The following is a 288358-nucleotide window of genomic DNA, read 5'->3' as shown; positions in this document are numbered from 1 at the left end:
CCGTGCGACCCGGCTTCTGAGCAGCACGACGCCAGCTAGGATGCAGGCGCTCGACCTTTAGGGTCTTTGATCTCGTGTTTTTCTGTGGCCATATTTAATGTGATGGCTAAAAATAAACAGACTGAGGGAGACTGTCTGCCATAAGGCCACTTACACATAACAGAAAACGAGTGGGAACGAATAGCGTGCACTCCTTCCAGTATCTCGGAGAGGAAAAGCAAGCGAGGCTTTTCCAGTCACACTGCCTGATTGGCTACAACTGCCCTCAGGTCCCGACGTGTGTGACGAATGCAGATCTGGCCCTAAACAAATTGTTCCAGAAGGTTCTGATAGCATGGCTGAGATGTGGAAAAGCTCACATCATGTATGAAAATGCACATTAAACAGGAGGAGAGACTAGCGGCAGGAAGCCAAGACTCAGGGGAGACAGCAGCTCCTATGAGGACAGGCTTTTCCCTTTTAGCTTTGAGGCTCCTGTGGGGTTTCATTCCCTTCCAATCCTGGGTGGAAAGCCACCAGGATGGAACAGGGGTACAGGGGCCTTTGTAAACCCAAGACAGTTGAGTTACAGTGGAACATTAAATGCGAAGCCTCTAGGGAATTGGGCTCAAGTCCTTCTGCCATTGATCTGAACACGTGGCAATTTCAACAGCAGAACTGTTGAAATATAGATAGCTGTTTATGTTCTAGGTTCTGTAACTTTGAAAACCCAGGGTGATGATCTAACCGTAATTGGGGTTTACACAAGTTCTGAGTTGTGAAAAGGGACAATTGCCTGGGTGGAGAGGTAACTCTCCAATTACTGGTGGTTGAGTGAGATCTCATGGATCAGTGTATTAGTGTCTCAACCCAAGAATTAGACAGAGGAAAGCTCTTACACACGTGCATGCACATGCACACACACACACACACACACACACACAGACTCTGATACTTTTATTTATGTGTATCTTCTGTCTTAGCTCAAATTTCTCCAAGAGCCGGAGGAAAGGCTTGCCAGTAATTAATATGGGGGCAAACGCTACACCCCATCAGCAGGAATGAGAAACAGGAGAGAAAGTAAAAGTAAAAGTCTAGTTGGACACTGCTAAGAGACTCCGGTGCTCAGTCTTTTTGGAACCTTCTGACAAGCCTCCTAATGTAGTCTGATAATATACTCTCTGAGCTGGATGCCCGAGGAGCCACAGATGCAACTATTTATAGAAGAGTCCAGCTGTTGTTCCTTAAAGGTGGACCCCCCTCCCCAAATCCAGCTGTCATTGGTTAAAGGTGGACCCTCCCACTCTCCAAGAGTCTGGCTGTCATTGGTTAAAGGTGGACCCTCCCTTTCCCTAAAAAGCCGGCTGTGATTGGTTAAAGGAGGCTCTTTCTACTCTCCAACTTACTTCAATGACTCAAGGGGGTCTAGGGTGACTCCTTGACAGAGTGTCTCCAGGCTGGACACAGGGGATGACAGGAGTAGTTGGCATGAGGCATTCTCAGATTGTATCTATGGGAAGCTGGCTGGCCTGAGTGGACATGTCAACCATGTAACGGCCAGAACAAAGGTGAGGGCCAGAGGAACCTGAAGTGAGGAGGGTAAGGCATGCTTAAGACACCCCTATAATAAGTGTGGGGGGTGGGGGGGAAGCTAAGGGTGGTTTGGGCTTTAGAAGGAACAGAATGCAATTATCAGCAGGAGAATGGATGTGGTACATATATAACTAACCAGACTCAGTGTGGGATTTGACAAGTATAAATACATTTAAAGAAACAGAAGATTTATTTGATGACTAAAAACACGTATTAAAAATTGAGACTCTCCTAGAAATTCAAAGAGACTTGTGCTTAGAATGAAAAGCAATATACGGTTAGTTAATCAATTCTCCAGAGCTGGAGCTCAGTAAGGGAATGCATCCTAGAGCATCTTTCAGAAAGATCTGGGATGCCAGCACATCACAGCCATAAAGAACGTGTGACCTGAGGTTCCTGTCACCAGAGATGCTGATCTGGAAAAAATTGTCTGAGTGACTGAATGTGAATGATGGCTTAGAATTGTGGGCGCTTCCTGCTGGAACGGTGCTGAGGCGTTTTCTGCTTTGCTTCCTTGTCTTATGAATCAGGAAAGCCAGGAGCCTGCAAAGGAAAGTGATCTGTCAATTATTCGGAGACCAGAAGTAGAGCCCAGGTCATTTGTTAGGGATTGCACACCACAGGAAGAAAGAGAACTGAAAAATACAATGTCTCAAGCAATTTCAGGGTGCTATTTTTCTTCCACGAAGTAGATAGTTGCTACTATTTGGTGATTAAGGGACCAGGCATGTTCTCTGTTTGACAGTTGCTGGCATAGATTTTGGTGTCTAAGGTACCAGGCATGGTTTCTGTGAGTCCCTGGCCTTTCCCTCATTGTCTACACTTGACAGGTACTGCAGAATGGGCTTCTTGTGCTGGGCAAGGCCTTCAGCATAAGTTATATCTTTTTGAACCATGTCATGCAGCCACCTTTATCTCTGAGCAAGTGGGGTTATATTTTTTTCAGCTGAGTGTGTTAAAATGCACCAGGGCTCTCTAGTAAGGAAAAATGGTTCAGTGGAGGCTGGATTGACATCTAACTGTTCGTTGGCAGTGGGATACTGGAAAACTAGCTACATTTTCTCCCTGAATATTTTTTTCTCTGAAAAGACAACTGAAAATGAAAAAGCTGGTTTAAGTGCCAATCTGTGGCCTATCTGTGGTGTCTGGCCCAATTCCACTAACCATGGGACCTTGCCTTTTGTGTCTCTTATATGAAGACAGTGCTTTAGTAGATCAATGCTATCACAATGAACATTCAGATGGGAGCATTGTCTCTCTTCTTAATCTCCTCCAAAGACCCAAGAAGTAAGAGGCTTCCAGACAAGGAACTGGGGATAATTAAGATCAATGTCTACGTGTGCTGCTTTGCTGCTGTAGAGTCTACATTGTGAGTGATGTGTGTAATGCAGGGAATAAGGTACTCACTTCCATTGGGAGAGAACAAAAATAAACATCTCATGTACATGTGTCTGACCAAAAGGCAGCCACAGAAAGCCAGCAACATCAGAAAGAAAATAACTGAAATAAATAAAATGTTAGAAAATGAAGAAATGGAAGTGAAAGCAGAGAGCTAGCTTCTCTTGAGGCCAAATTATGGAAGTTCATGCTGTTTATTTCCTATCCTGTGTCTGGCAGCTGTGCTGCAGATGTTAATACACACGGTGCATTGCTTTCCATGTCCAGGGATTCTCAATTAGCAAATTCTTATTTGTTAAGGTGCAATGCCTTTTGCATGCTGCAGACCGAGAGAAAATATTTGCAAAACACATATGCCACAACGGACTTGAATTCAGAGTATAGAAAGCATAAACAATTTGATGAAAAAATGGAAGATATAAATGCAGTATTAATCCTAAGAGATGTAAAGATGAAAGATAAGTAAAAAAAATATGCTCACCATTACTGATCATTAAGGCAAATTAAAGCTACAATGAGATGCTGCTATACACCCACATTCAAAAGTCAACAGTAGAGTGATTTCAAAAGCTAGGTGCTGGTAAGAATGGTGGAGCTTTTGCAATTCTCTGGTAGCGCTGGTGGGAACATTAAATGGTGTAATCACTTTCTATATGAGCTACTCATAATAACCCCACAGTATAAACAGTTCAAGTATCTATCAAATAAACCATAATAAATCCATATTATGGACTATGTCCATCATGAATGAACCACTAATATATGCAACAGGGGTGAGTCTCAAAAGCTCTATTCTAAATGAGATAAGCCTGGCATAGAAACTAAATACTGTGCGATCCTATTTATTATCAGATACTATAGTAGTTTACCATAATTAATATAGTAGATAATATGAGTGATACAAAATATAACAAAAATAATATGATGGAGGAAGAATATAATATAAATAATAGAATATATTACAGGAAGAATAACAATTCCTTAGTTCCCACAGGCTCTTAATGGCTATGGACCCCATATACAAAAACATATTAACAAAAGAAATCTAAGAAGATATTAATGTGTATTTTTCATTTATACATTTATACATGGGGAGTGAGTCATTCTCTAAGAGTTAGTTTGAAATTCCAGCTTATAGAGCATCTTTAATGAAGAATGGTAAGAAATTTTAGGAAAAATGACTAAATTTCTAGGAGTGACAACTTGTGGGAAGGCTAATAAATGGTGAGTTAAATATTAAGTGGCAAAGCTTGTTAAGGTAGCTTGCTCTGGTACCACCTCCAGACCATAAGGGCTGGCTTCAATGATTAATCTCTCTTCTCCCTAGTAGAATGGTGGGCAAAAATGTGAACTGATGTCCCAATTTTAGAGTAATAAAAAGCAAAGAGCATCCTGCATCTGCTTCTTAATTACATTGGAGTCAACCATGATTCACACTTTGCGGGGGGGAGGGGGGGAGAGGGGAAGGTGGTGTTCCGGTTTCCCACTGTAGGAAGCTGTAGGAAAGGCAAAATTATGGAGAAAGGAAAATCAGTCAGTATCAGAAACTGCGTGTAGGGACTGAGAATTGATTGCAATAGGGTGCAAGATAACTTTTGAAGATGACAGAATGTTCTGTATCTTGTAAAAATTATTTTTCAGTAGTTGTACAAAGGAGTTCCAATTCAACTTTCTCAGTTTGTGAGTACAATGTGTCTTGATCACCATCACCCCTTTCATCATTCTCCCCCATCCCCCCAATTCTCACCCTTCCCCTCGGTGTGCCCAGTTCCATTTCCGCCGGCAAACATTGGATATTCTATTTCCCCATGAATGTTTCCTATGTAAACACAGAATATTATGACTGCATTCCCCCGTGACTGTTGGTCGACAGGCCTGTGTTGTGATGCATGCTAAACATTACTTAAAAATTGGCGAACTTTACTATATGATACACTTCAATAAGTCTGTTCAAAAAGATAAAGCGTCTTTTGAAATCTCAGCTCTTGGCAGAGCATCATGGGAGCCACTTGTTACCAGGCGAGTGCGACGTGGGGAACTCTCAAGCTTGAAAGGCTGAGAGTGAGCTACTCTCAGTACAAGCACCATGCTCTGACGCTTGCAATCTGGGCACTTTCACACTTTGAAGTTGAACTCAGATCTGGACCAAGGCAGAAGGTATAACTAGGTGAGTTCTTGGTCATAACACATTAAAAGATTATACTCAGAAAAAAAAGGGATGAATTTACAACTCTTCTAAGACTATAAAAACCAACTCATTTTACTTTACTCATAATGTGAGGAACCGACAGATGTTAAAACTAGTAAGGTGTAAGGTAATGAATAAAATTGAACACAGTAAAAGAATGTTGAGAATAAAGCCAGGTGCCTATGCCTATAATCCTAACTAGTCAGGAGGCTGAGATGTGAGGATCACAGTTTGAATCCAGGCCAAACAGACAAGTCCAAGAAGCTCCTATTGACCAGCAAAAAGCCAGAAGTGGTAGTATAGCTCAAGTGGCAGAGCACCAGCCTTGAGTGTAAAAGCTAAGAGAGAGTGAGGCCTCTGATCTCCAGTGCATGCGTGTGTGTGCACACTCATGCACGCACACGCACGCACACACGGTCCTTGCTCCAGGTAAGCTCCATAACTCTCAAAACCATGCCATTCTTTCACTCTCCAGGCTCCAAAAGTCAGAATAAGGTGGTAAATCACTCCAATGCCCCCCAGTTTTCTCCTCCTCACACTAATAGTACTATCAATAAAAGGGCCGTTAAAGTGATCTTCCTACATGACTTTTAGAATTATATAGAGACCTCATAACCAAACATCTGAATAGAGCATAAGCGATTTTCAGGTTAAATGTGTGTTGTTTTCTTCTCTTTTTTTAAAATCACATTTTTATGAATACCTATTAGTTGTGATAGATCCAAATATGCAATATACCTTGATCAAACTCACCTCCTCCATCACTCTTCCTTATTCTCGCTGCCCCCTTCCGAAACCAGTCTCAACAAGCTTCACTGTTTCATTTCAACACCTGTACATAGAGTTGGGTTGTTTCCGTGTGTGTGTGTGTGTGTGTGTGTGTGTGTGTGTGTGTGAGAGAGAGAGAGAGAGAGAGAGCGAGTCTGTGACTGTGTGTGTGTGTGTGTGTGTGTGACTGAGTATGTGTGTCAATATTAGAGCTTGAACTCAAAGTCTCATACTCTTGCTTGGCTTTTCCCCCAAGGCTGATGCTCTACCACTTAAGCCACACTTCTATTTCTGGTCTTTTGCTGGCAAATTGGAGATAGGAGTCCTTTGGCTTTGTCTGCTGTGGGTGACTTTGAATAGACATCCTCATATCTAAGCATCCTGCTAAGATTATTAGATGTGAATCACCAACACCAGCAAGTTGGGTTGTTTTTAAAGTGATTAAGAGCAGGAAGAGAAATCAGACAGGATTTGTATTAAGCCCTTGCTTGCCATACACTGTGTGACTTAAAGCCAATTATCTAGTCTCTATGAGTCTTCTTCTCCTTTGTTCGTTGGGTTGTTATGAGATTGAATTGAAATGTATAGAAAGCACTTAGGCTTGTAACTGGCATACAGAAAGGAAGTGTTGAAATAATCAGCTGTAAATTGCATGAAAGGGGTAGGCATAGAGAAGGCAGAATTAATCTGTTTTCTTTGCTGTGTGATCATAACACCTGTCTGATTTTTATATTAAAGTTTAAATAAGTATTAGAAAGAATGCTTGATGAAAGTAGATACTATCTCAATCTTATACATAGCCTATTTACATAACGGAGTCTATCATCACATCTAATAATAAATTCTTCTCTAAATCAATTCTCAGTAAAAATTTCTCTCTGGGGCTATAGACCTTTGTATTCCTGTTCTTAGTTACTTATATTCTTAGGTATTGACAAGTCTCCATCTTTTTTTATTCTGTTATCCAGCGAAGTCTGCTTCAGGCACCAGGCTAGCCTCTTCAGACAGATAGATGGACAAAACATGATTCCTTCCATACATTTTCTCATAATCTAGTTGAGAAAGAAGATCAAGATAAACAACAATGCCCATTTTGAGTGAATGTTTTGTACTATTGGCAAAGAACCCCTACTGTGACAAATACACCATAAAATGGTTTTCTATCTTGTCCTAGAGGACAGGTGGAGGAGGTGGTGTTGGAGCCAAGGCTTAGGAGATGCTAGCCATTGGCCTGGAGGTACCGGTCAAGGAGATTCCAGATAGAGTACCTGACACAAAGATGTAGGTAGATATTCCAATTCATTTGCTTAGAATACAGGTACATTGGAGGATGCTGAGATTTGAGACCAGAGAGGTAGTTAGGGTCAAATGATAAGAATTTTGAACTGTTATTGAGACTCTGAAGCTGGCAGTAACATTCACCAATGCACAGTTTTACGAACAAAATTCTAGTGGCAATATAAACAAGAAGAACAAGGCGACATATGAGAAAGAGATGGGTAAGTGATTACAGTCACAGGTGAGAGATGAAGGGTGGAGCTGAAGCAATCACGGACAGACATGCTCATTGCTTTAAGAAGTTGAATTTGGTAAACTGTTCAGTGTGGGAAAGAGTTAGATGGAGATGGAGGAGAAAGAAAGACCATGAGGGTATGGCTTCACTAGTATCCCATACATAAGAAAATGGAATATTAGAAGAGTATATAGTGGGGGCTGAACTTGGTGGCAGAGACCTGTAATCCCAGCTACTTGAACAATGGGGGGATTACAATTAAGGCTAGCTTATGGAAAGTTAAAGTGATTTTCTATCTAAAAACAAACCATAAAGAAAGAGCAAAGGACTGGGGTATGGATCAAGTGGGAGAACGCTTGCCTAGCAAGCACAAAGCCCTGAGTTCAGTCTCAAAGAAGAGGAAAAGGAAGAAGAAGAGAGGAAGAAGGCAGAAGAAGGAGGATGAAGAAGAGGAAGAGGAGGAAGAGGAGGAGGAATATATTGTTTTTGTTGGATATATGCACTACCTAAATGAAACCTCCTCTCTCTATATGCTGATGATAGAGTCTGATAGAAGACCATAGGTAGTAATTTGCCCGTTGTTGGCAAATCTGTCTTGTGGTAGAGAAAGTTTGTGTACAAACAATATTACCTAATTATATGTGGTGACATGGTCAAAAAGACCGTGGATGAACCCTAAAGAAAATGCTAAAATGTGGGAGATGAGGAGAACAAAAAGAATTAGCCAAAGGAACAGAATGAGTAGCCACAGGCAGAAGTAACAGTAGGATGACACTTAAGTGAAAAGGGTTTTCTAAAGTGAGGAGTCATGAGTAATCTGAATTGTTACCGTTAAATGGGGCCGGGGGGGGCAACCGGTAGTATACCCTGGTGATTCTGAAGAGGTGGTTATGTTATCCTGGGTAATATAAGTGCAGCGAGGAGGGATGATGAGACTTGTGGTAGAGAGTGCACTGAATGTGAAGGAGTCGACAGAAAATGTTGTACCATAAGTCAGACGAAAATCTAGAGAAAACAGAGAAGCCACATTCTGAGAGGTTGAATTTGGAGTCGTTATTAGGAAGCTGGCAACAGCAAATGGACTCTTATCTTGAAGAGCTGCAGCCAGCATGTACACTTAACACGGTTAGGAAACTGAGCCATAAGGGCCAGAGAGGAAAGAAAGAAGAAAAACAATACCAACAAACCAATTCAGCTCCAATGGAGAGAGGAAGCGGGATGCCAAAGTGACTGGAGAAGAGCCAGGAGCCAGGACACGAACACAGAGGCATGGCTTAATGGCACCTGAGCTGATCTTGGCCTAAATAGTGTGAGGGGCAGGAGCAGGGTCACAGGAAACTAGAGTCCCATGCACTGGACTGATGGGTTAGTAACCTTATCATCCAAGTCTCTGCCCCTGTCTCAAGGGATTCAGGCATGCCCATGGCCTGGGGTGGGGGGGGTGCTTCACCTTCCCCACCATGAAGACAAGATGCTAGACCCTACTGTCCACCATGTGGCCAAGATGGCGCCAGCCGGATGGGATCTCCCCACTGCAAAAGTACTGGCTGTCATTTCCAGAAACTTGACCAGGGAAACAAGAAAGAGAGAGAAGGCGAGGACGACATGGGGCCGAGAGAGGGCTGTTGTGAATTTCAGGAGTGAAGATCTGAGACTGCGTACCCTTTGAGAGGAATAAGCCATTCATTCTAAGAATTCTTCTAGAAATGAAGCCGAGGGTAGGCAAGGAATGTGTGGGACCAAAAAGAATCCATTCTCCTCTCCCTTCTTCTAGTTTGTGGTGCTGGGGATTGATCGCAGGACCTCTGTGCTTTCTAGGCATGCGCCTTGCAGCAAGATCCACACCTCCATCCTTTTGCTTTTTCTAGAATTTTTTTTTTTTTTTTTGGCCAGTCCTGGGGCTTGGACTCAGGGCCTGAGCACTGTCCCTGGCTTATTCTTGCTCAAGGCTAGCACTCTGCCACTTGAGCCACAGAGCCACTTCTGGCCATTTTCTGTATATGTGGTGCTGGGGAATCGAACCCAGGGCCTCATGTATACAAGGCAAGCACTCTTTTTATTTATTTATATTTTTTTATTATTAATTGAACATAAATTTTTTTACAAGGTGTTGTGCAAAGAGGGTGCAGTTACATAGTAGGGCAGTGTGTACATTTCTTGTGATATCTTACAACCTGTTTTTCCATCCCTTGTCTAGGTCAGGTAGACCCATATGCAATATACAATGTATCAAGCACATATACAGTGTTCACAGACTTGGTCTCTACTGTCTCTCCGTCTCCCTTTGTTAACAGTCATATATCAGGGAGATCATGCCCCTTTGTTTTCTGTGTTCTAGGCTTGTCTCACTCAACATTATTTGTTCGAGTTCTGACCATTTCCCTGCGAATAACAATATTTCACCATTCCTAATCGCTATGTAGTATTCCATTGTGTATAAGTACCATATTTTTTGGATCCATTCGTCTGTGGAGGGGCATCTGGGTTGTTTCCATATTTTGGCTATTGTGAATTGTGCCGCGATAAACATGGAAGTACAAATGTTTTTTTTATATCTTGGGTTTTGCTAAGGCAAGCACTCTTGCCAGTAGGCCATATCCTCAGCCCCCTAGAATTATTTTTTTCAGACCGTCTCACTACAACTTTCCCCAAGCTGGCCTTAAATCATGATCCTGCTATCCTCCTCTCAAGTGACAGACAGAACAGTAAGCAATTCTCCGTATGGTAGGCATCCAGGAGATGGTGAACTCTGGAGGCAAAACTGAGGCATCTGGAAGAAAGGAAAAAATCTTGGAAATTCTTCTGTCACTTAGGCTAGTGCTCAGGGATGGAGCTGAGTCACTGGGTAATATACAATCCCTGCTCTGAAAGGCTTTACAAACCTGCTCCCACACAATGCTACATTCATCGGGGACTGGAAACCTACTGGCTCTGCATGTGATGTAAGCCTTACTTCCTGATCCTAAGCAGAACCTGCAGCACAATGAGTGCATTTTCCCCTCTTGGATTGGAGGCCTGGAACAGGCCAAGGCAGGAAGGCAGGCAGGTAGGGAGAAAGATTGCTCAGATGCAGCTTTGCCTTTGGTAAAAACAGTCTTGGGTCTCCTGAGAGCGTTTTCCAATTATTCACATGTGACTTTGGACATCAGAGGTGGGTCTGGGTTTAGGATGGGAAATGATTGATATTTACTGGTATTTTTTGGTTCTATTTCCATAGCAAATTAACATTGTTACTTATATTTGCTTTTGTGCCAGTCCTGAGACTGGAACTTAGGGCCTGGGTGCTGTCTCTGATCCTTTTTACTCAAGGATAGTGCTCAACCACTTGAGCTACAACTCCACTTCTAGCCTTTTGGTGGTTAATTGGCGATAAGAGTCTCAAAGACTTTCTTTCCCTGGGCTGTCTACAAGCTGTGATCTTCAGATCTCAGTCTTCTGAGTAGCATCAGCCACTGGTGCTTGAGTAAAATATTCTTTTTTTTTTGGCCAGTCCTGGGGCTTGGACTCAGGGCCTGAGCACTGTCCCTGGCTTCTTTTTGCTCAAGGCTAGCACTCTGCCATTTGAGCCACAGCGCTGCTTCTGGCCGTTTTCTGTATATGTGGTGCTGGGGAATTGAACCCAGGGCCTCATGTATACGAGGCAAGCACTCTTGCCACTAGGCCATATCCCCAGCCCCGAGTAAAATATTCTTAATTGTCCATTGTACATAATATTCTAGTTTACTGATGCTTTATGTATAAAATCAAAATTTACCTGTATCCCTGGTAGCACAAAAACTGTCTTTGTTACCAAAGAAAAGACCGAACCAAGGGGTCCTCAGCTTCTGGGATTGTACAGAATTCACGAGAACATGAGATCCATGACGGATGGCATTTGGAGGGGACTCAGAAGGTGGATATTTTTAGCGAGGGATTTATTTTAGAAAAGTAGGATAAAGAAGAGAGAATTTGGAAAGGATGGACGGAGTCTTTTCTGTATTTTCCACACAGGAAATGGGGAGTACAGAAGACTAAGCAGCCCTTATTGGCTAGACTATTTATAGGGGGAAATTTCATATTGTGTTTCTCTCTAGATACCCGGTCCAGTCACCTAGCAACCCCTAACCCATTTGCTAAGTTTCTAAGTGTTGACACAATAGGTTTGGGGTGGGTTTGTTGCCCACAACATAGCTAAGATAGGGCTTGTTGTTTTTCTAAAACATAGAGACAAGTGGCCTAAGCTTACCCAAAACACAGGGGCTAGAGGCACCAGACCTGTCCTTTAGTTATTTGTCTCTACGGATTCAGCTTCTAAACATGGCGAATGAGGCAGGCCTCGCTCCTTTTCCTAGGTCTGTCTATTCCGTTGATTTCTGCAACTTCTTAAAGGAGAAGGGAGGGTGAGCGCTGCCTCCTCGTCTTTCAGCTTTATTTTGTTTCCTGGTTGTGTTGCTGGTGGTTTCATCTATCTATCCTGTCTCATCTTGACCGGCTGCAGCGGCTGTGGCTGATTATAAACGACCCTTTTCACCTAGTCTTCTTTCTTTCTTGTTCGTTTTGAGAAGAAAAAAAAAATCTCTCTATGAAGCCCAAGCTGGCTGGAAACTTGATATGTAGCCCAGGCTCTCCCATTATATTTTTTCTTCATTCTTCATTTTCTTTTTTATTACATAGATTCAATGCACTTCAATATTATTCTCAATCATTCTCATTTCTTTCACCCCTCATACTTTCAGTCATCTCCCACCTCTTTTTGACCAAGTCTGTCCAGGACTTCACGTTGCGGCTGTTTCCTCCTGTCCCCTATCTGAATTCTCTGGAACAAAGAGACACGACCACTCGATTTCTTCATGCACTGATGTTGAGACAGGCACGGGCACATAACACACTCCAAGTAGCTTGAGAAAAGCTGCCCCACAGCTGGAATCCACGGAGGATGCCTCCACACTCTGGTTCTGTTGGATTGGTCTTGAAATAGAGAGCTAATTTTTGGTGCATTCACACAAACAGGCTGAAGGAGAGACAATAGCTTATTTTCCTCTTTTTTAAAAATTGTCTTTTTCTGTAAAGGTGATGTACAGAGGGGTTACAGGTATATAAGTAAAGTAGTGAGCAATTTCTTGTTGAATGGTGTTTTCCCTCCTTTGTTTTCTCCCTGTTTCCCTCTCTTTTGACGGAGGTCTATCTAATAACAAAGCCTTGGTGGGCAATTGGATGGAAAGATTGGGAGCTGGTATGCACTACATTGTCAGGCAAGTAGCTGAAATATTGCAATCCTTCCTGTCATTGTTAAATACTCATGGGGAACTTTAAATGTTTTAAATTCTTGTTCGTTATGTAATAGAACAAGGTTTACACAGAAAGGAGATATAGTAAAGCTATTTAGTGAACAAGGGAGAAGGGAAGAAATATGGACTGGGAAAGTGTATGGAGCACACAAGGGCTACCCAGACAGCAGGGGATTGGGTGACATAAATCGGGAAGTAAAGAACAGCACTACTCCACAAAAAATAGACTCAACAGTATGGTAATAAATCAGTATCTGCCAAAACAGTTTATAGTGCAGTTTCCATTCCACACAGCTTTGCCTTAGAGTTCTGCATTCCTAGCTTTTCTTTTTTCTTTTGTCATTATGGTGTCTTGAACTCAGGGCTTAGGAGATGTTCCTTAGATTTTTTTCTCTCAAGGCCAGTCCTCTACTGCTTGAGCCACTGATCCCTTGAGGTTTTTTTTGCTGTTAATTATAAGGAAGAGTCTCACAAACTCTCCTGCCTAGGATGGCTTTGAACTGCAGTCCTCAGATCTTAGCCATCTGAGTAGGTAGGTTTATAGGTATGAGCCACTAGTGCCTAGCTGTGGTCTGCATTTCTATAAGTTTACAATTTTCATTCCTTCCTCAATCTTCACTATTTACAGTCATTATATCTTAAAGCAATTGTATTAATGCAAAACATCAAAAACACTACTTGTTAATATGAAAAGCTAATTTACTCCTTTAACTTTAACTTAATTGCACTAATAATCCAATTTCTTTGTTTAAACAGCATTTTTCATATCTATCTCAAATTAACAATCTTGACTGTACAGATTTGGGGTGGTACCATTTAATAGGTGACTTGTTTAATAGGTGACTGTTTCATTAAACTATGTATGTATATATGTATGTATGTATGTATGTATGTATATATGTACCAGTGGCTTACACCTATAATTCTAGCTATTTGGGAGCTCAGGAGTCTTGAGATCTGAGGATCACAGTTCAATGCCAGCCCTGACAGGAAAGTCTGTAAGACGCTATCTTTAGTTAATCCCCCAAAACCCTGAAGTGAAGCTATGGCTAGCTGGTAGAGCTGTGGTAGACTGCTATCATTAAGCTGAAAACACTTAGGAAGAGTACCTAGGCCCTGAGTTTAAGCCCATTACCAGCATTTTTAAAAAGCAATTAACATTTCATAATATTGATCATTGTAATGACATTAATAATTGTAACCCTTGATAGTTACCTGACACTTCTATAGGCCAAGTTCAGCGCTAAGCCCATGATTCTTTCAGTCTGCATAACAACCTATGAAGTTTTCATTAGCGTTATCTTTGTTCTAGGTAAGGAAATTGAAGGTGTACACATTAGATAGTCTGCTACAATCACAGATGAATTATTGATGAATTAGTGAATGTATTATTCATTCTTATAATGCAAGGACATTCTGATCTGTACTACCACTTGGTTGAAACCTGAGGACATTATGTGAAGGAAAATAAGGCAAAAGCAAAAGGACAAATATTGTGAGCTTCCATTTATATACGGAACGGGAAGTAGCAGAATTCATAGAGATAAACAATAGAACAGTGGATGCCAGGGGCCAGGGGCAATGGAAATGGACATTGTGATTTAACAGATTCCAAAGTAATTTTGGGGAAATGAAAATGTCCTGGTGATGAATAGCATTGATGGCTGCTCACCATGTGAAAGTACTCAAGATGACTAGAGCTATATAGTCTTTAAAATGCCATGTTGTGTATTTTACCAAAGCTAGGACAGAAGAAGAGAAAGAGGGAGGGAAAGAGGCAGGAGAAACAGAGGCAGAGACAGAGAGAGGAAGGGGCCTAGTGGCTCCTCCTTGTAACCTCAGCCCTTAGAAGGGTGAAGCAGAAGTATAGCGAGTTTCCATTTGAAGCCAGTAGAGGTACATGGCAAGATCCTGTATCTTTTTTTTTTAAAAAAAATATTAATGACTAAAACGTAGCATGTGTTTACTGGAACAAAATTTTAAACTCTGAAATGTTACAGGTATATTTTCCTAGTGATCATGTTCTCATTCCCACTGTTCCACAGGTAAAACTGCTGTGTTTCTGGTCGTGTATATTGGGAACAATTTCCCTGTGTATACAAAGGAGTACATGTTGGTATGCATGGATACATTTGAATTCTGCTCTGTGCTTTGAATTTTGCACTTTTCTTTTGCCATATATGGCTGTCTGGTCTGTCATTATACCATAAATTATTCAGTGCCACATGGTAGACATGTAGGCTCTTTGCATTTTCATTGCTATTGCTTTGCCATTGTAAACATAACTGTATATATGAATAGTGTGTGTATATATATATATATATATATATATATATATATATATATCTCCTTCAAAATGTAAATAAGCCATTTGGGACCCTCGCATCAGTATCTCTCTGACCTTGAATAAATGGAAGTTAGCCAGCTGCATCAGTTTCTAAAGAGAAAGGAAATTATGAAAAGGAATAAAATAGACCCTGGATAAGGTCAGGATGTAACAAAGGAAAGAGGTTTAGGAATACATCAGTTGAAAAACAGAGTAAAACCCCATCTTAACACAGATTCCTTGGGTGACAAAATTGTGTTTTCTAAAATCTTGTTTGAAGAAAGCCTTCAAAATCTCTGTGCTCCGTGGACAAACACGTCGAGAAGATAGTTTCTGTATTCTGCAAGGAAAGCTTTCTTTGGGGATGTAAAGAGTTTGGACAGCTGTCCTGAGGATTAGCCCTGGATTACCTGTTGTGTGTTTAACCCTCTTTCCAGCAGAACCCCTTGTGAAAAAGCAGAAAACCCCAGGAATCGGGCTTTGAGGCACCTTGAATTCATGAATTTATTGGCCAAATCCTGTGCTCACTTTCCGAACTTGTCACGGGAAAGGTCATACATTGACTGAAGACGGAGCGGGGCCTGGTTGTACTTGTTCGTAATCCCAGATCTTGGGAGGCTGAGGTCAAGGATCTTGAGTATGGGCTACACAGTGACTTTGAGGTCATCTTAGACTACATTATGATATCCTACCTCAAACTGACTTCTCTCCAAGAAAAGATCAAAGGGTAAAACCAACAAGAAGTAAGCCTACATATAAAAGCGCCAGGCTCCAAAGATAGAGGTACAGGGGGAGCTAAGAGCAGGGGCACTGGCTGAGTCTATATGAAACACACTGGACTCCTCCTACTTACTAGGCATCCCAGCTTTCACTTCACTTCAGTCCACCAGGAAGAGCGTCTCAGGATACCATAGCGAGGCCTTCTGCACATAGCTAAGACGTCTGCCCACTCCTCACCGCCCCCAAGGTGGATTCGCTACCTTCAGCCCAGCACACACCTCTCCTATGGAAAAAAAATAAAGCCCAAAAACATTTATTTGATCCTGTATATTTCTTTGTTTGCGGCTTATCCCCATAACCTTTCCTATTGACAGATTCTCCCACCTCTTCTCTCTGTCAACATCTTGACCTGTGGCAATTGATTTCTCTCTGCCTTTCAAGTCAGCCGCGTCCTTGAAGCCTGGCAGCGGTCCTCTTCATTGTCATCCAGTGGCTGTTGCCCATACTTATCTTGAACAGCTTCCATGCAGTAGGAAAGCTACAAGAACAACACAGTGAATCCACATTCATCTTGCACCTTAGTCCACCAAATGCGGACATTTTGCCTTGTTTGCTTCCTACCTCCCCTTCCCCGCCTCCAGTGTGTGTGTGTGTGTGTGTGTGTGTGTGTGTGTGTGTGTGTGTGTGTGTGTGTGTATGTGTGTGTGTCTGTGCACATGGGGCACACTCGTTGGCATAGCAATTTAGAAAGCATTGCACCTGAACACTTGTTTCCAACTATTATAAATATTTAATCAAATATCTCCTGAGAAAGGAATGTCATTCTCTATAATACGTGAGTGCTGCTGAGGAATTTAACGTTGGTTTGGGAAGGTCATTTAATAAACAGGCCATCTTCAAAAACTTCAATTGTCCCTTCAAAAGTCTTAAAAGTCGTTGGTAGATGTTGTTGTTCTTTTTCATTCTAGGACCTAAGTAAGTTTCATACATAATCTTTGACTTATTTCTTTGTTGTCCCTTAGGTTCTAGAACATTCTGTGATCTTTTGTGGAGTTGCTTAATGGCTGATATGCTTTGAACAGTTTAGGTGAATGATCTCACAAAATGTGCCTCATTCTGGACTTCTTTGCTTTTCCTCTCATGTACAGATACCAGTTAAACATTGTTTTTTTTTGCTTTGAGTTTTGGCAAGAATTCTGCGTATGTAATGTGTGTTTCCGATAGCACCACATCGTGATGTCAACATTGTCCCATTATTTGTAAGGCTAAGTTTGTTTACTATGCTCTCTGCCAAATTTCCCCAGTATCAAAGTATCTTTTCCCCTCTGCAGTTAACAAGCAATGTTTGGAGGTCATGCAAATATCTGCTTCCAAAAGTTTCTCTCATGGTTCCAACAAGCACATTGTCCTTGCCCTAACCAGCCCCCACAGTGAGGATTGCAAAGTAGAAATTCTCAAGTTCCTTCAATATTTGTTGAAGGTGTTTATGTGTATGAAAGAGAGAGAGAAAGAGAAAGAGACACAGAGAATGAATGTTCCCAGATCTCTTTTGGTTCAATAGACTCAGGATTTATTTTCTTTTCCTTCTATTTCATAACTCAAAGTCATCATTATTCTTTTGGATGCTCAAGGCAAAGCAAATGTGTTCAGGAAACATCCCTTTATGCCAGATTCCATGTCCTTTTCACAGGCTCACTAAGTCTTTCAGTGCTTTCTTGCTGTGATAAAACATCTGGGTAAACCAAGTTATAGGAGGAAGAATTTGTTCTGGCTCAGATTTCAGTCCTTGGCCATGCTATCCCTCTCTACAGGTCTGTGGGGAGAAAGGCCCAGGAGAGCAGAGCTGCTCACCTCATGCTGGCCAGGAAGCAGAGACACAGAGAAGAGACCAGGAACAAGATCTAGCCCTCAAAGTCATGTTTCCCAGCGGCCTTCTTTCTCCCACTTGGTCCTTCCTGCTAGTCTCCATCATCTTCCAACAATGCCGTCCATCAATGGATGGATCCACTGATTAGATCAGAGTGCTCATGATCCAACCATAGCCCGAAGTGCTACTGGTTGAGGATCAACCCTTCTACATATGAGCCTTCTGAGGGGCACTTCATATCTAAATCCTAACACTTAGGCCCAAATGTTCCAGGCCTCCTACCTTGCCTGGCCTCACCTGGAATTTGTTGTCTATATGAATCATGTCCAGTTCAGATCTTACACCATTCTTGGTTTCCCTATAGCCCTGGCTACTCCTTGAAACTGTTTCCCTAAAGAACTGTAATGCCTTTGAGCACTTGCTGACTTTATAACTACTCTGATTCCTTTGCTGGGGTCACTGTTTTGGAAAAAAAATCGTGAAATGCTATGCAAAGAACCATAAGCTCTAACCTCAGGATGCTCACACTTTGTGATTTGTCATTCAAATGGGAAACTTTACCACAAAGAAAAATCACACTGGACAGGAGACATAAATTGGAACTGGCTAAGGCTCACCAGCAATTATAGCCCCTACTCGTAACAGGAGCCCTGCCTCTTGTTTCCACTATCAAGTTTGCTTTCTTAAACATATCTTTCAGCATGTAATCCTGTTTCGAAAACACTTGTGTCTTTTTAAAGAAATATATCCAAAGTGATGATTAGATTTTTAAGGCATTTTAAAGTCTGGCCCTTCATTGGCAAGCCATTTGCTGCTTTGTGCAATCCTATCTTACGGTCTGGTAGTGAGGCTCAGAAAGAACAGGAGTGTGTGTCTTAGTCACGGTCTCCATCACCCAGTAAACCCACTGTGTAGCAGGGGCTCACCTGTTAGAATGCTCAGGAAGGGCTTTTGGCTTTCTCTGGCTGGAACACACGGGAGCAGTGTGTGCTCCAGTGCCCCTCGCCCAGGATGCCTTCCCACCTCTCTCAGACGTATGCAGTTCTTCCCAACTTCTAGTCAAGATGCCAGAGTGAGGGTGTATGTGCTCTTTCCCTTCCCATTCAACCTCAGGAGATAAACTGTGTCTTAATTAAAATAAAAAGAGCCTTTCCTGAGCCTAAATGCAGATAAAACCCCAAGAGAGGTTGGGGGTTGCAATCACATGGTCCAGGGGACTCATGGGTAGACAATGGAGGTGAACATGGTTAGTGTGCCTAGTCTACGGTATACAGATATCTGTCAAAGTTAAGTTTGGAAATTTCTGTGAATGAATGAGATTAACATTTAAATCAATAGACTTTGAGTGAAATAGGTTATTACTATAATGTGGGTAGGTCTCAGCCAATCTGTAGGCAGTTGAATCTGAAGACTAGGGTCCCTGGAGGAGGGGATTCTCACATCAGTGTTTGGACTTGAACTTCCCTGAGTCTCCAGCTTGTTGGTTGACACCACAGATTATACATTTGCCAGGTGTCCACAATATGAACCAATAATCTAACATCTTCTCAATATCTCTCTTTCTCTCTCTCTCTGTCTCTCTGTCTGTCTGTCTGTCTCTCTCTTTCTCTCTCTCTCTCTCTGTCTCTCTTCCCTAATTATGTTTGGTTATGTTTGTCTAGAGAACCATGACAAACACCACCTTAAAGAACAGGATGTGGGAAATAAACTGAGAATGTTAGGATGGAAAGAATTCAGCACTCTGTGCTGAGCAGAGAGTATTCATCCAACCACAAAACTTTACATCTAGAGTCAGGCACCAGGGGCTCATGCCTGTAACCTTAGCTACTCAGAAAGTTGATATCTGAAGATTATGGTTTGAGAAGTCAGCCAGGGCAGGAAAAGACTGTGAGTCTGTAGAACTATGGCTCAGGTGATAGAGCACTAGTCTTGACCAATAAAGCTCAGGGACAGTTCATAGGCCTTGAGTTCAAGCCCCCTGAGTTCAAGTTCAAGGACCAGCATTAAGTAAATAGATAGATAGATAGATAAATAAATAAATAACCTGTGCATTTAGGAGCTATTACTTACAAGACACTCTTCTAGGGACTGGGATTCATTCACAGATATATGATATGCACATATCACAATCCCATGTAGGTATATATATATATGTATATATCTATCTATCTATCATATCTATCTATATATATATATATATATATATATATATACATCCGTGTGTGGTTAAGGTCTATGTAGGAAAATAGAGTACAAGATTTTCAGAGGAACAATTTTAGGTGAGATGGTGGAGAGGTCTTTCTTAGAAGGTGGCATTTAAGCAGAGACTGAAGGAAAGCAAGAGACAAGCTAAGGGAAGGTATAATAAAGCAACAAGGAGAACAGAGAAAGACATTCCAAATAAGCAGTGAGAAAGGAGCGTGAATGTAGTCACAGGAGCATGAATGGAGATCCTCTTTGCCAAGCTGAATGTGCAGATGAGACTGCACCTCTGGTCCTCACATCCATCCACGAAAGTCGGCCATTGGATTGGCAGATGCCTTTTCTAGCACTGAGAGTAAATGCTAGGAAATTCTTTCCCCAGGTAAAGGGAACACTATTGGACAGAGCCCTGCTGAAACAGCTGAGAGGAATTTGACAAGTATAGCATGAAGAAGCAACAGTGTTAAGTGGATTGGTTGCTGAAAATAATTAGCTGTATTTTCTGTTCTTTCAAACCCTTGTACTCAGTATTCTCCACAAACACTTGGGAGACAGGAAGTAAGGGGAAATTTGGAGAGATTTGAAAGTGCTTAAGGTCCTTGTGTGGGTGAGGAGGAGGTTTGGAGGTTCTGATTAAATTTAGACTTGGTGAGAAAAATACACAGCTCCTCCTCATTCCTCACAGTCTGGATTGGATCGAACCTTCTTCATGAGTCTTCTGTAATTACCCAGCACTCATCCATTAATCTTCGGAACTCCTCTGCCACTTCGCAGCCTGTCCAGGCGATCGAGCATTTAAGCGACACTCAATGCGCCCAGGCCCTCCAATCCTGCTGACTAACAGTCAGCACCTTGGGAAGAGTGCGTCACGCCGACATCCAGCCGCCCGGCAGCTTCATCAGCTTGCACATGCTGGCAGCTGCGCTAGGGGTCAGCTGTCTTCCAGGCTGTAAAATGAGATGACGTGGTGAGCCAGCCCCTAAGGTCTGTACTTGCATTAAGAACCTATGGTTAATTCTTCCCTTCTTTTCCTTCATGGTCTGAAAGATCCATCATCTATGCCCATGATATGGGCAAACGGCAAGTCACCCCCTTTTTTCTGTCTCTTCACCTCTCCCCTGGGTAGGGAGTCTCATTTGACTCCTTCATGCCTTGATTGAGGACTATCCTCTGACACTGGGCTGAGGGGGGCGGGGGGAGCACATAGTCATCAGGACTTTTCTTCAGCTGGAATCCGGGCTTACTGTGCCCTCGAGATTTCCTGCAGCCTCCCCAGGGCATTAGTTCCAGGATTCCTTGTGGATGCCCTATCTCACAGGTGCTCACTACTCAAAGTAGAAATACTATGAAAACATTCATACAAGTATTTCCATACACCCGCTCACATCTTCCAGTATATTTTAAATTATACCTATACACATATGGCCTATATGGTTTAGGGAATAATAGGAAGAAGACATACCTGACTATGTTCAGAAGAGGACCGTCCTATGCCTGAAAGAAAGAATATGTCAGTTGTACTGTAATATTTGTCTTGATCTGAGATTGGTTGGTTTTCAGAGATAGAACCCTTGGAAATGGCGGGCAATCTGGACTACCCAGAACTTCTTGTCTTGCATCCTCTTTTTGTCCTACCCTCCTCTTCCCAATGTACACTGACTTACTCCTTAGATTCGGAACCATGGACTTCATCCAACCTTTGATTCCCATTTGATCTTTTGAGCTTCACTCGGGTCCCATATGTGTACACAAGATTCCACTTTTGGAGGCACACTTCTGCCCTGGAGGATGCTGTCCTGCCTGAGTTTCTCACTCGATTTATGCTCAGCCTGGGTCATCAGCCTCTTCTTAGCTCTTCTGATCCTAAAAGCTCATTCACTGCACGTAACATAAAATGACAGCAGGACCCATGTTGTTCTTGAAAGGAAAGACTTTAGGAGCTATTTGGGATATTAACCATTGTTTCAAAGGTATGGAAGGTCCGTCTCTCTACCAACCTTCTCTCTTCCCCACTTTTCTCCATAGCCCTGAAGTCAGTAATGAACAAGGGTCAGGGAACAGGTGCTGTGGTGGAAAACAATCAACTCTCATCTTCTCAAGGACTTCACAGGATCGCTTTGGTGCCTCCCCCCTCCTCCTCCTTCTTCTGTGTTTATTTCCATCCTTCCTCTCTCTTTCTTTTCTTCCCTCTTCCCATACTCCTCTACCTCCCTCTCTCCCTTCTTCCTCTATTACTCCCTTTTCTCTTCTCTGCCTTTCTTTGGCTTTTAACCAAAGTGGGAACAATGGCCATCTTATGTTCTCACTGAGTGATAACTCTTGACAGGCCATATTTTTATTCCAAAGTCATGGTCACACCAAGAGGCACCATGTTATCCTGTGCTTTGTGACAAATTGCCACAGACCAAGCAACTCACAGGAACACATCCTTGTTATCTCACTGACTCTGAGTTGGGAGTCCAGGGTGTGAATCTAGGTCCTGGGTTTCTATGAGTCTCACATGGCTGAGATGGATGTGCGGGCCAGAGGTGCAGTCTCATGTGCAGATTCAGCTTGGGAAAGAATTCATGCCCCTATGACTGTGGGCAGAAGGGTTGTTGGTCTGAAGGTTGAAGTTCCTCCTTAGCTGCTGGCCAGAGTCCACCCATAGATAAAACAATCATGGAAGCGAATCTTATTGTCTTTGTCATACTCTACTGGCTAAAGGCGAGTCACCGGTTGTACCTTCCCTCTAGGGAGGAGATGGAATAAACATCAGTAGGTGGAGGTCACAGAGGCCCATCGTAGGACATGGCCATTTCCAGGCAGTAAAATACAGTGAGGAAGACATGGACTTTAGAGTTGATTGCTTTCAATTTCAGATCCATCATTTGTAATTGAGCACAACGGGTTTCCATCTTGCTAAGTGCAAAGTCAAAAGCAACAGAACCAATAGATAAGAGTTGAAGATTTATTACCTATAACAGGTAAGGAAAACATGGATGTTATTTCCAAAGTAATGCCTTCCTCTAATAAAGTCATAAGGATTTTATTCAGGGAGCCTATACAAACTCATATAGGAAAGCACTCTAGGGGCATACTGCAAATGCTCTGTTTAAGGTCCTAGTTCAGGAAGGTAAGATGGAATACACCCTTTAAGGCATGCTTAGCTCAAAGGCATAGGTCATAGAGCACATATTTGTACAGTTAAAATGGGCATTCTCAGGTTGAATCAAAATATTATCATGAAAAAAGGGTACTTTGAAGGTATATTAATATAAAAAAAATTGCCCCTGGATATGTCTGCCTTTCTTGCTGACTAACCTATTAGTATCAGTGCCTCACTGTGCCTTAGTTTCTTCATTTGTACTATATGAATGATAATAATAATAATAATACCTCCCTTCTAGAGTTACCATGAGGATTGAAGGAGCTGTTATGTTGAAGGTATTCAGAGCAGTCTGCAATGTAATTCATATCCTGTAATTGTTCACTAATGATTACAATACACTTTCTCCTTGCTGCTGCTCTTTCTAGAGAGGTGGGAATAGCCTTTTATGAGTGTTTACCTTCTCCCTTAGATTTTCCAACTTTAAACAATGGTGCTATTCAATCACTTCTATGTGCCTATCAAGAGCACACTGTGGTTTTAAGATAATTACAGATCTGCTACACTTACACATTTGACAAATTGCTTCCAATTGATTTATGTCAGGTACCTCCGGGGGGAAGGGAGGATGTCACAAATGCTAAGTGACCAGGGACAACCACTCAGATAGAAGAGTCTTTGGGGACAACTTGATACTGTACAAAGTGGTTTCATCTTTAGCCACCGAGATCAGGCCATCAAATATTAATGGGCCTTTAGCAGGAGCTGTTGTCCTTCAAACAGCTTGTGGAGTCTGTCACCAGAGATCTGAAGGAAAACTATTGCCTGTAGGGGGCTTTTGGAAAGGGTTCTGTCTAGGAGATGGTCTTTAAAGGTATTTTCGCTTTGTGATTGAAAACATAGATGAAATTGGCTCCTATGCAGTTTCCAGGTGGAGATTGTAAGAACTTTGTTTATGAAAGTGAGGAGGAATGGTATGAAGACAAAGAGCTTTAAAACAAGCAGAGGACAATCAGACAGTATTGTGAGTCTGTGAAATGTAAAGATGGTATTTTGCCTCAGTTCCTGACCTACAGTTCCTAAAGCCCTTGGAGTCTCCAGAGTAATTTCTTATGCTAATGAGATAATTAGAGGCTTCCAGTCACTAAAACAGGTTCAAGACACAGGCTGGTTACTAGAATAAACAATTTGAGGTTTGGAACTTTTGGGTTCACCCTACAACTTGGGGTAGGGAAAAGGGCAGAGATAAAGTTCTACCCTCAAGGTTAACTTGATCACCAGTAACCAATAATTTAATCAAGCATGCATACATCTTGAAGATGCTATTACAAAAAACAAACAACAAACTGGGCGCCAGTGGCTCATGCCTTAGCTGCTCAGGAGGCTGAGATCTGAGGACAGTGGTTTGAAACCAACTGGGGCAGGAAAGTCCTTGAGACTCTTATCTCCAATTCAGCACCTGAAAACTGGAAGTAGCTCTGTGATTCAAAGTGGTAGAGCACTAGTCAGGAGCACAAAAGCTCAGGGACAGGGCCCAGGCCTTGAGTTCAAGCCCCACAACCAACAAAACAAACAAAGGAAAGTTGGTTTGTAGAGCATTGGGTTGCTGAAGGTGTGGAAGTTTCGAGAAGGCTTGGGAGTTCTAGCCTTTTCTTCCAGGCCTTGGGCTGGGTCCCTCTTCCATGCCATGTGGCTGACCATCTGTATTTTTGGAATATCCTTTATAATACATGGGCAATTCATATTATCATGGATTTCAGGGCCTAGGGTTTGTCAAAGAATTTAACAAGACAAGCAAGGAGGTGAAGCCAGATGTTTATTAGGACACTGTAAGAGAAGAAGTGGGAAGGATTACTGCTGCCCCTGCATAAAAGATGGGGGAGATTTATTAAAGCAGAACAAAGTAGAAGGGAAGCAAATTGCATGGTGGCAGGGTGGACTGCCTCAAGAAGAAGCACTTTGCTGCAGGTCCCTAAATCCGTAGCTTTTATTGGGGTCTGTAGAGATGGAGTTGATCCATCCTGGAAAACTGAGTTATGTGGCATTAACTCCGAGAGACTAGACCATGTCATTAATTCCTCCTAACCATTCATCATGGGCAGGGAGGAGTATCAATCTTGGCTGGTCAGACTATTGTTATTTTTTCTGGGCTCCAAGGGGTTGTGGTCCACAAGATCCTTCCGTCTGTCACTAGCTAATCTGTTCATGTCAGCAATCTAGAATGTGATTCCTATCAATGTCCACGAGCCATGATTCTCAGCCATCAGATTTCCTCAGTCACTGCCTTGTCCTACATCATATGTCAAGGAAAAAACCTCACGATATATGTCAAAAAAACCTTAAAATATAATACATCAAAGAAAAAAGTCAGCATCAACATGGAGTAGCATTAGTATGGTGGACTTAAAATAAAATTGAGGAGGCCATTGCTAATCAGATCTCAGAAGTCTCCATTGCTGAACTTTTGATCTAGGGTACTGACGACATCCAATTCTGGATCCCAGGTAATCTCTGAACCACTGTTAGCCTCTACTGACCTTCTACACCCTGGACTCCTTTCTGCAAGCCACCCAGAGACAGAAACCACACCAAATCAATTCCCATGCTAAGAAAAGCTTAACTTTTGCCAGCACTCGTCCTAATTTCTGAATGACAAATGATCACTTCCAACCCCTTTGTGTGTTTTTCAAGTTTTACATATAGCCCATTTTGTTAGATTACAAAAGTAATCATGTCTCTAAAATGGTTAAGTTTCAATTTTCCTGGATTTCAATCCTCATTAATCCCAAATGTGTGTTTTTTGTTCTTGATTAGTGTTTTTTCAGTTGAAATAAGTCAAGTGTTTTCTTGAGTTCTGTGAGCTGCTCTAGCAAATCGATCAAACCCAAGGAGAAGCTCATGGGAATCTAGATTGACAGCCTGTGGTCAGAAATGCAAGTTAACCTGGGACATAGGAGTGGCACCTGAAGCAGGGGTCTTTCTTGTGGGGCTGAGCCCTTGAGCTGTGAGATCTGACAGCATGTTTAGGTATGTGCTGTCAGAACTGACCTGAATTATAGGACACCAGGTGGTGTCTCCTGAAAAATTGCTTGGGGTGGGGGAAATCCCCTACATGCCTGCTGTCAGGTACTCTAGGAAAGGAGAAAAAAATACACACTGCTTCCCAGTCCCATTTCCAGCAAAGAGATCACAAAAATTTGAGGAAAAAAATATTGAAGAATTTAGATTTAAATAGAAGTAAAGTTATTGTCATCAGCAGGATTGACTATTTTCCAGAAGTTTGGCAATCCTATCTCTCTGTGTTAGAATGACAAAGCAAAGGCGGTAGAAGCTGGTAGGTATTAATAGATGCTAAATGCTCAGAGGACAGGTATCCATTTGGATTGTATTTAGCTGCAGGTAATGGACCATCAAAGTCTGACAACTTATACAAGTCAGGGGGTTATTTGTCACATGCAACAACAGTAGGTCTGGAAGTGGATGATCCCAGAGAAGCACACTCATCTCAGATGTCAAGAACAAGTTTTGTGTATGTTCCTCTTTTCTGAGCAAATGGCTTTCATTTTCATGGTGTCCAGATGGCTGTTACACCCCAGGTGTCACACCTGCTTTAGGAAAGGAAATTAGGGAAGGAGAAGTCTTGAAAGACAGTAAGTAAGGAGCTACATGGCACAAGCATGACTCTGTGAAGCACTTTCTTTAGATCTCTGTCCAGCAAGTCTTAATGATCTCATTGGCTAGAACTGTATAACAACCACTGCTGGCTACAAGAGGGTAAAAAATTACCCGTTCTATAGTAGAGCAAGAAAAAGAGTGAAAAGCAGGGAACTGATTCTTGGTTTTCTAATGGACAAAGCTTGTCGCAGTTACGTCAGAAGCACCATGTAACCTTAAAACGCTTATCTCTGGTTAAGTTTCAAACTACTTCTCTGTCTGTGGGTGGAGAGACAGATGCAGATGTTTTCCTGGGGTATATTATGATTTGGAGTGTGGGTTTTTATGTGTATGTCTTGCTGCTACCTTTGCCAAGGCTGGGCTGGAATATTTGGACCTCCTGTCGCAGCCTCCCAAGTAGCTGCGATTGATTACTATCATGTGCCGTGGTGATGTGGACCCTCAATGTTCCTCAAATGCTCATGTGTTGAGAGCTGGGTCTCCAGCCAGTGTTCTACTGGGAGGTGGTGGAAAGTTTGGAAGGTGGGGTCAAGTTTGAGGAAGTAGTTCATTTAGGTCATTCCTTCGAAGGGTATATTGGGACCCCACCCCTGTTGTTGTTTTTCATTGCTTCCTGTCCATCATGAGATGCACAGCTTGCTTGCTTGACATTACACTCCACACCATGATGTGCTTACCTTGCCACAAGCCCCACAACAATGGTGCCAAGCAATCACAGACTGAAAAATCCTGAAACTATGGGCTAGAATAAAACTTTCCTTTTAGGAGCATGTGCTTTTTTTTTGGTGCCAAGGGCCATTTGGATATTTATAGCATCACTTGCAGGCTGTATACAATGATCAGTACAGTCAGACAAGAAGGGGTATCAGGCAGCTGATGGCAGCCATACATGTCTGCCATGTACCAAATGATCCTCACTCCTGTGTGTATTCTGTCACAGTGTCAGAAAGCCGGGTAACACTGGATGTGAGAGAGAATTCTGTTAATTTGATGCTCATACTTGAGTAAACCATGTTTGTAAAGAAATACTTTATCTCCATTTTTTTATCCTGCTCAATGACTACAAAAGAATTCTGGTCTCAACTCCTAGGTGCAATCATTTCTACAACCCAAGTTTCAGTAAGCTGTGTCTTACTTCCTAGCATCAAAGAGAAAAGAACATAAATATTATCCACCAAACCTGTCCTTGAAGAGAGGAGACTATTGTTTTCATTCTGCTAGAAAACTCAGCCGCTAGCAGCTAACGTATAGAATTGCCCAATCAATACCTGATTCAGCAAGTGGACAGCATTTTCCTTTTGGACTGTGTTTTTAGTCCATAGTCATAAGACCAAGGCTGATAAAACAACCTATTGGCCTTTAGCATTAGCTTTGTAGTTGAGGACATTAAAATTCTGCTTGCAGCAGGGCACTGCTCGGTTTCCATTGAAAAGTAGGATGTGCTCATCACTAATCCCAGGGTACGTACTTCCCTTCACATGTTGGTAAAATGTCTGCTCAGCTCTGTGTCACCTTATTGTCTGAATTTACTAATTCACTTTGGCCATGATCTTTCTCATTTTGCACAAATAATCAAGGAGTCTTTTCTTCATGTAAAGGTAAGAGGACAGAGAAAGAGGCTAGAAATCGGTTTTCCTTTGACAGGGAGACATGAAGAAGATCATGGGGCACCTAAGCATGTAGAGTCAGTTGGTGATGATGGGAGGGAGGGTAGAAGGGTTGGATAGGAGGAAGGCTTGGGTCTATAAAGCTTGAATAAATAAGCTTACCTTATATACATGGAGGAAGATGCCAAGTCTTTGAGGAAAATACCCAGCTGATCATTTAAAAAGCTTGTAGAGTGTGTGTAATGAGGCTACAACCCCACTGTTCATCTCAATAGTTGGACAAATCACTTTGACACTTCATTGACAGGAATAATAATGATTAGCTCTGACTCACACCTGTAATCCTAGCTACTCAGGGGGCTGAGATCTGAGAATTATGGTTCAGAGTCAGCCTGGGCAGAAAAGTCCATAAAACTCTCAACCCTCCAAAAGCTGGAAATGGGTAAATGGCTCGAATGGTAGTGAGCCTGTCTTAAATGATAAAAGCCAAGCAAAAGTGCGAGGCCCTGTTCAAGCCCCAGTACCAGCACAATATTAAATAAATAAATGCACAAATAAATAAATAAGCAATGCTTAACTGAATCCACCCTATCTATGGAAGGAGAGATTTTTGAAAAACATTTCAAAAACACTACCTTGAAAAAATTCTATTACTTTTCTAGTCTTACCCAGCCTCGGGCAACTCTAATCCTTTGAAGGCTATCGATTTCTTTTTGTTTGCACAATTCCTCATGACTCAATCAGAACACATTTTTCTATTGGGCAGTGATCTTGATCATATTAACATTCATGAGATGAGCCTGAGCCCCACGTGTTGTTTAATAAAAGCGATAGAATTGGGGATATTATTCAAGCAGAGTAGCCCATCATCTTGGGACAACATGACTATTGCAATTCCATTAAAAGTGGCAGCAATTGGAAGGGAAGTGGCAAATAATAAAAAATTGTTGCTTTTAGGCAACAACGAGAAAATACTTGCTTGTCGTGGAGGTCCTCTGTTGGCCATTTAATCGAGAGTAGAAAAAGGACAAAGGGCAAGCTTCCAGCCCGCCTTGAGGACTGTCTTCCCCTCTAGTGCTTCTGTGCTACTGCTAAGAAGCCCAGCCCCCACCCCATCCCCACCCCCCTTTGCTTCCTTTTTGGGATATCAAATAAGCATTTTGCTAAGCCTTGTGCCAGACACATTCTACACATCATTTCATTAAATTCTCACTACAAGCCTAGGAGGAAAGTATTATAACCCAGTTTATAAATCATATGGTTAAGCATCTTGCCTGAGGTTATATTGTTAGCAAATGGTGGAAACAAGGGTTTGGAACATCAGACTCTTGAGAGTCACAAGTTGATAAAGTGAGAATCTGTGTGTGTGTGTGTGTGTGTGTGTGTGTTGTTTGTTTGTTTATATTTTAAGATAAGGTCTTACTATGTAGCACAGACTTGACTTGAACTCACTATATAGCCCTGCTGGCCTCAAACTCCATATCTTTCTGCTTCAGCCACCCTAGTGCTAGGATTACATGAATGTTTCACAAAACCTGGCTAAACACAGAGGACAGTGTCAGGAACTGAGAGCACAGCCACAGAGGACTGAGGACTTGTGGAGAGGAGGGTTAACACCGCCACTCATTGGCCAGCAGACCATGTATATACAGAGAATGGGAACCAACGCTGTGAAGTAAACAGGTTTGTGCTCCTCTTCCTGAGTGTTATCACCACCTCTTAGATTCTTGCTCTCCCTGAAGATTTTTTGGGAGGTTTATTCCCCCGCCCCAAATTTGCACATGTGAAGAATAAATCTATTCAAAAGGCTGTTCCTCTTGGCCAGAATGCACAGGGAAAATGAAGATCCATCTGCTTTCCCTGATTACTTCCTGGGCTGTATCCACATGTGCTCCCTCTCTCAGGAGCCCTCTTAGTTAGTAGTGAGCCATTGTCTCAGCTTGGGCTGCTGCTGTACTGAAGTATCACAGACCGGGTGCCTTTCCCATGGGTAGTGTTTCTCACACTTCTGGAGGTTGGAAACCAAGATCCAGAGGCTGGCTCATTCTGTTCCCCAGGGAGAACTCTCTTTTCTGCTTTTCAGATGGGTGTCTTTCTTACTGTATTGTCATATGGAGGGTATAGGGAGAGAGGGGAGAGGAAGAGAGGGAGCATTCACGTATGAAGTGTCTCCCAAAGCATTGGGAGTGCTGATGTCTTCTCCCTCCTAGTGATCCAATCACTAAGAGATGATAGGGCTCTAGCCTTTCCAATGGATTCATCCCTGATAGGTCATAATTTAATGACACTATTAGGGGTTGGATCCTTTAGACGGTGGGATCTACTTGGAGAAAGTAAGACACTGGAAGTGTGTCCTGGGATTTTTTCTGGCTTCTTCAGGCTGCCAAGAGGTAAGGAACTTCGCGCTGCCACCCGCTCTCCTCATGATGTTCCGGCTCACCATGGATCCAGAAACAACACAGCCCACCGACCATGGACTTAAACCAGTGAAGCTAAACCGAAATAAACTTTTCTTCCTTTAAATTGTTTCAGGTATTTGTCATAGCAATGAAAATTCTGACTAATAAAGCAAGCATGAGAACTCTTTGGATAGTTCATATATGGTACTAATTTCATTGTCTCAAAGATCCATTCCAAAGACTGCCTCTTTCTTCTGTGTCACTTCTTTATTATCAACTCTTTCTTCCAGGGCAAAAAAGAGAAAGCATAGTCAATTCTCTTGGAGTTCTTTTGCAAAATCCAAACAATGTGGGCGTGGTAGCACACATCTAAAATCACAGCACTTGGGAGCGTGTGTTCAATGCCAACCTGGGCTACCTAGTGAGATGGTAACTCTGAAACACCCAACCAACTAAACAAACAAAACCCTGTGTGATCCATTGTTTTTAAAAAGTATAAAAGGCAGTATTTAGTATGTCCTTTCTGTTCATATAAAATCCCCTCTTTCCCTTGCTCTGGTCTGCATCCTGAGTCCAACACAGATTAAGCACTGAGTGTCAGTTTTTCTGGTGCAACCTATTGAGGCTACTTCATCTGAAGGAGCTCCTCTCTTGCTCAGGCTGCACTCATCTGCCTTTTGGAATACTTCCTCTTGTTTCTTCTCGTGGATCTGTAGTCTCTTTTGCTTGTCTTGCTTCCAGTTTCCTGACTCATGTTTCAACCATCATATATGTACCATGCCCATCAAGAGACAGTAGGCTGTCTACATAGCCTTGAGAAAGACATGGAAAACCCAGTGCTTTTCATCTATTCTGTGAAGGATTTTTATTTAGGAACAGCTTTCTACCATCCCTTCCCTTTTAATCAAAGAGCACTTACTTACTGTATAATGAATAATTAAAAAGCCTCTTCTCGTGATCAGAGTCAGGAGTTTCTCTGTGTTCAAGTTAATCCAGCTATTCTGGTGTGGAAATTCTTACAAAGCATAATACCAGCGTAGAATTGCTAGTCAATATGGAGTCTAAATGTTTTTTTTATTGAGGGGTTCAGAAACGGTTATCCTTTCTCTTTACTAGGAACTGAAAAATAGAGAAGAGCTTTAGCAATGACCTTGATGTTTCCTCAAGGCTAGGAGGGATTGGCAGTGTCTTCCTCTGTCTGTGGACATTCTGGGGGTAATTTGATACAGAACTCAGTAATGAGGGGAGAGGACATGAATAAGGATAGAGGGAAACTTAGCCTGGAACTTAGCACTTTGGCTTAATGAAAATTACTGCTTTCTTACTTCTGTGAGAGTTCAAAGACCTAGGGTGATTTTCCTAAGTGGAAAACCAGCTAGCTAACCTGATACAGGAAGGAAGATGAGAATTAATGGTATCCTCACTGGAAAGTTTAAAGTCTAATTAGCTCTGAGCCTGGCTGAGTTTTGTTAATTCATCTATGGGATTGTGGGAAGGCAGGCAGGCAGGCTGAGCAGACAGCAAGAGCTAAGTTGAGATGAAGAGTGAAGGAAGAAGCAACCAACCAAGGTGATTTGTTCCACATTTTGACCCACCTGGCATGGAAGCCATTATGGGTTTTTCTTTTTTTTTTTTTTTACCTTGTTGACAGGCTCTAGGAGAAATTTGGAATAGTGGCCCACTTATACTTCTGATTAATTTTTTATAACTCAGGATGCTGTAAGTAAATGGATTAAAGAACCATTTGATCTTCAAAAAGAGGGTTATGGTTGCTTTGATGATTAAGTACCCAGGGGACACAATGGATTATCATGGATAATGGATTAGGAGAAATGGGATATTAAAAATGAACTTTCCTGCTTGGTCATATACAGATGGTATTGAGGCAAACTGGGGCCTGGGTTAACTCTGTCGTTCACTTGAATGGACAGAAGACAGCAGAGTGTGCGCTTAGTTAACGCAGGGGACCGCATTTTTCTCACTCCTGGGAGGAAAATCAAGATTCTTACTAGTAGCACTTTGAAGCATCACCTTGGGAGAAGACTTTGATAAGCCCAAATTCAGAGCCCAAGGAGAAAAATGGCATGACCCTTCATGCGTTTACCAGAGTTTCACTTTGCCCAATGAGTCTCTATGACAAAATATCAACCCATGGAGGAGACTTTTCCTGTTGCCTAGATCATTCCTTTGGTTGGTTCCTTCCCTTCCACTTAACTCCTTGGTCTTTTCATGAAGTTATAACTCACAAATAACATCATTAGCCATTAGGAAAAGGTGAATTAACAAAATGAGGAGCTAGTGTCGAGGAGAGGAAAGAATGGAATAATATCAAGTAGCAGGAAGGACACAGAGAGCTTGAACCTCACACATGCTGCTAGTGGGAACCTATAACAGTACAGACATTCTGGGAAAGAGTTTGATCCATTTGAAAAATCTAAATCTTATGGGGCACTGGTGGCTCATGCCTATAATCTTAGCTACTCAGGAGCTGAGATCTGAGAGCTTTTAGCTCAAAGCAAGCTGGGGCAGACAAATCTAGGGTACTCTTATCTCCAATTCACCATGAGGGAAAAAAAAGCTGGAAATGGAGTCACAGCTCAAGTGGTAGAGTGCCAACTGTGAGCAAGCCTGAGGGCTCTGAATTCAAATCCCATTACTACAAAAAAAATGGAAATCTCTACCTGCAACACTATTCTTTGGCATTTATACAAGAAAAATGAAAGGCTATGTCCATACAAAAACCTATACAATCGGTGGGGAACCTTTCTCTGCCAACAACCCTCTGGATATTTATAGCATAATTTAGCCTGGGTGGTATGGCTTAAGTAGTAGAGTTCTTGCCTAGCATGCACACGAGCCTGGGCTCAATCCCCAACACCATGAAAATATAACATATGGAAAAACATAGCATAATTTGAGGACCATACAAAATTACCCAAACAGGCAAATAGCTAAGGACAATCAATGAGAAGCATATAAGATGTATACATGTCTAGGCTCCGTCACAAACCAAATGACGACCAGGGCCTTCCGCAGCTTGAGTGGCATGTTCTCTACCTTGCATAATCATTTTAACAGTTTTTTTGTAACGGCCCCAAACTGGAAACGTACATTAGGTATTCACCTACAAATGCACCTACAAATGTTGCTGTATCTATATCATGAATTACTACTCTGATACAAAAGGGACAAGCTCAGGAGAGGCCCAGCTTGACAAGTGGGCTAATGCTCCTTTCAAAGATATCAACATCCAAATCGGCCAAACCTGTGACTTTGGTGAAAGGGAATTTGTCGACGTGATTAAGTTAAAGAATTTGCAAAGGAAATTTTGTCTTGCATTGCTTGAGTAGAATCAATAGATCACTAGGGCCCTTCAAAGAGAAAGACAAGCCCGGCACTGACCACTCATGCCTGTAATCCTAGCTACTCTGAAGGCTAAGATCTGAGGATTGCGGTTCAAAGTCAGCCCAGGCAGAAAATTAACTGACTAAATCCTGGAAGGGGAGAGCTGGCTCCAGTGGCCAAGTGCCAGCCTTGAGAGGAAAAAGCCAACCAAGAACATAAGACCCAGAGATCAAGCCCTAGCACCAGAAAAAAAAAAAGAGTTCAATGAGAACCTAATCAAGTGCCAAGTGCATTGTTGAGCGTGTAATACAGAGTGTAATAAATGTTAGCGTCCCTGTTCTTCTCTTTTACTGGAAAATATGATTTATTTTACAAGTAGAAAAGAATGGATGAAAGATTCAAAGGAATGGAAGAAGTGCATTTGGAAGAAAAACCCACAATAAATACTGAGGATCGGCAAGGTCAACATCTCCAGGCAAGAAAGACTCCTGAAAATTAGAGGTGACATAGCAGATACAGCACTTCCAACCTCAAGTGACCCCCAAACTGACAAGGTCAAAGATTTTTTAAATTACCTTTCCACGGCTGATAGACCAGGATACCACCCACAGTAAATTAATCCACTCAAGTTAAATAAGCCACTAGGGCTTGTAATGGAAACACTCGTTTACAGCTCAACACATTTGTTTTTCTGGTTTGCAGTAGAAAAAGAAAGTCTTTTTTTTCTATAGCCTGTAAATGCTACTTTTGTTTTTTCACTTTATTTCTTCCCAATAGAACATCGGTGGCCATTTCACATATATTAGTGTAAGCTTCCCCATGCAAAGTAAAATCAAAGGTGGAACAAAGAACTATAGAGAGAACACAGGAAACATGAGAGGGAAACACCTGGTGTTGAATTTTATTATTATTTTTTAAAAGAGCAAATCCAGAGGTGTCGTTAAATCAAAAGGTAGAATCAATGTGATGCCTGCCACATTTACATCTTTGTTCTTTTCTAAGCCTTTCTGCTTTTGTTCAGCTTGGTGGTCTTGATTAGAGGTATAAATAGGTCAGGCTCTTAGAGTTGCCAGCAAATCCTTTCTTCTGGAATGAGAAGACCTCTTGTGCAGATGTTTGTGTGCAGAGTTTAGAGAAATACCACCTGATGTTCAATCACTTCATTACCTTGTAGGGAGTTTTTAAAAATTCATGCTAGACAGCCGTTAAGCTTTTGGAGAGCATTATACACGCATTCTTGTAGTTATTTTCCTTAAGCTCTACAATGGTGATAGGTTCTTTTATATTCTTGATGATATTCAGTAAATGTTTGATTAGGATTATGAGTGACACATTTAAAAATAACATCTTCTACTGGACTCTCTACTTGGAATTGTAAGACACTGCTGCAAAATATCTCTTCTGTGCATGTTAAGAGAGAACATGCATTTCTCTGGTCATGGATTTCTGGGGGAGGGACTTAGTTCTCTCTTCTCTGTCATGTGGAAGATGTCATAGAGATGGTCCTGGCCTAGACGAGGGGTTCTCTTTCAGGCCAGCCTTTTCCTCCTTTTGGGGAAGTGGTACTATGAAGGATGTAGTGCGTAGGGAAGGCTACCCACAGCTTTCTCCCACCTGTCCACACCCCTTCTTCCTATTCTCCTCCTTACTCCCAGACCCTGCACTGGGAACTTGGGTTGTACATGTGTGTCCTCTTACATTGTTTTATTTTAGTAATTATTTAATTTATTTTCAATTTTTGTTTCATTATTTAACTTTTTTCTTCTTTCTTCTATTCTCTTCTGTTAGTTGGGTCCTGTCTTCACTTTCTTTACTTGTTCCCTTACCTTAGGACACATGTTCCATGAAAATTTAGGTGGGCAGTAAGTGTTCCTGTGTTTCCTTTACATGAGATGGGTAACTCAAAATGATTTGGGGTTCATTCGAATGTTTTTTGTCCGTTAGAAATGATAGGCCCTTGGTTTAGTTTTCTGTTGTTGCTCTCTTGAAGTTTTTAGTTTTTTTTTGTTGTTGTGTGATGTGATGTGATGTGTGTGTGTGTGTGTGTGTGTGTGTGTGTATGTGATATGATGTGTGTGTGTGTATGTGTTCTGGAAATGGGGCCTGAACCCAGGGCTTTGCATTCTAGCTTAGCTTTTTCATTCAAGGATGGTGCTATACCATTTGAGCCATACTTCTACTTCTGGCTTTTTGTTGACTAACTGGAGATAAGAGTCTCACACATTTTTTTTTTTGGGGGGGCCTGGTCCAGTTTCAAACTAAAATCCTCAGCTCTCGTTTTACATAGCTAGGAGTATAGGCATGAGCCCCAGATACCTGGCTACAATTCTTAGTTTTGAACACAGTTTTTAGTACGTCATGGGAACCTACACACGATTTGGCTGGCCCTATTTGACTGGTATACAAGCAGTATTTTTTTCATAATCATTTCACTGTCATTGTTCCTCTCTCTTCTGGTGCCAAGTATTCCTGCTATGGAGAAATCTGATGGCACCCTGGCTCACTATTTTTTCTTCTCAAGCTCCTATTGGCTTCCCTTCATCTCAAGTGAACTAAAATTTTATGATGATATCTTTGGATTGGATCTCTATTTGTGTTAGACTTGTGTTGACGTGACAAGATGCCTGAGCAAAACACAAGGTAAGAAGAAAGATTTATGTTAGCTTCGAGCTTTGGAATTTCAGCCCTTGACTGTGTTTGTGGGGCCTGCGTGTGACAGAACATCATGGTGGGGGGTGGGGTGGAACAAGGCAGCCAGGAAGTGAAAAGGCACAACAGGAAGGCACCAGGTGTCACCAGAGATATTAAAAAAAAAACATTGCACATTAGCTACTCATTGTGACATTTCCACACATGTACACAATGTGTTCCAATCAATCTCCCCACCAGTATTCTACCTTATCCCCTCCTCCTTTCCTAATATAATTTTTGACAGGTTTCATTGTTCTACTTTCATACTTGCCAAAAGTCTAGTTGACCATCTCCTTTACCCTTATTTCGCTTTAGCCCTAAGCCACTTGGACTGACCCTGTATTCCAAGTCCTGAAGTCTTTTCTGGCTTTGGAAAGGCAAATTGACTTGCTTCTCATCCTTGCCTCCCAGGAGGGCAGGTGGATTTACGCTTCCTGTGGTTGGCTAAATCAATTTCTTGATTCTGTCCATTTTAATCTTCCCACAGTTGTTGACATCCGTTATCAGCTTTCATCCCTATAGTTGAACTTTGTGTCCTTCTTACTTTGTACCTTTTTTCTTCCTCCTACTACCTTTTCTCTATGGATGCTTTTTCTTCTTTGGTTTACATATTGGTGGCACTTTTTAATTCATTAAAAGAATTTTAAATTAAAAAAGTTAAATGAAATGCTATTTAACGTTCTTAAGTTAGAATTAAATAGAAATTTTAAGTGCCCTTCCAAAGTCTTTCTAATACTCTAATTTTAAGTCAATATTGAAGCTGGCAATGAAGTGTCATGGGGAGTATACAACAACAGGGAAAAAATAAGGAGAAAACTAGAATGCTATTGTTTGACAAGGAATGTTCCTAGCTATATAAATAGATCTCCAGAACCAAGGACAGATGGGGAACTCTTCTTTTGAAGGTTATTCAGCTTTCTAGTTTTTGGAAAAATATAAGCAAACAAGTACCAATATGGGGAAAACTACAACTTTTTCTATAAAATAAAAAGAATCAAAATGTGTAGTGAATTGAGAGGCCTAGTTTAGTTTGGATGAACTTCTAGCACTCTGTGAAAGTTTATTTTTTAAATTATTCATCAAGAGGAAGAATTGTGAGAGTAGTCACACTGATGAAGATGCATTGTACTCAGAACTTCATTTATGAAATTAAAACCTCTTTGTACAACGACTTAATAATAAACAATTCATCAAAGTATAAAACATTCTCTAATGGAAACAGCAGCTAAAATTAGCAAGGAAGAGAAAAGGTGTTTAAAATGAGGATAGGAGCCAGGCAGCAGTGGCTATGTCTCTAATTCTAATAACTCAGGTGGCTGTGGTCTGAGGATCACAGTTCAAAGCCAACTTGGACAAGAAAGCCCATGAGACTTTGGAAATGGAACTGTGTTTCAAGTGGTAGAGAGCTAGCTTTGAGCACAAAAGCTCAGGAACAGTGCCCAGGGTTCAAACCCCAGAACAGTGCGTGCGCACGCACACACGCATACACACACACACACACACTCTCTCTCTCTCTCTCTCTCTCTCTCTCTCTCTCTCTCTCTCTCAAAAAATGAGGGTTGGAGATGAAAGTCTGTAGTTTACTTTGAAATATATTTAAAAATAAGAATATCAAGACCCTGAGTTTAATATTCCGAGTAGAGAAACTCCCCTCTGCCTGCACCAGGGAATACCAAGGAGTGTATAGAGGTGTGTGTGTGTGTGTGTGTGTGTGTGTGTGTGTGTGTGTATGTATGTGATAAAAAATGTTAATGATCTTGATAAAGTTATTTCAGCTTTGTTGTATGTTTGAAATTTTTCACAGTATGATGTTATAAGAATGAGGATTGTGGTGAGAGAGATGAAGGTAACAATACATCCAGATATATCTTGACTAACAAAACAAGCCCAAGGAAGACATTGTCACTCACATCTTCTTATAGAAATATCTCTGTGTGAGAGCTTAGAATTTCAGCTATACTGTGGAGGTAGACTGCGTTTTGATAGTTCTGGGTGGCCAAGGTGTTGCTTATTCCTGAAAATTGCTTTTCAAACCTACAATGAAGAAAAGGGTTAACAACTAGAACTACAGTCTTCTAAACTGTAGCCTGGCATTCATCAAAATGGAAGTAATGTTCTTATGGCCACAACGAAAAGTCTACTTCTTGACACACTGATCCAGAACAATATTTTTAGATTATTCATGTCATCATTATATTATAACCTTGTAGTTTCAGTTGGCAAGATCTGATGACTTGACATGGTGTTAAAGAAATCTAAGGTATGTTGGCCAAATGGCCTATGGCCTAATATGGTATAATTCTTAGTTGATATCAGAATGATAGGTTCAATCATCACCTAGACCAATTTGCTTAATATGAAGGTCTTTCCAATGATCACCAATGCAACCCCGATCCTACAGAGATTGATGGAAGTTGTGTCCTTTGTGACCAAAGAGAACTGAGAACAAGTTTATCTCAAATGCATTTATCATCACTTTTAGGAAAGCAATTCACTTATGGCCATTGGAGATATTTGATAGGATTAATTTACTACTTGTTTATGAGCTCATCTGGATGTAAAAAATGTTTCTTTTAGAAAAAGAGTATTTTAATAAAGTGCTTTAAAAGTTGACAATATTTTGAAAGGATGCAGAGCTATTGCCATAGGGAAGATCTTATACAAATACAAATAGTGAACGTATGTATTCATGCGTTATAAGTATTCATCTATTCTCATTGAAAGATGCTGCTGCTATTGTTTTGAACATTGTGCATATATAATGTGACATGGTGTATGAGCAGAGTTATGTGTGCTCTAACCACAGGGCTGAAAGAGAGCCTGTAATCGCTGGCCTGATGTTTTCACTACATGGAGCCTATTCCTTAGAAAAGAACCTCCCCAGAAATGGAAAGAAGAGACTTTTTTTCTTTGCTGCTGTTTTGGTGTTTTGTTTTTTTTCATTTCCTTTGTGTCTTGTTTGTTCATTTGTCTGTCTTTAGGAGAGTAAGGAGGGCACAGAAATGGAAGGAGAAAGGGTGAGCAAATGTTGCCTTGGTATTCCTTGATACTACATTGAAAATGACTGCTGATGCAACTTGTGGAAGGGACTAGAGGGGAAAACCAGGAACGAGCAAGGGACGAGGTGACATTGTCCAAAAATAAATGCACTCGTTTCCTGATTTATGAAACTGTAACCCCTCTGTACATCACTTTTATAGTAACAACAAAAATACATTAAAGAAAGAAAAGGAAAGACATCTGAACGTGTCAATGTTTGCGATCCTACTAAAACAATTCTTTCATCTTTCTTCAGTTTGTTTTTTTGTTGTTATTGTTGTTTTGTTTTTGCAACTTCAGGAACACCAATGGATTTCTTAAGAAGTCATTAGAGCATTCAAATATGCCATATTTTGGAGGACCATTTGGCTATTTTAAACATTTATCACAAGGAACACTAGTGCCGGGCACTGGTGGCTCGTACCAGTAGTCCTAGCTACTTGGGAGGCTGAGATCTGAGAATCACAGTTTGAAGCCATTCTAGGCAGAAGAAGTCTGTGAGACTCTTATCTCCAAATAACCGGCAAAAAGCCAAAAGTGGAGGTGTGGCTCAAGCTTTGAGCAAAAAAGTCAAACAAAGGTCCAAGGCCCTGATTTCAAGCCCCAGTATGGGCACAAAACTAAAAAGGAATTACTTACATCTTCAAACCTGAAGGAAGCTTTCTTCATTGAGTGCAATCCTCTTATTTTATAAATGAAGGGATGGAATTCTGAGAAGCTATGTAATTCCTTTCTGACTCCCAGAGCAGGCATGAGAAATACCAGCTATTATCAGTACATGGCATTTTTTATTTTCATTGTAACACTCATCTTATTCAACATAAAATCTCTCTCCCAGTATGGGAACTGTCTCTGTTGAGCTGACACAGCTTTCTAAGCTCCAACTTAGAAATAACTTTATTCAGAGTTGCTAAGAAAAATATAAACTTTCAGAAAGCATTGGTTACAATAACAAACAACCCAATTAAAAATACTTAAATAGAGCCCACAACCAGCAAAATAAGAAACAATAAAAATAAAAAAAAACCATACAAATTAGCTCAATATTTAGACACTTGAGAAAATAAAGTATAGGAATAATCAGTAAGCTCACAAAAAGATGTATGTCATCATTAGTCATCAGGAAAATGCAAATAAAAACATGATGATATAATATCACACTTCTATTGAAATGGTTTGAGTTAAAAAAAAAACAAAACACTACTACAAGCACCCCATTTTGGCTGAGGATGTGGAACAAGTAGAAAGTGCTTATATCCTTCTGTAAGGAAGGCAAATTAGTATAATTACTTTGGCAGTTTTAGATAAATTTACATTTGGGTACAAGAGAAATGAAAGTATATATACACACAAAGACTTATACAGAAAAAAAATGATCATAGCAGTTTTACTTGTAATAGAAACTGAAAAGAATTCAAATGCTCATCTGCCCGCTACCATATATTCACGAAAAGCTCCACCCACGTCCTAACTTCTGGTATCTGTGAATGTGAGCTTATTTGGAAACAAAGTGTTTTTTTAAGATATAATAAAGATGTCACAACCACATCCTTTCTGGTTTAAGGTAGGCCCTAAATCAAATGACGAGTGCTTTAGTAAGTAGAAAGATCCAGAGAGACAGACACACCACGCACCTGGAAGAAGGTCATGGAAACAACCCAGGCAGCGGTTGGAGTGCTGGGGCAAGAGTCCAGCGAGCACTAGCAGCCAGCAGAAGCCGGGAGAAACGAGGCAGGATCTCCCAGAACACCTTCAGGGGGCTGAGGGGCCACTGACATTTTGATTTCTGAATTCGGGCTTTCAGATCTTTGAGAGAATTAATTTCTATTGTTAAAACCGTATAGTATGTCCTAATTTGTTACAGCAGGCTCAAGAAACATATACTTTTATTTTTCTTTTTAAAGAAAACTCAAGTGGTACTCACTAGACACTCTGTTGAAAATGAACTAAACAACTTGTAGAAGAGGCTGGGAGGGAAAAACTGGGAAAGAGCTAGGCAGGCTGACATTGTCCAAGAGGAAATGTACTCATTACCCAACTTATGTAACTGTAACCCCTCTGTACATCACCTTTATAATAACAACAAAAAGACCATGCAAGCTGATTTGTAGTGACAGAATGTCTATGATTGTGTAGCTCTGTAGATTAAAGCTAATATACTGCATTTAGATTGTATAGTGTTGTTCCAAGCTGAATACACACATCTAATTTTAAATGGGTGAATTTATACATAATTGATATCTCACTGAAGTTCATCATTAAAAAAAGTAATGATATTTCCTTTCTATAGATGACCTCTGAAAGTAGAGCTCTCATGAGGATATCTGAAGCCGTCTTAGGGGTATCTCTGTGGAGCCCCTGCCTGGAGAGATGGCAGAGCTTTTTTTGTTTGTTTTGTTGTTTTGTGGTTTGCTTTTTCCCAGTTTGAGATTTAAGACTGCACTGGCAGGCTTGTTAACCTGGTCTTTGTATTCTGTAAAAACGGGAAGTCAGTGACAATAAGAAAGTGGGTTGTGAGATAATTTAGTTTTATGCTTTTACGTTACAAAGATAAAAGACAGGGATGGAACAATTGTGTGTGTGTGTGTGTGTGTGTGTGTGTGTGTGTGTGAGTGAGTGAGAGAGAGAGGGAGATAGAGAGAAGGGGGGAGGAACCTATCAGGTTGTTCCTATAGTTCCATCTGCTTTCCCCAAATAGATCAACAAGGCTTTAGGCAATTGTCATTCTTTGTGTGGGAATTTGCAACATTTCACTGAAGAATAGCATTTAGATTTTTTCCTAGGAGACTTGTGAGTATGCAGGGTATCCTGTCCTTGGAGATATGCAATTTCTCCAGCAGACCCTTCTACTCTGTCAATGTGCTCACGGCTGAGCTGTTACCCAAACCTAGCAAAAGAATGTGGTTCAGAAGCTATGAAATCAGATTTTTTTTCTACCAAATTTTCTGCTTTTGAGAGAGTAAATCTAAAAGACTGTACCAGGAGAAACAATGACTAGGGGAATTAAGTAAGCACTCCCTACCTTTGCTCTCAGGATTTAAGAATATTCCCCGGGCACAATGGTGGTCATGTTTCCGTTAATTCTATCTGGAACTCAATGTACCCTTTTGGTCTGCTGACTCAAGTCTTTCTTTACACAGGAGATTCTATTCGTCTACTATTTATTTAATTATTAACCCCTGCACTCTTTGGTCCTCTATTCCTTCCAGATGGTCTCTTCTGAATCTGCTTTCAAGTTTCTTTTCCTTTTCTTTTCTTGTCCTACTATTTCTTCCTCTGTGTGTTTATCTATAGCAATGGATATGTAGCAGCATATGTAGGTTTCTGAGTTGTTCCTGATTGTGACCACTGACTTTTATAGATTTTTCCATCCAATGATTAAATTTCAATGATTAAATGATTCCGTTTTTGTTCTTTTTTGTGTATATGTGTGATGCTTCCGGTGGAACAGAGTCTAAGCAGGTCCTAAAAGATGCAAGGATTTCAGTTGATAGGAAAATTGTAATTTTTGCTTTTGGAATTTCCTATTTTCTATTTTTGGACCAAGATTGACTGAAGGTAACTAAAATGTGGTAGTAATCCATGTGTAAATACCTATAAATTGATTTTTAAAAGTCATATATATGTATGTATGTGTGTGTGTGTGTAAGCTTACTGTGTAGCATCATATATGTTATTTTTGTGAAGTATCTAAATATTTTGTTACTTTGTCTAAGTATTTAATCAGGTCACATATTATTATAACCAGTGCTTTTTGAAAGTTTGTCTTAACAAACTTGAACAAAGTTATTTCTACATTGGAGCTTAGACATCTGTCAACTCAACACAGACACTTCCCAAACTAGGAGTCCAGCAGGATGAATAACATTCTGACCGGGGCACAAGGGATCTCTTAGGCCACTCAGAGTCTGGACTAGCCCCTCGATGCTACCTGGGCTTTTACAGCCAAAGACATGGCCAAAAATAATGTGGGCATCACTGATATATCACTTTGCACACACCCTTCAGAGTATTTTTGTGAGTGTGCTTGTCATGGCCCTTAAACTCAGGGCCTATACACTGTCCCTTCCCTTTTTCACTAAAGCCTGGAGGTCCATCACTTGAGCCACACAGCTCCCCTTCTGGCTTTTTGGTGGCTAATTGGAGATAAGATTCTCATGGGCTTTTCTGCCTGGACTGGATTCTAACAGTCATCCTCAGATTTCACCCTCCTGAGTAGCTAGGATTACAGGGATGAGTCACAGGTGCCCTGCTCCCCTTTAGAATCTTTTAGTTGCATCTCAGCAGATGCTAAGACTTTCACTTGTCTCTCCCTTTTGTGCCTCATTAGACAGCCCCAGCCCAGTAAGGACGAACTTCTTTTTTTAAAAAAGCTCCTCTTCTCCAAATTCCTTCTCTTGTCTTTCTAAGGAAGCAAATCAAAGCAGCTCTCTGGAAAGGGGAGTTCTCCACGACCAGCTCCTGATTTTATAACTTAGGTAGGTTCTCACTGCACCATACTGGAGAAAGAATAGAGAAATATAACAAAACAGAGTTCACCCATTTCACAGAGTTGGGGAGTTTGATTTAAGTCCAGGCACGAATCAGGTTTATTCCATCTTATTTCACAGCTGAACACAGGCTTGGAGAGGCCCTGAATGAAGGGTTTCAGTTGCTAATTGTTGACTTGATTTTTACACGAATCATTGTCCTCTTTGTCACACCTGATCTGTGCATAATCCTGAAAGTTGAATGTGCGAGCTTGGAGAACAGTAGAGTTGGGATTTTTACCTTGATAGCTAAAAGGATATTTTTGCCTACTCCTCGACCCAAGCCAGTTTAGAGACAGGGCTGTCGTGCCAGAGGACTTCACACAATATTTGTGCAACGTATAACAAAAATGATAGGGAAAAATAATTGAAATCAAAGTGAGATGCATTGCAAAGGGCAGTGAGCTCCAGCAAAGGTCCAGGGCACCAACGTATTTTTTTTTTTAGGGGGGCTGGAGTTTTAGTCAGACCAGGGTTAGATATGGGCAGTCCTTCATTTAGCATGAATTCTGATGAAAAGGTTGATTGACAGGTGTAACGTGTATACCGGATATGCAACTGCGCATGCCCAAGTTTGCCGTGCCCCCTTGTGTGGGGTTTCCTTACAGAGACTGAACAGTCTCCAACTGAGGTCCCAGGCACTGTCAGGCCAAGAGGTAACCTTGGGAGTCATCATTCCTGCCCTCTGCGCATGTGCACTGGAGATGAGGGGGTTGGGGTGAGGGAGGGAGGGGAGTGGTGAACTCTGTTTACTAGATGGTTGGGGGGGGGGGGTTGTTATCAGGATTTGGCATGAGCTTTCCTGGCCCTAGCAATTTTCCTAGCATCTTTATTGGCCTTCTTAAGTGGGGCTTATTTGCTGGGCCATTTAGGTAAGTCATTTGCTAACCCCAGACCGTACTTTGAAGGTCAAGAAAGGCCAACTTCTGGGCAGAACTGGTCTTATCAGGGCCCTTGGTTTCCATTTATGTTGCCCGGGCAACTAGGAACCTAATGTTTGCTGCCTGCCTCAAAATGGCGACTTCCACCAAATGGCATCCATGCATCTGAAGCTCTTCGGTGGACACATGTCCACCCGCCCGGCTGCCAGCAACCACCAGGCCCTGAGGCGAGGCAAGCTTCATTTCCACCTCACTGCAAGAGGAAGGGCAGCTCTATGATTTGCATCTCAGCTGGGCAGGAAGTGGGGGGGGGACAAGGGCATGTGGGAATTAATTTTGAATCTTCCTCGTCAGAGATTGTCTATTGTTACAGCGGGATAGGGTCTTTCATTGGGATTTCATTGGGAACCTCTTGCGGGGGGGGGGGGGGGGGGGGGCTGGCAGAAGGAAGTGAAGTCTAGGGGTGTGCCCTTGAAGAGGACATCAGGCCCTGGCCCTCCCTCTTGGGCCGCCATTCATGTGTGCAGCTTTGCTCCTCCACGTGCCCCTGCCCCCAAACCATGGGACTAAGAGGAATGGACAGACACTTGTGAAATAGTGAGCCCAAACCAATCTTTTCTTCCTTTAAGTTGTTCACCTGAGGTAGTTTTTGGTCGCAGGTACAGAAAGCCAACATACCTGCCTTGCCTAAGCTTCCCATAGATGCTCAGTTGATACACAGAGCATCATCCAATAGAGACCAAGGAAGACCAACAGAGACATGCAGTCTCCCAGGGAGAGGCGCCCACTGAGGCCAAAGCAACTCAAAGGAATCACACCGAAGTTGGTGATTGCATTTAATTGAGTCCAGCTAATGTTCTCCTTCTCAAAGCAGAGAAAAAATGTTACAGATAAAATTCGCAGGTCTGGGGGAAGGTCCGAGGACAGGAGTAGTCCCTGTCCGCAGTTGTAGGTGATTTCAAGGAGTATGTAAGACTTCTTTTTATTCTTCTATGTGTGTACAAAGTTCATCCTACAAGCAGTAGGTTACTTGTGCCCCTGCCGTGTTTGTCAGAGGTGAGGTTTTAATTAATGTTGCAGGCTTGTAATTACTGAGGGGTGATTTTGCAATGGCTTCCTTTCATTACCTCTACTTCCAGCCTAACCTTTAAAGGGAATGTGGGTATGAATGACAGCTCAAGACCTTAAGGCAGATGGTGAATCTGGTGTATGCATGGATCCAAGTCTTAAATTCAAGATTTGTTTCCATTCTGATCTTGGCAACTCAGCTGAATTGGCTTCTCTTTTTTCTTTATTGATTTGATTTTCTTTTTTAATTTTTTATTTCCTTTAAGTTATTGTGCAAAGGAGTTGTCATTCAAGAAAGCAGTTTATAAATACAATGTGCCTTGATCAATGCTACTGCTTTCAACCTTCTCACACATTCTTCCCCCACCCCACACCTTCCCTAATTTTGTAAGGTATACATTACATTTTTTATTACATTCTCCACACACACACCTCTTGCCTTTCTTCATTTTCTGTCCTGTAAAATGGAAATGTTTCTTTGAGTTCTAATAGTCTACCATCTTGTATTCCCCTCTTACTTTGAGACGTGACCTTTAGCATTGCATCTCAGCAGACAGTTTCTTGAGTGGATTGCATTAAAGCTGTCAACCTCAGAGGAAATGAACACAACTCTGAAAGAGAAAAATCCTTCTATGAATTTCATTCTTGACTTAGATTTGATCCAGTGCCAGGGCTGAGATGGCACTAGCAAAGAAAAAAGAATGTGCAGAGAAAATCCACTGAACTTTTTCCCTTTTTCCCTGTGCTTATTTTTCACGTGGTGGTATGTTTCAATGTACAACCAAGTTGTTAATGTTTCCTGTTTAATAAACAGAATCTCCATGCTTCTACTCTTCATGTTTTGGATCAGCTTGGACCATTTGCTAACAGAGAACTAATTGGAGCCACAAGATTCAAGGTCACCTTCACTGTTCTTTCATTTGCATTCCTTGTATAATTCACTGGGCTAATGCTGTCTCTGAACACCCTGCTTTAAATATATCATTGCTTTCTCTCTGGGGACCAGGACAAATAGTGCAGCCCACACAATGCACAGTCCTACGGTGGATTAGCACAATGATTCATATTTGGTGAGTTTTGTTCCCAGGGCGCAGAGAGTGACATTCATTTATGTCTTCAAAAAATATTTCCCAAGGCACTGATGAATTAGTCACAGGCACTGTTGGCTGGTAGATGGCCTACTTTGGCATCGAGACTGAGAAGCCTAGGGGTCTTTGTGGAACCTGAGCTTTGCTCTGTACTTTGGCACAGCCTGGGTTGCACCACAAATTTGCTGGTTTTGAATCTGGCCTGAGAGAGCTTGTTGGGATATTAGATTGTCAGTGGGGCTTTCTGTGCTCCTATGCAGTATGTTCTACATGGTCTCTCCATCCAGCAGCAAAGCCAGCAATAGTGGTGCCTTCCTGTAATCCCAGCACTTGAAGGCTGACGCAGGAAGATGAAAACTTGTTTTTATTATTACTACTGTTATTATGTTTAAGTAGCTCTTAGCAAAGAAGTATATGAATACAATGCATCCTGATCAGTGTCACCCTCAAAGATGGGCAGCTTTGAAGCCAGCCTAGGCTACATGGTAGACATTATCTCAAAACCAAACCAAACAGGGCTGGGAATATGGCCTAGTGGCAAGACTGCTTGCCTCATATACATGTAGCCCTGGGTTTGATTCCTCAGCACCAAATATATAGAAAAAGCCAGAAGTGGCACTGTGGCTCAAGTGGCAGAGTGCTAGTAGCCTTGAGCTAAAAAGAAGCCAGGGACAGTGCTCAGGCCCTGAGTTCAAGCCCCAGGACTGGCAAAACAAAAACCAAACCAAACAACTATGTCCAACAAAATAAACATTCAAAGAACTGTACACAAAAGGACGGACTGTAGCAGTTTTTTCCCCCCGTCTATGTTCCCACAGTTCATTTCCAAACCCCTCCCACAGCACCATCTGCCTCTTTCTGAAGTATTTATCATCTCTTTAGTGGTATATTTTAGTGGTAAATATGTATTTTCCTCTGAAAATCATTTTGTTAGCTCACTTACTTTAAAAAAATGTTTTTCTTGTACTTAAACATGTTTTAATCAGTGGGGTAACAATTTCAAGGAACTTGGGTGCCTGTGGTTCTTGCCTATACTTGGGAAGCAGTGATCTGGAGGATCACAATTTGAGGCCAACCCAGGGGAAAAGTGTAAGAGACTCCCATCTTAACTAGTAGCTAAGCGCAGTCTTGTGCACCTGCCATTATAGCTATGGGAAAGTTTAAATAGAAGTTTGATGAGCTAGGCCAGTCTAGCAGTTGGGAGGCTGAGGCAGGAGGACCAAGGCCAACCTGGGCTACCTAGTGAGTTCAAGGTTAGCTTGAGCCACAAAGTGAGACCCTGTCTCAAAATTAAAACACAAGTCTTTCTTCATGTGATTTTTCAAGAGTCGTTGGGTTTGTACACTGACCCACCAGGAGGCATTATCAATGCCAATATCCTCACTCCCTTTAAGCAGGTATACTTAAGCAGGTACCTTAGTAGCTATTTTCATTAAATAGAAAAATGCAGAAAACATAAACAGTCTTCAAAGAAGAAACCTGCCGTTGACCTCAACTTGTAGTACTGGTAGAACACCTACGTGATCATGAAATAGTTAAGCTGTAAAAGAATACAAACAAAACAAAATATCAGCTCACCAGTTACTGTGTATGGAGAGATTTAGGCGAAAGGGGAATAAGGATGTGGTAATGCGAGAAGTAAACAAAGGCAAAAGGTCTTGGGCTGTGTAGGAGAAGCATTTTAAGGTGGCTGGAACCTAAATTCACTCTTCGTGACCTTGGTGGTTTTCTTTTTTTTTCTTGATTGCCAATGAGTTCACGGTAGGTTACAAACAGCCAGTGAGATTCTTTGGACACTGTGGTCTTTGATAAGCAAACTAAAGATTGAAAGATTCTGTGCTCTCTCTAATTAAATCTTCCTGTAACCTTGAATTGAGTGTCCACAAGGTGAGTAGGCCAGGCCCTGGAAGGCTGGAATCTATGTGATTATGAGAGAGCTAGCAAAACATATTGTACACATTGTTCCTGAAATGCTGATGCTAAAGAGTGATAATATGCTACCATTTGCATTTAAAAGAACAGTCTTTTGTCAGGACCTATGTTATCAATATTGCAAAATAGGCACAAGTCTATACTAGGATTAAAGATACCCAGGTGGGTTGTGAGCTTTTATAGATTTCCTCCTGGGGGGAGGAAATAATCATTCAAATCATTCAAGGTCGAAACAGTTTCTTATGCCTCCTCTATTGATTTTAAATACATTATTTGCTAAATAACCCCATACGGTTAGGAACCTTAAAGATAGATTGGTCCTCCAGTTCCCTTTGAGGAAATGGGCATCTCAAAGTCACCCCTTCAATGTCACAGTCAACTAACAGCAGAGAAAGCCTTCTCCTTGCAAGTGGGGTGTTTTGTACCCTGGATGAACAATCATGTCGATTACTTGTGCTTTGCTTTCTCTGCATTCTTGCTGCACTTCACATGCTATCTAGTAGGAATAAGGGAGTCCTAGAGTTCTTCAGACTGGTGATGCTTCTTTCTTGCAGGAAAAGGTGAGGGAACAGGGGGGAGATGCAATAAGCTATCCCATCAAGTGAAGTCTATTCCTTTCCTAAGGTTACAATAACAAACTACCGCACACTGGGTGGCCTGAAACGTTAAAATGTATCAGCCAACATTTCAGGAAGGTGGAAGTCAGAGATCAAGGTATCCGAAAGCTCTAAGGAAAAATCCTTTCTCAGAAAACACCTTCTGGTACTCCTTAGAGATAGATCCCTGGTTTGGAGCAGATGACATTGTTTTCTGCCTCCCTTACCACATGGACTCTTCTTTAGTGACCTTGTGAGTTTTTCTGTCTCCTGTAAGGACACTTTTATTGGATCCAGAATAATCTTTATTTGTTTATAACTGCAAAAGAACCTCCTTACAAATGAGATCACATCTTGAGGTTTTGGGTAGGCATGGGTTTGAGAGAAGAGGAGCCACTCGTTCTCCAAGCCCACCATTTGCTCTGGAGATGTCTCCCAACACAAGTGCTACAGCCTGGCATTCCATTCAGAGCTTAACCCAGACATTTGGACATGATGCTTGTGGCATTGCCATCATTTCTGTGGAAAGGATGACAGGGTAGAGCAAGGAATATGGGGGTGGAAGGAGACAGGGAAACGCAGTAGGAAGGGTTACTGTGTGAATGGCAAGACCAGCCACAGGGCAGTGAAGAGTTGAAGAAAAAGACTTGAACACCAAACTCTAGCTAACAATTGTGGATCTGTCTTAAAACTTACAGAGTAATCACAACCCATTCCAGAAGCACAAGAATGGACTTCTAATGTGAATACATTGAGTAGATGCTTCTGTAGCCAATAATTAAATACCTGTGAGCGAATCCTAAGAGGATATAAATGGTAATGTCTTTGAGGAAAGAAAAGTTTTACTCTCAGGAGTGTAGGTCAGTGGCTGAGTTTATTCTTAGTATGTACGAGTTCCATTCCTAGAACTGCCAAAAAAAAAAAAATCCTAGAAAAATCCTAGATGCTGGTTTTGAAAGGAAAATTCAGGCATACCAGTAAGAACTGAAGTCTGTGTCTAAAGTATTTTATACAGGTGAGAAAAAAATTTTTTCTGTTTGCAAAACTTTGCAATGGTCATCACAAATGGTTCCAATCAGGCAAAGGCTATAAATCTGATGAGTTCGAGACAAACCCCAGGCAAGAACAGAATGCAGAGTTTCTATTGCCTTCTCCAGACTTCTGCAGTCAGAAGGGCCTTGTTCTCCCAGCATTGACGCATGACAACCAGGAAAGCACACTGGAGTCTTAGTGTTCCATTTTTATTAGGGCTCGATTACATGGGCATGACTGATTGCCTGACTATCTGATGGATTACTATCTCCACACTGTAACAACTCTGGACATGACTCAAGCCCTCATCCTGTCACATGATTGGTCTTTCTAGTATGCCCAGTGCCCATCCTAAACAAATCATCTCTAAACAGATTGCCTCCTAATGCTGAGAGCAAAGACTCTATCCCCTTTGGAACAAGGTTGAATCCTGTACTACATATTTCTGAAAAGTTAGGTGACTCAGTCAAGGTCACTTGTGTCAGCAAAGTTACTTGTAATTGATGAAATGTGTAATTATGCTTTGTTTCTAATTATAACCTAATGGTAGGAGTTTTATATTAGAACCAGGTTATCCTATCGGCTCACTGCCTGACAATTTACTATTATGTGACCTCCAGCAAGTTCCCTCCCACTCCACTTTGTGCCTTGATTTTCTTGTTTGTGAGTGAGGTGCTGGTAGCTCATGCCTGTAATCCCTGCTGTTCAGTAGGCTGATATCGGAGGATCAAGGTTCAAAGCTAGCCAGGGCAAAAAAAAACAAGTCCATGAAACTCTTTATTTCCAATTAACCACAAAGAAAAGGCTAGAAAGGGGGCTATGCCTCAAGTGGACCAGCCTTGACGAAAACAAACGAACAAAAAAGCTAAGGGACAGTATCCAGATCCTGAGATCAAGTCCCAGTATCGGTACACAATCCTTTTTCTTATTTATGAAACGAGGAGGTGATAATACCAACTCTCAGAGCCAGGAGATGTGAAACAGATATGACCATTTCTGACATTTAGTAGTTAATTTAGTTTTTACTATTACTTACCATTTAAGAATTGTAAATAAATCAGAAGGCAAAATGAATCTCAGTCTTTTGCCTTTTTTTCTCTACTAACTTAACTAAGGCTGATTGTAGTTTTTCAAATGTTTCTTCCTCAACAGCTCAATTAACACACAACAGTGAATTAAATTATACACCATGCAATCTTGAGTTTCATTACTTAAAGTTTCCTTCGACTTATTTTTAAATGAATAAGAATTTTGGAAATAATTTATGTATTGAATAAGTATACAAAAACCTAAGCAACAGAATTCCTTTTGTTCCACTTTTTTTGGGGAGGGATGTGGATTGTACGTGGATTTAATATGTGAACTGTTGAAAGCCACCTGGATTAGAGAGACAAAAAAAAGTCTTTTTGATCTGTTTAAAGTCACAATAACAAATGTTGTTTGTCCTCTCCCAGTCTAGTTCCAACTGCACGATTCTCTCAGCACGTAGGAGAGGAGTATTTGTCAGGAAACACCACTTTCCAAAGGTTGAAAAATAGCCTTGTGGAAACTTCTACGCCCCTCAGATGCAAATTTCTAGTTTTCCTGTTACAAAATATTATTTTTGACTGTTCTAACTACAACACCCAGAGTCATGCCAAAATTATACCTACACCTGATTGCAAGAAAAATGTGCTAAGGTTTTATTATGTGTCAGCCACAAGGCTAGTCATTTTAAGAGAAACAAATCAAATGGAACTTCATGGTGCCTCTTCTGGGACACATGGGTGCATGGAGCAGAAAAAATGGCACCATAAATAGAGGTCAGGGAGCAACATCAGGCCAGGATGAGGTCAAAGCAAGAACAGGGAAGCTCTGGGGATTATGAGTGAAGAGCCATACTGGTGGCAGGATACACCCTATGTACAATGAAGTACATAGCATGTGGATGGCAAAGGTAAGATTTACCAAGACATAATTTGCCAAATCCAAATTGGCAGGACATGTACTCGCTGGCCATGAAAGATGACCTGGTCATCCATGGTTTTCCATTTCACTGTAGTGAGAGAAAGTCGTGGAAACCTTTTGGGAGAAGGCAGGTACAAATGAAATATTCTTGAAATGCCTCTTTTTCCTTTCTTATGGGTTGAGACTCCGTAGGTTGAATTAACAACAGCAGGCTCTTGTAAAGGTTCTTCTTACTTTTCAAGATAGGGTCATTAGCACAAGGTACTCAGAACAACCTTATGTGCTGTATTCAACCACATGAGGATAAGATGTGGGGTTGTAGCATAAGCAAAATCATGGTCTTCCTAGTTTTTATCTAGGCACTCTTCATAATCTTCATCTCATAAATAACCACTCTGTTCTCTGGACTTTAAATTTTTTTTTCTTTTTTTTTATTGTGAGCAAAAATCTTCAAATTGCAAAGCACGCTGGCACCATTTACATTTTAAGAGGCTTAAATTTTTAATTTCTTTTCCATCTCATTGGAACACTTTAGGAAGTTACACTGCCTTTTATTATGCCACATTCTGAACATTTCCTACCAGTTTGATCCTCACTCCTGCAGAGCCTGGACAGGGCTAGATTTTCAGGGATTCAGTACAGATAATGAGAAGTTCACCAGGTAGAGAATGTTTTCACGAAGCAGAAGTGGGCCAAACTCCCCCCCCCCTCCTTGTGAGACCTGGTTATATGTAGGAGACCGAAGATGAATTTGCATTGCTAGATTCCAACAGCTTCAATGCTCACAATGTACTAGCATGCCCTTGGCAACCTAAAGTCGTTTCTTCAATATGTCCCCAAAGCATTCTCCAGTGGCAATGCCCTCCTTATCCTCAGCCTGCTGAGTTATACTAGGCTTTGTATCTTCACATTCCTTGCCCAATACTGGTGGTATCTGTTGAATTTCCATCTGAGTGACATGCTCATTAGATTTCAGGAAGAACAGTTAGTGGCTCTATTAAAATTTCCTGAATTATTTTGGTTTCACCCTTAAGCAACTGCTTAATTGGCTTGTTTCCCTTGAGACTAAACATTTTCCTGTGGTAGAAATAGAGAAAATTAATAGCTTCTGGAACATAGAACAATTGGGTAGAGATTCTGGCCAGAATTCTCTCTTCTTACTAAGGTTCCTCTTGGCAGACAAACTTGGATGGAACCTTAGCAGGCCTATGTCTTGCATTCTAAATATTGCCTGAATTTACCTCTGGTTACTTGGGGATCTAACAGTTAAAGGAGTGAAAAGAAATCAGCAACAATACCTACGGCTAAAAGTAATGAGCTGTCCGTTGGTCTGTTAGTACTCACAGTTCAAGCAAAAGTATCCTATTGTTTTGGAAAAACAGATCTCACACAGATCAATAGCACATAGCTGTTCCTCAATAACAATTTCTTTGTTATTGCTAGCAAGTCATCTCTATCTTTGTGTTCAGAAGCCCAAGGACTAGGAACAAAGGGATTTGATGACATTCCTTCATGTAAATCTTTGATATATCTTAGGAGTAGTATATTTAATATTTAAAGGAAGGATAGAATTTCTCTTTTAAGTAAAAAGTTTTGAATTTTCTTGAATCTATGGAATCCCCAGTGAAATATTGTCTTCCTCTCCTAAGAACATATCATTATCCCCATTGCTAATGCCAAGATCTCTTCATTTCTACCTCTTCCTTTCCCCCTCATCATATCAAACTATAAACATTCATTTACTTAACTTTTCAACACGTGCCCTTATTGTTTTCATGTCATATTGTTTTCTGCTTGTTGCCAGTTTTATAATGATAAGCACAAATTATAATTCCTATCTCCCTAGAACTTACAGTCTTGAACTAAGGATAGATGTCTTTAAATATTTTAAGGTCTTATAGACATATATGTTTATTCACATGTACATGTGTATACACACACACAACACAACACAAATTGAAAATGGTGATAGAGGTAAGGAATAAAATGGAAGAACTGACTTAACCTGGGGCAGCTTGGAATGAAGCAATTTTGAGGATGGATTCATCTTAGGAGACAAGAATTCCAAGGAGAGGGACCATGTTGAACGAAGGCCCTCAGAAGGAGTGGCCAGTGACCAATCCCAGCAACACGGCCATCAAGGTTTTGGAGTTTTGCTAATGGAAAAGCTCCAGCAGTGCTGTGAAATGAAACGAGTTTAGATTTGGAAGGACTGGGCTCTAGCTGCTGAATGGAGAATGGATTTCAGGGAACCAAGAGAAGGATTGGCCAAAAAAAAAAAAGTGGAGCAGTGTGGGGTGAGAGATACAAATTCTGTCTTGATGGGAGGACTAATGGGATTGTTGACTGACTGAATATACAAAACACGGAGAGTGAAGTGTATAAAACAACCTTTCCCCTTCCACAGAGGCCCTGACCGCTCACTACCTTTCACTTCGGATGACCTTTCTCCTGTGTCTGTGTCACTTGTCTCATACTCGGTCAGAAATAAGCTGAGCTCGGTTTTTCCGTTTTGTACCAGGGCCTTGACTGCAGCAGCCAGTTGGCTCTGAAAGTGGTTTCATTGGCTAACTGAATTCCTGGAGGAATTGATTAACTCCAGATCTTCTACAATTAAATAACTTGCTAGTAAATGAAACTTCTCTCTTTAATAGTGATTATTTACTGACCTCCTGGTCTATGTGATACTACATTATTAGAAATAGAAAGTGGGTTCTGTTACAAATAGCAGCGTGTATCTTTTTAGTATTGAATTGGCTTCCCTCCGTGCCTAATATGAACTCAGAGTTTTGGCCTGGAGTTTGTTCATCGTCCAGGTCAGGGATATGTTTATTTTGTTGGTTGTACCATGTTAACTTACTCCAGGACACCTACATAAGAACATTCAATTCTTGAATTTTTAGCCCTCAGAGAAGCAACTCCCTGCTATCTGTTCCTGCAAGTACTTTAAGTGCACATTGAATAAGATCTTCATCAGGTGTTTCCCACAGAAGGCTTTGTCTCTCTGGAAAACACTCTTAAAATGTTTCATGAATTAAAAATGGACAATTAATAAAGACATATGAGCCACTGTGTATTAAATAATGAGAGAATCTGCTTAACAGTTTTAAACATAAGCTCATAACGAGGGGGGGGGGGTGGAGTTATTTTCCCCACGTCATGTGGTTAGCAGGTGGTAGAATGCACTCTGAACCTTGGTGGGTCTGGTTTCAAAGCCAGAGCTCTTGACCATAGCCTCGAGTGTCTACATATCTGTGCGAGGTTGATGGCATAGTGGCTTCGGTTCACTTGGTGGGTGCTAAGGGCCCTCTGTGTCCCAGGGTCCAGGGTACAAAGATGATATTGAGATTTAGAAAATCCAAACTTAGCAGACTTGAGTTCAAATTATACTCTGTCCCATATTAATTATGAAGATTGGTGCATTATTTTCTTTCTCTAAGCTTTGGGATTATCATCCAATTATTTGGGCTAATAGAGTTTACTTCATAGGACTCTCCAGAGACTGAATAGGAGTGCGTAGACCACGCTTAGCACTGTGTCAAAACTTCCTGATTGCTCAGTGAGTGTCACGTGTTATTATCACGGAGGGGCAATCAAGAGAAGATAACTGCACTTGGATGTGACATCTCTCAATAAGCACACATACGAACATGTACACACTCATGCGTCTTTACACACATGGTTAGTAGTGTTTGCTAATGTTGGAGAGAAGCATAAATATTCACTTGAATTATTTCTGTAAAGCTGAATAGTACATTCTCATTGTCCACATATTACACATTAGAAAGCCAAACTTGGCAATGGGTTTCATAGTGGAGGTATTTGGGGCAGGAGGTTGTATAGAATAGTTCTTGGAGCTTAGAATTCCATTTCCTGGAGAGAACTAGCTAAAAGATTTGCATATTTGCACCAAATCCTGACAGCCCTTGATGTTTCCATTGTATGGGAATGCATGAAGAAAGGGCAGGCCAGTGTTGATGTAATTATAAACAGCATACCACTCAGCACTAACTGGATTTAGCCCATGATGACAGACATGGTTCACTGAAGTGTGAACAGAGCAGCAGGCTGGAAAGGCCAGCTTTGGGAGCCAGACGCTGCTGCCTGGTGTCAGCCTAGCACCTGGGGCTGGGCTGAGGTTTTAAGTGGTTACAAGGACAAAGCAACTAAAGGATACAAAAGGAATTCAGGCCAAAGTTCTGGTGGGCACTCTGGGTGGAGCAGGCACCAGAGGTCAGGCTGTTCCAATAGACAGACAAAACATGATGCAGAAGAAAGGCAGAGGGCAACTCAAAGTCCAATGAGATTGGCAGCTGAGCCTGGAGAACTTTAGTAACAGAAACCATAGGTCCAATCTCTGTGGGTTCAAAGAAGGAAGTGGCCAGGAGCAAGGTGTGTCTTGTTTACAGACCTTGAAGTCTAGTTTCCCTGCAATCCAGGTCTCTTCAGCAGGATCCAGGGCCCAGAACCTATCATGTGACACCCCCCCCCCCCAAATCCTCAATTGAAGAACTTCCTTCACGGCAGGAGGGAAGGGGCTTGTAAATGTTAAAAGCTTGCAGTTTGTACCAGACAGGCAGAAAAAAATCCAGAATTCCTTCCAGAATCTGTATAGGTGATTCCTACGTTATATTTCATTAATAGTCCACACTACTTAGATTTTTTTTTAAAAAAAATCAGAATATGTGATCAAAATGACATCTCATATCTATTCAACATATAACCTAGCATTCTTAGGGCAGCCTCAAGCTTTAAGCAAGCTTCAATCATTTCCTTGTCCCAGCTGGGGGTGTGGCTTAGTGGTAAAGTGCTTGCCTAGCATGCATGAGGCGCTGGGTTGAATTCCTTAGTACCACATAAACAAAACAAAACAAAACACAATTTCCTTGTCTGACACAAGGAAGTCATTAAAATAAACAACCTTAAATTTAAAAAAGATGTATCTTTTTTTCATAAGTTGACAAATGGGAGACAATTGCTTTATACTTCATATTTTCTAATTTTAATATTATTTGGCTGGATAAGTGATTATATTGTTGTCTTTTTTTTCTAATAAAAATGCATTGTAATATTTGTGACAATTACACTGGAAGCTCCTTCCAGGCAAATCTGTTTGGAATATACCATAGTACTAGACAAAGACATTCTGTAGAAATAATGCTCTCATCAATGTCGAATGTGTCTGGAATTAGGAAAGGCTCTTAAGGCACAGCCTTCTCGAAAGTCAAGCATGTAATCCGTGGGGCGGGAACAGGACCACTTCCCATCTGGTAGGCGGTGTCCTGTCTGCTAGGCAAATGTAACCAAGTCAGTTTGTCAACCCCTTTTCTCCTTCAGCTATTCACTACAGTCCCTGCAGACAGAGTGTCACCACCATCCCCAAGGTGTCACCTCAAAAGTCTTGGAATAAGAAAAATGTGTGATCCAATGGAAAGCTGTGCCGTGTGCAGAGGAGACCCTGGGCGTCATCTGCTTCTATGAGAGCTTACACTCTGCAATTGTGTATAACTGATAAAATGCAAAAGAATTCTTAGCTATACATGTGCAAATTCTGCCCTAGCTTGTAGAGGTGCAGTTGAGCCTCTCCCCGATGGTGGAACAAAGCCAGTTTTGCCTCCACGTGCACATTTATTCCAATATTCTTGGTCTATAAATGTGTCTGTTTTTCAATTTCTCCCTTGAACCAGATCTAGCATTTGCCTGGCGCTATCTTTATGGGAAAAATGAAATCTTTTTAACATGTTTTCATTTTATATCCTTATGAGTCATGATTTTACCTTTTTAATTTTTTTTTTTTTGAAAACAGCCTTTTAACGCTACCTTTTCTCATTCACAGCCTTTTAACGCTACCTTTTCTCATTCTTCGCTTCTCATTTTTCATTTTGTTTGCTGGGTTAAAATGTTCTTTCTAATTTGTCGCAGTCTCTGCAAACCCATTGTTCCTGTCCGAGCTGAGGGTAGAGTCATTTTTCATAGGTCACTCATGGCCAACGTGTTTAATTGGTTCCGTCTTCAACCTCCAGGCCCTTTGCCTTCCCATTTTCTGTTGTACATACTGAAGCTCCTCAAACTGCAAATCCTGCTTGATCCCTTTCCTGCTTAAAGCTCCCTGGGGGTTTGTGTCACCTTTAGACAATTGGCCATATTAAGATGTGAGTCTTTTAAGACACACTGAGGGCTGGGTTTTGCTGCAGCTTCGTAATTATTTTTCCTATCCATTAACCTTCAACCTGATGGTCAATTCAATGAACTTAACTTCTTTATTACTCTGAATGTCTTCCTCACTTCTGAACCTTCTCTCCTTTTCTGCCTACCTGCCTTCCCCCTTCCCTTTCGCTGAAGTATTTCCCAAGTGTCCACTGGATCTTAACTTGTCATACATGCCTAGATGGTTGGGGATCTTTTGTTTTATGTAGATAGAAAGCATGGACAGGCAAACGAGTAGCTACCAGCTTGGATAGCCTGAGTTTTAAGGTTCATAACTGGCCTTTCAAATCCAAAGGGTTATAACTCTTTAAGTTTTGAGAATTATGTGTATGACGCCAAGGTTTTAAAACTAGAGACTTGCGGTTCTAAGTATCCAAGATGGAGTCATCATTTCCAACAGCTGGAGATAAAACTGCAAGTGTCAGGTATTAGGTGTTAGACTCTTGGCTCTTTAGCCCTTGGCAACTCCCTTGAATTCTCCCAGTGACTGGGGTGGGGCTGGTAGTCTTCCCATCTGCTCCTCAGGGCCTCTTGTCTTCTGCAGCCTGAGCTCCCTACCATCACTCACCTTGGCAACAGCCCCCCCCCCCCATCTCCTCCACAATCTTAGCTTCTTGCACATTTCGCTCTTGGTCTCTCTCTGAAACTCTGGAGCCATCTGCTAGTATTACAGCTCAGAGCTTCAAGAGTTGGGGTCCTTGGGTCCCAGAGGCTCTCTGAAACTCTTAGCTACCTCTTGGTGTTGCATCTCTCAGCTTTGAACAATGGTGACTCTCCGTAACTCTTCATCTGTCTCCTGGCTGCTCCTGTGGCTCTTGCTGCTGCCGCCGCCATTACCAGGGCAGGAAGCTCTAGATTTTTGCCTGCTCTTTGTGTTTAGCCCCTTCTACCCTTAGTAAAGATCACACATAGGGAAAAAATCATTCAGGAAAAGTCTTTATGGAGGGACTAATGTTGTAATGCTGGGGGATAGTTCAGAGGAGCCCTTAAGATTAACCTGACGAAACTGAGAAATAGCCTGCTTATTTACCTAGGAAAGGAGTCCACAGCCTTGTGCTCAGTGGGTAAATACAGTAATCACAGCCTTGTGTGTGTACGGCCTCCAGTTCCACCAATCACGAGTTTCTCATTGCAATTATCAAAAGCTATTTTTTTGATTGAGTCACTGATGAGGTTCTCTGCCTCTCTGTGTTTCTCTCTCTCTCTGTGTGTCTCTGTATCTGTCTCTCCTTCCCCAATCTAGAGTAAGAAGAGCTTCGGAGTTCACAGGGTCATCTATAGTTTGCTGAGGCTGCTTCCACCTGTACTGGGATTGTTCAAAGTAGTGTGAGTTTCCCGAAGCAGTTGTGACTAGAACAAGGTCTCCTGAAGCAAGACTCATTGGTTGGTGGTTCCCACAGCAGTCAAGGTTTGATGCGTCCTTGCAGATGGTAGAAAGTTCCCTCAGAGCAACCATGGGGGTATCCAAAATAGCCAGACCAATCGCCAAAGGGGCTGCTTGGTTGACAGCTCCTCACTCAAGGAAAACAGGCACCAGGAAGAATCGGTGAGCTATCAATAAAGCAACTGGTCTACTCTAGATAGATCTTTGCCTATTTTAAGCATAAAAGGTGTCCACAAGAAAGCCCTAACATAAACATTCTTCTCAGCACCAAAGAGTGCTTAACCCCTGGTCAAAAGAGGGAATGTTGGTTACCTTTGACCATCTCAAGCTTACTCATTGCTTTCTTTGGGAAGCTTTCTCTACGATAGAAAGAATGACACGAGGAGCGACACACCAACCTTCTGAAGACCGCAAACTCTGTGGCTACACAATCCTCTTCTTAACTCTCCTAACCCTCATGGCTACTTCACAAGTCCATTGAGTTCTGTGCAAATGACTTATGCCAAGATACTTTAGCATGGCCTATGATAATCATGGTGATTTTTCCCCCTTACTTATATATTTCCACAGTTATTAAATAATAAGCTAAACAACACTCAGAAACCACCTTCCTCAACTCTCTCTTTTTAAAGGGAGATGCTCATGGAACTGGGAGTTCTTCAGTTCTGAGGTTTTCAGAGCTGGCCAGCCAGGTGGGGGAGATCCTTCAATAGATGTATGGATGATGCGGTTGCAGGATGAGAAGCCAGAACCGGCTTTGGGGTGGCATTTTCTACCCATTACTCTTCTGCTTTCACTAAAGTGCCATGCAGAATGGCCCTGAGAATATGGATTATTATAACAAGCCACTTGGCTGTGAGTGAGCCAGTATGAAGTCCCATCTTCGACAGCATGGATTGGTCCTTCTTGTCATGTTAGTCACAGAGAATATAGGAATGAATGTCCTAGATCATGACCGTAAAGATATTGACCTGTCTTCTGTGGTTTCTGTGATGATCTGAGAAACCTGTAACACATATGTTTAGAAAAGTTCTATTCCATAAAAGAAAATGGGGAAGCTGATCCTATCACTTAACATGTTGGTATTTATCAATTCACTTCACTCCTAGATGATTACTCTGCCATCCATTTTTCTATTTTCTTATCCGAAGACTTTTGTTACAATAATGGAATGAGTTTACATATATAAATGTACTACTGTATTGTTTTATGCATTTTAGATAATCATTTGTAATTGAATAGATGTGCCAGGATTTATCTGATTATTCCTCTGGTATACCTATCAGTGAGTATATGCATACATGTTCACATCTAAATCAGATCACTGACATGCACTTGATAAGTCTCAAGATAAGATAAGTTGTAAATAGCACTGAAGAAAATGCTGGTGTTCTACCACTTGAGCCATGCCTCCTATCCCCAAAACAGCTAAAGCAAAGAATGAGAGTGTGACTCAAGTGGTAGAGTGCCTGCCTAGCAAGTACAGGGCCTTAAAAGTTCAGTCCCTAGTATCAGGAAAAAAAATTTAAAAGAAAGAAAATAATACTTTGATGAGATGTAGCTCAGTAGTATAATTCTCGCCTGTCATGTGCAAGGCCCTAGGTTTGATCTCTAGGCTTCAAAAACAAGAACAAGAACAAGAAAAAAACTAATACTGAGACTTAAATTCACAACTAGATGATTTGCTTTGGTTTGGCCATAATAATTTATGTTAAAAAATCAAAACTAGGCACTAAGAAACAAACAATAGTGCCTTACATTAATAGCAACATATTACATCGTTGGGTGCCATGTTTTAAAGGGTGGCTTGTTTATTAAAACATTTATAGTAGATTGAACTTTGTATGATTGCAATAGCTTTGGGACTATTCTCAGTTACAGCATTTGCTTTTTTTATTTTTAAAAAGCAAAGAGAAAAAAAAATCTCTCAGTGTCTTCCTGTGGAAAGGGCATTTTGCGGACATGTTTTTGCTGAGAAGCAGTTGAGTCGCTTAATTGCAGGATTCCTTAGCCGGTGCAGTGTCTAGGATAGGACATGTCTGGTGAGTGTCCCCACGTATTGCTTGGAAATCCAGATGCTGCATGTAGGGGGACTCCAGAGAGGAATGAGAGGCCTCTCAGGGAAACTCCCATGAAAAAGCAATGAGATGGCACAGTTCAGGGAAATAAAAGTTAATGATGGATGAAACTAGCTCATTTAAGACACCACATCCTGGGTAGACTCGAAACTCCTCCTCTCCTGATTCTGCTGCCAGGCACTGCCCACCCTCTCCATATGGTCTTCTTCTGGCCTCTCTCAGCCTTTAGCCTACTGTTGTCAGTTATGGCATTCAAGAGCCTTTTAGAGCAAAGGCCTTTGACTGGAGGCACGACTGAAGTGGCAAAGTGCCTACTTAGCAAACTCAAGGCCCTGAGTTCAAACCCCACGACTGTCAAGACAAAGACATGTAGCTACTCCCTGGCATTCTTTTCTGAACATTCAGAAGAGTTTGGAGAAATTGTGAGGACAGAATGTCACAAGTTTGTAGGCCTCCTACTCTGCCTCCCTCATCAAGAAAGAAACTCATGTCAGATAGATACATAGGCAGGCAAGTCTCATTTATCCAAATAAGAGTTGAGAGGGCTTTTTTTTTTTTTTCTGGTCCTATGAACTCTGGGCCTGGATACTATCTCCAAGCTCCTTTTGCTCAAGACTAACATTCTACCACTTGAGCTATGTTGATACTTCTGCGTTGTTTTTTTTTTCTGTAATTAATTGGAGATAAGAGTCTCAGAGACTTTCCTAGCTGGGCTGGCTTTGAACCACGATCCTCAAATTTCAGCCCCCTGAGTAGCTAGGCCTGTGCCTAGCCACCAGGTAAGAGTTGGCAGTTATAAGGAACCATTTTCCTTTCCTTCCCTACCACTGCTTGATAGTTACATAGTGTTAGACTTTAGCTTCTTCTTCCAGAAAGTGTGGGAAATATTGATGTGAAAATGTAGCTGAGGGTTCTAAGGCCAGGGGCTGGACTTAAGGAGTTCTCACATATCATGTCTGAACATTTGCCCCCACATGCCAAATAAAGAGATGGGTAGCAGCGAGAGGCAGAAAAAGGTAATCTACTGTGCAGCATGAAACAGTTTCCTGTGAAAAATGATCATACCCAACTATTGGCAAAGTAAGCATTTGGGGTACAGACATGAGGTTTAGTTTTAAATAGAGAAAGAATTGGGGTGGGAGTGAGAGGTATGCACAATCATTTAAAAGTCCTTGTCACTGATGTGGTGAGGTAGTCAGCAGTATGTTCAGATTTTCTCCATCTCAGGATTGGTCAGGGAAGGCCTGGTCACCTTGTGAAAGGGAGGTGTAGCTTTGATGCTTGTCAGAGGGCTCTCAGTCCAACATGGGCCCAAGATAGGACTGTAGGAGAGAAAGGCACAGCTAAGGACACAGATAGAAAATAGAGGCAGAGAGGCGTAGCTTTTATCCTGCTTGAAGTTATGTGTTGGATGTTTGCAGGTCTAAGCGAGGAGTCATTGCTTTTTAGCAAATTCCAATTCCAAGAAATGGTTCACACAATACTCGGTGCAACTTTCACCTTGGAGAGTGCTATCTGGGCCCAGCAAAGTCATGGCCACCCCGGGTGTCAAGACGGTCAGGTGAGGGCCATCCTGGTAGTGTTACTGGAAATTTAACGCCACCGATCCACCTTGATTCTCGTGGGCATCATGAGAAAAAAATCGGGCGAGAATCGAATATAGAAAAAGTGATAGGCAAGTTCATGAGGAATGAAATATGGAAGAGAAAGGAGATTATGCGGCATGATGTCATGAGAAGACACTCTTGCAGATCACCTTCATCCATCTTCAGGGTATAGAAATAAGCACTAAGTTTAAGTAGAGGAACAATTAGAGGCAGGGATCAAAGGTATGCATAGTTAAAGAGTACCAACTAGTCATTATCTCAGGCCTGCTTGTCCCAGGCTTGGGAGACATTGTTAATACTGTGGCCACTTGCTGCAACTAGGTGACTTCTGCTCCCGCGGCCATTTGATCATTTGGTAGGGCGTTCTGTTCTTCAAATCTATTGTTCCTCAGGGGTAGTCCTGGGCGTAAAGATGTTATTGATCAGTCTTCTTATTGCTGGAACCAAGGTGACTGCAAAGCGATTCTGGAGAGAGCTCCTTAGGAAAATGATAAACATAAAGCGGACGCACAGATACCGTGGTATTCTCTTGCTTTTAGTCAACTCATGGTCACAAAAACAGTTTAAAGGACCAATTACAAGTTTTTGGCAACGAATGTATCTCCAATAGACTCGAAAGCGGGGTTGTCTTTAGGAGCAATGGCCTTTGGGGCTTGGATGTCTGTGAAAAATTCCTTTCCCAGGGTCAGGGCTGTGAGTTGGGATGTTTAGTGGCATTTTACGTCGCCTTCGCGTTCTCCTGTAGCGCATGACTAACTGCTACCTCTCGTTAGAGATTGTCATTGGGTGCAGGTGAAGGTTTGTGAAGTTTCCCTCCAAAGGCAGGGACTCTTCCCTTAGGGTCCTTGACTTCGAGGGCAGAATAAGAATTTCTGGACAAGTTGTAATGGTAAGAAAACTTGGCAGAGCTTTATCGAGTGAGTAAGCAAGCAAGCAGACACAAAGCAGACAAATGGACAACAGGAAGAAAACGGCACATCTTGCCGGGTGTGGGTGGCTCTCGAAGGCAGAGAAGCACACAGCTGTTCGGCTGCCAGGGGTATTTATATGACAAAGGCAGAGGGGCTAACTTTAAGGTTATGCGAAGATAGGTGTTTTACTTTTGCTCTAATCATGCTTGGTCTTATGCTTTCTGAGTTTCTGGATGTTTTAAGGGCATTTCTTCCAGGGAAGAATATATCCTGCTATAAAACAGATGTTTTTCCTTGAGATAAGGAAGGGGTCCTGTTGTCTGTCGTAGAAGCAAAGATAGTGCTTCTGGGTTTCTAAATATCATGTTTCTGAGTTGCTGTCCGCAAGCCTCACCTTCCTCAATGTATCCTGCCTCATTTCCCCCTAAAATGGCTTTGGTCTCTTAATCTTAAGGGAAGTAGATGAATGTATATCTCCTGTATTTGCTGGTAAGCTCAAGTGTTTGTGAAATCCGGGCAGCCATTTACTACGGTTCACTTTCCCGTCTGTCCTGCCTCTGAGATCCCTTTTTTTTTTCGTTGTAAAGATTAGACAGGTAATTCTTTAAAGGATGCCTTCAACTGTTCTAAAATGTGGACAAAAAATTGAGGAAGGCAGTTTTTTTTGTTTTTTGTTTTTTTTTTTCCAAGAAGCTGCCTCTTACACAACATCAACATTCTCTCTGGCATTTCAGCATTTCTTTCTCTTTGTTGGCTTGGCTTGGTTTCTTTGCTGGTTGGGGAATTAAGGACCTTGCAATTCTGGCTTTGTGTTTTCTGTTCATGACAGAGGCTCTACCACTTGAGCTATATCTCCACTTCCAGCTTTTTGATGATTAATTGAAGGTAAGAGTCTCATGGATTTTTATGCCTAGGCTAGCTCTGAACCTCAATCCTCAGATCTCAGCCTCCTGGGATTAGCTCAGATTATAGGCGTGAGCTGCCTTTTAGCATTTCTTTCTTTTTTCTTTCTCTTTTTTTTTTTTTTTTTTTTTTGCCAGTCCTGGGCCTTGGACTCAGGGCCTGAGCACTGTCCCTGGCTTCTTTTTGCTCAAGGCTAGCACTCTGCCACTTGAGCCACAGTGCCACTTCTGGCCGTTTTCTATATATGTGGTGCTGGGGAATCAAACCCAGGGCTTCATGTATAGGAGGCAAGCACTCTTGCCACTAGCCATATTCCCAGCCCCAACCTTATAGCATTTCTAAGGCCAACAAGAGACCAGTTGGTACAGAAGGAGGGAATCTACTTAAGGGGTGTTGTCAATCTTTGAAAATATCTAATCAAAACTCTGGGAAGATGAAACCAAAGGCTGTAAGTTGCCAGGAGGAAGGTAGGAACCCTGTTTTGTTATAACTCTCATTAAGTACTTCTTTCTTGTCTTCTCTTAAATGACACCCCCTGTACTTGCTAGAAATCAACTTCAGTAGCGCATATGTGTGTGTCTCAGCCCAAAGTGCTGCCTTGGAAAACCTGACAACTCTTCTAAGCAATTTCCCTCCACAGGTGCATAAGCGAGGACCAATTATTTACACTGCAGTAGGGACACTGTCTCATTCTGTTTTACTAGGAAATAAAAAGTGGGTAATCTTTTGTGTGTGTGTGTGTGTGTGTGTGTGTGTGTGTGTGTGTGTTGGAATCACCATGAGGGGAGGGAGAGATGGAAGGTGGAGCTTTGCTGGTGGTATCCGGACTAGACCAGCGGGCTCTGCAGGATAGCTGGCAGGTTCTACCTTGGTGAACCTGCAGGCTCCAAAGTCACCTTAGTGAAAGTCAACTTGCTGTGTAGAAGCCATATTCAGCAAGGCAAGGTACAACTTCTGGAAATTTACGGGTTATGAATGCTCCCCCCCCCCCCCCCCCGCCCACGAAAGACATCCCTTTTGCTTTCCTTCGCATCTATACTCAGCTATTGAATGACAAGCAACATTAGCTACAAGGGGAAATAAGTAAATTCAGGAATACCAACTCCATTTCCTAATTTACGCCAGAGAGCCCATTTTCAGTATATATCGGCACTCGGGTTTTTGCCATTTCAAGATTACAAAAAGATGTCATTGGAAAAACCAAAACAAGTGTCACCTGTGTGTTTCTTACACCTACTCTTAATTCAACGGTCTTCAATTCTATTAGGAAACAAGGTGCGTGTATACATTCATACATTTAAGCCAGGAATATACAAGATTGCCATCTGTGTATAGTAGGCTGTGTATAGTAGCCCCTCTTAGGGGCTTTCTTTCCATCAAATAAAGAATTTTGACACAGGAGAAGTTTACTTGAAAGTAAGAGTAAGACACCAGGGGAAATGGAAGAAAATCCTCTTAGTTACTGGCAAGTTGGTATAAACCCCCAATTAAGACACTCAATTGAAAGAGCTGCCTTACGCCATAGCAGGTTCTAGCTACTTGCTCTCCTGGTACGAAAGAGGAAGAGAAGAAGGAAAGGATGGATGGAAGAGGAGGAGGAAAATTAAAGGAGGAGGTGGATTCAGACTTGGCAGTGTAAGAGAGTAAGAAGTAGCCTTTGGAACTCCGTAACCCACTGGTGCTCACTTGCAGTCTCATGGCGTCTCTCCTTTTCAGTCCTTTCAGGAGAGTCTCCACTGTTCTGGCATCTGGATGGGTCATTCTCTCCCTGATTCCTAGAGGAGTCACCCATGACCTGGGCAGGTGTGCTTTAGGGTCATGGGGGTGTTGCTTCTGTCAGAAGTTTCCTCAGTCTTTAGCAAGAGAAGGCTATCCCAGTCCCTCAGGGTCCCCAAGAAGAGTAACGAATGTCACCTCACCAGGCTGTCTCTTCCTATCACCCTCCTTTGGCTTTTCCTTCAAATCCTACATAGCCTGCGTGCGGGTGGGTGGTCCCAAGAGCTCGCCTGGCTGGAATTCGCACCCTTTGTGCCAAGTTTTCAGAAGTGTGCGAAGTCATGCAGGCTTAGTTAGTGGCCTATAGGGAGATTTTACAGAGCCCTCCTCCAGTCAGCAGAGGGGACAAGAGAGCCCCCTGGGCTGAGGTGCAGAGAACGGGCAAGACAAGTACACCAGGCCAACAAGTACACAGATACATCTATCCCTGCTGACTGCCGGGCATGCCGCCTTCGGAACCCTTCTCAGAGAAAAGTCCCTAGAGTTCTGTGAGGTTGTACTGGGAGGATAGCCTCGGGCAATCCCTAGAGAAAAACCAAAGCTACTTAGATGGGATCAAAGACTCCAGGAGTTCAGCGCTTGCTTAGAGCCCAAGAGCCCTGGAGAAAAGGGAAGGGTCCTGCGGTTAATGGCTGGGGAGGGGCTGCATCTTTTCTGTCCCTTTAGGAAGCTCAGGATGGTCATTAGCAGGCAATCATGGCTGAACAGCCTGTCACAGAAAGAGTGTTTCATTCTGAGAGGGTGTAATGCAATAGCTAGCCAGGAAAATGCAATCGACAGCCATATTGTCAGTTGGGGTGGAAGTTTCCAGAGCTTGAGGAAAAAGTAATAGCTCCTTAAAAAGTGGCCAGCTAAGGAGCCCAGCACAAACGCAGGTAGACTCCTCTTTGTTGATTCAGAAGCCCCTCTACCCAATGATTCCTTGGTGAATGGCTCCATGATGTCACTTGCCTCCCATCTTTGGGTCACAGTTGGCTGGCAGGGCTTTCCATGGTGCCGGTGAGCTCTGCTAGGATGGACTAACTCCTCCCAGTTACCCACCTCCCCCATTTCAGCACTGGAAGCGCTTGAATTCAGCAATCTCCCCTAGACCCTGGCAAACACCAGGCACCTTTGGTCACCTTTGCTCTGGGTGGGTGGGGGGGGCGGGGAGGAAGGCAAGGGCAAGGAAACCATTTGATTCAATCTACATTGATAAAGAAAATAGGAACTAGAGGTCTGCAAACCAGGGCAATAAAAGGCTGCCCTTATCTGGGTAATTCCCTCCCTGCTTGTTTTTGTTACCTTGTAATCTGTTTCCTGGTAGTAAATCTCCTAGAAGGAAAATGGACTGTGCGCTGGCGTGCTTGGGGCTGGGCAAGGAGGGGCCCCTGGCTCGTGCAGACTCTTTTCAGGGAAGTGTATGCGGAGAGACAGTCTCATCATGGGGCCTACGGCAGGGAAGCCTGGGCTGTGTGGGCCCTCAGGGGCCTGAGAATGGAAAGCCCCAAGTTGCAGCCTCCAAGGTCTGCCTCTTCCTTCCTCTACTGCAGACTTTGTCCAGGACCCGCGTTAGTGGATGGAAACAAGGACCTGGGGAAATCGCATCACATTTCTTGCCCTTCCTTCTCAATTCCTTCCTTCCTGCCTTACCCTCCCTCATTTCAATTTCCTTCCTCCCCCCCCTCCCCGCCCCCCCACAAAGGTTGTATGAAGACCCATGTTTCTCAAGCCCAAGTGCCACTACTGCCCCCTTGTGTTTCTGCGGTGGAAGAACTCAGAACACAGGGCTGTTCTCACACCTGCTGAGAACGGGAGACCTGGTGAGGTGCAGGGCCCACTGATTCAATGGAATGGGAACTCCAATGGCTGGCCCAATTAGCACCTAGGAAGAGGCCAAACGTGCTGGCTAACTAAGGAATTCTGTAAGAGAGGACTCTGATCTTCTCTGTGGACACTGCTAGGCAGAGCCTTTCTCTTCAGCTTTTGGTCAGCACCCCAGGGCAAGGGGCCTGTCTTAACAGGGACATTTTAATGCTTAGCTTAGGATGTGATCCATATTTATGGAGAGTTATAGGGAAGTCAGTCTGTGCTGCTTGTTCATCTCGTTTGGCAACTTCATTGGCTCAAGAAGCTCCCAGGAGATGAGCGAGGCTCCTGGCTGGGACCAGATGGAATCAAAGGAGAAGCCGCAAGGCCCCGAGCTTAGCATTCTCTTTTGCGCTGTTTCCTGGCTACCATATTGTGAGCCACTTCCTAGACTAGGGTTCCGCCACTCCCTCTCTGTCATGGTGACACTTCTCGCACTGTCAGCCCAAAAGCCCTTAACTTTCTGAGGTTCTTTTACTGAGGTATTCTGTTACAGCAACAAAACTCTGAGTCATATCATAATTACATATATATGTATATATGTAACACTATTCATTGTTTGTGTGTGTGTGTGTGTGAGTGAGAGAGAGAGAGAAAGAGAGAGAGAGGTTGAGAGAGGGGGGGTCCTGGGACTTGAACTCAGGGCCTGGGCACTGTCTCTGAGCTTCTATTTTGCTCAATGCTAGTACACTGCCACTTGAGCCATAGCTCTACTTCTGGCTTTTTGGAGGCAGTTAATTGGAGATAAGAATTTCATGGATGGCTGGGTGTAGCTCAGTGGCAAAGCACTTGCCTAGTAAGTGCAATGTCCTAGGTTCAATAAAAGAACAACAACAACATCAGCAAACCCAAACCAAGTGTCTCATGGACTTTCCTGCCCTGACAGGCTATGGACTATGATCCTCAGATCTCAGCCTCTTGAATAGCTAGGATTACCGGCGTGAGCCACCCATGCCTGGTTATTTGTTATGTTTTTCTTTTACTATATGCTAGGGAAGTATTTTATTTATTTGACATAGGAGTCTATCCATTTACACCTATTTTACAAATGATGGGAGAAAGGCAGATAGGTTACTCGCCAGACTAAGTGGCAGATCAAGGACTGGAGTCTAGGGTATGTACTTTCTGAGCATTCTCCTGGGATTTTCCATTGTCACTCATTTATTTGCATTGCTACTTCATCACAGTGCTAGGGCACTAGTGGCTTTGGTTTCAATACAGTAAACAACTAGGCAAATGCTGTATGATAGTTATCCTTGATTACACAAAACAATCTTTGATTCCTTAGTATTTCAACCACTTAGTAACTCATTAATTAAATAAAGTGGCTGTATACAATTGTTAAATAAAACTGTATTTTTCCCAAGGCTATCTTTGTACTTGAGTTCCTACATCATGGACTATATCCAAACTTAATGGAAACATTGAAAGCCTAGTTGACTCTCTTGGCTCAATCCTCTAATCCCAGCTACTGGTCTAAGACCAGTGTAGACAAATGTGTTAAGACTCTTTAGGAAATAAATTAAAAAGAAGGGCTGGGAGGAGGGGTTCGAATGATTGGGTGCTTAATTAGCAAGTTTGAGGCCTTGAATTTAAAACCTCAGAACTACCAAAAAAAATTATAAGCCTAACTTAGTAGTATACTTGTTTGCTTTTGCTTTTTGGGTGGTGCTGGGATTTGAACTCACCACCCTGACACTGCTAGACAAGCCTTCAGCTGCTGAGCACACCCTTGCCTGCTTTTTAAAACGAGTCTCAGCCCACCATGGGCTTAGCCAGAGCCGACCACAAGTCAGGCAAGCACAGGGAGTGATCAAGCTGCTTCTCTGTCTGCTCAGCTTGGGGAGTGAGCGCTCACCACTTCTTTTGGTTTGGAAAGCTGCTAGGTTTATTATGCTCTGCTCAGGTAATTTGCTTAATTTGTCATTTTTTTCTTTTGTTTTTTTTCTCCTTTTTTCTTTTGCAGTACTAGGGCTTGAACCCAGAGTATTATGGGTATGTATCCCACGCTCACATTTTCTTGGATTTCTTTTTTTTTTTCTTTGTCAGTTGTGGGGCTTGAACTCAGGACCTGAGTATCTTCCTTGAGCCTCTTTGTGTGCAAGGCTAGTGCTCTGCCACTAGAGCCACGGCACCACTTCTGGTTTTTGAGTGGTTCATTGGAGATAAGAGTCTTCCAGGGACTTTCCTGCCGGGGCTGGCTTTGAACTACAATCCTCAGATCTGAGTCTTCTGAGGAGCTAGGATTACAGATGTTTGCCACTGGTACTCAGGCCCTATTTTCTTTTGGCGTGTGATGTGTATACACAATGGAATATTATTTGGCCATTAGGAACAATGGAATTCTGTCTTGGCGGGGACATGAATCAACCTGGAGGCTATTATTCATGTTAGGTGAAACAAGTCAGGCATAGACAGAAAAATACTGCGTGTTAATATGGTATATGTGATATCATAGGAAGACAGAGCATAGGGGATTTTGCAGGATGACAGAGAGAGGAGAGTCCCTCATTAATCAATGGGTGCTTCTATTGAGTTCACTAATTTGGTTGTTCTGTGCGAATGTTATGATAAGCATTGGCCTGCAGGTTGTGTAGATGTATGCTTTCTGTTTTCTTGAGTGTGTACTTCGTTGTGGAAATGCTGGATCAGTAGTGATTTTCTTTTGGGGGAAGCCCCTCATGGCTTTCCGGAAGTGGCTGTAGTGTTTTACATTTATATTAGTGGTGCACAATAGTCCAAACTTCTCCACATCCTTGCCTTCTCTTATTTTTGTGTCTTTTTTGATGATGAGTCTTCAAATGAGTGTGAAGTCGTATGGCTATGTCAATTATCTTGTTGAAGTTTTCCAAATTATTAATCCTTCGTGTGGCTTATATACACTTCTGGGAGGTTTTCTTATTCCTCTTAGCTTTGCCTCATTTTGGGGGGGGTCTCTTCTCCTTTTATTTTTTACTGCTGTGACACTTTTCATGACTTTATGATAGCTACTTCTATGTAGACTTTGCAAGCAAGTGACTAATTATACAACCCTTCATATGGATTAATGTTACTAGCTTTGTACACAGATGTATTTGTTGATAAAGTCAGTGAGGGTCTCTAGTGACTCTGGTCTCTAGGGTCTCTAGGGTCTCTAGGGTCTCTGGTGGCATGAGGAAAAATGGTTGTGTCTTGTCATGCACAGTATGACATGTATGACCAAACCCTTGTCTGTTAATAAATTTACTCTTCCACTGAACTTGTACCCATCCTGGACTGAGGGGTAGGTAACATAGTTGGTTCTGAGTTAATTACCACGGACTTAAAAAATATTATTTGTAGTGCCAGAGCAAGCAGTAAAACAGTAAGTTAAGTCACAAAGTTGCAAAGGGACCCTGTCACAATTAGTGTTTTTGAACACTAGGCGATCATAATTAAGGTCACAGCAATTGCCTGGGCAGCGTTGTATGATAATCCTGGCTTCAGCAAAGATTATTTTACAACACATCTCCCAGGGGGGGAATTGAAGAAACTGAATCTACCCGTTGGAGACTCCCTCCTTCCTGCTTACAAACGAGGACTAGAAATTCCTGAGTATAGCTTCAGTAAGTTTTCAACATCAACTTCTAAAAAGCTTCCACATCAGATGCTTAAAGTTCAGTGTGCATGGGGCTGGGGATATGGCCTAGTGGCAAGAGAGCTTGCCTCGTATACATGAGGCCCTGGGTTCGATTCCCCAGCACCACATATACAGAAAACGGCCAGGAGGGGCGCTGTGGTTCAAGTGGCAGAGTGCTAGCCTTGAGCAAAAAAAAGGAAGCCAGGGACAGTGCTCAGGCCCTGAGTCCAAGGCCCAGGACTGGCCAAAAAAAAAAAAAAAAAGTTCAGTGTGCATGCCATAGGTCCATCAAAGTTGGGTTTCAGTCTAGTTCATCTTGTCTGTGAAACTCCAGGCTCCTGAGCGTGGAAACAATATGCAGACATAACATGTATCTTGACAACTGTGTACACTGGAGAAGTTAATAGCCCTTTCAATGTTGACTTTGTAAACCCAAACCTATAAAATCGATTCCGATATGAAAGTGAGGGGACCAATCAGAAGGATGAGAAGTTTGAGACATAGTGTGGTCATGTGACTTAACTGTGGTTCCTCCAAGAAAGGGCTGGAGGGAGCTAGCTGACTCTTATTTTAGATTTTAGAGAAGACGAGATCAGGAGGATTCCAGGTCAAAGCCAGCCAAGGGAGCAAAGTTATTAGAACTCTCTTCTCTCTCTCTCTCTCTCTGTGTCTGTGTGTGTGTGTGTGTGTGTGTGTGTGTGTGTGTGTGTGTGTACATGTTCTGGAGCTTGAATTCAAGGACTTGTACCATTCGAGCCATGCCTCCACTTCTGGGTATTTGCTGATTATTTGGAGACAAGAGTCTCACAGACTTCTGCTTAGGCTGGCTTTGAACCACCAGCCTAAGATCTCAGCCTCCTGAACAGCTAGGATTACAGGTGTGAGCCACTGGCACCCAGCTAAATATTTATGATTTTTAAATTCTCTGTCATATCATCTATCTATCTTTTCGCTCAGTTGGACCTGATGTATTGGAAACCCTGTAGTGAGGTGCATGGCCTAGAACACCTTACATTTTTAGTGTCTACCCCAAGTCACATAGTTCCCACGCCTTCAGGATGCTATTTAATGATCTCGTGACTATCTTCCTTTGTTTAGGAATATGAGGTCAGTACGTTACTGGGGAAAATTCTGGACGAGAAGTAGTAAAATCCTGGACTCACTGGCTCGTGGCACACAGATTATCCGTGCCTGGCAGATGAGCCCAGGTGTCCTTCAGAAAACGGGGGTCACGTCGTCAATGGCTGCTCAGAGTGGCCAGAGTTTAAAGCAAGAAGAGACAGCTGCTGGAGCAATGGGGATGGGATCCAGGTGAGGCAGCCTCTGCTGTCAGGACCCCTGAGGCTTTGGGGGGCGGGGGGGGGGGCTGCTGGCCAGGGCACGAAGCAACGAAGCCTCTTCCTGCGCCACGGCCGCTCACTGCTCATCGCTCACCTTCCACTCTTCAGTGGGAATACATTACTTCATGGCTTAGCTTTCAGCCTTTCACTGCTTCTTTTTATCCCTCAAGTCTTTGTTTTGAGGCAAAAGTCAGCTGCGTGGTTCTTTCCTCTCTCCATCTCTCCCCATCTGTCTTGCATACCACACTGCCAGCCAGCCAACTGGAGGGCAGGGGCCTCTCTAGGAGTTTCTGGTGAGAAAGGAGCTCAGCCCATGGGGGAGATGTCAAGAGGCTGGGATTTGTGCCCATCAGGAGACATGGAACTCTCTCACCCAGACTTCCTGGGGAAATGAAGGCGAAATAACCAGTAGCTCGCTCACATTTGCAGCCAGCCTGCCAGCCTGGGTGGTATTCCTTGAAGTGAAAAGCTTATCATTTCCTCCTGGGGGCCAGGGCTGATTTGACAAGTGGAGGAGTTGGGTGGCCTCTTCTGCTCTTTAGGGGTGCTTGAGAAACTGAAGAAATCAAATCAAGGCCTCAGGCCTTGTGCAGAATTGCGCTTCTATGTGCGATTGCTGATGAAAAATGTGATATGACATTAAAAATGTCAGAATTATCTTCCTTTGGTGATTACTGGCTAAAACAGATTCATTTCAGCCTGCGATTGACTTGACAGGAAGGCTCTTTGTCTCTGCTTTTGAAGTGGAAGATGAATGTAATCTGAATGCATCACTTAGTTATTTTGCAGGGGGTCTTATGGGTTGTTCTTTAAATCTAACCTAGATGTGTTCATAATAACAGCAATCCGTTTAGCTATGTTCTTTGCCTTGGCAAAGAAATACAGTATTGAATTGCTTTCATTGTTCTTGTCAGCGTGTTGAGGCTTAGATTTCTCACTCTAGGGGAAGAGGGATGTGTGTACAAATACATTTGGCAAAATTGGTTTGAAAATGTAGAGGGGAGTGTTATTGGAATAGGAATGATAGCTGTGTTTCTTTTTTGCGAAATGTTGCAAAGATTATGTTGTTCAGCTTGGGCATAGCTATCACTTGCCAATTATAAACACCAACAGGAAAACCAATGAATACATTTTGTTTTTTAAAAAAGTTTAAAGTAATATGACAGGAAAGCCAGAAGCAATCTAATTCTAGTAATATTTTTCAATAAATTAATGGTCTGTATGCGAGGCAGCAGACACTTGGAAAAGCTCAGTGTAACAGATGGATACACATAAAGCCACAGGAAAACGGCAAAACATGATAAATATTATTATCTTCAGGCCATTTTTATCCCCCTTGTTAATTAACCACCCTGCTTTTCTTACAACGGCTAAGCATATTTTCCCTTTCATCCTAAGACTCTTTCATTTTGTATTGCTTCTTAACTTTCTCAGTTTCTTCCTTGTAAATCTTTCTCTGTCCCAAATCTGCTTTAATTTCGAATCCTGAGTTTTCTCCCACATTTCCTCCAATGAGTTTTTTTGGTTTTTTTTTTTTTTTTTTTTTTTGCAGGGGAGAAAGCAAGGACATTTCTTTTTACCTCTTGTCAGCATCCTAACAAACAACTGTCTTGCTATTAAGGTCTAAGAATGTTCTAGCCCTGGGGGAATATACAAACCTTTCTTTTTCTGTGAAGTATGGGGTATTATTCTTACTGCCCATCTCCCAGTACAGAGCACAGCGTTACTGATTTCCTTCTCCCTCTATTCGTTCTTTCCCTTCTCTTCTGGAAGAACTTTATAAATGAGTCAGTTCTGCTCTGTATCTTTTAACGGTTTATATTTTCTAGCATCCAGCGTGGCAGCTTGGCAGAGTCATTTAGTTAAGACGCTGGGCTCTAGAAACATGGTTCAGAATCTTGCTTTGGCATTTATTAACTGGGTGATGTTGGGTAAGTTCTTCTATCCTGGGAGCCAGTGTCTTCATTCCAATAACAACTCCTGCCAGCTGAGTTTGTGGCAAGGTCTTAGGAGATGCAACCCATAGACTATCTTGTTTCATTCTCTGAGAGAGAACGGTGTGGTCAAAAACCAGTGTAGAGGGTTCTGAGTCCATTATAATTTTTGTTTCTGGGGAATTTAATGTTTTCTTTTCCTGCCTTAAAGAAAACACAGTTTCTGAGTCAAACATGATTGTTTTTTGTTTTTTTGAAATTGCTCTGAATAGGCCCAACCTTCTATAAAAGCTCTTTGGTAAGAGAAGACTGTATTTGAGACCCATAGTCCAGCAGACATCTGGTATACCTTCCTTTCTATCCTTTATTTACAGTTCCTAGTAGACTCTTCTTGAAGAAATGGTGGCTAACAGATAGCAATGCTGTGGAGGGTCAAAAACAAAATCTATAATGAAACTTACTGAGGAGTTGACTAATTAGGATAATTAAAGTTACCACTTCACTGGGCAACAATCAAAAGTACTGAATCCCTCCCCCCTCCCCTAGCCACCCTGCCAATCCCACTTACCCACCCCCCATGCTTTATCACCACCTCTAGACATAACTTGATCGTTTTTGTGTGAACTCATGTATGATTTTTGGTTTGCTTCCTCTGCTGAAATGTATATTCTATTGACAGCCAGACACCTATTCATTTTTCGGTTATAGCCTTATTGCTTAGAAAAGTGGATGACAAAAGTAGGTTCCCCACAAACACCTGCTACATAAGTAACGAGGCTATAGATCTTGTTAATGTTGACAATGACCTCGGAATCTACAAATGAGGGAGTGTAGGGGAAGGTGTAGGTTAGAGAGGGTGTGGTTATGTTAGCTGGTGTACTTGTGTGTAAGTAGGTGGCCTGGGCATAAATGGTGGAAAAGGACTTCCTTCCTTCCTAAATTCTAACTGTATCCTCGTTTAGCACATGTTATACCCAACAATGAAATGACAAGAAGAAGCAGGCAGCAATTATACTTTTATTTATTCTATGATTGATCATTTCTCCTTTAACAAAACAAAAACAAAAACAACTATGTATGTGCACACACGTGTGTGAATTCTGGAACTTGAACTCTGGGTCTAGGCACTGTCCTTGAGGGTTTTGTTTGTTTTTGCTCAGGACTAGCAATCTACTACTTGAGCCACAGCTTCACTTCTGACTTTTTGGTAGTTAATTGGAGATGAGTCTCATAGGCTTTCCTGCCCTGGCTGGTGTTGAACCATGATCCTTCTATCTCAGCCTACTAAGTAGCAAGGATTACAGATGTAAAGCCACCATCACCCAACTGAAAATACTTTCTTAGCTTCACCTCTTATTCTCTCTTGATTCTCTATGTTACGAGCACACCATTTCTGTATCAACTGTTGAGTGTTCTTTATCTTTTCAAACTTGAGTCTCTCCCCACTTTTTTTTTTTTTTTTTAACAATTCAGGTCAGAATGTCCAAGGTCAAGGATTTGGTAGAATAGGTTCTTGGTTGGGGCTCTTGCTTGTATATAGCTACTTTCTTTTGGTGTCCTCACATAACCAAGAGAGTGAGCTCTAGTTTCCCTCCTGTCCTCTCTTCTCTCTTTCCTTGCCCTCCTTTCCTCCACCTCCTCCCATTCCTCTTTCTTTTCTCCCTCTTTTGAGACAAACTATTGATAGATAGCCCAGGTTGTCCTTGAGCTGACAATAACTTCTGCCTCAGACTCTTGAGGCTGGGATTAAACGTGTGTGGTACCATGCCCAGGTCCTTTCCTTTTTATCTGCATCCATATCCTAAGTGATCACACTAGGTCTGCAGCCTTGGTCATGTGACTTTATACTCCCTCTCACTTAGCTGTCTGTTCTTTCTGCTTCCTTCCTGTCACCTTCCTAGTACCTCGTTAAATCTGAGCTTAGTCATTTCACTTTCTTTGTCCATAGAGGAGAAATAATTCATGTTTTTTTTTTTAAAGGGAAACAAATACCTTTTCTCATTTATACCTAGTCATGGTCTCTATAACAAAAGACAAACTAACAAGAGAAAAGTATATAAATTTACTTTGCATCAGTTTTTTGTTGTTGTTGTTGTTTAAGACTGGTTTAAGACTGTTGTTTAAGACTGTTGTTTAAGACAGGTCCTGGTAGTGGCCCACAACTGTAATCCTAGCTACTCAAGAGGTTGAGATCTAAGAGTGGGAGTTCAAAGCTAGCAGGAACAGAAAAGTCCGTGAGACTCTTATGTTTAGTTAACCACCAAAAATCCCAAAAAGAAACAAGGTGGAAGTGGAGCTATGCCTCAAGTGGTAGAACACTTATTTTGAGAAGAGAAAAAAAAGTAAGAAAAGAAAGAAATACTAAGGTTTAAACTCATGGCCTTCTGCTTACTAAATAGGTACCATACCCCCTTTAACAAGTTTTATGATACATGGTAGCCTTTAAGAGGAAATACCCAAAAGAAGCTGGGACACATAAGTATTTCTATGCTTGCTTAGGTTTGAAAGCGAGTAGAGAGCCATGGGAAAGTGCGGTGGAGAACAGCAAGCTCTGCTCCACTGGCAATGCAGGGAGGGAAGCTGATGAAGCCCGTGTGCTCCTGTTTTCCTCTGTGACCTTGCATCATCAAGGACACGCTTTTCGTATTGGTAGAAGGAGAGCTCTGGGAACAAGGACTTATGATCTGCTTTGGAGAAGAGCAAGACAAGGTCAGAGAGTGATCTTCAGTTTTATGATGTGCTTCCGGGGAGAAGAGTGAAAGGAAGGTGAGAGGGAGCATCCTGCTTCCGCTGATTTTTTCAAATGTCGATGCTGCTGGGTGTCCTGCATTACATCAGCATTCAAGTTCTAAGCCCTCTTATGATGAATTGTCACTCATTGCTGCCACTTCCACTTTTCCCGTGGTTAATTGGAGATAAGAGTCTCAGGGACTTTCCTTTCCAGTCTAGCTTTGAACTGCAATCCTCAGATCTCAGCCTCCTGAGTAGCTAGAATCACAGGCGTGAGCCAACAGTGCCTTTTAAATAGATGTCATTTGTGTATTATCTATCATAGACATTTAAAGCATACAGTGTCCTCATTTCAACTGTAAACATATTGGTGATCTCAAGCCATTCACTTTGTCAGACTTTCATTGTTTTTTCTTGTTCTAACCTCTCTCTTAGGCAGGAAGAATTGTTTTGTCATGTTTTTAATTCTACGTTCTTGATGGCCAGTGATGTTGAGCACCTTTCCATATGTTTATTGGTGAGTTGCTCGTAGTTCTTTGAGTGTCTGTTGTTGCTTTTACTTCATTTAAAATTGTGTGAGTTATCTTCACACTCTCGTTTGTGTGAATTCTTCATAGAATCCAGATACAAGTTCTTTCTTGTACTTCCCCCCAACCCAACCCCCCCCCCCCACCCGTCCAATGCTGTGATTTGTCAGTTTGATCTCGGCACTGCATTAATTTCTTTTTCTTTTCTTTTTTTTTTTTTTTTGGCCAGTCCTGGGCCTTGGACTCAGGGCTTGAGCACTGTCCCTGGCTTCTGCCCGCTCAAGGCTAGCACTCTACCACCTGAGCCACTGCGCCCCTTCTGGCCGTTTTCCATATATGTGTTGCTGGGGAATCGAACCGAGAGCTTCATGTGTAGGAGGCAAGTGCTCTTGCCACTAGGCCATATTCCCAGCCCTAATTTCTTTTTCTTTTATGGACTGTGCTTTTTGTGTCATACAGATTATTGATTTTTGAGGTCATTTGTGACACAGTGATGGCTGGCTAAAGCCAGAGCCTAAGAGCTATCTCAGAACTACTATGTCTAAAACGGGACTCCTCTCTCTCATCTTCTCACCGTCATACTTAAGCCCATAGGTTATCCTCATCTTAAAAAAACAAAAAACAACACTCAGCCAGTTCTTCATCTTCTTTATTCTTTCTGGTATCAGGATTTCAACTCAGGGCCTTGCACTTGCTCAGTTGATTTACTTGAGTGCTCTACCCCTTGAGCCATGCTTACAGCCAGGTTTTGTTCCAAAGAGGTGATAGCATACAGTAAGTGTATCACTGAAGTCGTAGAGTGGTCTGCACTGCAAACTTTATGCCCCTCAGGAAACTGTATGTTCCTTCGGAGGGGACATGCACTCCTTCTCAGAAACAGCCAGCGATGAAGAGAAAACGGCTCAGATCTTGAGGCTGAAGGAATAGAGAGCTTACGCTGACTTCACAAGGAATCAGTGATCTCACAATACAAGGAGTCTAGAAGAAGGGCAGGCTTCGGGTTCCATGTCCCTGGGGGCCCTTGCCTCTGCTTCATGCAAGTATTTGTCTCATCCTCAAGTTGTCACAGGGATGGGTGGGACATGGTGGCTCCAAGCATCATATCTAGACACAGCCGTATTCCACAGAAGCAGGGCCACCCGTCTAAATATCTCTTTCTGATGGATGACTTTTCTAGATGACTCTCCTCACCCCAGCTAGAAACAAGAGTCACTAGATAGACATGGATCTGTGTTTCCCCCTTATCAAGCTATCTAAGAGACTGAGGATTCCTAAGAGCAAGAGTTGGGGGTGCTGTTTCTCTAGAGCACATGAGAGGAAGGATGGATACTTCAGAAGAAAAACAAGTAGATAAAATATATATCTCTTTACTACTAACTGTAGTGGCTAAAGATGCCTGATGCCTTTTACATAAGTGAAAGGGCTGAAAGGAGACTCACCCTGAGACTGGTTGAGAGCTGGCTTGCAGGTATAGCTCGGTTGGAAGTGAAAACTATATAAGTTTCTGAAAATTTGAAGCAGGTAAACTTGAAAATATTGATGGAGAAAAAAACCAATAAAATCTTCATGTATAAAGATGAAAATGGGGCTGGGATATAGCACAGTGGAAAAGCGTTTGCCTAGCGAGTACAACCTCCTGTGTTCAATCCTCAGTACCAAAATAGAAAGGACAAAAAATACAGTTAAAGATAAAAATTATGTTAATCTGCCAAATTAAAAAAAAATCATTATGATTCAGGTGCTAATGGCTCATGCCAGTAATCCTCACTACTCAGGAAGCCGAGATCTAAGGATCATGGTTTGAAGCCAGCCTTGCCAGGAAAGTCTGTGAGACCCAAACGCTGGAAATGGAGCTCAAGGGGTGGAGGGCTATCCTTGAGCAAAACAGAAAACCTCAGGGACAGTGCTCAGGCCCGGAGTTCAAGCCCGAAGACTAGCACACACATACACAAAAATATCATTATTGGCTAGGAGACATGGCTAAACAGTATAGCCCCTACTAAGTGCAAGGACCTGAGTTCAAATACCAGTACTGCCTCCCACCCCAATATTGTCAAGAATCACTTATTTTCAAAACTGGTGGGCAGAACATATACTGTAAACCTTGTTTTATACTTTTACAACATGTCTTTCCATTTCAGTGGTAAATGCACATACCAACTGGCTTTGCAGGATTCTTAAATTAGGCTTTTTTCATTTTGCATACAACAGGACTCTTGTGAGTGATTTTGATGACCAGCAGGCTATTATTTTAGCACTCATTATTATTATTATCACATATACTATTTTTACAACCCATAATAATGGTATTCAAGTGTACACAAAATGGTCCTGCAAGTGCTCACACTGAAAAATGTGCTTCCAGATCAATAGCTTTTGAAGGATGGCTATATGTGATGCAGAGCCCAGAAGAGAAGCAACCACACAGTGCAAGTCCACATGCCGGACACGGGAGACTGCGTGCTGCAAAACATTACACACAATGCCACAAAGAGAAAAACTGGCTTTAAAGAAAAAGCATGTTCCAACTTGTAAATGTGCTCTGAAAGTACATCTGTCTTACTTTATATTTATCCCCTTGAGAAAATTGTTCTTGAATTATGCAAGTTCAAATTATACAATGTCTGGCGAGATGCATCCTTTGTATGAAATAAGACCTTGAATTTTTATAACCAGCAATAACCCAACTTAGAAAAAAAAGTCAGTACCTCTTGGCACTTAAATAAACAAGTTCCAGGTTGTCTTTTTAATAGGAAAACTGCATTTTTAGATGATATAATCCATCAATTCGAATTGCTTAGAAAATGGTTAGAAAAGCTTTGGGTACAAATAGGTGTAAAGGAAATGCTTTGGGGTGATAAGAATCAGGTAGTTAATATTTCTGAAGCATTTTTCTCAGACATGAGAAGAGCTAAATTAATTTCCTTGAAATGTTTGGGAGAATGCAGTTATTAATCTAATTCAGCTCCTTATTAATGCACAACTCACAGAAATGCTACTGCGTAATGGTCAGCTGTCGACATGATTTATGCCATTTATTATATTTTAAAGGAGGAATGTTTTGCGTTCTTTTTTATTCCCATGTGATAACCTCAGCAGAATGAAATCCCATTTCTCGTTTCCACGGTGTAATAAAAACAACTTTGGTTTTTCAAGTTCGGCTGTGTGATTTGTGTGTGTAGTTTCAATTTGTGATGTGTCAGCTAGTGAACAGCTGATTTAATAACAGTTAAGAACCTCTACCACGTACAGAATGACTGAAAGGATGTTTCTTGAGATCAATAGTATTGCCTGGTTTTACTGAGGAAATAAATCACTTTGCCACATGGTTGCCAAAATGTGGGGGCTTCTTTTGTTTTTTGGATCAATGACACAAAACTATGTTATCTTTGGAGAGACTATGAAGCCTGAGTCAATCAATCAAATCAAGTTTAATTAAATCTCATTTAGTGGACTACTGCCTAATAAAAAGAACATTTACGAGGAAGTCATAGTTGAAGCACACTGGGCTTTTCTTTTCCCTCTAATAGCTAATTCACCAAAAAAAGACAAATCTGGTCTGTAAACCTGGCTGAGAACTTCCATTTATTTATTTATTTATTTATTTATTTATTTATTTATTTATTTATTTATTTGGTCAGCCCTAGGGCCTGGGCACTGTCCTTGAGCTTATTGGGGATATATATATATATATATATATATATATATATATATATATATATATATAGAGAGAGAGAGAGAGAGAGAGAGAGAGAGAGAGTGAGAGAGAGAGAGTTTGTTTTTATTTTTGTTTTTTTTGCTCAAGGCCAGTGCTCTACATTTGAGCTGCAGCTCAACTCCTTGCCTTTTTTTTGGTAGTTCATTGGAAAAAAGATTCTCACAAACTTTTTGCCTGGGCTGGCTTCAAACCATCATCCTTAGATCTCAGCCTCCTGAGTAGATAGGATTAATGGTGTGAACCATCCATCATGCCCAGTGCAAATTATGTTTGTATTCATGAACTTGATTTATACCTTAGAATTTTTTCTGTTATCAATTAACACCAAAGACACAGCCTTGGCTGAGAAGAACACTGAACTAGAGAACTCTCAGGAGGCAGGCACTGAGGGTCAACGTAATAAATGAGCAACACTGGAGAGAGGCCAGTTTTAAGTGCTCGCACTCAGCTTTGGGATGGGCTCTTAGCCCAGGTGAGCCGTGGGGCCTCAGCTTGCTCTTCATTTCCCTTTTTCCCCCACAGCCATTTCTCACAACCTGTTTCTATTGGTCAGTGAAACTGTCCATCATAGCCCCCAAACATCAGTAGGCTATGTGGAAAACAGCCATAAGCATGTAATTTTGTAAAGTTACAGGTTCAAAGACAAGTCATCCAAAAGTCCTAATCATTTCATTATGATAATAAATCAAATTTTATACAGAATTATTGATAGCATACAGCCTGGCCTCAGTTTTGCTCTGTGTCCCCGGAGATGAGGTTGTAAAACAAATTATTATAGAAGACAGGGTTAATCTTAAATGCTTTGCAGGTTATACTCTCACTTTAAGGAAATTGTAGACCACTTTAAACATAAAATGCATATAAAAACCACAACACCCATAAACCTTTATAATCATATAAATTGTAAAATTATGTCTTAAGTCATAAAATAGACAAATGTACTTGGTATATGAATTACCAAATAGTCACTAATGTACTATAAAACTCACCTATGTTCTATTAAAAATAAACTTCAGCATATATTTTACTCATCTGATATATAACAACATATACTTAACATTAAATTTGTATGGCTTATGCTTATGATGTACCATTGAGGTATGTTTTGATAACTGTTTCTCATAATATTGTTCAAGGGACGTGTAAATTCTTAGTTTTCTTTTGTGTGTGGTTCAGAACTGGGATTTTTAACTCATAGCTTCCTGCTTGGTAGACAGATGATCTATTGCTGTACTTCATCATCAACCCTTTTGTGCAGTGGTAATTTTTTGAGATGGGGTCTTGCTACCTGTCTGAGTGTATTCCTGGGCCTCAATCGTCCTATTTTCCCCTTGCCACTGTAGCTGGATGACAGATGCTACCAGGCCAAGCAATTGGTCAAGAAGATGTTTCGTGAACTTTGTGCCTGGGCTGACCTTGAACCATGATTCTCCTGATCTCAGCCTTCCAAGTAGCTAGGATTACAGGTGTGGGCACCAGTGCCTATCTATGATTGTCTGTTTTGTTTTAGTTTGTTTACTCATAGAGCTATACTTGCTGTTAATCAATAAAGTAATTTTAGATGGGAGCCAGTGGCTCATGCCTGTCATCCTAGCTACTCAGGAGGCTGAGATCTGAGGACTGCAGTTCAAAGCCAGCCCGAGCAGGAAAGTTTGTGAGAGTCTTATCTCCAAAAAAATTACTCAGAAAAAGCGAGAAGTGGCACTGTCGTTCAAGTGGTATAGTGCTAGTCTTAAGCACAAAGAGACTCACGGACAGTGCCCAGATCCAGAGTTCAAATCTCAGGATCAGAGGAAGGAAGAAAGGAAGGAAGGAAGGAAGGAAGGAAGGAAGGAAGGAAGGAAGGAAGGAAGGAAGGAAGGAAGGAAGGAAAGAAGGAAGGAAGGAAGGAAGGAAGGAAGGAAGGAAGGAAGGAAGGAAGGAAGGAAAGAAGGAAGGAAGGAAAGGGAGAGGAGGGGAGGGGAGGGGAGAAAAGGGAGGGGAAGAAAGAAAGAAGGAAGGAAAGAAAGAAAGAAAGAAAGAGGAGAAGAAGAAGGAAGAGAAGGAGTAGGAGGAAGAGCAGGACGAGGAGGAGGGGGGAAGGAGGGAAGGAAAGAAGGAAGGAAGGAAGGAAGGAAGGAAGGAGAAAGGATGGGAAGGGAAGGGAGAAAAAATTTATTTGTGGAATTAAACTCTAAGTTAGAATTATTCTTTATTTTCATTCCTTTTGTTTGTTTTTGTCTGAACTTGGGATTTGCTTAGTAAGAAAGTATTCTATTCCTGGATCTAAGGTCTCATTGACTATTTTCAAGATAAGGTCTTACTCTGTGCTTCTGCTAGCCTGAACTGTGACGCTCCTTTTTGTGCTTCCCTTTGTCAAGAAAACCGACGTGTACTACTCTGCCCATCCATTGTGCTCTCCTGCAGCTTGGGATGACAAGCGAATGCTACAAAATCACATGAATTTTTATGCCCCAGTGGTCCCTTGATTACAGGCCTGAACAGTGGTGCCCAACTATGATTGTCTTTTCTGTTTGACTCTGCTTGCCTATAGGGCTATCCGTTGTATTTATGACTTATTAGGTATTATTTTCAGAATTATCCTCAAAGTCATAATCTTCCTTTTCATTACGGCATCTTTCTACACAGTCATGCATCCCATAACAATTGGATCAATAATGGAGCACATATAAAATGACAGACCCATAATATTATATCGCCTAGTGATGTTGCTGTATTAAGTAGACGCTGATGTTTGCACAATAATAAATCTCCTAACAACACCACTTCAGAACCTATCCTGTACCTGTTGTTAAGCAATGCAGGGCTACATTGAAGGGCAGACTGTGTGTAACGTGGGGATTCTAAAGTCAGCTGTGTGTTGAGTTCATTTCTCTTTGCTGCCTCCTTCTCCCACTTGCAGCACCGGCTGTTACTCAAGTGTTAGTTTTGACCGCCCCGTGCTGCACCTGCTGAGATGTACAGCCTCCTGTTTGCAGGGAGTGTGGAGGGTGAAGGCTGGTGTAGTCAGTGGCCTACATTTATGGAAAATACACTGATGACAGATGCTGGAATATGATTTTCAGGCTTCTAGTTTTTTTTACTCATGGTTGACATTCTTACAGTGGTAATTTTGTTTAGTGTGCTGGTACTGGGACTTGAACACAGGGACTAGGTGCCCTCCCTTAGCTTTTTCTCTCAAGGCTAGTGCCCTACCACTTGAGCCACAGCTCTACTTCTTCCTGCTTTTGGGTGACTAATTGTAGACTTTTCTGCCTGTGCTGGCTTTGAAACATCATCCTCAGCTCTTAGTCTCCTGAATAGCTAGGATTACAGGTATGAGACACCAGCACCCAGCAGTTTGAGCATTTTTTTTTTAAAACAGTAGGATAGAAAAGAGTTTATTTAACAAAGGGAAGGGAAAGGAACGGCCATTCCAGAGACTGAACAGTGGGCCCTGGAAACTGATTGTCCCTCCAGCATTTCTTTTAATGAGAATATTTTCATGCCTGGCCATGGTTCCTAAGTTCTTAGCTCCCTGCTCCTTGGTGATGTCTTCAGCATGGTCATGATATTGTAGCTCAGCTGGGGCCACGTGAATATAGGCATGGCAAAGCATCCTACTTAGAGCTTGCTTCCAGCACAAGCATCCGATGCCGGATGGTTCTCTCCCCCAGGGGTGAAGCCACGCTTCCCTTCTGCTGGACTTCTTCCTGTCTGATCTCCGCCATTTCCTTCTCTCACCTGGCCATAGCTGGGAGCCCTGAGTGCAACGCCCTGATTTAGAATCTTCCATATTTTCCTCCTAGAAGGTTCTGGGTGAAATGTCCTCAGCCCACGCCAACAGAACGGATTCACAGGTAAATAACGAAAGGGCCACTGGAATGACTGACACAGAACCAAGATTTGGTACCAAACCTCCAGGATCTGCGGTCTAACGGTACACTGTAAAGACCAGGGCCTTGGAGAAAACAGAACAGCGACAAGCATCTCGAATGGGAGTATTAGCTCTGCTCTGGGGATGTTGGTCCCAGGCTGCTTCACTGGTAGACAGGGTGGCCCCCCTGTGGAAAGGAGCAGGTCTACAAGTTCGGAACCCAACAGAGGGTGTGCTTAACCAGGCCTTTGGTGGAATGCATGGAATCTTCTTTCCACAGCAGATACCCGGGGAATGAACTCCTTTTATTATCAAGTGGAAAAAGGGCTTACAAGAGTGACATTTAACCAAGGGGCTCCTAGATTTGAAGTCCAGTGATGCATCTTCCCATCCACTTATTAGATGGTTTCAGACTTGTGTCTTTGGCCCTATTCCATATGCAAAACTCATCAGAGTTGGAATTGTATTAAGCAGAGTCAATTTATTAATTTACAATGTGTGATTACCAAGTGCAGCTGCTTGCAAATGGTATTCCCTTCCTGGGTATTTCTCAGATAACTAAATTCAGATCAGAACACTGCTGAGTGAATATATAATTAGACTCCAAAGGGGGTTGTGTGTCCCTCAGGGATATTTCTAACAAGCTAGGGTAGCTTAACAGAAATACCTTTTTTCTCTCTAGGGAGAAAGAATGTTTCTGTTCGGGAATTGTCTGCTAGAGAAAATAACACAGCAGCTAAGGCTAAATTTGAGGACTTCCAGCTTTAATGCTGTATGTGTCCAATTTTTCCCATGCCCTATCTTCTTCTGAATTCAGGACCTAGACTGTGCACAGCAGTATCCGCTAATAGTTATTTTTATCTTGGTGTGGATTCAAATCTCTGTATTATTTTTCTGAGGTGTTTTATACTTTGAAGCTTCCTTCAGAATATAGCTTCCAAAGCATTGTTCCTATGGAAGAGAACCCATCGATGGGTGGATGTAGGCAAAAGTTATTTCTTTTTCTGTTTTTGAGCTGAGGATTTTCTCCAGAGCCTTGTGTGTTCATGTCGGACCACTAAACTACATCCCCAGCTTGGAAAGAACTTTTTGGTCAGAGGGCAACTGCGTCAGTATTACTGACACTGTACCTGCCACGTGGGAGAATTCCTACCCTGTCTGTAAATAAGACTTTGCTTTTGCTTTAATGATCCGGGACTGTTTGCATGGAATTACGCAACTGTTGGGTGTGTTTACTAGAAAAAGCCCTGGCATTGTTCCTCAGCTATGTTTTTCTTTCTAAACTCTATGAGGAAGTTTGCTCTTCCTTGCCTCTCAACTCTTCAGCTTCCTAAGTACATTTCCAGGCTAGAGTTTTTGTTTCTGGTTTGTTCTTTCCTCTGCTTAGAAAATTCCTCTTAGTAACCACATGGTTCACTTCTTTGGCAATTCAACTCAAACAGCCTCTTCTCAGAGAAGCCCCTTTGTCCATCCAAAATGGAGGCTTTGGCCTTCGGTCTCCCTACTGTCTCTCGAAGAAATTCTTTCTTCTTTCTTTAGCTCCTCTTCCTATTTCTCTTCCTCCTCCTCCTCTTCTTCCTCCTCCTCTTCCACCCTCTTCTCTTTCTCGTCTTTTCTTTTCCTCTCTCCTCCCTCTTCCTCATTCCCCTCCTCCCCTTGGTTTTCATTGCTGTGAGTGGAACTAGGGTCTCAAAGCTTTGAAATCCTCAAGTTGACAAAGTTAATTGTATGTTGGATTCCTATGAACCAACACTGTTGTCTGTGAGTTTTTACTGTCTTCTCTTCCCATCTGGTAGCCTTGGGTGGTTTGACTCTGGGTTCTCTGTATGGTAGGAGCTCAAGTTCTCAGTTATTGATTGCATTATCACTTTTTTCCCTATGGCTTGAAGGATGGCAATAGGGGAAAGAAGGGTTGAGCTCAATCTGGTGCTAGAGTCTTCTCTATGGGGGTCCTAGAGTCTGGCGAACTGCAGCCATTTAGTAAATTTTTGTAGGATGAATGTGAGTGAATAATAAAACTTTGGGTTGGAAAATATCCACAGAAAGTTCATTAGTGGTGTAATGCATGGAAAACCCAATGCTCAGCTAAGCAGTTTGTAAGCGTTACAGATAAGATTGATTTCTTCTCCTTAATTCAAGATCCTTTTCCACTGTCCTTATTTAGACATAAAGGGAAATGAGGACAAATGTACCAAATCATAGTTTCATATCTGATCATTAATTATCATTTATCCAAAGCATAAACTCTGTAATTGAGCTTCAAATATGCTGAAAGCAAATTATAGCAAATAAGAGATGTATTTATAATCATTTTACTTTCCCCCAAGTTTATTATCTTTTTGTGTAATCTGGTAAAGATGTAGATTCAGTCGTAAATTATTTTAATTATATTGAGAAGGTATTATAGCAATATTTATGCATTTCTGAATGGAGGAAATATAATTACAACCCACGTAAATAGCTTCCTACAGTTTTTTTTGTTTTTTTTTGTTTTTTTTTTTGGCCAGTCCTGGGGCTTGGACTCAGGGCCTGAGCACTGTCCCTGGCTTCTTTTTTGCTCATGGCTAGCACTCTGCCACTTGAGCCACAGCGCCACTTCTGGCCATTTTCTGTATATGTGGTGCTGGGGAATTGAACCCAGGGCCTCATGTATATAAGGCAGGCACTCTTGCCACTAGGCCATATCCCCAGCCCCATTCCTACAGTTTTGATGATACTTTTAGCTCATATCTGTACATATAAGTATGTCGGATCATAGCATGACATAGAGTTTTAAAATGTTATGTGTGGTACTGGGACCCATGTTTATTAATTTCAAAAAATAATTGGCATGCATTTACATGCCAAAAATAACAAAGATACATAGTGAAACATTAAAACCTGTCTTCTGGTTCCTTCTGAATCATCTCTGGATTTTGCATAATTCACTATTTTCTTTTATAGCTTCCTAAGTTTATGAAAACATATATTTACCTATTTACAAAATTATATATGGCAACAAATATGCATTGCTCTTCATCTTGCTGATTTAATTTAATATAGAATATCAAGAAAGTTATGGTCTGATCATAGATCCCCAAATTGATATGTTGAAATTTGAATCACTAAGGTGATGATGGTTTGGGGTTAAGAGCTTATGGGGGGTGGTAATTAGACTGAGGTTTGAGCCCCTATGATTGGGATTGGAGAGTTACAAAGACTAGCTAGTCTCTTTTACTATGCAATGATAACAAGAAAACACCATCTAGGAAAATAGGCCCAGATCAGGTAGTGATTGGATTTCTCATGTTCAAGAATTTAATAGGCAGTTGTTATTGTTTGTTGTTCTTAATGCCCTACAGGAACTTAAACTCAAGGTCTCAAGCTCTTGCTTGCTTGCGTGCTCCAGTCTAGTGTTCTACCACTTGAGCTATACCTCTGCCCCAGCTTTTTGCTGGTTAATCTCTTGGATTTGCCCATCTGGGATGGCTCAGTCTTCAGTTCTGAGCTTCCTAAGTAGCAAGGATTACAGGTGTGTGCCACCAGCACCTAGCTTTTAAGGTGGTTAATTTTTAAGCCACCCAACCTATGGTATTTTTTTTTTTTTTTTGGCCAGTCCTGGGCCTTGGACTCAGGGCCTGAGCACTGTCCCTGGCTTCTTCCCGCTCAAGGCTAGCACTCCGCCACTTGAGCCACAGTGCCGCTTCTGGCCGTTTTCCGTATATGTGGTGCTGGGGAATCGAACCTAGGGCCTCGTGTATCCGAGGCAGGCACTCTTGCCACTAGGCTATATCCCCAGCCCCAACCTATGGTATTTTTAATACCTAGTCTATGGAAGCATTTTGTTTTAGCAGCCAGAATGGACCAGGACTATAGATCTTTCCATGTTATTGCTTAAAGAGATGCTTCATTTCTTTAACAACTAAGAATTAGTCTATTATATAAATGTATAATAATTTAATCTTTTTTTCATTGCTAGATCTTTGTTTATAAACACTACAATTACAATTGGTGTCATTTTGTACATGGGCAAGTATAATTCTAAAGTTCAAGAAGGAGAATTGTTGGGTCAAGGTTTAGAGGCATCTTTAAGTTTTGATGATAATGCCAAATTGCTTTCCTAGAAACTGTAATTGCTAGTCTTCAGTAATAATTCTCATTATTGCTATGAAAATTAGAATTCTCTTTTACCTTCGCCAAAAGTGTCTTTTGTGTGTGTATCTGTGTGTGTGTGTATGTGTGTGTGTGCTAGTCCTATGCATTGTCCTTGAGCTCTTTTGTTCAAGGTTAGCTCTCTACCATTTAAGCCACAGCTCACTTTCATCTTTTTGGTGTTTACTTGGAGATAACAGTCTCATGGAGTTTCCTGCTCAGGCTGACTTTGAACTAACTTTGGGCTGTGATCCCTTTAATTTGAATCTCCCTCTGAGTGAGGTTGCAAATCTTCCCATAAGCTTAATAGTCCTTCATTTCCACAGGGACCATTTGCTCTTATCCTGTCCCCATTTCCCTCCAAACTTCTTTCTCTATGATTTTTTTCACCTGTTAAACCATCTTATATACTAAAACAAATTTTCTTTATATTACTGAGGCTGGGCACTGGTTGCTCACACCTGTAATCTTGGCTACTCAGAGTGCTGCGATGTGCCAGCCGAGTCAGGAAAGTTATCGAGACTCCAATTAACCAGAAAAAAACAAACAAACACACCGAAAAGTAGAGCAGTAGCTCAAGTAGTTGTGGTAGAGTACTAGTTTTGAATGCATAAGCCAAGCAAGAACATGAGGCCCTGAACTCTGAACTCAAACCCTAGAACCAGCGCGTGCGCGCGCGTGCACACACACACACACACACACACACCCCTGAAAATTGTTGTTGCTCACAGCATATAACTGGAAATAATGGCATCAGATTACACTGTAAATCCCTATATGGTGGTGCATGCCTATAGACTCAGCCGCTTGGGAGGCTGAAGCTGATCACTTGTACCAGAGTTTGAAATAAGGCTGAGTTAATATGAGATTGAAGCACTTCATAGACTTGATGTCATTTTATTATTTCTGAAATTGAAAGTGTATATAGATCCATGCTTGTAATAATGTCTAGCTGCTCTGAAGAGTACTTGACGAGTAATAGAGTTAGCAGCAGTACTTGAGCATGTAGCTCACAGATGTTGAGGATTCGAGGTGGGCTTAGATTGCCAGGTTTTTTTCTGCCTGTCACAGGTAAGAGACTCAGGGCAAAGAAACTTAGTCACTCAACTGTAACTAAGAAGCAGCTAGCCTGAAACTGGCGCACACAATCAAAACAATGTATTATTAAGGTGTTGGTGGCTCATCTCTGAAATCCTAGCTACCGGGGAGGCTGAGACCTGAGGTTTAAAGCATCCCAGGCAAGAATGTCCGTGAGATTCTTGTCTCCAGTTAGCTAGCAAAAAGCCAGAAGTTGAGGTGTGGTTCACGTGGTAGAGCATCAGCTTTGAATGAAAAAGCCAAAGGAGAGAATGAGGTTCTGAGTTCAAGCCCCAGCAGCAGCATAAAATAAAATAAATTTAAAAAAACCAATGTGTATTCATGTGCTTAAATGGAATCCCAGAGTGAGAATGATTTGGGGAGCTGAGTTGTCCCGCTAATGCAACAGCTTTGCCAGGTATTCATATTATTTTCCTTTGACCAAAGGGCAGTTGCCAGTGCCAATGGAATGATGGCCAAGGAGGAGGCTGCTGTTTCCTTTACTCTGCCCAGAGGAGAGAAAAAAATATTCCCTCTGCAAAATCACTTGGAAATATGAGAGCCACCAGTTAACCTCTTCTCAGATGTCATTGTCTTTACTAAGTCATAAGACTGTCCATTATTTACGGGCATCATTTGATTAACCAGGTCTACCCATGAAGGTAGAGTCAGGTCAGTTTTCCGCGAGACCTAGGAGGTGTTGGGGAGAGACTAGAAATACAAAGTCAGAAGTATGTGTGATGGGTAATGTTATGCAAAGTAACACTGCTTCATGCCTTAGCATTGTTTTGATTTCTAAAACATAAACAACAAAAGATTCACCTGAAATCCTTTTCAATCAGGAGTCTCTGTAGAAATAGGACCAGCAGGGTACATGCACATGGGAAAATTAAAGAATTGACTCAAACCATGGTGGAGTTGGGCACATTTTGGTAGACTAGACTGCTAGCTACAAAGTCAGGGAGGAGTCCATGTTGCACTCCTGAGGGAGAAATCTTACAGAACTTTATGGCGGGGTGGGGGGTTGGAGGTGTCATCCAGGTAGCAGAGCAGCAGGCAATAAGCAGAAATGTCAGTCCCTATTTTGGAAAAAGAAAAAGACCTTTATTTGATTAGACAAGACCTATTTACATTATTGAGAATAATTTTCTTTACTCAAAATCATCTGGCTGTAAATGTTAATCACATCAAAAATACATTCACAATGTCTAAACTAGTGTTTTACCAAACAACCAGGCTTTATAGCCTAGGTATACTGTCACATAAAGCTATAATTTCTATGTGTGTATGTATGGTATTGATCATCAAACTCAGAGCCTCACACATCCTAGGAAATCATGCTACCGCTCACCCACACATTCACAGTCCAATTATGTCATTTTTTCTCTTCCAATTTTATTTTCCTTAATTTGTTTTTGAGACAAGGTCTCACTGCATTATTCAAGCTATCCTCAAATTCATGTTCCTCTTGTCTCTGATTCCCACGTTGCTGGGAGTAGAGATGTGTACCACTATGCCCAGCTCTTCCTTAACGTTTCCAAGGTCAAATTCTCCTGGGGTGGGTGGCAGTGGAGTGATTTTTTTTTTTTTTTTGGAAACACAAAGCTTAGAACAAGGGTGGACACCCAAGAGAACACGTGGTCACCATTGTTTGTGATACCAGTTCATAAGATCTGGCTAGATGTTTTCAAAAGTAGGTAGTTTTACACACGAGAACGCGTCACTCCTTCAGATTTGACTCACAGTGCTCTGTTATGGAAAAGGGGAGCTGCACAAAGATTTTCCTTGTCTGTGGGAACACTGGAGTCAATCCATATCCCTGGAAAGACCCAAACATGGGGACCTGGGCTCAGAAGGCCAAAGAAGAATTTTAGGGCTAGAAACCTTGAAGGATGGATTCTCTATGAGCCAGCCTTCAGCTACTAAAGCACTTCTCAGCGATGATAACCCATGCTTTTGCCAGCACCACAGTGACAGGTCCAACCTGTGGCTCTACAGTTATTCATCTCCTATTGGTAGGACTTTTAGTTCAGCATTTCTCAGACCATGAGAGAATTGTTTGGAGTTTTACATGTTCTGAGTGTTTTGTTCATCTCAAAGTTATGAAAATTCAGTCTCTTTTTTTTAGCCCCAATGCCGATCAAAGCGTGAATAAACAAAAATTACGTAGGAATCAGTTATTCTCAGAAAGCAAGAAAGAAGCAGTCACTCATTGAAGCCGAGGAGACTTGGAATTAAAGGCTCCTGGCTGTCAGTTTCACCAGGCCTTATCTTAAATACCTTCCTTATAACTCATTGAAAACAAATAACAGAGGGCGTTTATAGGAGGGTGTGAAGAGAACAAAGGGGAGCCAGGTAACAGCCAACCTGGCCCGGTTTAGGAATCCTTGCCTTGTGTCTGGCCAGCCTGAATCCCATTCTTCCTTCAGGTATTGTGGCAGTTCATTGTCCAAACATCAACCTGCCTCAGATAGAAAGCCCCTTTGTTCTCCTTCACTGCCTCTCTCTCCTCAGCACCCCAAGAAGCATCTCTGGGAAGGAGCCCTGTGCCTTGAGATGTCAGTGCGTTACATACAGTTTTATGCAACCCCAGGACAGAGTGGAGCCCCTAGAAAACCATTTCCACCTGCTGAGCAATCTGACCTTGCCTAGCTTGCTCTTCCAATGGGGCTCTCTGGCAGTGTTCCGGGCCTTCATGCCTCACCACTTCCACTGTCAGTGGGACAATGGTTATTTTTGAACATCTATTTTGAACCTGTTTAACAGAGATAAAACGCTGGCGGTGCAACTGTCTTCCCAGAGGAGAGTGAAGTTGACAAGCTGCAGAGCTCGGCCTGCTCGCTTCTCTTGTGCAGACCAAGGAGAAGACGCGCCCTCCTGTGGCCCGAAGCGGTACTGCATGCAGGGAACCGTTTGCCCCAGTGAGTTGGAAATGCCTCCTCTGCAAACAGCCCGTCCAGTCCTCACCAATGTCAAGCAAAGGAACGCAGATTCCTTCTGGGTTCGAACACCGTTTTCTTCTTGTCTCCCTTTGATGCACAGCACTTACTAACTCCGGTGTTTGCCCTCCCACAATTTGACAAGATCAGTTCCCTTTCCCCCATCTTTCAGTGGTTTCACGTTGCTTTTTGGGTGCATGCACAGACATAGTTCTGTCCCTCTCCGTGCGTATTCAGGTCTGTCAGTGCTGAGAAAACACAGGGGGAAACGGCTTTCATTTTATCGTTCCGTAACTGATATGGATGCTACTGTGCTGCCCCCTCCCACCATGACAATTTCCAGATGAACACTGAGTCTCTGGAAGCTAGATGGCTGGGATATTTAAATGGAATCGTTTCAATCCTGATTGTCAAAATTTTACTTTGGGCTCCATCTAAACTTTTCTTTTCATCTCTGTTTAAGCTGGAGCTATGGAACCTTGTGTTTGTGTCTGAGTGTCTGTATATGTATGTATGTACTGTGTACAGTTTGCATAGGCTGACTGTGAGAATCCTCCCCAAATTATCCTAGGCCAGTCTTTCTTTCTCCGTGTGTGTGTGTACACACAAGTGTGAGAAAGAAAGAAAGAGAGAGGGAGAAAGAGAGGGATAGAGAGCTGGTACTGAAGCATGAATGCAAGGTCAGATCACCCTTCCCTAGTTTGAGGCTGGTATTCTATCACTTGAGCCACAGCTCCACTTCCTGATTAATTAGAGGTTAGAGTCTCAGACAATCTGTTGATGGTCTCAGGCCTGTAATCCCAGCTACTCAGGATTTGGGTTTGAAGCCAGCAGGAGCAGGAAAGCCTGTGAGATTCTTATCTCCACTTAACCACCCCAAAGCCAGAAGTGGAGTTGTGGCTAGTAGCCTGGAGCAAAAAAGACTCAGGGACAGCACCCAAGCCCCAGGGTTCAAGCCCTGGAACTGGCACAAAAAGAAAAAAAAAAATCTGAGACATTTGTCTGCTCAAGCTGCCTTTAACTCAATCCTCAGATCTCAACCTCATGAGTAGCTAGGCTTATAGGCACGAGACACCAGCACCTGGCTTGCCATGTTCTGTTTTAAGGTGTCCTGTACCTCTGCTCCTTACCACCTCCCCCCTACCATCTTTCCCAATGGTCTTTTGTCTACAGGAACCTCTAAGCCTGCAATGAGTCTACCTTTAAACATACCCTCTAAATAAACCCATCTGTAACTATTAAGTAACCCCATAGGGAAAAGACAATATAACTTACTTCCAGACTTCCAGAACATTCCTCAGAGCTTTCACCAGGTTGCATTCTGCTGATGAGCATAGCACAGCTAGATGCTGATTAGGAAACAAGATTATAGTTCTTCCTTTGGTGGGGGGCGGGGCAGCCCTGGACAGCCCTTATTTTCTGCCTTTTTAGATGAAACACAGACCTCTCTCCTCTTTTCCTCTTAAAGAAAAGAGCCATTCTGACTGAATGTTACACTTCCAAAGTTATGCACTTTATTCTGAACTGGGCTCAAGAAAATTGGCCTTCAATTATGGAAGTTTCCTTGACTTTTCAGCACGAAATAATTAGGGCTCTCTCTGACATCATTCATGGGGCTTTGCTACCACCAGGGACAACAACACCAAGTCCTGCCTGTTGCATGAATGGCAGCAGTGCTTCTTCATGTGCCATTTTCCACCTCCATACTAACTTCACAACTCCCACGCTTTTCAGTATGATGTGTCTGTCATGTTTCCTGTCACCCTGTGGCTTCCAGAAAGCTTCCTTTGAGCAATCAACAGGAAGATGACACAAACCTCCTCTGGGCCTCCATATCTGGCCTCCTTGTTTGCTGTGGGATTTGTTGCATTTTGTTTCACAGGAAAATGAAAGGTTTCTTTGCTACTCAGTGTGACAGAATTTTCTACAGTACATGTGTTCTAGTTCTCCCTGCATCTTTCCATATACTAAAAATGTGCTGACAACACATTGATGGACAAAAACATAAAAGGAATTTAGTCATCTGGGCACAGTACTTGTATAGTAATTGTCTGGTTATAATTTAGTGTCATGCTTGTAAGTTTAAATTAGTAGCCTTCTTGTAAATGTTAATTCTAACAAGCTCTTTCTAATATCAGTAACTTACATTGACTTAGAGTGTATAGAATGTTTCCCTCACATGATTTCATTTGAAACATCTTTTATCTTCAAAATAGCCCATAAGGATGGGATACATGTTACACTCCCCTCCCCCCCTTTTTGAGGTCAGCTATAGGGCTTGAACTCAGGGTCTGAGCCCTGTCCCTGAGCTCTTTTGCTCAAGGCTAGCACTCTACCACTTTGAGCCATAGAGCCACTTCTGGTTTTCTGGTGGTTTATTGGAGATGAGTCTCCTGAACTTTCCTGCCCCAGCTGGCTTTAAACTGTGATTCTCAGAGCTCAGCCTCTTGAATAGCTATGATTATAGAGGTGAGCCACCAGCACCTGGCCTATACTCCTTCATTTTTTGAGCAAATAAATTGTTCCAGGAAAGTGGCCTGTCCAGGCATCTCTGAGTGGTGAATCATGGCTGTGCTCTGTGTTCTCTCTCTTTTTTTTGTTACAGAGCACTGACTTTTTTTTTTTCCTGGCAAAACGCATTGTAAGTGTTCTGCTTTCTGGGTAAGTACATGGGCTCCAAGTATTTTCTCAGGGTCTCTGGTGAGTTGGTTTTGGTCCCATCCCCAGCTGATGCTGACTCACTGAGTATATGACATTGAGCAAGCCATTACTCTGCATCCACATCCCAGCCCCTTCATCCTGAAAATAAAGATGACAATAGATACCAGCTTCCTCGAATGGTGCGAAGATTAATGAGATGATGCAGGAAAGCGCCCTGAGACTCTGGGATGAAAGGCTTAGCAGAAGCACAGAGGCTAATTATAATTCCTTAGCAGTTTTAGAGGAGCCTTGGGGAAGGCTAGTTCTCGTTTCTAAATTTGGAGAGGACGCCTGCTTGGGATGGATGCTTTTGTCTCTGTCAGCAGCCCCCAGTGGTCTCCTGCTTGAGCTGACGTGCCTGGCACTGCTCCGATCCACCAGTGCTTGCTCTACCCTTTGATTTCATGATAGAGTCCAAAGAACCCTGCCCACCATCTCTCCTGCTCATCTGCTAAAGCAGGGGTAACCCATGGTGAACAGCTATCAGATGCAGTTAAATGGATCCTGTGGAGTGGAGATGCACTCCCTGGTTGGAAGGTTGGCTGCAGTGTAGATCAGTGAGGATGTAAACATGCTTGTACCTCCCAAGAATGGGCTTTCTTCTCCAGTTAAAGGAAAATCTAGAAGACCTCTCAGCTATTTGCTCAATTTCTTGCCTTTAGACACAGTGAGAGATCTGATTCTTGGAGCTCCTTGGAATCTTGTGGCCTTTTAGGAATGTCATTTGTATGATGTCATTGAGCTGCTTTCACAACAGGGAATGTTTTTGTTGTTGCTTGTGAGGAAAATAAATCTTTGCTTAAGCCACTCTGTTTGCTACTTACCAGCAGACACCTGTAGCTGATAAAAAATCATGCCTAACACAGTATGGAGGTTCAGAGGGATACTGAAAACACAGAAAACAGTTGGCTTTACTCATTTTTCTAACCTTCTCTTGACTTTCTTTTGGTTACTTTCTCCAAAGAGACTTGTCAAAGGATTTTATCAAATAAAACAAGTACCAAGTTTAAGACAGAAGGAGGTGAACTTTGACATTTTTCTCTGTCCTCTTTTATCAGCTTCCTGATCCAGACACTCAGAACTCTGAGTGTCTGTGATTAGCCTGTTCTCACCTCTGTGTGGACTTGTCTTTTTCTTGCCCTAGTTCTTTACAGCCTAAAGTGCTGCTGGCGTTGTGTGTCACCTTCATAGGCAGCACTGGAGTTTTGCACATGGTGGAGGTAACTCTGGGCAAAATTGTGAAGCTGGGTTTTTAGCCTTCTCACCCTCATTATTCCAATTTTTTTCTGTCTCTTCTCATAAACTTTCAAGTGGCAAGTGCTTTTTTTCTATCCAATAGGGCACCACCTGGGTGCTTGTGGTTCATGTCTGTAATCTTCGCTCTTGATTAGGTTGAGATTTGAAGGTAGTGGTCCAAAGCTAGCCCAGGCAGAAAACTGTGAGTGGAGACTCAAGAGGTAAGAGCCCCAGCCTTTAGTGAAAAGGTCAAGCAAGAGCATGAAGCCCTGAGCTCAAGCTCCAGTGCCAACACACACACACACACACACACACACACACACACACACACAGGCACTCCCCCCCCCCCCCCACATACCCCAAATCAAAACAACAAAACAACCAGGGTACCATTTTTAATTCTAAGGGATTCAATTGTCTTGGTCCTGAAGTGGGGATAACAACATTTTCTCTGACTGGAAACAGAAGATTTCATTCTCTGATTCTTATTGGTTGTCATTGTTGCCGGTCCTGGGCTTGGGCTCTGGGCCTAGGTGCTATCCCTGAACTTTTTTGCTCAAGGATAGTGCTCTACCACTTGAGCCACAGCTTTACTTCCAGCTTTCTGTGGCTAGTTGGAGGTAAGAATATCACAAATTTTCCTGCCTAGCCTGGCTTCGAACTGCTATCCTCATAGCTCAGATTTCTGAGTAGCTAAGGTTGCAGGTGTAAGCTATCTGCACCTGGCTTTCTCTGATCTTTTAAAATCCTCTCTGGCTTTCCATGTGGTATCTGCTTAGGATTCTGTTCTTCCTTATTGTAGAGAAATTCTTACCCATTACTGCCCTAATCAGTGCTTCAATGGAGAAAGACATCTGAAGAAAGATTTGTGTCCTAGTTATTTGAGTTTTCAGAGGGGCTCTGTGAAGGAAATACTAGAAGATTGGAGACCAATTTTAGAGCTCATCATGGACAGTCAGCTACTTCGCCCATTCCTAAAATGCATGCATGCACCACCACAGTCTGACTATAGTTGGCTTTCTTTTCCTTTAGATTCACTATGGATCAGAGCATCCGGAATTAGCGAGGTCTTCAACATTTAATGACTAGCCCTAGAGAGAAAATAAGATTAACTGCTTGCCTCAGAAAGCAATAAAACTTTGAAAGCAGCTATAGATTTCCTAACTACCTCTAAGGAAGAGGGCTGCCTTCCTGAGACCTATAAGAACTCAGTAGATACTTTACTCTATTTAAAGGAATAATAATATTGCTGAACTAGTTAAAGCATCCCCTAAATACTACAAATTAGGTGAATTAACACTGACATGGATGCTTCAGTGATCGTGTTTACCTGTAAAGTATGTGTGTGTGAGTGTGTGTGTATGATTTCAAGTGATAAAATTGACTCAAGAATCCCTCAAGCATAAAGTGATTTGGGGAGAAGACCTTAAATTAATTTTCTCTCTGTGTATAAGACAGAACTGTCTGGTTTGGCTGCATCTTAATCAAGAGAAACTTAATTCTTAGCTGCCTGATGTGTGCTGGTTCTTAACTAACTGACACTCATTTCCAGCTAGTATGAGAAAATAGGCGAAGCATGTACAGGAGCCAGTAGTTACCTAACTTATGAGCCACCTGAGTGAAAAAGCCAAGATGAGTAACAAATGAATAAATGAACCATTGAGGGACAAGCTATGTGTGCACATTCACTGTGACATACCTATGTGTATATGGAACCTCACTTTTTCAAATTAATGAGGTGATTTTAGCCTTTTTTTTCTTCTGGCTTCTTTTCTAGCCTCTTTTATATTCAGCCTCTTTAAGTCATAAGAATTTCATTCAAAGTCAGTGATTAATGATCTTCTCTTATTTCAGAGGTGGAAAACCTAGATGTGGTGTTTGTCTATTCCTTTGGTTGCACTGATGTAATTGTTGAAGAGAAGGACACTAATGGACCATGGAATGCCTGCTATCCATATGTGAATGGACTGACCTAGATTGGCCACTAAACTGACCCAGTTTACTTTTGTTTCATAATGGGCCATGAAGTATGCCAATTCTCAGAGACTTAGCAATTCAGATGTTTGAAATCAATGTTTGGTATGGGAGGTGCCAAAAGAACAGGAGTAACTTCCAGTGTCAATTCTATAATTTTCTTAGATATTCCTGAAGCCTTGCTTTAGGTCAGGCATTGTGTTGCAAAGTGCCAAAAGAGAGATTTTAAAATGACGATACCATTGCCTCAGATATTGAGGAGCTTTTATTTGGAGAAAGAAGAGTTCAGGCTTCATACCCTATTTTCCTTAGCTCAGAAAAGGGTCTTGGGAAGAAAGCAGCAGTAAGTGCAGGAATACATGGGGCCATTGTGTGAAGATTCATCTGATTTGAGGAGACTAAGGGGAAGCATAGAAGTAGTGGGACCAAAGGTGAACTAATTTAGCAGTGATACTCACTAGACACCATGTTGAAAATGAACTATACACAACTTGTCAAGGAGGGCAGTTGGGAGGGAAAATTTGAGGAAAACAAGGGAAGAAAAGACACTGTTCAAAAAGAAATGTATTAATTACCTGACTCATGTAACCACAGCCCCTCTGTATATCACATTTATATTAAAAATTAAATCACTGGCAGAATTGGGTTCATGTTACTAATTCTTTTCATTTATCAATGTTAGAAGACACCCTTGATTGAGCATTTTAGGTCTGAGGAAATAGAGGAACTGAATAAGGAAAGAAAGCAGTTTTAAGAACAATTTATGCCCGCATAAACAGAGAAACAAGAAGGTCTTTCATGGTTCTTTCTCACTTCTTTAGCACAGCTTAGCAGATGAGTCCAAAATTCAAGTTAAGTATCTCCCCTGGAGTAAAAATGAACATTTGGATTCACTTCCCTTGAACCTATAAAATAGCTGAAAATGTATTTGAAGTAAGAAGACTTTAAACAGGAAGGCACACAATACCAGTCACTACAATACCAGTGAATTACCTCAGTTCCATGAGTGGAATAGAGAATGTGTATGGAAGTTCGAGAGGTAGGACTGTCTTTGAAGAGAGGGGCTAGAGATGTGGCTTAAGTGGTAGAGTGCTTGCCTAGCAAGTACAAGGCTCTGAATTCTGAGGAACGAAAAGATAAGTACAAAACACACAAACCAAAACTAAAAGAAGATTTCATGAGAGAACTTGCAGGATGAAGATACTTTGAATGCTTGTAGATGGAGATGGGGGAGGAGGACAATAGTATGCAGGGTCATCTCATAACTCTAGACTCAAAAGCTGTGCTGTCAGTTTTACAGAGAAATGGAAGTGAAAGCAAGTTTTATAAAATTTATTTCCCAAGTTAACATGCATTTGCAATACAAAGAGGTTTCATTATGAGATTTCCATATTGGCACACAGTGTACCTTGAACAAAGGCAACCCTTCCATCATATTTCCATCATCCTCTTTTCCTCTTCCACTGTCCAAACAGCCTGTGATAGATACCATTGTGCTGTTTTTTTTTTTTTTTTTTTTTTTGGCCAGTCCTGGGCCTTGGACTCAGGGCCTAAGCACTGTCCCTGGCTTCTTCCCGCTCAAGGCTAGCACTCTGCCACTTGAGCCACAGCGCCGCTTCTGGCCGTTTTCTGTATATGTGGTGCTGGGGAATCGAACCTAGGGCCTCGTGTATCCGAGGCAGGCACTCTTGCCACTAGGCTATATCCCCAGCCCCATTGTGCTGTTTTTATACACACACACACACACACACACACACACACACACACACACACACACCATCCTTCGATCTTCTTTACCCCTCAAGTATGTCAGCATCAAGGACCTTGTAATACAGGTTCTTGGTCAGGGCTCATGCTTGTACATAGCTATTTTTGTTCAGTGTCCTCACATGGCCAAGACAGTGTGAGCTTTAGTCTCCACTCCCCCACCCTCCACCCAGTGAGGTCTCTAATCTCATGACCTTATTTAGATCTAATTACCTCTGCTTTTGGATGCTATTATGTTGAGGGTTAGGGGAATTAACAAATAAATTACGTGGGGATATATAAATATGAAGTCCATTATAGTGGAGAACTAGAAAATATGTTTATAGACCTAATGACTGCCACTGTTTCTTCTGTTGTGGATATTTTTCAGTTTACAATGACTATACATTGCCATTACCATTGTTTTCAAGTTGGGAAAGAAAGAATTCCTCATGGAGTATGGAACTCTGACCAAACAACTGAATATGTTGTTGAGCAAACTCTTAGAAGATGACCCTTTAATAATAACTTTATTAATAAGCAAAGACTTAGAACAGAAGGATGGATATATGGCCATCTCTTGAGTAGCCCTGTAATTCATTTTTTTAATAATGTAGGGCTCCCAAGTGTGGTTAGTTAATAGAAAGAATATAAAAACAATTTATCTCATTAAGTTTGCTATTTATCTAGTTTATCCATTTAGACTTTATTAGAAAACTTGGCCAAGGACAGCTGAGTAATATAATTAATGCAAACCTCATTTGGAACTCACGTTTCTCTTGTACTGGCATTTTAAAATCTAGTCTATCTTTGGTTAATGGGAGCCTACAGAGAATTTTCTGCTAAGAGTTTCTATTTCTGTAACCTCAGAGCTCTCTTTCAGATCAAATGGGATATTTCCATTGTTTCCTTTTGTCTCAAAGGAAAGTGTTTAGTCAGAGAGAAAACTAACCAATTAGAGTGTTACTAAGTACATATTTTTTATTTCACGTAGCTTTCAGATATACCAATGAACTCTAATGGTGAGGATGACACTGAAATGAAAAGGAACAAACACCAGTCTTCAGTTCATACAATCTTGCCCTTTTGCCCTCGAAAAGGGCTGCTTGGTTAATAATCGCAGTAGGATTTCTGCTTGTGCTGTGCTGTTTTGGTTATGTGCAACCAAAGAACAACTTTGAGTAATGAACAGTCTACCTTCACAGCAGGAACTACCACAGGGGCTCCTCAATAATGATGTACTTAAGAATTAGAAATATAAGCAGGAATTGACCTTCCAAGTTGGGTATATTATTATTCACTTTACCTGTTCAATGACACAGTGGGTGCTGTCACAGAGACTGACTAAAAACCCCAGTAAAGATTTTGCTGCCAAGCCCCATAAATAACCTGCTTGCCAAATGTGCCTGACATGTACAGGGCATATGCTTAGACTGATGTAGGTGTCTGGATGTAGTAAGTGGCTTTGAGTTTACAGAGAATTTGTACCCTGTTTGTAGGTATGGGGCATACTGTAAATGTGGCAGTATGCCAGCAGGAATAGCTTCCTGCTCTGTTGAGAGGAGACTGTCCTGAGTTATCAGGTTCTGCTAACAAAGTCCTATTTGATCTCATCTATTTAGAAAGAAAACCCTTTATGTATTATCATGAAATCATGCTTTCAGGAAAGAATGTAAGTATGTTCACTCACTATTTCTTGGATGATTCATAGCAGACACCCTTACCTGGTTTTGCTGTCCATTGTTAAAGCCAGTCTTTGATTCTTCAGGGCGAAAGGAGTAGAAGGGATATAAACAACCCGAGACTACAAATGTCTTCAGAGATCACTGTACATGTTTCTGTTCTGCCAGAAGCCAATGGGTTCACACCCAAGGTGAATGGTTTGTACACGGCTCTTATTTCCTCTTCTCGTTTTTGGTTTGCTTATATTTTAACATGGCAATATGCAGGAAGACATCTGCCACCATGCTTCCATACAGTAGGTGGTCAAGAGGTGTCAGATTTGCACCCCCATTTCTGAATTCTGCAGCTCAGTAGCAAGGAGTGTGCTGAGGAAGCCCAGGATGCCTTCTAGGTCTACTCAATATCCTTCCGTAGATAGTGCCTTTCACTTGAGAGTCTCATCTTGCAAAGTTCACCACAAACATCCATGTCAAGTTCCAGAAGTCATTGGCAAATGTAAAGTGTGGTTGCTGATGCTCATCTTGGAGGCACACACCATGTGAGACCACAAGTGCCCCAGAGTAGATGGGTGAAGGACAGCAGGTAGGACGAGTAAACTTCATGGCATAGGGGAGAGGAAGGGCAATGGGAGGATGGCCTGGGTGCAAGTGAGTCCTTACTACTGTTCCCAGAAAGCTCAAGTTCCTCTCTCCAGTCTCCTCAACCTCTTTGCATGGCTCACATGAATGCAGTCACATGAATGGGAAATGTCTCCTTTCATCCATCTGGTGATTCATTTTTCTTTGCCCCCTGCCTGGAACAGTGAGAGTGCTCCTCACACACTGCCAAGTCAGTTAGAGATCTAGGGCTGCTGCCACCTCTGACCTGCCGGAGTCCAATGGCCCCGTCACAGGTCCCATCTATGCCTCAATCCTGTGCCATGGCTGAAATGGAATCCTTGCTAAGACTTTCAAAACAGAAAGAATAATCCCACATCATGAATTAGTAAATCGCCATGTGTGTGTACGTGCATACGTGTGTATTTGCTTGTGCGTTGTAGATTCAGAGTTACAAGGGAATCCACATAAATGAGTTCTTAGTTTTCATTTATTTATTTATTCATTTATTTATATTATTTTTGTGCCAGTACTGGGGCTTAAACTCAGGATCTCGCACACTCACTTGGCTTTTCTTTTTGCTCCCAGCTGGTGCTCTACCACTTGAGCCAAATTTCCCATTCCTTCTGGGTTTATTTAATGTTATACTAGCTAAAAAACATACATTTCATATACTTATGTATACATTATGTAATTATTCCAGGGCAGCCATGAGGAACTGCATGGAACACACACTGGGAATTGTAAAACAATAGAAATTTATTCTCTCATAGTTCTGGCAGCCAGGAGTATGAAATTATGGTGCTGGCAGAGTTTGTTTCCTCTGGAGCTCAGGGTGAAACGCTGTCTCAAGCCTCTCTCCCAGCTTCTCGTGGTAGCTTGCTGCCTACCTTGATATTCTGGGCTTGTAGAGGCACCATCCCTCTCTGTCTCCATCATCACATGTTCTCCACTATCCCTATCTCATCTTCCAAACCTCTCTTTATTATAACAATGACAGACAGTCACTGGCTCAGGTTCCACACTAATCCTGTATGACCTCATCTTAACTTAATTGCACCTACAAACACTTTATTTTCAAAACGTTCACGGGCACAGGCACAAGGAGTTAGATCTTGAACACATGTTCTGGGGGAAGGGACACAATTCTACCCACAAGAGGAGTCAAAGACAATGCAGTGAAAAATGATTATCTTAAAAAAATAGATTGTACTAACACAGATATATACACACAAGTAAAAAAGTAAAGGACCTCAAACATACCTAACAATCTATAAAAATACATTGAGAATGGAGTGTAAGCCTAAATATAAAACCTAAGTGTACAGAACTTTAAAAATAAAACAGAAAAAGATCTTTGTGATTTTGGTCTGAGTGAAAATTTCTCAAAATCACACTAAAGGAAGACTATGTAAGGGAACAAATGAATAAACTTGATTTTAATAAAAATCAAAACCTTCTGGATGCCTGTAGCTGTTGCCCATAGTCCTAGCTACTCAGGATGTTGACAATCAAGTGATTGAGACTCAAATGCAGCTTAGGCAGAAAAGTCTTTGGAGACTGCATCTCCAAAATAACCAGCAAAAGCTGGGCTAGAGGTGTGGGTAGAGTGGTAGAGTGCCAGGCACAAGCAAGAAAGCTGAGCATGTACAAGGCCCTGAGTTCAAACCCTGGTACTGGAAAAAAGGCAAACAATAAACTTTCTGATCTTTAAAAGATCTACTGAAGAGAATGAAAGACAGACTTGGAATTTATCTTTGCAAAAATGAATCTGATTAAAGATTTATGTGTAGAAAATATAAAGAAATCCCAGAAAAGATGTTTCCTATGTCTAGGAAAAACCACAGTGATGAAAAGAGAGATTACAACAAGATGAGACGCAGGTGTTACAAAGGCCCTGAGAAAACTTTTACAGCTATATTACATATTCATTATCTCAACTGTAGTAATGATTTCATGTGTGTATAAGTGGGTCAGAACTCACCAAACCATACTTAATTATGTATGTACAGTTTATTGAATGATAATTGCTCCTCAATAAAATATATTTTATGCCTGTGTAATATCAAATGTTTTGTAAGATATTTTCACCATGCATAAATTTACTTCTGGAAGTACTAAGTAGTAGAGATAAGGCTGCATTTTAGACAAGAGTTCTATACAATAAGAATGCATTCTAAGGGAAAAGGAAAGTGGAGAAATGGAAAGGAATAGTGAATGAATCAAAAGTGAGTCTTGGGGTAAGACTAAGTGGCAAGATAGAAAAAAAGGAAAAGACGATGTGGCCAACTGAACTTTCCAACATGTACAACATTATTTCTTCTTTTCTTCTGGTATTTTCTGTTGAGGGGTAGAGTCCACATTTCCTCTTGTTCAAAATGGCAAAGCTTGTCACCATCATAGCCACAATGCGACCTGATTTCTGAAGTGATAAAAGGTGACTCCATTTCTGCCTGGTTTCTTTGTGATATTCTCTTTTGGATCCCAGGCTCCAGGCTGTGATGAAGTCCAAGCAGCCAGATGAGGAGATGGGGATGACAGAAGTTCCATCTGGTCCCAGTTGATAGCCAGCACCAAATACCAGACGCATGGATGAACAAATCTTCGAGTGAGTTAATTCTCAGTCCTTGAATCACCCTTAGCTTTTTCCTCAGCTGAAGCCCCAAATGTTTTTTGGTATGCCCTTTCTGGCCTGAAGAATCTGAGCACCATAAAATTATTATCATTTAATAATACTAAGATTTTGTTTTTAAATGCAGCAACAGTAACTGGAATAGGTCATAGGAAATAAAGAGAAGTAAAACCTAGGATATGAATCGCTTAAAAAATTAGAAAAGATTGGATACTCTAGAGAAGTGGCCTACAGCTTTCTGGGGTAGGAAGTACAGCCTTTGGCAGCATAGGTATGAGAAAGGTGGACACATGGCTGAAGTACTGGAGTGGAAGAAATTCTCTCATCCTCAGCCATCTGATCATCTTTAAAAAACCAACAGGGGAGCTGAATTAATGGAGTGGGATTGCCAAATTTTCCTCCCTGGAAAAGAAAGTTTAAAAAAATTTGCATTTTGGATTGGTATTATGGCTAATTACATGCATTATAAACTAGAATTCATGTTGCTTTGATAACTTGAGTCATAAGAGACATATGTCTCATTAGTTGATCTTTCTATTTTCTCTCTTTCTTTTTTATCTGTGTCCTGGGGCTTTAAACTCATGGTCTGAGCACTGTCCTTGAGTTTTTGTTTTTCTCTTCAGGTTAGTGTTCTCATAGTTAAAATGATAGGTGTGAGCCACCAATGCAAGGCCAGTTGAATTCTTTTACTTTTTTTTGTGCCAGTCCTACAGCTTGAACTCAGGGCCTGGGTGCTGTCCCTGAGATTTTCTTTTCCCTCAAGGCTTGTGTTCTACTACTTGAGCCACAGCTCCACTACTAGATTTTTGGTAATTAATTGGAGACAAGAGTATCATGGACCTTATTGCCCAGCCTGGCTTTGAACTGCAATTCTCAGATCTTAGCCTCCTAAATAGCTTTGATTACAATCATGAGCCATGGTGTCTGGCTCAGTTGATCATTTTTTTTTTTTTTTTTTTTTTGCCAGTCCTGGGCCTTGGACTCAGGGCCTGAGCACTGTTCCTGGCTTCCTTTTGCTCAAGGCTAGCACTCTGCCACTTGAGCCACAGCGCCACTTCTGGCCGTTTTCTGTATATGTGGTGCTGGGGAATCGAACCCAGGGCCTCATGTATACGAGGCAAGCTCTCTTGCCACTAGGCCATATCCCCAGCCCTCAGTTGATCATTTTTGAAAGAAGCCTTGACCTAAGTTTATCTACTCCCTGCACCAGAACCTCGATCCTCAAAAATTAAGCATAAGGCCTCTAAGTTCTAATATATACACATAATAGTATCCTAGAAATTCTGTTACAAATAATGATAAATGTGTTTGAGTATGAATTGATCTGTAGTGAGATCTACTTCTGGAATGTATCTTCTTCTCATAAAGTGCCATACTGCTGTCAATTCTGCTATCCAGGTCTTGTTCTGTATTACCAGTGAGCTGGTGTCAGCCTTTAAACAATACACCTGTATCGATACTCACTTGTCTGAATTGTTTTCTTGTGTGATCCATTCTGGTTTTGGCTGTGCTATCTACCACGCTGAAATAGTTTCCTTTTGGGATTCACAAAATCCATGGTGAATTTATTCACAGTGTTCTTAGGATAGTTTCAGACTGAATGCAAGGGAATCAACTGATTCCTACAGAGGCCTGTTTTCTTCTAACATGTCAATCACAGACTACTTGATCTACCTGTTAACAAAGAAACAGAGGAATCATTTTATAGCTCTCTGGCCTAACCTTAGCACACTGTGTAGCAGTGATGACCTCTTTCCCACCCCGGGCCTCCCTCCCTCTTCCCCCACAGCTTCAACCAGGGAGCAGCATTATGGTACACTATAAGCAGCAGAGAGAATTGTAAAGTTCATTTGGAGGGGAGCAATATCTTCCAACTTACAGGATAAGTTGAAATGGATTTCCTGTTTTGTGCTTCTTTTATACACTTCCTATAGCACACTATTAAACACCCTCCCAGGGGCCAGAAGACCCAGAAAATTCTGTGTAATCACTTCATGCCCAGTGTCTTGGGGACCACCATTTGCAGAATGCAGAGCACGATAACTCCCTGTGGTGAGAATAACAGCTGTTCTCAGTGGTAAAGCATGCAACACAAAGTGGAATAGTCACAAAACTCTCAGGAGTTGTGGTAGAAAAGAAGAATGTCATAGATGTTAATTTGCCCACATTCACCTAATTAATATGCTGAAAAGTCCAGTTTGGGCTCAAGTTCATGTTTTGCATTTTTTTCTTTGTCATATATATTTGCATTATACTTTACCCTCAAGGAAGATGGGTGAGAACTGAATGCCTTTCTTAGCATGTAAAAAGCCAAAGATGAGAATCTGCCTAGTTCTTGATGTAGTCTATAGAAAACCAGGTATTGGTTATCAGACCCTTGTCTGCTTTCTCATACCTTTGTCTGCTTTCTCATACCTTTATCAGCACTCGTTATCAGTAAACTGTCATTTTTTAAAAGCTATAACATATTCATAATACCACTTTGTTGGACCTCAAGTAGGCCAATAATCTAATGAGACACACACACACACACAGAGAGAGAGAGAGAGAGAGAGAGAGAGAGAGAGAGAGAGAGAGAGAGAGAGAGAGAGAGAGAGAGAGAGAGAGAGAGAGAGAGAGAGAGAGAGATGGGGGGGCAACTGTATACCAGATATCCTCAAAATGTGTTTCCTGGATCAGCATCATTAGCATTATCTAGAAATTTGTTAGAAAGACAAATTTCCCCCAGATTAACAAATCAGAAATTCTTAAGTTGAGGTGCTTGACCTAGTCCTACTTGAGGCTGATACCCATTAAAATTTGTGGGTTGCTACCAGAATCAAGGTTTTTCAGAAAGCTATTTTGTTCACAATTTAGCAATTGTATGTCAAGTAGATGCTTTTATTATATCCCCAAAGCATCTACTGCATGCAAAGGACTGTTAACCACAATAGGGAATGGAAATATGAATAAAATATGGTTCTAATCTTCTAGGAGTTTATCTGGAGTGAATGAGCTATCATTTGGCAATAAAACAGAGATGAAAGTATTTTCCTGGTGATTTTGGGTAGTATCTTCTCACAAAGTGAAAAATGTGAGCTAAACTTGATATTGTATTATTTGTATTAAATGACACTCCTTTCGGAGATAAATGAAGAATGTTCTTGAAAACTGAACTCAAGTTTTTAAACCGTAACATTCATCTGTTCAGTGACCAAAATAGAATGCACAGTCTTATACTTCCTTGACATTGCTTCTTCCCTATAAATTAGTCCCAGCCCCAGGAACATGAGTCTAAAGCAGGATCACAAAGTCATCTTCCACCTGCTCACCAGTAAAACAGACTTTCAATAGACTGTCCCTTCTATTTCACTTTTATTAAAAGAAGTGCTAAGGTACTGAGATGCAGTACATCATATTTATTACCAAAATTATTAACAAATATACAAAACTTATACATGTAATTTTCTTACATCCATTCTCTATAATTCTGATTTTTGTTCAAGTAGGTTATCTACAGTATGTAAACATCCCTTGGATTGACCTCACACAGATTAGGAAAGCCCTCTAACCCATGCTTTTATCAGATACTTCTTTTTATTTGGCTTTCATTTGTAGCATCTAATCTCCACATTTGGCACATGGAAGAGACATCTACAGTGTAAAAGAGGCAGGTTTTCCAGGTTTCATTCTGAACACTTTTGCAGGGGTCTAGTAAAGAGCTGAGAGAACAGAAGCACTCTAACTCAATGACACCAGGTTATCTGTTGTGCCAATAACTCTTGGTTCAGCTATTAAACTTGAGCACAAAGTCAACATCTCTTCCTTTCCCCACCCTCCCACCTATTCCCCATGCAAGGCTGATTCAGTCTTCACCTTGTCTCAAAGGGTTAAAAGAAATTTCATCTATCCCAGAAGTAGGTTAATTTCACCGAGGAACAATTTTTCAGTGTTCTTTTGTGTGGGTAGGTTTCTGTGTGGTTTGATGATCCAGTAGACCTCTTAAGCAAGTGGAAAATAAGATTAAAAAAAAACAAACAAACAAAACGTAAACACCAAAGCCAACCAACCACACAAAAACAGCAGGAACAAGTTGAACTTTCCGTCTGTGTTCACTTGTTATCTCAGTATATATGACCAGGACCTTCGTGTAGTAGCAAAGTGGTTTAAAATCAACAACAACAACAACAAGACAAGACAAAAGGTTGCCTACCCCCTTGAATTCCTTAAGAAACCAAAATCAAAATGAAAAGAAACTTTTCCTAACACCCTGAATTCCTAAACACGAAACGAAAAGTGAAAGCTTTCTACTAACACCTTTTAATTACTGAAAAAGAGAAAAAGCTGTCACCTAATGCCTTAAATTCCCAAATAAACAAAAAACATGGAAAGCTTTTAGCCTAATTTCTCCAAAAAAAAAAAAAAAAAAAAAAAAAAAAAACACAAGGCAACCTCCCCAAAGAAAAAGCTTTTGCCTAACACCTTGAATTGCTAAGAAAAACACCGGCCAAAAACAATGGAAAAGAAAAGGCTCTCACCTAACATCCTGAATTCCTAAGGAAACAAGGAGGAAGGAAGGAAAAGAAAAAGCTTTTGCCTAATACCTTGAATGAAACAACAACAACAACAACAAACCCAAACCAAAAGAAACATAAAGAAGAAATCGTTTTTAAAAAGGAAGCTCTGGCTAAACACCTTGAATTGCAAACCTAGGAATGCAATGCCAGCAGGAGGACAAGGAACAGGAAACAAGAAGGAGCCCTCGGGGTGCTTTCCTTCCTCTTCCGGGTCATCGTTTGACTTTTTTTTTTCCACTTCCTGTAGTCAAGTAAAGCTGATCCGGAAGAGAGAGGGAGAGCGGGCGCGCGTCCTCCCGCCCGGCCTTGCTCTCTCTCCAACGCCGTCTCTCCCAGGATCCACCGCGCCACGTCCGCCCTCGCCCTCCGTCGTCGCTCCGTCCACCGTGCACGCGCGAAGCTCCCGTCACCACACGGGCGCCGGCCCCTCCGACGCCCCGTAGAGCTCCGCCAGCTTCCGGAAGCGGGGCCCCCAGTCCGTGAGGAAGTCGAAGCTCTGCTCCGAGTCCGAGGCGGCCGACTGCAGCGAGCTGAGCGAGCCGGCCTCGGAGCCGTCGCCCTCGAACGTGTAGGTCTGCAGAGAGTCGAAGGGCGGCGCCCACAGGTCCGCGTCGGCCTCGTAGAGCTTGGCCAGCACGAAGCCGTGCACCGAGCTGCCCACGGCGCAGGCCTGCGGCACGCGGCGGCACAGGCTCTGGATCTCGGGCAGCATGTCCTGCCGCGCGTCCGGCCGCGCCTGCGCCTCGCGCGGCTTCCACAGGGCGGCGATGTCGAAGGCCTCCGTGTCCTCCTCGCCTCCGCCCTCGTCGTCGTAGCGCACCACGTTCTCATGGATGTTCTCCTCGTCGTCCAGCACGTACGGCCGCTTCCGGTGCCGCCTCGTGGACAGGAAGAGCAGCACCAGCACTGCGGGGACACGGAGCGGAAGTACCAGTGAGAGGAGGCTGGGTGAGCCCGCGGGTGCGCATGCGCGAGCGTCCTGTCACTATGGATACTGTGCAGGTGTGGGGGAGGGGGCAGCCTGGGACCTGAATTCAGGGCCTGGTCCCTGGTCCCTGAGGTTTTTTTTTTTCACTGAAGGGGTGGCCCTCTACCACTTGAGCCATAGCTCTACTTCCGGCGTTTGCTGGTTTGTCAGAGCTAACAGTCCTTACAGACTTTCCTGTGTCGCCTGGCTTTGAACCATGATTCTCAGATTTCAGCCTCCTGAGTGGCGTGGGTTTACAGGCATGAGCCACAGGACCCGGGATTACGAATAATCTGCATTGAACAGAAGCACTGGCCAAGAACATGTGAGTGTCACCCGAGCCACACCTTTCTCAGTCAGCCATGTCCGATTGAGGGCTTGCAAATGAAGTTTCCTGTTGGCTCAGCATACAGTCTTTTTACATTGTGTGTGTTTGCGTGTTCACATGTACCAACTAAGTGCAAAAACTAGGGCCTGCCGGGTAAGGTAAACGAAGGATCGGGTCATGTACCCTGTTTGTATAATGAATAAGCATTTCTTTTACTGTAACGTGAAAAATCTTGTCATGTAGGTGGAATCTACTTAATTAGCGTTTTAATAGGATTCTACTCAATAAATACAGTCATATAATGAATATGCACATAGACACCTCAACTATTGTCACTGCCTTTTCATAGTTCCTCCAAAAAAAACAGCACAAATGAATACTGTGCTCCCATAATAATCTAAGATCTGTCACAAAACCCTTTCATTAGAAAGATGGTTATGTCTTTCTGGATTCAACTGTGTGTGTGTGTAAAGGAGAGAATAAGCGGTGGCATTTTATATAACTCACCGTGTTATCAAAGAAGCACCACACTAATGTGCCCTTGCAGCTTTGGGTAAAATTTTTTTCCCAACAAATGCTTTTTTTTCCCCAGGATATGTTCACTGGGGTTTAAAGGAGAGATAGAGATAATCCCATTGAGCTGTTTATCTCTGTGACTGAAAACGTTTTCCAGGAAGTGTGTTGAAGCTTTAGCTGTTATTGATTTTTTTTCCTTCTGTTGTGCTTTGTCACAGCTGGCAAACTGTGAGAGTTTGACAATCCTGCAGCATAAGACCCCAGTTTATCCAAGGGTTAGGGGCTGGAAATGGAGTCCAGATGTGCGGTAAGAGATTTTAGACTGACCAGTAACACAGCAATGATTTTTAAAGTATTTCAATATAAGATAAGCCTTTTGTATAAATTGCAGTTCGCTGTGTTACTATTTCCGTGAATAGCTTTGATGACAAAATGCACACATCGGAAACTCATGCACATTTTCTTTATAAAAATGTGAGGCATGAAATTAGAGTTGAGATTTCAGGAAAAGAGACTAAGAGGTCTGTAAGGAAATGGGGCTTGTACTGAGTTTTGAAGGTTGAATAGTGATTTGGATTAAAGGTAAGACACATAAATGGAATTTTAAGTAAGCATGCTGTATTTCTAGGAGTCAATAAACAGTTATTAAACTGAAATTTTCTTGTCCTCTATGGTAAGCAAGAGGGAAGCAAGAGTGATTTTAACCTGAACTTTTAGGAATTTGCAATCTAAGGAGATTAAAGATGCTGATGATTAATCCAATTCAGTGATAAGGATTTTCATTGGGTCACAAGTGTTGCCAAAGGGCACAGTAGCAGGAGCAGTGACTTTCCACTTTGAAAGAGTGGGAAGAGATTTACACAGGGATTTACCTTGGAGTGGTAGTAGTAGTATTTTGTAAGATGCCTAGGAAACAAAATGAGTAGCCTGGAACAATAGGATGTGCCTGTAGTTCCAGTTCCAGCTACTTGAGAGGCTAAGCTAGGAGGAGTCTAGAAATTTGAGGACAGGTTGGGAACATAGCAAGGTCCTTTCTCTTGAAAGAAAAAATGAAAAAAACAAAATCTTGAATATCTTCTGAAGGGAAGTCTGATGGTCATGGGGATTAAGCAGTTTATAGAACTGGTCATCTCTTCAAAAGTAAGGGTTGCTAAATATCTTGGTTTTTTTTGTAATATAACTTAAATAATCAATATTGTATTATGTCAAGGAAACCAGATTTGTGGAAACGATCTATTTAATTGAAAAGCTTCCTTGATCCCCTGATGAATGAGAATCAGTTTTAGGGAGGTTTCTTCTTTTGGTACTATAGGTAGTATGCATGGGGCTTAGGAGATTTTCTAGAAGTTATTTATATACACATTTAAAACTTACAAAACAGTCCTGCAAAGAAGATACTCAAAATCAACATATTTATTGAATTGTCCACAAAATATGGTATTTTGTTAATAAGTCAACTAAAATTCAGATCTTACAGTTTTATAAAGTCTAATATGGGAAGTACTCTCTCAGAAATAAGGATGTATAAAGCCATGACTTTATGATATTTCTGCTTAGTTTAGCTATTGAAAACTGTTTATTCTTCAAAAGAAGACAGATTGGGCCTGGGAGGAACAAATTAAAGTATTCCTTGCATACCTTTTCTAACTGAGAGCTCTTCTGAGCCATTCTCTTTAAATCAGTCCTTTTGTAATGATGGCTCTTTGTGAGCCAAGATGAACTGGAGACATTTTTTCTTTTTAAAGATGGAAATAAAAGCCATCTGGAAGCTTCTAGAAACAAGTTTCTTCAAAGGCATAATGCTTTTCCTGTTCTGTACTCAAGGACTCCCGATGCCACCTTATGGACACTCCAGAAACTACAGGCAGGTTTAATTGTCAATACAGACATGGACCAGACACCATAGTAATTCTCTCTGATCCAAGGATCCAACAAGCATTTAGAAAGTCATTATTTATGCTGCTTATCTCTCTATGGAACTCACATTGTTGTCACCTCTTTTATTTGTTAGCAGAGGTAAACAGGCCTTGTTTAGTCACTGCTCTTCGTTAGATGGGATTTGGGGGGCACCAGTGGCTTCAGTGTGCTCCCTAGCCATTCAGTCAGTGGTTTACTCCACCACTTCCTTCAGATCTTTGTTCCAGAGTTCTCATTTTTGATGAGGTTTTCACTGACCAGTTGTTCTGTCTCCCCTTTATCCCAGTCCTACCCAGATACATACCCTGTTCTTTCCTTCAGTTTATTAATTACTATCTCTAGAATCTGAGCATGAGAATCCAGGAAGTGAATTCAGCCTTAGCTCTGCCCATTTTGTTTAGCTCTGGGCCTGTCATTTGCCCCTTTATGATTTAGCTAATACTTATCTGGAATGAAGGAATTAGAAGAAGTGATTATTGTATGTTCTCCAAAACTTCAGTTTAGGAACTATGGTGTCAGAAATAAGCTTGCTCTGTTTGTAAGTAAGTTGTGAAGGCGGGGATGTGTCTGTCTTATTAAACCACCACCACCAGCAACAACAACAAAAAAAACCAAGCACAGGGCATGATGTTTGGGCTTCTAGTAGATGCTTTGTAAAAATATGCTTTAATCTTGCCAAAGAGGACTTGAAGTGAAGACCTGCTTGTAATTTCAACATTTTCTTCCTGAAGTCTTTTCTGTAAGCATGGAGTGGAAGACCAGTTGGGAATAACTGAGTTATGGGGACATCGGTTACTGAGAAGGCATATTTTAGGGCTCTGAACCACAGGAAGAGGCTCCCTACTCACCTAAGAGGACAAAGATGCAGGCCAGGATGGCGATGAGTGCACCCCTGCTCAAACTGACGGGGAGCATGTAGGCTTCGGGGCTGCAGGACATGACGTGGCCCTCGTCGTCACAGCTGCAGACCTGGATGGTCAGTGTGCCTGTGCTGCTCAGCACCGGCTGCCCACTGTCGGCGATCAGGACAGGCAGGTAGAAGACACTCTGCTCCTGCTGCCGGAAGCCAGACCTCCTAGTTAGAATCCGGGCCGTGTTATCTGAGGGAGCAAGGGGTTCCAGGATGGAAAAAGGGAAAGGAAAAAAGTAAGGAGAAGACAATGATAGAAACAATTAGATATGTTAAATGTTTTGATTTGAGGAAAGCAAGGAGACAGGGACAGACAGGGAGAGAGCAGGGTAGTCGAAATTGCCTAGAGGTGTTCAGCTGTGGCTGATGGGACATCGGCCTGGATGAGCACTCAGATTCAGAAGCCAAGATTTTTGCTTGCTCTTAGGCACAACCCCAAGGCATAGGAGAGAAACTCTTTTTTTGAACATCTGTGTTACCCTTCATGACATAAAATGCCCACGGCAAACTGTCAGCCTTCAGATCTAACCAGAGTGTCCCTGGGAAAGCTTGACAGAAATGAACAATCGCTGGCCACTTGCAGTCCCTGTTTCGTTCCTGTTCAGCAGCTCGCCAAGGCCCCAATGCTGCTTTGTGCCTCCAGGAAAAGAGTGCTGAGAAGCCCATGTGGCTGCGGCAGATTGCTTATTTTTGCCACTTTAGTTGGGATTCATGTCTCTTGCCATTTTCTTTTATGCCTCTGAATTTCAGTCACCAGCTTCCTGAAGAACCTGCTCATTTAGTAGAAGCTTATTTCAAATCCTTTAATAATAAAATGACATATTCTATTATTTCTTCTGGCTCGGTGGTCTAAGTGCAATTAATATGAACTTAATGAAAATTTCATCCTGATTATCAACACTCGTTATTTTCTTCCTTTTTTTTTTTAAAGTTAATCATTCATCTTTGTGGGATATGGTGGTTTATTTCAGTACATTCATACATTGTGTAATAATCAACTAAGGGTAGTCATGTTATCCATCATCTTATGCAATTGTTCTTTCTTTGAGATGACAGTGTGTAAAATCCTCTCGTATTTTGATCTATGTGATATCACTGAGGATAATTATCCTTTTATATAATAGAACACTAGAATTTATTCCTCTTTTGTCTGAATTCTTAAATGTATTCCTAGAAAATGAGTACATGGATTTATGTTGTTTTTTTCTTTTTTGCTAGTCCAGGAGCTTGGACTCAGTGCCTGAGCATTGTCCCTCAGCTTCTTTTTTTTTTGGCTCAAGGCTAGCACTCTACCTTTGAGCCACAACACCCCTTCCAGCTTTTTCTGTTTATGCGGTGCTGAAGAATCAGACCCAGGGCTTCATGTATGCTAGGCAAGCACTCTACTGCTAAGCCACATTCCCAGCCCTGGATTTATGTTTATATTTGTCCAGTGATATATTTTGAACTAAAAAATATGTATTTGCAAATTTCCACGATGGCTTTGAATTCTAAAAGCTATATTGAACAGCAGAGGAACAACTTGAGAGTTGTAGTCAGATACAGAATTAGAGACTTTCAAAGACAATACTACCAACATGAAAGATTCACTAGGTATGTTTCACATTTCACAGGTCTAATGGAAGTAAACCTCATTAGTGGTGATCAGTATTTCTGGTTCTCCTCCTCCTCTTGGCCAGTTTTTTTTTTTTTTTGGCCAGTCCTGGGGCTTGGACTCAGGGCCTGAGCACTGTCCCTGGCTTCTTTTTGCTCAAGGCTAGCACTCTGCCACTTGAGCCACAGTGCCACTTCTGGCCATTTTCTGTATATGTGGTGCTGGGGAATGGAACCCAGGGCCTCATGTATATGAGGCAGGCACTCTTGCCACTAGGCCATATCCCCAGCCCCAGTTTTTTTTGTTTAATTGTCAAACTGATATGCAGAGCGGTTACAGTTTCATACTTTAGGCATTGGATACATTTCTTGTACTGTTTGTTAACCTCCTCCCTCTTTCCCCCTCCCCCTTTCCCTTTCCCCCCATGAGTTGTTCAGTAGATTTACACTAAACAGTTTTGCAAGTATTGCTTTTGTAATCATTTGTCTTTTTTTTACCGCGTCTCTTGATTTTGGTATTCCCTTACAGTTTACTAGTTCTAATACCTGTATACATGGTTTCCAATGTACTCAGATAAGATACAGAGATAGTGAAGGTACACCACAGGAAAGGCATACAAAAGGATCATCAACAATAGAAGCTACGGTTTCACATTGCATGTTGAAAGTTATTACAACAGTGATCTAACAGTCGTTTCCATAACATGGAGTTCATTTCACTAAGCATCATCTTATGTGTTCATAAGGGTATAGCTATTGGGCTCTTGTGATCCTCTGCTATGACTTGCCCAAACCTGTACTAATTATTCCCAATAAGGGAGACCATAGAGTCCATGTTTCTTTGGGTCTAGCTCACTTCACTTAGTATAAGTTTTTCCAAGTCCTTCCATTTCCTTACAAATGGGGCAATGTCATTCTTTCTGATAGAGGCATAAAATTCCATTGTGTATATGTACATTTTCCTTATCCATTCGTCTACTGAGGTTGGCCAGTTTTTTATGGAAACAGCTATGGTGTTTTGAGTGCTCAGATGCTAGTTCCTTACTCTTGATTGTTCATGTAGTGCCTTGTTTAACCTTCACAGTTTGATGAGATAATAATAATTCATCTTTGTATAGTGAGAACTAAAGCCTTGGATGGTTTTGCAATTATTTCAAAGTTACTGACCTAGTTAATTGCAGATCTGGGAGTTGAATTCTGTTCCCGCTGACTCTAAAGTATGCATACCTTCCATTGTGCTATTCAGCTGTGTATGTAGTTTAGCTATATTAACTTTCAAAACTTATTTAGATATTTGTAATCTCTTCCTTTCCCCTTCTTTTCTTTTGAGTAGGAGAAGAGAACAAGTGGTTGCCAAGCTGAGGAGACCATTGTTCTGTCGACTTACAGCACAAGCCTCTACTGAACACTTGTCCAGACTTCATAACTTAGTACTCTGAATTGTGCTTTGTTTGCTTCTTTAGATATCAAGTTTTTCTCTAAATGGAACTGGTCTTTATTTTTCTTTAATCTAGGCTAGATGATAATGATTTTTAAGCAAGACTGACATTGGGCTGTATTTCATTATAGTATTATAGTATGTCTACTAAATATATATTTCTTGATCTAAGAATTACTTGAGTAAAAAAAATAAATACCAGCTTTAAAGTTCTGAGACTAGCTTGCAGAGGGGCCAAGTTATAGAGCCATTTGGAATTTTTTTTTGTTGAATATGATAATAAGGGGTATAGTAATTTGTTTGTAAAGAGTATTTGTTTCTGAGGTGACACAGAACAAGTATATGTGTGCACCCATGTGCGACATGAGTGCATTACAACAGGATCAACTTCTGGTTCTTGTCTAAATGCTTCCTTACTTTGTGATTATTTGTCTATTTCTTTATGTATCAAATGGGGCCGTGAGTATCAGAGGGATTAGTAATTTCCTTAAGATTGTGGCTTTTTATTACAAAAAAATCAAATAAAACAAAGATGGGAAAATGCCTTTGAAGCTGTGAAGTGATTATGATTATATATACATTTTTATTAATTTATTTGTTTTTAAAGTGGTGTACAGAGGTGTTACAGTTTCATACATAAGGCAGTGAGTACATTTCTTATCAAACTTGTTACCTCCTCCCTCATTTTTCTCCCACCTTCCTCCCTTCCCAATTCCCTCCCCAACCCTGAGTTGTACAGTTGGTGTATAGCATGTAGTTTTGTAAGTGTGGCTATTGCATTGGTTCACCTTTTACCCTTTGTCTCTCTATTTTGATGTTCCCCTTCCCTTTCCTAGTTCCAAAAAAACATATATACAATAACCTGGGTACCAAAATCAGTTACAGTGACATCAGGGGTACATGGGGAAGAAAGATAAAAGAAAAAGGCATAATTTCACATGGTATGTTGAAAATAATAACAACAATGATAAACCACTTATTTCCATAACTTTGAATTATATGCTTTTGTCAGAATGACACTGCCCCATTCATCAGGAAATGGAAAGACTTGGAAAAAATTATACTAAGTGAAGTGAGCCAGACCCAAAGAAACATAGACTCTATGGTTTCCTTCCTTGGTAATAATTAGTACATATCTAGGATAGTCCTAGCAGATGATCACAATAACTCAATAGCTATGTACATATGAACACATAAGACGATGCTAAGTGAAATTATCTCCAAGTTAAGGAAATAAGTAGTTTATCACACACACACACGCACGCACACATTTTGAGGCCAAAAAAAATAAAAAGCTGTACTTGAGATAATCCCCCGTTGTATTCACAAAAGGACATCATGTTTCAGGGATGGGAGTGGTGTAGAGAACTCCGTTGATAGTAGGTGTACAGTATCACATATTAATCAGCTTTTACATAAATCATAGTAAATGATATTGGTGGGCTAACGTCTGTGATGGTCAGCAATTCATGTTTTTTGTCATGTTTCATGTTTTCATGTTGAGGCTGTGCTGAATTATATTTTGGAAAACCTTCCAAATGAGAGTAATTTTTCACATGTGTTCCCTTGGCTCATCTTTGTAACACATTGGTTCCCTGAACTGGTACTCATAGTCGATTATCTTAAGAAGTTTGGAGCATTTTGGTTCATATTGTTTCTGACAAGTATGAGGATGAAGAAATGGAGTGGCATTTGGCTGAAAATATGAAGGAACAACATGATGGGTTATTCTCCTCTCCCCAGGGTTTCCTTTGTAAAGTCAGTCCCACAGAGCCAAAGGAAATCACAGGAAAGGTTTTCCTCTGAAGCAGATTAATGAATAATTCAAAATCTTGGACCCAATAAAAACCTTAGGGTATTTAATTGTATTTCTGTTGTTAGAATCATATTGATTTTTTTCTCTCAAAATTATCATAGTGATTTTTATGACAGTACAGTTGTCATAAAGACTGGAACATACATTTAGAAGAACACAGATTTGAGATTCTCAAGTTTTATAAAATAATATATGTATTAGTATAATATATATTATGATATAATATATAATATAATATATAATATAATATATATAATATAATATAAATAATATGTGAATTAGTATTTAGCCTTTCAAGTAACTGATATTTGAGACTAACATTTTTTCTGTTCTTTGTTTAGATTGTTACATGATCAGGATTTTAAAAATTGGAATGGAAATGAGATGATTCTAGCCCAGAAAATTGATAACCTCTCAAAGTCATCTAGATAGTAGCTGAGTTAGCAACAGAAGGTGTTCATCTGACTGGTTTCAACTCCTTTTCCAATTGCTCTGACCTTTCTTTGAAGCAGATCATCTGACCAGAGAACAAAAGCTACCTCCCCCTCCTCATTTTTGCCTGAGTATTCAGAGTACATAAATCCCTTGGTAATCTTAGTGCTTATTGGGGGACAGCCTAGAATTCCACTTCTGGCAGAGAGCAGTTTCTGCAGTAGGAACCCCATCTGGGTATGTTTTCTTCAATCACAAAGTTGTTTCATTGGCTAGACTGCTGCATTTGCCCTTTGCTATCTACCTTCATTATCTAGCCTTTGCCCTCCATTTGCTCTGTGAGCTCTTCACCCTTTTCCTCTGAACTTTGATTAGAAATGATCTCTAAGAGTTTTCTCCTTCTCTAAGTGCCTTTTTGTTGGTGCTCTGGATTATTACCCTCATGAAAGAACACATAAGCACATTTTCTATGTGTAAGAATAAAGGGTGGACTTTGCCTCTGTGCCTTTGTGTTTCTGGCACATAATGAGCACGAATATGCATTTGTCAACTTACTGATATGAAAATTTAGTCAGCAGAGGGCACTCTTCATCTTTTTAAAAAGAGACTTCTGGTTAGCATCAGTGTCCTCTCTGTTGTTATAGGGCAGGCAAACTGTAATACCATTTGTATGGTACAGTAACTAAAAGTGTCTTAGCCTATGCTATAGAACAAAGTACACATAGTTGTGCATCCACCTGATTACCTTGGTTGTCCCGCACAGTGAAGTTTGGGTTGTTAGCAGCCTCAGGAGCCAAGCTGTAGTGGAAATGCTGCCCGTTGTGTGGGTCATCCTGGTCGACAGCACTGACTGTCTGGATTAGCTGAAGGAGGGACATGAAATCAGGTGAGTTAACCATCAAAGAAAAAGCTTTAGAGCCCAGCAAAATCCCACTTTGAATCTGATGGCAGATTGTTTTACCTAGTGACAAAGACATCATGATACCTACCTAGAAAGTCTCCTGATGGACAGGCTGAGAAGTCAGGAAAATTGCCTCATTTATAATAGTCTAACAAAATACCTAGGAATAAACTTAACTAAGGTGGTGAAAGACCTCTACAATGAAAACCACAAAACATTGAGCAAAGTGTGGAGCAAGCAGCCTGATTGTTTACAATTGTTCTTATGTTGTTCATATTGTTCTTGAGCTTCATGCCTTTGAAAATACCTTCAAGATGTTTCCCAGAGTAGAAATCAGGAGCATGATTTAAGAACTTATTAGTATTGGGCCCATGACTCTTAGTAACCTGTGTAATTTTTCATTGTTTTTTTCCAATCATGTTCACATGTAAAACACTTTACAGAACAACAAACATGCAAATGTAGTTTTTGTTCTTCCTTTATACTTACACTAACATGGATTTCTTGTTCTGTGAAGTTTTCACTGTAACTTACTTTGTGCTGGTTCTGGGTTTTGAATTCAGGGTCTGTTTCTTAGCTTCTTTGTTCAAGGCAGGGGCTCTATGACTTGAGCCACAGTGTCACTTCCAGCTTTTTTGGAGGTTAATTGGAGATAAGAATCTCGTGTACTTCCTGCCTGGGATTTGAACTGCTGTACTAACCTCAGATCTCAGTCTCTTTAGTAGCTAGGATTATAGCTATGAGACATTGGCTTCTGGCTTCATTATAACTATTCTTAGATGCATAATATTTTAGTTCTTTGTAGACTAGAAATGTAATGTATGTGGAAGCAGAATTATCCTGAGCTTGGAAAAAGGTGTAGGAGCTTAATAGACGGTCACACCAAATTTCAAGTCAGTAGATGACATGAGTTTTTAGAATTACTACTGGAGTAGAAACCACTTTCTGCTTTGAGTAAAGATGTATTGTGCCAATCATTGGGGAATTCAGGGAGTTAAGTTTAGATATAGTTGAGTTTGAAGGTGGAGAGATACACCGTGAATCATCCCATCATTAAAACACTGGTTTGATTATAAAATGTGATACAGATTCCAAAGAAACTAGGGGTCTGGTTTAGAAACTTAGTTTCCAGAGTACAACTGTCCGTGGTGATGAATTTGGTTATCTTAAGTTGTCCCTAACTCACAAGTCCACCTTACCTGTCCAGCTTTGGCATTCTCACAGACAAAAGCTTCATAGAATCTGGGGAACTCTGGAGCATTGTCATTCACATCTAAGATTTTGATTGTGACAGAAACACTTCCCACCTGGGAGGGATTGTCTAAAGAGAATTGAAAGAAAACCAGAAGTGAGAGTTTAGCAATGCAGAACGCAGCCATTTGCTGAAAGTAGGTACTTAACTGGTCTGTCTGGTTTGTAAAGGAATGGATGGAAATGGCGACCCAGGCTTAGATGCGTGCAGTGCCTGGTAGAGGAGAGCTGGAGGGAGATTTCAGCGGGGGTGTGTTTGGCATCAGGAATGCGAGGAGGAGAGCAAGACCCAGGGGAAGCAAGGATCACAAAACAAATTTTAAAAAAGGTTTTGACTCTTGTTGGCTCACACGTTGAGTTCTAGAATTAAAGATAGGTCAGTTCTGTGTGCTGGGCTTTTACACCACTCATTCCTATAATTGGATGCGTGCTGTGTGGAACTGCTTGGCTTTATTCCTGTGAAGTAATCAGTTCTTTAAATTACCTTTGAAAAAAGGTTTCAAGTTATTCACTGGAATACAGATAACGGCGCTGTTATTTCTACTTAGGGGCTTAATGGACATTATAGGATCAAACGCGTACCAAATCTGTATCTTCGGCTAGGGTGGGAGCTGTAGGCACTCATGAGGAAATGGGTCTTTTTTGGTCTGTGTCTTTTCCTTGGCGATAACCACACAAGGATATAGCATCACAGCTCGAGTAGCGCCCCTCCTGTCTTTTTCTGATGTAGTTACCAACCCGAGGACAAAATGGATGTTAGAAGAAACAGAAATTTTCTTAGTAAATAATTTTACTGAATCCCAGAATACATTGTTCTTTCAGTTAAGGTTTTCTTTTCTTTCTGAAAACGATCTCATCTTTACAGTTTTTTTTGCCCTAATATATTGGTACTCCTTGGTTATCAGAAAATATGATGTAATGACAATTTATGCTTTCATTATAAAATTATTATGTATTGATAGGAGGAATAAAGAAATTCCTGAAAAAAGATTATGATCTGTAATCCTATCAGAGATACCCATTATATAGGTAACTTAAATGTCTGAAAAATATGTACCAAAACATACACACAGAAATTACAGTTAAGCAAAATAAAAATGGCTTTAGAATAATTTTAAACCAAGATTATTATCCCTGACTATATTTTGAAAGCATGAAAATATGAGCTGATATTCTCATTATATTGTAGGTTGTATCATAATTCACTTAAACATATGGATTATGTATTTAGTAATTCCTATTTTCTCCCTATATAAAATAAGGAGAAATGTCTACTACAGTGGAAAATTTATTATATAAATCTCTGCTGATATTCATAGCTATATTCACAGTAGACTTCTTGAAGTAAGGAGTAACTAAAGAATCTTAGTACTTGACAACTTGCCCTCCTGAGTAGCTGTGCTGAGTTTCCTTTCCAGGAGATGAGGGAATTTTGGTTTTATGATGCTTTACCATTAGTAAGTATTATAAAAAATTTTAAACATTGTATTAAATAATCTGTTTTTTCCAGTGATGGTGACAAACCTAGGGCCTTGTGTATGTTAGGCAAATAAAAAGATAGTGATGTTATTGATGTTTCTTTTCATCCAGTAATGATACAATTTTGTACTACTTTGTGAATTTGCAATCTTGTTGAAGGCTGAAAACTTAGGAACCTTCTGTTTTTCTTGTAGGTGGGTATTTGGGTGTAAAGTGATATCCTTTTCTGTTTTGCATGCTTTGTGTGCAAGCTTTGTTTGCAACATTCTACATCCAATAGATACTTTAAAAGTATTTGTACTGAATGCATTTACTTATTTGCATAAAACATGATTTCAGTTTTCCCCCACATAAGTGTGTGTGTGTGTGTGTGTGTGTGTGTGTGTGTGTGTGTGTGTGTGTGTTTATTTATAAGTTTCAGGAATTCTGTTTTTGACAATTTGTGTCACTTGATGGAAAATAGTTTATTATGCTGCTTACTCATTTCCATAGCAAGGACAGTGATATTATGCCAAGAATATTCTTCCCGGTCTAAGGGTCTTGCGGTCATCAGGGCACCTGTTGTAATATCAACGTAGAAAAATCTCCCAGGGTCACTGCTTCTGTCAATGGAATACCTGCAAAAACACAAACATGTTCATCATTTGCGTTTGGCTAAACATAGGCCAGCACACTACTGGAGATATCTGAGTGAATACTGTGTGAAACAAGGCTTGAGCAGGTTGAGTAGTGGGTACTTAGAAGACTGTGGTTTTATTTAGTTCAAAAACCAAGCCAAAAAATCAAGCCCAAATTAAAAGCTTATTACTGCCTTTATTGTTCTCATTTAGGAAGGAAAGGAAGGAAGGAAGGAAGGAAGGAAGGAATAACTAAACAGGATGCCAAGAATTAGGTCAGTTTATACTATTTTAAAGCTTAAAACTAGGTTTGGGGATATCTTAACTATAAACCTCTACATCTGTTTGTTCAAAATTCAATTATGTTGTCAAATGTTAATCTGAAACTGAAAAAAGAAAAAGGAAAGGATATAGTTTAATGGCTCCAGTTCTTATAATTAGTATCACTTATTGGTTGAGAAAGGCTTTTGCGAAAGCATATTCTAGGGAAATACAATAATGCAACTTACTAGTGGAGATTCTTTTTTTGTTAAAAAAAAATCTTTAAGTAGTACAAAGTGGTTTCAATTTAACAAAATGGTCAGTTACCCCTTCCATGGTTCTCCCCCATCTTCCCAACCCCACCTATATACCCTCACATTACATGGTGTCATTTCTAGTGAAGATTCTTTCTAATACTTTCTGCAGGCTGGACTTCATCTTTTAAAATTGTTCACTGTAAGTCTGAAGTTTATACTTTTATGGGGTACAGCCTGCTGGAGAATGCCATGTAAACTATGTCAGCAGTAGGGGGTAATAAACATGTTCTGTAATAAATGTGGCCTTTTCTGTTGACGCAATGAACCTCATCCAAAAGAAGAATGTGTATAGTGTGCAAGACAGTTTCCGAGCTTTCTCAGAGAATGTTTATTTTGGTGGTGTCTGTGTCCTTGGAGTCTTTTGTTAATGTGGGTACTGGCTGAGATCTTCTGTAATTCCTGTTGAATCTGATTGGGCAATCTGATTTCTTTGTGTTTGCTCATCTATATTATCTCACCTGTTCACCATCTTGTGAGATTCAGTGAGTGTGGAGGGAGGGACCTCTAACACCATAGCAAATGTCACAGATGGTATGGGAAATGCAGTGATAGAAATAACAAAGCAACAGGAACCCTGATTGCACTGTGTGGCCACAGCAGGATCCTGCTGCAGGAAGCCTCCCTCATTAAGTGCAATCCCTCTCCAATTTCCCAAACTAGGCCTAAGCTGAGGGAATAATGGCCTTCATTTCTCTGAATGGGGAACAGGGCCAATTTCTAGAAGGCAGAGGAACAAATTAAAGGTATAGATACATATGGAGAATGAGGAAATTGGGACACACTAGTGAATTTTGTAGCTAGTTTTCCCTTCTCAAACCACCATATTCTAGCTGACTTTCAGCAGAATAGGCATAAACCACACATGCAAAATGGCCCGAAGCAAGCAGTAGCTAGTGTTTGTTGGGCTCCCTGCTTGTTTGCTTGGGTGAGGACATTGTCATGAGCAGGCTTGTTAAATCTACATGCTCTAGGATGACATAGGGGGGCAGGCTGTTTCCACAGCAGCAAAAGCCTGTTTCATTTGCCAGTGGTTCAACATCCGGCTTGCCAGACATTTCTTGATTTTTATTAAAAATTCAGGGGTATAAGCACTGTAATTTTTCATACACATGTAAACTAAATCTGAAGATACCATTTTTAGGTTTATCAGTAAAAGAAAGCCAGCTTAAAGTTGATGAACACACTACTAACTTTATAAAAGTCCTAATAACCTTTTAAGAGATTATTTAAGGAGTTAATAAATGTCCTAATAATTTAAAAATGTTAAGCGGCCTTTAGTCCATACTATTGTAACATCAGGTAATAATGCTTTGATTTCACATGGACTTTTAGAATATGTCTCATTCTTTATAACAAAAGTACAGAAGATGAATTAGCTATACAACATTTACAAGTTACCTTAAAATAAACCTAACTCATAAGGAGTAAGCATTAACTGAGCAGTTTGGGGAAAGATAACAGAGGGTGCTATCCAAGTAGGCTTATTTTGGCTGGAGATTTTACTTTTAGGTACTTTTGCTTCTAAGAATCAGAGCTCTATGATATTCTGCCTTTGGTCCAGGTGGGATGACACAGAGAATCAGGTACCTTGTATCTAGTATAAGGTAATCTGGTATATCTGATATTATGAATTCTACTATTTTTTTCCCCCCAAGGAAAGTGAACCTTGATCCTTGTACTGGAGCTCTTATCAACTCTAGAGCCTTCTCCTTGCCAGATTGATTCCAGAGGAGAAAAATCAAGCTTGGAGAGGTCAAGCCAGTTGTTTAAGGTCACAGTGCTGTGAAAAAAGCCTAGAAGTCTGACTTTAGGCTTCTGGTACCTGACTAGCACACAATAGTCCCATTTTGCCATATGTTTGATAAGATTCTCTAGGGAAACAGAAATTTATCTTCAAAGTAGAGTAGCCCAGCAAATCCTTTTCTTTGCCTCTGGCCTGTTTTCTTGTGAATATATTCTGGTTGGGTTCTATTAGACTAGCCTGGCACTCCCTTTTGGACTTCTCTCATACATCTGATGGTTTTCAAGTGGCTTAGAAGTAGCAGTTTCTGTTTGCCCAGATAGGTTCCTTCATGTTTCTCTATGTTAGTAGTAGATCTAGAATTGCTAATGTTTTTCTTTCATTCCCAGATTGTCTCAAGATGATGTCTTTAGTCCTGAATACCAGACATACACTCCATGGCGCACGCGCGTGTGTGTGTGTGTGTGTGTGTGTGTCTGTGTCTGTGTGTTGCTTATGTTCAGTCTCTTTTGCTTGTTATTCAGTATTGCGATCCTAACAACTTTATTTCCCGTGTCTGTCACAGAAGGGGCTAGTGTCAAAATCTAGAAAGAAGAAATGGAAATGAGTACATTTTAGATATGTGGCTATTTTAGAAATGGGCACTAAGTTTTTAAAACTTCTGGTTTTTTCCATTTTCTTCAGAAAGTTTTATCCTCTAAAGTTTTCTCCAAAGTGTGTTCTCACATATGCATGAAGTAATATAAATTAATGACCATAATAAAATATTCCTTTGTTTTCTGAAAGTATAAATTAACTGTGGAATCTGCTTCTTTTATTGTGATTATTTTGGGGATAGTAATATTACTTCTCATTCTTTTTCATACTTAGTATCCTTAAGATTAAAGTATCACTTACTTTAAAATTATTTAAAAAAAATTTTTTTTTTTTTGGCCAGTCCTGGGGCTTGGACTCAGGGCCTGAGCACTGTCCCTGGCTTCTTTTTGCTCAAGGCTAGCACTCTGCCACTTGAGCCACAGCGCCACTCCTGGCCATTTTCTGTATATGTGGTGCTGGGGAATGGAACCCAGGGCCTCATGTATATGAGGTAGGCACTCTTGCCACTAGGCCATATCCCCAGCCCCCTATTTAAAATTTTTGAGTTGGCATTTTGTTTTGTTTTGTTTTTGCCAGTCCTGGGGCTTGGACTCAGGGCCTGAGCACTGTCCCTGGCTTCTTTTTGGTCAAGGCTAGCACTCTACCACTTGAGCCACAGCGCCACTTCTGGCTGTTTTCTGCATATGTGGTGCGAGGCAAGCACTCTTGCCATTAGGCCATATTCCCAGCCCACTAGCATGTTTTTATAATATGATGTTTTTTTTTTTTTTTGTTGTTGTTTGTTTTGGTCAGTGGTGGGGCTTGAACTCAGGGCCTGGAATACTTTAGCTCAAGACTAGCACTCTACCACTTGGAGCCACAGTATCACTTCCTGTTTTCTGGTGGTTAACTGGAGATAAGAGTCTCACAGACTTTCCTGTTCAGGCTGGCTTTGACTTGCATCCCTCAGATCTCAGCCTCCTGAGTAGCTAGGATTACAGGTGTGAACCACTGGTGCCTGGCATATGAAGGGATTTGTTATTTCCATATGTGTACACAGAGAATGTGGAAAAATTCACTTTCCCCACTGTATTTCTATTCTTTAACTCCTTTGAAATATTACATTTATGAAGTTGGTAGCTAGAAAGATGTCTTTAAAAAAGAAAACAGAGGGGCTGGGGATATAGCCTAGTGGCAAGAGTGCCTGCCTCGGATACACGAGGCCCTAGGTTCGATTCCCCAGCACCACATATACAGAAAACGGCCAGAAGCGGCGCTGTGGCTCAAGTGGCAGAGTGCTAGCCTTGAGCGGGAAGAAGCCAGGGACAGTGCTCAGGCCCTGAGTCCAAGGCCCAGGACTGGCCAAAAAAAAAAAAAAAAAAAAAAAAATATATATATATATATATATATATATATATAAAAGAAAACAGAGGCTAGGAATGTGGCTTAGTGGTAGAGTGCTTGCCCAGCATGCATGAAGCCCTGGGTTTAATCCTCAGTACCACATAAACAGAAGAAGCCAGAAGTGGTGCTGTGGCTCAAGTGGTAGAGTGCTAGCCTTGAGCAAAAAGAAGCCAGGGACAGTGCTCAGGCTCTGAGTTCATGTCCCAGGACTGGCAAAAAAAAAAAAAAAAAAAAGAAAACAGAAGAATTTAAATAAAATAATTTTAGCCATTTACAAACATGAACATGTAATGTTTACTTCTTGGTTAGAAAAAACAGATTTCCTTCAGTAATTCTCTGGAGAGAACTATTCTTGTTGAACTGTAAAAGTACACTTTCATTAAATACACAGCAGCCAAGTGATGAAAGTAGCCAGGTAACCAAAAAAGCCATTTGATAGATTGAGGTGTTTAAAATGTGTTATCTGTGCTATAGCCCCGGATTTATTTTACTGTGTGGCCTTCAACAACAAAACTGACAGATGGCCTCAAATGCCCTTGGAATCCTGATCTTTTGTGTCAAGCTTCAGAGGCTTGGCATTTGCTCTGAATGCTGAGGTGTCAACCTGTCCACCAGCTGTTTAAACTTTGGTTCCAGAGTTGATGGCACATGGCCACAGTTGTCAGAACAGTTCTTCCCTTTTGAGCATCTTGGTTGGACTCCAATTTCAAACATACCGTGGAGAGGCAGATATATACAAATACAATATGGAGCACTATCTGAACAGTCTATAGGGCATCACAGCCATTGACATCGGGAGTAGCTTTTAGGTGCTATTTCTGCAGTGATAGAAGTGCATACATATATTGTATGTTATCCCTCAGTTTAAAAATTATTAATTAGTAGTACAGGAGGTTTCACTTTAATATTTCCATATATATGTGTATATATATATATGTATATGATACATCATGATCAGAGACCCCCTCTGCCCTTCTCTCTTTTCCCTCCTCCCACTTCCAAATCAGTCTCAGCAAGTTTTCTTGTTCCATTTTTCATGCACCTACCTATTTGAATGCATCTGCCCTCCTTTCCTCTCTCCATTTATCTGACCCTCTCCAATTAGTACTTACACCCCAGACAAGGCATCTTTCAAATTCCTAATCTTCATTTTTTTTAAGTGCATGTTAATTATTCACAGTGTTTCACCTTGCTAACTCACATATGCCTGTACTGAACTTCAGGTATGATCCTGTATATGTTTACATATTTGTTTATATTTTAAAATGTCAAAAGATTCCTAACGGTTGAGAATATGTGTAGTGATGACTTGTTTCTGTTTTGTTCTTTACTGTGCCTGTCCTGGGGTTTGAACTCAGGGTACTGGGTACTATGCTTCAGCTTTTTTTGTTCAGGGCTAGCTCTACTACTTGAGCCACAGCTCCACTTTCAGCTTATGGATAGTTAACTGGCACTCAGAGTCTCATGGGCTTCTTACCTGGGCTGGCTTTTAACTGTAGTCTTCAAATCTCAACCTCCTGAGTAGCTAGTTGTGAGCCACTGGCACCTGGCTATGATCACTTTTACATTCACCACTGTGACAATGCTTTTTTTTTTTTTTTTTTTAACATTTTTGATATCTGTGCATCTGATTATGCTTTATCTGAATTAGCAGGTCTCCAATGGGGGTAATATTTGCAACATCACTCCAGAATATTTGGCAATACTGGGGACATTTTAGGTTGCTACAACTCAGGGGTTAGTATTGGCATTTAGTGGGTAAAAGCCAGAGATATTGCTATATATCAGTCAGTGCACAGGGTGACCTTCTACAATACCAGTTACTCAACCCTTGATGTCAGTGGAGCCATGACTGAGAAGTGAGGGTGTGGGCACGTACTAAGTGCAAGTGAGTTGTAGACGTAATGACATTTTGTTTCCAGATATCCTTACAAACCATGTTAAGTAACAACAAAAAAAGCTTAAAGATTCTCAAGAGATGAGATAGAAAAGGAGACACAAAAGGGAAAAGTGTTAGAAAATTGTACCCAAGAGAAGGGACTATTCCAGGATATAAGAAAAAGATGAAATCAGTGGCAAAACCTGATTGAGTTGTTGGTCACATCTGGGTCCTTGGCAGAAATGATTTGTATGGTTGTTCCAATTGCCACATCCTCAGGTACTTCCACAAAATAAAAGCCAGGTTCAAACACTGGGGGTTCATCTACATCTTCCACGCTGATGTGCACTGTGGTTGTGTCCTGAAACGGGCCCAGGTTCAGAAAACGCATCTCTAGGTGAGGGTTGGCTCCCTCCACCTTTAAAGTGTAGCTTTTCTTGCTTTCAAAACTCAAGGGCTGAAAAGGAATGACAGGAAAAAATGGTTAGCCTCAAGTATATTTGTTGCAGGTCAAAAGGATGTTCAAAATTGATGGCTAGTAGGAAGATCTCCAAATGAAATACAATGATGGAAAAGGGATAAAAATAAAAATGAGGGAAAAATTTCTAATTTTACAGTTAAAGGGTTTGATTTCAGTTTCACCCTGGGTAAGGGAGATAAGGAAGATTTGAGAACTTCTGAGGTAGTTAAGGAAGTCAGTGGGATGATAAAACCATTTAGTCCAGGCGAGCATGGCTTTAACTTGTCTACTAAGTAAGCACCATGGTCTTGACAGGCTCCCAGAAACCTTCTCTGTCCTGGCTCAGGTTTGCTGGGCACTACTCAGTTTTAAAATGGAAGGTTCCTTTCCTTTCCTTTTCTTCCTTCCTTCTTTCTTTCTTTTTTTTTTTTTTTTTTTTTTTTTTGTGTGTCCTGGAAACCCCTTCTCTCCATGGCAAACTAGTACATTTTCATTCTCAATAGGATCTTGAAGAACAAAACCTTTTAATTTTGATGAATTCTTAACTTTTCTTTTTTATACTGGAATTCTGGTGTCATGTTGCAGAAACTTTTTGCCTAATTGGAATCACAAAGATTCTCTCCTATGTTTCCTTCTACAAATGCTAAAGTTTTAGTTTTGTCTTAAGCATACAATCCATTTTCAGTTTATTTCTGTGAGGTATAATTGAAGTTTATTTTCTTTTTGCATATGGCATCCAGTTGTTCTAGCACCATCTGTTGAGAAGACTAGAGCGCGTTTTTAATTATTGTTGACATTTCTTTTTAAAATAAGTTACTTCATGATTTTAAAACTACCTAAGATGATTGTCTCACATCTACCTTTCAAATGGAGAGAAAATATTGCCCCAAATATCCTTGGTTTTAAGTTACCCACCCTGGGTGCAACTTTAGCAGTATCTTTCAAAACAGTTTTTGTTCTTATTTTCTAAATATCTAACAATTCATTTCTACATTCAGAATGGTGCACTTAAATGTAGTAATAAACCCAAGTTCCAGTTTCAAGAAATTTCCTAGAGTTGGAACATTAAAAAAAGGAAAAAAAATGATTGGATTCCTAGAAACCAAGTCATAAAAGTTATCATTCAAAACAGTAATGTGGATTTAGTTATTAATTGCTTTAATTAAGTAGAATTTAAAATCCTCTTTGATTTGGTGGAATTTACAGTTTTGTTCTTGTGACCTCTTAAGGGGAAAATAGGGTCTCCAAAATTGCTTATTATCTGCTGGAAGATGGAAGGCAAGCTGAAGTCTAGTAAATGGCATAATATTATGTTCCTGCAGAATAAAGGACATTCTGAAAATTGTAATTTCAAGCATTTAAGGACCTAAAAATCAATCGGTTGCTTAAAAGCCAAAAAAGAAACTCAAGGTAATAGGTAGTTAGTGTGATTTTATGAAGACTGAGTTCTCTCAGTTTGACTTTTTCTTTTTGACAAAGAATGTTCTTTTTAAACAAATAATAGGCCTAGGGGAAATAAATCAAAAGCAAAATTTTGTTTCCGTTTTATATGACATTATTAATGACAAAGTAGGAAGATGTGTGTGAATCAGACATATGAGTGAATGTTGTTCTAGAATTATGGATTAAACCGTCAGAATCCTCAAAATATTTGTTATATTATGTGACTGGTCTGTCTCTCCAACTTATTGACTTCTTTCTTACTACCATTTTCTAGCAGCTTCTAAATTCAGAAAACAAATCAAAATGACCTTAAAATTGGTATATATTTTGATTGAATGTGGTTACAGTTTTGATGACAGTGAGAGATAATGTTTTGTCCCACCTAGATAATAGAACTAGAGTAAAGACATTTTGAGGTTTCTTAAATTTTAATATTAATAGATTTTTTGTTTTGTTTTGTTTTCCAGTCCTGGGGCTTGGACTCAGGGCCTGAGCACTGTCTCTGAGCTTTTTTTTGCTCAAGTCTAGCACTCCATCTCTTGAGCCACAGCACCAACTTCTGGCTTTTTCTGTTTATGTGGTGCTGAGGATTTGAGCCCAGGGCTTCAAGCGTGCACTCTACCACTAGGCTACATTCCCAGCCTTATTAATAGATTTTAAAGATTTTGAAGTATCTCGTGAAATTCAATATAGATTTATTATTGTTGTTCTATGACTTAGAATTATGTTACGGTATAAAGTATAATTTAACTCTTAAGTATTCTAGAAGTTCCTTTTCTAATTAATTTTTAAAAGGAATTTTTGCATTGAAGAGTTAAGTAATTCAAAATGTTGAGCTTAATCTGTAGTTACTAGGAAAGGTTGACAATGAATTATTATTTACTTGAGGCATGACTATAGAAGAGAATGTTTTAAATCCTGTCATACTCCAAGCTGGTATTTTTACTTTTAGTCAACTTTTATCATTCTATCTTGTGTTCTTTTCACATGTACATATACAATATTTTGATGATATTGATGCTTCTTTACCCTCTCCATTTTCCCAATGCCCCTTTACTAACATTCCCACTCTGATAGAACCTGTATTATATTTTGTCATTCATTATTGTGGTTATGCTAATTGTTTAAAGGAGTTTCACTGTGCTTTTTTCACATGTGCATAAACAATATTATATCATATATGTATTGTTATATCTGACCAACCTTTCTGTAAGGTTATGACAACCAGTGTTTACGTATAAGCCCAAATAGAGGCAAGTTTTTTCTTTTTTAATGATAGGAAGCAGCTTTTATCGGAGGATTCAAACCAATATGTATTTATAGCATAACAACCCTCAATAGCATGTATATAAAGCATCCATGAAAATGAGCTGTAAAGGGAAGATGGATTACCTTCTTTACAGTTATGATGCCAACTTGGAAATTTGGATCTGTGTTAATATCAAAGGCATCTGCACCATCTCCATCCACAATAGTGTACTTCATCTCTGCGTTGATTCCTTCATCCAAGTCCTTGGCAAACACCCTCCCCACTGTGGAGCTCACTGGGGCGGATTCCAGCACACTCATCTGATAATGTTCTGAGAAGGAAAACAAGAACATGCATCCTTGATAATCTGTTACTACAAAGATAGGTCTTGTCATTATGATATCAAGTGTGCTATATGTGAAACATCTTTTCCTTGCTTCAAAAAATAAAGCTTGAGGTGCAGACAAAACCTGAGATCCACAGAGACTAAAGAGGTCAGAGACTATACTGAATGTTCACTAAGGAAAAAATAAAATCTCTTGGCTGTTCTATCATTCTAAGAGTAGTACAGGATAAACGTGGAACTGTTTCTCATCCCAGGCATACTTCAGACTGGTTAAAACTATCCTGATTCCCAAATTTTTAGTATTGCCTAATGAATATGAAAATTTCCCCAAAGGTCAATTCCTTCTGTGAAAGACAAAAAAAACCCCCAAAAAACCAAAAGCAAAAACAAAAACAACACTGTGATCACAAAGTATATCTTTATTTAGCTATATTTCAAAGGCCCACACTTTATGGCCAGGCCAGTATGCTTAGTTCCCACCTCTATGATCAATCTATCTAGAGCTGATGGAGAATAGTGATCCATAAAAGGGGAACAGCTATACTCAGTGAAATCCATTAATATATCCTTAGAGTTGGGACCCTCTTACTGCTTCCACGTGGACAGACTCCTGATACTTCTTGTCCTCCTGATGTTTAAGAAGCTCAGAGTTGGTAATGTTCTCCTTTGTTGAAAAACTTAATTCATAATTTCATAAGTTAATTTTCATTTCTGTTAAGTGAAATCTTTGCTAACCTATTTTTTGTTTGTCTTTTGCTCCTATCAGACAGCTGCCTAGTAACAAATGTAGAAAATCAGATATTTCAAGGCTGTATATGAATTTATAATGTGTACTGTGTACACCACGAGTCACTCCTGAAATACAAAGGTGGAGCCCCACAGGATCAGCAAAGTACCAAAAGGCAGTACATGTGGCCTTTCACAAACATTTTCATGAGGGCCAGAAAGGTAGGACAGATTAATTTAGTGATTTACTTACTTGTGCTATTTGTGGAATGCTTTACTTTCATGAATGCCCATAGGAACTTTGTATATATCTTGTGTATAAATAATTAAACTCTCATTCTGTATTTATACAGATAAAGTAGAAGGTTTACTTGGTCTGGCTGATTCAAAATGCAAGCTATTTTGCTAATCTGGCTTCATTCTTTCTGGTGTGTGTGTGTGTGTGTGTGTGTGTGTGTGTGTGTGTGTGTGTGTGTGTGTGTGTGTCCATCCTAGGACTTGATCTCAGGGCCTGAGCACTGTCCCTGAGCTTTTTTGCTCAAGGCCTGTGTTCTACCACTTGAGCCACATTGCTACTTCTGTCTCTTTAGTGGTTAATTGGAGATAAGGGTCTCATGGGTTTTTCTGCCTGGACTGGCTTTGAATTGTGAACCTCAGATCTCAGCCTCCTGAGTAGCTAGGATTTCAGGTATGAGCTGTTAGTGCCTGGTTTCAGGTTTTAGTATTTTTCAAAAACAAAAAAAACCAAAAAACCAACAACAAACTTGTTTCCTTGGCTGAGTCTTTCAACTGGACCTATATCTGCGTCTTCAATTTACTTTCTCAGGCATCCACTTTTTGTCATGTCTCCATTCTTGAGCTCTGATCTATAGCTCTATATTTTCATGATTTTTAAAGCCGTTCAACCTGATTGTTCTGTTGTCACTTCATATTCAAACCTGAATTTGTCTTCCTCTTTCCTTGCAACTTAGTTTCATTATATACTCTCTGTTTCTATCAGTAGTACAATCTTTCTCCTTGTCACCTGGATTTAAAACACTGTTGTCAACCTCTATTTCCTTAGTCAAGAAATCTAGAGGCAGAAGTCCATGCTCACTCGTGCTCTCTTTCTGTCTGTCTGTCTGTCTCTCTCTCGTCCTGGGCCTTGAACTCTGGGCCTGGGTGCTGCCACAGGGATCCTTTTGCTCAAGGCTTGCACTCTACCACTTGAGCCCCAGTGCCATTTCCAGCTTTTTCTGTGATTAACTGGAGATAACAGTTTCATGATATTTCCTGCCCAGGCTGGCTTTGAACCATGATCTTTAGATCTCAGCTTCCTGGGTAGTTAGAATTACAGGCGTGAGCCAGTGGTGCCCATCCCATGTTTTCTTATTTGTCCCTGATGGGGACATAATTCCCCATGAGCCCTCTGAACCTTCAACACTCTGAAAGCCTCCTAGCAGCTCCCATGCTTTCTGAGTATGCTTTGGCCAGCCCATCCTGTACATGGCTATGAATTAGCCCTGCTGTGTAGCTCTTCCTCAAAAACGATTCTGTGACTTCACTAGAAATATAACATAGTTGAAAGAGCAAGTCTTGATTTTTAGGAGTCTTTGAGCATAAAATAACATAAACTTTTATTTCCAGGAGAGGAGAGGCAGGGGCAGAGGGAGAGGGAGAGGGAGAGAGAGGTTATGTGTTTTATTCATCTTCTCAGATGAGCTCAAGGAAAGTTTGTGTTTTATATACTGCTCTATGTCTCCCTACCTAGAATGTTGTCTGGAGTAAGTCCCTCCTTCCCTTAGACTTCCTATGTAACTGGAATTGGCCTTGAAGTCATCATCTTACTGTGTTTTCTCAGTGGAGGTGATATTTCTTGAAGGAATGAATCGTGTATTCATGTTTTCCTTTCTGTCATGTAAATCTTTTAGATTCTTTGGTCCTCTGTCAAAGTCTAATCCTTCTATGAAGCAGTCATGCATCTTAGTTTATTATGAATGAAACAGTCCTTATGCATTTCACAAGCTGTTCCATGACACTGTTCTCTACTTGTAGGGCCAATTTTGTGACCTACTTAACTCACATCATTTGGGAACTATCCCAGAGGCCCACTAGTCTTCGTGTATAGTATCCACTTAAAGAAGATACTTGGTATCTACCTGTGAATTGACTGGTTAAGAGAGTCGGATGGGACCAGTATGGTGGCTCATGTCTGTCATTTTAGTGACTCAGGAGGTGGAGACAGGAGGTTGCCAGTTTGAGGCCAACCTTGGCAAAATGTCAGTGGTATCTTCTCTCAAAAACCAAGCCAGGAATGGTAGCATATGTCTGTAATCCCAGATCCTTGGAGGGCAGAAGAAATCCAAGATAAACAAATTTAACACTCAGGCTGGACTTTCTTCCTGCACCTCTGTAACAGGAGCGTCCCTCTGGCCTGAGACTGTGCTGCGGTTGGCTAGCTACTCACTCTGGGGAAAGCGGGGTGGGTTATCATTGACATCTGAGAGAGTGATGTTGACCGTCGTGGTCCCAGCTAATCCTCCGAGCTGCCCTCCCATGTCCTTGGCTTGAATAATCACTTCATAGTATTCTTTGGCTTCTCTGTCCATGTTGGTAAGTGCTGTTCTGATCACACCTGCAGGATAGAAATGACTGCTTTTCAAAACAAAACCACAAGTCAGTTTTTTTTTTTGTTTTTCTTTGGCCAGTCCTGGGCCTTGGACTCAGGGCCTGAGCACTGTCCCTGGCTTCCTTTTTTGCTCAAGGCTAGCACTCTGCCACTTGAGCCACAGCGCCACTTCTGGCCGTTTTCTGTATATGTGGTGCTGGGGAATCGAACCCAGGGCCTCATGTATACGAGGCAAGCTCTCTTGCCACTAGGCCATATCCCCAGCCCCCATACACAAGTCAGTTTTTTAACAGATTCATTTCTAGATTCCTCCATTGGGCAAGGCACATGCCTGGAGTGTGGCAAGTTGTTTTTTTAATTAAAATTGAGGTAAATAATAACCGATGTAAGATCCATCCTAAAAGATAATGCTGGGTTGAAAACTAATGATGAACAAATACAAAGATCCCAGCTGGAAAGGGCTTAGAGGCTGACTTCCTTTGGCAACATTACTGAAAGGGATCAGGAGGTGGCAGCAATGTTTCTCTTACAGACTTGACATGCAGTCCAAGGTGATTTCAGTGGGCTGTGACTTTGCAAAGAACACCAGGACTTTGAATCCAGAAAACCAAGTGTCATAGGTCTAGAAACCTGTGATTTTTAAGTTATTCTCTTTCAGCTAGAGCCCTTGTAATGTGGATAACTGCTTTTGATAACAAACTTATTCTGTTTTATCCTGACTCCCCTCAACCTCTACGTAGGGCTGTAATTATGATTTGATTTCTTTTTGTTATTTGTTCATTCTGTTTTGTTGTGTCCTGCTTTTATTGTGCCTCACTGAATTCCATGAGCTTGGACATGAAATATGATCTGTGAGTTGTGTATTTTTACATGAATGACAGATGCGCTCTCCCAGACAGTAAGCAGCAGTGTAGTGCTGTCAAGAGAGGGGTCTAGCCCAAGCTCACTAAATGTTTTGTTCTGATCCTGCCTCAGAGGCACAACGATGTTTTATCTCCGTTTTAACCTTTCAACTTATGAAAGTTGACTTCTAAATACTCCAGGTGAAGATTAAAAGCTTATTTCTTTCAGGTTTATGGCATGACCCTTGGCTAAATAGACTTTTTGCATAAAAAAGAAGGGATTAGGCAGAACCACCTGTCCCAGATTTATTCCTCTAATGTATATAGTGCATTTAGCAATAACATTCTGAAGTGAAATATGCAGCATTTTCTTTCTTTAAATGCCTCATGGGCACAACAATAACTATCTTTCCTTGTAGTTTTGACCCGAACACTATAGGTTCCTTCTGGGAGCTGTCAGAATAATGTAAGATACTTCTTAGGGTATAAAGGACACATTACCCTCCTCTTGTTTATATTTTTTCCCTGTGGGCACTTCTATTCTCTCTCCTTCCACTAAAGAAATATTGAAGTTTCTGTTTTATAGAAGTCTCTGACTATAATCTTTTTTTCCCTACTAATTTACACTTCCTTACTTTCTACTTTTATGATACAATTCTCTGAATGCCTGACAACCTTTAGAACTTGTAGGGGGAAAATTCTATCAGGTTGCAAATAGTAGAATATATTCTTTTCTCTTTCAAATAAAGAGGTAACTTTGAGTATTCACCATTGACTTTACCTCTGTAGCTGTAAGCTTCCTTACTCAACTTTCTTCTCCCAGGCCTATATTCTTCCCTATGTGAAATGGGAGTAATAGTACTCCTATATGTTTTTCTTCTCCTTCACAAGACTATTGGGATGTTCAAATAAAGTCTATGAAAGTATCTGAAGAGGGAGGAATCCTGGAATAAGTGTAAGATAATAATGACATAATGACTGGGCACAGGTATGCATATAATCCTAGCTACTACACTCAGGAGGCTGAGATCTGAGGGCCATAGTTCAAAATCAGCTTGGGCAGGATAATCTGTGGTACTCTTATCTCCAATTAGCTACCAAAAATCCAGAAGTAGAGTTGTGGCTCAAGTGATAGAGCATGAGCATTGAGTGAAGAAGCTAAAGGACAGCCCTGAGTTCCAGTCCTAATACTGGCATAAAAGCAAACAAAATAATGACATAATCCTACCCAATTAAGACATATTAAAGAAAGGCTTTTGTAGTCAAAGATCTCAGAAAAAAAATTAAAATGGAAACAAACTCGCCAAACTTCTATAGAGGTGTCCTTTGCTACATTGCTTGTTACTCATTCAGTTCTTTTGCTGTCCCCCCATTGAAGTCTCCCCATCAGGATCTGCCATGGTAGAGGCCACATCACATGTGCTCTTTCCTCCCCCACCCAAACCTGCCTGTGTAGCTGCCATTTATTGTGGCCTTGTGACCTGCTTAGTACTGGGGAGTTCACTGGAAAACTTTGGACATGTCCAGAGACATACCTACAACCAGTGAGCTTTAACTAGCACTTGTAGCTCTCCAGTTTCCTTATCTGTGAGACACATGCTGACTGGATGGACAATACTCCTGAGGGTGCTTTCAAAAGGGTTCCGAGTGCATGGTTCTAGTTCTAGAGTGTGCCTAGGCAAATATGTCCATCTCTTGGGTCTTCTTGTACGGTGAATATAGAAGCTTTTGCCTCTGGAAATAAATATAGTCAATATTTGGGGGCTGGCTGGTGAGGAGCTATTTCCAGATAGGCAGAGCTTTGGCCTTTCCAGGCAGTCCCTGTACACTGTCTTTGCCTAGTGCTGGTCTCAGCCATACGCTCGTGCTCCTTTGCTGTCTTAATCCTAAAATTTGTAACTGTTTTCTTTGCTTACTAGACTTCCTGTTGAGTCCTTGTAAAGGAGAATTGTTTCTGTGATAAGTAGAGGTTTCAAAGGATTGTAGAATAAAAGAAACAGCTATGATTCTTGCATCAGATACCTGTTTTGGAGTCCACAGAAAAATAGGGCTGGCCCTGGAGAATGCTGTATACTACCCGGGCGCTGTTGCCATAGGTTGGGTCATCGGCATCTGTGGCTGTCACCTGGATGACAGAGGTACCTGAGGAAGAGAAGTAGCAACACTTATGTCTAGTTGCTAAAGGCCAGATGTCATCCTGAATGGTCAATCTTAAGGCATTTGCATGTGTTATGTGTTATGTTTACTTCCCTGGGGGAAGTCCCCTTTCTAAAGCATGCTTCCACAGTGCTTTTCTTGTATCTATTAAGTAGAGATGATCATGCACAGTTATGTGTGTTTAAATTCTTAGTCACTAGAAAGGACATCACAGTCTTTGGGGTCCTCATTGCACTTAGATAATATTGCAATGTTTCTCTTTTAGGAGTGTTTCTCTACCAACCATCTATTTTTTAAAAAACAGAACTGGAAAACAGTACAAGACTTATTATTTATTGTTGATTCCAATGTGTATGTATTTTCCTGCCTGTTAAAGGCCTTAGTTGTCTTTTTTGCTTCCATGTTTGTCATTTGTGAGCTAGTGTACACGTTCTTTGCATCTCTCTATGTACATAGGAGAATCTTTGATAGGGAAATGGCTGTTTGTGAAAATCAGTGAATCACCACCTTACCCACTGGTGACATTTCTGGCACAGTGGCAACATAAGGTCCATCTAGGAACTTGGGCTCATTGTCATTGATGTCTTGGATTTTGATGATGAACTCTGACTCTGGCTCCATTGGCCGGCCTGTCCGCCTGTCCAGAGCTTGAGCCCTTAAAGTGTACTGAGCTCTCTCTTCTCTGTCGAGCCTCTGAATGGCATGGATGTCGCCAGTGGTGTCATCAATGGTAAATACAATGCCTGCGCCTTCTCCCGAGAGGATGTATTTGATGGATCCATCTCCCCTGTCCATATCTGAATGAAGCTGTGGGAAAACAGTCCCAGAATCTCATTATGGATAGTCACAAGTGCTGGCAAGAAATTGATTTTCAGTTTTGAACAAACTTGTAGCTTTCCTTCACATAGGAAAATTATTTTTACTTCCAAGTTAAAAAAGTCTCAATAGGGCTGCAGGCATGGACCAGGTAGTAGAGTGCTTGCTAAGCAAGCCCTAGGACTACAAAAAACAATCAATGTCTACCTGTAAAGATACATAATTGTATCAAAGAGCACAAAGCAGTTTTTCTGTTTCATATTCTATATTTTGAACTTATTTAAAAAGTATTCGCCTTGAAGAATATGGAAAATATCTCCCGAAAGTATAGATCCTATTATGTGTAATTAAGAGCAAGAACCTTGCCTTTCCATTGAAAAGTAGACAAGCCTAAGCATCTGAAAATTAAAAAGAAATTGCTGTAAGTTAATTTTTGGAGTCTTGATGTTTTTATGACAATCAAGTGGGCAGAAAGCTGATGAAGTAATTTAAATACTGGCCGAAGGTATGGCTCAAGGCTATGAGATCAAAATCCCAAGACTGCCTAAAAAAAAAGACTAAATATTCCAGTAGCCCTTTCAACCCATCAGTTCTGTAACCCCAGTTCTGTGATTTGATTTGGCAGCACTATGCTTCTTTTTGTTTCAGATGTCAAATTGAATCTAACTGGTGGTTGCTATGTTTCACAGTAGCGTATCTCTGGTTTTTGTTGGACTCCTTGGGTTTATAACTGATTAACTCATGTGTGGCGGGTAAGTTAAGGTTAGCTTCTAACTCTATTCCTCCCAGATTTTTTTTTTGGCCAGTCCTGGGGCGTGGACTCTGGGCCTGAGCACTGTCCCTGGCTTTTTGCTCAAGGCTAGCACTCTGCCACTTGAGCCACAGCGCCACTTCTGGCCATTTTCTATATATGTGGTACTGGGGAATCACACCCAGGGCTTCATGTATCGGAGGCAAGCACTCTTGCCACTAGGCCATATTCCCAGCCCTCCTCCCAGATTCTTTTTTTTTTTTTTTTTTGGCCAGTCCTGGGCCTTGGACTCAGGGCCTGAGCACTGTCCCTGGCTTCTTCCCGCTCAAGGCTAGCACTCTGCCACTTGAGCCACAGCGCCGCTTCTGGCCGTTTTCTGTATATGTGGTGCTGGGGAATCGAACCTAGGGCCTCCTGTATCCGAGGCAGGCACTCTTGCCACTAGGCTATATCCCCAGCCCTCCTCCCAGATTCTTTAATGATGGCTCTCCAAACAAGTCCAAGACTACTCTGCATTAGTAATTGTAGATAATTTTAATGGTTTCCAAGAACTCTGTGATTTTGTGCTGTCCTGTAGAGAGTCTTTCTAAAGAGGGCAACAACAACAACAAAAAGTTAGTTAAATTTATTCAGCAGCACCAATTCTGCTGTTGCCTGTGTTGTTAGCACTTTGCATAGTTCAGCCATGAAGTTTGTGAGATTAATTTATAAAACAGAGCACTGGCATTAGGCTTAGAGAAAGGAGCCGGATATAACTAACCTGAACACTGGTTATATCATGTGTAAACTGATGATTTACTGTCTGTAACCTTTAATTTTTTTACAGTGTAAATTGTGGACAACATTGACACTTTGGATGGTTACTTGGATCATTAGAGATTAATGTATGTAAAGTATGGAGCACAGTGTTTCCCCCTTAATAGGGACACTAGAAATGGGGTGGTTATGATGATGAGACACCAGTGTAGAGCAAAGGGTATTCACATACCCAGCTCTTCAGTAGGCCTCCAGGATGAAGTAGAGAAGGGAAAACAAACAGCATGCTTTTTTGTTGTTGTTGTTATGCAGAACCCCAAGGCTAAGGCTGGTAAGGCTGCCTGAAGCTTTGGAGGGTTGGCTTCTCTGAGGATTGAACTTTACCCAGCTAAGAGACCTGGAAAGGTATCCCCAGAATCCTCCAGACAGAGAAGGCTTTGGATGTTGGGACTGGGTTTGAACTTATCTCAGACTGACTCCTGACCAAGTCACAAACAGCAGCTTTGCTGCCTGGAGGGGCTCAGCTGTATCTTATCTAGACAAGGGAAATAAGAGAACAGTCTCGTGGGAAAAAAAAAAAGAAAACTTTTTGTTTCTACTAAAATTATTCTGTGTAGTATTGGACGTTCTTACATTTCCTTATTCCATGTTCTATCTATTTTTAAAAATAAACATTCTGTTCATGCAGTATGAAAAACAGATAAAAAGGCAGAAGTGCCCGGTTCTTATGTAGAAGAGAAAGACTTTTTATTTGTGCTTGAGTACAAGGAAAGGAAAACCCATTCCCTGTGGAACATGCACTTCTTGGCAAGGGAATGGAATTGGGAAGAGAAAGGCAAAGATTTTGTAAAGTCTCTTAAATTTTATGTTTGTTTTTGCTGCTCCTGGGGCTTGAATTCAGGGCCTAGACACTGTCCCTGAGCTTCTTTTGCTCAAGGCTAGCACTCTACCACTTGCACCACAGTGCCACTTCTGGCCTTTGCTGAGTAGTTCATTGGAGATTAGAGTCTCATGGACCTTCTTGCCTGGGCTGGCTTCACACTGTGATCCTCAGATCTCAGCCTCCTGAGTAGCTAGGATTATCCATGTGAGCCACCTGGCTTGTTTCTTAAATTTTAAAAGAAGAAATGTATACCTCTTGGGAATTGTAAGACATGTGGCATAGGATTTAAAATGAAGCAGGTTAACTTAGGGCATGACAGGTTATTGAGGGGGATGAAGCTGACATAAAGTATGCACTCAGGATAATTAGAGATGGCTTAAAAGGTTCTGTTTGTCATCTGTATTGGAAGAAATTGAGGAACTTTACAGGCAGCATTTCTTAAAGGTTTGGGCCCTGGCATGTAGCATGCTCTGAATAAAATGTTACTGAAAGGAGAGTATAAAGTCAGGGCTGAAGCCTTTGTGGAATCATGCCATCTTAGTTTTAAGAACTAGCATCTCTCTGGTGACTTCAGATTGTATGTTTACAGGTTTACAAGGAGAGGGGAGGGTGAGGGAAGAGGAGGAAGCCTCTCATGTACAAGAATATCAGCTGTGAAGAGGGGCAGGACTGACTGACATGGAATTGATTTCTGAGGTGTGTAATTGTATCAGTTCATGATCTTTCTGGGAAACAAAATCTCCACCAGATATTTTAACAGAAAAATTGATTATGAAGGAACAACAAGGAACGAGGAAACAGTGAGATGTCTGAGTGATGAGCATTAGTAACTCCAGGGAGTCAAGGCCCTTTTGGTACAGGGAAAACAGAGGCAGAGGCTAAGGGCTCCTGGCATCTAAATGTGTGGAGGATATTCCCTTGAGGCTGTGTGTTAGGCCTCTGAGGGGAAAAAGCTGAGGCCTTTGGAGTATAGAGGAGCCCTTTCTCCCCAAGTCCTGCTGACCTGGGACCCAGGCCTTTGAGGGTGGGGTGCCATTGATGGTGCTTGTATTCCCAGTCCCAGAAATTCAAATCAGCTGTTAGCTGAGTGAAAAAGCAAGTTCCTTTCCCCTTCTCAGCCCCCTGGCTTCTCTGTGGTATACCCCAGCTGGAAAAAGAAATCATGGCTTGCAGAATGCCAGCCCCTGATCAGAGTAGCGTATGACGAGGGGACTCGGGAGCTGAGAGACACTAAGGAGCTTAAAACCAATGCAGCCGTGCACACGAGTATTCCGGTTTGCCCTGCAGAATAGACGTTTGCTTGCAAAAACTGCTAAGGAGCTTTTCTCTAAGTCACTCAGAAAATTGGCAGTATAATAAAATGGTGTTTTATCTTTCTCTATATTTAATCCAACTAACACCGACTGAACACTATGTGTGGTGCATAGGTTTGTACATCTTGGGAAAATATTTCCCCCCTTAAAAATGTCTCAAGTCTCCTGGACAAAATATGACAGATTACAAATTTCAGTTATTCTAATAAGTCTTCATGATAGTCTTCATGATTTTCAGCTAGATTCTCATAGTGAATGCTAGGAAGTTCATGCAGATTCTCAAAAACCATATTTGCCTTAGGATTTTGAAAACAGGTATACCCCTCCTGCTTTGTGAGCCTTCAGAGTACTTGGGGCCGTGCTCATACTGATTATACAATGTCCATGTAGTTGTTAACCTTGGCATGACTTGAAGCCACGGATTCGTGCACATGCACAAGCTCTCCGCACCCCTCTCTTTGCATATGTCAATATAATCTCGCTTTAAACTCCTTACTCCCTTGTCCTGGAGATCCCAGCGTGGGTTTTATAAGACCATTCCAATTATAGCTGATAATTGTTGCCCATAGTCCTTCCTGAAATAAGTAAATACTCTGGCAAGCTCTCCAAACAGACATCTTCTGGAGTTCAAGGTGACAAACTGAATGTCCCTGGGGTAAAGAGAATGAAGGGTGGATGAATTTTCTTTCAAAAGAAAGTATGAGGATAAGTGCTTTCTTTGGTAGGCAAATGTACAACTCTTCATGGAAGACACACCCAGTGCTGAGTAAGTCCTTCTCCTGGCTGCTGTTGTTGGAGTGTGCGATTGTCTGATGTCCTGAGTTAAGGTTGTTAGGAGAAAGAAAACACTAACAATGATGCAGAGTGTGACATAGCTGCATACTTCCCATTGTCAGTGAGAAAGGGCTCAGGAAGCAGTCAGCCTCCCTTAGATTCTTGACCCCACCTTAGGCATCTGTGAATCTTCAGGGTTAGGGGGAAAGATGCTGGCTGGCCACGTGAAGAGAAATGTGAAGGAAAGCCTATCGCTTTGGGTTAAGAATAATGGCTAGTATGATTCAGGCTTTTCCTGCTGCCTTCAGTGCAACTTTGGACAGTGAATATCACCTCTCTGAGCCTGATTGCCTCAGTTTATTACAACTCCCCTGACATTGTTATAAGGAATAAATTATCTGCTTTATGTGAAGATGACTGATGTGGTATAGTGGCAGCCCAGTGCAATGTTAGAACCTTTTCCTTTCTGTACTTTCATATGACCAGTTATGCTAACTGGGAGGTGTGGACATGCATAGAGAGTGCCATTGCGATTTCTATCCTTGGAAGGAGGGAAGAAATCCCTAGATTGCATAAGTATATGATGCAGTTTCTGAATACGAATGTATTCCTTTATATCTTATTGGGGAAAAATATATACTAAGAAGTTAGAAGTCTTTGGGTTTCTTCATAGGTGGAGGAGTGATGGCAGCACACACTTGCCAGGGCTGTGGATGGGCACACGTCTGGGTGAGGACAAATGTGGTGTGTGGGGGGGCCCATAAGGAGATCTGTCTTGGCCATGATAATGAGAGAAGTATGTCGAGAGAGGTGCTGATGAGGCTGGAAGAAGTTCTTGAACTGCGTTGTAGGAGCTCTGTTAAGCATTCAAGAGGTTACCGCACTTCCTTAATCAGATGGGCAGCATGCTAGAGAGGGTGCTTCCAGGAGATGGGGATGGGAAGAGCCTCTCCTCAGGCACACGTACCTCCAGAGCCTGCTCAGTTAATCTAATTATGAGGAACAGAGGATCACAGGAATGAGTTTTGAGAGGAAGGGATGAATCTGAGAGAAACTGGCAAGGAAGTATTGACAGGTGTAGTGACTATTGTACATAAAGGATGAAGAGGAGGACATAGAAATGAGGAAGAAAGATTTTTGAGGTCATGAGGTTCATGACTACAATAGGTATGCATTAGTGAGCTGCTAAATTCCCATTATGAATCCCCTAGACTACCGTTGCTATTACTTACTGCAACATGGTCGTCATGATTAAAGAGGTATTCTGGACCAAGTATTGTGCTAAGCACTTTATGTGAAGTCTCTTATTGCATTCCTACTACATGACCTCTTCGTTCATTTTCCCATCTTCCATGTGGCAGGTGCCATGTTAGGTCTTGGAAATGAAATGAGAGCAATGACTTTGCCTTCTCTGGGCTTCTGATCCAGTGGATGAATCCACACAATTAATGTGTACATTAAAAGAAAAATAAATCTGTCCAGGAGTTTGGCCTAGTGGTAGAGTGCTTGCCTAGCATGCACAAATCCCTGGATTTGATTCCTCAGTACCACATACACAGAAAAAGCCGGAAGTGGTGCTGTGACTCCAGTGATGGCGTGCTAGCCTTGAGCAAAAAGAGCTTAACGACAGTGCTTAGGCCCTGAGTTCAAGCCCCAGGACTGGCAAAATAAGTCAATCAAGTACTGGAGATAACAGTTACTCTTACAAAAGAAATGATGGCAGGAGAATCTAACAGACGCTACCACAGAGAATGGGTAGCAAAGCTTACACTCAAAATGCCCGTACTATTGAAGAATAATAAAGTTAACATTGTGAAAGTTGTAGGAACTGCAGGTCATGTTTCTGGAGCAGGAGGAACCAGGGAAAAATAGCATAAAGTGCACTTGGACTGCAGGAGACAAAGTGTGTCATTAAGTTGTGGGGGAGTTGTTTGGAGGACTTCTTCCCTTCCAATGAGGTGACACAGAGGAGACTTAATAAAGGGGAGGCTTGAAAAAGCTCACATGTGGAGAATATGGATTGTGGAAAAGGAAGTTCAGGTGGTCTAGAGGAAATTGATGGGGGGCTAGCTAGGTATTTGCTCAGCTGAGACAATGGTAGACATAGAGATGAAAGACTAGAAGGATTTTGGAGTTATTGTGTCCTAGGGCCTACAAAATTGCGAATGTCGAGAATGCAGGATGAGGGGAGGGGAAGATACTACTTGAGAAGTAGCAATTCTTTCATTCTCTCCTTCTTCCTGTGGATAACTGAGAAGAACGAGGTTAATGGTGCTTGTTGACCTATAAAGAGTGTCTCTGCAAGCATCTGACAGGGCTGGACTTTGAACCACATGTATTTCAGTCTGACACCTAAGCTCTTAGCTTTTGTACTAGTGTCTTAGTTGTCATATGAATGAATTATTTATTTTCTAATTAATTCTTTGTCTATCATTCTCTCACTTGGTTACTTTCAGAAATGGTCTCTGATTAATATCCAAATAAAGTAAACATAGGAAAAAGCCAGGATTAAAAATGAAATGATGATAGATAAGTCAAGGGGATTTGGATATAAAGCTAGTAAGCGTATTTGTTTATTGTCTCTGACTATCTTAAAGCACATACATCCTTGGAAATTCTGAAGTAAAGACTGTTTCTCTTTTTGCCTTTCCCTTAAATTTGGGCCTCAGGTTATATCTGTTGACATGCTTTGAAAAAAATGACAAAGCATAAACTTCTCCTTTCCCTTTTGCCTTTCTATGTCTTTCTTCTCCATCCTGTCATTCTCAGAAAGTTGCTGCTGCCTTTCCTGAGGCTTGAGAGGTTCTTGTGGGTCTGAAATGTTTTCTGTAAAACTGTACTTCTGTTTTTTCCCATTCTAAACAGAAGCATGGACAAGAAGAGATCTTCCCTTTTCTGACGTGTATCTGACAAAGCAAAAAATCTATATTTTAATTATGGGTGAGATAAATGCCACTAGTTAAATTTTTTGTTGGTCCTCAGGCACAGGCTAGGTAAGCATTCATATGCAATTCATATTCATTAACATGAGATACCCTGATAATTTATCTTCCTATTGGACATGTCTTACTTACCTTGCCGACATACAAAGGGTCTGTCCCAGTGTACTCTTCCAGAACAAAAAACTGGTTCCAAACCCAGCTCCTCTTGGCTCGCTGATGCGTCTGTGACTTGTCGGACAGGAGCTCTTCTAGTGTGTCTCGTGGTGTTGTGCTGGAGAGAACAGTGGTCGTAAGGTCCATCAGTCCCCAGAAGTACAAGGACAAGCCAAGTCCAAGCCAGCTCCTTGCATTGCTCATTCTACCAGAAGTCCACATGGGATTGCAGGATTTCAGAAGGCGATGGGACAGGAAGATAAGCCACAGGAACTTGAGTATTTTCCAAATAAAAAAATTAAAGAAAACCCCCACACAGTTTATTGGATACTTGGTGCTTCCCAAATAAGATCCCGATTCAAGTCAATCTGCTTGAAGTTGACTTCCTGTCAAGTTAAGGAAAACACAGTGTGATGATATAAGATTCTTCCTTGTATACTGGTTACAACTTTCCAAGAAATGTTAGTAAATATTCAGCTTTTACTCGTTGAATTAAAGTGTCAACTGGTTATTACTTTAGAAATGCTTCAGTCATAAATGAAATTTGGTACAAGGAAGACACATATTTTGCTAAAATCATTTGTAAACCTTTGAATTTTAGTTTTTAGTGGGAATAAAACTAATGAATAATGTTGTGGGTTGAACTGTACTGATTGGTTTCAAAATGTTTATATTCAGGCAGCCTCCTAATGTCTTAAGATAGCATTTGTTTCTGAACTTTATAGTTAATAAGTAATATTTCTATTAGTTCAAGTGCTTTTCTTGGTTTATTAAAAATGTACCAAGCTGGGGTCACACCTGTAATCCTGTCTACTCAAGAGGCTCAGATCTGAAGATAGCCGTTCAAAGCCAGCTAGCCACTGAGACTCTTATCTCTTATTAACCACCCCCCCACATACAAAAAGAGCTGGAAATAGAACTATGGTTTAAGTGGTAGAGTGCTATCTTTAAGCAGAAAAAAGCTACAGGATAGGGCCCACCCCTGAGTTCAAGCTCTAGCACTGGTATGCGCACACACGCGTGCACGCATGCACACACACACACACCAAAAAAGTAGCAAAATCCAACTTCTTTTGCCACCCACGATTCTTTTGTGCCTATCCTCTTATTATTGATAATGCTAGGAATCTTGGGTTCCATTTATAAACAGCCATGGGTCACAAGTCAAGTTCACCCTCTATTGCTTCAGCATTGAAGAACTGATAGGGGCTGATAAATGTGACCTTTGTAGGCTGTGAATGGTCAGTTAATCATACCCTTCACCACACACTTTAGAGTGCTATTAGTCACACACCATTGTGAGGAAGCTAGAAGCCTTCCCAATGGATTTCCTTTCTCAACCTGAAAGAATGTTAACTTCTACCCTAGGGTCACCTTTTCATTAGTCAAAATTTGTTGGTTTCTCTGAAATCAGATTTAGCTGCTGACCTCACTTCTGGGCTATGACCTCATCAACCTTTTCCTCCCTTTCTTGGCTGAGTTTAATGAGGTATCATAGCACTCAAGCTACTCTGTCAGAACACATAAAAATTCTCAGTGGGCTTAGGAACTTTGCTGTTAATTTGAAGAATTGCTGTCATGTCTTAGGACACATGTTTGTACCTGAGGATGTCAGATCCATGCAACTGGATAATGTTTCTTCTCTGAAAGTAGCTTAAAATGCATTGATGCTAGCTCAAGACCCATGTTCTGCCTGTCATCATCAGAACTCGTGATAGTTTCCTTGCTAATACTATTGAAACGTACAAAAGACTTTTGAAAATACCATATAATCACTTTATACAATGTGTCATTTTTTTCTGTAGAAATCACTTCAGGGAGAACTGATAAAGTCAGAAAAGATGGGAAATTGTAGAAGGTTTTTAAAAGACTTTTTCGACACTAGAAATTTTGTAGAAGAGTCAGAGTAGGCTTCTTTCAAGTTCTAGCTCAAAAGGCAAATTGAGCATTAAGAAAAAGCAAGCCAGGTGCACTTTATGTAAGATGACATGTTCATTACTAACAGTTCCTTCTCTCTTTGGATTGCTGGACAGAACCTAGCTCATGTTTCTGTGACACCTCTCTAAAGGGAAATATTCTGAAAGAAGCAACCTTATCCTGGAACTGAATTGATGGAAAAGATTGATGAGAAATAGGTTTGGTGTGTTAGGGGCCTAGGAGGTGGACTAAACTGTAGCACCAAACAAAAGCTATTGCTAGAATATGGAGCTTGGCAGTTGGCAAGGGGATATTCTATACACTGTAAGATTTAGGGTCACTTGGATTTCTCCTTCTATCTTTACATCTGACTTGTTAGTATCTGTTATCAAAGTTCTGAGTTACAGCTCTGTTGGTTGATTCTCTTAGTGACTTCTCATATTTAATTTGCTTATCTGCTGGGCAAAGACAGCAATTGTTCTCTTATTTACACACATTGTCTCATCCTTCCAGGACTGTAGTAAGATTTCTTAACAACAGTGGTTTGTTATGATTAAGGTACCATAAATTACCCAAGTTATGTGTGAAAATAAATAGAGATGAACCTGGAATATATTCATGGGCACCTTTGGGACCACAATTCTGGAGTGAGCTATCATGTGTATCAACATTTGTGGTATTCTTCGGTAGCAAATTCGAGCTCAGCCCGATTTTCTCATAATATACATTGTTTTTCCATCTGGGGAACCTCAGTGAAGGGTTAGCTTTGAGAAAACTTTAATAAAATAGAGAAAAATTCTTCTGTAGTTGACAGAATACATGTATGTGTTATATTTACTACATTTCCTTTAAGGTCTCAGTTTCTGTAAGTACATTTTGCATGAGCATACATGTCAGTTGTGATATTTTTGTGGGGGTGAGCTAGCTTTAAGCAGCTTGCTTTGGGTTTAAATGTACAAATGTCCTCTATTCTTCTTCCACTGGCTAAACTTCATGCACACAATAAAATTTGAGGATGTTTTGAGGGATTTTATATTCTCATATTTTTTCTCCCTTCCTCCCTCTCTCCCTTTTTTGGAACCAACCAACCTTCCTTCCTCCCTTTCCTTCTTTCCTTCCTTCCTTCCTTCCTTTCTTTCTTCCTTCCTTCCTTCCTTCCTTCCTTCCTTCCTTCCTTCCTTCCTTCCTTCCTCCCTTCCTCCCTCCCTCCCTCCCTCCTTCCTCCCTCCTTCCCTCCCTCCCTTCTTCCCTCCCTCCCAACCAACCTTTCTTCCTCCCTTTCCTTCCTCCCTTTCCTTCCTTCCTTCCTCCCTCCCTTCCTTCCTTCCTTCCTTCCTTCCTTCCTTCCTTCCTTCCTTCCTTCCTTCCTTCCTTCCTTCCTTCCTTCCTGCCTCCCTCCCTCCCTCCCTCCCTCCCTCCCTCCCTCCCTCCCTCCCTCCCTCCCTCCCTCCCTCCCTCCCCCTTCCTTCCTTCCTTCCTTCCTTCCTTCCTTCCTTCCTTCCTTCCTTCCTTCCTTCCTTCCTCCCTCCCTCCCTCCCTCCCTCCCTCCCTCCCTCCCTCCCTCCCTCCCTCCCTCCCTCCCTCCCTCCCTCCCTCCCTCCCTCCTCTGTCTCTCTCTCTTTTGTGCTGGTAATGGAACTTTTTCTTAGCTTTTTCACTCAAGGTTGGTGCTCTGCTGCCTGAGCAACAGTGCCATTTCCATTTTGGCTGGTTAATTGGAGGTAGGAGTCTCTTGGATTTGTCTGCCTTGGCTGGCGTCGAACCATGATCTTCCGATATTAGTTTCCTAGTAGCTAGGATTACAGATGTGAGCTACTAGAGCCTGGCGCTCCTATTTCTTTCTTTCTAATTTTTTTTTTATTACTACTCCTGTCTTATCTATAGGTGTGATCTGAAGAGTTCAAGAAGAAAAGTATTTGCGGGAGCCTTTGTGATGAGTGTTTGGTAGGCTTCTCACTTGCCTCAGCTTTCATTTCCCACTCTTGCCAATTTGGGCCTCCTACAAACCAGTGCAGAGTTCTTACTTCCTTCCCTTTCCTTGAATACACACAAAAGGTGCTTTGGGGTCTTTAGGAGCTGTGAAATCTCTGGTGATCCTATAAAAGTTGGTGGTCTCTGGATTTTCTTAGATTCAGTAACAAAGACGCCATCCCTATTAACTCTTTTTGTCTTAAAGATCTTGCGCCATACCTATTAACTCTTTTTGTGTTAAAGATCTCGATAGTGACAGTTGATGTGAAGCATGCGCTATTTTTGCTTCTAAGTGGAATGTATAAAAAATACAACTTGCCTAAAAGTTTAGAAAAAGCCAGGTTATTTAAGAGTTACTTTAATTCTATTAATTTTTACACAAATGAAGGAGAAATCAATCATGATAAATACAACCAGCTTGTAACTACAAATGGCATGATTCTCATATTCATGCCTTTTCCTGTAAATAGGAATACATGATATAGTTGATGATAACTATTATTGTTCTTATCTTATAAAGGAACAAACTGATACATAAATACTTGTGTATATAGATCTGCCTTGGGGGAGACTACGTATGCCCCATGACAAATACATTAGTGGAAATTAACTTTTGTGCTAAACAAGTCTTTTAAAAGTTTTTCTCTCCCTAATCCTAAAAGGAAGCAAACAGCTTGGTAATGAACACCGTAGGAAGAAATTAAAGTTATACGTAAAAGTGTGTTCTCAGAGAATTGTTTGTTTTGTTACTTAAATTCATTGTGATATTTAAAATGTAGGGGAGTGGTATGGTTACTGCTTTCTCCTTGAGATGAACTGGGTTTTTATTATCTTCCTCTGATTTCTTTCCTCATTATTCAGCTTTCTGGAGCTTTTCATACGTGGTGGAAGTACTACCCAGAAACGCTCAAACGACATCTCCTCAGAAGCAATCAGTTGACTCAGTGACTCCCCGTGTGAACATGGTGTGTTTAATGTGCTGATGTGGCCTGACGCCTCACAGAAGTGAATGTAGCATCATTGGCTAAGGCAGCTGCATTTCCTGAGCTATCACTTTTACTTAAAGAAACAGCCTGAAAAATGCACTTAAAAGAAAAAAAGAGAAGAGAAACTTTTTTGGAGATCTTAGATAGCACAATGAAATATGACAGTGTACCATAAGTTGCATCAACATTAAATTGGAGTGCAACTCAGTGTCACAGTGTCTCTCAATCAAGGGTCTTTTTGAGAAATATGAATGAATTTATTTTACACAGAAGTCAATAGGAGTCCTTCAATATAGATTATAGAACCCTTAGAGAATGACTTTACAGATGGTCACAGGTATGGACTGTGGGGTGGGGTAGGGAGTAATGAGAGGGCAGTAGATGAATGAAAAAGGGAGCTGAAGATAAATACAAGGATACTGAACTTACATAAGTGAAAAAGGAAGTGGGAAGTGTGAAATGCATCTTAGGGGGAGGGAACAGATGGGATAGGGACCAATAATGGAAAAAGTGACCGATAAGAAGCATTGGACACGTTAAATTGTAACTTCCTTGTGCAGCCTTTTAAAATTCAGAAAAAAATGGCAGTCAACTGAAAAAAATGAACAGAGAATAACAATGAATACTTAATTTCCACAGAGATCATAGGAGGTGTTCGTCATTCTTACTTATTCCCTTTCTTTCCCATAACCAAATTAGTTTATGTTTTTTTTTTTTTTTTTTTGGCCAGTCCTGGGCCTTGGACTCAGGGCCTGAGCACTGTCCCTGGCTTCTTTTTGCTCAAGGCTAGCACTCTGCCACTTGAGCTATAGCGCCACTTCTGGCCGTTTTCTACATTTGTGGTGCTGGGGAATCGAACCCAGGGCTTCATGTATATGAGGCAAGCACTCTTGCCACTAGGCCATATTCCCAGCCCCCAAATTAGTTTATGAAAGAGAGTGTTATCTTATAAGTGGAACTATGGGGTTGATGTGGTGAGGAAAGGCTGTAAGGTGTGCTAATTTAGGTTTAGGAACGGGATCTGTGTGTATGTGCATAGATGTGTGAGAGGAACTAAGGGAGAAACAGAGTAGAAAAAAATTATGTGATTAAGTGCTGGCTTTGAAAACCTTGATTGTCCTATCATCAAACCTGCGGTGTGTCTCCTGTGTGCATACTGACCTTCTGGCTATAAATTTCCTTGCTTGAGTGATGAATAAATGCATTCTTACTTTAGAAATCCTTTCGATAGAGTTCATGCCCAATTCTTCCCCACTTTTCATTCTCATTATAATCAGTTTTTCCAGTTGAGGGTACCCTGTCTCTCCATCCATAGCCTCCAATACTGGCAAATAGATTCTTTTACACATACTTAGTAGCTAGTAAATGTTCGAATCCTCAAGGAGCTAGGAAGTTTTTGACCTACTTTACCCTTCCTCAACTTTTCACTTTTAATCAAGCTAATGAAACGACAGCCTAGTCCATGGGCAATTTCTCTAACTACCGCCAGACAAAAATGATCAATTTTGAGTTTTGAGAATTGTCCCACATGCTTGCTAATTTTTCATCATTATGAGACATTTATAATTGCATCAAATTTGTGCTTGTTCATTAAAAAAAGCATCCATTTGAAATGTAATTCATTGGATACTGTTCTTCTTTGATAAGAAGTTGCAAGTAATTGTGACTTAGTGCTTTTTGTTACTGCTTTGTCTTTGTATAGAACTTTAAGAAGGTAGGACAATCTTTTTTTTTTTTAAATTTCCATAGCATATCTTATTGTATCTGATGTCTTTCAGCATTTACTGAGGTTGGATGCTATGAGAGCTTTACAGAGAAGTACATGAATGCCATCCCAACTGTAATTGAAGGGGACAATCTGACAATCAACCCCAGATGCTACACTCCTTAGGAGGCCTCCTTCCACCTTTTCCGTGATCCTCTCACTGGAGATATTCCTTGGCCAGGAATGATGTTTGGAATGAGCATTATAGCTCTGTACTACTGGTGTGCAGCCAGGTGAGAGTCTATATTTGTCTGTGTGGATAGAAGGTAGGACAATCTTATAGGTGCCTCTAGACCATAAGGATTATGCAATAGGAAGAACTTGGAGCACAGTTAAGTTTGCTATCTAAACTAAAGCGTTAAGCTTGAATATCAAGTATGTTTAATCAAATAATGGATTGCAAAGCCAGATAAAATTGAGTTTGCATCTTATCCCTACTACTTATTATCTGTGCAGTCTTGAGCAACTGATGTAACCTCTTTAAGTCTCTGTCATCTAAAAACTAGGGATAATTATAGACAGCCTCACAGGATAGAGAAATAGATAGATAGAATGTCAGAATGAAGTAAGAAAATATAAACAAAAATCCAAGCATAGTGTTTGATAGATGGTGAGTCTTGTGCCTGAGAAGTAATAAGATCTTAATAAATATTTTAGTTCTCTTTCTGTCTTCTGAGGGGTTTACAGTTTTCGCGGAGATGCTGCCATTAGCATTATTGTTACACTGGTACTAGGAACAGGCATGGACATCATAGCATCATTAGTGATGATACAGTTGCAGCAGCAGCTGCGGCAGAGACACACGCAGTAATGGCAAGTGTTTATTCTACGCCAGGCTGTGTTAAGTCATTGACTTTTAAAAATTTAATTCTTTAAAAATTTCACACAAAAAGGGGCTTTATTTCTCTACTCTGCAAAGAAACAAATGAGCAACAATGGGCTGAGGTCAGCTCCCCCTGGCTCTCAGGAGAGCAGGTCCGCACTGGGCCTTTGTCCCTAGCTAGTAAGAGGTTGGGTTGGGATTCTTCCATAGGAGAAACTCCACAGTGTGTGCTTATTAGCACGTGTGAGACTGAACAGAGATCTGTTTATGATGAAGGCCACAGATCACTAACAAAATGTTAGATGAGGTCCAAGGAGGTGGACGTGATCTGCAGAGAGAAGAGGTTCAATTTAGGAGGGGAATGACGCAGGAGATGGCAAAAGTCACTTCTATGTGCTTTGGAAATTGGATTGAAGTACATGGAATATAGTTTGCAGCTTCTGGTGAGCAACAGCAGGTTTCTGAGCATGCGAAAGTCACACTGATCAAGTCTCTATTTAGTAGGATTTCCAGAAAGGAAGTGAGAGGAAAATTGGCCCAAAGAAGGAAAGGATTGGGGAAATGTTTGAAACAGGGAGGCGGCAGAATGTTCAGGACTGGCCACCTGACTGGATGTGAACAAAGGCAGATGTTTAAAAAAATGAAACGAGTTAAAGTTCGGTGCTTGGGTTCCTGTAGGAAGCTGGGACGACACAGTAGTTAAAGGCAAGTTGGTAAATTTGGATTTAGACATGATAAAAGTTTTATCATTTTATGCCTAATTATTTAAAGAGACAGGAACTCTTCTCTTTATAGTTCAAAACTTCAGAGCATCTTTGGGCATGAAGAATATGAACTCCTCTGTTGCAAATCTCACCTCTCATTGTGTCTCTATGCCATATCCAGCTTTACTAATCTGATAAAATTTACCTTCAGCTTCAACTTAGCTAGGGAACATTTTGATTAGTCAGTTCTCAGCTGCTGTTCTGTTTGCAGATGCTTCTCTCACAATAGAGTAATGAATGTTTTATCTTTTATTCTTTTGATGTGTAAGAAATTACATGTAGAAGACAACTGCATGATCTGTTAAGGGGAAGAATTTGTCTATTCTTTAATGAGACAAAAGAAAAATCTCACTGACATTTATTATTTATCTTATTGAAGAAAAAGAAAAATCTGCATTCTAATACATGCCTTAAAAATCTCTTAATGTAGCATGTCACATAATCTAGAATTCGGACACCTCTGTTTAAAACCAGTTCCAGTTTACCACTCAGTGTTAGGCATGGAATAGTTTGCTTAACTTTTTGAGCCTAAAGTATGAGGATAATAATCTTCTTGAAAGGATTATCACAGATTATAAGGATCTATTTCTATAGAGTATTTAAAAAAATAAAAATAGTTTACCTTCTATGTGTTTGTTCTTTTACTATACCTCCTCAAATTAGTGCATTTCCTGCCTATTATTCTGTATTGTAATAATTTCATTGTCTGTATCCCATATGGTAAACTGTTGAAAATAGACAATGTCTTTTATCCATGTATCCTTGATACCCATTGGGTGATTTGGCATGTACTAGGCACTTAATAATATTAATTGAATGTCAATATATTTTAGACTACAGAAAATATTTGTAAATTTGATATTTCTTTTTATCTTAAAAATTTTAATTTGAGCTGGGCGGTGGTGGCTTATGCCTATAATCCTCGCTATTCAGGAGGCTGAGATCTGAGGATCGTTGTTTGAAGCCTGATCAAGCAGAAAAGTCCATGAGATTTTTTTTTAATTTATTTTTTTCTTTATTGCCAAAGTGAAGTACAGAGGGGTTACAGATTCATATGTAAGGCAGTGAGTACATTTCTTGTTCAACTTGTTACCTCCTCCCTCATTTCCCCCTCCCCCTCCCCCTCCCCCTTTCCCTCTCCCCTCACGAGTTGTACAGTTGGTTTACACCAAATGGTTTTGTAAGTATTGCTTTTGGAATCATTTGTCTTTTTATTCTTTGTCTCTCGATTTTGATATTCCCTTTCCCTTCCTTAGTTCTAATACCCATATATAAAGTATCCACGGTACTCAGTTGAGATACAATGATAGCGCGGGTACAACCACAGGAAGGGAATACAAGAGAAACAAAACAAACAAAAACAACAGGTACGGTTTCACATGGCATGTTGAAAATAATTACAACAATGATATAACACTTGTTTTCATAATGTGGAACACATAAGATGATGGTAAGAGAAATGAACTCCACATTGGGCTATTGTGATCTTCTGCTATGACTAGCCTAATCATGTACTAATTATTCCCTATGAGGGACACCATCGAGTCTGTGTTTCTTTGGTTCTGGGTCACTTCACTTAATATGATTTTTTCCAAATCCCTCCATTTCCTTATGAATGGGGCAGTATCATTCCCTCTGATAGAAGCATGGAATTCCCTTGTATATATGTACCACATTTTCCTGATGTACTCATCTACTGAGGGGCATCTGAGTTGGTTCCATGTTTTAGCATTGACAAATTGTGCTGTGATGAAAATAGTTGTGTTGGTGGCTTTAGTGTTGCCTTGCTTGTTTGTATCTTTTGGGTAGATCCCAAAAGTGGGGCTGCTGGGTCATAGGGGAGCTCTATGCTTGCAAGATAAACAGGAAGCCCACAGATTAGGAGAAGATCTTTACCAGCTATACAACAGACAAAAGTTAAATTCCTCCAAAACAAATAATCAAAGAACCAACAGCCCCCTCAACAAATGGGCTAAAGACTTAAAAAGAGACTTCTCTGAAGAGGAAATGAGGAATGACCAAAAGACACATGAAAAAGTGCTCTACATCACTGGCCATAAAAGAAATACAAATCAAAACAACATTGAGATTCCACGTCGCACCCCCAAGTAAGTATGTCCATTATCAGGAAATCTAATAATAACAAATGCTGGAGGGGATGTGGCCAAAAGGGAACCCTACTACATTGTTGGTGGGAATGCAAACTTGTTCAACCACTCTGGAAAGCAGTGTGGAGGTTCCTAAGAAGGCTAAACATAGAGCTCCCCTACGACCCTGGTGTTTATTTTGTTGAATGTTGACTTTGCTTTTCTAGGCAATTGCACTATTTGTGTTCTCCTTTGAATCTACCATACTCTAGTTAATACATTTGTATATTCTTGCATATCACCAAATACATTTTCTTATATGTTTATAAATGAATTCTAGCTTCTACATATGAGGAAAAACATGCAACATTTGTCTCTTTGGGTCTGACTTATTTAACATAATTTTTCTAGATCCTTCCATTTATTTGCAGATGATACAATATCATTCTTCCTAATAGATAAGTAAAGTCTAATCTTGTATATATACTACATTTTCTTGATCCATTCATCCATTGAGGGGCATCTGGGTTGATTCCATATCTTGGCTATGGTAAGTAGTGCTGAAATGAACATGGTTGTGCACTGGCTTTACTTTATCCTGGTTTGTAATCTTTTGGATAAATGCCCAGGAGTGGAATTTTTCTTGTAACTTCAGGTAGAATAGCCTTATATAATTTTTTACTTGTTTATTTTATTTGGAGGCAAGTTCTCCCTTTGTAGCTCAAAGTAGCTTCAAACTTGCAATTCTTCTGCCTCAGCCTTCCAAGTGCCAGGATTAGAGGTGTGTATCACTATCTTGAGATTTTGAGGGTGAAGCCATGTGCCAAGGACAGCAGATTTTGGATTCCCAAAGACTTCCTTTGTCTTTGCTTAGCAGAGGAAAATTGACTTCCCTTGTTCTGAAGCCTCTGTGGTTAAATGTCTTCCTCTCTCCTCTGCTTCTCCACCACTCTCTTGGTGCATATACTGCTGTGCCTTGAGGACCAGTGATGAATGAGATGGAGACTTCCTCCTTGGCAGACACATAGAGTAATGAGTTACAGCAAGTGCTGGCCCAGCTGGCTGATCTGGAAGCCTTCTGGATGACTAGAGTCTTGAAGTGAACCTTTCTTCTCTTTATTTGTCTCACTCTCCTTAGACAAAACATGTTTCAGCTTTCTGGTATTCATGTCAGTGCTCAAAGGAGTTATACCATTGGAATTGATCCCTCGTCATGCTTTGTGCCCCACATTGGGCGCCAGAATGTCAGGGGTTTTTAGCCTCCTGCACTCTCCTGTCCTGCAGGAGAGACGGGATAGCACACCCCACGTGGACGGGTCCAGGAAGAGGATATAGGGGGCTGACAGACCACCACCCAGCCCCCCTCTCCACAGAGGACAGATAGGCAGCCTGGGAGCAGGTCGAGCCAACTCATTTATCTCCATGAGATTCTTATCTCCAATTAACCAGCAGAAAACAGGAAGTGGCTCTGTGGCTCCAAGTAGTAGAGCTCTATCCTTGAGCAAAAAAACTCAGGGAGAGTGCCCAGGCCCTGATTTCAAGCCACACCAGACTGATAAAAAATTAATTTGATTTAATTGACATTTTTTGTTACTGATTTTAATATTTATTCTTACCAGCAACAAGTTAATGAACATACTCAGGTATGGATCATCAAAGGGAGTACAGTGGCAACAAAAGTCAAGCAAACACATCATTGTAGAAATGAATTTTTACAAAAGGCGGTTCTGTTCTTGAACAGAAAAACATAATAAACCTTTTCATGTCAGAAGTATTCCAGAACTGTGGCATCACTTATAATGTGTAAAGAATCCTTTGCAGCAAGGCATGGTGGCTCAGTTTTGCAATCCTACTTTCTTGGATTGCAAGTTTCAGGGGATTGAGATTTGAGGCCAGCCTCAAACATTTCATTAGTTTCTACTTTGACCAAAGGCTGAGTGCATGATTGTTATCCTAACTGTGGAGAAAGCACACCAGCTAGGCACATTAGCATGTGCCTCTCACACAAGTTAAGAGGTTGGTAGCCCAGGCCAGCCAGGGCATAAAGTGAGGCTCTTCCTTGCAAATAAACATTACAGAGAGAGGCCTTAAGCTTGGCTCAAGTGGTAGAGCACCTCCCTAGCAAGTGTGGGTAAGGCCCTGGATTCAATCCCCAATTTTACCAAACAACACCAAAAAAACAATCCTTTGCTTGCAACTCTGCTGAGGGAGTTGGGCTTTGAAAATTTACAGTAGCCGAAGCTTATGTAGTATTTATTCATTACTTAGAGGGCTTTGGCCATCATGCTATCTCTGGTCATTGACTTTTTTTTTTCCTTTTTGATTTGGTGGTGGTATGGATGATATGAAATCTTTTTTTTTTTTAATCTAATTCTTTTTGAGGTCAGTCTGTACTTGTTCTTTTTTTTTTGTCTGTGATGGAGCTTGAATTCAGGACCTAGGCACTGTCTCTGAGCTTCTTTTGTTGGAGGGTAGCACTCCTACTTTGAGCCACAGCTCTTCTGGTTTTCTGATGGTTAACTGGAGAAGAGGCAAGGTGGGAGAAAAATGAAGAAGGTAACAAGTTTGACAAGAAATGTACTCACTGTGTATGTAACTGTAACCCCTCTGTACATCACCTTGACAATAAAATTAAATTAAAAAAAAGAGTCTGATGGACTTTCCTGCTTGGGCTGGCTTTGACATAGATCTCAGCCTCCTAAGTAGCAAGGTTTACAGGCGTGAGCCACCAGTGGCCAGCTTTCTCTGTTCTTTAGCAATCCATTCCTGAATATCTTCATAGTGCTTAGTCCATTGCTCACTATATACAAATTTTAAAATGTACCCTCATATTTCATTGAGATTTTGGTTCTGCAATGAAAGTTACTCCTGGATACTTGTTACTGGATACTTGCCTAGTATCCAGCATCACTATTTAGCAATTCAATGCATTTTTTAGCAAAACTGTAGAACAAACTAAGAGAAAGATACTGGATTCAAGAGAAAGGGGATCCATAGTAGGGAATTAGCAAGGAGATAAACCTCAGGATCATAGCTGTACATCTGGCTTAGGTTTAGGGAGAGAGGACCCAGAAAACCAACAAAAATCAGTGTCTGAATGACTGACAAAATCTTATACTAGCTGGAAAAAATATTGGCAGGCATGGAAGAGATCTTTTGAATGTTTGAAAAAAATTAGTCATGTATATGGAAAAGATAAAAAAATGGGAAATTGTTAACCATTCCCAAACAAAATGTGTTACAAGAAAGGAAGTAAAATCTTGATGTAGTACTTTGCACAGAAAATAACTGTGCATAATACATAAACATTGAATACAACTTTGCTGAGAGGGCACAGTAGGGAAGAACGGATGGGGGTATATTTAAAGAGAAGTAAATAAATCCTCAACTACCCAACCATTAAAATCAAGAATGATTATTTAGGTAGACACTGGTTCATACTGGTGGTTCATACCTTTAATCCTGCCTACTCAGGAGACTGAAACATGGAGGATCTCAGTTCACAGCCATCCTAGGCAGAAAAATTTTGGGGACTCCATCTCCAATTAACCAGCAATGTGCATGGCTCTAGTGGTAAAGTGTCAGCCATAAGTAAGAAAGCCTAGTGAGAGAATAACACTTGTGTTCAGGCTTCGAGACTGGCTCATACACATATACACACACACACTCTCACAAGAAAAAGGATTATTTACATAATTATCTGTAATACATTGGAAAGTATGCAAAGAAATTCAACTTTGTCTATTAGCTTTGAGTTTTAGGATTGGGGCAGGAAATTGCTTTTCCTTTCTTTTGTTTCAGTGCCTTTTTTTTCTTTCGTTCTGTTTCATGATTTTTGCTTGTTTTTTTCTGTACAAATTTGACTTTTAATAAGATTTTGTTAAAATTTAGTAAGCGGTACTAAAATGAACATAGCAAAGTAAGAGTTGAGTAGAAAAGAAAGCTTACAGATTTTCTGAGCATATGTTATGATTTAATACTTGTGTTTTGTTTTTTTTTACTTTTAAGGATTTCTGAGGTAATAGTAAATTTCATATCAGTGTACAAATTTACATAGTACTATTTTGTTCTCTCCAAAAACTGTTATATATTTATGACGTATATTTCAATTGTGAGTATGGCTCAAGGAAGCAGACCTACTTTAGTAGAAAAGCTCACAAGCCTTTTCAGGATCTGCTATGGAATTGCTAGATTCTTTGGTCAGAACTACAGATCGAACTCAGGACTTGATCCTTTCTAGGCAGGTAGGTGCTGTAGCACTCGGGCCACACCCTTTTTGCTTGGTTATTTTTAGGATAGCATTTCACATTTCTGCGATCCTTTTATTTACATACATGTCCCATGTCCCATGATAGGCAACACTACGCCCACCTTGCTTACATTTCTGCCTGGGTTGCCCTTTAACCATGATCCTCCCGACCACCAGCTCCTGACTAGCTGAGATTACAGAAGTGAATCTCACGGTGCAGGCGATCTCCTATTTTCTTATTTCTCCTTTTTTTTTTTTTTTTAAACCACTATTTCTTCTTTATTAGTGAGATCATGTGGAGAGGCGGGGATGATCTCCACTTCAGTCTGTATCACATGTTTTATAAGAAAAAATTTCTTCAACAAGGTAATTAACAGTGGGTAAAATGAAGATCATCTGTCTGAACTTCACCAAACACCCTTCACACTTTAGATAGTCACTCAAATAGACACATGGGAAAAAGTAAACCATATGTAGATTAGTAGAACACATGGAGAAACAAAAACTACAAAGAGAAGGTATAAGTGAATATTATTTTTATAATACTGGGTTGAAGAACTCTTTCCAAAAATATTAAAAGAAGATAATATTGATAATCCGAATTAAATAGTTGTTATAAGTTGTCATATGTTTTGTGTATAAAATTAGGTAAGAAGCAAGACAAAACAAACATTATTTTTAATCCAGAATATTTATCCTTAGTCTTAAAAAAGCTCATCGTTCTAATAAAAATGATCAAATGTTAATCAGAGAAACTCACAACAAAGGAAATGACCAATGAATACTCTATATGAAACATATTTACTTCCATCATTAGCTGAGTACTACAAGTAAAAAATATGATTTCAGCTTACTAAATTGGCAAGCATTAAAAACTAAGCTAACCAGTATTGCTGGGCATATGTTGTTCATCTCTTCAGATGGGAGTGTAGGTTGAGAAAAGCTTTGTGAAAGGCAGTTTTCCATTACATGTCATGTTTTGTAAAATGCTTATGTAGTTGATCCTAAGGAATTGCTTATGATTCCATATATTATTTTTAATTAGAGCGAGAAATTAGAATATCCAGCTTTACAACAATAGATGAAAAGGAAAGGGAGATCCGATATATGGGCCTCCGTTGTCTGATTTTCTAGTGGACTGCTGTGGCAATAAGTCTACTCTTACCAATAGCTGTTGTTGTGAAGCAAATCACCTTAAAATGTCGAAACTTTGAAATCATCTTACAGCTACTGGGGGTCAGGAATTTGGGAATTTCTTGGCGGGGTGCAAGTTCTTATATGGGTTCTTAGATGAGTCAAAGTGGTAACTGGACCTGGGATGGCTGGGATCTGCTGCAGTGGGGGCTGCTGGGAATTTCTGCCTCTCTACATGATAGCGTGTAGGACTGTGATATGTGATTCTATGTGCACTGATGTACCTCTTCACACGATGATGGCTTCTGGGGAGGCAGTCACACTATGGGCTGCAGTGGAGTGCATCCTTTCTCAAAGCAGAAAGTATGTTACGTTCTACAGTGTAACATTACCATTCCTCCATTTTTATTTCCTCATATTCTACTGGTGATGAGACCTTAGCAAGCACACACTCATTCAAAATGAGTGAATTAGAACCTACTTCTTAACAGGGGATAAAGGGCTGAGGTTGGTATGACTTCAAAACATCCCACGGGAGGTGAGATACTGTTGTGATTAGTTTAAAAGACTACACACTTGGAATATGAGCTAGGCTATCCAGAGCCGCTGAGTTCAATGCTAAAGCAATTTTGTAATTTTGTGATAACAAAAAGATTGCTGTCTCTATTAACAAGGAAAGTCAAACCCAGGGTGGTACTCACCTATAATTCTGGCATTTAGGATGACCAAATGAGAGGATCTGGAGTTCAAGGCTAGTCTGAACTACAGAGGAAAAACCCTGTTTCCAACAGCAAGAAGGAAACAATAACAAAATTCCCATTTAGAAAGGAGTGGGGGGAGGAAGGGACTAACCATTTGGTTTTAAAAAAACAAAACTGATTTGTCTCATTCTACTGATGATGGGACAAAGATGGGTGCTAAGAAGGAGGGAATTCTATGTGAGCTGTAACTACAACATGTGTCTATTCAGGCTAGACGAGAAAGCATAGATGTCAGTCTTCAGTTCTGAATTATTGGATCATTTTTAACTTTTAATTCAATACGAAGTCATAGTATAGAGGAGGAACTTCGATATAAAGTGTTTACTATTTAGTCACAATTCTACGGGTACCTAAAGTTGTCATTACGATGTGTTGAAATTTTCTAAAGGATTGCAAGTAAAAAGCAATGGGTGTTAGGAAAGTAGGTGGCCTGAATTTAGACACATGGATCATTGGAGAGAAATTTGAAGGTAAAGGGCTGGGGATATGGCCTAGTGGCAAGAGTGCTTGCCTTGTATACATGAAGCCCTGGGTTCGATTCCCCAGCACCACATATATAGAAAACAGCCAGAAGTGGCGCTGTGGCTCAAGTGGCAGAGTGCTAGCCTTGAGCAAAAAGAAGCCAGGGTCAGTGCTCAGGCCCTGAGTCCAAGGCCCAGGACTGGCCAAAAGAAAAAAAAAGAACAGAAAAAAAGAAATTTGAAGGTAAAGTAATAAATAAATAAATAAAACAAATAAATTAAATAAATAAATAAATTAATTAATTAAATAAAATTTAAAAATCCAGTAACCTGTACTATGAGGCTTGTAACTGTTAGCGTTGTAATTTTTTTTTCTCCTTTGTGGAACACTTTCAGCCATCTCAGTAGAAACCCACAATCCAGCTTGATATTCCTTCATTTCCAGCCCCAACTTCGTGTCTGATTACATAGACCTAACAGATTCTATGGCTTTCTGAAAACCTATTAACCACTTTACTACGTAGCATTAGTTCTGATGTTCACATTACAGAGCTTACCACCTCGTAGCAGCCCTCTCGTAGGTGCCCTTGCCTGATCTATTCTCTTCTAACCTTCCAGGGAGAATCTTGTTGGGTTACTCTTTTCTTTTCTTATTTCTTAATGGATAAAATCTAAAATCCTTGATAAAACGTGACACATAGAAACCTCCATAATCCAAATCCTCTTGAATCTCCTGCTTTTGTTTCTTTTCTTTCTTCTAATGTCCCTCAAATAAACTACACACCCTGAATTTGAATTTTAACACCTTCATGCGTGTGTTCATAGACATGCTTTGTGTTTGAAGGGGCCTTGGCAGTCTCTTCTGTACCCTATGACAGAAGTCTATATAGGCGATTTAGTTTCCTCACTAGCTTGTGAATTCCCTGAGAATGGGGGTTGTCATCTCAGTATTATCAGAATTAGCAGAGTATCTGTAACAAACAGGAATTTAATAAGAGTTGGAATAGACTTAAATAAAAAGTAGATAGAAATTCTACAATGCTTTGTTTGAAGCTTCATGCTTTGCTTCATTCGAAGCGAGTCTTGGCAGTTGCAAGGCAGTATAAAAAGAGTTGCATTCAAGGAGCCAGCAGATGGGACTGGGGTCTTGCCGAGCATGTCAGTTTCTGAGAACTACACCCAAACTGGATGTGGGCAGGGAAGATGGTTTGAAACTGGGAGCAGTCTCACAGGAGTTCACTGAGTCCTAGAGATGAAACTTAGTCACTGGGGAAAAGAACTTCTTTAGAGCCTAAGGAGAAAAGGTCCAGGTGCAACTGGGCAATAATAACCATATACAGATTGGTAAAATTCATCTCACAGGAGACAGACATCTCTTAGGAACTGGGAACCAGGAGCTTGGAATACATCCTTAATTGGAGCAGAAGAGATTTAAACGACAGGTTTTCAGACTGTGAGGCTTATATATTGGGACAGGTTGCTCAGGGAGATGAAGAAACCTCCTGCTCCTTTCTGGGTAGCAAGTGATAGGAGACAGGGGATTGCTGCGAGGAAGTTCCCACCAACTAAATGAACCTGCCAAAGGCGAGAGATGCAACTAGAGAGTTTGCAGGTTTTCTAGAAACCCTAGACATCAAGCATAATTTTCTTACTGCCAAGGATTTATAGCATTTCACTCACATTTGCCTCCCAAGCATACAGCAAAACAGAATGAACTTTCTTTTTTTTAAAGCATACTCAACTCATTGGTGATATTTGATCCTAAGAAGTTTTTGTCACCATGTAGCTGAAGCTGGCTGGCTTCCAGCTAAGGATCCTCTTGCTTCTCCCTCATGAGTTGTGAGAATTGTGGATTGTGCATCACCACACCTGATCTCTAAATACTTTAACTCTTGTGCAAAGTGTCTTTTCAAAACCAAAACAGCAGCATTTAAAAAATGGCCATCTGACTTTGACTTCAGGTAGCATATGTGCCAAGCAAGGATTGTTACTCTGCTGTCTATAAACAGGACTGTTATTTGGGAATTACAGTCTGCCTCTCCAGTTCTTACACTGACGTTTTCTTCTTTTCTGATATTTAAATACCATCTAATAGTTCCACAAAGATGTTCCAATGTTACTAGTAAAAACTTCATTAGCAGTTAAAATTCCCTTATATTTATTTTCTATGGCTATATTAAAATTGGGACTATCTTAATATACCTTATGCAAATATTTATTATTTTCTTGTAATCCTTTAAGTCTTTCCTATAAAATTATTAAAGGAAACCCATGTAAACTCTACACATTTTTGCTCTTATAATGGTAAAGCTAAAAACTGTTTAACAGAAACCAATTCCATGCTGAAATCCACATTAAAGAAAAGGATTTTGTACATATTTCTCTGCAAAGTATTAAAAGTAAATGAAGGTTAGAGAAGTTGAAAATGATAGTCTTATTTGTGGGAAATATATTCTGATAAATCCAACTGATTTCAATCTTATTGTCAATTTAAATAATGGAATTGGTTAATAGCATCAACTTACAAGTAAAGAAAGGGATAAGAACCTATTTCCACGAGTTGTTTTCAAACAAGACATTCTGTGGCTGATGTATCACATCAGCCTGATTGTACTGTACATAATAAAGCATGCCTGACGATAAAATCCCGCTGGGAGATCTGTTTAATCAGATGCCTTTGATATTATTTGAGTGAAAGCTACTTTGGTTTAAAAGAATCAAAGGGAGAAATCATTTACTCCTGCAATCAGTCTTAGTCTGCTGTGGAAGTTAGTGTTCTGTACACACTCCACCCTAATCTTCCACCAAACATAGTAAGACTGAATGGGTAAGGATTTCAGATTTGTTTTTCAGAATCTATGAAAGACATTTACTTGCTTAATAACCATGTACTCCATCGACTATTCATTTCTAAGTTTACCGTAAATCAAGAGAAAGGTTTTCTGTTGGTAGGAACTTTAGTGGGCACTAGTGGCTACAATGAACAGTCACTTAATAATAATTTAAAGTGACTTTCTCAGATAGCTTTGTTTGGATCCTACAGGATCATAATTAATGTATTCATCTCCCAACACAATCTCTCTATTTCCCTGATCAGTCTTGATTATTTTGTGAAGGTATGTCACAGAAATAAGGCAAGATGAAAAGTTTTACGTCTTACTTTTTCCTTCTTCCACGGAGTGGGCTATTTTTGCATGTTCCGCAAGCTTGGCACTTGAGTTGTGGAGTTCACCTCCTGCTGCCAGCTCCCACTGGATGTCAGAACAACTCAGGAGTGGGCCTCCTTCGCCAGTTTGAAATTGGTCTTTAAATTATAATCAGCTCTGAAGGAGGCCGTTGGATGGAGTGAATTTAGTCCAATAACTTGGAGGGGAGAAGGTTTTTCTTCCCTGCTGCTAGTAGCAATGGGCTCTGAGCATGTCCCCAGCAGGGAGGTGAGACCCAGCCAGCCACCAAGTTGCTGATGCAACCTAATGTGTCTTGGGAAGGGAGCGAGAACAAAAGACATCACTTACGTTAGGTGATTAGCAGCAAATGATGTATGGGAGTGGGAGGGAGTCTGGTACACAAGGAAGGGGAGCTGGCAGTTGCCCTTGTCTGGAAAGGGGAAGGACAAAGAATACTGGGCCTGAACATTTGAGGCCCTGGGGGAGTTCTTAACAGAATCAAGCTGCAATGGACTATTAGCGGCCTTGTACAGTTATTGCTAAAGTTCTTTGGACATATTGGACTTAGAGACAGCTGAGAATATCCAGTGACAAATGCCTATCAGCTACTTATGTATTTCAGAAACAAAAGATAATGGGGAGGCTAACAAATTGCATGTCTTTTTCACTTACTGTTGCTCAGTGTTTCCAGTAAGTAAATGCAGTTTCTCAACTGAGCTGCTCTTTCAAATTATTGTTAATTAAATAATACTCCCTAAGAAATCTGTCATTACCGGCAGTCAGGAATGGGTTTGTTGAGTTTGCCTGAGGCTGTTAATGCTCCAACAAACAGTCCCTTAATTGCTATAAGAGGTAATTTCATTGGGGATTGAAGTTCACTTTTCCCAACAGTTTTATAGTATATTTTATATCTGAAAGTTTTTCTTTTTGCTTCACTGTGTGGAGTCCTGTAAGGCCAGAGGGATTATTTGTTAATGATTCATCCACTGAATAAATCACTCTTCATAATGGAAAAAAATGTATGTTTTATTGAATCTGTAATCACCCCCCCCTTTTCCATTATAGCTAAAGAGAAGCAACTAATAATAGATTTTAAAATTAACTTACTTTCCTCCTGTTCATTTCATTCCTTATTCTTTGAAATAAGTGACTTTTGCTGGGAGAAATAATTTCAAATGTGTCACCGAACTGATTCTGGCATTATTTCTCATCAACTGTTTCCATAGTAGACAGGAGTATAGGATGGGCAGAGTAATTATCACTAGGTTTACTTGAAAGGGGAACAGCGAGGGCACGTGGATTCAGAAAGGAACGTGTGCCAGAGCCTAGAATTGAAAGTGACCTTATCTGCAAACATTTTCCTTCTGTTCATGAGCAGAGAGAGAATAAGCACAAGTATTAAGAAAAAGTCACTTTCCCCCCAGTGTTAGAAAAGCCTCCATATGCCATTTCAAAAAGAAGTGCTATTTCAGCCTTTTCCTAAATGACCTCTTTTTCATCATAATGTAATATATTTCTTTCACCTTTTGACGGGTACTTCGGTTTTTTAATAAAGTTACAAACTTGTTTCAGAGGAATTATACTTTAGCATGCATCTCGGTGGTATTTCATCCTAACAGTTTCATTTGGTTGAATTAATGTGCAGCTGTGCTTTAGTTGGGGGGGGGTTGGAGAGAGAAAGAGAGAGAGAGAGAGGCTCAGAATCCAGCCTCCAAGTGTAATTTCACATTTTAGTATCACAATAGTGACTTTAAATAAAGACATAATTTAGCCTAATACTATGAAACACAAACAAACACATGTGTATGTAGGCTTGCATCCACGTACGTCAGTGGTTTACTTTTTTTTCATCAAGTTCAAATCTCAACTTTATCCCTCCCCTATTTGGTTTCATAATCTTCCCTGCCTCTCCTAGTTTCTCATTTCTCTCTCTTTCCCCATTAAAATGGGAATGGACAAGCACCCCGGCCAGTATGTCTATACATGGGGCTGAGTGCATTGGAGAAAAGCAGGGCTTCCTTTTGTGTGGACCCTGTATAGCTGTATGTCATTCTGCACAGAAGGACCCGGCCTCCCTCGCAGCAAGACATTTGCAATAATTGCTAGAACAAATTGAGCTCGGGCTTGACAGTTCCTTTCTCTTTTCAGGTGGAAAATGGAGAGAATAAGGAAACAAGGCCATTTTTGACCAATGACAATACAGCGTAGAAATAGGATAAAGCCAGTGCCCAACTGTGTTGCATATGTCAGTCATGAGACAGATTGTGTGCAGGGTAGGTAGAGGTGGCCCCACGATCAATAGCTGCTGGAGCTGTGTTTTCCCCACATGTCCTTGGGCATCTGCATCAAAGCAGTTGACAAGAGAAATATTAGTGTAAAGAGCCAACCAGCAAGGGGAGCATGAAGAGATGGGATGCGCGGGGTTCTTGCTTATTTTTATCTTGCAAAGTCCAGGAAAAACAACACTCAACTCTTTCTCTAGGTAGCATTGAAAAAAACAAAAACCTGATGTTTGGTAAGAAATCTGAACTTAGGGGAAAGAAGCTTATTATAGGATCCTATCATATGGCTAGGGATGTAGCTTGTGGTAGATTGCCTGCCCAGCCTGCATAAGGCCTCTTAGGCTCAAAACCCAGTACCACACCCACAAAAATTCGACTGCATACTGTCTCTACATGTATTTGTTAGAATTCCTATGAATCTCTCACCCATATGATCTATGTATATGATAGTTGTGGCATATCTACCTACCCCTCTTTATGTCTGTGTATATTTATGTGCATGTATATATTCAGGCATTGTATAGCCATACATTTTTGTACATTCATTAATTTCACATATATGCAGATAGCTGGAAAATAGTCCACATATACAAATGACTGCAAACAGATGGAGCAGCATAGGTAATTTTTTCTTACACAAACATACACACACACTCTATGAGTCTATAACACACTACAGGATCCCTTCCAGAATTCCTTCTACATTAATGAGAGATTGTGTTGGGCTATGTGTCCTATATAAAACGAAGGCTACGCTGTGTGTTGCTGTAGGACAATTGGGAGGGAAGAAGAGGCAGGGCCTTTGCCAAACTGGGCAGTGAGCATGGTGAATTACAATTGTTAAGACAGCAAGGCTACCCGTCTGTGTGATGGTTAATACATATTTTAAAAATAAGATTACTTATATGGTCATTTAGAAATGCGTGTGTGTGTGTGTGTGTGTGTGTGTGTGTGTGTGTGTTGTGTTAATTTGCTGTTAGCAGCAGGCCTGAGGCTCCACTCAGTTGCCTCCCAAGTGACTAGACACAGACAAGAGCTCCAGCCAACTGAAGACTTTCCATCTGCCCTCTGCTTTGCTTGGAAATAACCAGCCAGACCAACGGTTTCTGCTTTGTTCATGCTTTTTTCCCCCCCTTTCTTTTCTGTTGTTGTTCTGATCTGAAGCAGAGGCTGACATGAAACAAACATGGCATTTCCTTTTGAAAATTGGATTCTGAAATTGGCTTCATTTTTCCAGAAGCGTGGTGCTATTGCTGTTCTTTCCTAGCACTGTGAATGCCAGACAGAGTTTACATAGGAAGCTCCAAATCTGGAGGCAATTACCACATTTGCTTATCTTTTTTTCTTTTTTGATTTAAGGGGAAGGTATGTTTGATTTTTGGCAGTTTTGGGGTTTGAATAGAAGTGGTTTGCTCGCTGTAGAAAGAAGGCATGAAGAAAAGAGGGAGAAATAAAGGAAAAACAGTTTGTAAGCCTTTAGTTAGCAAATTTTATGGGGACATGGGAAAATGTGGAATGATAGAAATGTGGCTTCTCAAAGAACTTCATTAGCCTCATTCATAAGCAGTAGTTTACAGTGGATAGCCATGGGACCCTATGGGTCGTGGTCTGTGGCAGGCTCATTGCAATAGAAGTGACCCTTACAGTAAGGTGAGTCCCCTAGACACGATGGATAAGGTGTGAGAACAGCACATTATCTGAGCCAGTGGCACTGATCTAAAAGTGGAAGACTTTAATAGCGCAGTTAGAGAGGGGAAAGATACTGGAGGCACACGGTCCATTAAAGGCCTCTGAGCAGTAAATATGCTCAAACGGAAAAGTTAAAAAAATATTCTGCCTAGAGTGGATAGATCATACCTGCAATCTCAGGTACTTGCCAGGAAGAGATCAGAAGGATTGTGGTTTGAGGCCAGCCCATGCAAAATATTAGCGAGACCCTGTCTCAGCAAATGAACCAAGTGTGGTTGTACGTCTTGGTGATTCCAGCTATATAGGAGGTGTAAATAGGAGAAATGTAGATAGGCAAAAGGGAAGACCCTATTTGGAAAATAACGAATGCAGAATAGGGCTGGGGGAGTCACTGAAAAGGTCGAGTATCTGTCTAGCCAGTGTGAGGCTTTGGAGTTTAAATATATATATATATATGTATGAATATTTTGAGAAAAAGTTAATATTGTTTGATACTTTAATACTGTGACCTCCTCCTCCCTAAACATACACACACACACACACAAATACACACATACACACCACACATACATATATACACATATACATCACACACATAGGCATACATATACACATATACAAGCCTACAGTATTTTCCTTTATCACAACCACCTTAGCATGTCTTTGTCTTGAGTCCTTAGGGATTGTAAGGAAGTTAGCTGTTTTATGGAGAAATAAAGATTTGAAAATCCTGCCTACTATAAAGATTGTCACTTGTATTCTTCATGCATGCAGAGAAAAGACGAAGACTTAAAAGTTTTAACTCAGCTTCACTTTGAACTTGTGATGGACTCCTTGTTGCTCTCAAGGCAGAGTTGAGGCTGTACACTTCATAATGAGAGTAACCAGGAAGGAAGGACAAATGCAATCTGCTTTCCATTTTCTTGTGTACAGGCTCTGTGAACTTGGGTAAATGTTTAATTAAGCCCTTTGTGCTTCCCTTTCCCATCTGCAAAGTGGACCTAACACTGTCTCATTCCTAGTTTTGTTATGTAAGTCGGGACATGTGAAACATAGGAAGAGATCATTGGTACATTGTCACTGCTTGATACATATTGGCTATTAGCACTAAAAAGAGCGCAGCAGTATAAACTTGGGTTTAAGCAGAGTTAGGTTTAGATTTTTCTTCTCTTGTTTTGGCAAATGATTCATTTGATCACTCTGAGGCAGAAAGTTTTTCAGCACCCAGAATTGTAAAGTTAAATGAAATATATGCAACGGGTGAAGCAGCATGTATAGGACACAGTAGAGGCTCAATAAGTTTACGTTTTCCCCAAAAGTAGGGAAGGCAGTATTACATGCTAAGCTGTAATGTTAGACTTTCTTCATCATTGTAGAAATTGAGGAATGGATCTTTCGAACTTGGATTTCCTATCCATTATTAGCCAGAGGTCATAATTTCCTCCAGATTATTGACGTTGCAAGCACTATATGGGGGTAGTGGGAAGTGGAGGCTCCTTAGTAGTGGGATTTGAAGTTCTACCTGGACTGTCACAGGAGCACACTATTCCTGACATATTTTGGAAGGAAACCCCTAGATGAAACAAATACTGCTTCTCCATCATGACTAGGTAGAAATGGCAAGGTTTTCAAGGGGAGAAGAAGGCAAATTATGTCTCATAAGTGTCTCTGAAGATAGAATAGGACATATATTTTGCAGTAATTTACATGTGATTCTAATGGGGAAAAAAAGTTGAGGATATCTAAGTAATATGTGTTCCCAGTGTCAATATTCTCCTTTATATATATTAGAATCAGAGATCATATCAGACATGTGAGGATGTCCTCCCTGTATAGTCCAGTCTTGTTTAGGTTTCATCCTCTCCCCCAAAGGACGGTCCTTGAAGCCTTGCATGTCGTATGGGTCCTTGCCTCTGACCTGCTGTTCCAGGCCACTGCAGTTCTGAAGCTGGTGGTCACTTGATCTTGTTCTCGAATTGTGGCAGGCCTACTCATGCCATAGAAGTAGTGTGGAACTGGAGTGGAGAAAGGCAGACTGGAGGGCAGGAGAACCAAGAGGCGAAGAGGCAGATTTTCTCTCTCTCTCTCTGCTTTTCTCTCTCTGTGTTTTATTGTTCTGTTTGTCTGCAGAGTTGCACCTCCAGTTCTCAGATCCTGACAGTTATCCATAGTACAGTGGTGCACTAATGTCTCCCTTTCCTTTAAATCCTGCTTGGGGGAAAATATTGGTTCCTCAGACCAAAGTTTACTCGAAGAAGTTATATCTGTTCTATGGAAAACTTGCCTTGAGTTGTGGATCAAGGGGAAAATGGCTTCAAAAATTAAAAAAATGACTTCTCAGGTTTCTAGATTGTTTTGAACACCTTTACTAATGAGGTGGGCTTCAGAAGTAGTCATTAAGATGGCTTTTGAGGGCATGGTGTTGACATTATGACTACATGCTTAGAAGACTGTCATGGAGGAACTTTTGAGTTCTAACTTTAAAGGATAAGAACTAGGTATATAGTGCTTAAGTGAAGTACTAATTTTCTATGCCACATGTTAGGCAATAAGTTTAAACATCTGAGATAACTGAGCTAGAATTTTGTTAAAAAGGAGTAGGATCATTTGGAATTATTTAACCTCTGATAATTATATTTTCATTAATTTAAAAGAAATATGGTTTACTGCCTAATGAAAAGACACTATTTGCTTTTCCTAAGTGATAAATACAGTTTTTTTCTTTAAGTTTTATATTGTTTATATGATTAAGCTAATTTTTAAAGAAAGTATCATATCTGGAGTATTATTATGTTTTTCTAGAACCAAGGCAAGATAAGAATGTTTGTTTCTGACATATCTCATGAATGTCCCTCCCATGTTTTTTCTGGACACTTTCTTTGCCATTTAAACTTACTGTTTGACTTCAATGTTAATTTTTTTTTTTTTTTTTTTTTTTGGCCAGTCCTGGGGCTTGGACTCAGGGCCTGAGCACTGGTCCCTGGCTTCCTTTTGCTCAAGGCTAGCACTCTGCCACTTGAGCCACAGCGCCACTTCTGGCCGTTTTCTGTATATGTGGTGCTGGGGAATCGAACCCAGGGCCTCATGTATACGAGGCAAGCTCTCTTGCCACTAGGCCATATCCCCAGCCCTCAATGTTAATTTTTTAAAGTGGATGATTGAAGTTCATTTCTTTTAACAACGAATTTCCAATCCGTGTAATTCCTACTGAGAATTAAGCATCATTTTGTTTGCAAGCTCTTTGTTTACAATTGGAGATCAACTCATTTATTAAATCTTTTAATGTTAACCAGCTCCAGGATTCTGATTTTTATTAAATTTTATCTAATTTTCTTTAGTGTACAGGAAATACTTGTGCTGTTAGCAAAGAATATACACATTTACAAGATGAGCAGTGTGCGTTTTTTTTTTTTTTATTAGAAATGGCAATTGTAACTGTCTTAGGTAAAGTTATGGCTAAGCAAGTCCAGTGGGTTGGAGAATGACTAGAGCTAATATACTTGATATTATACTTGTTTGGATTTTCTTTTTATCTGTAGGAGTATTTGTGGCTGTCAATGTCTGTTGGGCAATGATCCTATTTTCAATTTAGATTTCAGTTTCAAACAACATCAAAGGGTATTCTTGGGCAGCTAGGTCTACTGGATCATCTCCAGCAAACTTCTCTATGAACATATTGAAAATATTTCGCAGGAGGGAATGGGATCTGAAGTTACTGGATATTACAAGGCTTACTTCAATCCGCTCCATGTGTAGATATTGTCATTTCCTGATCTTTCTGAGTTAAGATGACTGTTAACCAGTGATTGATACAGTTGAGGGTAGTTTAACTATTGTCAACATCTTTCTAGATTTAAAAAATTTGAGCAGTTTCTATCAGGACCACAAGGAAGAGTTCCAGCAGGTTTCTGCATGGCCTTGAGTTTAACTTCAGCTCTGTGCTTGGTCATTAGTGTCTGCTTTCAAGTTGGAGAGGTCTGGCTATTTTTCATTCTGATGTTAATGTTTCCTACTAGTTCCAGATACTGATAAATAGGTATGGTTGTTTTCAGCTCCACCTGGCTTTGAGTCACAGCTCACGTTTATAACCAGCCAGTGTTTTGATCAATGATTCTGGAATGAGAGTGGTTTGGGCAGGGAACTGTCGGCTCCTGTCACAAGTCTAGTGTCTCCAGACTGAAAAGGGCATTAAAGCATCCAGAAAACAGATGGAAGGGGATATTCCTGGAGATTTCCTGGGCTTTACTAGTAGTGACAAGCAACGAGTTGAAATTAAGGTGTTGAATTTTTTTAAATGGAGGCAATAGGAGGGATAAATACTAGTATTAATATTGTTTGTCAGGTGGAGGAGGTGAGTTGCTGGGAGGACCATTGTTTAGGGACAGGATTTGGACTGAATTTGGACAGGAAGAGCAATGAACAAATGATATTTTACATTGTAGAAAGTTGTTAAACTCTTTAACCTCATTAAAACACTAATTTTTCCCCCTCAGATATTTCCCTTGAGCCTTTCTTTTTTAAAAGTTAGTAACTGATAACCATGTTGTATAAGCAGAAAAACTCTAAGCTTAACATAATGCATATAATGATGTTATCAATAAAATTTAGAAACAATATTACCATAGTGGTACATATTTAATTATGCACACACTTCTTACTGTGCTATGTGGTAATAATGGTGAGAGAATAACATAAACATTTGTGGCTGGTGTTTTGAGGGAAGGGAGCTCATATTTATTGAATCTCTAATATCTGCTGGGCTCTGTGTTGGGTGCTTTACATGTGTTATCTCCTTAATGTATTTCTTATAAAGGCATCTCTGTTGGCATTAGATCATGCTCTTTCCTCCCACATAATTGCTCATGCTTTTTCATGTCTATGCAATGAATCCTTAAATCTCCAAAGGATAGAGTTCAGAGATCTTTGTGATAGCCCAACACATGGAGAATAGCATGACAGGAGAGGGCAGGGAAGCTCCATGCTCTTCCTTCAATACCTCCCTCCCCATGAGTCACTCACCTTGAGGATGGGGTTTTGGAAACCTGATTTATAGTTAGCTAGTAGCACAGGGAAAACAACCAGAGGCTTTGCAGCTGGCATGGGAAGTGTGTGGGGGCCAATCTTGGCGACTGAGTTCTCAACCTTGAGACCTGGCACAACCTCCTGATAGAAAATGTAGAAATGAATTGAATGAAAGGATGTCCAGCTAGTGTCTGCTACAGAATTGATGGCTTACTTGCTGGTATGAAAACCATGCTGACCTTTAGAGGCCACAGAAGTGATTGTTATTAGTGTATGGAAGAACCAGAGTTTTGAGTTTTCTTTGCCTTTTATATCCACACTAGCTATACTACATATGTTTGCTGTTCACTGTTGCTTCAGCTAAGATGTGCTTTGAGGTCCTACTTCCCACTTTCTATCATTTGCCTAAGTGACATTTAGCATAAAGTCTGTTGTTGTGAGCTCAGTGCCAGGAAGACTAGTTACAAAGATACCCAGAGGAGCTTAGTTCAAGATGGCTCTGATATGTGAGTCTCAGTGCAGAATTATGTCAAGGTCACATGTATTTATTTAGTATTTTTCCTAAACAGTTTCTTGACTTTAACATGCCTTTGGAGTTTCAAGCTGAAAATTCTAATTCCTTTCAGTGAGCTCAGTCTCTATGTAAAACTTGCTTTTGGCCTGCCAAATTGAAAGCATCTGGATGGAATACGGAATTTAGGTCATTTTTTTTTTAAAACAAAACCAATGTGTCCTTCTCTAGAAGAAAGGAAATCAAATCCAATAACATCACACAGAGCAGAGGATAAAATAGTTCCAACAAGCTCTTTTCTTTCTAAAAGTTTATTGAAATGAAGTGTGCCACATTTTCCCCTTTCCCTATTGCTACTTCACCAGGTCTTAGACCTCCGTGCTGATTTGAGTTTTTAAAGAGTTACATCCTCTCATTTCACTATCACAACCATAGGGGAATGACTAGACAATACCTCAGGTTACCTGTGGTTCACCATGGCCTTTCTCTCCCTCCCAGTGGAGGTTTCAGAAGTAGTGTGGCTGGGTTTCTCAGAGTGACAGTGCATAGGAATCCTTTAAGGGTTTTGTCATAATATGCAGATTTGGGGGAGCACTATTTTATTTTTAAATAAAATTTTGTTTTTGTTGTCAAGGTGATGTGCAGAGGGGTTACAGTTACATATGTGAGGCAGTGAGTACATTTCTGGTCAAACTTGTTACCTCCTCCCTCATTTTTCTCCTACCTTCCCCCCTATCCCCAACCCTGAGTTGTATACGTGGTTTACAGCACATTGTCTTATAAGTATTGCTGTTGCATTGGTTTGCCTTTTACCCTTTGTCTCAACATTTTAATGTTCCCCTTCCCTTCCCTAGTTCAGATAAACACTTATACAATACAGTGACAACAGGGGTAAAACCATGGGGAAGAAAAAAAAAGAAAAAGGTATAATTTCACATTGTACTTTGAAAATAACAATGGTAAACCAATTATTTCCATAACTTGGAGTTATTTTGCTTATCATCTTATGTGATCATATGTACATATCTATTGAGCTATTGTGATCATCTGCTTAGGACTATCCTAGACCTATATAATTATTACCAGTGAGGGAAACCATAGAGTCAATGTTTCTTTGGGTCTGGCTCACTTCACTTAGTATGATTTTTTTCCAAGTCTTTCTATTTCCTTATGAATGGGGCAATGCCATTCTTTCTGATAAAAGCATAGAATTCCATTGTGTATATATACCATGATTTCTTGATCCAGTTATGTACTGAGGGGCATCTGGGTTGGTTTCATATTTTAGCTGTGGTAAATTGTGGTAAGATGCAGATTTATAGTAAGATCAATCTGAGATGGTCCAGGCTTTGTTTGCATTAATCTGAAGCTCTAAGGAATTCAAATATCTGATAGTTAATGCGTTACATTTTGAGTCAAGGGTAGCATGATTCCAAATTAGGAAGTTAGGCCAACTTTCTTAGTTCAGTATTCATCCCAATACTTCACTATTTCTGGGTTTGGGATATAATCCCAACTCTTCCCCTTCTTCCTCCATTCCAACTCCTAAGATCACTAACTGATATTTTAAAAATAAACAATGCACACAGAATGTGGTTATTACTGAAAAAGCACTTTTAACCGGGTAGAGAGAAGGAAAGCAGTGAAAGATGTGTATCTAGGCCAAATCAATATTTCATCATCAGAATATAATTTTAGCAGAGGTGATAAGAGTTTCATTAGTATTTATTTAGCACTAAGGTAAGTAACAGCACAAATAGTAGCAGATCGAGGAATATTTAATTTTCAGCTTTTCATGTGCTCTAAATAAAAAAAGATTATAATAATATGACCGAAGCTATTATATCCACAGAAGCACTTAAGACTGATAGATATAATGTTCCACTTAGGAGCTATTATGGTACAATTAACTAGATGGTATTAAAAAGAAGTTTCTTAAAACACTTAAAGTTGTAAAGCTATTCAGAAATAGATTCGTGCTTCTCAAGTAAATACAAACAAGGCTGGGAGTCATTTGAGTAGATAATAAAAGAAATCAACAAGCCCAACTCTAGCTCCCTGTGGATGAGATTTAAAGCAATGCATCTATGCTACTTTCTGCAATTAACATAAAATATACTTAAATCTGGAAGATTTACTCTGCCATCACCTTCCCACACAACAAACACAAATCCCAAGCTAATTTGCCTTCATTAATTCACATGCAATTGCAAGGCTGATTTCTGCTCTTTGATGCTTATGCACAGTCTACTTTCAAGTCAAGTTATTGCATACGGGCCCTTTAGCTTCTGTTCAGATCCTCAAGGAGTAACAGGTTATACCTGTCACGAGCCTTTCAGCTCAGTAGTCCTGCCCTGGGGGAGGATCTACTGATGAATACAGATTCAAAACATTTTGTAGGAACAATTTCTTACCCACAGTCTGGCACAGCTCAGACCCAGCTGGATGGCTGTGAAAGGGGGAAGGCCCTGGTGGCCTCATGTAGGAAGAGATAGTTTCCCAGTACTTCTTTGAGGCACTCAAGGAATGAGCTTTGTACATTATGATAGAGGGCCCAGTAAATCATTAGCAATTCCCAGTATTTGGAGTTCTCTTTTGAAATGGATCTTTAGAATATTCCATTCCTCTTGTCAACTAAGTGTAACCTTATTCTGAGATGCAGCTAATAAGAGGAAATGCATTGGTATAGTACTGTGATCATTTATAGTAGAATATGAGAGGACAAAAAAAGAGGGGAGGTTCGAGAATAGGCAACAGACTTAGAGAGGAGCTGTAGGGAAGCAGAAGAAATAGCCAAAAGACATGATGTCATGTTGGTTTCAACACTTGTGCATGCTCGCTACATATGTCATTTTAGAAGTGTTCAAAGGAAGACTAGCTCCTTTATTCATAAAAGGAATCAGCTGAGAACCCAGATTGCTTAGTGGAGAATTTGCATTTTAAAATTAGATATAACAGAAAAGAGGGGCAGCATCAGTGTGAGGTCAACCAGGACCCACAGTGGGTTGCTGTGGCAACAGAGGCTCCATACCTGACAGTATGGAGAAGGGGTTGGGAAGAGGCTGGAGAATTCTCAGCTCCATCTGTGTTGAGTTTTGGGTTGACTTTAGAAAGCACTGCATTCCCACTGGCTCTGCAAATGAGCCTAAGATCTTGTGACATATTTCATATGTGCTATATTCAATAAACTGTAGAACAGCCCCAAAGAGGAGAAAAACCCCAAACATGTTCCTTTATCATTGTATTTGACCTTTCCAACTAGTCTGTGAAGTAGATGTGACAGGCATTAATACAAATGTCATTCAGTCTACACATTGAATTGCTTAATGTAATTTGTCCACCTAGGCAGGAGTAATTCAGATTCATTACACTTGAATAGGGCATGGCTCTACCACTATGACACTGAGGACAAGCGATTTAACTTTTCTAACACCTCAACTTTTTATCTATAAAATAAGATGATAATGTGAATGCCTGATTCTAAAGGTTGTTGTCCTTGTCAAATGAGATAATACAATAATACAAATGATATAATACAGGTAGAACAATATCTGTAAAAAAAAAAAGCCCGTAAAGTGCTAAATAAATGCTGGGTATTATAATTACTAAGTTATTTAGATCAGGTCTAGGTTCATTCCCACAGTTCATTTCAGTAAATTACCAAAGTATCAATGATTTGGAGACTACTAATTCAGATACTGACTTTTGCTCCACAGTGGAAGAAAGAATAGAGGCTTAAAAAGGGTAAAAGTTCTGTTTAGGAGGGTTTCTGATTGGCAAACGTTCTATAAGAACTTGATAAGAGTCAGAGAGAGAGAGAGAGAGAGAGAGAGAGAGAGAGAGAGGGAGAGAGAGAGAGAGAGGAGAGAGAGAATCCTCAGTCTTGAGAAGATACAATGAGAAGATGGCTATTGGCCATCATCAAACAGGAAAAGGGCCCTTACCAGAAAACAGATCTGCTGGAACCTTGATGTAAGTCTTACCATGCCTCCACACAAGTGATTGTCATCTCAGTAATGTTGTGGTAGTCTAGTATATCATCCCAAATTGCCTGAGACAGATTCATTTAATGAAGGCATCTTAAAAAAAAAGATAAACGTGTTTTCATTGCAAAAAGTCTCTCTTCCAAATCTAGGTTTTTGTAGCTAAAATTGTCTTGCTCTCAAGACATTTTCTCCCAAGCTTCATTTTTTAAAAAAATTTAAATAGTTATGTAATTATATAGTCTGTTAGACCATGAATAGTTTTTTATTTTTTAAACATAAAAACAGTTCTATTAAGATTACATTGCAGGTTTTAACTATTAACTATGAGAAGTACATCATATGCTAAGTGAAATGAACTCTATGTTATGGAAACGAGTGTTATATCACTGTTGAAATTATTTTCAAAATGCCATGTGAAACCGTAGCTTTATTTTGTTGTTCCTCGTATATCACCTTCCTGTGGTTGTCCCTGTGCTATCACTGTATCTCATCTGAGTACCCTGGATTCTGTATATACTTGTATTAGAACTAGGGAAGGGAAAGGGACTATCAAAATGGAGAGACAAAGTATAAAAAAGCAAATGACTCCAAAAGCAATACTTACAAAACCATTTGGTGTAAACCAACTGAACAAACAAGTCATGGGGGGAGAGAGGAAAGGGGAGGAGGGAAAAGAGGGAGGAGGTAACAAATTGTACAAGAAATGTACCCACTGCCTTATGTATGAAACTGTAACCCCTCTGTACATCACTTTGACAATAAATAAATAATTATTCAGAAAAAAATAAGAAAAGAAGTAAAGCATGTACCATCCCAAAACAACAAATAAAAGCAGTGATAGGAATGGGAAAACTCGAACAAGAATCTTGTGAAGAAGAATGCAGAACATTCAGGCCAGGTCATGCTTTGTATTTGATAAGAAAAGAAGTAAAATATTTGAGCATATTATCATCAGATGTTTTAAAATCTAGCAGCCATTTTATTTCTGTATCCACATAGAGTAATAAGGGGCATGGGGTCACCCAAACCATAGGATAAAGAGCTAAGATTACCAACATACTGTGGATTGGAGCCACTCCAAACAGTTAAGCTAATTAAATGATAGGGTCAGGAGGGTGCAAGGTTTAGAACTCTGTATGGTAAATTCTACAGTGAAAGAGGAGTCTAGAATTGAAACATATATGCCTGTTTCAACGTTTTTTAGTAAGTTTTTTAATGAAATGTGTGCTTACTATGACAATGTTATTAGTCTGATTTATGCAACAAATATTAATTTGATATAAAACTGAGAGATCTTTTAATGACATTTAGCATGAAATTATATGGTTCTAGATCTTTATAGCAAAACATATATTGTTCTTGCTTTTCTAACTTGAATTGTAATATTTCACACATTCTCATCTGGCAAATAGTTTTATGTTTGTATGATTATGTGACCAAAATAATATTATTAGGTGAACAGTTTGACCTTCCAGTGGTTTTTATAAATAGCCATATTGAAGAAACAGACAAGTGACTCAAAAGTCGTATAACATTATGGTTCTTAAATATGTATATTCACGTTTCAAAAGAAGAGGTGATCTATTTTCCCCCAAATAATTCCATTAATGACTCCAGAATCTTTGTCTTCCAGACTTTTTAATTAGCTAAGTGACAGACTTTATTTAGAATTTCATGAGATTTTTCTCCTATTTGTTTCCTATTCCAGGATTCAAACCAGGATCATATATTGCATTTAGTTATGTGTCTTTAGTTTAATCTGCGACTGTTGTTTTTTTTCCTCACATTTGTTATTAACTCAATGAGTACAAGGAGGGTTCCTTTTTTACATGTCAAAATATCCATACATCTTGATTAGAATCACCTCTTCTGTCACTCTCCCTCTACCCTCTGGCCCTTTCTGAAAACCAATATTAACAAGCTTGATTGCTCCATTTTGACACCTGTATGTGAAAGTATCTTGGCCCTATTCACCCTCCTTAATGTTTTATTCTCTTTTCTTTATTGTCAAAGTGAAGCACAGAGGGGTTACAGTTTCATATGTAAGGCAATGCATACATTTCTTATCCAGTGTGTTACCCCCTTCTCCCTCCTCATCTTGCATTAGTACCCACCCAATGAAAATTTCTTGAGTTCTTTATCTTTCACAGTTTATACATCTTTGATAAGTATTAGTTAGATGTTTGGAAGAATAAGAACTTTTGGGGAGATTTCCGCTGGAAAATTAGACTAGACATGTATAGTATAGGACATATATGAATAAAATAGTAACAAGGGGTATAAAATATAAACTGAATGAAGGGAGGGGCTCTCACTGGACAGCTATTGGTAGGGAGATTGCAAGAATTTTTTTTAAAAAGCTCATCTGGAAAAACCACAGAGTAGAAAATAATGTGACTTTTTTCTTGCAGATATTAAATTAATTTTAAAACTATAATGATTCAGTCTATATAGTACTAAGGGCTAAACATACAGGAAAATCAGTGAAACAGAACATAGATTTCAGACATGGCTAACAATACTAAGATCTTAGACTTCAGTATGTATGGCATTTTCAGTTTTTATAAAAGGAAAGCCCTTCAAAATATGATCTCTAAGCAGTGGTGTGCTGAATGTTTACAACTAGATCTCTAAAGAAAGTACATACTTTATACATAATAAACATCATTACAAATAATGAAAACATACAGGATACTGTAGTTTAAGTTACATATGGTCAGTTAATCCTCAGAGAATGCTTTCTGTGATCATTTTCTAACCTGGAATCATTACTCAACATTTAGCCACGATTTGATGAATGGAGTAGCATTTTCAGGGTGTTAACACAGTGAATTTATTCTTACTAAAACCTCATATGTGGACTCCTGTGGTTAAACTATTTCTCATCTTCATACACATAATTAAATGGAAAACTCGGGCTCAGCACTATGTGAAATCCTGACTTGCAGCACTTGGTGAGGCCCATAGGACAAATACTCAAACCATACCAAATTTCATGCTCTGAGCATAATCATTGAATATCGAGTTGGGCTGTGATGGGGATGAGGATAGTCCAGCATCGCTTTGTATTCCCACTTTTCGGATACCGTAGTCACAACTATTGCATTGCATTTCCACTTTTCAGATAATGTAGTCACAACTGACATCAAGAGTGAGATGATAGCAAAATTTAGTAAAATAAATGATATACCTTTGTTTTCAATCAAATTTTAAATTGTGCATATATATTATTTTAAATAATGGATATGTTGTACTGGTCTCAAAATCCCTGAAAACTTAATTGGCTTTTATGAGCTAACTTACTTGCTCATAACTTGTTTCTATAACTTCAGTATGTCGCTGTCCCTAAGGCAAGACCACAAAAATCAGAGGTTTTTGAACTTCCTGAAATGTTTAAATTATAAACAAAGTTTTAAAAAGATAAAAATCACAGAATAGATTGTTTTTCTGAAAGACAAATTAAGAACATGTATTCAGATATAAAATTTCTTTGACCAAGCCTTTACACTTTTCTATCATTGAGTAATTCAACAGATGAAGAGTCTGTTTTATTTCAGGGACTCCTATTTTTACAGGTTTCTATAAATACATAATAAAAGAGGTAACTTTTATTATGTTATTGTTATTTACAGTTGACTAGGTAATGATGGCTTATTGATTCAATGTAATGCAGAGTAGAGAGTAAGAATAAAGCAACTTGCTTTGAAAAGATGGAGAGAGGAGGTAAATGGGGAAGATGGAGGAGGTGAGTCTGATCAAGGTACATTGAAAATATGTATAGACATGTTGAAACAGAATTCTCTTGCACAACTAATTGATGCTAATAAAAATGTAGGAAAAAGAATAAAGCTGTAGATCAATGTTAATATGGTTGAAATATGTACGTAGTACTTTTTCTTTTGCCAGTCCTGGGGCTTGGACTCAGGGCCTGAGCACTATCCCTGGCTTCTTTTTGCTCAAGGATAGCACTCTGCCACTTGAGTCACAGTGCCACTTCTGGCCATTTTCTACATATGTGGTGCTGGGGAATTGAACCCAGGGCTTCATGTATATGAGGCAAGTGCTCTTGCCACTAGGCCATATTCCCAGCCATGTGCATAGTACCTATAAAGAATAAAATCAGCAGATTTAAAGACTATGCAGAGTATGATTCAATATTTTGAAAATACTGTATCTATAAATATACGCATTCGAGTAGAGTTTGCATAGAAGGATACATACAAATTATTAGAGGATGCCTTAGTCATATTTTCCCATCACTGTGAGAAAATACCCAAGATAAACAAAAGGAGATAAGGTTTCTTCGTTTCATGGTTTCAGAGGTTTCAATCCATGGTTGCTTAAACCTGTTGACTTTGGGCTTGGAAGACTGTGGTGGGATAAAGTTGTTTATCTCAGAGTGGCCAGGAGGCGGAAGAAGCAATAAGAGTCTAGGGTTCTGTGTTTCTTTCAGAGTGAAGCCCCTAACTTCCTTCCACTAACTGCATCTTCCAAGTATTCTACTGCCTCCTCAAAAGTACACAGGCTGGAAACCAAGCCTTTAGCATATGAGTTTATGGGGGACTTTTGGGAAACCTTAATGGAGGCAAACTTTTCTATTGTGAATAAATGGATAAAGTTTTGCATTTCATTTTCAGTCTTCTGTAGCTATATGACATTGGCTGGGATATTGCCCATTCTGAGTCTGAGTTTTATTTTCCTTCTCTGAAAGACAGGATAGACAGGGCTCTGCTCCATGCCTTTCACTTACCTCCTGGTGACTTTGAGCCCATTATTTAAGTATTGTACAGTTTAATTTTCCTGTCTAAAAATGGAGATAATGGAAATAGTAATTCCTACCTGTCTCATGGTATTATATCAAATGAACTAAAATATGTGCCTGGCATTTAATAGGTTTTGATTGTTCTTAATACCTACAAAATAGGACACTGTTGCTGTTGCTGCTAAAACATGCCTCAAAATTGTGTGGATGAAATTAAGTAAAATACTTGACACCTATAAGTATTTAACATGTTTAGTTGCATTTATATTGAGTGTAATATGATAAAAGACAGCTAAGTTTTGTTGTACAAATAGCCAAAATAATATAGAATATAGAGAGCAGAAGGTTGAATGCAATATTATTGATTTTTATTCAATGAAGAAGCAAAACTATTACTCATTTATACAGCATATTTTTCTATTTCAAGATTTAGGCTGTCTCATTAAATAACACACATATATCTGTGTAATTTTATTTCTGGAAATCTCCATGGGATCGTCTTAATTCTTTATGATTCCATTAACTCAAAACAATTTGTACTGCCTTAGTTGATAGTCTCTGTGAATGGAAGCAATACAATTATGCTATTTTAAATAATTTAGAGTGCCATGTTCCCTACCACCTATCCATCTGGACAATATATTTTTCTGTCTACATAAGTTTCAGAGGCCAGCATGCTACCTGTTCTTTTAATTTTAATGCAGAACCATTAGCCATGTGAGGATCAGAGAAAAAAATATATATGATATAATTTAACACATGACAGAAAGGGAAGGCTAAGTGACAGATCATATTTAGTTACAAATAAGGAAAGAACTCATTGCTTAGGAGTGTTCAAGTTGCAGGTGAATAGCAGAAGGGTTTTATTTCTTCCCTGACAGAATAAATTTATCTCCTTAAAAGTCACCTTTATGCTTTCTACTTATCACTGCAAAGTCTGCATTCTGTATTTCAATTTTATGTGGACAAGACACTAATTTTAAGTGAAAGACATTGTTCAGTGCTGGAATTAGATGAGTTCGTTATTGGTTTGAGTGGTAAAGGTAGAGAGTTTTGGCCCATGTTTGGTTTTAATGAGAAAAGTCCTATACGATTTTGGTTCCCTAACTTCTTTGGAGCTGAATGCGAAATGTGAATGGGGCAATAAAGTCATCATGATATTGAAAGCCACCAGTAATGTCCATAAGTACTAGGAGTCAAGGTATACATTTGATTTCATCAAGAAGGCTGACAATCTTTCCTCAGTTGAGAGATCAGTCTGGAAAGTAGTATGAAGGTTCCTCAAAAAAACTAAATATAGAGTTCCCCTATGGCCCCAAATCCTACTTCTGGGCATTTACCCAAATGGTCAATATGACTTCTTAGAACTGATTTTAGTTAAAAAAAATCCAAAGAGGGTTGATGTCACTTGTTGAGAAAGTAATTTCAAAAGAAAATTGGCTTAAACTCAAGTTCAATCTTTTCAGCAATAATGTTGTTGGAGGTTTAATTCAGTGGTAGGGTACCTGCCTGGCAAACACAAAGCCCTGAGTTCAAACCCCAGTACCTCTCCAAAACAAGTAAACAACAAAAAGGTCTCCAATGTCTATCCCTTTCTTAAAACCTCCAGAAAGATTTAATCCCTCCTGATATGCTAATGTCATCAGGATGGCAGGGTAGAGACAAATAGGATGAATCCTTTTCATTTTGTTACTGCTATTTTAGAATGAATATTAAAAAAAAAACCTAAACATGTTTGATTGTTATTGTTTGAAAAGGGAGTAGCATCTATAGACTCATTTCTGAAGGCTGGTTTCCTAAACGGTTGGTGCTATGTTTAGAAGTTCTGGAAACGCTAGAAAGTGAGGGCTCCTTAGAAGAAGCAGATTACCAGGGTGATTTTCTTGAGGACGGTGTCTTTCCGTCCCTTTGCCTCCTTTCCTCCTCTCCTTTCCTGTTTTCTGTCATGAGGTAAGGTGTGTGTTACATGCTCCTGCTGCCACAGTGTCCTGACTCACCATGGATTAACAAAGCCAAGAACTAAAGCCTCTGACACTGAGAGCCAACGTAGCTCCCTCCTCCTTCAATTGTTTCAAGTATTTGGTCACAGCAACCAGAAGGAGATTTTTCATGTGTATCGTTCTGAAAATAAAACAATGTGTAAGAATGTGTGTTTAATGAGGCCAAGTCATTTCTATTGAGGTGAGATTGAGGAGTACAGGTAATTATTCATTAAACAAGTCCTTCTTTTCTTCATGCCACGAGCCAGACCTTCTGAGAGGGAGATTTATATAACTTTTACATGCCACTCCCCATTTCATCCAGTGACGGCAAGCTTTTGCCTTTTCCTATCTTAAATGAACTTAGTCTCTTTCTAGATGTTCTTGCCCAATCACGGACACATTTTGACTTTTATTATTTGACTCCTTTGGTGGATCTGAGAAAAAGAGAACATTTTTAAGTATTTTGAAATACCTGGGATCCCATTATTCTCCTGAATGGTATGCTCAGGCGAAGATAGGACTTTCTAAAGCTTTTATTTGTTTTGACATCTAATGAGCAGAAATCAAGCATTGTATTTTATGTTCTGATTCATTCCCTGCAGGGTTACTAGGAGGGACTGAGTAGCACCATCACTTTACAGATGAGAAAACTGAAGTTGGTAGTTCTTGCTTGGGGTTCTATAGCTGGTAAGTGGCAGAATCTTGGCTTAAAACTATTATTGAGCCCCTGTCATGTGGAGAGTAGCAAGGGGCTGTGAAGTCATTCAGTGAGGCAGAACTGGGCTGTGTAGGATGTATACTGCAGGGAAGCCTGTGCTGGAGTGTAACATTGTTGGCACGAGCAAGTGGACACAGAGAAGTCAGCTTAAGTATGTGTGAGGATTGGCAACCTACCCTTGCCCCCTGCCTTGTTGCATCTTACTGATTGCAGCCTGTAACTTTATCTTCTCTTGTCTTTGGCATCTTGCTGTTTCTCAAGATTCCACCCTTAATATACATGATTTCCCACATTTATGTTTTAAAGGCTATAATACTCCATCCATGGTATTTATTAATCCATCTCTAATGTCTCAGAGACCTCTAATTCAGTTAAACTATCTCCCCTGAGCATCTCAACTGGGTATCTATCTCTTAGGAAACTTCAGATTCCCATAGCCACTCCAAATTTAGTAAATCTTCCATGACCCAACTGAACCCGACATCCCCATGTATGGTCCTCCTTATCCATTTTTCCCCCTCAAAGGGAAGCTTAGCACTTTTTCATTAGATGTTCTACAACTTCTATGGCCCAAGGAGAATTTAGAACTATTACATGTTCCTCTTCGATAAAACTCTTGCTTATTAACCATAATCTTAGTGGTTGGAGAAAAAAGTTTCATTTTATTATTTATTTATTTATTTGTGTTTATTTATTGTTTTTGTCAGTCATGAGGCTTGAACTCTGGGCCTAGGTGCTGTCTCTGAGCTCTTCAGCTCAAAGTTAGTGTTCTACCACTTGAGTCACAGTGTCATTTCTGGTTTTCTGGTGGTTCATTGTAGATAAGACTCTCACAGACTTTCCTGCTCCAGCTGGCTTTGAACCATCATCCTCAGATCTCAGCCTTTTGAGTAGCTAGTATTACAGGCATGAGCCATGGTGCCTGACTGAAAAAAGTTTTTTTGTGGAATTTAAAACGTTGGCTCTTGCAAGATTTCTCATCAAAATTTTTAAGTTTCTTGTGAAGATAACACAATTACTTGGTTACACATATGGCACTTGTTTTGCTTTGCTGTTGCTCATGTGCTTACTCTCAGTTCTGCTTTTAAGGCTGGTCTTTTTGTTATTTTGGTTTGGAGTACTTTAGTGAATTGAAGTGAATTTAAGACAAGGACAAATGTATACCTGGTGAACAACTTTAAAGAAGACAGAGTAGGTGCCTGTATCAAATGATACAGGAAGAAGCAGCAGGAGGGGAAAATGAGAAAAGACTATTAGAAGAGCTAGAGAGTAATTGGTAACTCTTGAGTAAGTCATTTGAGTGGAATCGTGGCATAGAAAGATAGACTGTAAAGTCTGTCAATGAAATAGTGTGAAAATAGTCAATGAAAGAAGTGTGACGAACTGTGAAGTGCTGGAGAGGACAGCAGTGACATTCAGGACCATGAGACCCCAGTGAGAAATGAAGAACTTGAAGGCTGTGGAGTAAGGAATTAGAGTTCTTGCCGGAGATTGTCACATACAGACGGAATAAAGTAGTGAGATGGATGGGATCAAGAACCACACAAGGTTATCTTGTGTTTGATGTTTTCACCAGTGATGCTGAGGGGGACGGGCATGTAATTTTCATGGATAACTTAGAATAATAGAGGTGGGATGAATGAGAGATTGTGGGACAGTGTGCATAGTTTACAACATGTCTGGAAATTCTTTGATATTCTTCTATAGATAGGTGTGACATGATTCTCTTGTCCTTAATTATGGCTAGCCTTAATACTGTATCTCTAATGAATAATTACATAACTGTGATTCAAAAGGTGGGGGCAGCTTCTGTCTGGCTCCCTCTTGGGACGCTTATTACTGCAATCCAGAGATTATGCTTTGAGGAGCCCAGGCCACATTGACCCTTTGCCTAGGCAAAGCTCCAGACAAATCCAAAATTGGCATTCCTATAAATGAACCATATGGGAAGCAGATCCTCAAATCTTTGCTTGAACTACCCCAGCTGATGCCACATAGAACAGAGGGGAGCCTTCTCCATTGAGCCTTGCCCAAATTGCAGATTTGTGAGGAAAATAAATGGTTGATGTTGTTTTAAGCTGCTAAATACGGATGGTTTTTATTGCAGCAATAGAAAACCATAATAGAGTTTTAGGCAAGTAATCAGCAGAGATGCTCCTGTCTCTGTCAGTGTGTTCTGTCCAAAGTGCAAGCACATTGGTCTTGGAATAATCAGACTTCAAATCTTTGACCACTCATATGACTTGAAATAAATTACTTAACATTTTTTTCTGTCTTTGAAGTGAGAATGATATAGACCTGTGGTATTGTTGTGAGATCTGGAAATAGTTCAAGTACCTAGCCTTTGTTATTACTAAGAGAGCTTGGAAAGTACATGAGATTCAACATAGACACTTGTTTTTCTTTTGGTTCCATTGCTATCTGCCTGTGTGGACTAGGGAATGCGTAGCTATGGAGTCATGAACTCACAACTCCTGATTCATGAGAGTGAAAGGAAAAACCTACCTTGCAGCATTGTTACAAGGGAGAAACAGTGTCTGTAAGACCCAGCACAGTAGTGCCACAAAGTAGGCACTAAGTAAATGGCAGATAAAATAATAATATTTTTGTGTGCTGAGATAAGGGCTTGAATTTAGGGCCTCCCCCTCTCACTTTGCTTCTCCACTAAAGGTTGGAATACCATTTAAGGCACACCTCCACTTCCACAATACAATAGTAATAATAATAAATATAACGATTCATATTATAGTACTTAATATGACTATTACAGGAGTATGGAAGATAACAATATTTTAATCCAAGTACTAAACTGTTTGAGGGAGTTTCAGGAAGCTTCTAGACATTTGTTGAAAACAATGACTAAGTTTCAGAAAGGTTGTTATTAATGAGTGATCTAAATTTTAAAAGAAAAATTTTTGAATAGTAGAATAAAGATTTAGAGAAGCATTTAGATGACATCTTTTCTAGCTCCGTGTTTAGGAGGAAATAGGTTAATAAGTTTTAAAATATTATTAAAAGTCACAAAACTCTAACATAATGGATCTAAACTTAAGAGAGACCAAATATGAGAGGAATTTACTGTGGCTGATAAACAGTTGTTTTTTTCCCCCAAAGAATCTTAGCCAAAAGGAGAGAGACTGAAAGCTCTGCCTCACTTAATAAGTAATCCAGGCTGAAGCTCTACCATCCATTTTAACATCACCCCCACACATGGCCTTGCATAGGACTTGAGTTCATCATGGAGTCTTAGACCTTTTAATTAAATCTCTCTTCAAGATCCTCACATAGACGAATCTATTGCTAATTAATCATTTCCCAGATCAGTGTCTGGAAACTTTGCTTCCCTACTCTTCTGTCATTTTCAGTCCTTACAGGAACTTCACATTCAAGCATTTCCCATACCATATTCAATGGCCAATAAAAATCTTTTTTGGCCTGGACATAAAAGCAAGATACTCAACAGTTCTTAGGAAAGAAAAATGTTGGCTTATAGAGGCACTTAAAAGTGTTTTTTTTAAATCTAGTTAGTATGATACATATACCCATCTTACATCTTTGATGCAGAACATTCATTCATCTACGGTTTACTGAATATCTTTTAAAAATAGTTACTTATTTATCGTCAAAGTGATGTACAGAGGGGTTACAGTTTCATACGTAAGGCAGTGGGTACATTTCTTGTACAATTTGTTACCTACTCCCTCATTTCACCCCTCCCTCTTTCCCTTTCCCTTTTCCCCCATGAGTTGTTCAGTTGGTTTACACCAAATGGTTTTGTAAGTATTGCTTTTGGAGTCATTTGTCTTTTTATCCTTTATCTCTCAATTTTTATATTCTCTTTCCCATCCCTAGTTCTAATATCAATATGTACAGTATCCAGGGTACTGGCCTACGTACTCCATCTTCCTAGAACTTACAATCAATCCATGGTAGAGAATGGGCCAGTGTTGACAGTGGTGGGGCGACACACAATAAAAAATCAACAAGTGGGGCTGGGGATATGGCCTAGTGGCAAGAGTGCTTGCCTCATATACATGAGGCCCTAGGTTCGATTCCCCAGCACCCACATATACAGAAAATGGCCAGAAGTGGCGCTGCGGCTCAAGTGGCAGAGTGCTAGCCTTGAGCAAGAAGAAGCCAGGGACAGTGCTCAGGCCCTGAGTCCAAGCCCCAGGACTGGCCCCCCCAAAAAAACACAAAACAAAACAAAACAAAACAAATCAACAAGTTCCACCACAAAGAACATCTATGACATACAGTATACCTTGACCAGTCACAAGCTGCAAAGTCAGACAGTTCTGAAAGAGCTCAGGTATTGGATATGTTAAGAGAAGGGAAAAAGAAATGGGCCTGGATGGATGGTTGCCTTCCTTCCAACCATGTGTACTCATTTCACAGGGGAGCTGGAGAATCCCAGTCCCTAGGATTTGTCGGACTGCTCGCAACTTATCAGGTCCCACTTGTGCTACATGTTTCCTTTTCCCTTTCCATTCATCACAGGACACTGCTGGCTCACTGACATTTGTGTAAGAACACTACAAGAAAGGGACCTTGAAAACTGCTCTGTAAAGCAGTACTACCCAAAATAGTACCCACAGGGGATAAAGAACTTGTTCCAAAATGTAAGTCAAGTACTGTACTCAGTAACAAGGGTAGTGACAAGAGAGGAATAGTGGGGGAGAATGATGGAAGGGGTGACATTAACCAAGAAGCATTGTACTCCTAACCTGACTTATGGAATTGTAACCCTTTTGTACATCTACTAAATAACAATAAAGAAAATATCCTATGGGAAAATGTTGGTTCCTCTGAACAATACCCTTAGTGACACATTTAATTTACATTCTAGTGTTGGATTCCCTATCTTGTCACAGGCTAGGGACAATTCTTGGGTAGTTGTTCATCAGGGGACTCCCTGAATACCCTTCTCTGCGGTATAGATTGTAAATTCAGGCTCATGTTGCAGCCAATTAGTAGACAAGTTGTGTCATTTACTGTTGCATTCTAAAACGGGAAGATTCTGTATAACATTCCACATTCCCAACTTCTCTTCATCATCTCTTTATGTTGTGTCCCCACAATGTATATTATCTATTCCCACCTGACAATGGTCAATAAAACCATTAGATGACAATCTCTTATGTAGGGCATGTACCATCAAGGAACCTAAGGTAACTGCATGATCCATTCAGTCATTTATGTTGCCTCCTGACCCTAGGAAAGATATTTTATTTCATAACTCATAATAAATGGAGTTTGCTGAACAGGGCCCAATGTAACTTAGTCCCAGGAAGGACAACAACTATATTATCATGTGATTAAGGCTACTCCTTCTTTCCCTTTTTCCTTCCTTCATGGGGAATTCTCTCATAAAGTCACTCAGAACTTTCCCCGTGGAACACACTCAGCAATGAAATACGGAGCGGAGGTGGAGGAAAGATGACTGTGTATGTGCTCTTGCATTCATAGCAAAATTCTAAAGGTTCCAAACTAGCTGGCACCAATTTCCAGACACTTTGGAATTAGACCTGTAGAACAGAGGGTATACGTCAGCAAGCTTGTAGAGGTAACAGTAGAGAGTGACAGCCCCGTGTGTCATTGCCAGCTGCTTGGAGAGCTTGGAGAGGCGTTAGTATTGACCTCCCCCGAGAGGGGTTTATGTCAGAGCAGAACCTTTTCGTTTCTAACAGTTCATAAGTCTTCCTCGTGTAAAGATTCTCACGTCACTGGTCTCTCTGATGTTTACAAACCTTTACAAAATGGTATTTGATCTGATTTAATCTGATTCCTCTGAAAGCACACCCTGCTCCCCAGTTTTAGTCAGAGCATTGAAGCTATTTTTCCCAACAGTTGAAAGCTTTGCGTATATTTTCTTGTGTTCTCTGAAGGAGACTCATTGAGATAGAAAATCCTGAGTGAGTACTCTGAGAGACTTAACTTTGAGTAGACTTCATTGATATCCTAAAACAAATGCCTCTCTGGACACATCTTTGTGACATCTCACTTTGTTGGCCCTTTTCTGAGTACTGTTTTGCATTTTTGCTGCTCTTGCTTATTATTTGCCATAAAATATTGTAAGAGCTTTCATGTTCTAAACTGAACTTGGTATTGGGTTAGGTTCACTTCCATTTAAAGCCAACTGAAATCAGAATTTTCAGTGAGGCATAGTAAGTAAGAAGAGTACAAAGCCATACAATTTGTAGGCTCCACATCTAGAACTCTAATTGGAGGACACTTGGCCGAGATTGTGGAATTGTGTTCATGAAAGTCATAAAAATTACACTGTAATTAACCTAGAACATACACTTGTAGGAACAAATAGTATAAATGAAAAAGTATTTCTATTAAGTACAAAATATCACATAAAGAGATTATAAAAATGTTGAAGGGAGAAAAATGATCAAATTTGAGTATTATTAAATATGTTCAAAGTACATTATATAAATGTATAGTCAAAGTACAGTGAAACTTCCTTGTACTGTTATTTCATGCTAATAAAAAACCCAAATATTATTAAGTACTTGAGGGAAGTTGACATTGCAAAAGATACTAGATCCCATTGCTATAAGCATGATTGTATTTTATGGACATAGAAGCTATCCAGTGTTTCTTACTTTTGTCTCACCAGTGTCACTATAACTGATTGAATGCCTTCTGTGTGCAAAGTCTATATTTATTGCTTATTTACTTCACCTAATAAAAAGAACAGACAGCAGCCGGATGAGCTCCAACTCTCAATTTGGTTCTTTCTGAAGTTCAGTTAAATTGCTTCAACAGAATGCCTAACACACAAGAAGCGTAAATACAAATTTTTTACAAAATGAATATGAGATTAAAAATTAAATTGTGAAAAAAGATTCAGAAGATAAATAGACTCCGACCACTGAGTATAATGGAGTTACAAACCTTAACAAAACTGTATACCAAATTATCATTGATTTTCCACATGGGAAATCCAGGCAAATTTTAAGAGAAATATATAATGCAAAAGTGAGAGGATGGGGCTCTATTAGGTGTCATATCTCAGGGATCTAACAGTATCTGATCTCATGAACAATCAGTTTGAAAATAGGAAGACACTAGGTAAAGAACATTTGTTGTAGATGTTCCTTTGTATTCCATTGGGGATTCTTAGCTTGCTGTACTATCATGTGCTTTGAGCTTTGTTAAATTGATTGCAGAAGTAGTTGATATTCTTACTCTTCTCTGTATCCACATACTCTTCACTGTGACCCAATTAAGAATGGAATCTTAGGATTTGGATGTGGTGGCTCATGCCTATAATTCCATACACTTAAGAAGTGAGAGTAGGAAGATCACAATCTGAAGCCAGCTCCAACCTCTCCTTCTTTCACTTCCAAACCATGAAACTCTAAATGAAAAGAAAAAGCTAAAAGTGTTCAGAGTATGGCTAAAATGGTAGAAGACTTATGTAGCAAATTCAAGGCCCACCCTGATGTCACAAAGGCTAACAAATAAACCAAAGAAAGTCTCATGACAGATGTAGGAAACCCGAGACAAGTTAAAGTACACAAGTAAATTTAAAGCCTTTGCTTGCTTCATACACACTAACATTCTATACAGTAAAGGAAATCACATTGTCAAGTCATAGTCAAAGTGGCTGTGTGTGCTTTCACTTATGTTACTGGAAGCCTTGAAAGTCAAAGGGTAGTGAGAGCAATGTGTAACTCTATTATAAGAAATGATAATTGGCCACAGAGAGAACTATTCCAAAGGCAGAGTGGAGAAACTGTTTCTAGAAATACTTGATGAAACTCATTAACACAGCAAGATTTTTTTCCCAGAAAAAGCTAAAATAACCCACCGTTGATCATGACAATATGCTAGCATAAGTTTGGTATATATATATATGTATATAATATATATATATAATATGTTATATATGTATATATATTTTTCTGAAACGTAAGTGTTGTAGAATAGAAGCATGCCCAAACTGTCTTCATTTTTTCTTGATTAAGTCACTCCAGTTCCTCTTTATTTTTTGTCATTTGTGGTACATGACAAATCTCACCCTCTTGGTTTCATGATTTTGTATATTTCACATTTTCTCATAATTCCTTGGTTTTACTTTTTATTAAGAGTATGAAAAAATCTGTCTACTCTCAAAAATCGTTGAGCCAGCAAAAAAAGCTCTATATGTTGCTGTAGACTAATATAGACCCTAATTATAAAAGTATATTTTAGACTGAATTGTAAATTTAATGTACCAGCTAAATCTGAGGCTTAATTTGTGTTATAGAATCAGGTAACTTTGCCTGGTATATGACATGCTGTGGAGGAAATGCTGTAAACATTCCATTATATGTAGTATTTTGTGTTCTTCTCCCTCTGAGGGTGTTAGAATGCGTCTTTCATTGACAAGTCTTCCTTTGAACACTGCCACTTTATTATTTGAGAAGTGTGACAGCCACAGCATCATGTTGAGTTGTTAAAAGTAAATACATACCAATATTTCAGTACCTACGTTCACTTATTCAACAACATAATTTGAAATAAAATTAGAAAATATGAGTACAATAGGTACTTGTTTTATAAAAGCCCTGTGGGTTTGTTCATTAACGATGACCACTGCCTGTCTGTCTCTCTCCTTGTGTCGTATGGAACCTGCACCTCCACTAAGAGCACAGGTGCTTTTTCCCTGTCACCAACCACATGCCTGAGCATCTTAGTGCCACGGAAGAAATCCCATCATGCCATCAATGCCAGAGGAGTTGAGAAGAAAGAAAGAAGAGACAGGTAGAAAAGACAGAGCACTGGTGCAGTATAGGAATACATGACAAAAATAAGTAGAAATGGAGATACCGTAAGTGTGAATTCAGAGGAGTTAGAGACCAGTCAGTCAACTTAAAAAGCACCTTTCCTGGGATATCACTGATCCCATTTTCTGGCCTCACTTTGTTTCACTGCTCAAAGATCTTTGTTCTAGCTTGGGACATCTATGGCAAATAAAGCAGTGTTGTCAATTGTACTCCAAAATTTTTTACCCAATCCCACCTGAAAACAGTTCACGTGAGGGGAAAGAAGAGTAGCAGCAATAAATTCTCACCGAATTAGGGAATTAAAATAATTCCCATAGTTTTTAGATTCTACATCCAATTGCTTTATACATGGCTTGGCAAGTAAAGCGAGTTCTTCAAGGTAATATGAACGCCACAGTCAGTATCTGAATCAGGCTCTTAATGCAGAATTTAATTCCTTTATTTCTGTTAAGCCATTTCACAATGACTTTTGGGTAAGGAGGACTCAGGAAGTGTTGCAGTGACTGTGGCATCCACGGGGTTAACAAATCCTTTCAATGGGCAAGCTTTTTAGTACACCTATTCAGTCCTTCATTTAACAATATTTAATAATGTCTATTATAAGTTCCGTGTATTATACAGCAAGCACACAGGGCCAATAATATTTTATGCATTCTCATCAAGAGTGAAATTGTAAAGCCCATAAATGGCCTGATGGAAGAGGACGATGAGCATGAGGCTCACAAATCACATTTTCTCGGCTGAAAGAGCAGAGCGATTGTGGACAGGAATCCTTCCACTTTGACAGGCCCACAGGGAGCCACCCGGCAAGTGGGCAGGACACATAAAGACATCTTCCATTTGTGCTTTGTTCTGGTCAAGGCTGAAGGTAGCAATGTGATGCTTGCCCTTGCTGTGTATTAATCTTTATTGCTCACATGTACTCATGATTAACTGTGACTCTTGAATACTTCCTCTGTGCAACACACTCTGCTATGTATGGCTGTTCTTTAGTATCTGTCAGGAATTGGGGACAGAACATCCCGTGAACACTCAATATCCTCAGGTGACCATGGTTCTTATGTAAAATGACATACCCACACACAGCCTCTTGTATAGTTTAAATCATTGAGATCACTATTTATATAGTTGTCATATTGTATTGTTTAGGAAGTAGTGACAAGAGAAAAAAAAAGGCCTATACAGGTTCAGTACAGACATATTTACCCAAATATTTTCAATCTACAGTTGGTTGAACCTATGGCTGTCATTCACCATTCCCTAACTACCATGAGAAAATACTTGAAAAAAATTTAAAGGAGAAAAAAAAATTTGGCTCACTATAGCATGGATGAACCTTGTAAACATTCTAAGCAAAAGAATGAAGTTACAAATGACCATATAGTGTCTGATTCTGTTATTATGAAACATATAGAGCAGAGACATCTATAGATGCAGAAAAATAGATAAGTCATTGCTTAGAGAATGTGTGTGTGTGTGTGTGTGTAAATGGAAAGTGTAGAACATGTACACAGGGTTTACTATTAGAGTATTCAATTTTCTGAAATTTGTGGTTATGGTTACACAACTCCATAAAGACACTAAAAAACATTGAATTGTATATACTTTAAATGGGTGAAATAATAGGTTATGTGAATTATCCCTTAACAAAGTTGTTAATATACTTTAAAAGTCTTGAATGCTCTTATTGTATATCATGTATAAATATGCTTCTGCTATATTCTCTTTCTAGGACAATGTACCCCTGGATATATTGCAGATTTTAAAAAATGAATTCTATTTAATTTTATTGTGATGGTGATATACAGAGGCGTCGTAGTTACATGAGTAAGGTAATAAGGAGTACATTTATTATCCAACAATGTTACCCCCTCCCTTGTTTTCCTCCCACTTTCCCTCCCCTACTCTTCTGTCTCCCAAGTTGTAAAGTTCATTTCCAGCATAGTGTCTTGTGAGAATTTCTGTTGCATTGATTTACCCTTTGTCCATTGCCCCAACATTTTGCCACTCACCTTCCCTTCCCCAAATCAGATAAATGTATATAGAAGACATAGGGTACCATAATAAAAAACAGTGACAACAGGGGATGAAACAAAGGAGCAATGAAAGATAAAGAAGTAACCTCACACAATACATTTAAAAAACCCACAAAATCCCTCGTTTTCATATCTTGGAGTCCATTTCGATAAGCATGATTTTATATGGTCATATGTGTATATCTATTGAGCTGTTGTGATCCTCTGCTAAGAGTAGTCTAGACGTAAATGAATTATTGCAAATTTGTTTTGCAAGGATTAGCTTCTGTGTGTGTGTGTGTGTGTGTGTGTGTGTGTGTGTGTGTGTGTGATTCTAGAGTTTGAAATTAGGCCTTTGCACTTATTATGCAGGAGCTCTCCTACTTGAGCTATGCTGTCTACCCTTTTGAATAAGATTTCACTTTTTGCCTAGACTAGCCTGGACTGCAGTTTTCTTAGTTGTAATTCCTGTATCACTGGGATAATATGCATGTATCATTACCCTCAGCTGTTTGTTGAGATGGGCTCTCACAAGCATTTTCCTTAGTCTGGTGTTGATTATGATCTTGTTCTCATCCTCTCCAATAGCTAGCATTACAATTGTGAGCCATGAAGGCTAACTAATTGCTTATATTTGTCCACCTGCCTTCAACATTATGCCTGGCCAACTCCCCTCCCAACCATTTTGTAACAATTTTCACTTATTCTCATCTACTTCCCTCCTACTTCGCTCCGACCCATTTTATTATTAAAACCTGCTCAAGTCATTGTGGTCATCAGATTCCTTATAACTGGCAACAGACCAAATCGTTGTACTTCCTTGTTTGGAGTTTAATTTTCCTCCTGGAGTCATGGCATAGATCATGGGGCTAGTGGACATTCTGACAGCATGCACACTCTCTGCTTAACAAAATCGTGAGGCCGTGTCACAAGAACACTGCAGCAAAGACGAGCAGTGACTGCAAATGTTTATTAAAATTGTGACTGACTTCCCTGCAAAGAAAATGAATGACACAATATGCTGCTGATGCAGACCATTAAGTCAGTCCTTGTGGAGCAAGCAGCATTGACCTGTCATGAGAGAACTGTGGGAGACGACAGCGCACAGATGTTTTCGTTCTGCTTAGACCCCACCCAGAGGAACAACCTATTTACCTAGTTAGACTGTCGTTAGAAACCTTGCTTAGATCTTGTTAAAAAGCACAAAAAGTTAATACCTTAAAAAATGAGTCCCTTGCCAGTTTTCTAGGCCTATTTAACATGTTTGCATTGCATGAAGATAAAGAATGCCATTTCCCTCATATAATTTCTCTCTTCCCCTAAGGCTTTGAAATACCATTTTCAAACTGTAAAATTTCATGTCCTTTGCCCTCCTATACACTATGCTATATTTCTTTTAAAAGTTATTTAATGGGAGCTTATTGTGTGCTAGACCCTTTTCTTAGAGCTTTATGTATGTTAAAGCATTTAATTTTCATAACACTGTGGGAAGGAGGTTCTCTTTATTCTCACTTTATACCAAGACACAGAGTGAGGGAGTGAGGGTTGGGTGACCACAGTCCTGGCAGGCCTGTGCTGGAGTCTCCTGGTCACCACTCCTTGAGGGGCACCATCCTGGGCTTGTCCCGCATACTCCTTGCCCCTTGTTCTCAGTCTCCTTCTGGGCTGCTGCTTCTCTCAGGGTATAGGACATGCTTTCTGTCCTATGGAGTAATGACACAGTCATTTGTGGAAGTTTCCACCATTACCCTGTCCACCCTTCCCTCCTTAAGGACAACTCTAAGCAATAAAGTCAGGGGAACTTAAATAGACTGACAGTCTCTGACATAAGCATCTCTAGGTCTGATTTAGCTTTCTCCTCCAAATGCAACCCTCAGCTTACTCTGGCTTTTTCAGTGGTAAGTTTTCAGGAGGAAGGGAGGGAGGGAGATAAGGCTAGAGGTAGGTAGAACACTAGCACCAGATAGTATGTATAGCCCAAAGTTCCTATCAATGGGCCCCATATCCCTGGATTTAGACAACTGGGATAAAAAATACCTAGACAAAATTGCCTCTGTATTTAACACACACAGGTTGTTTTTCTTGTAATTTTTCCCTGAGCAACATGGTTTAACAACTATTTGTATAACTTTTGCTCTATATTAGGTATATAAATCACCTAGAGAAAATTTAAAGTATGCTGGAAAATTTGTATATGTTATTTTCAAATTTGAAATTATTTTAGGTAAGGAACTTAAGATAAATTGAATTTGATATATCCAGCAATCTTGGAATCAGTCTTTCACAGATACTAGGTAATGATAGATGATATGTATGTGACTATGCATTCCATTTAAATATCTATCTGTCATCTTTCTTTTTTTTTCTCTCTAGCTATAACCTATGTAGTAATGAGATATTTTAGAAATTCTGGAATCTGTTAGCCCTATTATTAATTTTCTTTCTCATTATTTGTAGAAAAATTGGGATGAGAATGTTGAAGAATTCCCTAAAAGGGTACAAAGCATGCTACAAAGCATGGCCTAGGGCCAGATTGTTGTGTCAGTTCTGCCATTGTTTGAAAGAAAAAAAGTGTGAAGCAAAATAGGCAATATATGACTTTAAATTGCATAAACAGAGGGTAGTTGCTTATCTCAGGTTGGATTCCAATATTACTTCAGTGATACTAAGAAAGCTACATCAAAGCAAATGTCAAAAAGAACGTGCATTCTGGGAAATGTTTTTTCACAGACTACATTGACTAATCCTAAATCAATGATGTCTGACATTAAATAAAATTAGTATATACAAAACTCTGGATGGATGAGATCTGAGTAGAATAGTCACTGTGTATTTTATAAGTTTCCATAATATGATGGATATTGTATTGATTGGAAAGGGCATAGTCTCTAGCCTAGAGTAAATTAAGTCCATTTAGACATAGATCATAATCAGTGCTAATACTTCATCGTTGCCCAGGGACTAGAAAAATAAGGAGTCTTGAGTTGTCTTGCTCTCCATTATAAGCCCACACAAGATGGCAGGCAAGAATTCTGTGTCTGTAGCATCTGACTTGTAAGCAAAAGATGAAAGATATTTTAAATATAATTTAATATGCATTAAACGAACTGCTAATTTGACTTGTTCATCACGTTTTAGTGAATGTAGGACAACTAGGCTAAAATAGGTATACTTCTTAGAGAATAGGAGGAAAGCAAATACAATTGAGAAACATGATAAAGCTTTAGAAAGATTAGAATCTTTGAAAATGAGATTGCTATCTCGGCATATGCTACATCCTTTAATTAATTTTGGCACGTTAGGAAACTATTATGCCTTCTTATGTTGAAATAATAGCACTTGGAAGTGAAGCATGCTCAGTTCATTTTTTAGCATTTGGAAGTGAAATATAGATAATGTACATTAAACTGAAGAATTTCCTAGCATCTCAGATGTACAGAATCGGATCAGAAATACTTCAATTTTGTGATTTGTCTAGGAGAAGGAGGGAGAAGGACATGAGGAGGGGGTATGAAATAATTATCATTAAACAGTGGATCTTATTGGTAGTGTCGATCTTTTACACAAAGAAGACATGGACTCTTTGGTCTCCCTTATTGGGAATAATTAGTACAGGTTTAGGCAAGTCATAGCAGAGCATCACAAGGCCCAATAGCTATACCCTTATGAACACATAAGATGATGCTAAGTGAAATGAACTCCATGTTATGGAAACAGTTGTAACTACTTTCAACGTCTTATGTGTATCTGTAGCTTCTATTATTGATGATCTTCTTGTTTCCCCTTCCTGTGGTTGTACCTGCACTATCTCTGTAATCTTATCTGAGTATATTGGAAACCGTGTATACTGCTATTGGAAGTAGGAAATTGAAAGGGAATACCAAATTTGAGAGACACAGGGTAAAAAAAGTCAAACAACTACAAAAGCAATACTTGCAAAACTGTTTGGTGTAGGTGAACTGAACACCTCCGTGCGGGGGGGAAGGTAAAGGGGGAGGAGGCAGGGGGGTATGAGGGACAAGGTAACAAACAGTACAAGAAATGTATCCAATGCCTAACGTATGAAACTGTAACATCTCTGTACATCAGTTTGATAATAAAAATTTGAAAAAAAAAAAAGAGGAAAAGGAGAAAGAGGAGGAGGGGGAGGAGGGGGGAGGAGAAGGAGGAGGAGGAAGAGGCAGGAAGATTGAATTCAGCCAATCTGTGCAACCTAGTGAGACCCTGCCTCAAAAACAAGAAAAAAATAAAAGCAAAAACCTGGAAACAAGACATTCCTGAAGAGGATCAGTATGGGTTTAGTAGAACTTTAAGCTTGTGACATATCCTGTTCAGGGCAGGATGGTAGAGGGAAGCTAGGGTATTGGCCCTGGCAGATGAGGCAGACATCTTTAGAGTTCATGCTGCCAAAGTTTAACGCCCAGAACAGTGGTCTATTCACACCAAGAAGTAAGTCCTCACACTAAGGGAAGCTTGAGCTAGAGGAAGATCCAAGCTCAGTGCTGGGAAGAAACTTCCCTAAGATGGCTGACAGGTGGCAGCCAGGGGAGAATGGCCCTGCAAAGCTACTCTCCTCGGTTTCCAACACCCCAGCCTTCTGCTTCATTGATCAAGACTTGTTGTCATTTTTCACAGTCCACTGTGCATGTGCTTCTTGATGTTGTCAAAACTGACCCATATTCCTGTCTCCTACTGGACCTAGCCTCCGCTACCCTAATGCTACTGATAACACTGCTTCCTCTAGTAGGCGAATTCATCACATGACTTACCCTAAGCCACAAAATTGGCATTTATGGTTTTTTTAAAAATTTTTTTTCATCCAATTCAAGAAGTTATCTTGCACGGAAATTTGCAAATGTTTTACACATACAGGAAGGATTTTCTCCTTTGTTAATATTTAAGGACTTAGGACAGTAAGCAAACAAAAGTAATTGAAAAATATATTGCTTTTTGTGCAAAAGAGAATCCCCAAATGAACATAAAGAAAAATATAATAATCATTGGGACATATTTTCTCCTTCTATTTTATACATCAACTATGTTAAGTAGATGAGGGGTAGTTTTATTTTTGAATGATAAGTTCTTTTATACTTGCTAGTTATATAAAAAGTGACCATTTTATTTACAAATTTTATCTTAAAATATAATAGATTTTTAATATATGAACTGCATGCTCATTCACATAGGACATTTAAAATATATTTTTGTTCTTATTTATGACATATGCTCCAAGTAGTTTCCTACTAAGTCTCATGTAATCAGAAGCTTGTAGTTTTGTGATCTTTTTCATTTTGGTTCCCATGCTAAGCTAAGCAATGCTAATATTCCCTTGAGATGTAAAAGTAGTTTGAGTTTTTTACAATAATTTTTGGTTATAACTGTAGTTTTCTTCTAATAATAGCTCATCCCCAAAACACAGAGCAAAAGTCAGTGGAAATAGTAGGCTAACTAGAAGGCAATTAGCAAAATTCTCATTAAGTTGATTTTTTTAAACTTTTAGCAACATTATTCTCCCCCCCCCCCCAGCAAGCAAAACACTAATGTCTAATTCAGCAAATAATACCAACACAGAAAAAGGTGAGGTAAATTTAAAAAGGCAAAGAAATTGAAAAATAATAGAGCAGCTTATAAAAAAAAGCAATAGTTCTCCTTTGGCCTGAAAACTGCCAATTGCCTACTCTATAGCCTGTATTGGATGGACATGAAAGAAGACTCTTGAATTAGGAATGAAATATATGTTTAATTATGTCTTTAAGCTTACATAGGAAATCACTGTCCTATCCCATGGAGCTAAAAAACCATTTGTGCTAATTTAGTAGTGCATTTCATGACTTTTTAATTTTTTTTAAATATATGAATATCTCGATTAAGGTCGTGAATGCACAGACTTAAAACCATATTAATTTCAAATCAATACAATTCTGTTGTCAGTTTAGATATTAAGCACAGTAAGCATAGTAGTGTATAGATTTTTAAAAAGTGGTTCAAAAAGTGAGCTCATTTTATATTATAGATGCTATTAAAAATTGCATTTGTGAAACTACTGGGTACCACCCTCTATCTACTTTCATTGTCACTGATCAACTAAACTCATTTTTTTTTTCCTAGCAGAGTTGGAATTAATTCTACATTACCATGTGTTACTCTGAAGAATGCATACTCATTAAAATTTCTGTTTATACAGGTATGTAGATGAGCATCTTATAGTTATAGATTATATGATTAAATAGTCAAATACTTAAGCCTCATTGCCAAGGACTCAGAAACTTAGGTCCTGATGTTGCCTTTGGGAAATGAAAGTAGGCCTTATGTATGCCTTTGGTGCTTAGAATGAATTTGCAAATACAATAACAAAGAACTTTATGAATTTCATTACATGGAATTTATCTTCATGGTCCTTGGATTCTATTACACTAGTTTTTAATGTTCTATGTGTTGTATAATATTCTTGCTACTTTCTTTGTTTCCCTGCTTTGTTCTACTTACTTACAAAGCAACTGGTAACATTTTTAGATGCCACTTTGTTCGTCATTGTTACTGTTGATCAAATGGGCCAAACCTAATCATTAGCTGTGTGAGTTCAGAAAGACCAAGTTATACCCCTCAGCCTTGGCATTTAGCATTTGCAAACATTTCACAGTGGGTTATTCATCTGGAGTTTTTGGACATTTAGCAAGAAATGTGGTGATGAAGAGGAACCGCGGACTGCACCCTGCAAGGGAGTCTTCATGCTGTCCTCCTCACCGTTGGCACCCACCCCCTTCTCACCTAGAAACCACTCAGTATATTTTTTAAAAGAATAAATGAATGAACCAGGACAACACAGTGCAATGTTAATTTCTGTTTTCATGTTTCGATGACTGATTAGGTAGATTATGGGATAACATGGCTTATTAACACATATCTGGACGGCAGTAAAACTCTTGATCCATTTGCAGGTGCTCCTTGGTGGAAAAGACAGCTAGCTATGTGTTACAATGTAGTTATTCAAGAGCCTGACCCTAGCTTATCACTCAGACATAATTGCTGAAAAAAGAGAAATCCTGCAGAGACAAGCTGGTGTGGTATTTTTGTTTTCCTCCTTAAATCACTTCCATTTCCATGAATGAAGACATTCATACATTAGGTGAGAGCAGACTTACAGTTCCAGTGGAATAGGCAGAAGTTCAATGGATAAAATATGAAGAGAATAATACAATTGTTTAGCATCAGGGCTCAAATAGCATTTTACATATAGCTCTATATCGACATCTGTCTATGTATCTATCCATCTATCTACCTATCTATGTGTATCTATAGATATAGATCTATATCTATAGATAGACATATAACTGTATATAACTATATCTATATATCTATCTAGCCTTTCTAGGAATGGATGTAATTTTGCAGTAATTAATGCAAACAAGACGTAAACTCTAGCTGTTAGTGCTATAATGCTAATACTAAAGTATAAATGGAATCTGGTGCTACATTAGTAAATGACTAGCTGCAGATCTGTACCCATGAAACCTCTGACATTGTGAATATATCACAAGCAGGAGTGTTTCTTTTTCAGGAAAAGGGGTTTTTGCCTTTCATTAGATTCTTATTGAGAAGAGTGACTCAAAAGGGCGAAGGTCTAGCAGTTCAGAACAAGATAGGCAATAGTCCTGTTTTGGACATAGGTAAGGTCAAAGTACACTTGTACTATTATAATCAGTTCTTGGAAATACATTTTAAGAGAGACATTGATAAATTGAAGCATCTCCAGGAGGCAGTCTAGCATAGTGAGAGGTCTGAAAACTATGACCTATAAAGGTGGGCTGGAGGAGCCAGAGGTCACGACTTGAAGAAAGAAATATTTTACAGAAACATTGCCTAGGACTTGACAAAAGGCAATAGCTGTTTTAGCTTGGGAGAAGATACAAATGCTGACCCTATGTGATAGAGAACGTGAGAAGGAAATGATGGCTCTCATTATGGGTTAGTACATATAATTTGACATCATCTCTTAGATACGTATTAGCTGTGTATCATTTAAATAAGTTTTGCACACAAATTCATAGATGTACAGTGGTATTTATAAGGTTGTGTCTGTGGTCGTTTGATTAGTTGCTCCAAATTGAAAATAGCCTGACTTTATCATAGGTTGTATCCATGTCACAACAAGTGGGATACCACGCAGCAGTTAAAGTCTAAGAAGCAAAAGGTTTAAGAAAAAACAAGGGGCGGTAGAGTTATAGGCTCTAATGTTCACAGACCACCAGGATCACATATCCAGGTAAGTGAAAAACACATGAAGTAGATTGATATTACAGTTTATGAAAAAAAAATCCCTAAAACGAAATGATGAATTTCCCCATGTGAATAAATGGGTTAAGATCTGGAATGATTCCAAACAAACTGACCATAATAATTCCCTCCCTAAGATTAAGGGAATGTCGAAGTTTTTATTTGCAGAGATTGTACTTTCCAAGTAATAGTATAATTAGTAGGTCCTTCACTAATAACCAGTGGTAAGTCAAAGTTATATATGGATGGCTCAATAAAATGTATACAAGGTTTACATATTGAATAATGATTAAACTACTTTTTCTGTACAATCTAGAAGGAAACAGGGTAATTTGTATAAGATGTTTTATAAATTTCATATAAGGAAACATTATCTAGGATTATATATGTTTTAAAATGGGACTGGTTGACAATTATTGACTCCCTCCTCATTCCAAAAGTTGAAATAGAACTTAGATATTGTGTTCCAAACATATTTTTATTTTACTGCTTAATATACATTTTTATTATCATTAAGTAGTTGTGCAGAGGAGTTGCCATTACAAAGTGGTTGATAAATGCAAAGTATCTTGATGGATGTCACCCCTTTCTGTATTCTCACTCATCCCTCCCCTACACACCCTTTTCCTTGCTGTTCTTAATTTTGTAGGCTATACATTGGATTCTTGATGGCGTTCTTCCCCTCTTCTCATCTTCCTGTGTCTACTTCTCTCTCCTTGACCCCATCACAACCCTTTCAACTACCCACTTCCCAGTGTTTTATTTTGCTGAACTTTGACTTAGCCTTTCTAAGGAATTATACTATTTGGTATCTTCATTGAATCTGTTTTATCTACTATTTCAGTGAATACATTTGTGTATACTTTTCTTTTGGTTTCTTTGTAGTATTGATTACTTATCCAAAACTGGTCATGCCTCTCATCTTTACTAAAGATAATGGTAGTGGAGCATCAGTTGTACACAATTGGGCCTAACTTTCCTTGCAGATAAGTATAAACATGTGGCATAGTTCGTGTTCTTATAGACACACTCTGATATAAGTAGAAATAACAGTCATGATATACAAATGGATATTCAGTGGGATTGACTCATCTAGAACGTGAACATATTCTGCTTTATTCTTTCTTTTGTACTGGAACCATGGCTGGTACTCGGGCCTGTTTCTTGAGCTTCTTTGTTCCTTGAACTTCTCCAGTGAACAAAATTTTACCATTATTTTTCATAGAAAAAAACTTACTTCATCTTGAAAATACTATATGGATCTATTGAACCCTGTAGTATGTCTAGATGCATATAGATCTTAGTGATATATTTTTTACATCTTGGTACTTTGTACTAGTTCACCATCATAACAATTATTTTGTTATTACTCATTAGATTAAAAAATATATCTTTAATTTGCCGTACAAGGAATTTCAATATGTCAGTTTGTGATAACAGTGAATCTTGATCAGTGTCACCTCTTTTATCCTTTTACCTATCTCCCAACCCTCCCATACCCTCAGTTTCTCTAGTTCCCATTTTCACACACACACACACTCATACATAGAGTATTATGACTATATTTTCCTATGCTTCCTCTCTTCATCTATCCTCTCACTCTTTGACTACATCTCATGTTTCATCTTGGTATTTATTTTGTGTATTCACAAAAGTTTTAATGATTAAGCCAAAATAATGCCAAATAATAAGAAACCCTAGTCATCATTCAGTGCTCTAAATTTAAGGCTCTAACTGCAAACCCTCTGTACATCACCTGACAAAATTAATTTTTTAAAAATGACACAACAGCCAGGAGCTGGTGACTCACACCTGTAATCCTAGCTACTCAGGTGGCTGAGATCTGAGGACTGTGGTTCTAAGCCAGCAATGGGCAGAAAAATCCCTGTGAGGCTCTTGTCTCTAATTAACCACTGAAAAACAGTGTTGCAGTGTCTCAAAGTGGTAGACCTAGGCTTCAGCAAAAGAGCTCAGGGACAGTATTCAGGCCCTGAGTTCAAGCCCCATGATTGACCAAAAGCAAACAAGCCAACAAAAACTGACACAAAAGTAAAATAAATCACCATTCTCAAACTTGCTCACTACAGTGCTCATAGTAAGGCACTATCTTTTAAGGACAATCTTAAGACTGAAGACATCATTGTTATGATCTGCTTGTAACTTTTGTTGAAACAGCTGGAAATTCAGAATTTTATATTTTCTGCCTAAAACAACAAAGAGAACAACAGATGAATCCTGTTCAAATGTTAAGATGGATCAAGGTATATGTAAGAAAGGCAGTTAACAACATTTACTTTCCTTTTTTTTATTTTTCTTTTTTGGCCAGTCCTGGCGCTTCAACTTGCGCATAGGTGCTGTCCCTGAGCTTTTGTGCGCAATGCTAATGCTCTACCACTTGAGCCACAGCTCCATTTCCGTGTGTGTGTGTGAGTGTGTGTGTGTTTAATTGGAGATAAAAGCCTCATGGACTTTCCTCTGACTGGGTTGGCTTCAATCTCCATCTTGAGGTACCAGTCTCTTGAGCAGCTAGTATTACAGGCATGAGCTACTGGCATCCAACAAGCAGCATTTTATTCTGGAGTGATGGTTGTTAAGTTGATGCTATTCTAAAAGTTTTAGGTTATGAATTTGGAGATGGAGATGGCCTACAGAAAGTTTCTCAAACTCAAAAGCAGATGAGCAAGTCTGGGGCCGTGGCTCAAGTCCACAGTCCTAAATACCTAGGAGGTGGAAATTATGGAACATACTAGACTTGGTCCCAAGCACTGGCTGGTTGTGGTGGCAAGCACAAAGGTGGACATAGGGAAGAATGCCTACCATCCTCAGTGACATAGAGAGGCATAAGAAGGAGGGTCCCAGCCCAGGCTGTCCCAGAAACTAAGCCAGGCCTTATGTAGAAAATAATGCAAAAAGGAATGGCAGCATGCTCGGCTCAAGAGGCAGAGTCCTTGTCTAGCAAGCATGAGGTCCCTCAATACAACAGTTGAGTGAACTATGTGTTTCCAGGCATACAAAATTACTTCATGGTACTTTGATTCATTTTCATTTTACAAAGGAATTTAATACACCAATATTTTGTGACAAGACTCCCTGAAAAAGGGCATGTGATAGTACTGTTTCATCTTCTACAACGCCTGTACACCAAAATTTACTTGATCAATGAGGTTTTCTGAATTTAATTTCTTACGAGCTTTCATGTAAAGCTTTTCATTATCCCTTTATTTTTCTAAGTAGTTGCAAAGTGACTTAAAATATAAAGCAATACAAAGGGTCCACTGGACTCTGAGAAGTAAATGATGCATTCCTCCATGGTTTGGCATCCCATGGAAGTGAAGGATAACTGAATAATTAGTATTCAGTTAATGAAAGTAATCATGGATAAAACTACTAGAATATGACAAAAATGACAAGAAGCTATTGTTTGGGAAACACATAAAATCATATCCTTTTTTATTGTGACTTTGACTTGCTAAATGATTTTTTTAAATCAGTGCTTATCTTTGTCCTGTGATTAGAATTTCTCACTGTAATTAGTTATGATTTAAAGGCTGTAGAGTTTCCGCTCAGGTAGAAAGAAAAGTTCTGTTAAAGGATATTGATAATTCTTGCCCAATGATGTAAATATAGTTAATGCCAGGAAATTAAACATTTGAAAATAGATTTTGGCAATCTCTTGAAGTTATAGTTTAACCAAATTAAAAAAATAATTCTTGCCGCTTCTGAGTCATATACATAATCAAATTTAAATTCAAAATTCACTTCTATAGAGTGCTTAATTAATGACTTTTTTTTACTAACATCTTTGAGCGTCTTATACATTTTAAACAGAATTACTACTGTAAGATATACTATATGATATGCTCATGTAAAAAATCAAAGTTACCATGTAGAATTCTAAATCACTCAGTTTGATACTTGTGTAGAATGTGACTAGAGATTCATTAAACACATTATATTACTATACTGTTTTTAATTAACATCTATCAGACTATAAATCTAATCAAACTAGTAAATGAGGAAATGCTCTAATTCCCTTGGTTCTTTTGGCATTGCTCTCATGCATGATAAGGGTCAGCAATGGTTGTAGCATTCATAGGCTGGGAAGAATTAACATTACTGACTAGTTTCTTTAGTGCATATCCAGTTTCTAAGTCAAGCTACATATAACAAGGTTCTGAGATCTCCTTCCACTTGACTATTCAGTACCATGGTTCCCCTGGAGTCCACGTTTTGCATCTGTTCTTATCTCCTCTTACGGTTCTGGTTTCCCACTGGTTCACTTAATCTCATACTGCCCATAATCCCATCCACAGCTGCATCTGCTAAATCATAGACTACAGGGCAGGGACCATGGCATCCTCAAGAAGACTCATTCATAAGAATTCAGAGAAGACAATTTTGATCATGACTAGAAAGCATGGAATACAACAGAATGAGTGAACCCTCTTTTGATCTGCTTAAGTTTATGATAAACAGTTGTTTTTGTTTGTTTGTTGGTCTTTGTTTTGTGCTGGTATTGGGGCTTGAACTCAGTGCCTGGGCACTGTCCCTTAGCTTTATCACTCAAGACTGGCACTCTACCACTTGAGCCACAGCTCTTCTTCCATCTTTTTGCTGGTTAATTGGAGATAAGTGCCTCATGGACTTTCCTGTCTGGGCTGGCTTTGGACTATTCAGCTTCTTGAACAGATATAATAACAGGCACGAGCCACTGATGGCCGTGACAAACATGTTTCTTGACAAATGAAGGTTAAGTATACCACATTATGCTAGGATGTATGGAATGTTTCTAGTGAACTCTGACACAAGAAGAGTGCCCTGTATGTGGTCTTTCTGTTTTTATACTTAACACTGTGAACACATTTCTAAGGAGAATCCAGTTTTTCCTAGGGAAACTGAAATGCTTTACAGGGAATTTCCTGTAACTAAAAAACCATTTTCACCAATGAAGTCCTTTCAGAACACCTACAGAAGATGTTAAAAAAAAAAGTGTATCATAGTGCATTCTATTGATGTCAGCAGAAGAGAGGTTTTCCCTGTGGTGTGATGTCAGAACACTGCAGTGCATCTTTCACGGTGCCAGCTCACTGGGATGAAAGACTCATTCAGAGAGAAAGCCTTGGATTGTCACCATTTTTAGGAGTTTTTAATGTATGGCCACACAAGCTTATAACTTTCAGCTTTTCTTACAAAGCGTTGTATTCTCTTCCCCTTATAGCTGAGCTTTCCGTTCGAAAAGTGAATATTTTTATATGTAGCAGCTGAGGCATCTGTGCATTCGTTGGTTTAAACAAATGAAAAATAAGCATGCTTTCTAAAATGAGTACTTCCCAAAACCAGGGTGAGCACATTTCCATTCATGCTCTTTCTAAAACCTCTGGTATTAAGACTGATGGCAGAGTGTGGATTTCATAGATTAGGCCATACAGCCACCCAAATAGGAGATCAGGAGGTGTGGATATCTGAGAGATGAAATTAAAACTTCTCTTGTCTTATGTGTTGTACCTCTGCTGTACCCAATTCCTCCCATAGACTGTTCGGCTACTCTTTTTAGTCTGTGTTTTCCTAATACAGAGAAAATATAATCTTTCTGGAACACGCATGTTTGTGCACATGTTGAGCATTTATATCATATAGCTTGTTAGAAGACAAATATCTGAATAATTTCTAAATTAAGACTATTGACACCTGATAATTTTACATATTTGTGGGGATGCACTGTGATAATTTGGGACAAACTCATAATGTATAATGAGCAGAGCCAGGATAATTAGAATCTCCCTTTCCTTAAAAAAAAAAAAAAGCTATTTCTTTGTGCTGTGAGTGTTCAAGCTCCTCTCTGCTAGTTATTTATAAAAATGAATAATAAACTGTTGTAGGCTACAGTTACCTTACTCTTCTGTAGAACGCTAATTTATTCCTCTTATTTAACTGTATTCTAGTTCCTGTTCTCTGACCTTCCTTCATTCCTCTTCCTCACTTCCTCTCCTATCGTCTAGTGACTACTATTCTATTTTCTACCTCTATGAATTCAATTTTTTAGCTTCCACATATGAATGTGAACATGGATACGTGTGTGTGTGTGTGTGAGTGTGGCAAATTTTACTTAGCTTAATGACTTCTGACACCACAAACTGTATTTTAATCTTAAAAAAATATCTGTATCTAATGATGCATACCTATCATTCCAACCACCGTGGGATGATACCTCCTGTGACAGGAGGATTACAGTCCTGTCTGGCCTAGGTAAAAAGCAAGACACGATCTCAAAAATCACCAGAGCTAAAAAGGCTGGAGATATGACTCAAGTGGTAGAATGTTTGCCAAGTGGTCTAAGACTCTGAGTTCATAGGAAAAAGTACTGCAGAATTCCTACATATCCTACGCCCAGCTTTGCCTAATTTCATACTTTTATATACATAACAATGATGGAAACCATGAAATTAACTTTGATTCAATACTGTTAGTTTAAGCTACATACCTAAGTCAATTTTGCACCAGCTTTCCTTTGATGTTTCTGGACTAGGGTCCAATCCAGGATCCCTCATTACATTTGCGTATCATATCTCGTTAATGTCCATGATGTGTAGCATGTCCTTACTCTTTGTCTTGCATGATCTTGACATTTTCAGAGAGTACTAGGCAGTTCATGCTCTTCAATTTAGTAGTCTGTATCGTTTCCCATGATTAGATTGAGGTTATGCATTTTGGGCCCAAATCAATGGAAAAGTGATGTGCTTTTTCTTAGTACATCATGGTGGGGCAGGGGGAGATAAACATCTTGTTAAAGATAAAAATTAATCATATCACAAACCTTCGGTAGCTTTTCCATTTCTCTTGAGTAATGTACAAACCCTTCTAAAACCCTGCACAACATCCCTTGTTACTTTAAGTCATGCAGTTTGTAAGGATGAATACAAATTAAAGAGACTTAATTTTCCCTGTTGAAGATAAGCGAACTAAAAAAGGAAAAAAAAACATAAGGAAATAAAAACATTTACTTTAGAAAACTTGTAAGTTCCTTTCTCTGTCTCCTTGAAATGTATGTAAATCTTTTTAAACACAAAATAAACCTCTTGCCAGTTTGAGACCAAACACTTGTCTTCTGGAAGTCTGGGAGGACTCTCTTTGAAATGGAATCACCAAGAAAGACAGAGAGGTGACATCTCCTGCTTTCTATGGCAGCACAGATTCCTCATTTAGACAGCAAAACTCCTCTTTTCTTTTGGATAATGCCCATTTGCTGACACAGGATTGCTCCAATGACCAAGTACATCTAAGTGGACCTTTGGGTGACAAGTTGTGACAAGTGGTACTACCAGGCCCTCTTAATGTGAGGACTGGTTATTGCTCATCTCAGGAATACGTGTGCTATAGCTTACATATGTGTATGCTTAGCTATATAAAGGATGAGTTGTCTTTCAGTCATCAGTATTACATGTAATGGATACCATTCTGGTTTAATGATGATTCTATAATAAACTTTTTCTGCTTTGTGTAGAAGTTTCCTTTATTGGGAAGATACTTTGCTTTTTTTAAGTTTTTATTATAAAACTGATGTACAGAGAGGTTACAGTTTCATACGTTAGGCATTGGATACATTTCTTGTACTGTTTGTTAGATACTTTGCTTTTAGTGACATTCACCCAGTACTCTTTTTTTTTTTTGACACACACCAAACTGTTGTAATAGCCCTTTGCCTGAAAGTCTATACTTTCTCAATCTCTTCATTTACATGGCTCATTCCTCATCAGGACATGCTTCAGATAGACTCTATCGAAATATACCCTCTCAACCACCCTGTTTATGCAAGCCTCCCCTGAGAGGGATGGCAGAAGCACAGTTAATATATTTATTGATTTCTTGATGTCTGTATAGTGTATTTTCCTCAACTACAATGCAGGCTATAGGAAAAAAAGAGAGTCCCATCTGTCCTATTCACATCTGAATCCTCCATATTTAGAACAGTGCCTGACACATAATAGGTGCTTGATGAGTATTGTAGAATGAACCAATCGATGATTGGATAGGATGAGAATGATAAGCAGAGAGATGAAGTGGAGATGTCCACCAGATTTTTTTTTATCTCATTTCTTATCAACTTTGGAAGTTTCATAAGCTGAAGGTTTTAGCAGTGTTTTATTTAAAGAGTATGCACAATAATTCTGTTAAGGGACTGATACATGAAAAATGCACAACCGTATTTTTATAAAAATAGATCCAAATGCTTGTTTTTCAAATAGGAAGATCTGTGCTTTTTTTTTAAAACCTACTCAAATATTTCAGGAAAGCTTTCATGTTAATTCTGAATACAGCTGGGACCATTTGAATTGTAGCATGTGATAATTGGCCAATGTGCACATCATTTAATCATGAATAAAGAATAGGAGACCAATGTTAAGAAGGAAGGAGTGGAGACTGAAATAATTTTCTACTAGGTGCCTCCACATTCTCCTGGACAGATGGGTCCTTCTATGTGGGGTTATGTTCAGATCTGAGGGGAAGGCTTAAAGCAGTGTTTTTCCGTCTTAAGCATGTATCGCACTCCCCTGGAGTGCTCGTTTAACAGATTTCTGAGCCTTATCCTCAAAATTTCCAGCTCAGTAGGCCTTGGATGAGGTCCAAGACTTTGTATTTTAACAAGTTCTCAAGTGATACTGATGATTTGGGACCAAACCCATCATTTTGAGAGCTACAGTGCTGGCGGGGCACTATACCTGCAATCCTAGCTACTCAGGAGGCCAAGATCTTAAGATCACAGTGTAAAACCATCCCAGACAGACAAATCTGTGAGTCTTCCATCTCCAGTTAAGTAGCAGAAAGCCAGGAGTGGAGGTGTGGCTCAAGTGGCAAAGTGCCACCTTGAGTGAAGAAAGCGAAGGGAGAACATAATTTCAATCCTAGTGTCAAGCCTAGAGGAGGAGGGAAGAGAGGGGAGAGGTAGGAAAAAGGAGAGGAGAGGGCCACATTTGCTCAATTAGAAGTAGATGAAGTTTGCTCATAACTCATTTCAGAGTTGGTCATAGCTTTTTGAAAAATTAAACATTCTTTTCTAATTAACAAGAAAAAAGGTCATTTTTGTGTACTCCACTTTAAAAACTCTTATCCTTATATTTCACCTCTCATTTGTAGAAAATGTACTAGTTACACACATTATTTCATTTAATCCTTATCATCTCACACCAGAGTAAATGTTATTATCCCCATTTTACCCATGAAGCAGTTAAGCCTCAGATTAGTTTGATTACTGTCTAGTGGTTCACACCTGGTCAGTAATACGACTGGAGCAGAATTCTGCAGAGCTCTTTAACTCCAGGGTTTGGCTTCTTTACTATGCTGCTTCTAGGCTGGAGAAATTAAAATTTATTTTAATTTCAGACTAATGAGTAACACCTTGAAAGGCTGAATTTGAAATTAACAATTAGCTTGAGACTAGCCTATTCTGACACAGAAGTCTGGTTAGGATTTAAATGGTCCTAATATGAACTATTTCTGCTCAGTGCTTTGTTAAGAAAGATGGTGGCCTTGCTTAGGGAGAGAAGACCATTTTAAAGTTCATTCTAGCAAAATATCAATTTCTACTTGAGTGTGAGTAATCTGTTTCAAGTTGCAAAAGCAAATTGACCTTTGTTGCTTAATTGTCTGTGTGATTCAACGAATTCTCTCTGAAGAGACAACCAAGACCAAAAGTTCTCCTTAATATCCCAGAAATGCAAGAATCACCTTGAAAATCTCTGGGGTAAAAATTGACAAGAAGCAAATGACTGTGTTTATAATTACTCCCTTTCTCCAAGCCAAAATTGATGGCCAGTAGGAATTCATTGAAATCCAGTGTATGCTGACACTATTTATAAGGTCTTGGTATTTTAGACTTGTATTGCACCATTCATCCTAGCATCATAAAAATGGTTGTTAAAATTTATACCATAATAGTCTGATTAACACTGAGATGGGTAAAAATAAAGAAATGAGGAGAAATATTTATTTCACAGAGGTGGAGACTTTATTATATGGCAAGCTGCATAAATCTGCAGATGTTCTAATTAGATTCAGCTGAACTGCTTCAGAACATGGATTTACACTGCCAAACACTAAGAATAACTTTTCTGATGCAAAAAAGTGTTCAAGTTTCAATATTGAAACATAAAATACTCAACCCAAGGGAAGGATTCTTTTCACATTAATCTCTTCATTGGTTCAGATTCCTCTAACACTATAAACTTAAAATAAGATTTGCTAAATGGTACCCTAAGTGTACTTTTTTCCAGTTCAAGTACTTGGAATCCTATTTTCTGTTAATAGTTAAACATTAACTTTAGATAGTGTCAAGAAAGTTATTTACATGATACTTAATTTGCAATCAGTAAGTACTTTAGGCCATACGAAAATCTGGTATAGAAAGATGACATTAAGGAATCAAGAGATGTATTTCATGGGGTATTTTCGCTAGTTCCCCCCTACCCCACCCCAATATGTTTTTCTTGCCAGTATGTCAGTTTTTTAATGTCCTGTGTTTCGGCAGCGTAGATCTGTCTTCTGCACTCAGGAATGGTTCAGTGGATCTTACTGAGCCTTCATTGGGGCTCGTCGCAGCCAGAGTGAGGAATGACCTTCTTTCAGCATGGGGTCTCTACTTGATCGACCAGAGGCATCAAGATGACTTTGGTGTCTAACTTCCAAATCTACTTAGTGTCAGAATGCTTTAACTTTCTGTAGATCATGAAACCATGGTTGTTAGATCCAGCTAGACATTTCAATTTAATTGTTTCTCTTAGAGGGCAAGGTGATGGAGAATGTTCCTCTCAAAATATGTCAAGGGGAAATGTTATGGAAGAAAGTTGTGTTTTGAACCTCATGTTCCATAGACACCCTTTAGACGCACCCCTCTGGTCAATATTTTCTCAATTATATTTGATAAGTCAACCTATTCTCTCCAATTAAAATGTTGGCAGGCTGTCTATGTGAATTCATGCCAAGGATTTGTTATAATCTGTGCTTTATGATTTCCATTTTGAATAGTAAAAGAATAATATCCCAAACCCTTTTGAAGGAGAGCCTCTTATGAGCATAAAATGTGTTTCATTCATAATCTTTTTGGATCTCTGTGAATTTATGCAGAACAAAAAGTACATTGCTAAAATATGCTATGTTTTAATTTATTTACAAAAACAATATAGTTGTGAAAAGCATTTGTAGGAAATTGATTTGAAATGGATATTATTGTAGCATAAACATTAATTTGCAACATTAGCAATGATGAACATTAAAAACCAACATTATTTATAGACACTACCTATTACAGTAGAATCTGAGTGAGAAATATAAGAAATTACATATACCTAAGTGTTAGAATTTACATTTAACTTTTGGTTGTGTGGTATATAAACCACATTCTCTTGTTTCCTATACATAAACACAGATGCACATGTTTATTAAATATATGTATTACATATACATATATATCCTACCATTGATGGTTAAACAGAACGATCACTGACATGTTACATGCCTGTAACATGTAAAGATCTCAAAATGAATTTCCTGTGCCCGTCCTACATTCGCTCTCTCACTTCTTGGGTCTTTTCCTTGTTTTCTCACTTCCATCTAAGGACAGGCTGGAAATTAAATGGGGAATGAATTGGGTTAAGCTTATTAGAATGCTTTGCAGCACATTTCACTGGGAAATATTGGCAGATGAATTTGAACATGGGTAATTGAGTACAAGAATGATTAGTAACTCTTTTCATTCCAAGACAGAATTCTTATTAGCACGGATCCTGGACCAGAGCTGCACCGAGGAAGGAGACTGACGTCAGACCTCAGAGACCTTCCATGACAGCTAGTTCTTCAGGGGGTTAGACCAACTGTTGTCAGCTCAAGGAAGTTAATATGACAATTGTACGTTTATGTCCAAATATCAGTCACTTCCTGCTCCTCATGACTCAGTCCCTGGCTGTCTGGGGCTTCTGGCCTATGGTAGCAGTGTTTCTCTCTTTACTTATTAATTTTGAACAGTTGGGGCATAAAAGACCATTCTTTGGTTCTCATTTTCCAGGTTTGCTCACCAAGCTAGGTAGCTGTTGGGACACTGTCTTTGATGAAAATACAAATGCTTGCCTCTATTATATGTTTCAAGGAGAGTGACTTGTCCATTATTCTCTATTTTTTATATTCCTAGACAAGAGCAGTTGGCCCCTGTGAATTGCATCTTGAAAATCAAACTGCTGGTATGAAGTGGTCATATACCTGAATCTAGCAGAAGCACTTTAGAAAGCCAGTGTGCTTTTGGATGAGAGAATAATAGTGATTGTGTTGCCTTACTTCTTATGAACTAAAGAAATCAGATTGTCCTAGCAAGCTTTCCTTCAAACCTAAGTTCAATAGACCCTTATTCCATCTCCCTTTGCTCATTTTTACTTACATATCAGTTCAGTTATGTGGCTCAGATCAGAGAAGAGATTCTTGCTTTTTCCTTTAAATCTTCCACAAGTTAATAATGAATCTTTAGATGGACTATTAGCTCACTAACCACATCTACAGGTTAAACAGTATCTCCTTCATTTTGTACTGTGTAGACCTGCAGTCTGGAGAGAGTTAATGCTTATTAGCAGGCTGCAGAAGCCTCTTAGCCTTGTTTTGCCAGATAGTGTGATGTCACCGTTTTCTTCCTCTGATAAGATCTGGAAAGAGACTGGTCCCACAGGTCAGAGAGAGGGACATGAACAGGAAGTAGTCCTGTTGTTCCTCACTTGGTAACAGTCTCATGGTACAGCAACACTTTGAGCTCCCAGGATAAAAGCAGGTGTTTTTCTTTAATTAAGACCAACAAAGACTTTTCTGTTCTCTATAGGCTTATATTTTTAGACACTAAGGTAAGGAGGAAAGAGAACATTATCCCATTCTGTGCATAAAAAAATAAAGATTCGGCATGAACTGTGTAATTAAGAACTGAAAGGGAGAAAATGCAATTCAATTAAAACTGACAGAATAACACTCGGAATCAATGTCTTTATTTGGTGTTTAATGATGATACTGTTTTCATTTGATTACACATGAGTCATAACCAGCTTTGCATTGGTTTAATTGTATTCCTTACAGAGTAAACTCAAAGTAGGCAATTTGCAGTAGACCCATCAATTAAAAGCTGGGCTATTTAAGATTATCATAAATTGATCACTGAGACTGAAATTTCTTTTTTTTTTTTTTTTACTTATTACAGCATACTGGTTAACTGGAATGATGAGCAATTTTAGGCAGCATCAGAAAGAGACATTGGTAGACGGAGGTGAAGTATAGTATGCAAAGGGTAAAGAACGAGTCCTGTGGGAAAAAATGTCAGTAGTATGATTTCCAGTGGAGAAATGGTATTATGATATATATATTTTTTTGATCCAGTGAGCTGAACAAAACATGATGGGATTTTAGGCGGGGTGGGGGGGGGTGGTTTGCTACCTTGGTTTGCCTATATGAAACAAATTACAGTATTAGCAAAAACAAGTATAACCGGGAGACATTTCTGTATGTGATCTTATGGCCATTTGGCTCATAAATTTGGGGCACGAGACCTAAGTTGGAAAGAGAGATCTAAGTGTTGGCAGTTAGGCTGTTTCAATAGTTGAGGATGGAATGATGGAATTTAGGGTATTAGTGCTGTTGTGCACATTCATTACAGTAAACTCCTTGGGCTTCTTACTCAAGAGAGAGGACATTCCATTTGCTAGTACTCTGTGAGCCCCTCTGAAGACCTGACATGAGCTGGCGGTAAATACTATCCCAGGACAGGATCATCAGATTCTGGCAGGTTGTCACAGCACAATGTCTCTAGCTTATGCCTTACTCCCTCAGTCATATGGATAAAAGTTTCCTGCTTCCCATGTATAGCTAAAACTTACGTGCACTACACAGACAGATTAAGAGACTCTCCTTTGCCAATGATAACCTTGTACTCTCAGAAGTGGTCAATGGATTTGTTGGGGGATCATTAAAGTTTTTCTTCATGGAGGGACCAAAGAGACCATTCTGTCTAACCTGGATACTAGTGCTGGGCACTCAGTAATACTTACGTAGGCTAAATCTTCCTGAGGTAAATGTATCTTTCTAATTTACTTATATTTTTAATATTAGAATAATCTGAGCCATATAGGTCAACTCTATATGACAGTGACTCTTTTCTAGTGACCTGGAATAGACAGCGAAAAAAACAAAACAAGGAAAAAGATACAGACATCATAGTCTTAATGACCACAAAGCAAATGAAACAAGAAGGCCTTTCTTTGTAGCTGTGGTTGCTAATCTTTAATAATAATTCACCCATAGGAATTATTTATATCGCCTTTAAACACATTATACACTCCTTTTTTTGTTTCATTCCACTGGAAAAAATGTCAATATATGATCAGGAAGGTTTATCAGATATTTATGTGGATTATCTCTTTAAGAACTTACCTTAAATTTGCTTTTCAAAATTAGATGTATGTGTAAATACATGGAGATATACTAATTTTACACACATATAAATAATTTTAAGTTGAGCAGAATTAAATTGATATTCTTTGCAAGCTCTGAGATGATTGTTGGCAAATCACACAGTTTGGGGAGGATGATTAAAACAAGAACTCTCATTTATAAAGTAGATGAAACTATAAATCACAGTAAATAAAGCACATACTATACATGGTTTGTGTCCTAGTTGTGAAAATTGGACACTGACTCATTCAGACTCTCTATTCATTACAGCCTGGTAACAGCTGTGGTGGTGTAATTGCTAGACATCTCTGTAGATGTAGGGATGGAGTTAGTTGCTATGGGGAAATAACATAATAAGTTATATTGCACTTCTCAGGATTCAAGCAAACAACTTTGATCTTGCTATGTTGTGCTTTGACTAGCAGAGCAAGTGAGTTGCACATGCAAGACTTTGTATTTGTTTGGAGTTGTAGGACTTACTCATTTGTTCCTGTTCAACAAACGTGTTCTGAGCATCCAATATGATTTAGGCATGATTCTAAGTGTGAAAATTTTTGATTAATAAGCACTTCATAGTACTTATTGTGTGCCAGACGTTGATTCATGTTATTCCCATATCTCCTCCATGGGGGCAATTATTCCTCCTTTTACAGAGAAGCAAACTAAGTCACAGAGAGGTTGAAGAACTTGCCTGAGGTCACACAGCTAGGAAGTGGCAGAATTGAGATTAGAACCCAGGCAGGCTAGTTGAGAAAGTCCATACTCTTAAGCCAACAGACAGAGTTTATCCATTTTTAGCAGTTCAAAGGTAAACAAAAGAGAGAAACAAACAAAAATTAAGTTGGGCTTTGAGAAGGCTATGAAGGGAATGAAGAGAGAAATGAATGGTAATGTACAGGGTGATCAGCTAAGTGATACTTGAGCTACAAAAGGTAGAGTGAGAAGTCAGCAGGTAGAGTGAGAAGTCAGCAGGGATAAGGCTGAGTCTCCAGGCCCGGGAGGACCTTTAGTGCTCAAGAAACCCAGGAGGGGGCCACAATCTAGAGAAGATAGTCTGTGCTTGCCTCTCAGGACAGGAGCAAGCTGGTTCAAGACTCCAGGCAGAGCCATTGGAAGCTTTATGAAACAAAGAAAACTGTTCTCTATGAAGGGATAAACTATTTTTGTACTCTGGGAAGTTAAAGTGGGAAGTATATGAGAGGAAGAAAGTTGGCCAGAGATGGAGGTGTGGGGGTCTTGGGGAAATCTCAGGGAATTGACCAATCCCCAAGAATCTCAAAGTCGCTGAGATAGGAACGGTGGTCTGTTCCATGTCTTGGATTAGATGCTATGGAAGAAGCACTTCCTGTGCCACCAGAGGAACTGACAGAATGTTATAATGTATGTAGCTGGCGCATGGACAATATTACAGAGACTCTGATGCTCAGACTGGCACGGAATGCTTGATGCGTGCAGCTCCCAGTCTTCAGGGACACGAGAGTGAAGAGAACTGTCGGGCTTGAAAGGATAGCACAGCACTCAGGGAGATCTCAGAGGAGACTGCATAGATGAATGGCAAGTGTCCTCAGCAGTATATGACTTCTATGCACGTTCCTCTTCCCTAAAGAAGTCAGGTCACCCCTATGGAAGGAAGGGTCCTGACAGTTGAGCAGTAACTGCCTATCCCTTTGGAATGGAAGCTCAGAAGGGAAGGGAATTCACGAAAAACATGAACTTGGTCTCCTGCACATCTGAGTTTGTGGACTGATGTTCCTGTCTGCCTCATGAAGAGGACTTTCTAGGTCTGCTAAGAATTCACCTGCAGCAAATCTATACTGTAAGTTGATTACAGACTCTAGGACACAAGCCGGTGCTTCTGGAGACAACATGTGTAACCCAGCGGGAGAGCTGCTGAACAGAAAGGAAGTCTGCTCTCAGGAGTCACTGCGGCTTCTGGAAATACCAGCGGGCTGTGACAAGGCTCAGATGGGAAAAGTCTAAGAGAATATTTTAAACCCCTTTGGAAAGATTAAAAAGTGGAAATAAAGGAAAAGAGGTGAAGATACCCTTGGAGGTTTTTTTTCATTGTTTTGAGTATATTATACTATTGATTTCCAAAAGAATACATAGAAAGGGGAAGTTCTGAAAATTATTTCTATGGCTTCAAACTTGGACTGCTATTTTTCTAGTTTCATAGGAAAAGAAATGAAAATTTTAGCATCACCCACTGATAGTCTAAGAAACAGGTACCAAGATCAGTTAAATCTTCCCAATGTCCCATGTTCCTAATTTGCCCATGGTATACTTCCCATGAGTTGTGTGTGCACGAACACACACAGACACAGACACACACACACACACACACACACACACGAGAGAGAGGGAGAGAGAGAATGTTTTCTGGGTGAAAGAATGGAAATTAGGTTTCACTTCAAGGCTGCTACACGGTCTTAGAGGATACAGTTTTTAAAACTGTGGGAAAGGCATGTGTTCACTCTTCAACTTGCTTTTATAAAAAGAAATGAACATTTGTCATAGGGTATCCAATTGTAAAGAGTATTCTGAGGATCTCAGGAAACAAGGCAAAACCCTGAGAGTACAGGGTATTCTTGGAGGATGCCCATTTGCCTCTTGAAACAGATGCCCATTATTGGGACTAATGACTACTACGAGGCATTGGATTGGGAAGCAGCAGCCAGAGACAGCTGCTCACACACCCAGGTCTGTGAGAGGCTTCAGACTCGTGCCCAATAATGCATTTAGAAGGAACAGTCTTACTGTTGTGTGGGTAACGAACTGAAGGGAGGGAAGTATTTAAAAATATGTTACACTCCCTCTGCCAGTTTAAATGGTTTTATAATTTTCACTGGCATTGTTTACCTAGTTGAAACCAGGCATGGAGAGGAAGAGTGCTAGATGTGAAAGAAGACAAGAGGGGATTGATAAATGCTGAGAATGATACGTATGCATTGGAAATTACAGGAGGTGGCAGAATTTATTAATAGAGCATGTGAACAAAGACTATTTTTAGTAGTCACATAATTGACTTTATCTAAGAAAATGCAGGCTATGCTTGTCTCATATTCACAAGGCCCTGGGGTATACCTCTAGCACCACAATAAATAAAATAAAAACATATATAAATAAGTGATACCCTTGACAAAACAATAACACTATGATCAGAGTTTGGGATCTTTTGGGGGGCTAATGAGGCTAGGCTGTGATCAAGATCATCGTCGACTTGGATGATGTGAAGGAATGGCTGCAGGATGTTGGGAGATCAAAGAACCAAGACTCAGAAGTTGTGATAGGTGACTCCACATATATATATGTATATATAAGGCTCCCAGAAAGAAGATAGTGGAAGAACACACAGCTAAAGAAAACGACCCCCATTTAAAAATGTCCATTCAGTGCTCAGGGAACCAGGCATTGATCCAAGCTTACAAAACATGATAAACTTCCCCAAATGACACTGCCAAGAAAGGCTGGATCACACGCCCAGGCAGTGTGGCCCCAGAGCCTTGTGTGTCCTTAACCTCCTGGCTGTCCTGTCTCTGTGGTGTGTGAGGACAATCGTGATGGTGTGAACCTTCAGAAGTATTGGGCTCTTAGGAAGCTAGATGACCTTAAGGCATGAGAGATGTGAATGAGCCAAAAACATTCATTGAAGATGGCTCGAGGCCAGAGAGGTGTTTCCAGTCTGGAAGGAGAACAGATTCCTGTGAAGGCAAAGGGATGGAAGGGGTATTCCAAGACAATGCTGGATACTGGACGACTTTCTCCCAGGCCCTTTGGGATGGTGGGCTGTTGGACAGGGAGAGGAGAGGTTGGGTGGACTGTGGTGATAAACATGTTGGTGATGATGGACAAGTGAGCCAGGACTTCCTGCAGTGATTGTGCTAATAAAGCACCAACGGAGGCCCTGTGGGGTTTCTTGCTCTACCTCCTGCAGGGCATCCAGGAGGTGGTAATCATCGGTGATAATACAGCAGGCATACTCCTTTGCAATGGATGTCATCACAGAGTTGCATAGAATAGCCTAGAGAAAATTCTCCTTTCTCTTTCTGCTGCTGCTAAGTTAAGTAAGGTGTGGATGTTCCTTCTATGGCCCTGTTCTATGCCTCTTTCCTAGCTTCTGGTGGCTGTTGACAACCTTTGGTTTCTTAGTGTGGAATCATCACTGTGCTCACTACTAGCTTCAATGACCTTCTTCTCATGAGTGTGCCTCTGTTCACATTTCCCTTTGACTTCAGGATACTACCATCATGCGGGACTAAGGCCTATTGTAATGATCTCAGCTTAACATCTGCAAGGACTATTTCAAAATAAGAACACATACTGAATACAATGTGAATTTGGGGAGATAAAGTTTAGTCCACAGCAGTGGATATTAGGAGCACAGCTGGCTGCTCTAATTGATTTGGTGTCTTTTATGAACAAGTAAAATTTCAGGTCACTTTACTAGGTGTAGTCATCTGTTTTTTAATTTCCATAATGTAATAGTAGAGGCAGGCTGCTTTTCTTATAGGAAGGCCTTTCTTCCTTTGGCTCATGGTTCTAGGTCTAGAAGGCTTGTCTAGCCATTTGTGAGGAGGCACAGAGCACATGGCAAGAGACATTTGTCTGTCGTGTGTGTGTGATTTCTGTCTTTATTATAAAGCCACCAAGAGTCAATCATGGGGACTTAACCCTAATGGCATTACCTACACTTAAACACTTCTCTAAGCTTTCTAAATCTTGTAGTTGGATTAAATTTCTACTCTTTCCACTTCACCCACAAGGGACTTTAGGGATTAAACACCTCCTTCAGTTTGGTAGGTGTTTAAGTTTATGGTTTGAGCAATCGTAGTCAAACAATATCACCATGTATATGGACAAGATACAGATGAGTGAGGCAAAATTTCTTGCTTCAAGGTTCTGGACTTAGGAAGGATAAAGAGAGTAGGTAGGTTATGAAAAACATTGACACATAAATCACAAGTAGATCTGGCAAATGTAAGATACAAACAGACTTATGTAAATTATGATTATTTGAGAAGAGGAATGGAGGTTTGTGGCTAATTTACCTTAACTTCTTTTCACAAGTAAGAAATTCTAGTTCCAGAAATGTCCGTTGACCTGCTGAAGGCCTACTAATCTGAAGACTTCCAATTATATTGTGTATATAAAATACCCATGCTGGTCTATTTTCTACCAATGTCAAATGTCTTTGAAATATATTATTACAAAAATGATTCTTATTTTAGTGTCCAGGATAAGCATTACATGAGCTTTGGAGCACAAAGTAGAAAATAATGTTTAGGAGGAGTCAGACATTTATATCTCTAACAAAGTGACTGAGATGTTGACTAAATATTGACTATAAATTTTCAACCACCCACTATCTACAGGTGCCAATCTGCCTACAGATACATACAGTTTATATAATGTGTATTTGATGCCAAGTAAGTTTCTCGAATACGTTAATAAAACCATGAGACACTTGGAACCATCACGGGGAGCTGATGTAGGATGGGTGCCCAGGAAAGACCTTCCTAAGGAAACAGTGTTTGTGCTAAGTGCAAAAGAGTATAGCTACCTAAAAAACACAGTGTGAACAGGGGTCTGGGACTGGACAAGAAGATTCCAAGCAGAGAATAACAATGAGCAAAGAACAGAAAAGAACTAAGGCTGGAGTGGGCAAAGGGAAGTGAGTGCTTGGAGAAGAGAGCCACAAACAGGACTGAGAGGGCTGGAGGTATACAGACTAGGTTAGGCGGGAGGTACTAAGTACACTGAGCAATGGTGAGCTATTCCTGTCTTTCAGTGTGGAATGCCATTATAAGGTAATCAGATGCTATCGCCATTGCTACAGTATGGAAAATCATTAGGAGGAAGGCCTGTAAGGAAGCTGGGGATATCTGAAAATGAGGATGTTGCAGCATAACAATGGGATGAATGACTGACACAAGCAAATAATGAAGAGTTATAGCAGTTCTGTGACTTGCTTGCTTTCTTTTTTCCATTTGACATATGAATCTCTTTACATTTCAAAAAACGTAGTTCTCCATAATGAGATCTCCATGGTAGTTCTTTGTATGGATCAATGGTCACATATTCAATAATCTATTTGAATATGTTATATCAATTATAAATGACTCTGCGAAGAATGAATGCCCTTTATGTATTAATTGTCTGGTTGTGCCCTTAATGGATATTTTATATTAGATGTCACTCACAAACATTGTACCAGTTACTTGTCTTACTAAATAGTGCCTAATTTGGTTTTGCAGCTTCTAGCCAAGTTGGTGTCCTGGCAAGTCTTTTTAACTTTACCTTCTAAATTGGTAAAGAAAATTTTAACTTGCATTCTTTTACATACTAATGAGATTGGGATTCAGGGCCTGAGCACTGTCCTTGGCTTCTTTTTGCTCAGGGCTGGCACTCTACCACTTGGGCCACAGCGCAACCTCTGGATTTTTCTGTTTATATGGTGCTAAGGAGTTGAGCCCAGGTCTTCATGTATGCTAGGTAAGCACTCTACCACCAAGCCACATTCCCAGCCCCTAATATTTCATTTTTAAGTAATGGAGTCTGCTCTTTGTCAGTGTTTTCTTTTTACATCTCCAACTTTGTTGATGTATTCAAAAGGTTGTCGAAGGTAGACAACATATTCTAATACTTTACTTTTTGATACAAATGTATTTGGCATTCAGTATGATATGAGGACTAAGGGCTACTTACATATTTACTTAATACTTAGGCAATTGTCCCAGTACATTTTATTGAATTACTATCATTTAATATCTGTAATTGGAAATGCTATCCTTTCACTTATAAAATCTTCAAATACATTTTCGTCCAATTCTGAACTCTGCATTTTATTTCTGATCTCTCATCTTGTGCCAGATTCATGCTGTTTTAATTACTGTTATTTTGTAACACAATTTTTATATCAGTTTGTGCAATTTTACCCACATTATTCATCTTTGTCAGATTATCCTAGCTATTTAAAAATATTTATTCTTCAAATGGATTTTAGGGTTATTCTGCCAAGCTATTCTAAAAATATCCCGTTGTGACTTGGGTAGGAATTGAATTACATTTATAGATGAATTTTAGCATTCTGGGGCACGACAGTATTATTCAAATAGTGACTGAAGTAACTTCATTTGGGATCAAGTAAAGTTTACTTACATAGCGTGACCCATCTTTCAAAAAAAACTATGAGAAATTGGCAAGCTATGCATTATGGAATTCATAAATCACTATCCAGTTTTAGATGATTTATTCATTCTACAAATATTTACTGAACTACGCAGCATATGGCAGGCACTGTTCCAAGTATGTGGTGCAGTGGTAGAAAGGCAGGGTCCCTGTTACTCTAGTCCATGAGCTGGTTGGGCATGAGGATGGTGAAGTCAGGGTGGACTGCAGACAAATTTTGTTAAACATATTTACTTTAACAGGAAGACAGGAAATGGGTTGGTATTTGACCATGAGGAAAAAGAAGGGTTTTGTTTTGTTTGTGAGATAGGAGACACTAGAACATCATTAGGTGCCACAGAACGATTTCTAGAAAGGGAGGAAACTCAATATATAAAAGACCAGGGAAATACTCACAAGATCCACTTCCTCCAAAGTGGATATAGGTGAAATACGTATCACAATTGCAGTTAGGTTTTCATGGAAGACGCAAGTTAAGAAGAGGAAATTAAAAAAGTAAGCTCAGACACAAGATTAGTGTTTACTACTGTAATTAAAGAGGTTCTTTGCATGAGCAATAACCAAATTCATAATACTCTACGACTTATTCCTCCTTACAGTGAAAACTTAGAATGGTTATTAAAGTGTTACACTAGGATATCATAACTTGTGCATGTCTGTTTTTTTTTTACAGTTTCGAAGTCAGTACCCAGAACATCTGACACATATGCCACATTTCCTTCATATCTGTGGAATAAATACACAAATTAGTGAGTCCCAAGATTTATATTGCTAAATGGAACTTTCATACCGTAGAGGTGCTGTCCTGCCCTCTTTACATACGTTCATCTGTTCTTAGTACTTCTGTATAATATTTATCTTTACAGTGTGGTATTGTAAAAAAGGCCTGAGTTTGGAAATAGGACATTGGATTTAATTATGTACCCTTCCAATTATGTTATTTGAAGCTATGCAACTTGTTTCACTCATTTGAGGTTTATTTTTTTATATATAAAATAAGGGAATGAGAATAAATCAGTGGTTTTCACCTTTTCTAAGTATTGGAATCTTTTCTAGAGCCCAGTTTGTAATCAAGATAATCGAGGATTCTGCAGATGAAAGACGACAAAGAGGAGACCCTACACACTCTGCCGCAGGCTTGCCTCCTCCTATCGTTCACATATTAGCGGCCCAAGGATGAAGGTTTCTTTGGGAGGAAAGAACCCTTAAAAAACTACTGAGCTTCTCTCTAAGGTCTTCAACAATTGCATGACAACTGTCAGATGTGATTTCAGTTTTCCTATACAGTAAGGAATTGTCTGTGTGTCTGTTTCACATATAGGAAACCATAGATTCAGAGTTTATAATTTGATGGAATCTCTTGTCTAGCAAATAGAATGGGGACTGAAGCTCCAATCGTCTCAGCTTTGCCCTGTAATCTTTAGTGGTATCAAATGCTCTCTTCTAAACTGGCCTTGTATTAATTTGACAAAGATGCTGGCTAAAATACCTGAGTGGATTTGTCAGAAATGATTACTGTATACTTGTTTTACAGTTCACATCCTCGCATGTCACAAAAATGCGTAAAATGTTTTCATAGATGTTGTTCTACACCTGAATTAGCTAAGTTACAGAACCTTTAATCAAATAGTTGAGAAATAATGAGCTGTGAGAAATCATTATAACTTCTCAACAGAAATCTCTAGAATGCAAATCAAATGAATTGATGGAAAATTTAAATCTCTAATTTTGAAATCAATTTATTTCTTTGAAACACTCTTCACGTTGAGACACAGGAAGCATGCAATCTTAGCAAGGAACATATTAAAATGAGGAATCAATCATGATCCAACTGCATATTTAGGAATTCAGAGATTAAAATTTAAGCTAAGAAGGGATGTCAACTCAGTAGCCACATCAAAGAAGGTCTATCACCCTATCACCCAAGATTAGCTTCCCTTCCCTTATGTTCTATTGTCTGACATCTGAATTTCCTCATCCTACTGACCTTTCCTGTGGAATGCTCTTCGTGACCAGATTATCTTGTTACTCATCCTTCAAGGTTCATTTCATAAACTGCTTCCCTTGTGAAGCCCACGTGGCCTTGTGAGTCCTCACTTTCCTGGGTGGAATTAATCTTCTGCCTCCCCTAGGAGCTCCCAGGAGCAGGGACCATTGATGTAACCCTTTCCACTGTCATTCAGCTAGTTGTAAAATCTGTCCCCTTTGTTTTAATGATCTCTATACAACAGAGAGCATTAAACATTTTAAGGGGTTTTCCCCATTATAAAAGTAATATTACTCAAGTAGAGAATATATGGAAAAATACAGAAAAGGGGAAATAGAAAAGAACCATTACCTTAGTATATTACATGTTTAGAATTTGAAAGGATTCATTCTAATGTTCCCCCCCCCCCACATAGACACACAAATGTTGAGTTTAATTGGGTAGGTATTATTGATTTCCACATGCTAGAAAACCATAAACCTGTCTCTGCCTGACTCTTGACATAAACTGTTGTCAGCAGGTTGACATATGTTTGTGTGGTATGTATACATATAGTATTTCCTGGATATTTAGAATAGGGAGGGAGTTATTGAAAGTAGAGACAAGCTTGTCTAGAAAGTATTGTGTGAAGACTCTGCAAATCCCATGCATTCTTATCCAGAAGTTTGGCAGAGTTTAATGAATTGCAAACTACTTCTGGAATGAAAAGTGGTTACTTCACCAAATGGAGCAAACTGACACCTATTCCAAATGGGAAAGCTTGTGGCTGTAGCTTCTTACAGTTAATGGCCTGAGGGCGATTGGGAACAGGCACCACATCCCAGTGAGAGTTTCAGCACTAAACTGAGGAAGCCTTAAAAGAGAGCTGAGCAATAGGGTCCCCAGGCAGGCTTTCTCTTCCTCCATTCCCCCTTGCTTTTGGCAGGGCTAACAGTCTACCACTATAAGGAAGCAAGGCTCCAGAATGGCGCTGTGTGTGTGTGTGTGTGTGTGTGTGTGTGTGTGTGTGTGTGTGTGTGTGTGTGTGTGTGTGTATTTGCAGTCAGGTCCACTGTTGGTGATTGGCCTTAGTTTATTCTAGAGAAAAGCAACTGTCACAGGAACTGTTTTAATTTGAATTGAAGTAAGGATGATGACTAGTGCCGATCATCTTTTGACAAAAATCAAAGTAGTCTCAAATCATTCACCCACAGAACAGTGTTAGTGTAGACTCTCTCCCATTTACAGTGTCTTTAAGAGAACAAAACGTTTGCAAGATTCTTGTAGAGGCTATGAAAAAAAAGAAGAAATGCGGGGCTGGGACTATGTCCTAGTGGTGGAGTGCTTGCCTAGCATGCCTGAAGCCCTGGGTTTGATTCTTCAGTACCACATAAACAGAAAAAAGGCAGAAGTGGTTCTGTGGCTCAAGTGGCAGAGTGCTAGCCTTGAGCAAAAGAAGCTCAGGGACAGTGCCCAGGGCCTGAAATCAAGCCCCAGGACTGGAAAAAATAAATGTATGAAGATGTACCATACAGAAAGAAACTACTGCTGACATTTGTGTGCATTTTACTTCTAAGCATATATGGTTGATACATAGGCACATAATAATTGGAGTTTTAGATACATAAACATCGCTTTTCATTTAGCTTTTTATATTTATATTTTGAGATAGAGCATTTCTTAGTAAGTACACATACAAACATTTCTTAAGTTAGCTTAATATTCTGTCATAAGAATGAAATAAAATTAACCATTATTCTATCATTTAATACTTAGGCTAGTTCCAAAGTTTTAAGGGTTAGAAATAACATTTCAAGAAATGTATTTTATATAAATTTTGTCCAAATTGCAAATTATTCCCTTAGAACATATGTGTGTATAGCTATATATATGTATAAATATATACACACACATACACACACACAACTGAAATGACTTCAATAAAGAATGTCTTAGTCCTTTCAAGCTGTTCTAACAATATATCATAAGTCAGTGGCTCAGAAACAACAGAAATTTATTTCTCATGATTCTGGAGTCCAGGTATTTCAGTGTCAAAGCACAGACATATCTAGTGTCTGTTGAGGCCCCTCTCTTGAGAGTTGGTTCTGTTGTACTTACTATATTTTTATTGGGTTTTGTTTTGGAATCTGTTCTGATTATAGTAGATCCTATTACATATATTTTTTATTTCTGATGCTTAGGAAATTTATTCCTTTCATTAAAAAATTAATTTCTTCCTAGTTACAAATGCTTATTTGTATTTAAATCTGTATTATTGCTTCTTTGTGTTTAAATTTGTTCTCTTGTGTTCATATTTTAGTGCATTAATAAGAGCTATGGCATTCTTAATATTAAGTGCTGATTTCTTGTTTTCTGTTACTAGACACTGGCTATTGGTATAAGGTAAATATAACTTATTCTTTTAGAAAAAACTATGATGAATTAAAATCAGCTTTATAAGTAAGATGTTGAACAAGTTTTTTATGCCTCTAGCCCATAATTATTAGAGGCTATGATGCGACTTTTTGCATTGTCATGATGTGGTATACGAACTTACTGTAGAGCCTGGCATGTAGAGTCTGGGTCACTCATTATCTTTATTCTTAGTAAAAGGTGGAAATGTCATTAAAACTCTGTTCAGTATTTATTGGACTAATCACAATAAATTCATTTTTGTTTACTATTAGAGACTTATATTGATCAGATAAAATATTTGGCTATCGTCCAATAAATAACAAAACTTCTTAAAGTTGTATATCATTTCCAAGCATTATGAATTATGAATTCTGCAGTAAGCCTTTTCTTTAAATAAGGAAAACCCCAGTATTTTGGAAGGGCCTAGGACAAACAACAACAAATTTGCAGTTAATGAATTGAATATCTGCTGTCATTCTATACTAGACTCTTCATCCATTATCCCATTTGTAACTTACAAACTGGAAGACACTCCGGGCCGGTAGAGAAAGAAATTGGAGCTCTGAGAGGATTAGGAGTTTGCCCAATTTTCATTCACCTCCTAAGCTAAACTCAGCTCACAGCTTCATGACTCCAGAGCCTTTGCATTTCTCATTCTTCTCTTTGCCTCACATTTAACCCTCTTTTATTTAGCAAACACTTTTCAATTTAAAGTCTCTTGCTTATTGTTAGCTTAATTTCTATGGTGCATGTAGAGAATGTTTTGAAGCATAGACTTAGGGGATAAAGGTCTGAAGTTTCATATTCTGAAAAGTAGGAGAGAATTTTGAAGGGTTATTTTAAGCATTTTAATTCTAATAGCAATGGCATGATGGATTGTAGTTGGATGTATAAAAGTCTGAAGACCAGATAAGCATTGTTTCTAGGCGGATAGTAAGCATAGATTATGGCAAAAGGGGGATGGGATGGCGAGCAGAGGATAAGGCCAAGAGGTTTTCTTGATGTGGAATTAATAGAAGGTGTGACCATTTGGGAGTTAGTGATTTAGGAAGGGTCAAGAATGGCTTTAGATTTTCGAGTTTATTTGAATTGGTGAAAGAGATATTATTCTCTGGTAGGTAGAGTATAAAATAATAACTTTGGTATGGGGAAAGTGAATTTTATTTTAAACGTTTTGAGTATGATGAACTTGTAGGGCATTTAGGAAGAATGCCTAAGGCTTTTGAGAGTGAGCGTCTGTTATCTGATTATCTTCTTAGTTGGTAGAGATTTTGTAGGTTGTTGACAACGTAAATGGAGTTTTGCTGGGAGTAGACTGTCATTGGTTTCATGCACTTTGGGGGATGGCTTCTCCAGCATTCCTTTTGTCTGTCTTGAAATTACTCAGATTTTCTTCTAGAAAAAGATTTGTGAGTTTGTAATGTATTTTTAATCTTTGTATTAAACTCATTGTATTTGCTCCAGACAAGTAGTAGATAGCTCTATATTCAAAGCAGATAGGGAGAACAGGATAACGATATTATTCTGGGTCACATAACTTTGAAGTTCTGTAAGAATTATATATAAATAGACCTATTCTAAAATCTCCTGTATTAGGAAATGAGCAATACTATTTTTCATTTTATTCCTTGTCCAAATGGTTCTTTCAGGCAGTTCTCCAAGTCAGATGCCCTGTCAGCAATTAAATGAAGCATCCACAGAACATACCTTTAAATCCAGCACTTTAAATTCATAGGACTAAATGTAGGCTTTACTTATGATCACAGTGTCATTGTGTTTTGGAATCTCTCATCTTCACTCAGAATATACTTGTTCTCTAACAAGAATGTCTGGCATCTTGAATGTATGTTATTTTTTCTTTCTTTTGAGAATGATTTAGTTGGAAATAAGCAAATAGGTAAAATTTGAAGCCTGCTTCTTTAAAGTGAGAAATGCTCCCATCCTTAGGGCTGTCAGATTTATGTCTTTAGATGAAATTAATTAATAATTTCAAGTTCTAATTAGCATTTTATAGTAAACACATTGTTTATCACACCAGAGGGAGGGCTAGCCAAATCATTTCTGTAGAATAATTGCTTCTCAAAATCAGAACCCATTTATGTTATTTCAGTAATGTGAGCCACTTATTGGCCAATAAATATTTCTGTGTTGATTTTTCTCTTGAGTCTTAAGATTTGTTCTTTGCTTTTTAAAAATACTGTATTTTTTGTTAGTGTAAAGACAATGTACAGAGGGATTGCAATTGCATAAGTCAAGTAATGAGCAGTGTCACTCCATCCCTCATTTTCTCCCAGTTTTTCCACCCTACTTCCATTCCCCACACATTGTATATCATTCACTTTGAACTTACTTACAAGATCAAAGGTACAGAAATCAGAAACTGCAACAAAGGAGAAAAAAACCCAAAATAACAAAAAACCTCGTTTCCATTTCTGGGAGTTCATGTTGATAAACATAATTTTATATGATCATATGCCCATAGCTATTGGACCTTTGTGAATCTCTTCTAAGAATATCCTCCTTTAGTCTCACTCTGTAAATGTCTACATTTATTTATTTTATGTTTTAAAAGGACTTGCTAATTCATAAAACGAAAGTTGCAAAAATTACAGCGAGGCACTAAGAACTCACATTAGTCACTACCTTTATCAACAGCAAAAAGGCATTGATACTTTGTCATCCATTGCTCACATACTGCACTTTTCCAGATTCTTCTTTTCTTAATTTTGCTACAGTGTTTATAATATGCATGCACTGTGAGATCACTCCTCTCTTTTCCTCAGAAATGTGGGAAATTGCCTTGATTATTTCTTTATTGTATCAAGTCCTAGAACTATCCTTCAATTTCTCTTTAGTTTTTGCGAGCTCAAAGCTAGCTGTGTATAAATCCAAACAGACTTTGTGTGAGGATATTGGCCTTCCTCCCCTGAAGCCCCCTTCAGGGGATTCTGTCTGCCTGTAGCCACTTTCAGTACTTCCACAACACGTAGTTGCAGCAACTCTACACTGACAGCCTTGTCAGAACAAATGATCTAAAATAAACATCCACTTGTCTGCCTGCATTTCTAATCCTGACAAGGATGCTTTGCCTGTATCAACTACAAGCTGACAGTCCTTGGAAGCACTTTGCTCACTTCTTTAGTCCAGTGGCTGTTGAAGAATAGAAGAAAGGCCTGAAGTCTAGCATCGAATGGTTCATGATGTCAAAGCCCAAATGGAATCATCAAAGGCACACCTGTTTCCCTCCTCTTGGCAGCCTTGGTGATAGTAATACTTATCCCATTTAAGTGAATAGTAATTCTTATCTCATTGGAGTCAGTTAGCAGATTATGTCAAAGCACCTGGCAATAACAATGTCATGTACAAAGACTAGATGAGTAAGACAAATATAAATACAAGGCTCCCTACTGATGCATTTCCTCTACTCCAGTACTGAGAATTGAGCTCTGGTCTTTTAACTCTAACTATTCCTGGACTGACCTCTGACCACATCATTCTATCTCGGCTTCCTGATTAGCTGGGATGATAGGTATGACCATGCCTGGTTATGAACTATCTTTTTTAAAATTAAATTATTTTATTTTTTTCTTTATTGTCAAAGTGTTACAGTTTCACATATCAAAAATTATCAGCCAATGAACATTTTGTCTTTATTGTCTTAAAAACCATTTTTTTTTTTTTTTTTTTGCCAGTTGTGGGGCTTGGACTCAGGGCCTGAGCACTGTCGCTGGCTTCTTTTTGCTCAAGGTTAGCACTCTACCTCGTGAACCACAGCGCCACTTCCAGCATTTTCTGTTTTATGTGGTATTGAGGAATCAAAACCAGGGCTTCACGCATGCTAGGCAGGCACTCTACCCCTAAGCCACATTCCCAGCTCATTAAAAAAACATTTTTTTAAAGTTTTTTGGTTGTTTTCTTTTACTCTTTTGGAGTTTATACTGTAATCCTCTAGAATAAGAACAGTTGCCAACTTTGTATATCCTGTGTCTTAAAGTCAAAGTCAGTATAGCACTATGAAAGGATTACTAGGCTATTAACATTTTAAAGTTTGGTATCCTCAATAAAGCCATTAAAATATAACATTACAGTTTCCCAGGGAGCCCTAGCAAAAATTTTAAGAGAAAATAATAATGCTTCAAGGTTGTTGAAGTTATGTGTTCTCAGCACAAATTAAGTAGAAATTGCTTGATTATTAAGCTTATCTGATGAACTAAAAGAGCCAACTGGAGTAAAAATCTACCCTTCTGATGTAACTTTCTCAACTGATTTCCTGTGGTTTGTGTATCCTATCTGTATATCATTTTTATATATCATTTTAAGGATACAGACAGCCTGAGCACCTATAGCTTACCTAAGAAGGGGAATATTTAGTGTAAATTTTATTCTTAAGTTTTAACTTCACATAATATTTATCTAAGTATCTCAGAATGTTTTTTTAATACTATAGGAAAACTGCTGAGAAAGGAGAAAAAGAAGGGCATCATCTAATGTATCACAAGATATTCTTAAATTAGCACACGTTCTCTCCCAGACTGACTATTTGCAGTATATATTCTATTCCTGGTAAGTAGTCCTGAATGTTTCGTATTAAATCTACTTGAGTGTGGTTGCTTTCTTAAAATATATCCCAAGTCACACCTAAGCTGAAGTGCCAAATACCAGCTTTTTAGAGTTTTTAGTTTTTAAAGCTGAACTGTTTTCCTCCTGGTGTACCTCATCCTTTTGTAATATTTGATTTAATTCATAACTCTTATGAAAGAGAAAAAGGGCAGCGATTAGTTGGATTGACAAACTTTCTGTGTCAAGTTGGTAAGAATCACAGAGCACCCAAACACCTAGACAAGCATTGTTCCGCATATTTCCGTGAGAGCATGCATGGAGGAGCTTGACATGGTATCTGTAAACATAGCAGAGCAGATTGTATTCCCAGAGTGGGCCACATCACACTGTAATTAAAGCCTGAGTAAAATAAAAAAAATTGAGTTGAAAAAAAAATTTGAGTTGATGAGGAATAGTCTTCAATTTAGAACATTAGTCTTTTCCTGCCATTGGACTGAGAGCTTACTTAGATGGACTCTTACTCTTTAGTTCTAGTTTGCTGACTGTAGATCATGGAGTTTCTCAGTGTTGTGTGTGTGTGTGTGTGTGTGTGTGTGTGTGTGTGTGTGTGTGTGTGTGTGTAGTTTTTTCCTATTTCCATTTTTTCTGGAACATTATGATACTTTAGCCAAAGATATATTGAAAGCAAAAAATTTTGTAATCCTACTATTTTCAAATTAAACTTTGAATGTCCAGATAAGTATTTAATCTGCTCCCGGTGGAATAAATTAATTATAGATAAACAATCTGCTATTTTATATTTTAGTCTTTTGTGATATAAACAGGTCTGTTGGTTCTTCAGAATCTATAAAGGAGTCAAACATATTAAAGGAATGCCTAGATTCCCACCTATGCATTCTTAATTTGGCAAGAGATACTTGGGCAGAAGATGAACAGTTTGCATTTCAAATAGGAGAAGTAAATAAGCCAGTAGTTGTCAGGGTATACATTTAGTTTTATTAAAGAGTTAGTAAGTGGCCTAATTATGTAGAGGTATATCTCTGTATGGCTATCTGGAGTGAGCAGTAATACAGATCTAATTCATAACTTTATCTTTGGAGATTCAGATTTACAATGTGAAAACAAGAAATAAGAAGCAATATAGGGGAACCCATAATAAAGTACTTGAATGAACAACTGAGAACACATGGGTAAGAAGTCTTACTTTGGTGCTAGCCAAAACGTTCTGTGTATTTATTTAAGAGAGATATCTATATGCTTTTTGCAACCCATACAAAATTAAGCATTACTTTTAGTTAATTTGAATATAAGGAATTATTTACCACAGAAGCAATGAGAATGCCAAAGTTATAACTCAAATGGGAATGGTTTTTGCGGGAATGAAGATAAGAAAAAACGTTAAAGAGGTTTGTTAAGAGGCTGGCTGCTTATGATGGTTCGGTGTGGAAGCGAGCTGGAAGAAGTATAAAAATGGTAGAAACTGTTGATGCCTGCCTAACATTTTAAGTCTACCAAAGCAGCCTGCAATTTTCTCCAGTGTGTTATTCCCTTGTCCCATTATAATTGAGTTTATCTCAGTATATGATTGCTCACTAGAGGCCATATTTCCCAGACTTGTTTGCAGCCAGAAGGGTCTCTGGAATTCAGTTTGTTCCAGTGAAATATGGACATGTGTTAATAACCACAACTTTTATACCAGTTTCTCAGAAGGAAATTATTTGGTTCATACTTCCTATTCCTACCTTTCCTGTGAGAACGGTAGACTAGAAAAGGCATGTGGAGATAAATTCAGCTTTGACCATGTATCTTATGGCTCTAAGTTGGAAGGAAGGGCGTTGTAGAGAACTACCTCATTTTCTGCTATGAAAGAGGAAAAAAATATTCTCCCAATTTTCCTTTGTTATATTAGCTAAGTGTTTATTTTTCCAGCTTAGCTAACCTATCTCCCTACTCTTAATAAGACAGCAGGAAAAATCCCTAGGTTTACTCCACTGCCTCCTTCTTTCCATAAAGAGTTCCATGTCTGCACATACACCTGTTCCTAACCATTATTTCTCTGAGTTCTGCTTGGGGGGAAGAGAGAACTACCTGGAATACCTGGAATAGCCCATGCACTGTTAAAATAACCTTGTAAATAGCTTTGTTATGCATCTAAAGAAATGGATGTTTGAGATTAATATGCTGAATTTACACAAAGACTGTAATAATTTGTCTTGTCAATAAAGTCAGGACTTACTTTAAATTTTTTTTTAAATTATATCCTCATCATAATCTCTTCTCTGTTTCCCAGAAGCTCCCTCATTGAATAATATACTCATATTGTATATAATCTTAATAACTGGAAGGACAGCTCATTAAATATTCAATTAGAACTATCTTTGTTTTGACGAAAAATCAGATTGGGAAACTTTAGTTTTCCCAACAAAGCTATCTAGTTGTTCCATATTTAGTACTAGAATGTATATCCTAAAGAATACTAACAAACTTCTAGTACTTTGAGGAAAGACATTTTGATTGAGGAAAATAATAGATGATATTTTATATGTTCATGACCCATAAACATCATATATGTTAAAATCATAAACATCACACATGTTCAAATTCAATGCAAATGTATAGCTTTAATTCTTTGATTTTTTTTTTTTCTGCTCTTGGGCTTGAACTCGGGGCCTGGGTGCTATCCTTGGGCCTTTTTGTGCTCAAGGCTAGCTCTCCCCAACTTGGGCCACAGTGCCACTTCTGGCTTTTTTGAGTAGTTTACTGAAGATAAGAGTCTCAGGGAGACTTTTTTGCCTGGGCTGGCTTTGAACTGTGACACTTAGATCTCAGCCCCTGGGATGCTAAGATTACAGGTGGGAGCCACCGGTGCCCAGCTAATTCCTTATTTTTAGATAGGAATTTGTTGGGTGGTGCAAATGCTTTTTTCTTTTTCCTTCTTGGGGGTAAGGGTAGGGCTGAACTCGGCCTGTTCACTATCCCTGAGCTGTTCTTTTGTTCAAGGCTATCACTTTACGTGAGCCACACTCCCCCTAGCTTTTTTGTTTTTAATTTGGTTAATTGAAGATAAGAGTGTTACACACTTTCCTGCCCAGGCTAGCTTTGAACCCATGATCCTCAGATATCAGCCTACCGAGTAGCATGAGATTATAGGCATAAGACACCAGTGCTGGGCAACAAATGCATCTCTTAGACTCTTAACAGTGCTGCCTTACATTTTTTATGCATCCGATAGGGAAATAATGAGGAGGAACAACTGCTATGTATAGATCCCTGTGTTCCTTTTGATGTGAGAACAAGATCTTCTGGAATAGACTTTGAGGTGAGTTGAATTCACACCTCATGATTAGCCCACAAAGAACATTGGTGTCACTACTCTATTTTGGAGTTCGAGATCACATGTCAATGTGCCAATGCTGCTATGATGCTTTAAAAACAAACAAACAAACACGTATTTGCCACTTCTCAGTTTGATGACATTTGCATTGGGTTTTAGAGGGTAAAGAGGAATTGATTAGTCAGATGGAGCAAGGTGTGAGGAAGCTTTCCAGGTCAAAAAAAAGATAGCATTTAGAAAAATGTGCAAGAAGGAAATAGCTTTGTTGCTCAACAATCTACACGAAGTCTGTGTAATGGAAGGAGGGAGGGTAGAAGCAGCACAAAGGTCATTTGGGGCTGCATTCAACCTCACAGCTCTCTTTCCATCATGATCTAAGGTAGCTTCTGTGAGCCTTTTCACCAAGCGGGGAACAGAGCCACACCCAGGCATTCTCAAATGCAACTGGAAGTCTTTTGTTTTTGGTTTGTTGGTGAGGCTTGAATTTAGCGATGCTCTCCCAGAGCTATTGTGCTCAAGGCTAACCCTCTGCCACTTTCAGCCACAGCTCCACTTCCTGTTTGGGGGTGGTTCACCGAAGATTAGAGTCTCACAGATTTTCCTGACTGAGCTGGTTCCAACTTTTGAGCCTCAGATCTCAGCCTCCTAAGCAGCTAGAATTACAAGGGGTGAACCACCAGCGCCTGGTTGCAACTTCAACTTTTGTATGGTCCATGGAACTGCACACCTTTCCAGGATTCAGCACTGCATGAAACATTTTGCTAGTTTCAAAGAACCAAGACAGAACTTTATAAATATCAATAAAAATGCATGGTTTTCCACCTGTGGACTAGCAACATTATTAGCACTGTTGAAGCCAGGTGCAGTGCTAGCAAGTGACGAACCCAGAGTGGACTGGCCTGCACAGTGCAGGAGTGGAAGAACGGTGTACAATAAGATATGTTCCTTGGCCTCTCTAATAAGATAGAACTGGAATTACTAAAATACCCAGTGGTGACCCTACAATCTGAGTTCAGTCATTTTCAACTACTCTTTATGAAAGCCCAGACTAAGAGAACCTCTTTAATCATTACTAAAGAACCCTGGATTGGTAGGCAAAATGACACATAATGAAGTAAGAGGTTACCAAGAGTGGATAGATCAAGAAAGCAGCAGCCTTTGTCAAATGCATAAAACATATCTGGTTGTGCTTGCTTTGTGCAGACATATCTCCTGTGACCTAGATCTGAAACTATGAGGATATAATTAATTCTCTTATATTCAACTAAAAGCCTGAGTGTTCAGGTCCACAAGAATCTTAAAACTCAAAAATTGTTTAGAAATGGGTTAAGCAGAAACTTCTGTATGAGTTATAAAAAGGATAGGTAGAATAATTTTTGTAAATTGCTAGTTGATTTCTTTTTACTGTTTTGAAAAATGCAGGCAGAACAAAAATATTCTTCTCTAAAAGGAAGCACAATTATTAAAAAATTTTGCATTGTATACACATATGTGTCTATGCATATTTTTGTAAATGGTAATAATTTTAGTGACAGTTTTTATAGTTTATTTTTTTAACGAAGAAATTAACTGTTAAAGTTACTGGAATGAGCACAACAATGTTCATCGCAGCACAATTTGTCATAGCGAGAAGCTGGAACCAACCCAGATGCCCCTCCATAGATGAATGGATCAGGAAAATGTGGTACATTTACACAATGGAATTTTATGCCTCTATCAGAAAGAATGACATTGTTCCATTTGTAAGGAAATGGAAGGACTTGGAAAAAGTTATACTAAGTGAAGTGAGCCAGACCCAAAGAAACATGGACTCTATGGCCTCCCTTATTGGGAATAATTAGTACAGGTTTAGGCAAGCCATAGCAGAGCATCACAAGGCCCAATAGCTATATCCTTAGAAACACATAAGATGATGCTAATTGAAATGAACTCCATGTTATGGAAACAAGTGATATATCACAGTTGTAACTACTTTCAACGTCCTATGTGTAGGTGTAGTTTCTATTATTGATAATGTTTTGTATCACCTTCCTATGTTTGTACCTACACTATCTCTGTAATCTTATCTGAGTATATTGGAAACCGTGTTTACTGGTATTGGAAGTAGGAAATTCAAAGGGAATACCAAATTCGAGAGACACAGGGTAAAAAAAGAGAAATAACTACAAAAGCAATACTTGCAAAACTCTTTGGTGTAAGTGAACTGAACAACTGGGGGGGGGAGGGAAAGGGGGGGAGGGAGGGGGGCATGAGGGACAAGGCAACAAACAGTACAAGAAATGTATCCAATGCCCAACGTATGATACTGTAACCTCTCTGTACGTCAGTTTGATAATAAAAATTTGAGGGAAAAAAAAAGTTACTGGAATGTTCTTTGGCTTGATAAAAGACAGTAGTGAACTTGATGGTAGATATTATTAACTCAGATATAAAGTAAATTCTCAGTCACTACTTCTAACAAAGGTTGACAATTTGCAGCTCAATTAAGATGCCTTGCACTGAGGTGGTACTAATAGTTTTTAAATAATGGAGATCAGATATATGGTTGATGGTATACAGTACGGATGGACACCATTCCTCATATATGAGCAATCTAAACTTGAATGGGAAATGATCTGTGTCTGGATTTTTTGTCTTCTGGGGTTTGAAGTCAGAGTCTCCATGTTCCATTTAGCTTTTGGCACTCTACTACTTAAGTCATACTTCTACTTCTGGCACGTTGCTGGTTAATTGGAGACAAGAGTTCACAAGCTTTCCAGCCCAGGTTGGCTATGAATTGTGATCCTCAGATTTCAGCATCCTGAGTAGCAAGGATGACAGACATGAACTACCAAAATGTTTTATACTTGTACCTGCATTTTTTTTTACACTTAATTCAGATAGGATTATGAAAAAGATAGGACTCAGAAAAGCAAGTCTGAATTTCATCACAGTGAAAGATGGTCCAGAATTTGGGAAAGCTGTATGAATAGGCTCCGATTGTTTGTCTGAGCTACAGTGCCAAATCAGTTTGCAGCCTTTGAAAATGTGGTTTCCTTTGAGAAGAAGGGACGTCTCCCCAAACATGGGAGACAGATCAGCTTCCTGAGCATCTAATAGGTACTCTGCTGGTCTCAAAGTCCAATTTCCTGGAAATGAGTAGTCTGGATCCTATAGTATTCGCGGCAGAAATAGTATCCTTCACTATGTTAAGAAACATTGTATGAACGTTAAATGAGTGATTCATGTGTGAAAGGAAGGAGGGATATAGTAAGACTTACCAATCTGGTGACATTTGCATTGGTTTTTAAGGGATAAAGAAGGAATTGGTCAGGCAGGAGAATGGTATGGGACAGCAACCCCCCTCCCAAAACAACAACAACAACAACAACAACAACATATATAAAAGTGTGGAAGAAGGAAACAGCTTTGCTTGCTCAATCCTCTACAGATAGTCTGTGCAATGGAAGAAGGGAGGGTAGAAGTGGCCCAGAGATTGTTTGGGGCTTCATTCAGCATCACAGCTCACTTTTCAGTCTTTCATGAGTATTTACATATTGAAATATGTTAATTTTATTATACATTATTTTTGGATTATTGATAAGGTGTTACCAAGTTAGAAATGCATTGAGTATCTAAGTTAATTTAGTACATATAACAGATGGGTTTGTGTAAGTTTTTCTGTACAATAAAGCAAAATAAAATCTAGGACAGTGAAATTCTAGGGGATACAGATCCTGGGAAATTTCTAGAGATCTAGGAAAGACACATGAATTTGTAGTATAGTACTCATTGTTTTAAATTTGAAAACGAGTAAGCTGTGTTTGTTAATCGTACTTAGTATTCACTACTGATATACACATACTTACACATGCATAGGAGGGTGAAAAATATAAGGCATTTATCTGGGGCTAGTTTCTCAACTTGCAGTTTTACTCCCACAGGGATTTTTAAGAAAATGACCTTCAAGCATGAGGATGGAACAAATGCAATTGAAATACTGTTCTTAAAGTGACTACATTTCTGGGAACCCAAGCTCCGCCTGGTATCATCTATCAGAGATGCTGAAATGCAGTAGGGCATATTCTCATAACAATGAAAGAAAGACCACATGGAAAATTTAAGGGCAATAATCCTATTTGTCGTAAATTTAGCTTTGGGATATAAGAAGTCATTGCTTTCTAACTCCTAATGAGCTAGTTTTCTTTCATCCATTTTTTAGTCTTTCTTGAGACTAAACACTCTGAGCAGCTGTCACTCATATAATGACATTTAGGGCACAAATGTTTTGGGAAAGAAAATACTTTGTTTACTCATGGGGGGAAAGGGAAAAGGGGAGGGGGAGGGAGGGATGAGGGAGGAGGTAACAAACAGTACAAGAAATGTATCCAATGCCTAACGTATGAAACTGTAACCGCTCTGTGTATCAGTTTGACAATAAAAAAAAAAATTAAAAAAAGAAAATACTTTGTTTTCCTCATTCACTCTATTAGAAAGTTTTCTTTTTCTTTATTTTATCTAAGGTAATTTATGTGTTTATATCCATCCATATAAATGGATTCCAAAAGTATACTTAGAATATATATGCTAATATTAAAGTAATAGTGATGATCACATTAGTATCAATAAGGAAAAATTGCTTACTTTCCTCGGGTATCATGCTAACATTGATGGAAAGCCTAAGTGTATCTACTTGTAAGTAAGCTAAGTCACTTTTTTTGTTAGGCTTGAAATGCCTTTTAGAAATAAACATGCTAGGCAACAGATATCCTATAAACTTCCAACCAGCCTGTAGCCTCCACATTCTAGGCTCAAGCGAAGATCCTGTCTGTGCTTCTATTTCTTCACTACAAAGGACTAGTGCGTCCTTTTTGAGAAAACAAGTGAACAAAGCAACAGACAAAGTACCAATGACAGCACAATCTCCTACTGGTAGCAATTAAATGATAATCCTTGGAAAGGAACCTTTAAAATAACATTGACTAAAATGTATGGAGGCTCAGTCCATACCCTATAACATTCAAGCTAAATATTTTTAAAGAGGATACTTAACTTCAATATACAAATGATTAGAATAATGTAGTCCCATTAGTTATATCCTGTAATTAAAGAGATTAGAAATGCATATAATATACTTTTTACAGTATTTTCGATTTATTTCCCCCACATTTTATTAACATCAATTTGTTGTATAAGTTCAGTACTTCGAGCAGAGTCCCCTTTTGTATCAGTGTCTTCCCCTTCTCTCACCGTTCCAAAAACAATTTCATCAAGCTTCACTGTTCCATTTTCACACAGTTACATAAAGTATTTTGACTATATTCATCCTCATTCACCCCTCCAGCACCTACCCTTGGATAAGATCTGTTTGATTTTTCTGTGATTGGGGAGGGGAGGAGTGTCTAATCATACAGTGCAATTTCTTTTGACTCAGAAAAGCATCATGGACTAGAAAATGAGCTTTGCAACCAGAGTAACTTGAGTTCAGTGTTCAGATTTCACCTCCAGATGATATGACCTTCAGTAAATTGCATAACTTTACTGAGCCTCAGTTTCTCCATTTGAAGTCCACCACTGCTCTTTGTAGCATTATTTGAAATCTATATGCCTATGGTACATAATGGACCTATACAGTAAGTGTCAGTACTATTTTCCTCTTGCTTTCTTTCCTTTCAATCCAAATCCTGAATCACAATTTCTGCAGAACATTTTTAGGTCTTAGGAGCTATTTGTATTTTATGATTTATTTTTGGAAAATATAATTTATTAGAAATTATATTCTTAAATTAGTAAAGATGAGGCACAGCTTTTATATGTGACTAGCATACAGGAAAACCTGATTTATGGAATGCCCAGCTTACCTTGGATAGTTTCTATTTTATTTTTGTTTTCTTTCCAGGGTGGCTTACATTTTAGTTATAGACTTGGTTTCCTTTTGACATTAAAAATGTCTATCTTTTCTACATGAATGTTTTAAAAAAGCAATGTTTATAAAATAGTGTACTCTCACTATGATATGAGCTGTTAACTTGTTATTAAGAGATTCAATGTGTAATATTAACACTAAGAAATACTACTCAACATTATTTAGTACAGTATTATAGTGCAATATTCTAGGTGCAATAATATTAACAACATGGTTTTCTTCAGCATTTATGTCCAGTTATATTTAAGTTTTAAGATCATTTTTAAGCATTCTATGTAAGTCTATTTAACCCCAATATACATGTCACCCTTTGCGTTTAGCAGTTATTTCACTTCTCACTGAATCAGCAGATCCAACAGTCTCCTTTTAGTGATTAACTAAAAAGCTTAAGCATCATCATGCAGTATATACTCAAGATCTCTAGAGTGAGGGTAGTTGAGGGCAGAGAGTGAAGAATGATTGGTATAATAGTGACCCCTCAAAGATGCCTAACCCTAGAACCTGGAAAATTGCAAGGGAGCGGAGATTAAGTGAAGTTAAGATTGTTCAGCAATGGAGTTTAAATTAACATTATCCTAGATTATCCAAGTAGCTAGATTATCCTAGATTATCCAGGTAGACCCAATACAGTCACAAGGATTCTGTTACTAGTTGAATTATGTCCTCTCAAAAGTTCATTTGCTTCTGGATACTGTAATCCTAGCTACTCAGGAAGCTGAGATCTAAGGATCATGGTTCAAAGCCAGCTTGGGCAGAAAAGTTCATGAGACTCTTATCTCCCATTAACTATGAAAAAACTAGAAGTAGAACTGTGGTCTAAGAGGTTGAGTGCCAGCCTTGAGTGAAAAAACTAAGGGACAGCTCCCAGGCCTTGAGCTCAAGTCCCAGTACTAGAATCACAGCAACATCAACCACAACAAAAGTATTCATTTGTGGAAGTCTTAATCCTAAGTACCTTAGAATGGGAATTAATTTGGAAATAGCTTCTTTGTAGAGGTAATCATATTACAATGAGATTATTTGAGTGAGCACTAACTGAATATTACTTGTATTTATATAGAAAGAAATTTTGGACACATTCAAGAACAGTGGGAAAATGATGTGGAGACATGGGAAGATGGAGAGAGGCCTAGAACAGATTCTCCACAGAGCTGCCCAAGGGCAACAGCTTTGCCAACACTTCAACCGTAGACTTCTAATATTTAGCACTGTTAGACAGTGGATTTGGTGACACCAGACAGTTTGTGGCACTTCTGTGACCACTTAAGGAAACGAGCGCCAGTCTTTCAAAAGTAAATAACGAAGACAGAAGCCTTAGAATGCGTTAGTTAGTGTGAGAACTCGACTGGCTATTGCTTACTTGCTAGATGGAAGGAAACCATCAGCAAAGAACAGCAGTGACCTCTACCAATCTGGAAAAGCAAGAAGAGGAATCCTCCCATAGAACCTCCAGAAAAAACACAGAGGACTATAGCTCAGTTTACACTCAATACAATGAGACCTAATTTGAACTTCTGAACTGCAGACCTATGCGATGTTTGTGTTGTTTTCAGCCACTAAGTAGCAATTTGTTAAAGCAGTCATTGAAAACTTACACCATGAGTGAGTTTAATTTCTTTCACTATGAAATTTGATTTCCTTAGGGCTCTGCTTGGCTTCCTTTTGTCCTGGTTTTATCTCTTTTGGGTTCAAAGCTTTTGGGCTTTCACTCATTTCTCTTGTCTACTATTGTAGAGAACATATAAAACATTTAACAGATCTTGGCGTGCTTCTTCTCTTCTTACTTTCTTAAGAATTGTACACTCTTTTAGGATGTTCCCTTGCTCTTCAAAAGAGAAAAATGTTGAAAAATTTGTACTTTTTCTAAAAAGACAAGTGAAGTTCTTTATGCTAAGGCACACAATAGGTCATTTCCTTAGTCTTCTTTTCCGCTCTGAAATTACTTCCCATTCATAGGTGACCATCTTAAGTCACGCCATGGATGGCCATTAACATAGTAGGAATTAGCAATAGATTTTAACTGGTTGACTCCTAATGTATTCTTTTTTATCTTCCTATATGTCTCATCTGTAATTCCAAGGCTTTTCACAGTAACTTAGCATTGCATAAAATAACAGTTAATAGATGATCCTCAGGTAAAAATACAACCATGCAGGAAGAGTTGCTTTGACACTACTTCTGCTTTGTTCTACTATTGGCAATAGAGTTAGAAAAAAGAATTATGAAAAGTTGATGCATGTGGGGTAGGTGGAAGAGACAACATTATATCTGAAGGTTGTATTCAGATTGCTCTAGACTAATTTGTATAATGGCTGCTTAAAAATTATAATTAAGAAATGTCGAAATCCAAGATGCTGGCTACTTGTTACAGATTAATTTCACGTCAAAAATTAAGAACTGTGAGTCCCATTACATTTGTAACTTGTAACACTTACTATTATTTTTCAAAAATTAAATTACTTGTTATGAAAAAATAACCCACAAGCCTTTTACGGGAGTTCTTTATACATATCTAAGGAAAATAGTGTCAAATTCACAAAGCAAATATTACTTTAAATTTCTTTAACTACATAACTGATCTACTTTAATAAAATCTTTAAGGAAATTTTAAATGGCCGAAAGAAGGCCATGACAGAAGCCCACGCCCTTTCTTCCTACTTTACAAAACACCCTCAATATTTGCAGTGCTTCCCACAAACACTGTCTCCGCTAACGATGTTGGTTTAGATTCCTCACTTTGTACCAAATGGCAGAATGTGAGTTTATTTTTCTCTGTCCTCTGACATTTACACAAGAAATGAATAATATGCAGGATAAGAGAATTCAGGAGGCTAGTTTTAGAACCAAATGAAATCTGAGCATTTAGTATATCAGAGATTAATTGATAAAGCCCTCACAATAGTTGATATTCGAAGATGACCATTATGTGGATATTATTAGATAACATGAAAACCATAAGAGGCCTAAGTGTTCAATGTTACAAGAAGTGTTTTAATGTTATGAATATAATAATACAACTCTAGTGTGAAAATATTTCTACGAAAATTTTTTATCTTAGGAACTATTAAGTGTATGCCTCTTCATTGATATGTTGGATTTTGTTAAGACACTGACCACTGTGACTTCCAGTGTATGGTCTAACATGTCATACTGAAATGTGACTTTGACTATTTTAGTGGTTTCCAAATTTGTAAGCCTGTAATTTCTGGAATACATGATTACCAGAAAATCTTTATCTACTGAGGTAGTAGATTTCCAGGATCTCGTAAGCCTACTATAATAACCATAGGGGTTCTTGTAATTGGAAAATACAATATTTTCCCTTTGATACATAACTGAGAAACAATATATAAACTATAAAAAGTGTGTGTGTGTGTGTGTGTGTGTGTGTGTGCGCACATGCACGCACATGCACATGTGCAGCAAAAGGCTATCCTGAATGTCCAGGAATGAACCCCCTTGGAATAAATGAGTATTATAAAAGGCCTCAAAGCATGTTTGAAGCAAATGCTGTTAAATACATTTTTTAAGTTGACTTCTTTAAAAACTCCTGTTTTTACTCACTGGAGACCGTTTGTACCTGAGACTCTCACTTGAAAACCCATTACCATGTTAGGGTATCTAGAAATAAAAGTGTGATTATCTTGTGTCCTCCTCAGTGGGTTGGAAATAGCTAAAGGTCCCAAAGTTGAAAGAAGAATTTAACCCCTCACCCAGTATCCGGGACTATTTCATATAGAGGCAAACAGCCCTACAGTCCTCAGTGGGCCTGAGAGAACTCTGTGTCACAGGCTAGCTCCATAGTGAATGCTCAGAATGATGGTTCTACTTCCTCAGGTAGAAAACGCTCTGAAGACAGAGATCAGTGGAAAGGCTTCGCTGGCTCATTCCCATCAATGACATAGGAGTCTTTGGTCACCTTCTCTGTAGAAGCAAGAGACGGCATCCCATCTCCCTCTCCTCCGAGGAAGGAGTTGGACCTATTAGAGTGCTAGACAGAAGTGGAAAGGAGTAGTTTCTGGTAGCAGGTTCAAGGTGTCCAAAAGCAATGCTATAGCAGCACAGTTCTTTCCAGGATAAAGGAAGAATATTGCTATGAAAATTAAAATAATAAAAATAGTTGCAGATACTATAAACTGTGAAACTTCTAATTCAGCTTAGCTATTAAGAATGAGTCATTCTTCAAACATTCTATACATAGTTTAATCATTTTTTCCTAATTGTTAACCCATTACAAATGTAATTTAAGGGATTTTAAAGTAATTATAAAGATGGTCATTTTCTGATTTTGTCTAAAGATGCAGTTCTAAAGCATCCTTATATGAACTTGCTTCACTAAAGTTCACTTTTCTTTCCTTTGCTCTACTTTTTTTTAAAACAATATGAAAAAAATCACTCAAGGGAGGATCATCCATCTCATTTCATTTAGGTCATGAAGTTACATACCATAGAAGTCGTTTTTTTCCCTCCGTAAACTACCACCAACTTTGATATAATAAAATGCGGTTACTACCATCCAGTGGAATGAATTCCCCGACTATTGCTTTAAGTAAGATAAAATAAAATTTTATAGACCCTTCTTCATAAATCCACAATAAGTCATTATCTTTGTCACACAAAGCACAAGCCAAGGAAGTAAGCATTACTTTAAGTTCTACTAATATTCAAGATTGACAGTCAGCTAAAAAAGCAAAAGTAGTTTCAATCGATTAAGACAAGTACTTTCAATTATAGCCATACTAAGCATATTAGAAGAATACTGTATTCTTATTTCCTTGATACCTCCAATTCACCTTTTTAAAAAAATTTTTAGTTCTTGCTCATGAGAAATACTGTTGATTTCCCCTAAGTATAAATTCACCACCTTAGTAAGTCTGGCAAAACAATCCTGAGCAGAAAGAAGAGCAATGCGGAGCATATCTCAATACTTGACCTAAAATTACATGGCAAAGACCTAACAGAAACAGCATTGTACTGGCACAGAAACAGATGTGTAAATCCATAGAAAGTCCATAAATAAGTCCACACAATTACAGCCATCTGCATGTCAAAGAGTTGCCAAAAGCATGTATTGGAGAAAAGGCAGCCTGTACAAGAAATAATGTTAGGAGAACTGGATATTCACGTGTGGATGACTGAATCTAGAGCCCTGTCTTCTTGCTCTGTACAAAAACCAGCTCAAAATGGATGAAAAACCTAAGTGCAAAGCCTGAAACAAGCTACGAGAGGGAAACAGAATAAACCTTTCTGAAAAGGACTCCGTTTCTCAGGAAATATGAGGAAGGACTGACAAGTGGAATTGCTTCACATTTAAAAGTTTCTGCACAGCAAGGGAAACAATTATCAGATAGTAAACACAGCCCACAGCCCACAGAACAGGAGAAAGTATTTTCTAGCTATTCATCAAAGGATTAATGTCCAGACTATATTAAAAAAGAACTCCAAAGATTAAACATCAAAAGAGCAATCCAAATAATAAATGGGAAAAGTCCTTAAAATAAGAAGCAAAAATGATCAATAAATACATGAAGAATGTTCAACTTTCTTAGCCATAAAAGAAATGCAAATCAAAACTGCACTGAGATTTTACGTGACCCAAGTCAGAAGAGCCATCATTAAGAAACAACAACGTTGGCAAGCATGTAGGGGAAAAGGAACCCTTGTACATTATTGTTGGGAATGTTGCTTACTGTGGGCAGTGAGGAAATCTATCTTGAAATTCCTCAAAAACTAAAAATAGAACTAATGTATAATCCTACTATATCACTCTTGGACATATATCTGAGGAAACGTAAATGTTTATACAGTGGAGATGCCTGTACACCTAGAGCAGCAGTATTCACAATAGCCAAACTATGAAACCAGCATAGATGGCCATCAATTGATGAGTGGATAAGATGTGGTATCGTGGAGTATTACTCACCCACAAAGAAGAATGAAATTGTTATTTGCAGGACAATGATGTAATCATCACAGTGAGTGAAATAAGCAGCAATTAGAATCTGAAGGAAGAAAGAGAAGAGTGTAAAATGGGATAGTGGGTGGCGATGGAACCAGTGTGAGGAGGGAATGTGAAAGGAGAGTGAAAAGTGAAAATGGAACTCAGGCTGAGGTTTCATATGCCCATTTCCTAAGTGCCATTTGCCACGAGAGATCTGACTCAGTGGCCCCAGGCTAAGCATCTGTCTCCAGGGGCTGGCACAGCCGGGCCTCTCTTAATACAGAAGCCACTCAGGAGGGCAGGTTTGGGTGTCTTGAGCATCAGTCAAGATGGTGGGCATTGCCAGGGCAGGAATTCTTTCTCTTGTTTTATATTTTCTTAAGTGTGAGTGAGCCCAACAGTTCATCCAATCATCAGTGTTCATGTTCTGAGAGCAGGTTTAAGCATCAAGGAATGAGTCATTTCCCTTCTTTTACATACTTCAATATTTGTAGGTACCAAATAGTTTTCATTTTTCCCCAGAGGGAAATAGGTACAGTGCCTGCAGGAAAACACCCGCAGAACGGTTTGAGCACACACATTCCCAGGGCGCACATCCCACCCGCGAAGTTTCTCCGTTTCACTCGCTCTTACCTCCACCTAGCCATCGTCTCCATCCCTATCCAGTGAAATAAAAAGAAAAACCATTGCCTTTTTGACAAGCTCTCCAGGGAATCTCAGAGACATTGAAATGTGACGACTGCTCTGTCTTTGGACTGGTGCTAAGGATGTCCTGCATTTAGCAAGAGTACTGTCCCCAGTTCAGGTGTTGGTGACACTTTCCATTGCGATGGAACCCGATTGTTGCTAAATAGTGGGTATGTACACGTCACCCGGCACACTGGGCATACAGCAGGGGCAAACAGGTGGAATGAGGCATGGTGCACCAGGGCCTAAAGCCCAGGCCAGAAAGATCAATTCGGGGGTCACCTCTAAGAACGTTCCATTGCTTCCATGTGAGTTTAACTCTCCTCAGGATTCCCAAATGCTCTGCAGATAAAATTGCCCCAAGAATGGGGGCAACTTGATGATTATCTTTGAAATATGGCCACATTCAGGCTTTTTAAGAATGACACATGTTAGCTTAGTAATGTTTTTACTTCTACTTTACTCAGATAATCTGTGCTTCCCACCCTTAGGCAGTCAGTGAAGTCAGAGGGAAAAGAAAAATGACTTCTTAGAAACTGGTCATGAAAGGTTCTCATTTGTGCCCAAGAGGGAAAGGGAAAAAGATTCCTAAGCTTAGTACCTGTTCCTCCCTTTGTTCTTTGTTCTTGCCGCTTTTATTATTTCTTCTGCTCTAGCTCTTTGCGCCTGCAGTGAAATAAGTGAATATAAAGAAAACATCTACACACAGGCACACACACACACACACACGCACACACACACACGTATAACAAATGTTAAATCTTTGTGATGAGGAAAATTTGAGTGCCTGTATTGTGCTCTACAGAATGTATTATGAATATGCCAAAAAAAAGAGGGGGGGATGGAATTAGGCAATGATATCCATCAAAGTGAATCAGAAACACAACTAAAGTTTAAAAAAACTCAAAGTTTAAAAAAAATTTAAAAAGAGAGAAAGTGTTTGCGTGTAATGATTTGGATATTTGTTTATAATAGAATGCAAAAGTGTGGTGTTCCATTTTGGGCAAGTTCCTAGATGGATAGGTTTGTGAAGTATATTTCTTTTCTGAGACAGGATTTCACTGTGTAGTTCAGACCCCTCAGAACTCTGTATCTGCCCGTCAGAGTCTACTGAGGGACGGCTGGGATTACAGATGTGCACCTCCACACGCCACCTTTAAGGAATTATTCAGTGTGCTCTTGGGTTTTGAAAAAGAGAAGGGAAGGATATAGGACCAAGTCTAAATAAGTGTTTCCAGAACAGTCATCCCCCAAGTGTAGAAAAATACATTCATTTTACAAATACTTGGAACAACTAAAAGAAGAATCTAATAAATTATGGAAGATCTAGAGGTCCAATAATTTTCTGAAATATATTTTATCATTAAGAAGATTGTACTTATAAAACCCAACCAAGAAGTATTGGAAACATAAATAACCAAGCACAGGTGCCTCATGCTAGTAAACCTAGCTATTCTAGAGGCTAAGATCTGGAAAATCAAGGCCACCTTAGGGGAATAAATTATTTATTTTACCAGAATTCATCTCCAAAATAACCATCAAAGAGCACACCAGCATCACAGGAAGGTTTGGTTGAAGTGACTGGTAGAGTGCCAGTCTAGCAAGCACCAGGCCTGAATTCAAACCCCAGTACTATTAAATAATAAATTAAACATGAAATGTCATTTAAAAATTCCAATAGAGTTACATCAGAATAAGAATGTAGTAGAAAGATTGAAAGTTTATGATAGGTCAGAAGAAGGTAGAGGTCTCCAAGGCTCAGCTCTTAAAGGAACTGGACATCATGAGAATGATGGGATGTCTCCCTGGTATACAGGTACAAGGACAGATATGAAGCACATAAATTCAAACAAAAATTCAAACAGTAAGAAATATTATGAAGAAAATTATTATCCACAACAATCTAACCAAAATAAAAGACACAGGGTCTGTGCATGATCGTCTCTGCCTGTAGTCCCAGGTACTTTGAAAAGCAAACTAAGAGAAAAAAGTACTAGGGATGTGGCTCAATGTTAGAGTGCTTGCCTAACATGCCCTAGATTTGATCCCCTACAGCACAATAAAAATAATAATTACAATAATAAAAGACAAACTGGAACTGGGTGACTGTGTTCGCCAGTGAGATTCTTTTCGATTGCCCTGGGGTATTTATATAGAGATCAGTTTGTATAGATAGATACCTGAATGGAGCATAGACATGAAGTATACAGACAGTGATGTGGAGAGAGGAAATTCACACAAAAAGGAGCAGCATGCTCTAGCCTCAAGACTGGAATGAGGAGGTGTTTTTGAGGAACTGGGAATCTGGGATGGCTAGAATACAGAGAAAGGCGAGAAGAATTTAAACAGGTCAGGCTGGGTGACAGACATGTCAGTTGCTTACTCTATTGTCTCCCCTTATCAAATCCTGACTTGGTGTGTGGAGATAATGAACCTGACTCAAAAGAAAGAAACATACAAAGCACATACTTGATTTAGTTGAGTTGTAGTAGCTTTATGCCATTGTTATGGTCAGTGAGATGAAGACTCCTGGGTGTACTTTCTAGGGAAAGGAACATTTTTCTGATGAAAAACACACTCAGCAGGCATGCAGTATTTTCATTCTTTGTTTTTTTCTCTTTCTTCTTGCCTGGCATATTGACATAGTGCCTGGAGATAAAGCAACCATTTTGTAACTATGAGGACAAAAGCCACAGGGAAAGGGTAACAGAGAATTAGATTTCTTAATGACTGTCAAGCAGCTGTACCAGTCCTGTACTTCCAACCTCTAACCTTGGCAGGAGAAAGAAACAAGCCTTTTGTTTAATGGTGATGAACTTAAATGTTTTGCCTGTTTACGTGTTACACTGTTGAAGCCTTTATAGCTGAGTTTCTGAATCGTGTAGCTGAAGGTATTAAGTGGGCAGTGGCAGATCGTGCCGGGTTTATTTGCCATGATAAGGATTTTCACATTTTATTCTAATTGCAACTGTAAGACATTAAAGGGTGTTAAGAAAAAGACTTGCTATAATCTAGCTTATTCTTGGAGCGTATTCTGGCTGCTCTGTATAAATTAGACAGCAGGGAGGCAAGATGGAAGCAGGAAGAACAGTTAGGAAGCTGTTGTAAGAGATGATGATGCTCTTTCCACTTGTTTTACTGCACGTATTTTAGTGAGTTAGGCCTTCAGAAATGAGATACTAATGGGCATGCTGTTGGACAAAATTTTGCATGTTGGAGAACATAGGACCAGAGTCACTCTGCAGCAAATACTTCCAGCCTCTGTGAGCAGTACTGGAATACTTTGGTGTCTCCTTTTAGCTTGCAGATGTTTAAATGACTATGCGAGTTAATTAGCAGTTATATACTCTGCCTCCTTGCCTGATCTAACTTATCTGTGCCACTATCTAGCCCCCTCCATCTTAGTTTCCCCCCCTTCTTGTTTCCTTTGCTAGAGATCATTAAAACATTAGTTGGAGCTGTCAGCCAAACTAATTGAAGGCCACCTGCCTTAAAGATCATGTTAATAAAAAACAAGGAACTCAGAAAATTGATTGGACTGGCTTTCTTAACTGCCTGAGAATTGGGGATAGCAGGAGTGTTAAAATAAGGAACAAAGTAAGCCGATACCGTGTAGTTGTCCTACAAATTATGGGTCAGCAAATTCTTTCCTTATATATCTAGGCTGCAGAGCAAAATATTAATTTTTAGAAGAAAGAGTACGGTCATCATTTTAGTCTAGTATCAAGAGAAAACAGAAGATTTTGCTGAAATAATACTTTGTAAATACTAAGTTAATTCAACATTAAGGAAGTGATTATCTCTGTGAGAAAAACATTTTTTATAAGGATGTGAGTGAAATAATCCCTTATAGTGATTTGAGAATGTCCTGAAAGTCAAGATGGATGGTATTGACTTGCTGTGTGCATTGAAGAGATCCAAGAGATAAATAACAATTCGGAAAAGAGAGTATTTTAGTGACAACTGAGAACTGTATCTTCACTGGCTAAGAATAGAAAAGTATTTCCTTCTAAACTTGGACCTCTTGTTAGAGCGTTTTAAAGCCGGAGAGCCAATGGACTCAAGTTTCTTTGTGTAGACATTCAAGGGTGGGCTCGCGCTCCTTTCCTAGGTCTACATACCTGCAGCTCTTCCCAGCACCATGATCCATTCCTTCCATAAAGAAGAAGTTGATCAAAGAGAAAGAGTGACTAGTTCAGGGTTATATGGCTGTTTGCAAGCAGATCATTCTCCCTTGATTGCAGTTTAATATTGACTTTCCTCTCTTTTCTTCAGTATTATGTTATGAACTTTATATAAATTTTCACTATATTAAGTTTTGAGATATTGTGCCCCAAATCTATTGTTTCTAAAATGTAATATCCGTGAATATGGACTTCTAAAATTCTCTTTTGTTTATCTAGTAGTCCTTATTCACATGTTTCATTTTCTTTTTCAGCATCTGCCCTTGTAGATGAGAGAGAGAGTGTGTTTCACCTACAAAAAGACTTTGATAATCATTTATGTTGAATAATTTTCTCAAGAAGAATTAATCATGTGTGCTCTGTCCTTGTGTTTATATTATCATATGTAGGTACAATAATTGTCCCCTTGTTGCATATAGACAGAGTTTTGTGAACTTTTAGAAGCCTTTTATTACACAGATACTATATAAAAAGAAAAGAAATATTGTGGCGATGTCATCTGCTGAATTTTTTAAACAATGAAAATATAAGAACTTAAGAAGGATATTTTATTCTTTAAGATAACTTTAGGAATAAATGGAACAAAATGATTGAAATAAGTAAAATTTAGTTGATGTAGTACCATCATGGAGAATACTGGCATCAGGTCTAAGTTGGAGGAATTTCTCTAGGCATGGAATGATGGTTCTGGATGTGATTTAAGGATATTTTCACACTCCTTTTGGTCAACCTTAGATAATTTTTGGTAGCATTCTTGTTCACTTTGAAAAATGCCCCAGTTTGGATGACAAATTATATACTCACCTTAATTATCAGCAACATTTTTATCAGCAACTATGGCAGAATAAAAACAAAGATACAGATAAGTTGAACAGATAGAATAAGTAGCAAAGACCATGTTAGACTTTGATGGAGGGAAATTACTTTCAGATTCTCAAAAGTCTAAGTGCATCATGAGGCAAGTTTAGCTGTATACTACGGAAAGATCTGGGGATTTTAATTCACTGGAGGCTTGGATGACATTTGCCAACGTGATGTTGGTAAGGAAGGCAGTGCTTCTCCTGTTGGAATGGTGGAATTACGTCTAGACCATCACTGGCCAGTGAGTGATGGATTTTTTTTTTTTTTACCATCTCTGAGGGTCAGCAGCAAGGTAGTTATTGTCCATGAGTAATAAGGATGCACTAGGATGCACTGGGAATATGGCTGATGAGGCTGATGAACTGAAGTTAACAATGTTAACAAACATTAACACGAATATTAACAAACATTAAAATATGTGCTAAGCACTGTGGTAGACATAGGAGATACAAAAGCAAGTAAGGCTATCTGTGCAATTCTAGTTCTTATCACCTACCAGACCAACCATCAGGAATACAGAACACATATCATGAATGCTAGTATTGCAATACAAAAAGTCCATTTTATGACAGTCCAAGGGAAGGAGAAATAAGCTCCAACTCTTGGACTTGAGAAGTTTTTTTTAGAAAAGCTAGACCTTGAACAGTAGTCAGATTTGGAAGGACAGAGAAAGCATTTGGCTGAGAAAGGGCCCAGAATCTGAAGAGCCTACAAACAAAATAGAGGATGTGCGTCAGTATTTGGATATAAATTTCAGAGAACCTTAATGCCACACACAAAAGGCCTTTGGGGTTTTGTTCTGTAGACAATTCAGTATCGACAATTAAGTGTGTTGGAAGCTGCTGTATTCGGTCTCTACTTTTGTTGTTGCACAAATGGAGGTGAGAGGAGAACTAGCAACCTTGAGCAGGGGAATGGGGAGGCAGAAACTAAGCACAGCAGGTGAAGCTGACTGAAGGGAGGCTGACTGGGCGACCACAGTTGGCTTCCTTCAAACAGTGGAAGAGCTGTGAGAACAAAAGGGATCAGAGTGATTGTATTGAGCACTAGCGCGCTGAAATAGAGTTGCAAATGTATGCGGGCATATTTTGAATTGATAAAATGAGTAATTTCCTCATAATGAGAGCTTCTATGAATGGAACAAAAAACTTGTAAAATAGTAAGCTTTTGGCCACCTAAGGATTTTGTTTCTGGGATGTTACTGGAAAGTCTCCAGCTGGCTTCCAAATTTTGAGATTTCAAGAAATTAGAATGACTAACTTTTAACTTTGCCAACTAAGAGTATTAAGTATGCTCCCTTTCTCTGCCTAAACTCTATCATCCCCTGCTATTTTCACTTAAGACAAGACAAGCAGTACATTTTAAACGAAGAAATCATCTGTTCTCAAGAAAAGGTAATGGTCAGTCTGATTCCATCTCATTGCTCATGATGTGAGCTATTTATCCCTAAGAACATTTCCCTCTTCTGTGTAGCCTGACCAATACTAAGAGCAAAAATATTTAAGTTGAAACAATAATTAGTGTTTAACACTAAGGTAATTGTATCTCAAATTTAGGTTGGGAAAATTACCATTGTTAAAATATTGCAAGCCTCCAGGAACTTGACAGAACAGTTACAGGAAAGAGCTGGTGGTCCAGGTATAAAATACTGTAATAATTACTACAACAGATGTCATTTACAAAGCTTCTAGAAATAGTAAAAACAGAGAAACACTAGTCCCAAATAGTTATCATAGAGGGCAAGACTTTTCTTTTCCTTATTATCATAAATCACGAAGCTTCATTGATGCATATTTTATCACAGGACTCTTGCCATATGGGATCTGAAGTTTCTGAACATATCTCCAGGGACCACAGTTACTGAAATAGATAATCAAGAATTCTTTTTGTGTGCCTCTCAATACAACCACTGCTCAGAATGAAATTAGCATCTTTTACAATGAAATACCAGTTGCTGTCACAAACTGACATGACAGCTGGAGAGAGAGCCTGTTTATCCTGTTATTCTTCGTGTTTCTGGTTCATTATGGTTTATTAAGATGTGTACTGTAAGTTCCTGAATGAAGAGATGTTGAGTTTTTGCACAGTGATTATCATTTGAATAGCAGCATGAAGAATCCATTCCCCAAGGAGGGGAGAGTAATGAAGGTCAAAGATCAAAATCATCATTCTATTATGCATCTCCTTGAAACCCTCATTGTTTATTCTCTCTAAGAATGTCTTATAAGATGACCTTCTGTCACTCTTATAGTTTGAAGCATTACTTTCTTTGTAGAACCGTTTGTGAGAAACTTGATTGTGACTCCATACTTATCAGCTATCTACTATGTAATGGCAATTGTGTTTCATGTTTCTATGTGATAATTCATGACATAGTTGTCATGATATCAGTCCTATAACACAGGTTATAGGACTGTTTTAAAGAAAGATGGCAAGTCACTTGACCAAAGTCACATGGATTATGGACATATTTAGACATCCCAATATTGTTGCTTTTTAAACAACCTCTCTTGATAGAGATTGCTTTACGATTGCTCTTGAAAAAAATTCAACCTTGTAGATATGCTTTCTTGTCTGGAGATAAGATAGAAGCAAAATATATAGAGATTATTCTCTGATAGCTGTAACCTTCATTCATTGGTGTTTCTTGTGTGTTAGTGAGTCTACAACATGCTTTCTATAGTAGATAACTAAATGTTATTCCTTTAACGTCAGCCTTTCAAACAACTGAACTTGCTCAGAGAGATTAGGACATTTGTCCAGATATTAAGTACAGGAACAGTGATTTAAAGCCAACCAGGCTCCCAACACCAGTGGGCAGCACCCCATCTGACCTCTGTCAGAGCTATGTAGAGTGACATCCACATTTACAGAAAACGAGCTAAGTCACATGGGGGAGGAGGTTTACATCAAGTCTTGAGCACCACTGATACTCAGAATGTCTGATTATTTCACAGTATTGATCTTTATGATTGCTATAAAAATGCATTTGCATTTCAGTTTTTGGATCAAGTACATACACAATTATTTAGTATACATCCAGTGCTATCAAAACAAGAGAATTTATGGAATCCCTAAGAAGGTGCTTGGTAGTGAAGGGAAGGTTGTAAGTTGTGTCAGAGTCTGGAGGAAACACATGAGTCCACTTCCTTCTCCTGAATACACAGAGTGCATTTTTCTCCAGTTGCTCTGAAGCTAGCACCATGTGGCAGGATCCTGACCAAAGATAGGAATTCTCCTGATTAGAAAGTGTTCTGAAAAATATTTACTCATCTGACTTTGAGGAATGAGTCCCCCCTATAGACAGAGGCTGTAAGCTAGAAGGTAGAAGCAGCCCAAAGCTCTGATTTAACTGGTTTAGGAGAAAAGTCCTCAAAAGGACCATCAGCTTGAAACTGAACTGTATTATGAGCAAGAGATAATCCAGTAAGTTTTGGTGTTCTAAAAGCTAGCATTTATCACCTAACATTCTAGCAGCTCACACTTCAGCTTTGTTTCTTGTAATGGCCTTGAACCACTCTGTTGGAATGCTTTCTCTTTCCAGTGTATAAAACTCACTCATCTACAATGGTTCTTTTGGATCACAGAAGGATTCTTGCTTGGGTATAAACCATTTGCATATTTACAATGACTAATCAGCTTGACCTGGACTCTCCAGTTTCAGTGTCAAGGAGTTTACTGAAAAGGATATAGTCTCTAATGAAAGTTAAGTATCTGTTGGAAAAACGATGATGGGAGGCCTGGAGACAAGCAATAATTTTATAACAGAAACTTCCAAAACAAAAATGATGAAGGCACAATATAAAACAACAACATGGAAAGAAAAACAGATTTTCTTTGCAAAAGAGCAAAGTAGTGTTTCTCAGGAATAGTGGCATGAGGGTCCTGGAATCCAGTGTCAGTTTAGTTGATTGCCATATGACCACTGGGAAAGTCCATGAACGTCAGGGAATTGAAAACACATGCAATGATTTGCTGGTGCTGGGTCAATCTAAATGAAATCCATACATTAACTAATGAACTTTACTTACTGAAAAGCCTCCTTTGCCTTCTTAGTTAATTCATTGATATCTTTAGCTCATGTTAGTTTATGGAGATACAACTAAAGTTATATTTTGAAGAACCTCAGTGTGAAGTAGATCAGAACATCTGGATTTGATATTGTTTGCCCTTCTGTTCTTTGATTATACGCATGTAGCAATTTAGGAGTCTATATACCCTTTGGCATGAAGTGGGAATTGGATTTTTGTTTGAGTTTGGAAATGGCGTAAATGAAGATGGTGTGATTCTCTGTGTGTATTTCCTTAGTGCTGCCTTTACAGTAACCATGAAAGAAATGATTGTCATTCCGCCATGTAGGATTGAATGTTTTAAAAGCACATGTTAATAGTGATGAAAAGGGCATATTGTTTTAAACAGCTAGAACAAGATAGAATCATTTTGGAATCTGTAGGAAACATTCATTAAGAACTTAAATTCCTTCAACATTTGCTTGTCTTCTAGTTGTCTTATATTCCTACATCCCAGCCTAGAAAGACATATTCAGAAGATGGCTGTGCTCTAGGTTCAACTTGTAAATCAATATTTAAAAGTTCTACATTGCTCCAGTTTACACTGGGGAAAGCATCAATATCACGCCGAAATCCACCTGTTCATTTTGGATGTGGGTAGAATTTCCTAGGAGGAGGCAGATGGTAAAAGTCAAATAGACAGTTTTTAGCTAGCAGGCTACAGAAAAAAGATTTGCCCAATTATACTCTATTTCCTGGAGTTCGGAGATGAAGACGCTGGTTAGTTGTTCTGGTAGTTTTGAGATTTCAACAACCCTTCAGAGAGTGACTAATTAAAAAGAGTATACATTTCTTCAGTCATTTTCAAAACGGCCCATGCAGTTTTAAAATAAATTAACTTCTCTCAATATATCACAAATCTGCATGTAAATTCCAATAATGAAAAATTAAAGGTAGTTATTCATCATTTTCCATGTTGGTACTGAGGTTTGAACTCAGGGCCTTGTGCTCAGCTTTTTATGATCAAGGCCATCATTCTACCACTTGAGCCATGCCTCCAGATAGCTTTATACTGGCTAACTGGAGAGAAGAGTCTTGCAGACTTTCTACCTCAGCTGGCTTTGAATCTTGATCCTCAGATCTCAGCCACCTGAGTGGCCATAATTATAGGTATGAGCCACCGGCACCCAGCTAGTTATTTGTATTTTAATCATTTGAAAGCTAGCCATGTGATCCCTGCCTCTAATCCCAACTATTCTGAGAAGCAGAGGTAGAGGGTCAGGGTCTAAGTTGGGCTTGCACAAAAAGCAGGAGATGCTACTTGAAAAACAAATGAAAAACAGTAAGTGCACGACTCTGAGTTCAATTTCCAGTATTGACAAAATTGAAGTATATAAAAGCAGATTCTTTTCCTCTTTTTCAGAGAACCATGCTTTATCGCTTCATCCCAACCCCTTTCTAACTTTCCTTTACCCTCACTTAGTTGTAGTTAAATGTCTTGCCATGCCCCGTCACCTCTGCAGCTTTTCCTTGTCCATACGGAAACAGTCTGGATCACTCAGCCTTTTGTAGTTTCATGGACCAGATACTGAGCTTGCAGACAGGGACGCAGACTCAGAACATCTCCAGCACTGAACAGGCAGAGCAGAATGCTTCAGGGATGTGGTCATGCACAGGAACACTGGCGTCCGTGTGGCATTATCATTGAAAAGAAGAATGCCAGTCTCTAGAGAAGGTGATGACTCAATTGAGGGAAGAGAAAGTATGTTCTTGAGACAAAGTCATCAGTGAAGGAAACACACTCAAATGTACCCAAGAGTGATGTACTGCAGCAAAGACCATTTTAGTCTTGAAGGTAGGGAAAAAAAGTATGACTAATTGTTGAGGCCTTGTTTACAAAGAGAAGTTCTGAACTATCTTTTGGAAGAGAGAATCTGAGATCATTTGAAAGAAATGTACACAGTTTTCTCCAGAAGTAGGAGTTGTGTGAGCAAGCCTATGACAGAAAAGTTGCTAAGAATAGAAGAATAAGGAAAGCAATTTTTATCTAGTTAAAAACGAAAGAAAGAAAGAGAAAGACTATACTTATACTTAAAAACACTAATGGAAGCCCCAGATGTGCTGGTGGGCAAAAGGAATTTGAGTAGCTAGTCTGAAAACATGAAATAATACATGTGAAACTAAAATTATTTGCAAACAGAGTGTTTTATACAACATCTTTATTTTTGTAATCATCAGCCAGTGAAACTTATTTTTGAGTCCACTGACTGCATGGAATCCCATAGTTGGTAGTATGCAGCCAAAAATACATCACAGTTTTTTATTTTTTGGTTGGTCATGGGGCTTGAACTCTGGGCCCGTGTGCTGTCCCTAAGCTCTTTAGCTCAAGGCTAGCGCTCTACCACTTGAGCTGCATGCAGTTCCACGTCCAGTTATCTGGTGATAAATTGGAGGTAAGAATCTTTTCTTCTGGTGGTAAATTGGAGGTAAGAATTTTACGGACTTCTCTGCCTGGGCTGGCTTTGAGCCATGATTCTCAGATCTCAGCCTCCTGAGTAGCTAGGATTATAGGCGTGAGCCACTGGCTCCCAAGTACATCTCGGTTTTTAAGGAAACATAACCAACATGCCCATCTGAAAAAAGAAGAAGATTGTTTTCTATATAGATTTTAGACTCTGAAGAGCTCTCAGTACAGTTATTCCTCCTAACTTAAATGGAAAAAATAAAGTCTTGATTATCCTGGCTGAGGCCATGTGAAAAGTTAGCAACAATAAATAATGTGTCTGCTTCAAGTAAAATCTTTCAAGTTTATTGACAGCATCTCATCTTCTTAATTATAGCTTCGTTGACAGATATTCATGTTGCATGCATAGAAATCATTTGAAACAATTCATATTCTAATTTGCTTTAGAACCAGAGGCATGCTTAACAGATGGTATTTTTGCTTCTTATGTTTTTAATAGTTGTAAACAATTTGGGATGAATAGACATAGGTTGTGTCACCAAGCAAGTAGAACTTGCTTGGCAAATCCTGCAACCCTTCTCCCATTCTTGCTCTCAGACCTACACAGTTCTTAGGTCACACAACTCCAAAAGGACTGAAAGCAAGAGTGAGATACAACTGAAGGATGAAATCATCCTGTATCTCATACATTTGACCACACCCACACTACCCAAATGGACCAATGAAGAGGAGCTGCAATGCGAGGAGGCGGGGCAACAAGAGCAGTTTCCAGACTGGGGCATCTGGACTTGACTTATCTTTGGGGAAGATCTTATCTTTGGGGAAAAATGAATTGTTGGAGCCCAGGCTTACTCAGTTTACCAAAAACCCTTCCCTAGTCAATTATTAATTTTCTTTCAATCATGTACAGTTTCACATAACCTTGAATTCTTTTGTTCTCTCAATTAGTGTAGATAATGATTATTGAATTAAAGTATGAAATTAACTTCATAGCTACATAGATTTTCTTTTTTTCAAACCTCAAAGAGAAACATGTGTCAAACTTGTATTTTGTGTTAGTATTTTTGTCTTCCTTGAAAATTTCTACTTATAAATAAAGAATACTTGTCAGAAGTTATGCTTTTCCATTTTTAAAAAATACATTTCTATGCTCTTTCCATAAATTGTTTATTGTTCAGTATGATTGTAACTTTTCAATGCAGTTCCTTATTTTCAGTGTTTTCAATTTGGCTTAAATATATTTTTTAACCAGTGCCAAATGTGCTAAAGATTTCTTTTTACCACAAAGCAGCAAGTTACCTTTCATTCCTTCCACAGGATATTAATGGTGGGGAAAAACTGGGGAAGGAAAGAGAACTTTTTAACTTAAAAGGTGCCTGCTGTACTGATAGTAACTTGTAGCATTTCTTCTCTTTCCTTGTGATGCATATGGCCATGATTTACTGGTCATCCTTTTTCTTATTTTTATACTCGTTACTCCAGTTGTAGATATTCAAATACCTTAGCCAGTGCTTTCCAAGGGTGCCATTATTTAAGGTCAGTACATGTCTCAGAATTGTACGTGAAGATAGAAATGGCTGCCACAGTGTCTCTGACACCCTGATTTAGGGGAATTTGATGAGCTCAGGACTAGGTACAGTAATAGCACTTATCTGTGCATTCTTTTACTCTCTAGGGATTTCTGTGGTCTTGTTTGGTGAACAGGGTGGCATCCATTTTTTTTTCTTCTCCCATGAATCCTAGTCTGTTCTCCCAAATTCCCTGAATAGCCTATCAGAGCCTCCAATCAGAGTAGCTTGTGTGTGATTCAAAACCTACCTTTCTGGCCTCACATTCCATGCTTTACACTTCTTGGAGCTGTAGAGATGTTTCCCATGATCCACTGAGGAGACTAGGTTCTTGATTTATAATATCTACCATCAAGAAATAGATGGAGAACAATCTTTTTATAAAGCTTTCCCTCTATGAAATAATGTAAAAACCCAGAGGGAGATCTGTGCATAAAACATCAGTGTGCTAATCTCCATTCCTCTTCACAAAGTCACATAAATGTTCTTCAAGCCACATTTGACTTGGTGAAATGGTACCCTGATGAGCAAGTGTTATGGTAAGAGGCTCAGTGAGGCAGTCATTTCAGATACGTGTTGGGGTGGGCTGCTTCAGGCTGTGAACATCCAGCACAGAACTATGTCATTAACAGCAGATCACCCTGGTCACTGGCAGATAAAGAAATGGACTTTGATGTAGTTCTGCAAGCCACAGGGCCCAGTGAAAAAGCTCCCGACTTTGTGCAAAATAATTGCCCCACAGCGAGCTGAGTAAATGCCATTTTCAGTCCTATGATAAGTGCTAGGGCCCTCTCCTACAGCTGCCTTCATGCTTTGCAAGAATGATCAACACAGTATTATGGGCGTCTATAAAGGTTTAAGTGCATGTCAGCACCAGGGTTGCAATAACTTTAGAAAGCAAATGCTGAACTGTGTTTTAACTCTTTTTAACTCTTATTGTTAGGAGTGATGAGCATGAAGCAGCACAGTTGAATAGGTCACCAGATTTCATTTGCAAAGTAGAAGTTAACCTCAAATCAGAATCATAAATTAAGCTGAAAGTTGAATTGGCTGACAGAATGGTTTAAAGCATTTAATTCAGTGTCTTCGAGGCACTGAAAAGACAGGTCATAATTTTAAAAATCGGTTTCGTTTGATGAAATATCTAACGAGATGATCATAAAATAGAAGATAACCCATGATAGCCATAATCAGAATAGAGAACAACATCTAAGGACGTAGTTATCTTAAAAAAAAACAAAAGGAAAAAAGAAAAAGTGACCACTAGGATTTCCTGAATGTGTTCTATAATTTCCAGAACAGTATCTGAAATGCCATTGTCAACCTTTCCTTTACAGGGGTATAGATAAGCACTTTCAAAATCCCACTCTGCTCATTTACTTAAAATCAGCTCTTCATAGTTTGAACTATTTGAAGGGAGAAACATCATGGATAATGGAAAACAGCAACTAATTTTTAAATGATGTATTTCAGCCTTTGAAAGATGTTTTGGGTATTTGCATAAATAGCCATATGTCTCAAACTGGAAACTGCCAACATTTCAAACAAAATCACGCATCGCTAACTGAATGATTGAGGTGATATGTTGCAGTGGTTAAAAACAGACTTTGTAGCCTTGGAAAGACCCAAGTTCAAGCAGTAAGGGTAGAATGAATAGCTGTGTGCTCAGTTAGCTCTCTGCCACTCAGTTTCGTGAAGCTGATACCCATCCGTACTTCATACTTATCAAAAATGAAAGGATCGTTGTCAGGGTGCATTTCCCAGTGCGTGTGCTATGTGGCATGTGATAATTCCCTTCCCTGCTTGTTTTCTCTTATCTAGCCTGAATACTGGGTTGGAGATGATTTTTTTGTTGTTGTTCTTAATAAGATTACACAGAGTAGATTACAAGGTGAGCAGTAGCCTTTAAGCAAGAGTTCAAATCCACAGAGAGCTGAGATCCCAGCAACCACCTTGGAGAAGCTCTCACACAGGGCCCTGTCTGGTGCAGCGCTCAGGCCCCCACCGGCCCGTCATCTGCATGTTCTCTCCTGCTGGCTGCTGCCTCTTGTCTCTCCTGGGAAGCGCACTCCCGGGGAGGACAATTCATCATCAGGAAACTCATCATTATGCTGGGATAAAATAGGCTTCTCTGTAGTTTCCATTTGGTGACCCTGGTTCAGGCCTTCAAGGCAGTATAGAATATATTAATTTTCTTTTTTTATAGGAAGATATTCCCGGATTGAAAAGTAGACTGTGGTAGGCCCTCTGGAGTGTTTTGTGTGTCACTTCTGCCATTTGCTAGACCTTTAACCACTTCTCATTGGAAAAGCCTTCCTAGGTGAGGAACCCCTTCAGGTACTCCGCTCAGGTAGAGTGGGGTGAGTGGATTGGGATATCTCAGGTGTGTCCTCCCTGAGACATAGGGAGAGAGCTGGCTCGTCACTAGCCATGTGGGGAGAGGAAGCCATCTAGCAGTCTGTGTTGGAGGGTCTGCCTTGTTCCAGCTGAGCGGTCTGAGCTCCTTCAACCTCCACATTTATGTCCATGTAAGTTTTGTCTTAACAAATATTTACATTTGGATATGATAAATTAAACAGAACTGTAAACAGTCACATAGTGAGACCAAAGGAGGATATTCTTAGGAGAGGATCACAAAGGCTTGAATAACTATGTGCATATGATTATACAAAATGATGTTTATCAAAACAAACTCCAAGAAATGGAAATGAGGTTTTTTAAATTTTTACTTTTTGTGAGCCCCGCCTCCTTTTGTCAGTTTTTTATTTCTGAACATTTTCTATTGTACATAAGTTTATCTGATTTGGGGAGAGTAAGGGAACATAGGGTGAACTAATTGAGCAGTGATACTTACTAAATACTTTGTTAAAAATGAACTATACAACTTGTGTGTGTGGGGGGGAGATTGGGAGGGAAAAAATTGGGAACAAAGAGGGAAGAGGTAACACTGTTCAAAAATAAATGTACTCATGGGCTAGGAGTATGGCCTAATGGTAGACTGCTAGCCTAGTATGCATGAAGCCCTGGGTTGCATTCCTCAGTACCAACATATATAGAAAAAGCTGGAAGTGGTGCTGTGGCTTAAGTAGTAGAGTGCTTGCCTTAAGCAAAAGAAGTTCAGAAGCAGTGCCCAGAGTCCAAGCCCCAGGACTGGGGGCTGGGGAGGGAGAAAGAAACATGCTTATTACCTGGTCTATTAACTATAACCCCTCTGTATATTATCACCCTTAAAATAAAAATAAGTAGAATAAAAAATTTGCCTTGAGAGATCCAATGTCTTTATCTGTTACCTGTTCATGCTGGTTTCACTGAATATGCATATATGATTGGAGTATAAGTACCATAATGTATCTTGCATTCATACCACTAATTCATGCAAAATATGGTCCATGACAGTTGAGACAGAAGCCTACAACAGCACATCCAAACCATGATTTATTGACTCAGTGATTTACTGAAGAGGTAATTGCGGCCAGGCAGGGGTGTACACATCTGTAATCCTAGCATACAGGAGACAGAGGCAGGAGGATTGCAAATATGAGGCCAGCCTGGGCTACACAGGGAGCCCTGTCTTAAAAAGCATGGGTACTGGGAAGTGGTTGGACATTTCCCTGGTATGCACAAGGTTCTGAGTTTGATCCCAGCACTGAAAAAAATGGGTTTCTTGAGTGGGTGACTGGATGCTAGCATGATTTTGGTCTCAGAGGATATAAAGAACTCAAGAGACACCTTCCTAGAACTCAGCATCTACTTAGACTAATTAATTGGCTTTTGGAGGGAACTAGGATTGAAAATTTTTCAACTGTGTTTTTAGCCTTTGTTGCTACTTCGATATAATCAAAACCATCTCCTGATCTTTGAGCCCCAAAGGGAATGAAGTTAGAAAGAGAAGATCCTATCTTAATGAAGGCATGTTGACTTAATCATTGTTCCTCAAGGCTTTATCTAATCTTTATTTTCAAATTAGCTACTATGTGGCTAGAATAACTTTTGAAAACTATATTATGACTTGGAAAATAGATACTCCATCCTCCAACTGAAAATGTGTCCTTTAGTAAGCAATTCATGGAGGTAGTAATTCACAGACATATTGTGGTGCCCAGGTGACATCTGCCAATGTGTGGAGACATTGTTGTTTGTCCTAAGTGGCAGGATATTGTTAGCATTTAGTAGGTAGGAGCCAGGGGGTGTTAAGGATCCTACACTGCCTAGGGTACTCCCTCACCCACACAGAATTAGCTGAGTGAGATGTGAGCAGTGATCATGAGGCAGAGAACTCCTGCAGAAGTGAGGAAGTATGACTGAGTGAGGGTCTTGGATTGGAAACCTGCTTGTAGGGACTAGTTAATCTTGAGTCCTAGTTTCTGCACCTGCAAGATGATGAAAATAGCAATCCTGATGGAGAAGGGAAATGAGGCAGGGTATGCGAAACATGCCACACAGTGCCTGGCACAGAGGCAAGGGTTTACTAAATAGTAATAGTTGTTGTTGTTTTCCTTTTAAAAAATCAATTTAATTTTATTGTAAAGGTGGTATACAGAGGGATTACAGTTGCATAAGGTAATGAGTACATTTCTTGTCAAACAGTGTTACCCATCTCTCCTTCCTCTCACCCAGACTCTCCTCCCTCCCAAGTTATAACACAGTATCTTATTTTGTTGCTCTGTTTGTATTATTTTGTTGCTTTGGATGCTACTATACATTTAATCGACATGAGTGATTATATAGAGGTTTCTGAAGAAATGTACAGCACTTCTATATCAAAAGCCAATTTGATTTCCAAATGTTAGCTAGCCCCATAAACTGCATGATGGTCTCTGTGCTGAGCGCCTGAAATGTTCCACTAAGATGCTGAACTACCAAATGGATTAATTTTTTAATGACTACTCAGGGATTTTATTTCCAAATGTGAGTATGTCTCAAATTTTATTTGAAATAAATGCCCCCAACATTATGGAGATAAAATTTGCGGGCTGTTGGTAAAGGTAGCTATAACTATAAACCTTGAAAACTATAATGTCAATAGAGATATACTTCGATTGCTAGATATTATTTGCTTTAAGATTTGATATTAATAATAGCACAGAAATGTTATTTAATCTTCATAGGATGGATATTCTTGGGAGTTATTGCCAGTTTGTACAAAGAATATGCATAGATTTAGATTCTTATTTAATATCTCTCAAAAGCTTGCATGAAACATTCTTTCAAATGTGACACTTACTTTCAATGATGTAATGATAATTCCTTTGCAAATGTGTACTCCAGATGAGGCCTCTGATGCCCCTGCATCAGAAGAATTGGATTCAAATCCAAATGAATTGTAACCGAGAGATGTTGGAAAATGTATTGTTACTTGTAATAGGAAATGCAGAAAGATGCACTTGATTATGAATGCTTGTGACTCCCAGGTCCATCTGCTGAAATCCTAACACCAATGGTATTAGAAAGAGGAATTTAAGGGAGATAATTGTGTCACCTGGGTGGAGCCTTCACTAATGGAATTAATGGCCTTACAAAAGACATTCTTGTGCCTTCTTCTTTCTGTAATGAGAGACTATGATGAGAAGGTGACAGTCTGAAATCAGATGAGGGGCTCTGACCAGAACCTGACATGCTAGCCCCCTGATACATTTCTAGCCTCCAGGTCCTGTGAATAAAATATCTATTATTAGTCACCTAGCCTACGTCCCATTATACCAGCCAGAACAGACTAAGATGTAAAAGAAGGTTAGGGTCTGTATGTGGAGCAGAGAGACAGAAATAGGGGGTGATACTGCCCAAAACAGAAGAAATCTTTATTTTTCTACTTTTGTTTGTTTGTAGTACTGGGGATAGAACCAAAAGTATTCAACAGAAATCTATTCATCTCTGCAGGGAAAAATATCTCCTTAGATTCACAGAGTAATATGTGTTCATTTCCATTCTGCTTTGGTAGTCTTTTTTTTTTTTTTTTGGCCAGTCCTGGGCCTTGGACTCAGGGCCTGAGCACTGTCCCTGGCTTCTTCTTGCTCAAGGCTAGCACTCTGCCACTTGAGCCACAGCGCCGCTTCTGGCCATTTTCTGTATATGTGGTGCTGGGGAATCGAACCTAGGGCCTCGGGTATCCGAGGCAGGCACTCTTGCCGCTAGGCTATATCCCCAGCCCTGCTTTGGTAGTCTTAACATAGTATTAATAACCTTCCAAAGAAAATACATACATTTGGGGAATTTTGCAAACCTAGATGGAATCACTTACCAATGAAATTTATAAGTATTTTTTATTAATGACTTGAACCATATATTTAAAAATATTTACCTAAAATATTTATGCTCAGGCATACTCTTAAAATATCTATCCAATAATTTATATAAACTTCTGTTTAGTATTTCGTATTTTAAAGATAGAAAGTGGAATCAACATTTCATTTATCCAATGGTGTTAGACAGAGAGCAAGAAAGCCATATCACATCTTTTCATGCTGCTCCGACCAAAACCTTAACTCTAATCTTAGTAAACAAATCTATCAGGGAACAAAGGGTAATTGAATCTTCATGCTAATTCTACCCTGGTTTCCTCCTGACTACTAGCTCCCAATTATGCCAACATACTATGTACTCTTCTCTGGGAAGACACTAAGGCCACCTTGTTCATTCAGCTTAGGTCATACTTAAAAAGAAAAAAAAACATGGCTGACGAGTTACCTACGGATATTTTCGTTCTTAATGAGCATCAGTTTTTCATAGCTCATTTTCATTATAAATCAGGTGCAGAAGCAGATTAGGGTAAGTACACTGGGCAAGTGATCTCACTGTGATATGTTGGTGGTAAGTTTGTGTCCTACTGGCAGATATTGAAAACATGGCTGCAGTTGGGTAGTTCAGCTTGACTATATGGCCACATATCAAACTTCTATAATCACCAGATGTGGTTCTACTACCATGGAATGAAATAATTGTCTTATTAACTAGCCTTTAATTAGTTGATACAGCAGATAACATATCATGAGTTAGTATTAATTGGTTTAATGAAGATTTAGTACTTTAATGGTAGATCTGCGTGTCTTACAATCTGGAAATTTAAAAAAAAAAAAAACAAACCACAAAAAACCACTGTGTGTCACTGGGCACTGGTGGCTCAAGCTTGCAGTCAATCCTAGCTACTCAGGAGGCAGAGATCTGAGGATCATGATTCAGAAGTAGACCAGGCAGGAAAAACCCATTAGACGCTGATGTCCAGTTAACCACCAAAAAGCCAGAAATGGATCTATGACTTAAGTGGTAGCGCACAAGTCTTAAGCAAAAAAAGCTCAGGGACAGTGCCCAGACCGTGAGTGCAGGCCCCAGGACTGGTATGAAAAAACAAAAGAGAGCAACAACAAGAAACCCACACTGGGTGACAGTAGTATCTTCATTACAAAAAAATATTATGTGTTTTAAACACTTTACATATGCATATACACATTCAATACTTAGGTAAAATGAAAAAATTTTTAAATAGCTCACTTGATGTTTTCCTACTCTCTTACCTCCTTTGAGTCTACATCAGACTGTTGTGTATAAAGACTGTTGTTGGTAATAGTCATAGACTGCCATTAAAAAAATCATTTAAAGTAATAAATCATTTATAGGACACTCAAGAATTTGTCCTTACATGTAATAGATTCATCTAACTTGAAAATTTGATTGATGCAACTTCATTTTCCTTAAAACAATGAAAAGCTTCTGCACAGCAAATGAAGCATTCAACAAGATGAAAAGGTAAAAATAATTGGTGCAGCATACATCAGGTAAAGGGTTAATATTCAAGATCTATAAAGATGCATACAATTTTAATAACAAGAAAACATACAACCCAGTTTAAAAATGGGCAATAATAGCCTCATATAGACAGTTCTCCAAAGATGATTGTCAATAACTATATAAACAGGTGCTTAATATAACGAATCATCAGGAAAATGTAAATTACAATCATTATATCACTTCACACCTGTAAGATAGCTTTCATGAAGAAGACAAAAATAGTAAATGTTGCTGAGGGTAAGAGAAAGGGGATCTGTGTGAACAGTTGGTGGGAATGTAGAGTGTTGTAGCCATTATGGAAAACAGTATGGAGCTTCCTAAGAACATTAAATAGAACTTTCATATTTCAAATCTTTCTTTTGACTATATGCCAAAAGGAAATTAATTAGACAACTCATGAAGATATCTGCACATCCATGTTTATTGTAACATCCAAGATAATGAAAACAATCTAGGTGTGCATTGGCAGACAAATAGATAAACTGGAAGATATATCCAAAGAAATATTATTCAATCTTCAAAAAGAAGATCTTGTTATTTACTACAACATAGATGGACCTGGAGAATATTATGTGAAGTAAGTTGAAATAAGGAAATAATGTTGCACAGTGTCATTTACATGCAGAAATCTAAAGGAAATTTAAAATACTTTAATATATGGAGACAAAAAGTAAGTCATTGGTGACTAGGGTCAGAGTTAGGGTGTAAGGTGGAGAGATATAGTTCAAGATATTAAAATCCTCAGTATCAACATGTTCCAAGATGAAGATGAAAATAATGGCCTTTTACATTTACATTTTTTTGAATAAATTACAGCTGCTCTTGTCACAAGAGAAATAGTCACTGTAGGATGACGGATGTGTTCATTTGTTCCACTAGAGTCACCATTTATCCCTATGTATATGTTTCTTATTTTCAAAATTTAAAACTTTTAAAAATCATACCACATTTTTACCTATTGAGAGTCTAAGTAAAATTCTAGCTAGGCGCTATAAACAAATAGCTAGCAATTATAAGAAAATATCTCTCTCCTGTGAAATGCCTTACTCTTAGGAGTTATTGACATTAGTTAAAATAATTTCTAAAATTTGGATTGGGTCGTCAAAACATCCCAGCCCTTTAGGAAAGCTGTGCATATTTTTGACATTTCTTTTTTTTGTTTGGTGCTCTCCATGACCAGTGTCTACTCCTTTGGAAAGAGAAGTGAATAGTATTACATATTAAGATTTTATACATCTTTGGTAGATGACATGTCATAGTTGAAATTCCTTACTCCTCTACTGTATAGTGATATTATCCCACACCAAATGTTCCCTCCTTTGCGATCTTCTAAACTTGAAAAATATAACATACACCTTGAAGAAAATTGGACTATTTATGTTTTGCATGCTTTAAAATGTCGAATGTTCTTGAGGTTCTAAAATTAAGTCAATCCATATGCAATTAGGAACATTCTTAACTAGAAAGTCCAGGTTGGCAAACCATGAGTAGCAATTAAATAAGAAAAGACTAAGCTTCTCTTAAAAATGGGGTTGTTGCCATAACTTAATGTGGCAGTATGATTTTCTATTTTTAATTGCTGTCGATGGTGCATGTTGTAAAGCAGAATTTTCACTGCAGAGAACTAGATACTTCCAGACTTTTGAATCGCTTGTGCTTTCAACACTTCAGCAAGTATTCTGCTTTTGCAATACCTTTAAACTCATGATGGATAAAAGAAGCTAAAGGTTAGTAGAGACTGCTAGGCCTCGTAAACAAAGAGACAAGATGAATATCTTGGTGAAACTAAGCATTTCTCTTCATGGGACTGTATGACCTTCTCATAATTTATTACACTTTCGGTTACAGTGCTTTTTTTATTCCCAGAACAGTTATACTTAGTATTGACACTTAAAGATGTCCCTTTCTAAATTTAAATAGTAAGAACTTTGCCTCATACTCCATGTCAATGTCTGGATTCAGGGAGGGTTCGAACCTCATGAATGCATGGTTCTTCATTTGCCCCTCTCCAGGCACCATGTGTCTATAGTCCTAGCTCATGTCTTCATTTGCAGAATTCATTCCAGAACAAAACTGATCACAGTGCCATCTTTTAGTAAATAACAAGAAGTCACAGTCTACTGCCTGTAATAACTGGAGATGTGCAGTTGTTTAAAATCACCTTTATCACTTAAAATACATTTCCTTGGGCCTCTGAGTTAGTATGAAAACACAAGAGTAGGCTATTTCTTCAATTAAATGTGAAGGATTAATCATTGTAGGCAACTTGTTTCACAACAGCAAATGTCAAGAATAGTTATTTACTTCTTAAACTTTAAATATCTGAGAAGAAAGTGTTGGGGAAGCACAAAAATCTGGCACTATTTCTGTGTATTTTGACTCAAGTTGACAACTGAGGCTTACATCTAATATCTATAAATTAATCCAGGAATTATCAAACACATTCATTCTTACTACAGTTTCATTTGCTGGTTTTAGAAGAGTGGGAATTTGGCCCAAATCCGGGCTAGAACAAGGAAGAACGGCAGTGGTGTAGCTCAAATCGCCACTGTTCAGTAATATATATATATATTTTTTTTTCCTGAAGAACTATGATTTTCCAAAGTACGATCCAAGTAAAACAAGTGATCTAAAAGTGATAAATGGTACTTCCCAATTTCTCCTTCTCTTATTTTCACTGCTGGGCTGTCCTGATTACAGCACCACCCGATCAGAATGAACAATTAACTGTCTAATTATTCTAGTCACACAAGCCCACAATGAAATCTTTATTCCGTGTTTACAGCAATCTTTGGCAGAGGCTGTCTTGCTGTTTCTAAACTAAGAAGAACTGCCCTTTGGCTCCTCTCCGCATCAGCTGCCTTGGTTTCAGCCCGGGATGCCAATAATCAGACTTCTTTTTCTTCCAAAGTAGAGATTTTTTTAGGGTGAAAAGACCTATTCTCATCACCCCCCCATATATTCTGACTGATTTATGTTCTAGCCACTGCAGCTCTTCCTTCCGTATCTCTTTACATTTTTTCCTCTTTCCATAGACTGCCACCAGGCAAACCCCTATTTTAAGTCCAAAATTGTAAAGAAAAAAAACTCACAAAAAAACCTTAAGCTAACAGTGCTCACTACTATGAAGGAAAGAAAAAATGTGCAACTGTTGGTTTATGGGTAGAAGGAAGTCAAGGAAATCCCTCTTGCTTTTTGCAAACGGCTAATTTTCTAGCTCAAAAGGCATTCAATAACTTCTTCACCAGAGAAAAACATCCCCACTTTTCAGTGGCTCTCTTGATGACTTCCAACTATTTACTTGAACTTGACAACAGCTGCAGTCTGAGAAGCTTGAGAACTTGAGGACTATGGACAGAGACATCAGGTCTGAGAGGGTAGCACTGCTTCTGAGGTGACAAGCTAAGGCACTTCAACAATGAAAGAAAAGTCAGCACCAATGCGAAAGTCAAGGGAAAGCATTTTCTTCTCCTAGGGAGAAGTACCTTGGTTAACTCTTGAGGCCATCTGGTGGTTTGCTTCCTGACTCTGAACTATGGAACTGATCTTTCCAAAAGACAATGGTATCTTATTTCCCAATCCTGTCCCCAAACCTTTTGGGAGGATGGATTCAGCGCCCAACCCTTCAATCTCCCCTCTCATCCTTACTCAGTACTTACTATAGTCACATTGCCTTTCTGGTGAGAACTGGGTCATCAAATTTTACTGAGGAGACAAGGTAGAAAGGGGGCGTTTCGGTAGTATAAACACTGATTAAATTCCTGGGTAACTCTTCCCCAAACGAAAGATAATTTTTCTCCAAGTATGCACAAGAATGTCAAGAATGCTAAGTCATTTTTATGTTTGTACTTTCCCTTCCCATTTTAATTTTACACTGCCACATGGCACACATGCTAAAATTGTATCTTCCTAACCTGCAGCGTAGCGAACTTCTCACCAAACATTAAATTGTGTATTTTATAGGCTGTCCTTTCCCAGGGTGCTCATAGCCTTTTCTGTTTTGGATTCAAAATTAGATCATCGCAAGACAACCATCTTATTAGAAAGGCACGCCACTTGTGCATTGGCAAAGAAGGGAAGCCAGAAGCACGGAAAAGAAAGGTCACACCAAAGTCAGTGGCTTCAGCCTAAACAGACTCTCTACAAGGCTTGGTTCCATTTGATAATACTTCCCACTTGCTCTTCATTTCTTTTTTTTTGTCTTCTGGCAGGAAGGGATGTGGCCAGTGTGGAGGTTTGACCTCATCTCCTGCACTCAGCTAAACTCTGCCAGGCTCTTCTCCCACACTCCTGCCCTGTTTTCTGCTTTATCAGCTGGCTAAGCCTACGTCCTGGAGGGGGGAGACCCGGGGCCAAGCCAAGAGGCAACCGCAGGTGCCCTTGTGGCTTCCGACAGTGTTGGCAAGGGAAATTAGTCTTGCCAAGGGAAATCAGTCTTGCCAGGACCATGACCAGTGGGACTGCAAAGGTCATACCAACCGAGAGGAAACGACATGCCCAGATTGTACTCACACATGAAAGAAGCAATGAGGGGGTCAAATACAGGGTCCACCACGAGGAGGAGGAGCAGTCGGAGGACGGGGGGGGGGGGTAGGATTACAGTCTTCCTCCATAAACACGGGGGCCAGCACAGTATAGTTGCAACTTTGAGCTGCTTTGTGATGTTTTTTTAGTTTAGGTAGATCTCATTCTTTAGTCCACCACAGCCCCGAGGGGGAGTAAATTCCATTTGGTGGGGGCAGTCAGCCTACATAGAGGTCTGAGACATTAGTCCCCAAATCAGCTTCCAGGCAATTATAATAAATTTTTTTTCCTGGTGTTCGTGCCAACAACAGTAATAAAAAATAACAATAATGGCATTGCCACAGTAAACTTCTAATCTACCCATGGATCAGCTCCCCAGTTCTCTGATAGCAAGTTGCCAGCCCCTCTTGCTCTTCTGCTTGAGCTGGGCAGTCACGGAATGAATGAATGGCTGGCTTTGGAGTTGCCTGGGTGCTCGGTGCTGCTCTCGGTTCTGAACCCCCACCCACAGCCCCGGCGCGGACGGACAGCCACAGCTCCTACTTCAGCCTAAGTTCACCCCACAATCTCTCTCGTGGCGAGGGGGCAGCTTGGGGCTAAGCAGCGGCGTTTCCTTTGCAAATCTGAAACTTTGCCCCGATCGGGTTCTCTTTCCATCCATCCCCCGCGTTCCCGGCTTCTCTGCCAACACCGCCTCCACCGCCACCCACCGACCACCGCCACCCAGCAAAGCCCCAAACCGCTCCGGGAGCGTCCAGGCCCGGAGGAGGCAGGAAATCCAGCGAGTTAGTGATGTCCGGCAGGTGGCCGGGACGCCGGCGAGCCCCGCACTCCACCCTCGGCGCGCCCGCGGGGGGCGCGGCGCGGGGCGGACCTGGGACCGGCCCGTGGGGTGCCTCTCCGGAGCCCTCGCTCCCCAACGCTGGGGGAACGCAGCCCCTCGCTCCCCTCGGCGGGTCCGGAGGAGGCGCCGCTTCCCCGCGACGCGAACCGGGGCGAGCCGCGCTCCGGGCTCCCCCAGTCCCCGCGCCCAGGCGCGCGCCATCCTTCCTCCCCGGACCCGGCTGCGCCACCGCTGCCCAGCTCCCCGCGAGCCGCTGCCGGGAACCCCCACCCCCCGCCCCCCGCCCCGCAACGTCGGGGCAGTGGAACTCGGGCGGCCCGGCGGCATCGGCTGGGCGGCCGGGAGTTCCGGGGACGGCGCGGCGCGGGGCGGCTCTTGGCGGGGCGCGCGGGCTCCCGGGCGCCCCTCGCTGCCGGCCGCTCGTGGCCGGGAGCCCGGGGGGCCCGACGCGCGGGGGGCTCCGCGGGAGCCTGGCACTTTACCTGGCTCCGGCGGCGGCGGCTCTCCGGAGAGACGCTTCCGACTTCCTGGGCACCGGCGTCCTGCTCACATGGCGGGCTCGCGCCCCGGGCAGCCGGGGTCCCGCGGCGCTCCGTCCCCGCCCCCCACCCCCCGGCCTCCCCCCCTCCCCCCCCACTCCGCCCAAGTGTCACCGCTTCTGTGCCTTCGGATGTTTGCAAAGTCTCCGCGCGGTCGCCGGGAGTTGGCGGGCGATGCCGGGAGCGCCAACCCCTGCCGATGCCCGGCTCCGTCCAGCGCCGCGGCCGGCGGGGGAGCGCAGCCGCCGGGTCCCAGTCGCCGTCACGGTGCCCCCCGCGCTCCGTCCGCGTCCCTCCCTCGCGCCCGCCGGAGCCCGAGTGGCTGCCGCCTGCCTGCGCCTCGGGTCCTCATTCCCCCGCTCATGAATATTCTGACAGAGCCTAATGCTGTTGAAGTAAATTGAATTAGCCAATTGGTGCCAGGAATGGGCGCTCCTTCCTTCTTAGGAGCTGTCTGGAACCCCACCAGAAGAAAGCAATTAACGTCCAGTTGGCACCCTGTGGTTTAAGACCAGCGAGGGGCAAAAATGGGTTAATTCTTTAAATGCAACTTAAATCCCACATTTCGATGTTTAAACTTCTCTATTGGCTGAGAGTGAGGAAATGCGGAGCAGCAAGGGAAGGGGGGTAGGTAGGCATGGGCGGGAGGCGGTGTGCACCTAAACTTGCCCCTTACGTGGATGACTTACTGTCATCAGGGTTCTGGAAGAATTAATCCAGGAAGAGAACAGGGGGCAAAGACAAACAGGATCAAAGCTGGTTATCAACCTGGGTTTAACCTTGACCTTGAAGATGCCAAGGACTCTACTAATGTTCAGCGTGGGAGTAGAAAGCAGAGGGAGATTGGAACCGAACTCATGGACTCTCAAGAATTTTCCCCAGATGTTCCAATCTCTTCCTCATAGCAAAATCCTAGCGTTTGAAGCCTTTGGGGTCAAAAAGCTGAGACACGCTCCTTACCTACCTACCAAGAAGGCCCCCCCGAGATTGTAGTTCTGCTAAGAGCTCAGGTTCTTGTTTCTGGGATGGAATTAACAAGGCCCTTATGAGAGAGATTGCCTGTCTCATCCCGACTTCCATGCTAGAATGCCAAGTCTTCCGGGGAAGCCTGGGTTTAGCAAACATACACAGGGAGGATTTACCCAGTTCTTTATCTACATCTCCTTACGAGCTTGTGGTAAATACAGAAAACAATGGTGATTCAATTCATAGGTACTAAATGGTTTGCTTGTGTGAGTGCTCTGTGACTGTATGATCCATGTCTATAATCAACTGATAAAGTTATGTGGACAGCCAGTAAAATGCCCAAGAAGGTGACATTAGAAACAAGTGTCCGGATAAATCCAATTGTGCCATATTTAGTAGATTTTAGCAGTCCTAGCCTCAGCACTCATGGTTAACAGTAATTAGCACTTTTAGAGATGCTGATGTTTATTAAGAACTTCGATGACAGACATGTGTTATGAGCTATTTAAGCACTGTATTCATTATAATCATTATTTACCCATTTTAATAGTTGAGCAGATAAAGCTACAAAAAGGTCTCTTAGTGTGCAATGTCACACATTTTCTAGGTCGAAGAGATGAACTTTGACCCCAAGTAACCTGATCAATAGACTAGAACCTTCTAGCAACCAACAGCAACCCCCTTAACTACAGAAAGAAATGATTTCTTGGTATTTTGTTGAAATGATTTGGCCTTGATGATAGCTTCTTACCAAAATTTAGAAAACAAAAGGGATTTTTTTTGGGGGGGTAGGGGAGATGGCAGGGGGAGAGAAGGGTGTTTCAGTCCATTTTCTCTTGCCATAATAAAACAAACACCTGAGATGAATAATTCATAAGGAATAGAAAAGTATTAGTTATTTTTCCATAGCACTGAATGACCAAAATACAGAAGACAAAAACTTAAAGGAGGAAAGATTTATTTTGGCTCCCAGTTTGAGAGATTTTGGTCAGCAGTCCTTCGCTTGGTTGATTCTGGGCCTCTAGTGAGGCAGAACCTCATGGAAGCAGAAATAAGAAAAGAAGGCCATTTCCCTGAGGGCACGCAGGAGACAATGTGAGGAAGTTTCTGGGGATTAGGTATGCTCTTCAAAGGCATAGTTTAGCAATTTTGTCCAGGTAGGCCCTGCTTTCCAAAATTTTCACCACCTTCCCCCACCAAAATCCCTCCTGCTGGGTAACAAGTATTCAGCCCATGAGATCATTCATGATCATATTCAAACCACAACAAGATGTGTACTTAGTTCATGATGGAGAAAGCTGGGAATTTAACAGCAGGGTGAGACACGGCCATGAGACTTGGCTGAATGCCTATTGTATCACAACAGGACAGGAGGCATCCAATAGGGAAATTAGCAACTCTGTCTTTCTTCTTCTCATAAAGCCTAATGTCATCATAAGGTCTTCATTCTCGTGATTTCATCTAATGCTAATTACACACCAAAGACTCTAGTTCAACTATCAGTTACATATGACTTTGGAAAGGAGGAGGGTTAACAGAGAGCATGAGATAGATGGTGACACATTGCATTGCAGGTGTAGAAATGTCACAGTCAACCCTTTTCTTATACCAGTAATACAGGCTAATATACTTCTTTCCCTTAGATATGACTTTGGAGCTGGGAGTCTGACTTAGTGGTAGAGTTCTTACCTAGCGTGCTTAAAGCCCTGTGTTCAATTCCCCAGTACTTCATAAACAAAAAATAATAATACATTTTAAAAATTTTAAAGAAAGTATTTATGTTAAAAAAGATATGACTTTGGGCTAAAATAATGAAACCAATCCTATGTAAAAAGAATGAGGCTCAAGGTATTATAATACCAGACTTCAAATTATTCTACAAAAATCATAATTACAAAACATCATTGTGTTGACATGAAAACAAACATGAAGACCAATGAAATAGAATATAAAAGTCAGAAATAAACTGACACCGCTGAAAGAATCTGATTTTTGACAAGATGCTAAAAATATATACTGGAAAAGTGGGCTTCTTCAATAAATGGTGCTCTAAAAGCTAGTTTTCAACATGTACAGGATTGAAACTAGACCCCTTTCACTAACCTTGTACAAAAATCAATTCAAAAAGGATCAAAGATCTTAATGTAAGATCAGAAACTTTGAAAATACTACAGGAAAACACTTGAAGATGCAAGCACAGGCAAGTACTTTTTGAATAGATTTCAATTACCCGGGAAATAAGAACATGAACTGACAAATGGGAATGCATCAAATTAAAAGCTTTTGTACTTCAAAGGAAACAATTACTAGAGTGAAGACAACCCTCAGAATGAGAGATAATCTTTGCCAGCTATTCAATGGATAAAGGATTATTACCCAGAATATAAAATGAACTCAAAAAATTAAACACTTAAAAAACAAATAATCCAGTCAATACGTAGGCAAATGAGTTGACCTAGATGTTTAAATAAGTAACAAATACGTGAAAAAAATGTACAACATTCTCAGCCATAAAGGAAATGCAAGTGAAAACGATACTCAGATTCCATCTCATTGCAGTCAGAATGGCAGTCATCAAGAAAACAAGCGGTGGCACAGATTTCACACACCCTTCAACGGGAATGTTAAGTACTGCAACCACTATGGAAATCAATATGGAAGTTTACCTTAAAAAATTCTCAAAATAGTTACCTTACAGTCCTTCTATACCACTCTAGGGCATATTTTCCAAGAGTGTAATTGAACATATGGGAGAGACACACACACGTCTATAGCATCACTGTTCACAATAACCAAGTGATAGAATCAGCAGCACAGCAAGTGATGAATGGAGAAAGCAAATGTGGTATGGGTAGACAATGGAGTATCCTACTTTTTCAGGTACAAAGAAGAATAGAACCTACCAAATGATTGAAGAAAGGAAAAGAGGAGGGAAGGAAGATTAAGTTCGAAATAGAACAAAGGTGGTAAATTTGCTCAAAGTATTCTGTAAGTGCTTGTAGAACTATCACAATGAGTCCCCTTGAACTAGTGATGTAATAATAAACCTATAAACTTA

The 288358-nt window shown here is 39.8% G+C and overlaps 1 protein-coding gene across 2 annotated transcripts; it reads right to left on the bottom strand.

The window, feature by feature from the left end:
• Positions 1-112772: 112772 nt before the first annotated feature.
• On the bottom strand, positions 112773-284377 carry Cdh20 (cadherin 20). 2 transcript variants are annotated; one of them, XM_048363012.1, is made up of 12 exons: positions 284278-284377; positions 150967-151373; positions 143112-143406; positions 142465-142584; positions 139439-139606; positions 136064-136251; positions 132972-133225; positions 126454-126590; positions 124443-124564; positions 123088-123205; positions 117002-117253; positions 112773-113331 (listed from the first exon to the last, which is right to left on the bottom strand). In XM_048363012.1, the coding sequence occupies exons 2-12, from the start codon at positions 151207-151209 to the stop codon at positions 112832-112834; spliced, it is 2397 nt and encodes a 798-aa protein (XP_048218969.1). In that variant the 5' UTR covers positions 151210-151373; positions 284278-284377; the 3' UTR covers positions 112773-112831. The 2 variants fall into 2 exon arrangements, with proteins under 2 accessions (XP_048218969.1, XP_048218970.1); XM_048363013.1 differs by lacking the exon at positions 284278-284377 and adding an exon at positions 183608-184027.
• Positions 284378-288358: the final 3981 nt, after the last annotated feature.

The sequence above is a fragment of the Perognathus longimembris genome, chromosome 15, assembly GCF_023159225.1.
Source record: "Perognathus longimembris pacificus isolate PPM17 chromosome 15, ASM2315922v1, whole genome shotgun sequence".
Classification (NCBI taxonomy): Eukaryota; Metazoa; Chordata; class Mammalia; order Rodentia; family Heteromyidae; genus Perognathus; species Perognathus longimembris.
This window is presented reverse-complemented; position numbering and strand designations above follow the sequence as displayed.

Excerpts from the sequence above, each read along its gene's own strand:
- Cdh20 (XM_048363012.1), bottom strand. The coding sequence starts at position 151,209 with ATGTGGACTTCTGGTAGAATGAGCAATGCAAGGAGCTGGCTTGGACTT. Across the intron at positions 133,226-136,063 it reads GCATCATAACTGTAAAGAAG|CCCTTGAGTTTTGAAAGCAA; the intron begins GTAATCCATCTT and ends ATTCCTTTTCAG. Across the intron at positions 124,565-126,453 it reads TGTCCTTGCTATGGAAATGA|ACAATCCCTCCCAGGTGGGA; the intron begins GTAAGCAGCATA and ends AATTCTCTTTAG.